The sequence below is a fragment of the Sciurus vulgaris genome, assembly GCF_902686455.1.
Source record: "Sciurus vulgaris genome assembly, chromosome: 5".
In the NCBI taxonomy this organism is placed as follows: Eukaryota; Metazoa; Chordata; class Mammalia; order Rodentia; family Sciuridae; genus Sciurus; species Sciurus vulgaris.
In genome coordinates, this window is record NC_136465.1 from 89,598,466 (window position 1) to 89,886,823 (window position 288,358).

At 36.4% G+C, this 288,358-nt stretch overlaps 6 protein-coding genes and 1 pseudogene across 11 annotated transcripts; 4 read left to right on the plus strand and 3 right to left on the minus strand.

Annotated features, from left to right (window-relative positions):
• The first annotated feature begins 18,721 nt into the window (after positions 1-18,721).
• On the plus strand, positions 18,722-44,431 carry PYROXD1 (pyridine nucleotide-disulphide oxidoreductase domain 1). Of its 3 annotated transcripts, none has more exons than XM_079141507.1 (12): positions 18,722-19,423; positions 21,402-21,482; positions 27,724-27,843; positions 30,781-30,909; positions 33,070-33,143; positions 36,163-36,323; positions 37,000-37,100; positions 38,047-38,182; positions 39,005-39,117; positions 39,711-39,833; positions 43,172-43,309; positions 44,127-44,431. In XM_079141507.1, the coding sequence occupies exons 1-12, from the start codon at positions 19,397-19,399 to the stop codon at positions 44,373-44,375; spliced, it is 1,452 nt and encodes a 483-aa protein (XP_078997633.1). In that variant the 5' UTR covers positions 18,722-19,396; the 3' UTR covers positions 44,376-44,431. The 3 variants fall into 3 exon arrangements, with proteins under 3 accessions (XP_078997633.1, XP_078997632.1, XP_078997634.1); XM_079141506.1 differs by having other exon boundaries at positions 18,723-19,480; XM_079141508.1 differs by lacking the exon at positions 18,722-19,423 and adding an exon at positions 19,601-19,645.
• Positions 44,432-45,012: 581 nt separating this feature from the next.
• Positions 45,013-81,374, minus strand: RECQL (RecQ like helicase). 2 transcript variants are annotated; one of them, XM_079141501.1, is made up of 15 exons: positions 81,280-81,374; positions 79,327-79,374; positions 67,309-67,506; positions 66,066-66,245; positions 64,162-64,268; positions 60,746-60,944; positions 52,824-52,990; positions 51,437-51,518; positions 50,242-50,390; positions 50,043-50,160; positions 49,456-49,594; positions 47,691-47,782; positions 46,501-46,720; positions 46,033-46,162; positions 45,013-45,454 (listed from the first exon to the last, which is right to left on the minus strand). In XM_079141501.1, the coding sequence occupies exons 2-15, from the start codon at positions 79,340-79,342 to the stop codon at positions 45,305-45,307; spliced, it is 1,947 nt and encodes a 648-aa protein (XP_078997627.1). In that variant the 5' UTR covers positions 79,343-79,374; positions 81,280-81,374; the 3' UTR covers positions 45,013-45,304. The 2 variants fall into 2 exon arrangements, with proteins under 2 accessions (XP_078997627.1, XP_078997628.1); XM_079141502.1 differs by lacking the exon at positions 81,280-81,374 and adding an exon at positions 80,858-80,969.
• On the plus strand, positions 53,008-56,478 carry LOC306662017 (CMP-sialic acid transporter-like; annotated as a pseudogene). Its single transcript has one exon. The product of its transcript is annotated as a CMP-sialic acid transporter-like (transcript).
• Positions 81,375-81,492: 118 nt separating the features above from the next.
• GOLT1B (golgi transport 1B) lies at positions 81,493-95,991 on the plus strand. 2 transcript variants are annotated; one of them, XM_079141516.1, is made up of 6 exons: positions 81,493-81,645; positions 82,722-82,832; positions 86,523-86,614; positions 88,011-88,189; positions 90,685-90,766; positions 93,434-95,991. In XM_079141516.1, the coding sequence occupies exons 3-6, from the start codon at positions 86,531-86,533 to the stop codon at positions 93,470-93,472; spliced, it is 384 nt and encodes a 127-aa protein (XP_078997642.1). In that variant the 5' UTR covers positions 81,493-81,645; positions 82,722-82,832; positions 86,523-86,530; the 3' UTR covers positions 93,473-95,991. The 2 variants fall into 2 exon arrangements, with proteins under 2 accessions (XP_078997642.1, XP_078997641.1); XM_079141515.1 differs by lacking the exon at positions 82,722-82,832.
• Positions 88,197-168,681, minus strand: GYS2 (glycogen synthase 2). The gene is made up of 17 exons (XM_079141481.1): positions 168,207-168,681; positions 157,783-157,964; positions 153,682-153,873; positions 151,007-151,189; positions 145,400-145,544; positions 140,163-140,280; positions 139,747-139,867; positions 138,141-138,247; positions 137,439-137,498; positions 136,882-136,960; positions 135,999-136,112; positions 126,820-126,946; positions 122,599-122,694; positions 121,396-121,559; positions 120,274-120,354; positions 117,885-118,147; positions 88,197-90,752 (listed from the first exon to the last, which is right to left on the minus strand). The coding sequence occupies exons 1-16, from the start codon at positions 168,325-168,327 to the stop codon at positions 117,926-117,928; spliced, it is 2,112 nt and encodes a 703-aa protein (XP_078997607.1). The 5' UTR covers positions 168,328-168,681; the 3' UTR covers positions 88,197-90,752; positions 117,885-117,925.
• On the plus strand, positions 101,588-114,485 carry SPX (spexin hormone). The gene is made up of 6 exons (XM_079141519.1): positions 101,588-102,184; positions 102,578-102,658; positions 102,879-102,936; positions 103,475-103,537; positions 104,904-104,987; positions 109,777-114,485. Exons 1-6 carry the CDS (start codon positions 102,179-102,181, stop codon positions 109,833-109,835), a joined length of 351 nt encoding a protein of 116 aa, XP_078997645.1. The 5' UTR covers positions 101,588-102,178; the 3' UTR covers positions 109,836-114,485.
• A 23,594-nt stretch (positions 168,682-192,275) lies between the features above and the next one.
• LDHB (lactate dehydrogenase B) lies at positions 192,276-216,616 on the minus strand. The gene is made up of 8 exons (XM_079141512.1): positions 216,463-216,616; positions 213,309-213,443; positions 205,472-205,589; positions 203,456-203,629; positions 199,595-199,768; positions 197,948-198,065; positions 193,879-194,002; positions 192,276-192,641 (listed from the first exon to the last, which is right to left on the minus strand). Exons 2-8 carry the CDS (start codon positions 213,435-213,437, stop codon positions 192,474-192,476), a joined length of 1,005 nt encoding a protein of 334 aa, XP_078997638.1. The 5' UTR covers positions 213,438-213,443; positions 216,463-216,616; the 3' UTR covers positions 192,276-192,473.
• Between the last annotated feature and the right edge of the window lie 71,742 nt (positions 216,617-288,358).

The window sequence follows — 288,358 nt, forward strand, 5'->3', positions numbered from 1 at the left end:
TTGAATAAATGTCTACCCAAGGTCATTATCCCTTACTCAGGACAGTGCAACAAATAGTCCTTTAACATGTCATTGTTGTCTCTTGCTCTGCTCCCAATATTCAATGTGATTTCTTACAATACTGTCTTACCACATACAATGGCACACCCAAAGACACATGTATACACCTTTGTCAGTATTATGCTGAAGGCACTGTTCTGTAATCTGTCAAATAAAAGTTCTAGGTAAGCATATGAATCAGGGAAGCAGGCTATGAAGATTATTAGACTGCCCTTTTAAGTACATGTGCACGTGTGTGTGTGTGTGTTTGTACAATCACTGCAAAAGTGGGCCTGCTATTCATCCTAAAAAACAGAATGAAGAAAGTAATGTCCACAGACCACCAAAGAACTCCAAAGCTCACCTAAAAGAACTTCTGAATGAGTAACTGGTAAAATAAAGGCTATTACTATTTTCAAACTGGTTCAAACTCATAAATACAGAAGCAGTGAAAGTGTACACAGACAGGGTGTACATCACCCTCAGAAAGGTATCCTGGGTTCTAAAACTACTCCTAAATCTCACTCTCCAAAGAAAACAAAGACACTTCCTTTCAAATTTTTTTTTATTGTTTATTTTCCTTCAAATTCTCGTCTCAAATTTGCTAACTAGGGAGATACTATCACTTGATGATAATTCCATTGTAGGGATCCCTACAGTGTGGATCATGGGCTCTGTTCCTTCTCATTGGAAGAGGATGGGACCACTTCTAAAACCCAGGGTATATAATGAAGACCATCTCACCATGCTGGGAAGCATGGTGTATTCTCATTCCCCCAATATAAAGTAGAGAGACCAATTTGGGATGGATAGAATAAAATAGGCATCAGGTCAATCAACAGATGGACAGTATAAAATAGGGCCAAAACTGGCCTGGCACCTCTTTTGCAATTAAAAGTTTTATTGGAACACAGTCACATTCATCCATTTAAATTTTGTCTATGGTTGTTTCACAGCAGTACACAGAGCTGAATCCTGGAAAAGGAAGGAGATTGGGGAAAGGGGATGGAAAAGGGAGGTACTGGGGAATGAAACTGATCAAATTAGGTTGTATGTATATATGAATATATCACAATGAATCTCACTATTATGCACAAGTAAAAACTTCTAAAAAAAAAAGACTAAAATATTTACTACGTAGGCCTTTACAGAAAAGGGTTTGCTGACCCCTGCTGTAGAATAATGCTTCTGGAAGCAATAGTGGCCAGTTTGTAGTAGAATCTTAGAGGTTCTATTAAAAACTGGGACTTATAGCCAAGAGATGAGCAACAATGTGAGGTACTGGGCTGAATTCATGTGTGGATCATGACACCATTACACATCTTGTCCTTACAAACAACTTCTGAGATCACTACCACATCTGTGATTTGTACAGTACAAAGGCTTCCTTCAGAATCTGCACACACTGTTTATATCACTACAAACATCAAACACATTATGTGTGTTCTCTTCATCCCACTGCACAAGATCTTTCCTCTCAGTGAACACTGATTAGTCAGGTGAGGTCTCATATTTTTTTATGTGCTATTTTTAAAGCATGGAAGATAAAAGTTTTAGGAAATCTTCATTTGGAGAACATTTTATTTTATGGATCTCAGAAACACGGAATTGGATTAATCATAATCCTTGGATCACGACTTGTATGTATCATAGTTCATGCATGGTATTTTATTTATATAATTTAGAATTTGGTCAATAAATTACATCTAACCATTTGGTTTGCCCATTCTCTGTATCCTCTTGTCAGGTAACCATCCACCTGAATCTGTTTTCTCAGATATCATTTGGTCATCATTCCCTTTCTTCCAGTTTTCTATAGCTTCGATTTGCATTTATGTACACTCAGAAAGAATGCAAATGCATACATGGGTATATTTAATTGCTTTAAACTATATTTAATTGCTTTAAACTTTATAAAGAGAGTTTTGGTCTATATAAAATTTGAGGGGACTTAATTTTTTTTTTTACTTACTACTATAATTGATCCACTTTGCCACGTATCTTAATCATTAATTTGCTTTTAGTGCTATATAAAATTCCATTGGCTGAATTCAGTCACCACAGTTTAATCATCCATTCCCTTTGATAAACATTAGGGTTGTTTAGTACAAGTGCAAAAAAAAAAGTTTCTTTTGGGAGTAGATTTATACATGAATGGTATATTGGAAAAATATATAAAAGTTCAGTTTGGGGATATAAATCCAAACCATTTTCTAGTAGTTAAAGCAATTTACACTCTCAGCAGCAATGTGCAGTGTTTTTTTTTTTTTTTTTTTTTTAAAGTATTGGTATTTTCAGACTTTCTCAAAAAGATGGGCATAAAATAAAATCTCATTGTTTTAATGTGTATTTCCATGACTACTAAAGAGAATGCAATTTTTCTTCTGTTTATTATATATACGTATTTCTTCTTCTTTAGTCTGCCTGCTCACTCCTCTTATCTATTTTTCTATTGGGTTACTTGTCCTCTTCTCACTAAAGGGGATATTTATTTTGTATATTATTGATTCTGTTAGTGAATATTATAAATATTTTCTCCTACTTTGTTATTTGTCATTTGATTCTTTAGGTTGACTTTTAATATAGCCCTAAACTCTTCCTTTCATTATGGTAAATTTTTCAAGATTTTTTAATAGCTAATGCTTATCTGTGAATTATTTAAGAAACTGTACTGCCCAAAGATTTTTAAAAATAAAATACTATATTTTATAGAAGATATGTTAAAATTTTGTTTTGATATGTAAATCTTTAATTCATCTGGAGTTGATTTTTGTACACACAAGAAATCATTATTACCTCTTTTCATGTGGAGATGCTTTTTTCCAGTTCCATTTATTGGACAATCTCTCTTTTCCCCACTGCTATCTCTTACCACCACAACTGTATACCAAAATCCCAAATTCCACCTGTCAATTTATCTATCCTGCTCTTTTACCACATTGTGTTTATTATGTGTCACAATTGAGAAGTGACATATCACAGATGTAGAATCCCAGGTGTAAGAAACATAGTAAATCATTCCCTCCCACAAAATAATGTACCAGGTCACATTTCTATTTGTTCCCCCAGAAGAAATAGTATCGGGGTAGATATTTTTTAGATTATAATTCCCCAAACCTAAGAACAGAGCAACCTATGCAGTGTATGGATGTGCAACCTATGCAGTCAGCTCTTGGGTTCAGCAAGGACCTCAGGATCTTAAAGGCCTTGGGCTTGGTTTAATAGTCTGCTGTCCGTATCCAAAATTTGAACAAGGGGGGGCCCCACATTTTCAGTTTGCACTGGAAATACTCATCACATATATGAAAGAATAAACCAAAAAAAGATGTCATGGGATTTTGGAAATAAGAGATCCAAATTGAATAAAATTCTTAAATATCAAATGCTGATTTAATCAAAATTGTGTTAGGCTCCACTGGAATATATCAAAACAAATTGTGTGCTCGCATGCACATGCATGTGTGTGTTTGTACATGAAGATATGCAGAATAGACTATTTCAAAAAGTTACATCTTCCAGAAGGAAATAAAAAACAGAAGGCCATCGAGTTTTGGGGTTTTTTGTTTTTTTAAGGTAGGTGACAATATCAGGAGAAATTGTGAAAAATGTTAAAATAGTTGATTCTAAGGAGTGGAATTTGGAAATTGGAAACAGTGTTATTTTGGTTGTAAGTTTTAAAAAACTATTTGATTATTTGTTTATGTATGATTTATAAAAAATAAATTCAAAACGATGATAAATAGAAATTATATACTCAATGACAAAAACACGTGGAAGATGGATTCAGAGGATATCAAAAAGATAAATCACACTACATTTCTTAAACTCTTTGGGAAGATGATGGAAACACTTCCAAGTTTTAGACATTATTAGAGAAATAGAATGAATATATATATTAAAATGTGAGGATAATCAATCAACTTGTAAAGAGAGAACACTGACCTTTGCTTCCAGGATTAGATCAAGGAGAACAAGGTGATCCCTTTCCACTACAGAATACAGAGCTTCTGGAAAGAAAAAAAAATGTTTTCTTTAAACACAACATGCGTCCCCACAGAAGTTTACAACTTGATGTCCCCTTTCCTATGCCCACACTGCGCCTGGGTTGTTTAAAAGATTAAACAAGAGAAATACTAGTAGGTAGACATTATACCTTAGCCAGAGAGAGCAGAGGAAACTCACCTGAAACTCACACAGAGCCAAAACTTTGGAGGAAGTTTCCAAGTCAGTGCCCCTGAGTATCAACAGTCTAAACATCCACCCAAGCCAAGAATTATGAGGTGCCTGCCCTTCCTTTCCCTAATAAGTGGTATCAATAGAAACAGTCAAGAATCAGGACTTTCACCATCTCCCAGGGGTAATGAGGCAATCTCCACTGAGGAAATCATATGGGGAACCAGAATACTCATCCTCTCCCAACAGTAAAGAGGAGCCCCTGCCTCCCTCCCAGCTACCAGTGAAGGTCATATGACAAGCTTGGACTTCCACCTTCACCTGGCAGGCAAGAGGTGGCACAATCTTTTCTTCTCCTGAAGAGTCATCAAATTAAACTGGCTAAAACAGGCTTAACTATCAATGCTCAATTGAATCTCCAGATCACTATGCCAACTGAAAAGTCCAACTCCAAAAGGTTACTTCTTATTTGATTCCATTTATATAACATTCTTTAAAGGACAGAGTTACAGAAATGGAGAACAGATTAGTAGTTACCAGGGAGATTAAGGAAGGGATAGGACTGGGAGGGAAGTGGGTGTGAATAAGAAGAGAAACATGAGGAGTTCCTTATGGCAATGAATATGTTCTGTACCTTGCAAGTAAGATGTCAATATTCTTTCTGTGATATTGCACCACAGGTTTTCAAGATGTTACCATTAAGGAAAACTGGGTAAATAGTACATGGATTTTTCTATATTATTTCTTATAACTTCAAAGGAATCCTTTTAATTTTCTCAATATAGAAAGCTAAATTTTAAAAAGCACAAAAAGTTATGTGAAATTCATATTTCATCATCCACAATAAAATTATTTCAGAATAAAGCCATACTAATTCCATCTACTTATTGTCTATGGCTATTTTTGTGCTTCAATGAGAGTTGTATAATTATGAAAGTGAACATATGACCTTCAAAGTAAAAAATATTTACTCTTAAGGTCTTAATAAGAAAAGTTTGCTTACCCTACCTAAATAAAATCAGACCAACATTCACACTTGAAGTAGTAAAAAGCACTGATCAACAGAAAAGCACACATACTTATATGTACACATACATACATATGTATTTAAACATGAGCAATTTATTGACTAAAATCCATCAGAAAACAAAGGAAATATAATTCTAGCATTCAGTGTGTGTGTGTGTGTGTGTGTGATTTTGGTCCAGAAGACACTTTCTAGGATAAACAATCACAAAACTGATTCATTTCTGTGTATTGTGATACAAAATCCTGACTATAATGAATTCAAGAAAAAAGAAGAAACATTTTTATAAAGGGGAAAGAAATGTACTTTTAAAGGTCACTAATGACTAGGGTGACCTTTTGTTGAGTTTTGCCTAGGATAGTTATGGCTTATGCTTATTGTCCTGATGTCATATTTAATACCTCTATTTCTGTTTCAGAAAGGCCAAGAGTAGAAGATAAGTTAAAGGTCAACCTGGCAATGACTTCTCCTTTACTAAATCCAATGAATGTTTCTCAGTTTTATCCTATTTGACTTATCAATGGCATTTGACAGTCTATCATTCCCTTCCACTGGAAATTTTTCATTGCTGGAATTCCAAGATGTTGTATTCTCTTGGTTTTTCTACTACCTTACTGGTTACATTTTTCAGAATCTTTTGGTAGACTCTCCTCTTTCACATGATCTGCTAAAGCTGGAAAACTGGTTGAGTTCTTAGTCCTCTTCTCTACTCCATCTATATTTACTCCCTTGGTGATCTCATTTAGTCTAATGACTTTTAAAGAGCACCTTTAGGTTGACCATTCCCAAAAAGATATATCAAGTCCACACATTACTACTGAACTTCAGATACATACCTACTCAGTATTTACAATAGATCTTTAAAGGACATATAAAACAATATAAAAAGCAGAACTGATAGCCCCCTTCTTTCATCTCCAAAGGAAGGAAAAGAGTGAGGAAGGAGAAGGGAGAAAAGAGAGAAGGAGTAAGGAAGAGAAGAAAGAACAACAGGTCCTGTTCCTTGTTACATCTGTAGGTTTCTCCATCTCAGTGAAAAGAATGGCATTCCTTCTGGTTACACAAGCCAAAAACTTTGGAGCAACATTTCTCTTTTCTCTCGGCATTTCTCTCCCATCATGCAATGCTGCTCTTGCCAAGGACATTTTTCTGACCAGGGATAAACAATTGCAAGACAAATTAATTTCACTGACTTGTGGGAGCAAATCCTGAACAAAATGAATTTAAGAATGTAGGAGGGGCTGGGGAGATAGCTCAGTCGGTAGAGTGCTTGCCTTGTAAGCACAAAGCCTGGGTTCAATCCCCAGCACCCAAAAAAAAAAAAAAAGTAGGAAAGTAGAAATTATTCTCCAAAAGGGAAAAAGACACTTTTCAAGATCACTAATGAATACAATCTTATGTGCCATTTTTTTCCAGGGCAGTTTTGGTTTATGTCTCTTATTTTGACATAAACTTACCTTTTCAGTTTTAGGATTATCTAATACGAATAAATAAAAGCTATATTGCCAACCTCTTCAAATCCTATTGATTCTTCCCCCAAAACAGATTCAGAATTTAAATATTTTTCACTGGTGCAGGCCAACACCTCTTATTTGTTGCATTTTGTCTCTTTTGACTATGCCTTCAGAACATGCCATGCCGCTAGAGCCCTCTAAAGACTCTTTGTTTCACTAAATAAATGCCAAAGTTCTTACTTGGCCTGAAAAGCTCTACACAATTTTCTCACCCTTCCTTGATCCTCTTTCACCTCTTATGGTACTTTTTACCCCCTCATGTAGTCTGTTCCAACCAGACTGACTTCCTCATGCCTGATAAATTATGGTTTTAGGGCCTTTGTGCTTCTGCTTACCAGTTTGCTCCTGACCCACAGTCTATATAAGGCTCTTCTCTTAGTCATCCACATGGCTTTCTCACCTCCTTCATGTCTTAGCTCAAATATTATCTTTTCAGTGAGACCTACCTATTACATTAATTAAAATTTCCAGTAGTACACATTCATATTCTTAATCCCACTTTCCTTGTTCTAATTGCTTTCTACAAATTTAGCACTTTAAAATGTACAACCATGTTATGGTTTAGATGTGAAGTGAAACCCAAAAGCTCACATGTGAGATAATGCAGAAATATTCAGAGATGAAATGATCAGTTATGAGAGCTATAAGCTAATCAGTGGGTTAATAATTTGAAAAAACTATTGTACTAGGTGGAAACTGTTGGCAGGTAGGATAGTTCTAGAGGAAGTAGGTCACTGGGGGCATGTCTTTGGGAATTTTTGTTTTATCCCTGATGTCTGGATCTCTCTCTTTGTCTCTCTGTTTACTGGATGCCATGAGCTGAACGGCATTTCTCCACAATACCTTTCTGTCATGATGTTCTGTCTCACCTCAGGCCCACAGCAATACAATCAGCTGTCCATAGACTGAACCTCTGAAACTGTGAGCACAAAATATGCTTCTCCTACTCTAAGTTGTAATGGTGGGATGTTTTGGTCACAGTGATGAAAAATCAACATGAACCTTATGTATGCATATATGTATGTATGTATGTATTCTTCTGGAACAGCAGAAATATCTGTTTCATTGACAGCTGTATCCCAAGTACCCATACCAATTTCCAGCATATAACAAGTGCATATATATGTTGAATGAGTAAATAATAAAAGATAACAATTTAAAGACTTTCAAACGATCTTAGAATGATTATACTGATTTGCATTTGCATAACCCAAATGCATTTTTCTTAATTCATTCTATTCAATTTTTTCTTTACAGAAATAAAAACATGCTTAGTAAGCATATTTGCTTAAGTTTGGTAAATAGAAATTCCTAAGAAACTAAAGAAGTATATCCAGACTCAGAAATTTATCATATTAAACTATTAAATAAAAATCCATGGCAATTGGTTATAAAACAATGCCATTAGGGGGTATGAAGGATGGTGGAATTATCCTATGTACATGTATGATTACATGAATGGTGTGAATCTACATCATGTACAACCACAGAAATGAAAAGTCGTACTCCATTTGTGTACAATGAATCAAAATGCAGTCTGTAAAAATAAAAATAAAAAATGCCATTGTCTTGGAAACTTACATAGCTTATACTTACATAACTACTTGATATCTTAATCAAATATGTACATCTAGATGTAGATACAGGTATAGATACACATAGGTGTTAACTATTAGTCTGAACAGTGGCAGACTTCTTGCTCACTGCTAAGAAATCTTAATATAGGAATGGTAGCAAACTGGAATCTAACAGAATATGTCATGTCCTCCCACAATGCAAACAAACCAAAAGATTAATGGTCTGGATTTGTATGAGCGATTAACATGAGTTGACAGAAGTGTGGTCAGGTAATGGCATAAGGAAATTAAATTGTCACTGAGGTTGCCAAATAATAAATCACATCATTCCTACAGAAAAATCTGCAGATAAATCATACTGAGAAATAACAAAATAAATTGTTGAACTCTTTTGAACTAAAAGCATTTTTTTGGCTTTGCAAATGATGTAGAATGTTGCCTTCAGCTTTTTTAAACTTAAAAATGGTACATTAAAGGGAAAGCGGAGGTGAGCAATAGGAATAAACATGGTTTTATCAAATGAATATGTCTTAAGGGATGCATGTCAGTCAGCTTTTTATTGCTGTGACCAAAATACCTAACAATAAAAGGGACACTGTATTAGTCAATTTTTATTGCTGTGACCAAAATACCTGAAAAGAACAACTTAGAGGAGGAAAAGTTTATTTTGGACTCATGATTTCAGAGGTGTAGCCCACAGTTGATCTGCTCCATTGCTCTGGACCTGAGGTAGGGACACAGCAAAAGAAAGCTGCTCTGCTTATGGCATCTAGGAAACAGAGAGAGAGAGAAGGGACCATGGAGAGATAAGGTTCAGGCCACATACCCGACGATCTAATTTCTCCAACCATGCCCCACCTGCCTACAGTTACCACCCAGTAGTCCATTTAAATTGATCCAGTATTGAGGTTACAGATCCCATAACCTAACCTTTTTATTGCTGAACATCCTTGTATTGCCTAACACATGAGTTTTTCAGGGGACATTGAAGAACCAAACCATAACAGACACCACCTTATAGTGATAAGCAACAGAAAAATAACAGGGACTTAAAAACATATTGGGTTCAATCCCTGGTACCAAAAAAAAAAAAAAAAAAAAAAAGTTTCAGGCAATGAGATATCTGAAGGCAGTCAATTCAATGTTTTAAAAGTGGTAAGCCTTTAGAGAAGAATCTTTTCATTCTTCCCCTCCACATCATTAGTATATGAGGCTTCCTCTACATACTTGCCATCTCAGATATACCTATAGATAAACACAGGTATTAACTGTAAGTTATTACACAGAGGCAGACTTCTTGCTTACTGCTGAACAACCTCAATATAGAAATACTGACAAATTGGAGTCTATGTCTAACAAGATGCAAGGTGTCTACTCTACCCCTAATCATACATGCACATTCCAGACAGAAAGGAGGAGGAAGAAAAAAGAAAAGGGAACTAGCAGTAACCATATCAAGAGATCAAAGACTCCCTAAATCCCTGGCTGACATCCACTTACTCATTGAATGGAACTGTTTCATATGAACACCTCAGCAAAAAGAGTCTTGGAAGACAAGTGTCCTTAGGTCACACTTTGTCAAAGAAACTTGGGGTTCCGTTGGTAAGGAAGCAGGGCAAATGCATATTTAATAGGCAAGCAGGAGCAGATATGCTGATAAAATACAGAAAGACAAGAGAAGTTGGCAGAAAATAGAGCTGTGAGGAACAATAGCCTCCTCCCAGATAAGAAAGTTGCTATTACCTGAGTGGTAGCTTCAACTCATCACAAGATGTTTATCAAATCACAACTTGTTCCTGGAATCCAAGCTGGGTGGACACAAAGAAGATGGATGCAAAATGAAGGCAGAGATGCCAAGTCTTTGATCCTGCTTTTAGCCACCCACAAGATGTACGTAGGCAAAAGTGAAGAATCTTAAGTCCTTATTACAATTCTCCCATCTTTTGTCCATTCCTCCATCTTGAGGGAACTAGTGTGTCAGCCAATCTGGCTCTGCAAATTACTTGTCTAGTAATAACTAGTGTTCAAACAATCACTGAAGATATTAACAAAAATGGTCAGATTATTAAGCTTAAAAGTAGAAGTACTACAGTGATGCAGCCACATCAATGTTCATAGCTGCTCAATTTACAATAGCTAGATTGTGGAACCAACCTAGATGCCCTTCAATTGATGAATGGATAAAGAAACTGTGGTATATACACACAATGAAATATTATTCCACCATAAAGAAGAATAAAATTATGGCATTTGCATGTAAATGGATGAAGATGGAGAATATCATGCTAAGTGAGATAAACCAAGACCAAAAAACCAAAGGCTGAATGTTTTCTCTGATAAGTGGATGATGATACATAATGGGGGAGGGGGCAAGAGAAGAATGGAGGAACTTTGGATGGTATAGAGGGAAATGTGGTGGGAGGGGGTGAGGGAAGGAAGATAATAGACTGAGACAGACATTATTACCCTATGTACATGTATGCTTACATGAATGGTGTTAATCTACATTGGGTTCACCCATAGAAATGAAATGTTGTACCCCATTTGTGTACAATGAATCAAAATTCAGTCTGTAAAAATAAAAATAAAAGTAGAAGTACCATTATAAATTATAAAAAAGAATATGAAAGAGTCAAAGTCTGAAGATATTCCAACTAAATAAACTTTCTACAGACTTCTCTCTCCTTTTATATTGTTCTGTGAGTATAGAATACTGAAAACCCATATTTAGGATAAAAAGTAGTTATTTTCTTGTTTCTATGAAAATAGACGGCCCTTGTCTAAGCTATAAATTGAAGCTTCTGTGGAGCTGTCTGGCTGAAGGGCTTTAATATTAGCCAATCATACAAAAAGAACCTCTTCTCCATAACTACTGGGCTTTACTTTTGGTAACTCTGACACAGGTGCGCATTTCAAGTGATATTTGAAAGGGCCACTGTCTTTCCCTTTAAATTGTCCATGTGTGACTGTTCTTTGACTCTTTTCTTTTACTTTCATATTAGTATGTTTGTCTTTGGTTATATTTCCCTGTTGGGTGTTAAAGACCAGGTAGGTGACTCCTATGTTGATCAAAATTAACCTCTTTATCCTACTGCTAAGATCAGTTGAGATTCCTCAGAGTTTATTTTGGGGAACTTGTAAGAAGCCCCTTGGCTCCTTCAATCTTTTTCTCTACCAGTTGTGCCAGCTACCAGGATAGGCCAGGGTCTTGTTGGTCACAGGTGGCTTCCCTTGGAACTGTTAGGGACATCTGTCTCTTCAATGACCCTCCTCTTTGCAGAATGTACACTGGTTGGACTGCCCATCTCTTGGGTCCACACAATCCCCCTTATCAGGAGGTCAGGGGATTCACTGGAGTTGCATCATTCCCTGGGACCTGGCTGACATTGGAAGGCAAGGACAAAAATGTGGGTTTTTTTTTTTTTTTTTTTTTTTTTATCTCTTTTATTTTCCTTGACTTTAGTTTCCAAATCTTGGAGACCAAATTAGGAAGCCAATTCTACCAGTCTTAAGTAAGAATAATGAGTTTTAATTTCTTACATGTAGTTTTATAGGTACTTCTTCCATTTAACTTGGGTCAGTATTAGTACTGGTAGTCAGTAACATATCCTATTTTTCCTAAAGGTGATGGTTTATTGATCTAAATTACCTTGGGTTATTTTGTTAGAAATTGTACTTCTGCAAAACATTAAGAGGCAACAACAGTTAAAAAGTTTAACAAGAAATATACAAAAATAAATTTTACATTCAATTGGAATAATAGCTCTGAACCATGAAACATAATTTTTATAACAACACTAATGTATCTTTGGTATCTGTTTAGCTTCTACAAAACTCAAACACATCATGAGTTCTACTTTTAAAGACCTGTTTACAATCTTTAAATACTTCTGATTATTTACCTAAACCCTTACTTATTTTTGTATTATATTTCTTTCTATTTTTGTAATCTTTACAACAAAAATTTATCTTTTCAAGCAGAACATTAAATGAACTTAATTTTAGCCTATTTTGGGGCTATCCTAATATGGAGTAGGGCAAGAGGCAAATCCTTATTCCATAAGTGTGGCTGGCCTTTTGACATTTGAAGCTAATCTTTGCCCTCTTTTAAAATACTCTACTTAGGAGTATAAGAAAACAAAGTTTTCTTATTGTTTCTTGAGTCTGTCTGAATATCAGTTAACACATAATAGCACCACATCTGAAACATGAATCAAACAGAAAACCTAAGAGAGCTCTTAATTTTTTTCCCTGTGGAAAAAGTTGTAAAATGTTTCCAAGTTCCACAATGCCAATCTTTAAAACAAATCAGATTCTCCTTATTAGCTTTCCAAAAATACATTTAAATTCCCACTCCAGCATAAAGAGCAATATAATTCTTCATATATAAATTATTGATAACAGGCTTCTTTCATCCAGTTATAAAACATTAAGTAACATAAATAAATCTCCATCTAAATTTGATATTTTTCTATAAGCCTAAAAAGGCTATCACTACTAACAAATTTTAGTTTGGAGGACACCAGCTTGATAAAATGCTCCCAGAAACTTTACATTTTAGAATGTTTGTACATTTGGAGAACATGAATATTTAACATAAAAAGAAGTCAATAATAATTAGCATCACAGTTACACTGATGTCCCTAGATTAACATAGTTCTAACTTTGAAAGTAAATTTCAGAATCCAAAGCTCCGTAGGATAACAATAATGACAGGTTTACATAGTTAACATCAGTGATGAAAATCAAAGGATAGGTTTAGACCTCTTATAAGTATTACTATATGTACAAGTGCATCTCATGTATATAATAACAAATGTTTATTTAATCAAAGCAAATAGATGTAAGTCAAACCTAAATGGTGGGAAATGCCAAAAGTTTCATCAACCATTTTATATGTTAAAGGTCCAGATACACACATACTTTGTAAAGAAGAGAGCATTCATTGATAGCCTTACCCATATTAAACCTACAGAGATTTAATTTTACAAATTTTATACAACATTTAGACTAAACTCAAACATATTTAGCCCACAGAAGTACACTTATCTCTAGTCATATATATTTAGTGTGCCAAATATACTAAAATAACCTAAAACTAACAATTTTTATTTAACCAGATATATGAAGCAATCTTTTGAAAGACTTTCAGACAGGTACTTAAATCAAAATCTTTGAAGATAGATAACCTAATAGACACAAGAAATTGTATTGATGAAACAAAATTTTTAGTTTTTAAAGTCAGTTCTTTGAAAATGTAAGAGCAGATGAATTTTTAAGAAAACTTTGTGATTTTAAATACAGAGAAATAGATTCTGGTTTTATGTCAGTACATTAATTTTTTAAATATATTTTCTTAGTTGTTGATGGACCTTTATTTTTTTTTCATTTATTTATATGCAGTGCTGAGAATTAAACCCCGTGCCTCACACACACTCTAGGCAAGCACTCTACCACTGAGCCACAACCCTAGCCCCAGTACATTAATTTTTGACCTTAGAAAAATCCTTAGCTAATCTTAACTGTGTTAATTTTAGCCAACCTAATCACATGTATAAATTTCCTAATATTTATCTTCCACAAACCCTCTGCAACTTACTTAGATGCTCAATAACCTATATCCATTCTAGTTTTGTTCTGTCTCTCCTTTTTCCATCTTGGACTTTAAGACAAGTATCATTTTTTTAATTCCAAAACATTTTCTTTAACTTTCCTTACCAAAGTACATCCCCATACCTATAACTTTTTATCTCTCTTTTTCCTAGTTGCTGGTTTTTCCCTATAAGCTTTTGAAACAATCTTTATAAAATTCCTTCTTTTCTCCCCAGTAAGATGAAATATAATTCTATCTATATTATTTTAATTAAAATACCATTAAACTTTTATATGTTAATTAGAGTAACCTTGCTTTTTAGTGAAGACCCCCCAAAAGTCAATCTTAACTTGTTTTATTCATATGCCAACAATTTTAAGAACATATTTAAAAGACACCAATCTATATTTTTTTCCTTATATAGAATTTAAAGAGCCAAGAATACTGGTATTTTTATTTAGCATTCAACATTTTAACTTAAAAATAATACAAATGTTTTCCTCTAACACATTTGTAAATGTTTATTCCATTTATATCAAACCTAATTACCCTTTTTTTAACAACTACTTTTAGATTACCCACAAGGACCAAGGTATCAGACAAGCATAGATAATATTTTAAGCCATTCTTTTTTCCTAAAAGCAATGGACATTTTATTTTACTCTAAACATTGTAATAGAGACAAATTCAATCCCAATTATTTAGTAACCTAGGTAAAAAAAATGTTAATAATTTTAAAGATTTCTTTTGTCTTACCAGCAAATTTAAATTAGTTTATTTATCAAAAATTTATTTAGGTCACAAGAACTAGTACATGTATTTATGTCCTTTAAATATTTGAGTGCTCATTTATTTATTAGCCAATTTGATACCATGTGGACAGAACACACAATATACACATATATACAAACATACATAAAATAGAAAAGAAAGATTTTATCAACATGGACTAACAGACAAAAGAACACATGAAACAATCACATTAAATCAGACTGTACTTTCAACTACAAAGGCCATGGTATACCATAATAAATTATCTTTCTGTTATCATCTATTTATGGCTATCAATAGACCAGACAGCCAAAAATTCTCCCTATGAGACACACAGAATTTGCACTTTCCATTTTTATGCCAATTACAACAGAGATCTCCCCAAGCTAACCATGTTTCTTTGTGTACCTTCCAATAGGTATCACAAAGTTACAGATTCCAAACTTCCCTGTCAGACAAAAGGCAGAAGCCCAAATTGGTTCAAAACCAAATTGCTCAAAATATCCAAAGGACAAGGAAAAAGAAGGGCAAGACCCAATGTGCATTGTCAGCGTGAACTTACCAAAGGTCAATTATTAACATTTTTTTGTTAATAATTATCAAATTATTAACAAATAATTGTCAAATTATTAACATTTTTTTTACCTAGGTTACTAAATAATTGGGATTGAATTTGTCTCTATTACAATGTTTAGAGTAAAATAAAATGTCCATTGCTTTTAGGGTGTTTTTTTTTTTTACGAAAAAAAACTTCAGGGCCCATAGAGTTAAAAAGTTCATTTCTCTACTTCACCAAATAATGGTTAAAAGTATCTGTCCTAAAGTGGAAAGAAATGGAGAGACTCCCAATGAATGTAATTTCAGTAGCTGCATGAATTCCTCCTTTTCTGTCCTCTTCATTCCAGGGCTGGCAGCTGCAAGTGGCTAATGAACAAACTGCATGCATTATCCTGTCTGGGCTCACCAAAGTTGCCACCAGAGTCCTAGAACAGGGACCTGACTCTGGGGATCCAGTAAATCAGGTCTGGCCACTCGCCCCAAAAAACAACAGAAAAGGTAACGGTAAAGAGTTCAAAAGAACTTTTTATCGGTGTAACTACTAAGGGAAGGTAACAGGATCTAAAGGACCACGTGGACAGAACACACAACTCTGAAGGGTGCAACAAAATCATGAAGTTCCCTTTGTGTTTTTCACCATCACCTCTTCCGTTTAGTTTTTGGGGTGAGTGACTGAATCTGATTTACTGGATCCCCAAAGTCATGTTTGTGGCCTGTGGCTCTGGTGGCCAGAAAAGCTGGGGGAAAAAGTGAAAGGAAACCAACCTTGCCTCTTGGTAGTTAGGTGAAGCTTGAATTGCCTGAGAGTCTGTGTTTTGAGAATAGGTAGCACTGGACTTTTTAATTACATGAGAATGATGGAAAAGCTCTAGGACCTAACTGAACTCAAATGGGGTAACTCACTCACTGAATGGCCATACAACACAGAACTGCTGGAGTCTAATTTGAACCCAGGTCATACATCTCAAAAGCTGTAAATCATTAACTATAAATCATTAACTACTGCATGAAATTTCATACTTCTTTTTCAATTTTCAGTCAAGTAGCTGAGTTAATTAAATACTCTCAAACATTTAGAACTTAAACCAACTTAGAAAAGAATGGAAAACTAGGTTTTGATCTGATAGTTTCAAAGTTAGGGATGACTATCAGGAGAAGACATTGGGGCTATATCTAAGCAAATTAAGGAAGACAATAGAAGAAGTAAAATAGTTTTATTTCCCTTGGTTTTTCCAGATGAATCCTGAGCTCCCTCTCTTTCTAACTTCTACCATCTCCTATATTTTCCATGCTAATTTCTGCCAGCAAGTTTTTGGTTCTTGAGATTTCTAATCTAGTTTGCCACATCATTCTTCTTAATGTATCCAATTATTACTGGGCCTTTGAGGTTCAGAGTAAGGTCCACCTTCTATGAAGCTTTCTGTTAGCAAAAAAAGACCAGGCAGGATGCAAACCTCATGAATTATCTCAGCTGTTTATTCAGGAACAGAGTTTCACATCAGAACAGGGGATGCAGGGATGAAATGGTGCTGGTGGACCCACAAAACAAAGAAAGGGAATGGTTTATATAGGTTATATAGTTTTTTGAGGGGTGGTCTAGTGAGCATATCAGTTTGGGCACTCAGCAAACAGGTTTATGAGAATTTAAAGATTTGTTCTTACTGTGCAATATTTTTACTTGGAGAAGAAATGGAGAGTCTTCTGGGGAAGGGTTCAGTGTTTATCTCTTTCTCTTCAGAGTCCCACTGTACTGTCACCAGGAAAGAATTTATTTGGGGAAGAATCAATGCTTTGGCTTCCTTCCTAGGGACTGTTCGGTCATGGGAGGGAATACACTGAGAAAGCCATCAATGCGTGGCTTTCCTTTTTACTCCCTTTCCTCAGGTCTTACTGTTGGTTTTTTTTTTCCCTATCTAATATTTTCCTCTTTCCACTGTTATTTTCTACCACTAATTATACACCATAATATCTGGCAACACACTTTGACTCCTCAGAAATAGTCACCAATTTGGTGTGCCCTTCAATCCTAAGCTTCCAGCCTGAGTTAAAAGAGAGCTGATGTTTCATCTTTTCTGCTCCTCTGCTGCCTCTTAGTACTAAGCCTCTCATATTTCCTGGAATCCAGTTTTCTCTTTATTCACCCCTTACCCTAACCCTCAAAGACCTCTGTTGCTACCTTCCCTGAGGATTCCATGTTTCAAAGCTACATAAATCTCACTTTTAAACCATTCCACATCCAACCTGCCTTTATAATAAAAGGAACACTAAGGTGAGACGCCCTGTGAGCATTTTCTTAATGCTCTTCCCTGAAGGCTTGTAAAAGAAATTTCTAAAAGTTAAGGCCAATGTGGGAGGCATATTTTGTCACTATACTTTTTGATGAAGGCCAGTCATCAAAATGGGAAGGGGAAAGGAGAGTATGGGAACACCTTCCCTTGGCCTTTGAGGGAAGAGCTTCCTACTGCTTTGCTTTCTTCCTGACTTTACCTATCTCCCTCCATTTCTTCTAGGAGCTTGGATTCCAGTCTCTGATCTCCATAAAAAGGGGGAAAGCTATAACATACAGGAGAATCTCATCTCCAGATAATGAATTTAAAAGTCTTTAGGAGGACTTCAGGGCTGTCTCATGCTCCATCCACTTCCTAATTGATTCAGCAGGTTAGTTCAACACCTACTACTAACTAAACATTGGGGGTATAAAGGGAGAAAGTAATGATTCCTAGATTAAGGATTTTATGGTGGTAATGGGTTGGTAGTAGGTAAAGTGGAAGTCTAAATGAGGAGATGACAAAGTGCTATTGGAATACAGAGGACACCTAGTTCAGTCTTGAGGATATTAAATAAAGCTACTTAGGGGAAGTGATGGCATGAAACCAAAAGTCCATAAGGAATTAACTAGGGGAAAGAAGTTGAGAAAAGTGTATGTGCAAACTCTTCCTGAAGAAAGAAAATTGCTGATCTCGGGAGATGCAAATATAGTTCAATCTAAAGGGAACACAGGGTCTCATGTGAAAATAAGCTGGAGAAGTGAAACTCAATGTAAATGAACTTAAAGTACTATTTCCTTTTTAAAATGCTTTGCTTAAACTAGAAATAGAAACTGGAATCACATCTTGAACTGCTATTTAACTTAGTAAACTGAAGCACAGTAACTATTATGGATATCAGTAAATATCTGTAATTATAGACAGTAGGTTTTCATGATATACAAAACGGCACTTCTCAGAGTTTAAAGAATTAAAAGGGCATCGGTTTGACAGTCATTTGAGAAATAATACTATATAACTTAATAATACAATATAACTTCTATGGAACTATTACACAAGACTACAAAGGTAACTGAAATAGTAGTGAATAAAGTAAATACTGTATGGTAAAAGTAGTTAAAAATAATAACCATTTCTCAAACCAAATGAACACCACAAAAGTGGTGTTAATGGTAAAATTAAGACATTGTTACCTTCGGCACTCACACATTCTACTATTTATTGGGAACCTGAAAGAAATGTTCATTTTGGACGAGATGACAAGCAACACTATATATTACTGGAATTTTCAACTGCGCTCAAAACTGAAAATGGAAATGCTAACTTCTTAGAGAACAATTCAAAAGTAATGCATTGCCTTGTCATGAAGAATGTTTGTGCTTCCACAAAAAAATCTTCAGTTGTTAGGTGATGGGTGACACCCAAGTGGTTTCCTCAAAAGCTTTAGTTTCCTCATCTACAAATGTGTGCTGTGGGCTAGCAAGCTGATTCGCGAAGACTCCTTTTATCACTAAGAGTTTAAAATGGAGCCTGTATCAGTTCTTGCAGAAAAGAATAAGAACTTCTGAGCAATTCATCTTTCGGCGACAGAAACCCATCTTCTTCTTTCTTCCTAGAATCTTCTCTTTATCGAACTTTTGTGGAAAAACTACATTCAGGAGTAGTAAAAGCAACGCAAAGCTCAGGAAACTACATGACACCTCGCAGCTTCCAAAGCGCGAGCCGCGGCAGATACGCACGAATAGTAAGTTTGAGCTCCTGGGCACCCGTAGGTCAGTCTCCGGATCAGGGGCCGGAAGTGAGTGCCCACGGCTGCTTCCTCTCCGGAAATGTGAATTTCCTCGCCACATTCAGGAAGCCCCTGGGAGTCCAAGGACATGGAGCAAGCGCGCCCTCCCTTGAAGGCTGGGAAGTTCGTGGTGGTGGGCGGCGGCATCGCGGGCGTCACTTGTGCGGAGCAGGTGCGGCGGGTGCGCGGAAGGCTCCGCCTTTTCTTCGACCCCCCTCTCTTGTGACCCCTCCCTGGTCGTTCTTCCGAGTCTTGTTTTCGTCACGCCCTTTACCCCGGGGTCTTCTGGGTTCCCAGACGTTAAGATACCGCGTAGTGACTCCCACAAAAATTTTCGGTACTTCGCAAGCGTAGTCTCAGGGGCAGGGGTGAGTGGGAAGCAAATTATTAGTAGAGAAAACAAACCTGGCTGAACCAGGTTCTGGCTCTTCATAATACCGGGACAAGAGGGCTTTGTATTTGGACAGAAAATTTCAGCCCAGATTTTAAGTTGTCTTAGTTGCATTTAATTGTCAGATAGGTGCCAACTCCTTAGTACATGGTAACTAATGGATAAAGAAACCCTTATATAAATACCCTATAGCTTGAATTTCCAAAGTAGAAAATATTTCATCTCTAGTAATGTTTGGTAAAACAACCAGCAGGGGTTGAATGCAGCTAGGGAATTCTTTTCTGATTATAATGAATACTGGACCATATATATTTATATACCTGTGTGTATTTCGAAAAGGGTTATTTTGACGAAGCAAAGAAATCACTGAAAATCACTTGATCGTGTCAACTGTTAGGAATGCTTGTGGAGTTGATAGGTAGTGAATTAAAGAAGAGGTATATTTTTTTTCAAAGATGTCTTTTTAGCTCAGTATCAAAGAATGAGTGAAAGTTCACCAGAAGATGATATTCCAAACGGAGGCAGCAGTATATTCTGCTGTGGAAAAGCTGGACACCATCTGGAAGCAGCAAAGCTTAATGCACAAGATGCTTTGGGGTATTGGCCAGATATTGAAGCAGATTGAAGAGATTGAAGTTTGGCAAAGACCAGATCATGAAGAGTCTTATAAATCATGCTGAGAATTTAGAGAGAATTTACGGGTAGTTAAGTGATGTTGAGGAGTGGAGTAAAGTGATCAAAGGAAAAATCTTGAAGGTTGATTTAGTTATAATGTATTTTGGGCAGTGGCAACTGATTAGTACTGTTTTTTGGTTTGTTTGGTTTTTTTCCCCAGTAGTATAAAGAAGCTCTAAGTACCCGATGTAGCAATGGAAAGAGAAAGAGGAGATAAATTACAGAATATACACATGAAAGAAAGTTGGAGAGAGTCTTAATATTGTCAATACTATAGAAACTTCAAATAAGGAGAGACTACAGATCGCTTAGATTTTAAGGGTGTAAGGGTGTATAGGTGATTTGAACATGCTCAGTTTAAATGGCATTCTGGGTATAGAAGCCAGATTATATAGGTTGGTGGAATTGAGGAAATAGACCTTGAAATAAATGGTTTCAAGTTCAAAGTGAGGAAGAGAGCTTATAGCTAAAGGAAAATAATTAAACAATAGCAAGTTAAGTCTAAATTTTGTTAAAGCCAATGTTAAAATGATTCTGTCTTAGAATATAAACTGATCAAAAGGGGGAAATAGAAGTTCCAAAGCACTTGAGAAAGATGCTAAGTAATATTGATAGCTTAATTTTTTCCCATTGAAGATGAATGAAATATTTTAAATGGGAGTTAATTTAACTGTTAATTACGTTTCTTGGCATCTGTATAGCTTTATACAAACTAGTTTAAAGGATACTTGTATACAAACTAGTTTAAAGGATACTTCTTTATGTTTTCTTGCTCAAGACGTCTTTGTTAATGTTTAATGTAAATGCTACTCATTTTATCAATATAAGGTTTAACATTCCTTACTTACTGCCTTATAAATATGAACAGGACCCAAAAAACAAAAACCTTTAGATGAGGAATAATTGAGTTTTTAATTTCATTGGTTAATAACATTATTAAAACTGTATTATCCCACCCCCCCACATATCATTTTTATAGCAAGACCTAAAATTATTTATAATATTTTTCTCTCTTTCTAAAAATAAGTTGGCGATTAACTTTCCATCAGAAGATATTCTCCTGGTAACAGCTTCTCCTGTTATTAAAGCAGTTACAAATTTCAAGCAGGTAAGAAATTTGTATAACTTTTTTAGTATTAATTTGAAAAAAATTGCAGTAATATGTCTAGCAGTTAGAATTAATTGGTTTTTCTTTTTCTAAATTGATGAGTAATAATTGTACTTATATTTATAGTGTACACCATGATTTAAAAAAAATTTTTTTTTTTTTTTAGTTGCCAATGAACCTTTATTTTCATTTGTATGCAGTGCTGAGAAATGAACCCAGTGCCTCAAACATGCTTGGCAATCACTCTCTCACTGAGCCACAACCCCAGCCACCACCATGATGTTTTAATATATGTATATACAGTGTGGAACGACTAAGTCAAACTATCATTTTTTTGTGATGAGAACAGTTAAAATCTATCTTTAGTAAATTCCAAATGTGCGATATATGATTATTAATTTTACTCATCAGGATATGCAATAGATCTCTTGAAATTATTCTTCCTAACTGAAGTTTTGTTTCTTTGATCAAGATCACCATACTGACTCTACTTCCCAGTCTTTAGTAAACACAGTTTTACTTTCCATGTATAAGTGAGATCATATGGTATGGCTTTCTATGCCTGACTTATTTCACTCAGCATAACATCTTCCAGGTTTATTTATGTTGTCACAAGACAGGATTTCTTCCTTTTTAAAAGCTGAATAGTATTTCATTGCATACGTATCACATTGCCTGTATCTCCTTATCCATTGATGAACACTTAGGTTACTTCCATACTTTGACTGTCATGAATAATGCTGCAGTAAACATAGGACAGTATCACTATGAGGTGCTCATTTCATTTCTTTTGAAGATAGTAGTGGATTGCTATATCATATGTCACTTCTGTTTTTTAATTTTTTGAAGAGCCTTATTGTTTTCTGTAAGGCTATACTAATTTATATTCCTACCAGAATTGTACCAGGATTTCCTTTTCTCCATATCCTCACCATTACTTGTTCTTTTGGATAGTAGCCATCCTAACAGGTGTGAGATGATAATCTCATTTTGGTTTTGATTTTCATTTCCTAAGATTATTGATATTTAGTAACTTTTTATAGATGTTAGCTGTTTTTATGTCTTTGGAGAAATATCTGTTCAGATCCTTTTACCATTTTTTAATCAGGTTATTAGTTTTCTTACCATTATTTGGTTTCTTGATATATTTTGTTAATACCTTATCACATACATGGTTTGCATATATTTTGCCACTGTGTAGATTCTCTCTTCATCCTGTTGTTTTCTTCTCTGTGCAGAAACTTTTTAGTTTGAATCAATTCCATTTGTTTATTTGTATTTTTTTTTTTTTTTTTTTTTTTGCCTATGCTTTGGGATCATACCCAAAAATTCCTTCCCCAGACTATATCATGGAGATTTCCCCCTATGATTTCTTCTGTTAGTTTTATAGTTTCTAGCTTTACTGTAAAGGCTTTGATCTATTTTGAGTTGGTTTTTGTGTATGGTGTGAAATGAGGGTACAATTTCATTTCCTGATGGGCATGTCCAGTTTGCCCAATAGCATTTATTGAAAATAGCATTTATTGTCCTTTCCCCATTTTGTGTTCTTAGCATATTTGTTGAAAATCAGTTAACCCATGTATGTGTGGATTTATTTCTGGGCTGTTGTGTTCTATTGATCTATGTATCTATTTTTATACTAGTATGATGCTATTTTGATTACTGTACTTTTATAATATACCTTCAAATCAGATAGTTTGATGACTCCAGTTTTGTTCTTTCTTTCTCAAGATTCCTCTAGCTATTTTGGGTCTTTTCTTGTCCTGTATGAATTTTAGGATTGTGTTTCTATTTCTGTAAAAACGTCAATCAAATTTTGGTAGGGATTGTTGAATTTGTAGATTGCTTTGGGTAGTATGGACATTTTAACAACACTAATTCTGCCAATCCACGAGCATAAAATATTTTTTTAATGTAAGGTTTTTTTCAGTTTCTTTCATCAATTTTATGGTTTTTAGTTTATATATTTCTTTGACTTTGTTAAGTTTATTATTAAGGTTTTAAATTTTGAAGTTATTATGGGATTGTTTTCTTGATTCCTTTTCAGATAGTTTATTGTTAGTGTATAGAAACAGTACTATTACACTATTTCTACATGTTGATTTTCATGTATTGCAATTTCAATGAATATGAAGGTGCTCTGTAAGATAATTTCATCTGTAGACAGACAATTTAGCATCTTCTTTCCAAGTTTAGATGCCTTTTATTTGTCTTGCCTAATTTTTGTGGCTAGGACTAATAGTACCACATTGAATTGAAACAGAGTGGGTATTCTTGTCTTGCTTCTCATCTTTCACCATTGAGTATGACATCAGTTGTGGGCTTGTCACATATGGTGTGCCTTGTGAAGAAGTAAATTCTTTCTGTACCTAATTTGTTGATAGTTTTCATCATCAAAGGATGTTAAATTTTTTCAAATGACTTTGTATCTCTTGATATAATCATATGGATTTTGTTCTTCATTCTGTTAATGTGTTATATCACACTTATTGATTAGTATATGTTAAAACATTCTTACTTCCCAAGAATAAATTTAATTTCATAATAGTGAAGAATATTTTTAATGTATTGTTGAATTTTATTTGCTCAGGTTTTCCTGAGGATTTTTCTATTGATGTGCATCAGGGATATTGGCCTGTGATTTTCTTTTCTTTTAACTGTCCTTGTCTGGCTTTCATATTGGATAATGCTGATCTTGCAATATGAGGTTGGAAGTTTTCTGTCCAAGTTTTTGGAAGAGTTGGAGACACATTTTTTTTTTTTTTTTTTTTTTTTTAATTCTTTAAATGTCTGGGAGAATTCAGCAAAAAAAAAAAAAAAAAAACCATCAGGTCACCTGTACTTTCTTTGATGGCAGATTTTTTTACTGATTCAATCTCCTTACTCATTGCTCTGTTCTGATTTTCTATTTCTTCCTGAGTTTTCTTGGTAGGTTGTATGTGTCTAAAAATATTTATCTACTCCTAGGTTGTCCAGTTTGTTGGTGGGTCAATTATTCCTAATAGGATCTTAACAATCCTCTATATTTGTATGGTATCAGTTATAATGCCTCCTATTTTATTTTGTTTTTTATTTGAGCCTTCTCTCCCGTTTTAGTCTATCTAAAGGTTTGTCAATTCTGCATATGTTTTAAAATTAAAAGCCAACTCTTAGTTTTGCTGATCTCTTCCATTATTTTCCTAGTCTGTTTTTTTTTTTTTTTTTTTTTTTTACTTTTTCTTCTTCCTTTTACTTTTTTTCTTTCTGCTCTGATCCTTATTATTTCCTTCCACCTCCTAACTTTGGGCTTAGTTTGTTCTTGTTTTTCTCTTTCCCTAGGGCATTATATTAAATGATCTGTTGGGGAATTTTCTCTTTAGATGTAGGTATTTATTGCTGTTAACTTGCTCTTAAGAATGCTTTTGCTGTATCCTGTAAAATTTGATGTCATGTTTCCATTTTCTTTTGTCCCAAGATATTTTGAAATTTTTCTTTAAATTGTTTCTCTGACCTTTTGTTTCTTTAAGAGAGCATGCTGTCTTATTTTTCAAAATTCCTTGTTATTGATTTTTAGTTTCATACTGTAATAGTTGGAAAAGATGTGTGATATAATTTTAGTCTCCTATTTTGTAGCTGTCTTTTGATCTATTGTGTAGAATGTTCTGCATGCATTTGAGAAGAATGTGTATTCTGTTGCTGTTGGGTATGTTCTGTATATGTCAGTTAGGTCCATTTGATGCAAAGTGTAGTTCACATCTAGTATTATTGACTTTCTATCTAAGTGATCTATTTGCCCACTGTGAAAGGTTGATGTTGAAGGCACTTGTTATTTTTATATTGCTGTCTCTCTCTTCAGGCCTACTAATACCTTCAGCCCTCAGAATCTGCAGTGGAATGGTGCTGGAATCTTCCATGGGTGCTGAAGTCCCTTGTATAATAAAATGGTGTAATAGTTTCATATAACCTGTGTATATCCCTCTATGTACTTTACATCATCTCTAGATTACTTATAATACCTAATAACAATGTAAATGGTTGTTATGTTGTATTTCTTCAGGAATAATGACAAGAAAAATATCTGTGTGTGTACATTACAGAGTTTTAAAAAATATTTTCTGTCTATACTTAGTTGAACCCACATATGTGGAACCTGTAGATATAGAGACCCAACTATATTTGCTTTCTATATTTAGGTGTTCCAGTTAGGGATATACACACACATACACACACATACACACACATGTACAATGTTGTTATAGCCTGATGAATTGACCTCTTTATCATTAAATAATTACTTTTGTCTTGTTTTATGGTTTTTGACTTAAAGTTTATTTGATCTAAGTATAGCTACCCCTATCTCTCGCTTGCCATTTGCATGAAATATCTTTTTTCATCCTTTCACTTTAAATCTGTATGTGTCCTTAAAGATGAAGTGAGTCTCTTGTAGGCAGCATATATTTGGATCTTTGTTTAAACTAAAGCCACTCAATTTTTTTTTTTTTTTTTGAGAATTTAACCTATTTTACATTCAGGGTAAATATTGAAAGGTAAGGACTTATTGCTTGTTTTCTGGATCTTCTTCCTTTCTTTCAGCCATCTTTTGTGATTACATGATTTTTTTCTAATGACATGATATAATTGAACTAATTTGTTCAAATTACCAATGCATGATGTTACAAGATCCATTCAATATGCAGGCTAGGCCAGTGGATTTCATAAAAACAGTATGAAAAATAATATGATGATTTCAAATTCTACATTTCAACTCATCATTAAAAAACCATCACTTGCTATTTTTGTGTAACATCATAAAAGAATATGTTATCTGAAAATGCAATATATAGGTAGGAAGCCTAAGTATCTTCACTATGTCAACTCTGGTTTGAACTCTGGCAATTTATTAAAACAGTCTGAGTTAGAGGAAGAATGTAGTCAGCATTTTGAATGCAGAAGCAGAATGGAAGCCAGACACTAAAGAGAATTGCAAAAAATGTTAAACAGTGCTGTTCTTCTCAATCTGTTTTGTTTTGTTTTGGAAAATGGTTATTTTTCATTTAAAAATATATCAGTTTAACATGTTTTGGATGTATTATGCTTACTTTTACACAAATTAAATACTTAGATATTTTCTCAGCTTTAATTTCTAACATGGAAAATATTGATATGTATAATTTATACAAACAAAAATTCTTTGAGGTCCTCAATAATTTGTAAGTTTATAAAGGGGTCTTGAGAACAAAAAGTATAAGAACTACATGAGCCATATAGTGGAGGATTTCCAGGCATTGTTTAAAGAGCAGCTGAGGTCAAATTCCAATCTGCAGGGTTGTGTTGTCCTTGCATAGCAAACTGGGTAAGAATCAAAAAAACTAGGGAATTTAATTTATGGTGGATTTTCAGGGTAATTAATGGTTAAGAATAAAATAGCAAAGAAGTAAAGGATTGGGACAAATGATGATCCACTCTGGAATCTTAACTGGATAGGAAAGAAAGTGAGTTCAAGAGAGTGTTGATGATCTTCAAGAACAGGAAAGAAGAGTCCAAAGAGTATGTCACAATAAGGTTAGCTGGTAATTAGAATTAAAAAACTAGAAGAATAAAGAAATAGATAAGGTGTTGACTTAAACTATGGAAAAGTAAATAGTGTTAGCTGTCTTTTTATAGGCCAAGAAACTAACACTTAGACATGTCAGAACTGATATTTGCGTTTAAGTCTTAAAATGCAGAGTCTAGTTCTCTTTTCACTGTTTATAGTGCGTGTATTAATCACTTTTCCATCACTGTGACAAATACCTGAGGTAATCAACTTAAAAGGAAGAAAGATTTATTTTGTCTCAGTTTTAAATGTCTTAATCTATGGCCAGATGGCTACATTGTTTCTAGGTCTGTGGTTAACTAGAACATCATGGTGGAAAACCATGGTGGGGCATAGCAATTCACCTTATGGAAGCTGAAAAGTAAAGACAGAAGAGGGGCTAGAGTCTCAGTATATGCCCTTCAAGTTATCTGACTTCCTTCCACTAGGCTTCTAAAGGTTCCACCACCTCCCAGTAATGCCACAGGTTGGGACCAAATTTTTAGCATGTGGGCCTTTGGGAGACATATAAGATCCAAACCATAACATTGCAGTTGGCCAACTTTCTTGTTTTAAGAACATGAAGTAATTGTGTATTTTAAAAAAAATGAAGTATTTTATTAATATTCTTGAAAACATCTTTTTAAAATATACCTTTTTTTCTTTTTATCTTTCAATCTAAAAAAGGTTTCTAAAATATTGGAAGAATTTGATGTTGAAGAACAACCAAGTACCATGTTAGAAAATCGCTTTCCCAACATTAAGGTTTTAGAATCTGGAGTAAAGCAACTGAAGAGTGAAGAACATGTAAGATACTTTCATTTAAAGTTATTTTTCTAGTGTTAAATCTTGGTGAGGTTTCTGTCACTCTTCTTTTTATCCCACTTCCATCACACCACCATTTAAGTCCCTAAAATGTAAAGTTCAGAGGCATTTATTTCCATTATTAAAAAATTTACTCTTTGGTCAGGTGTGGTGACACACACCTGTAATCCCAGCTACTCAGGAAGCTAAGGCAGGACAATTACAAGTTCAAGGCCAACCTGGGAAACTTAGTGAGACTCTGTCTCAAAATAAAAAGTAAAAAGAGCTGGCAATGTAGTCCAGTGATAAAGCACCCAGGAGTTTGATCTCATGTACTGCAAAAATTAAATTTAAAAAGAAAGAAAAGTAACACTTTCGAAGATTTTTTTGTAATTATACAATTAGTTTGGTTTGGTGTCATTTCAGTTTCCACATTCCAAATTTCATTAATGTTTATAAAATGTTTTAAAGTATTGCATTAGATACTGGAATGCAATAGGAATAATTCAAGGTACCTGAATTATTCCTCTAAGCTGTAAGTATCATCGGGAGTATAGACATACCTACTATATAATGATATGAACACGTAAAAGACAATCATAAAAATACTGTCACAGCTCTGATATTAGTTATTTAGGAAAATTTCACAGAGTAAGCTCAGTTTTAAAGGATGGGTGAATTAAGAGTTTTTCAGGTGGAAAAGGGCATTCCAGGAAGAATAAATTGCATGTTCAAAGAGCCAAAAGAAGGAAAAAGGAGATAATAGTGTGAATGTTAAGGAGCTTGGGATATGAGTAAATAAAGGAGACTGACAATCAAGACTGGAGGAATTAGTAAATAAGATTGTGAAGAGCTTTTTATGTCATGGTTATTTTATATTCAGTCAAAATTGTAAAAGAAGATTTTAAAATAATTTTTAGTAAGATATAGCTGATGATAATGTCCAAGATGAATGAAGGTGGAGCAAGTACTGGTGGTCAACAACCATAATAATGCACAGTTGCAGTCATTCAAAACAATGTAAGTCCTGAGTTAAGACAGGGACCAGGTAGTTAGAAAATATGTCCCAAATTTAAGAGGTACTTCTATATGCTCATCAGGACTCAGTAACCCCTTGCACATGAGAAAGAGTAGGACAGTCTCAAGAAAGGATGTTGTCAGATGATTTAAAATATCCTCAGATGAACTTCAGGTAAATAGTAAATGGGGTTTATAGCTATTTCTGTAAGGCAACTCTAAATTATGAGTGAAATGAAAATAATTTCATATAAAGAAAGTTAGGAAAATACTGAGTTTTATGAGAAAAAAATTTGAATTCTAAAATTAAAACTTACCTGAAGTAGGTTTCTAATACATTTAATGGTAGTACATATTCCAAATAATATCTATGTCAAGTTATTTTGCAAATTGAATGGATTCTCAGAAATGAGAATTTATGTATTAGTGCCTCCCACTACCATCTGAAAAATATGATACCTGTGATACATATCTGCATTCTCTTATTCAACAACCTGTACATTCTTTAGTGAATTAGAAATAGTGTTTTGTTTTCATGTCTACTTCCAAAACTTTAGCAGTAGCTAATGAAAAAGTTTTTGTGTTTGTGCTGCTTGTTTTTATAGTAACGAAATGTGAATTATTTTTCAAGTTTGGTCAGTGGCTATAATATAATAAAATACAATTTTTTTAATTTTTTCTTTTGTGATAGGGTCTCATCAAATTGCTTAGGACCTTGCTAAGTTTCTGAGACTGGCCTTGAATTTGGGGTCCTCCTGTCTCAGCCTGCCAGTATAATTTCTGTTTCTGTCAGATAAAACTCTAACCAAATTATCTGAAGGAAGATTTGTATAATATATCTGTGTGGCATATGCTTAGTTGGATTATGGTTTTATGTGTTTTTATGAAAATGAAGAGTTAAATTGGGTAATAAATATCTCCATGGGTAATAAATACTTGGATATGATTTGCTAAGTTTTATGAATTAAATGCATAGCACAAAGGTAAACCTCCAAAGTCAAGTATCTCTCACAACAACATGTACTTATATCTGTTTTCTAATCTACCTATAAGTAGATTTTCATTCAGTATTAAGGAACAAAAACAGTAGATCTCTGTTATGTATTTTTAGACTCATTGATATTATTTAAAATTAATATAAATAACTTCAACACCAGTGCATGCAAAATTAAAGGTTAAACATGTTTTAATACGTGTTTTTCACATGTTTTAAAATTTAACCCCTCAAAGAATTTAGTTTGCTAATAAAGTTGTTATTGGTATTTAAGAAATACTTCTTTTAGTACATCTAGTATTTTTAGATTAAAAAGACACATTATAACCTCTTCAACCACACACTACTTCCCTGAACCCATATCAGATATTAAGGTGTGATATGATTATAATCACTATCTTACAGTAACTTCCACTGAGATCAAGAATTTTCAGGACCGGGGAGATAGCTCAGTCAGTAAAGTGCTTGCCTTACAAACACAAGGCCATGGGTTTGATTCCCAGCACCACAAAAAAAAAAAGAATTTTCATCATGGTTTATTCCAGGTATATGATGCTCAGTTTTAACAATTCTTTATCAAGTTTAGTTTTTAATCTGAGGTCAACCTACCTTTCCAAACCTTGAAAGTTTCCCTGGAATTTTATTGCAGAACTTTGTGTGCATATACTTTTTTATTCCAGAGGCAAGAGAATGGTTTTCATCAGATCTTCAAAATGGTTTATGACCCTAAACTGATTAGAAATCACTTAATTAGAGAATATAGTCTCATGCTTAGTTTGGTAATTGCTGGAACTAAGTATTGAGGGCCACCTACTAAGAGGCAGTCACATTATTATTTTTTTGCTTTTGTCTTATTAAAATTTTAATTTAAAGTGAAATTGTACCCATGTATGTTTTCCTTCTTCCTTTCTTGCTGTGTGTGTTTACAGTGCATATTCACAGAAGATGGCAGTCAGCATGTGTACAAGAAACTCTGTCTGTGTGCTGGAGCTAAACCAAAGTTGATATGTGAAGGAAATCCTTATGTATTAGGAATTCGTGATACAGATAGTGCTCAGGTAATATTCTAAGGTTGGGTCATGAGAAGAGAACTTGAAGTTTCCTTAGACTTTTCAACATCTGAACTAAAGTGTTCCATTGATATTGTTAAATTTTAAACTTATGAGGACAGAAGGAAGGTTTCTATTCCATAGCTCATAAACCAGAGTTATTAAATGTTTTAATTATTACCAACTTTAGTTTGTTTTTGGTTGATAATTTATCTGGTGTTTTAGTTCAAGCTAAAGCTATTTAAAATAGTTCAAGCTATTATGTTTGGCTATAGCATAATGTAGATATAGTGCCTGTGCTGAATGTTATATTACATACCTATTACTCCAGTTTGGGAATATGTGATTTGCAACTTAATGTAACAGTCTTTTTCCAAAAAGAATTGCATATCTTAAATTTGTGATCTTATTGCTCAGAAAATAAATTAATACTCATAAAATCTTTGGTATGAAATCATGATGGAATCATGGAACTCAAACAGGTTTTATGGCTTGGTTGGTTTATTTCTATTCCCTAGAACAAGGATGAACCATCCAAGAAGGTGAAATGTTTTTATGTACAGTATTATACACTTCTGTTGGTAATTTATTTCTTATTACCAAGAAGCTCTTCCTGGTTTCATGCCAGTACTTTGTTAATCCCAAGACTATTGCTACTATTCTGTCCAAGGAGGTGATGATATTGCATTTATATAATATTTTATGTTCATTAAAATTGCTCTTTTCTTTCAGTCCATTCTTAATTAGGAATCTAGGGAAAACAGATTATCTCATAAATAATCCCCTCATAAATAGTTTAGGTTCATACCATCAGAATATGAGCTTGTAGCTGTTTTAGGTAGGCCTTCAACATGCATGAACATACATACATACATCATATACACTGAACAGCACACATCAACATACATTGAATTCTCATGATAATCTTGATACTCAGGAAAGGCCTTGCTGCAAAGGCAGATTGGGATGAAAGATAAAGTGAAACAATTTATAATATTAGGAGGGTACAACCTGGCAGAGTGGGAAAGTGAGATTTATTTTGTTGTTCCTTTCTAAATTCAGTACAATACTTAACATTTTTTTTGCATATTATTCCACTACAAATAGAACACTGAAATTATTACTTTAGAACAGGAGAAGACTTCATGTTTAACAGAGGTACAGTTTAAACTCATGCCTTTCATCTCTATGTCTAGTGCTCTTTATAGATCTTTCTTAAATTGCACTATCCTCAGTGAAGGACAAACTAAAATTTGCTTCAGTTTCTTTTTCTGGTAAATTTTTTATAAATCATTTTAGTGAACCCTATAAGTTTGGGGGCCAATTTAATAACAATGGTAAGTTACATAATAGGAAGAGAATTTTTTTTTTTTTTTTTTTTTTTTTGCTTAGATGTCATTTCGAAGCAATAAGGCAAGTTCGTACTTTTGAAAGTGCCAGAAGAATGGCCACTGACTTCTCCAAGCTTAACATAGTCTCTTTTTTTGGAAGGGGCAGGGTGGTGGCAAGTAGTTCTCTTACAATGGTAAAAACGTTTTTTCAATAAATGTTCCATATTATTACGTGTCCGCTACTCCTTACAGCTTTATCATGTCATAGCATATAATCCTTCAGAAACATTAAGGGATATAGTCACTTATTTCCATTTGGAGTTGAGAAACCTGAAACACAGTGGTTAAGCATTTTGTGCCAGGTTATCCATTTAGGAACTGCTAAAGCCAGTGACTCTAGAGCCTGTTCTCTTAACCACTACGCTGCTGTGCTTCTCATTCCTGAAAATTTTAAGTGTTGAGAGACTCTTAAGAAAACAGGTCCACTGATGGCTGAGTGAAAAGAAAAAAAAAATTGATTTGGTCAAATAGTTGGGAATGTGGTAACCTAAATAGTACCTCTTGCTGAAATTCTGAAGTACTTCACATACAATGATGTAAAAGGCAAGGAAAATCAGGATAGGCCTTGCTACAAAGGCAGCTTGGGATGAAACAAAGGGGAATGTTGTTATAATTGAGGGGGTATATTCCAGTAGTATGGGCAAGTGAGATTTATTTTATTATTCCTTTATAAATTTGGTAAAACACTTAATTTTTAGAATATTATCAGTGAAGCCTCTTGCTTCAGGTATTGTCCACTATTTCAAAACACTGTCTCATTATTTTCTTTTTACTATAGGAATTTCAGAAACAGCTTACTAAAGCTAAAAGAATAATGATCATAGGGAACGGTGGCATTGCACTCGAGTTAGTGTAAGTATGTTTTTAAATATTTAAGAATTGCTCTGGGGTTCATATGATTATTGGCAGAAGACATATCCTGAAAATCAAAGATAAACATAATTGTTTTTCAGTGTTTCCTCACAAAACATGAAAGATTTGGGAATGCTTGGTCTGAAGGGCTCACACACTGGTGGCTGGGAAGTTTTAACCCATGAATGTGCTTTATAACTATGTACTGTGTATAAAAATAATTTACATGTATATACCTGTAGAAATTTCATAGCCTCTACCACTTTTTATTGCTTATACCCATCCTGCTTCACTTATTTATGTTACCTGTCTGGCCCGTGAAACCCAATAGTAGTAGTAGCAGCTACTATTTTAAAATATGTGGTACTTCCAACTCTTATTTTTTTTTAATTTGGAAAATAGGAACACATTAATTAATATGTAACATTTAATATGATATTTCAAGTTAAGAAAACACTGAGAAATAGCCTTTTGTGACTTGCAGAATACTGGTTCACTTTCCTTGTGATTTTGTCTTTCAGTAGGTGGCTAACCTGCATAGTCTAGATCTTTTTTAGGCCAGAAAGTTGGGTCAAACCACAGGGAGGATAAACTTGAATAAAAATGAGGAATATGCCAGACCCTGTCTTTGCTTATGCATCCATTACAACTCTTAAGACTAGTTTTTTCCCGTTTTAGGATGGTCAATCCCATTGGAAGCCTGTAAGAGTTCTGAAATTGCTTAAGTATAACTAGAGGTAGCAATCATTATTATGATTAGGAAGTTTGTGTCATTGTATAGAGAAATGCAGAGAAAATTTTAGAGTCATAACCAAAATGTGAACCAAGAGGGGAGAGGCACAGATGTGTTGTAGGAGGGGCTTCAAATTGTTTGTACATGTGAGATAATTTCCATCAGCTGTCACCAAAAGTATCACATAATGTAGTAATTATTATAATTTACATTTAAAAGCTTTCTTAAGTTCCAAAATGTTTATAGTTTCCAACATTTAATCTTTTCTCATTTTCTTTATATTGAAGATTGAAGACTGTTATAAACATGGATAAAACTTATAATTTTATACAACGATAAGCTTTGACAGCTTAATGGTCACAGATATTGCTATTGCATTTGAATCCACTGAATGATTAGTTCTTTGTCTCTCATGGGGAAAAATAACATACACAAACCCTTTCTACTCTTTAATAGATTCTGTGCTCCACATCACTATCCCCTTATCTGTTTCTTCTTTCCAAATACAGATTAATTCTTTGCTTTTCAAACACTTTTTCATAATTTTACCAAACTGTGATACCACGCTATTGTCTGTTATTTGAGTGGTTTTAAAAATAAAAGTAGTTCACCTGTGTGTGATACCTTTAAGCTTGTGTTTCTTGATGAACCACAGTTCAGGTTAGGGGAAGAAAATTAAAGGCTGAGAAAGAGCAAATACAAGAGTTATTTGTGGTGGTTACTTAAAATAACTGTGGCCTGCCAGTCAATTATAAGTGTATTAAACTACACTGATGTTTTTATACTGCTGTATTACTTTAAGATATGAAAATTATAAATTTCTAATTTATAAAAAGGAAAGCATTTCATGATAACTGACTTTATGTTAATTGAAATACAAAATTATCAAATGTGAATTTTCTATTTTCTGCTGACGAGCAATGCTGTCTGACCTGAGCAGCATAAAATAGAATGCTCTCCCGGTAATTTGAAATTTAGTGACTAAATGTTGTCATTGGAGAGCAGGAAAAATAAAGGAACATTGGATGAAGCAAAGGGCTTCTTTCCTGTATGTCAAAAGACATGAATAGCATGTGATCTGGAGTATGATATACTAAATCTTGTTTTTTCTAATACATGTTTATCCATTAGTCTTGAAAAGTCACATAACCTGTGTCACATTATATCAGTCATGAAATAAAGATGGCAATTGTTATATCATTAAAAATGTTACCAAAGAAGTCACTATTCCCAATACTGTAGCTATTTACCATCCATCCATTATTGATTGCACTATAACCAGATGGACAAAGCCTTGTGTACATCTGGAACCCTGGAGGACAGTCACATAATAACTTGAGCACTCTGAAATGATATTCATTGTAATAAAATTTTTCTTGAAGAAGAGTGAAACAGGAGGTATTGCAATACCAGAACTTCAACTATACTACAAAGCAATAGTAACAAAAATGGCATGGTATTGGTACCAAAATAAGTAGATCAATGGTACAGAATAGAGGACACGGACACAAACCCAAATAAATACAACTTTCTCATACTAGACAAAGAGGCCAAAAATATGCAATGGAGAAAAGATAGCCTCTTCAACAAATGGTGCTGGGAAAACTGGAAATCATATGCAGCAGAATGAAAATAAACCCCGATCTCTCACCTTACACAAAACTCAACTCAAAATGGATCAAGGACCTTGGAATCAGACTAGAGACCCTGCATCTTATAGAAGAAAAAGTAGGTCCAAGTCTTCAACATGTCGGCTTAGGATTAGACTTCCTTAACATGACTCCCATAGCACAAGAAGTAAAAGCAAGAATCAATAACTGGGATAGATTCAAACTAAAAAGCTTTCTCTCAGCAAAGGAAACTATCAGCAATGTGAATACATGTATTTAGTATTCTTTTTGTTTTGTTTTGCTTTGAGGATTGAACTCAGGGGCACTTTACCATTGAGCTAACATCTCTTGCCCTTTTAATTTTTATTTTGAGACAAGGTCTTGCTGAGTTGCTTAGGGCATTACTAAATTGCTGAGGCTAGTCTCGAATTTGCAATTCTCCTATCTCAGTTTCCTAAGTCACTGGGATTTCAAGAGTGTACCACCATGCCCAACTATTTATTCTACTTTTATTATCCTTAAAGTGTATTATATCACTCTTTATAATCAGTCTTTCCAAATTTGTCTGAAAATATGTTCTTTACTTTGGCTTTACAAGATAATTGTTATTTGCAGGTACAGAGATTTCTCCTAAGACCTTTGAAATTATTCCAAGTAACCTTAATATTCCTTTCAGGTATGAAATTGAAAGCTGTGAAGTTATTTGGGCCATTAAAGATAAAGCTATTGGGAATACTTTCTTTGATGTAGGAGCAGCAGAATTTTTGACTTCCAAACTCATTTCTGAAAAACCAGAGACTAAAATTGCACATAAAAGAACTAGATATACAACTGAAGGTATGTATAGCATCTAATTCATTAATTCTCATACGGAACTATTTTTTTAACTATACACAAAAGGGCTATAAAATTTTAGCAAAATATATTTGGTACATAATATTATGGATATTTATTTCCATACATTTATGTGAAGTTTTCAGTTTTTCTAAAACATATACACACAACAACTGAGAAATTTAAAATGAATTAAATAAACCAACCCATTTTGCATTTTTGCAAACAGATGCTACAGGGTAATACCCAAGGTAATTGGGTAAAAAATACCATGAGTACAAACTTCGCAGTTGTTGTCATTGTTGTTTAATAGCTTTTAAGAAAATTTTTAACTTATAAAATTCAAAACAAATTTTGTAAGTTTGGGAACTCGTAAAAGTTGATGAAATTTGAAAATTTGATAACTAATTTTCTTATCTTCCAAATTATCCAGGTACATAATGTCAAAAAAAATACATCAAGTGTATTTATACACAATGCTTAATTGAAGGATTATCCATTTTATAGCTATAAACCATAAAATATTAAAATGAATAAAATGATTAATGCAAATAACTTAGTTTAATCTTATATATGTTATATACATACATATGAGACTCATACATTGCTTAAAAGTTTGAGAACACAGGAATAATTTTCTGCCTGGCAATTTGTATATCATCTGAGTTCATTTTATCAGGAATGAGAAAAGAAGCAAGAACCAAAGGTAGAGCTGATAATGTAGGCAGTGCCTTGGGACCAGATTGGCATGAAGGCTTGAGTCTTAAAGGAACAAAAGAGGTATGTGTCACACACTGGTTAAACAAGTCTAAATGCAATGTTAGATTCTTGAACCATTTGTTAAAGATAGCCAAAGAATTGCTGGGTCACTTTACTTTAAAAAAATTCACAGTGTTAGGAAAGGACTTCAAAGCCACTTGGCCTAGATGCCCACCAAAGATAGGTGAATATGAAATTTATCTAAAACTGTCTCTTAGCCTTCTTCTTAACTCTGCAGGGATAGAGATCTCCACACCCAGACTACATTGAATACATCTGTCCTCTTTTAATCTTTTCTTTAAGATCACTTCAGATACTTGTAGTACGTTTACAAAGTTTGTTAGATACACACACTTAATATCCTAATTGGATAAGCAGATTACTTGCTTTTATTCATTAGAGATTTTAAATGTTTAACAGTTGTTAAAAATCTGTCATATTTTAAAAGAAGCATGCATACAGTCCATAACTCTGATTTATTTAAATCATTGTTTTTCAGCTTTGGATAAGTTGGAGGGCTACATGGTGTATCAAATTTGGAGGATGGGGATTATACAAAATCATTTCTTTCTGCATTCTCAGATCCTTCAATTATTTTTTAAACCCAGTAGTATTGTTCAGTAAACATTTACTGAATATCTACTATTTACGTAGGACTGGTAAAGTGCTAGGTTCTGGAATATTTCTGAAGAAGTTTTTATAGTCTGTTAATCATTGTAATTTTTAAAATGTACATGTGTAATTATCAGTGAGGCTGAGATTGAAAAGCATCCCCTCCATTCTATTTTCCAGTGCAAATGCTAGATTTCTTTAAAGTACTGAATGCATTTCTGCTCTTTTCTCTTATGCCCAGAAACTGAGATTTATTTGGGGGCACCCAAAGTGATTCATGTCTAAGAATTTATAACACAAGTTATTTTCTTAAAGTATTACGGGGACTGATTTTTTTTTTTTTTTTCACTTCTAGTTTGCTCGTAAAATTCACATTGAAAGTATGTGTGAAGTAAAGAAAATCTACCTTCAGGAAGAATTTAGAATTCTGAAGAAAAAGTCCTGGACTTTTCCAAAAGACCATCATAATGAATCATTTAAAACTGATAAAGGTAAAATATATAACCACTTATTTTAAAGGAATACAATCTTGCATTTGTTATATTTTAAAATTTCAGATTTCCATATAAAATTTAAGTAAAAATAAAGCCATGTTTGAATAACATTGTCACTTCATTTCACTATTCTTTAAAATGTCCAATAATTTATATAAGAGTTTAAATTGTACATAGTGCTTAGTGTTTGAACTATCACAGCTCAATGAGTATCTTGCAGATGAAAACAAAACACAGTATAAACAAAAAACCTTAAAGTTCTTAGAAGTAGTGACTTCCCCCAATCAGATTGGAAATTTTTGTATTGAGGAATAGGATGTAGATTTTCTATGTCCTATTCCACACTCCCACGAAAACTACTTTTCTACACTTATGTGCATTATTTGAAGAAATATAGCCAATAATTATATAATTCTCCTGCTCCAAAATCTGAGTTCTTCCATAGAAAAAGGGAATGTTAGATTTGGACTATGTACTATGAAGAAAAACACTGAATAGTAAGCTAGTTGAGTATAAAATATTTATGAAGACTTTCAAGGAAATAATTTAGAAAGTGATTATCAGTTTAAATTCACTTTGTTAAAATTTATATGTCCAACTTTGAAGGAATACATGTAGAATGCCATGTTTTTGGAATTGCACCCAAAAAGAGATGATGATTGTGCTAGCAAAAGTACCTTATAATAATTATTCGTGTGTTGTTCTAAACTCATTTCCCTCCATTTTCTTCTATCTTCATTTCTAGATATTATATTCATGTAATGCTATGAATATTGCTGGTGATTATATTTAAGAATAATTCTTTTTTGTTTTTTTAAGAGCTGTGGCCTGTGTATGTGGAATTGACTAATGAAAAGATATATGGCTGTGACTTCATTGTCAGTGCTACAGGAGTTACACCAAATATAGAACCTTTTCTCAGTGGTAACAATGTAAGTTGAAATTTTTTGTTCAATTGTAATTTTTTTAAAGTATTAACTTTTTACGAAGAGTTCTTCTCAAGCATGAAAATTTGTTTTAGTATTAATGTATAACTTAAGATGACCAAAAACAGTGGTTTATATCCATACTTTGATTTACAGTGTTCTTTATTATTTAAAATACTTAAGCAGTTAACATCCCAGCATAATGTTATCAAGGGACATACTATTCAATTTATGTAAAGGTTGGTAAAAGACTGATACCTCCTATGAATCTCAAAAGTGAATTTTATTGACTTTTTAAAATTATGTATTTATTGCTTTTCAGCAAAAGCTTATAAAAACAGGAATGTTCCTATAATTATGGGTGGGGTAGTCATATGGTTATTGGATATTTTTGATGTTGAAATTCTGAGAATTTTCTAAGTCTGTTTTAGAAGGAATTTGATCTCTGGAAGTTCCGCTTAGGTATTTAAATTTTGCAGATGTTTTTCTCTTACTAAATATCAGCATATAAAGGTGTAAAATTTTGATTTGGTCTTTTACTTTAGAATGAAAAAGTTCATTTTTCTCAACACTTATTGCTTATAAGGAACATTGTTTAGTTTGAACTAGGAGAAGATGGTGGCCTGAAAGTGAATGACCATATGTGCACATCCCTTCCTGATATCTATGCTGCAGGTGACATCTGCACTGCATCTTGGCAACCTAGCCCAGTCTGGCAGCAGGTAAGCTAGCATATATGGTCATTTGTTTTTGTCAGATAATGCATTTGAAAATAAATCAGTTGCTATCAACAAATCCAGCTTTCTAGTTTTCCAACCTTTCTACTTTAAGTAGGAAGTTATCACAGATGTTAAAAAATCGAACTAGATTTTCCCCTTTTTGATAAGGTATATATAGTAGTAGACTGGGATATCTATTTTCTTTTTTTCTTTCTTTTTTCCTTTTCCATAGTTTTATTGAACACCTGTTGCTTCACCACTTTATTCTACATCAAGCCTCACACAGTTCAGTGTAGTGGATGTTCCCATCTCCATTCACTCCTGGGACCTCCACTGAGAAGGTATAAAGTTGAGAATATCAGCAGAGTGAGCCAGAGTCAGGCTTGGAATCCAGGTCTTTCTAACTTTAACGCTCAGGCTGGGATATTTTTTAATTCAAAAGACATTGTGGGCTCCTTTTTCATTTTCATTTGCTTATCAGTCTGTCCAATAGCACTTTCTGTGATGGAAATGTGCTATGATTCTGTATTGTCTAGCCAGACAGCCACTAGCAGCACGTGTCACTTGAGTACTTTAAGCATAGCTGATATGACTGAGGAACTGACTTTTTAGTTTTATTTACTTTTAATTAAATTTAACACTACATGTAGCTTGTCACAACCATATTATAGCTTAGCTTTAAATTAAAGAATGAAAACAACTCAGATCATAGATCACATAAAGCCTCCTATTCCTCCTATTCTGTCCTTGTGGTAATCATTATTGATGAATTTTCCTGTAGTGAATTGCTTTCCTCCACCCAACAACTCCCACCTGGATCTATACTTCCTCCTTCCCTCACATCCTAGCCTCCCTCTTTCTCATGGGAAAACAAAAATGGTAGAGGAAGAAAATAATCAAAAGCAATCCCCATAGTGAGGTTATATTAGAAGGGATAGAGATAAGGAAGGTGTTACAGATAAAAGAACCTTTCTTAAAAAGACCAGTTCTGGGCTGGAGCTATTATTCAGATTAATGATGGGGTATAATGTAGTGGGAGAGCTCAATGTATTTTAAGAGGCAATATCATCTTTTTGTTTCATGTAGAGCAGAGACATCAGTACTGTCAGTCTGCTTGTTTTCAGCATGCCTCAGACTAGCTTCTTTTCAGTTTTCTCTATCATCCTTTGTCACTTTTGTGATATAACTGTCACAAATTTTAATTATGAGTCTTTGGGATTTTTTTTTACAAACATTTAAGTCCACTAGGATGAATTACTTATTTAATATAGGTCATAATTTTATATAAGGAAAATATTCAAAAGTTAACAGCCATCTCGTTTTGAGTAAATCTAATAGATTCTATTTCTTAATTTGCACAAGCATAAAATATTAATTTTACATAACCCAAGATGCAAACTTAAGGTTAAGTTTGAGGCTGGAATACAGTAGGTAATAGTCCAGCAAAGTGATAGTGCAGGCCACTTCTCTTAGCCATTGTCTAGCTATTACTGTCCTCAGTTCACTCAGCTTTCTTGCAATATTCTACCCTTTTATTTCATTAGACTTACCTTGTTTACAAAGATTTTTTTTTAATTCACTTGTAGAAATGTTCAGAGTTCATGTCTCTATTATATTATTTTTGCACACAAAAAGTCAGAATTAGGTACATAGGCACATACGGAGGAGTAGAAGGAAACAAATTGCTTATTATAGGCCAACCTGTTCTGCCTAGAGGACAGCCATGTAGTAGGTAGTGGTGCTTCAGATGAAGAAATTAAAGCTCAGAAAAGTTAAATAAATGTGTAGAAGAGTGGTATTCACATCTCTTATTACTCCTAAGGCCAGTGTTCTTCTGTTATACCAAGGAATTCCAAAACTTTATAGAAATATAAAAAAATACAATAGAGGGGAAATTAGTACTACCATGGAGAAAACATTGAATGACTTTCCGGAATCAACTGTTGAAATCTGATATGATACCTTAGGGCTGGCACCAGCTGACATATATCTGTATCTGGGTGAACATAGAGATTAATTGTACAGTAGGCTTTTAGCCATCTGATGCCTTAACCTAAAGGTTACTGGAAATGGAACAAATTTTTCAGTGATTGGCATCTCTGTTAATGCTGAAGACAAACTTTGAGGAGGGGACTGGTTGGTTAAAATTTTTATTCTCAGTGTAGCCTGAAATATTTTCATAATATATAGTAGAAATTCTATTAAAATATGCATATAATTGTGTCATATTGTTACTGGTAATAGGCCAGGGGTCACGTTGTGTCTCTCAGCTCTTATATTCTTGCAGAAGAAAATGTAGCAAGACACAAATGTAGTGGAAGTATATGTAGCAAAGTTTATTAGAGGAGAAGGGAAAGACCTTCAAGGAAGAGGGTGGATCATCCCAAAGAGAGAAATGTGGCACTCCTGTTTTCCCCAGTTTTTTGGGGGGTCTTAGGGAAATTTCTAGAGTCTTGTCCAGGGCCACCTCTCAACTTTTGACAGACTGTAGGATTACATCAAATTTTTAAATCCCTACCATGCATGGTCTTACCCCACAGGTAACCAAGCAAAACCTATGGGACAGGGCAGGAAATTTACTATTATAATGATAAGCTAAAGATCGAATGGCAACCCTTGGTCATCTTGGCTTGTGGTGAATGGCTCTAATTGAAACTTGGTTTTTTACAGATTTTATTGTCACTGCGCTTGCTTTTAATTATCCTGTCTTCCTGACTCTTGGAATTTTTGGTCTATATGAGGGTCATCAAAGTACCCCCTTCAGGGTAACTTGTTTTCTTATCAGCAGTGAAGATTCTTACAATCTAGAGTCTTGAAAGAACAGCTCCACAGATAACAGGTTGTTTGCTGAGGAATGTAATATACCCTGTGGACTTAAGCCAGAGCAGGGCTAGAATATCTTCAGGTCAGTTGATTTTTAAAACAAAGCATGTGGCAAGCCAGCACATGGCCCTGATCTATAGATTTATCCCTTTAACTTCATGTTCCTACCACTCATTTCTGTCTTCTGTTTACCAGTACCTTAATTTTTGAGGCAGTAAATTAATAGAATTAACAAATACCAAGGTCAGTTTAATTAGTGTACAAAAGTAACTGCTTCAGTAAGAAAGATGAACCAACTAGAACCAACTGATCTGAAAAATTGCCCCCCCCCCCTTTCTTTTTGCGGTGCTGGGCATTGAACCCAGGGCCTTGTGCTTGCAAGGCGAGTGCTCTACCAACTGAGCTATTTCCCCAGCCCCTGTGCCCTCTTTAAAGGAATACAGAAGGTTAAAATGATAACATTTTTCAACAAATGCTAATAAAAAATTATGCTGTATGACATTTTTTCTTTGTCTCAGATGAGGTTGTGGACCCAGGCCAGACAGATGGGATGGTATGCTGCAAAATGCATGGCTGCAGCTAGTTTGGGAGAGACTATTGACATGGATTTCAGCTTTGAACTGTTTGCTCATGTAACAAAATTTTTTAACTATAAGGTAAGATGATTAAGGAAATCAGTGCCTTTTCTGTTAATCTAGTACAAAAATATGATTGATATCTCATTTTCTTAGAAATTTACATCGTTTCAACCATTGTATAAAAATGACACTTTCTCATTTCTTGCCAGTTAGTATCTGGAATTGGCTGCTTTTAATTCCTAATCTTAATTATTACCCTACTACTATACTGTTTTATAGTTAAGGAGGAAAAAAAAACTCTCCAGATTTGTTCCCTGTTGTACATTTCTAAGTTTTGAGATTCATCTTGCAGTGTATAGCGTACTCAATAATGAACCAGTTGCTTTCCTATGTCTTTTAGTTCTCTTTGCATCACTCTGAAGCAGGTTTTTTCCTTCCTAATTTATACATAAGGAAAAAATACCTTCATAAGGCTCAGAGAGATTAAATAATTTGTCCATGAAAGCTCTCAGTTCTTTTTTCAATCTTTAAACAATGACTCCAGTCAAATGTAGTTCACATATTATGTATGTATTTACTAGATGTTTTTAATGTTCATGTAAATTGTAAAGTACATCCATTTATATTCTCTAGATACTTTTAATGTTAAAAATACTAAACATTACTATATTTACTGATACTTTCAATATTAGTACAGATTGTGTGGCAGTGTTATATGTAGAATAAATGCATGGCATTAGAATGTTTTCTTTAGGACCCACCACAGTGACATTTTGCACTAAAATTTTGTTGAATAGTTTTTCTGCTGGCTATCCTAGCTTGACCCAGAATAACTGCATAATTTTATATTTCCTGCTTGGGTACTCACAAGAAAATTTTTTATCCTCATATACAGGTTGTATTGTTGGGAAAATACAATGCCCAGGGCTTAGGTTCAGATCATGAATTAATGCTGAGGTGTACCAAAGGACAAGAATACATCAAAGTCGTCATGCAAAATGGGCGAATGATGGGAGCTGTCTTAATTGGTGAAACTGATTTAGAGGAAACATTTGAAAATTTAATTCTAAATCAAATGGATCTTTCATCATATGGAGAAGATCTTCTAGATCCAAATATTGATATAGAAGATTATTTTGACTAAAATGGGAATTTCTTCAAGAACCACATAAAGGTCCAAGTGAGGAAAACTGGAAATCAGTAAAATGAATGACTGCAGTAATCTAATGATGGCCACATTGAACTTAAAAATATAGAAGTGATAATGATGTTAGTGGGAGAAGTATTAAATACAATTCTAAGGATGAAATCAGTTCAGATAATTTATTTACAGATATATTTTTTAACACAAAATTGACCACTTGTTATGTAAGAAATCTTAATGCATTTTTATGTTTTGAACTTAAACATTTTATTTGTGATTTAGCTTTGGAGCAAATTTAACTAAGTTGTTCTCTATTTAGCCAAAATGTATCCTAATAGACTAGATCCATTTTTGACTGTAAAATGTCAAAGGAGGGATGTAGTGTAAGGAATCTTATAGTTTTATATTCCTGAAATAGAGATATAGCTTTAACTTATTTGCTAATATTATTTGTATTGATGCCTCATTCTTTTTCTGTTTGAATTATACAGATACTTTTATAACCTGAAGTCATCTACATTATTCAGCTTAAAATATCACTCACTTGTAGTTAATAGCCTGAGTCAGTTTAATATTGCTATCAAAAAGATAGTTATGTCAAAAGAAGAACATACAATTAGGTACACCAAGGCATAAAGAGTATATGAGAGCCAGATGAATTTATTGTCAAGTATTTTGTATTTGTAAAATTTTACATAAAAATGAGTTATATTTCCTGTTTTATATTGTAAAATTATATAATTTTTGATTCCCAATTATTGAAAGGTCTCATATTTTCAAGTCTTCAGAGATAAGCCCTAAAAATATAGCTCTTTATATAAATTACATAGTATCACTGAATTATTGTTGAAATTAAACTATTAACTACAAAAATAATAGTGTGTACATGCATAAACAGTTCTTTTCATGGAAAATTTGTAGTAGACATTTCAAGCATCATCAATTTTTCTTTTCTTAGCCCCTGTATTCTTAGAACTAGACTGTTGACGCATGTTTGCGAACTTCTGGAAGTTACCTGAATTTTTTTCTTCCCCTTTTTTATCAGCTTGTTCAGAATGGTAAGTTTCAGATGTCTCAACCTACAAAAAATAACAAAACAAGCACCCTGGTAAAAATTAGCTTTTCAGTTTCTCATGAGATTAATAATTTCAAAATATTCAAAATATTCCTTATGTATCTATTTTCACCTCCAAAATTCTACTCAGTCTGAGCCCTATCTTAAATAAAAGTGGCCATGTTGTCAGAAAACAAACCTAAAGAACACTGGTGGTGTCCTGAGACACAGTGGTTCTTGGCATGCTTTTGCAGGCTTGATAGTATTAGGTTTGTAACTCTGGAGTAGCATAGACAGATTTCCTAACCAGTGCTGATCACAACTAGTACCAGGAAGGAAGGGGTCCTCCTAAAATTAGACTTCAAAATGGAATTCTCATATTCCAAAGGTTGGAAACCCCTAGTCTATGTTAGGTAGTCGAAATTCTGCCATTTAATATTTCCACAGAAAACAGTTAGGCTCTCTCTCTTCCAAACTCAGAATCTAAGAAGAAAATGATTTCTCTCTTCTTAGGTTCACCAAAACCCAGAAGAGAAATGCAGAAAAGCATCCCATAGGTTTTCATATATTTTTAAATACATAAAAATGGAAAGTGATAGTTACCTTGAAATGGCTGAGTGTGTGCTTCTTTACTTGCATAGTAATAACATGTGCTTCACTGTTCAGAAGAGTAGCTTTAGGTCCTATTTTCAAGTATGAAATGGTAGCATAAGCTGTAAAGCTGTAGTCTTCTCTGCAGAAGATAAAGACCAACAATCAGAAAACTTTACAGGAGCACATAAAACAAACTGAAATTTTTAAAAGAAATAACTATAATTTTAAATTGCCACGAAATAATAAAAATGCTTGTAATTGTTATAAAAATACTTACATAGCATAATAGTACTATAAGAGCACAAATATAATCTTTATAAAAAGTAGTTTTGCACTTTTTTGACTTACTGTCAACTAAGGTTTGGGTTTACTGGCTCTATAGAATTTTTAGTTCACATTCAACTACAAAACCATTTATTCTGTTGTAATTAAAAAACAAAGATAACATGAAAGGACAAGAAATGGGTTTATATATACTTAAGATACTGCTGTAGAAGAAGGTGTGCAATGATTTTCTCCAGGTCTTCACGAGGATGTACGGGAGCAACCACACCTGCTACTCTGAGTTTTGCTGCACCCTTTCCCATCCAAGAATCAATCAGTTTCAGTGGAGTGAGTTTTTCATTCAGTTCTTCTGCCTGTTTCAGGATCTTAATTAGATCTCTACAGTACTCTGTTATATTCTTCTTTTCAAATGCTAAAATGAAAGAGACATGGTTACAGGTAATTGAGATTTAGAGAGGAAAGCGAGGATAGGTTATCTTAAGTGGTCAAACTGGTTTAAAAACTAGTTATCAGTGTGAGTCACCTGAAATATTAATATTTTTTAATGTGCTCTAAATTAAGATGAGGCTGTTCCTCAAGCCTCTATCACTAGACCAACACCTTGTGGAATTTATAGTGATGTAAAGAAAATAGCTTGGTTATCAGCAGGCTGGTGGGTACTCTAGAAAGCAAAAAGTATCCACCAGGCAGTTATTAAGAGGTATATGTTATAGGAGAGTCTGTTCTCCATACTTGTCTGTTTGGTGCTCATTAAGCCAATTTCTAAAAACTAATATGGGTTCCTACGACAAAAATGTCCTGGACACATACTGCCAACTGTTAAGAGGCTAGTCCTCTAAAATATCAGATTCTTGTTAACTTGGTCAGTCTAAGATAGTCATAATAATTCATAAATAACTTTCTTTAGCTGTAAAGTTAAAAGTGTAGTGACCTCCACCCAAGGCATCAGAACTCAACAAGGTTTTGTATAAAGAACTAGTTAGTCTAGCTTTTCAGGAACAACACATATATACATAATGAAAAAAAAAAAAAAACACTAACAACTTAGTGTTTTATTGAGTAATTAGTTCACCATTTCACTAAAATTTGTTTTGTACTATATTTTCTTCCCAATGACTATAAAGTGGTAGAGATTATCATAGGGTTAGCCCTTTCTTATATAATAGTATTTCTATTTAGAAGAATCAAATTTTTCCTTATTTTTTAAAAATTTCACATGTCCTATAATTGCTATACTGTGTGTATTCACCTATTTCAAGACATTATTTTTGAATCTGAAAAATTCCAGCCATATATTGTTTTATCTTTTAAATCCCCTTGGGGGTCTAATACTTCTCTCACATAATCCTAGCTGTATACATTAGCCTTAAAAACATACTTACAAATGTCTTTACAGCAGTTATCACACATTCTATTACATGCTTCTGAATCCCATACTTCATCGAAATGCTGAGCTATCAATACACGGCGACATCTTCAAACAAATTTAGAAATACAGATTATTAAATGATCTAATAAAGTTTTAAAAAATTCTTCCTTTAGGATCCTTTTTGATTCATAAGCATGGTGATTAGGAATCTGCACTGTCCTGAGATGTGCCTCCCTCTAAACCTTATTATGACTCTGGCACATATCCATCTTACATAAAGGGAAGAAAGGAATCACTACTTCAGTTACATATTCCACAGTTTCCTATTGCTACCATAATATTAGCACAATTTAGTGGCTTATAATAACAAATTTATTCTCCCATTTATACAAATTAGAAATCTATAATGGGTCTCACTGGATCAAAATGAAAGTGTCAACAGAGCTGCATTTCTTCTAGAAGCTCTAGGAGAGAACCTGTGTCCCTGCTTGTCCAGATTCTAGAGGCTGCCTGACCCCTTCCTTCCTCTATCTTCAAAGCCAGCAATAGTGGGTTGAGTCCTTCTCATATCACATCAATCTGACTTCTGTGCCTACCTCTTCCTCTTTGAAGGTCCCTTGCAATTGCACTGAGCCTACCCATAAAATCTAATCCCTATTTTAAAGTTAACTGATTAGCAACTTAAATTTCCCTTTGTCATGTGAGGGAGGACACCAGTTGCAGTAATTAGAATTCAGCCATCAATGAGGGACCATTTTGCCCACTATGTATTTTATGATTTTTTTTCATTATGTTCTTGAACTGTATAAGAAGTTACCCGTTTGATTTTGAGAGTCAGTATTTTAAAACTACTGGGAGAATGTTCTTGATAGAGAAGTAGTTATTTGTATTTTAAATTATCAGTATTTTTTCTAAACCCCAAAATACTTCATGGAAGTCTACTGGAACTTTAAAGAAATTTTCATTTCCTTATATCTCTTAGATTATTGTAGCATATATTTGAGAGAAAATGCTATCTTTTTTCCCTGTCAGATTATTGTTCACCATTTCAACATTTTTGAGCCCTTCTGTGATGAGCAGTAAAAAAGTACAAAGAGAATGAAGATCCAGAGGCCATCAGGAAACTATATGGTTTAACCAAATCTACCCTAAATAGATTTACATTTATTTCATAATGAGAAACATGACCCTGCCCTCAATTATTTCACTGGCACATTGGGTGGTAGAATGGCCTATGTTACTGAGCTTCACTCTCAAAATTCCTGTCATACACCTTTTCTTTTTTGGTTCAAGGGATTGAACCCAGGGGTGCTTAACCACCGAGCCACATCCCAGCCCTGTTTATTTTTTATGTTGCAACAGGGTCTCACTAAATTGCTCAGAACCTTGCTAAACTACTGAGGCTAGCTTTGAACCTTCATCCCTCCTGCTTCAGCTTCCTGAGCCACTGGGATTACAGGCATGCACCACCATGCCTAGCCATATACTTTTTCAAAACTATTACAGCATGCAGCTGTACACTGCTGCCAGAGGAAAAAAGCTTCAATTCCTTGTCAGTGTGTAGCAAAATCTTCAGTTAAACAATTAGTTTAGATAAAGCATCTTTTTTTGGATTAAGGAAGATAATTAGGAGGTTCATATGCTGGTTCCTGCCTTCAAACATCTGCTTTTATAGACTTGTACATGGGTGTTAACACCAATTTACTTATAAGTACTCAAATGAATACTGTACAATTTAATATCATGCTTGTCTTTAACAAGTTATAAAAAAGACTTACTTGCTTATGTTTTGGCAGTATGACACCATCTCATAAAGCTTCTGTTGTCCCACATTTTCCATGACCACCATCGAACTTATTCTGAATATATCTCCAAAGCCATAATACAAAATGCAGTCTGCTCTCATGTCATCTCGACCTGTGGTTTGAGAAATCTGTGAGATTGCAAGATTACTTATTTAAAAAACACAACATGCAAAAATGATATGTATGTAAAATTGGCTGGCAGAGTTTTAAACTACATCTAGAAATTTTAGAGATGTGAAGTTATTTTTAATAGCTACTCCCAAGTTTTTAAAAAATCACTAAAGACACGATCACCTCTATTAAGTTAAGAAACTTAGCTAGTGACCTACTTAGGAGGCAATGATGAGTATCAGATTACCTTGGTATACAAAATAAACAATTCATAATACCCCAATAGGCTATAAGTAACATTTCTTCCTATGAAAATAAGTATAAGTCTGCTAAAAAACTATTCTAAAGACCCAATAAAGAAGATTAAAAATACAGAATTATTAAACATCTATGATGTATATTCTAAAAAAGTCTTCCAAAAATAACTTCTGGATGTGAGTTCTACATACCTGCACGTCCACTCTCTTGGTAATAGTTCTCCATGGATTTGCTCATTGAATGATGAATAACAAACCTCACATCTGGTTTATCAATTCCCATTCCAAATGCAACTGTTGCCACTACTACCTAAAATGTTTTAACATTTCTATCAGTTTAGTTTATATATTTCAAGGTAAATTAGGCTTCTATTGAAAATACATTCTTAACCTGAAGTTCATTGGCTGACCATCTTGTGTGAACCTTGGTCTTATCTTCTGGTTCCATGTTGGCATGGTAAGAACCGGCATGAATTCCCAAATTCTGCAAACTAACTGTTACTTGTTCAGAGTCTTTCTGAGAAAAACAATATGTGATTCCTGTAGTAAAATATAAAATATGATCAGGTATTAGACATATGTGAATGGTACCTTCCTAAGAGACCATTTTCAACACACTCAATCTACTAATTAATACAATGCACAGAGAGAAAAAATTCCAAGGCCCTAAGAATGTATTGACTTTTGGGTATAATGCAAGATTTGATCACCAACTTGCTTTAAAGCAGAAATGAGTCCCCTGAGCTACCAGTTCTGGTTCCCATTACCTCTTTTCTCTCTCCACCCTTATCTCCTACTACACAGTATTTCTCAAATTGATGTCCCACAGCTCTACAACATGTTAGTAAGTGTGCTCTGTGTGTGTGTGGGGGGGGGGGGAGTTTCACATGCAAATGATTTTGGGGAACACTACATTCCACAAAGTTAAAATTAGGCTTCTCCACCTTCAGAGCTGGTCAGAGCTTCCAATGTACTTACATAACCCTCTTTAACTCTCCAAGAAGGATAAATAACCACAGTCTTTCTCTAACTTACTTTACCCTGGAACTTCTTTTACTCAGGACACCCATTACCATTTCCTGAAAATCTAGACAATGGTTTTATAATGTTCCTTTTACACAGACAATATCATTTGCCTAGTCATCAATCCTGGAATGCATATATACATACTCTCAATTTCATCTCTGCTTAAACTATTAAATATGTACTATTTATTTCTTCAATGTATCCTTTGCTGAAATATTGTATTTTATAACCCTTTAGACATCAGTGCTTAACCCTTTATTTTGTATATAGTACTTAATATCTAAAGTCTACGCCACTGAATTAATAGTCATTAGGCCCATTCTAAAGCAATTAAGTGTTAATAAGCATAAGTCAGGCAGTTCTGACTGATAACCTGTGACATAAACAAAGATCATAGCATGTTTCCAGGGTCACCAAATGAATTAATTTTATCACAACATTTTCAAGTATCTTCTGCCACATACTAATATATTTAGCAATTAATCAGCATAATTACTAGTGTACTATTACTTTTTGAAAGGTATTTTGCAGTCTCCAAAGTTGGTTTGCTTTTATATTACCTGACTGCCCTTTGTATCTCCCATTAATGAGCTTTACAATATCCTCAATAAAATCTTCAGTGTTTGAGGGCTTTTGCCGAACCTAGAAAAAAATTACCTTATTAAAAAGTTAATGAGTCAGTACCATCCAAGTAGCCATATGAAGTACAGTTCTTTCATGAGCATAGTAGTATTTTTTTTCCAGTACTCTTTTACTTGTTTCATAACCTATATGACATATCTGTCACCTCCCACACTTTCTTCTTGACTCTTACTTTTTAATTTGCCAGAGGTGAGGAGACAAAGAAGCAAAACATGAAGCCCTTTTTATTTTCTCATGCTACTTTTATGAAAACAAACCTTAATATAAATAACTATTCGGTTAAAACTCAGAAGAAAGATTAACTCTGTTCTTAAAAGGGTTAGAAGGGAAAGAGCAACTGGGTTATTTTCAAGTATATAGTAAATAAAATCTAAATGGGGACATGGGCAAATCTCTAAAAAAATATTTAATGTGTTCTAATTAGTTATACATGACAGTAAAATGCATTTATGCACTTTGATATGTTATACATAAATGGTATACAATTTCTCACCTCTCTGTACATGCTGTAGAATCACATTGGTCATGTAGTCATACGTGTACATAAGGTAATAATGTCTTTCATTCTACTGTCCTTTCTAACCCCATATCCCCTCCCCTCCCTTCACTCTCCTCTACCTAAAGTAATTCTATTCTTCCTTAGTGCCCACCCCTGTTTATTGTGAATTAGCATCCACATATCAAAGAAAACATCTGGCCTTTGGTTTTTTTGGGATTGCCTTATTTTGCTTAGCATGATATTCTCCAACTCTATCCATTTACCGGCAAATGCCATAATTTCATCCATCTTTAAAGCTGAATAATATTCCATTGAATATATATACCTCATTTTCTTGGAAAGCAGTATGGAGAGCCCTCAGAAAACTTGGAATGGAACCACCATTTGACCCAGCTATCCCACTCCTTGGTTTATACCTAAAGGACTTGAATTCAGCATTCTCTAATACTTTTATTGTTTAGTAATTAATTTTCATAAAGATGTAGGTCCATGGTCTCATTCCATCCTTTCTCTCCATCCTTGTACAAGAAAGAATGTACACAAACTTAACAAATAAAACTTATTTTATTTAAAAGGTAATATCACCCAAAAAGGCAGTGTCTTCTATTTAACCTAAAGAATTATGCAGCACCAGAGATAATATGAATAAGGCACCAATTAATGAATCTGTTTCTAATTATCTCCTGATATTAAAAACTTTTATATTTTTATACTGTTGCTCATGTAAATAAACACACACAATGAAAAAGTATCATTTATCTGCTATAATTCTTCACAAAAGTAATAAATTGACAAAACTTACAAACCTCATAGTAAAGATTTGGACGATTAAAAGAAGCTGTAAAAGTAAAACACTTTTCAACACACAAAATTTTCTGAGCATCTTTCAAAACATGATTTGTTGCAGTTGCAGTCAGCCCAATTAGTGATGTGTTAGGAAACTGCCGCTTCAAGATGCCAAGTGCCTTATAATCTGAAAAAGATAAAGTGACCCTCATTCTGTCCTCAGAGAATTAAATTACAACCTCAACTTTATGCAGCTAATCAGTGATTCATATAATTTATTTTGTAGCAAGCCATACAATAAATTTGCCACTGCCTACAATTCTTGAATAGGCAGGCTGTTTTACACTTTTCTTCAGAAACACTCTGTTTTGGACATAGGCAGAACTCTGTTGAAGAGAAGGAAACTAAAAATTCCACCACCTCTGCATTGATCTATACCTGCCAAACAATGGATTCATGGGACAGTGGGACTAGCCATAGTATTTTGATTCTGTTATGATCAACACAAGATAAAAGAAGCCGTTGATCAAAACCCTTCTACTGCCTACTATCATCCAAAAATGGCAAAAAACTTGGTGAGGGCACTGCTTTCAACAACCTATTTCAGCGAAACCATTCTGGACTCATATTTATCACACATATGTAAATCACTTCCTAAGAGAGCCTTCATTTCCCTCAGTACTCAAACTACTAGGAAGTAAAAAAGAAATGTGGTAGAAATAGATAGCTGCTAGGTAGAGGGTAGCTATGAACACATGGAGGAGTAGGCAACCTCTTGGGAAGTTGCGTACATTTCAAGGAGATAACATCTGAGTTGGGTCATGAAGAACAGGCAGAAGTGGTGTGCTTAGCAGGGAAGAACAACAGCAGCAAGCAGAGGACACGCATGTACACTGCAAACACACTGGCATGAAATCACTCAGCATGTTCAGGCAACAGCATTTCAGTGGGGCCAAATCATGGGGTGTTGTGCTGGATTCTGTTGTCCAATCTGTTAAGCAGGGTTTCTATGTTCCAGAATTCCTTCCATATGGGGCCAAATCATGGGGTGTTTGTGCTGGATTCTGTTGTCCAATCTATTAAGCAGGGTTTCTATGTTCCAGAATCTCTTCCATATGGAGTTCTAAGAGCTGACCCAAAAGAGGAACTTGTGCAAGACTTGGGAGATAGAAGTGAACCAGCTACAATTATTCCTTGAAAGTCTTTCCAGGCAGATAGGACCATGGATAGATGCAGAAGTGCCCAAAGAGTTTAAATAAGACTGTGTTTCCAAATTATTCTTTAGTAGCAATGCCAAGGATAGGCTAGAGTAGGGAAGACTTAAGAAAGGGAAACCAGTTAAAAAACGGCAGTAATAGGCCAGAAAACAAATAATAGAGAATATGAAATAAGCCATGACACTAAGGATAAATCAGAAAGAAAAAAAAAATACAAGACAAATACACCAACTCAAACCTCACAAATCCTTGTGACTATTAGGACATGGAGGTGGCAGAAGCTGGGGAAGGATAGGGGATGAGTCCTATGTTAATCAATTCATCAACAGATAAATGTTGGCCAAGAATATCTCCAAGACAAATACAGCTACAATTCAAGGAAAACCCCATACAATACAGAATAAAGCACTAAATATGCTATAATCAGAGTAATATTTACTCATAGTGATAAGCCCAGTAGAGCTGAAGCTTAAACAGTAAGGAATAAAAAATAGGAAATCAGGTAGACATAGGAACTAAATCACATATTGCCTACAGGCCCAAGTAAAGAACTTTGAATTTTATTCTAAGTACACAGAGAAGTTGCTGGGCAGTTTAGATGGGACGTAACATGATTTGATATATACCTGGGAAAGATCACTTTGGTTGCCATGTGGAGAATGAACTATACAAGGGTAAGTTTGGAATCAAGAGTTTCTCATGGAGCTGTCATAGCAACACGGCTGCCCCAAGAAACTGGTAGTCTGGGTAGATTCAAGGCATCTTTAAGTGAAAATGTCTTGGGGACCCCCAAAGAAGGACAAAGTTAAGTGTGCCATTGTTAGTGTATGCTGTTCAGAACAACATGGCTTTCCTAGCTCTTTGCAAATGGATGTAGCAATATACCAGGTCAACTACCACTTGAAGATTCCCTGTATTGCACTCTACCGACTGAGCTATCTCCCCAGCCCCGACTTTATGTACTGTTTTAATGTTAAACTGGACACTCAGAAAATTATACTGTATTTCAGTTTTTATGCTGTGTGGTGAATCATGCTTGTACAGTGGAAATCAGCCCAAGCTACAAAAGTTGTGGCAGAACAGAATCCACTATTAGGGTTTGGTGCAACAGCAATTGCTATATTGTGCACAGGATTTGCAAGAGTGTATTTTGAAAAAGTCTTAAAAGACTTAAAGACACTTCCCTTTGGGTGAGAAACATTCAAATGTATGTATCTATCGTGAATTGCTGTGACATTATTGGTGCTTACTTGTCAGATGAAGCTAAAATTAAAGAAAAAGGATTTTTCTATAGTTACGCATATTATGTCTGGTTTGTTATGTTTCTTGTAAGTGTTAGAGGCCTCTACACTTCTACTGTGGCCAAGTACACAGACAACATCATGAAAGGCTTTTCTGCAGCAGCAGCCATTACCCTTTCTACCACTGTTTCAATAATATTCTTTGGATTACGGATAACACTCACCTTCTTAAATGTGTTTCCATTTATCTCTATGGACTATCTAAACAAGACACTACATCCATCCAACAAGGAGAAACAGCTTCAAAGGAGAGAATCACTGGAGTGTGGTTTGAGTCTCAGGAAAAATTTCTACTAAGACTAAAACATTTGCATTGAACTAGAGCCTTAAGTCAATCTTCAAAGGTAACTTAAACAGATAACAAAATTAATGGTGGCATGAGAATCAAGAAGAAAGCTCTATGAGTGAACTGCTAATGCAGGCCTTTTCAGGGTCAAGTTGTATTGTTTTAGAATGAAGGAATTTTATTATTATATATATAAAGAATGTATATAAAGAGAATGGAGATGATATGGTATTAAAATCATGTGAAGCTACAATATTCAAGTAACAAGGTGTGGGACAATGTTCAAGAGTTACAGTGCCAGAGCCATTTTTGTACTAATTGTTCTCTTGTTCAGGTACAGGGGAGGATACCCCTTCCTTGTTCTCCAAATCATGTGTGATATTGTGACCCAGCAGTAGTAAAGACCTAGCTCTTTTCTTACAAAGGAAGCAAAAGCCAGATGGGCTAGTGCAGAAAGAAACTGAATGTGTAACTTCTCAAATAGAATCTATTTCATAACTCAGACAGTGATTTCTGGGTGGTGACTGAGTACTCCTTTAGTGCTGTGTTTGTGCCATTCATTATCTGGTTCATATTTCTTTGCTTTTAGATGATATACTTAAAAAAAAAAACTTCTCATGTCAATTTTATACTTTTTTAAAAATAAAGTATGGTTAAATGTTGGGCTCTCAAAAAAAGAAAAGACTGGACTCAAAGCTTAGTTAGGGAATTATTAGAGTAGACCAGTGGAAAGAAACTTAGTTGGACTTAAAAGATAGTAACACAAAGAAAAATAGACAAACTTGAAATTCATTTTAGAGGTAGAGCTAACAGGACATGGTAGATTAATCTGCAGAGATAAAATAAATAAAAGATGATATGTCATCATGAAGTTATTTATCTCCGCTCCAACCCTAGCCTTCCATACCTTTGTGATGCAGGGGTAAGAGCTGCACTCTACATGCTAGCTTTGCTAGGTGGTCCTGCAGAACTGACCACCAGCTGTTGGCTTCATGTGGGCTTGCTCATGTTCCATGAATGTCACCCCAGCAAAGCTGCATCACTGCAGCAGCGCTGTCTGTCCTCAGAGGCAGCTGAATATAGCTGGCAGTTCTTCCAACCTTTGAAGAAGCATCTTTATGAGTCGACTGTACCTCTGCCACTGCCAAAACTCCAGCACTAAGAAACCATGCCTCCTCAGAGGTCCGAGGGCCAATTCCACAAGGCCCCTCCTCTAAGTTTCTAAATTTTATTACTTACATACTTTTTTCCTGTTCTCTAGCCCTATGGATGATAGTTGCTTCTTTCAGTTTTTACCTCTATGATATACTAAAGTTCTTTATTTTTTTTTAATTATTTTTATTTTTACAGACTGCATTTTGATTCACTGTACACAAATAGGGTACAACTTTTCATTTCTATGGTTGTACATGATATAGATTCACACCATTCGTGTAATCATACGTGCACACAGGGTAATGATGTTTGTCTCGTTCCACTATCTTTCCTTCCCCAGCCCCCTCCCCTCTTTACTTTTTTGGTCATCTATTTAATCACCTTTTACCTAATTAATAATGCTTTATATAACATTTTCTGTGTTCAAATAACAAATGGTTTCTGTCTCCTGACTAGACTCTGAATGATCTACAGTCAGCCCTCTGTATCAGTGAATTCCATATCCAAACTAACTATAGATCAAAAATATTCGAGAAAACAATTGCATCTATATGAACTATGTACAGACCTTTTTCTTAACATTATTTCCTGAATAATAGAGTATAGCAATTATTTATAAAGCACATATATTCTCTTAGGTATTATAAATAGAGATGATCTAACGTATACAGGATGATGTATATAGTTTATATGCAAACACCATACTACTTTATATAAAGGACTTGAGTACTTGTGGATTTGGGAATCTGTGAGGATCCTGGAACTTCTGTAACTGCTGAAATTTTGCTTGAACAAGTGTGTGTCTGAATGAGTTTTTAAAAATGAAAAGACTGAAAGAGAAATTGTGTAGGAAGAGGGGGTGGAAGGGGCAAAGGAACCCAAGAGAGGAGAAAAAAATCCAAAGTTCTTGGTGAGGACATCTATAAGAACAAATAGTGATTCCCAGTTGCAAAATAGAAGGAAAATGAGCAATTCTTTGAAGTAGAATTTAGTGTTGGTCATCTAATTTATACACACATTTCTAGCAATTAGGAATATAAATTTGAAGTTTAAAAGTAAGATAATTAGATAGGGGAATAATTGATTACAGCATGGCAGCCAGTCTGTGAGACAATGTAAGTCATGATAATACAAATGCAACAGTAATCATCATAAGTGCTCACACTACTCAGGTTGAAATTATAGGGCAAAGGTCATAAATCAGATAGCTTCAGTTGCTGCCCAGATAAGAAGTATGCAGAGTAATGTGGTTAAGACAGCAAGATTCTCACCATTTGACCCAGTTATCCTGCTCCTCAATCTATACCCAAAGGACTTAAAAACAGAATACTACAGTGACTGAGCCACATCCATGTTTATAGCAGCTCAACTCACAATAGCCAAGCTATGGAAACAACCTAGATATTCCTTCAACAGATGAATGGATAAAGAAAATGTGAGACATATATGATGGAATATTATTTAGCCATAAAGAAGAATGAAATTATAGCATTTGCTGGTAAATGGACAGAACTGGAGAATATCATGCTAAGTGAAATAAGCCAGTCCCAAAAATCCAAAGGGTGAATGTTCTCTCTGATTTGTGGATGCTAACCCACAACAAGGGAGGGTGGAGAGGGCAAGAATAGAAATCCATTGGATTAGACAAAGGGAAGGAATGGGGAAGGGGAATAGGCAAAGACAGTATGTGATTGGTCATAACTTTCCTAGCCTTGCACAACCAGGGTAACTCCACATCATGTACAACCACAAAAATGGGAACCTAAATAGAATAAGTTATACTCTATGTATATATATTCTGCCAAAATATATTCTACTATCATATATAACTAAAAATAAAAAATAAATTTAAAAAAATTGAGACTCTGAAGAAGGAGCATTTCCACAATGTCAGGAGATGATATAGGTTGTCTAACCTAATGTGTCAGTTACCTGATAAACTGTTGGTGTGACAGTCTACTTACATGATCTGCTTTTATGTATTCTTTTTAAAAATCTTGGTACCATATAATTCAACTTTGCTCAAGTATTTAAGGATTCTATGACTTGAGTATAAGATTTTTATTTTATTGTTTAAAAATCTGAGTGGAGAAAAAGATAACAGTATGAAGAAGCAAAGATAATTCTTTTAATAAAGTATTTGTTTATGCTGTGCTTAAATACTGAGATTCTATACACTTATATATTCCCCATTTATAAAACTATGTGGCCTGTTAGCAGTTCTGCTCTTCCTCACTGATGTCATCTATCGTCTGCGTGCAGAAGTGACCACAGTGTGGTAACTTGTTATTGTTTCCAATTTTACCACATATTTCTCAATTAAAAAAATAAAGATAGCAGAGTTCTCAGTAAAAAGAAGAGTATATATCCTGCCTATGATATTTAAATCGAATTTTTTGAAAAAACAAAACAATGCCCAAAATAATTCAAAAGCCAGACAAGTCTTCATGCCACAAGTTCACTATCCCTGGAGAAATGTAAAAAAAAAAGGGAAAGAATTCTAGGGAACACTAATGTTTAAGGAGGGAACAAAGAACAAAGTGGATGAAAAAAAAAAGGAAGAAATCCAAGGGTGTGACATTACAGAAAACAAGGGAAGAGAAAGCAGCAAGGTCAGGGGGGAAGAGAAGGTGAATGCTAGTGAAGATAACTGGGAAGAGGAATGAAGACCAGGCCACTGGATTAAGCCACTGGAAGCAGTCAGCTGACCCAACTTAGTACAGTGGTGATTGATGGCACTGCATTCCTTTAACAAGGAATAAAGGTGAGAAATGGAGTCAAGTTTGATGGTGAAGGGAAGTGCAGAAATAGAACACACAAGGGGATAAGAAAGGTCAGCAGGGTGTTTTAGTTTCTGTCTTCGTTTTTAGGAAGGGGTCAGTGAGACTGCAAGTGCAGGGGTGAGGAACTTGGCAGAAAACGATCTTCAGGAAAGGATCAATGGGAGTGTCCACAGTTACTTTGTAAAAGTAATGGTCTTTTGTTTTGTTTTGTTTTTGCCTAAAAGATGAAAAGGAAATGATTACTAATGTTTGGAAGGAGGAGGAGACGTTCATATTTGACGGTACTTATTTTCTGGGAAGAAGGAGGTATCTGCTGGGTATGGGAAAGTTAGTGATAGGAAAAACTTGCTAGGTGCAATGTATAAAGGAGTTGAAATGGGCACAAATAGAAGGATAGCTAAGCATGATGAAAAGCTAAACTGAGGTGGATAGCAATGCAGCTATTTAATTTTTTTTCCTAACAATTTTTAGCAAACAAATAGCAGAAATAGGGTAAGCAGAAGTCTGCATGGAGCCAGCCATCTCCATCTGGCATGGGCCTGAAGCAGGTTGGTGAAATGGCTGGGCAATCCAGGGCAAACGCAAGAGGCAAGTGGCAAGAGGAATCTGAGTGGGGGAAAGTGTGAATGGAGAAATAAACGGGGATTGAAAGAGGGAACCAGGAATCCCTGAGTGTGAAAAACCTCAGAGGGAAGAGATTGAAGTCAGGGAGTAGAACTTTGAATTTAGTATTTTTTTGCATAGAACAATTCTGAGTAACTTACTTTAGGCTATGATTTCAGATTAGGTTGGTAGAGTGAAGATAAGGGTTACAAAAATATTTCATCAGACTTTGACAGTGAAAAGTTGGGTAGGGTGTTGAAGACACCCAAAATGATAACAAAAAAAGACAACTTAGAAGCAGATTTAAATTTTTCAGCAAATGTGAGGGAGTACCAGGAGATCATAAATACCATAGATATATATCATATTGACTAGTAAAAATATGTTTCAAAGGATAAAGACAATAGTACTAAATATTACCGTGGGAAATAAGGAGATTAAAGACTCTGCCTCTTGACCTCCTGACATTAAAGCAGGAGAAAATGAGTAATAACTATCTGACAGGATAATGTTATGGAAGAAGGGATTTTCACCATGTCAAGCTAAGTAAGTACATGGTTCATAATGCCAAGGGGTTTCAAGGTAAAACCTACATACCAGGTCTGAAATCATGTCCCCACTGACTACAGCAGTGAACTTCATCCACAGCAATTCGAGTAAATCTCCTTGCTTCATAGGCTTTCTCTAATCTTGACATAAACATTTTGCTTTTTGCAATTTTCTCCGGAGTCACATAAATTAGCTTTAACTTGGAGTTTTTATTTACCATTTCAGCATGAACCCATTTCACATGCTCCTATTAAAAGGCAAAATAGGCACAATTATAGTAGAATTAAGTTAACAGACTGCAATACTAACTGGAAAATGAAGACATTCATCACTCAAAAGCAACAGCCTGGGGCTTTTCTAGAAGCAGATGTTTGGTTCATTAAAATTGAAACCACATCCCTATACTAAATCATGGCAGCTGTGCAAACAGCATTCCAGTGACTTACTTACATCCACATTGTTGAGAGTAAAAGAAGAATCTCACTTGACCAAAAAAAAAAAAGAGTGAAAACACATATAAAGGATTCCCAAATAAAGAACATTTATTCTATAATCCCAGCTACTCCAGAGGTTGAGGCAGGAGGACCACAAATTTTATGCCAGCCTGGGTGATTTAGCAAGATTCTGTTTCAAAATAAAAAGGGCTGGGGATGTACTCAGTGATACAGTGCTTACCTAGCATGAATGAGGCCCTGGGTTTAATACTCAGTATTTGAAAAATAACAAAACAAAACAAAACAAAACGGCACTTATTCTATGAAGGTATGATTCTAAATTGTTCATAATACATTCAGAAATGTGAGTCAAGTGCAACAGCTGCAATTATAAACATGGGTTTTATTAATCTTAACATCATTCATAATCACTTTACATATCTGTGAACAAAGTTTATTGATTACTTTTGTGAGACTATTAAATCACTTTGAGCTCTTTATTTAAATACACAGACCATTGGGTTTTACATACCATTAATCATTAAATTACGGTTTTCTAAAATAAAAAATATAAATAATAAAAATAAAATTTGAAAGGTAAGTTATTAGTATTAGTGTTCTGATATTATTTTATATATTATTTAGCACATTAGAGTTTTTTTTTCCTTCTAACCTAATAAAATAATTTTTAACAGATGATAAATGGGATAGGAAGAGATGGTCAAAACTGCTTTCTTTGTCCCAGCAAAGAAGTAGTTTGTTATCTCCTGCAGTTACCCTAGGATGTGTGTTCTCTTTTTCTAATCCTTCCAACTTTTCAAGCAACAGTGATATGGCATGACCTCATAATTTTCTGCAATTTTCTAGACTACTTCCTATTACTAATATTTTCTTTTTCAATTAAAAATTCCTAAGTTTATAGTGATACTTGGGGATGAAAAATGAAAAAACTTATTGACAAGCTGTGCAGCATGCTAGAAAATCAACTCTGCAAATTGGCAATGAAAGAAAACAAGCATTTTCATCCTGCAAAGAGTTAATGAGGAAAAAGTTCTCCTTTATACAAAAATTCTAGTTAATATATGAACAAGAAGTGGTAAAAATAAATACCACCATTATGTAACTCCTTGATGAAATAAGCACTCCCCGTGTGGCGACAATCATCAGTGGCTGCTAGAATCATTAGACAAAAGCTAAAAATGACAGATCAGGAAGATATACTTGAACATACTGATCAAGCTTAGCCTCCCCAAAGATAACTGGGTATTATGGTTACCTCCAGAGTGATATTATAGGAAAGCATACACTTCCCTAAAACAAGTTCAATATAATCAAGCTAATCATGTTTTTAGATCTAACTAAAAGAAACAAGTTAAAGACATCACAAACAGGTAACCAGGAAAATCCAGAATGTAGAAAGCTACAGGCAAATTAATCTGATTTTTCAACTACCTAAATAATTTGCCTAAGGAACCAAAAAGGAGATAAGGGAAATCTTATATATCAACCAAATATAATACAAGAATGTTATATGAGCCATGAATTTTTTTAATGAAATATAATGAAACAATTGATTATTTTTAGTTGATGTTTTAAGGAACTGATAGCAATTTTTTTCCCAGGGGAAAGCATAAAGACAGTCCCCCACAACCACAAATTCTGCAGTCATGTTTCTCACATTTGGGGAAATCACAGGGGTCAGCACATCCAGAGTACAATGCACAGGCCTCGCCCTTAGGAAACCACCTTAGTGACCATGCTATCTCCCCTGCCAGGTAAATATCCTCAGGCCTTTTTATTTTTTATTTGGAGACAGTCTCTCTAAATTGTGTAGGGCCTAGCTAAGTTGCTGAGGCTGGCTTGGAACTTGCGATCTTCCTGCCTCAGACTCCCAAGATACTGGGATTATAGGCATCACCAAGCCCAGCTTGAATATGAAGCTTTTAGATATGAAGGCAGCATTGCACTTATATTTTTTTAAAGTTAGAGATATATGTTGAAGAATTTACAACTAAAATATGACCAGGCATGGAACTACCATATGACTAAGCTGTATACCATACTCCTCAGTATTTTCCCAAAAGAATTAAAGTCATCATATTTTAATGTATATGATCTAACATACCCACATTTGTAGGCAGCACAATTCACGACAGCCAAACTATGGAACAAGCCTAGGTGTACAGCAACATATGAATGGATAAAGAAAATGTGGTATAATATAAATGGTAGTAATGTATATATGGCCATTTTTATACTATTCTATTTTTATATACGTTTGAAGATTTCAACAATATGCTTTTAAAAAAAGAACAACAGGGAAATAAAGTCTAACACTTCCATGACTTAGGCACATAATAAACTATGTGCTTTTTTCCCTGTTTAAAAAAAAAGTTGGGAAATGCTCTCTTCTATAGATGAGGGCAAGACAGTACATTCCCAAACCTCCCCACCAAAAAATGCCACAGGTACTCTGTTGTCTTTTTGTTAACTTTTTTTTTTTTATTTAACTAGATTGCATAATTAGAAATTTTTTCCTATTTTAAAAATAGATAATATAAAAATACATCAGCAAATGTCTCCTATAAAGTACCAGATAGTAAATATTATGGTCACTACCACTATTCCACTCTGCCATTATAGTGTGAAAGCAGCCATACACAATATGAGAATGGTTGTGCTCTAATAAAACTTTATATATGAATGCTGAAATGTGAATTTTATATAATTTTTATATAATTCACATTTCACAAAATACCATTCTTTTTGATGTTGTTTTTAACCATTTAAGGATATAAAAACATGCAAGGCCCTGGGTTCCATCCCCAGTACTTAAAAAAAATAAAATAAAACAAAATATAAAAAGCATTCTTAGCTCAAGGGACATACGAAAATAGGCTGTGGGCCAGAACTGTCATTTGTATCTCCCGATATAAATAGTTAACACTTTACAGTTTTATAGGCAATTCAACTATAGCCAAGACTCCTACTTTATTGAAGAATTAAAAAAGAAAGCCACAGAATTCATACCTTAGAACTAGAGGCATTTAACATGGTAGCTGAAATTCCTAATCCTTTTAAAACCATTAGTTGGTCTTCCATAAGAGAGATCAATGGGCAAATCACAAGTGTAAATCCTAAAAGAGAAAAAAAACTTTAAATTTTACACCACCACCAGAATGAGCTGCAACCACTCACATTCTTCAATGCAGCTTTAGCAATATCCTGCCTATTTCTTACCCTCATTAATAAACTGAAGATAGATATGAGTAATTGACCAAACAAGGTGAGGATAAGGCAAGTAAGCAAATATAAGACAGAAACTTCTATCCTCATTCGGTCCTATAAAAAGTTTTAACGTTTTGAATGTTTAATTACTTTCATTTTAAACAGTGTTAGTAATCTCAATAAAATAATATAAATTAGGTCAAATTCTAAACAGTGATATCAGGGGAAAATTATTCCACAGTTTTCCAAAAGAAAACAGTAGTCTACATAATTAAGAATGAGAGCTGCATGAGTATTCTACTTTTTGCCCCAGATTAATTTATTCTGAGTAGGAATCAGTGAATTGTGTATTGACTGAATAAAGTTCTAATAATACTCTCCTTCTCTCCTATAACTGAAATTGTTTATAAGAGCAATTCTACATTTTTTTTAATTATATGATTTAATATTTCTGCAGTTTATTTGCTACTATAATCTCTGGCAGAGGGTAGACAGACATGCTTAAAAATACATACTTAAATTATAATTTTTATCAGGGATTTTGCCCTCTCAATTATTTCCTGTACTTCTCCCCCAATACTGGCATCTACTCATTACATTTAACCATGGTTAAGTCTCTCTCATCTTCCCAAATCCGAGATACCTGCTAGGGTCTGAATGTTGGTGTCCTCCCAAAATTCTTATGTCAGAATCTAATACCCAGTATGACAGTACTAAAAGGCAAGGCCTTTAAGAAGTCCTTAAGTCATGAAGGCACAGTAGGATTAGTGTCCTTATAGAAGAGGATGAAGGACACGTCCCTGCCCCTTTCTGTTGTGTGAAAATGCTGCAAGGAGGTGCCATCTGTGAGGAACAGGCACTCACTTGACACCAAATTTGCTGTTACTTTAATCTTAGACTTCCCAGCCTCCAGAACAGTGTGCAAAAAATCCTTCTATTATTTATAAATCACCCTTTCTCTTCTTTCTTTCATAGATATTCTTTTCCAAACAGTGTTCCACATTCACCAGTCCTACCCACTCAACTCCTACCGACTTCTAAGTCATTGCTATTTGGTTTCCAATGAACCGTCTTGCTGAAATTGCTCTAGCAAAGGTAAAAAATGAGTCCCTTGTCACTAAACCAAGAGGAACTTTTAAGTCCTTATTTTATTTGACCTCTTGCCAACAGATATCACTATTGATCCTCCCTCTTTAAAACGCTCCCTTCCCAAGGCTTCTAATGATACCACACTCTCTCAGTTATCCTCTTACAATTTGCTCAACCTTCTCAGCCTTCCCTGCAAACCCTTTCTTCTCCATTTACCCCTCAACACTTACCACTCAGATGTCTGTTTCAAGGCCCTCTTTTCATGTTGCCCTGGATCACTCCCATGGCTTCAGTGGCCATCTCTACATTGACAGCCTGCAACTAATCTAACTCAGATCTCCCACACTCAAGCTTTAGACCCCAAATCCTACCGCCCAGATGTCTTAGAGGTCATAAATTCAACATGTCCCAAATTGAATTCATTATATTTTCTCTCCATTTCCAAATAAGTTCTTTCTCCAGTATAACCTATTTCAGTGAACGATCTCTATTAATACAAAGAAAAACAAAAAAAGAACTTGATTTTTATATGTTTGATCAGAAATAAATTTTTAAAAGAAGTGAAATACATAAAGAGAAACAATTTCAACTTAAAGTTCATTCTTAGTAATACACACCATCTGAACATAATGCTGGTAACTGGTAGCATAAACTTTTTCCACCTCCTGTAGGCATAACAAGAAATACCTCCTTTCCAGCCATTGTTACATTAATAGTTTCAAGCTGAAGTGGTCTGAACTTCTGCAGTTTAAAGACATTTTGCAGAACATCCTTAACTTTACCAGACCATGGAAAATCTAGAAAGAGAAAAAGAAGCTAAAATACTAGAACTATTAGGTTATACACGAGACATAAATGTAAATGACTGCTTTTATAACATACAAGAATCAGAAAAACATAACACTTTTAATACTTATGAACCATTAAATTTTTATAATAATAATTTGGGATTAGTGTAACTCAGTAATCTAAGCAAAGCAAAAACAAATTAAATAAGAAGCAGTATATCAGAAAAAAAAAAAACATAAACATGTACCAGTTGAGAATGAAACCACATAGAAGAGGAAGGTCTTCAACCAGGTATTTGAAAAACTCTCTGAATATGGATCAAGAAATATACAATATCATAAAAAACTCAAATACAATGAACAAAGTTAACAATTATCTGGCGTTTTTGGTGTAAATAACTTGTGTTTAAAAGTCAAACACTAGAAAACAGTCTCCACAAAAGTGCTGCAATTCCTTCTAGAGTTATTCAACTATAATTAACAATAAACATGATGCTTCATTCAAGATTTTAAATCAATGGTTTGTTCACCATGGCAGGAAAATAAACTTTGGCAAGAAGTATGCATGACTTTTTTAAAAATTATTTTCTCTCTTTTTTTTTTTAGTTGAAATTTAGAAAATTTGGCTGCAGGGGTGCAGGCCTATAACCCCAACTACCCGGAAGGTTGAAGCAGGAGGATACTAAGTTCGAGGCCAGCCTAGGCAACTTAACAAGACCCTGTATAAAAATAAGAAATAAAAAAGACAGGAATGTAGCTCAGTAGTAGAATATCCTTGGGTTCAATCTCCAGTACCTCTGAAAAAAATACTAGAAAATTTATTTGAAGTAAATATCTTATTTTTCAAGCACTAGTCAATGTTAAAGAACAATATGTGGGGGAAAAAAGTCATAATAAAAGTTTAATTTAAAAAGATTATAGAACATGGATAGAGAATGGTTCCATTGTACTGAATGAAGAGCCAGTCTCACCTCTCAAACTACTACTGGAAAGCACTGACCCATGCAGAATGACTTAATTTTACAGAAATGAAAAGAAATAATACTAGCATAGAAAAATGGAAAAATTAGACCTTCTTTATTCCAAGCAGCAGGTGAAGAATCACACTCATTGCTTGCCCCAGCATCAGAATCCTCTAAACACTGCTTTATTTTCTTTGTTAGGACAGATTTTTTCTGAAGGAGCTCTTGTTGCCTTTCCATGAGTTCTTGAATTTGCATGTCTACTGCATGTAGCTCATTGGTTACAGAATCCAATTCCTCGGTTAGTGCTATGGGGAAGGGAGGAGAAACAATGACTAAACAGTTAATAACAATTTCCCCTTTCCCTATTGGCTTCTGGATGTTCCTTATCGTCTATGTTACAGACAAACTTAAACTAGTATAGCAGAGCAGTCAAGATGACATGTTTCAGAGTCAGAGACCTGGGTTCAATCTCAGGTCCTCTCACCTGAGCGATCTTATGTGCACCTCAATTTCCTCTTCTATAAAAATATGGGCGTACCTAATTTTCGTATTGTTAAAAAGAATTAAGAGAAATAACAATGAACTTTCTTAGCACAGTACCTAAATATACAGTTAAATATTTAAAATTGGTAAGTTATTATCATTTTTATTACTGTACAGAGAAAGTAGTCCAAGAAATCTCCTAAATCATCTAAAGAAAGTGATCAGTTGGGCACAGTAATGCACACCTACAATCCCAGCCATTCAGGAGGCTGTGGATTCCAAGTTCAAGTCCAGGCTAAGTGACTTCATAAGCACCTGTCTCAAAATAAAAAATAAAAAGGACTGGGATGTAGCTCAATGGTAAAGTGGTAAAGCATCCCTGGGTTCAATCTCCAGTACCAAAAAAGAAAAAAGAAAAGAAAAGGAGAAGAAGGGAAAAAAAAGAACCGGACAGTGAAGCAAAATAAAGGTAATTACTTAGCTATTACTTCATAAAAACGTTCATATTGATATGATAACAAGATAACAAGATAAGAAGAGGTTACTAATTTTAAACAGGATGCAACAAAAATATTCAACAAAAATAAAAATCAAGAGTTCTATTGGAATTGGCACTACAACTCCTTTGTAACTAATTTATAATTACATATTATGTAGTCAATGTATGATTTTTACCAGTCCAAGCATTAAGGTCAAAGTGAGATTCTTTTTGACACCACCTAACAGAAGTCAGACATTTTTTTTTATTGATTTTTCCCAATTGGATTTTTTAAAATTCATTTTTATTGTAAACAAATGGGATACATCTTGTTCCTCTGTTTGTACATGAAGTAGAGGCATATCATACATTTACCTAGGGTAATAGTTTTTGCTTCATTCTGTTATTATTCCCCCCCCACCCCTCCCACCCCTCTTATCCTTCTATACAGTCCCTCCTTCCTCCATTCTTACCCCCCTCCCACCCCCCCCATTATGTGTCACCATCCGCTTATCAGCGAGATCATTTGTCCTTTGGGTTTTTGAGACTGGCTTATCTCACTTTGCATGATATTCTACAATTTCATCCATTTGCCTGCAAATGCCGTAATTTTATTATTTTTTATGGCTGAGTAATATTTCATTGTGTGTGTGTGTGTGTGTGTGTGTGTGTGTGTATATATACACACAATATATATATACAATATACAATATATATATCTCTCACAGTTTCTTTATCCATTCATCAATTGAAGGGCATCTAGGTTGGTTCCACAATCTGGCTATTGTGAATTGAGTGGCTATGAACATTGTTGTGGCTGTATCTCTGCAGTATGCTGATTTTAAGTCCTTTGGGTATAGGCCAAGGAGTGGGATAGCTGGGTCAAATGGTGGGTCCATTCCAAGTATTCTAAGGAATCTCCACACTGCTTTCCAGAGTGAGAAGCCAGACAAATTTTAAAGATTGTTTTCCAAAATATTTGCCTGAATTAATTAATGAAGAGTTTCAATGCCTCCTCATGAGAGGAAATCTGAGGGTTCTAATTGAAAATAGAATGTTAGGGTAGCTTTGTATTATAAGAACTGCCTGAATTCCCTTCCCTACATGATTTGTGCCTTAGATCTAGCCGCAAGTGAACTCTGCAGGAGATCTGAAAGGTGCAAGTCAAACAGCAACCAAGTCTATACTAGTATAACTGGCACACAGTCAGGAGCTACTGCAGCTCACTCTTGTCAGGAATCTGCTGGCTCACCTTGTTACCATGGGGCAGAAGCTGGTTCCTCCAGCTCCCGCTAAATCTCCCTATTACAGCAGGTTGGCCTGCAGCTTTGGCTTCTCTGAATCTTTGGTTAGGGGTTGTTTGCAACTTTCTATGGCAAAGGCACCATCTCTTCAGCAGGACACCTGCTCCCTGTAAGTCAGAACCCTGGGGGTGATGACACACTAACACAAGTCCCGATGAGAGAAACAAATGCTTCCCCATTGTCCTCACAAGTTCTAGTTTATCCTTAGTGTCCATACTTCACACTGATCTTCCTTCCTTACTGCTGGCACTGCTGGCCAGGGACAGTGGCTTAACCAGCTCCCATGTAAGGACTAAACCCTCTAAAAAAGTTCTTAAGTACTCCTAATGAGTCAACTTATATGATTTAACACTAACTAATAAAGAATTATGATCCAAAGGGAACAGAAATTTAATGGATTCTCTAATCTCATAGTCCATATGTGAGAGCTATTATGGGTAGGAAAGGTCAAGTGGAAGCCAATAAAACTACCTTTAGTCAAAGTAGCAAGTTGCAAAATCAACACATAAAAATCTTCCTTAGTAACAAGGAATCTGCTCAAAAAGAAATCGGGAAAATAATTCCATTCACAACAGCCTCTAAATAAATAAATAAATAGCCTAAGAAATAAATCTAACCCAGGAGGTGAATGACCTCTACAATGAAAACTATAGAACACCAAAGAAAGAAACTGAAGATCTCAGAAGATGTTCTTGGATAGGCATAATTAATATAGTTAAAATGCCACACACTATCAAAAGCAATACACAGATTCAATGCAACTTCCATCAAAATACCAATGGCATTCTTCACAGAACTAGAAAAAACAACAATTCATTTGGAAGAATAAAAGAACCAGAATAGCCAAAGCAATTCTAAGTCAAAACAGCAATGTGGGAGGCATCCCAATACCTGATTTCAAATTACACTACAGAGCTATAGTAACAAAAAAAATGCATGATACTGTCATAAAAACAGACACATAGACCAACTGTACAGAACAGAAATCACAGAGACAAACCCAAACATCTATAGTCATCTGATCCTTGATAGAGGTGCTAAAAACATACACTGGAGAAAAGACAGCCCTTTAACAAATGGTGCTGGGAAAACTAGTTATCCATATGTAGAAGAAGGGCTGGCCCTATAGCTCCTCTCGTAGAGTGCCCGACTCTCATGCTGGAGACCCAGGTTCGAGTCCCCAGCCCTCTGTGATTGTGCAAATACCAAACAAACAAATGCACCACATCTCCATATGTAGAAGAATGAAATTAGACCCTTATCTCACACCCTGCAGAATATAAACTCAAAATGGATTAAAGACATAGGAGTTAGACCAGAAACTATACAACTGTTAGAAGAAAACAGGGTGAACACTCTAGCATATAGGCACAAGCAATGACTTTTCAATAGGATACCTAAAGCTCAGGAAATAAACCCCAGAGTTAATAAATGGAATGACATTAAATTAAAACACTTCTGCACAGCAAAGGAAACAATTAGGAATGTGAAGAAAGAACCATAAAACAGGAAAAAAAATCTTTGCTAGCTACTCTTCTGAAAGAATTAATACCTAGAATATATATCAAAAAAAAATTCAAAAAACTCAACACCAAAAAATCAAACAACTCAGTTAATAAATGGAAAAATGAATTAAATAGATACTTCTCAAAAGAAGAAATACAAATGGCCAACAAATACATGAAAAAAATGTTCAACAATATTAGCAATTAGGGAAATGCAAATCAAAATCTAAAATTTCATCTCATACCACTCAAAATGGCAGTCATCAAGAACACAAATAATAAATACTGGAGAGGATGTGGAGAAAAAGGAACACTTTAAAACTGTTGATGGGATAATAAATTAGTACAACCACTATGGAAATCAGTATGAAAGTTCCTCAAAAGATCAGGCATAGAACCACCATGTGACCCAGCTATACTACTCCTCAGTATTTATCCTGAAGAATTAAAGTCACCATGCTATAGTGATACACACATACCCATGTTTATAGCAGTACAATTCACAATAGCCAAACTATGAAACCAGCCTAGGTGTCCATCAATGGGTGAAAGAATAAAGAAAATGTGATATGCATATCACACATGCACACACAGTTTCATTAAGCAATACAGAAAAATGAAATGGGCAGGAAAAATGAATGGAACTAGAGACCATTACGTTAAGCAAAACAATTCAAACTCAGAAAGGATCACATGTTTTTCTCATATGTGGAAACCAGAGAAGAAAAAGGAAAAGAAAGGTGGGGTGGGAGGCATGGATCTCATGAAAATCAAAGGGAGGTCAGTAGAGAAAATTGACCAGAGGGAAGGAAAGTGCTGGGGAGTAATACTGGCCAAATTATATTGCTATATTGTGCACATGTATGAATATGTAACAAGAATTCCTATCATTATGTACAACCATAATGCACCAGTATAAAAAAATAAGGAAAGTCAGGTGCAGTGACACATGCCTGTAATGCCAGTGGCTCCAGAGACTGAGGCAGGAGAATCATGAGTTCAAAGCCAGCCTCAGCAAAAGCAAGGTGCTAAGCAACTCAGTGAGACCCTGTTTCTAAATAAAATACAAAAGAGGAATGGGGATGTGGTTCAGTGGTCAAGTGCCTGAGTTCAATCCCCGGTACCCCCAAACGCTCATATGTGAGAAAATGCAAGAAGGTTCAGAGGAGAAATGATTGGGTTGTGTCTCGACCCATTCAGTGAATTAATTACTTGATGGGATTAACTGAGTGGTAACTTATGTGGTAGGGTGTGGCTGGAGGAGTTATTAATAAGGGCATGGCTATGAAGTATATATATATTTTTTAACTGGCAAGTAGAGGCTCTCTCTCTGCTTCCTGATGATGTGAGCAGCCTCCCTCTGCCACATTCTCCCACCATAATGTTCTGCCTCACCTCAAGCCTTAAGGAATGGAGCCGGCCTTCTATGGACTAATACCTCAAATAAACTTTTCCTCCTTTAAAATTGTTCTGATAAGATCTTTTAGTCACAGCAGCAAAAAAGCTGACTAAAACACCTAACTATACAGTAAACCAAAAGCTTTACTGCATAGCTCTAGGGTCTGCAGAAACTGTTGTCCTCATGGGCTAGGGTAATGAACCCTACCACATCCCTGATCAACTTACCTATGTGGTCTGTGCAGAAGACAGATGGACCCCAGAGACTAACAATAGTTAATGGAAAAATTACAAAGTTGTGGGTCCAAAAAAGGGAGTTTCACACATGATTTCACTGATGGAACACAACACATCTCTGGCACCTTGTATATAGCTATTTATTTGCTGAATGTTTTAGTCCCTAAATCTTTGTACCTTTAGTAAAGGCCATCAGAAGGAGTTTGAAGGACCACCAATACATCTTCACTATCCCATCTCAGAGAAGTATCAACCCAGTAGCCCTATGTCACAATCTAATCTTCAAGGACCTTGATTGGTTCTCCATTCTACTACACACCACCCTGGCTCATTACATTGATGATATCATGTTTATCCAACCTGTTGAACAAGAAGCAGCAGCAGCAGCTACTCTAGAAACTAGTCTATAAACTATTAAGACAGATACATGCCAGAGATGGAAAAAAATCCCACAAAAACTTGAGCTCATCAATTTGATGAAATTTCTAGAAGTCAAAGAGTCTGGGGGATGCTGAGATATCCCTTACAAGGTGAAGAGCAAGTATTAAGGTTTGGATATCAGGTGTCCCCCAAAAGCTCATGTGTAAGACAATGCAAAAAAAACTTAGAGATTAAATGATTGGATTATAAGAGGTTTAACCTAATCAGTACATTAATCCCCTGGTAGGGATTAACTTGATGGTAACTGCATGCAGGTAGGGTATGTCTGGAGGAGGTGGAGCCCTGGAGGTATGCTTTGGGGGTTTATATTTTGTCCTTTTGATCAGAGCACTCTCTCTCTTTCTGCTTCCTGGTGCCATGTTCCCAGCTATTCTCCTCTGCCACATACTTCTGTCATGGTTTTTTTCCTCACCTCAGGCCCAGAGCAATGGAGCATCTATGTACTGGGACCTTCGTGATTGTTCTTATCATGGGTTTTGGTCACAGCAGTGAAAAAGCTGACCAAAACAGCAAGTTTGCATGTCCAAACCCCTTATTATTAACAGGACACAAAGCCTCGTGGGACTGTTTGGATTTGGAAGACAACATATACTTCATTTACAAAGTAACCTAAGAAGCTGTCTGTTTTGAATAGGGCCCTGAACAAGAGGCAATGCTGCCATACAATCTTCTTTTGGCATTGAGCTATATGACCCAACAAACTTATCAATGTTTCAGGTCTGTGATGAAGTGATGCTACATGGCATTTCTGTTGTACCAATGAGACACAACATAGGCATCATGATTGGTGCAGCAAAGCTATGCCTTCTCTACAGATAACTATTATCCTCTTCTTGGAAATATTCTGGCTTGCTCCTGAGTCTTATAAGAGATTAAGTTATCATGGGACCTGCACGGACCATTATGCATCAGGTATCATGTGACACATCAATTCATAAGGCAGACTTCCATCATCACAACAGAAGTGGTATATGTAAAACTGAGCTCCAGGAGGTTCAAAGTAAAGTCATGAGCAGGTGGACCACACTCCTATCTTGACTCCTCCTCATCCTGTACCTACGATCTCTTCGAGAGTTCCCTATGACTAGTTCCTTATTAATAGACTGAAAAAGAAAAAAAAGAAAAAAAAAACAGAACTGATCCACAAAAGACTGCATAGTATATTGGCATTATCCAAAAATGAACAATTAAAGCACTCAGTGCCTCTCCAGAGGGGCTCTGAAGAACAATGGGAGGGAAAATTCTCCCAGTCAGCACATCTTCAAGCAGTGCACATGGTTTTTCATTCTGCCTGAGGTACAGATATATACTAATACATTGAGAGTGGCTAATGGATTGGCAGGATGGTTAGGAAATTGGAAAATTGGTAGCAAAGCCTGAGGAAAAGGTACAGAATATGAAGAGATTTGTGTCCCATATGAATGATCACTAAAAATAACTTGCACAAAGATAGATCCTAATTAATCAAGTAGACAAGATGATCTGGACATCAGTCAACCTCATTCCTAGCCATGCCTGTCTTTGTATAATGAGGTCAAGAACAAAGTGCCCATGTTGTAGCAACACAGACTTTCACCCATGAAGATCAATCTATATACGTAGCTGGCTGTATACACACCTGAGTGCCCAACTTGCAAACAGCTCATATCAACCTTGATTTTCAATTGTGGCACCATTCTCTGGGAGAGAGCCAGATGACTAATGGCAAAGTGAATATACTGGAACCTTCTATGATGAAAAAGGCAACACTCTGTTCCACTGGTATAGACACTTACTTTGCCTTCCCTGCCAGCAATGCTTCTGCTAAATCTACCATCTGTGAATTTACAAAATGCCTTATGGATTGTCTTCATAGTCCACATCAAACTGCTCTGACCAAAGAAGCAATTTCACTTCATAGCAAATGAAGTGCAATAGAAGGCTGACACTCAAGGAATTCACTGGTCTAATCATATTCCTTAACACACTGAAGCAGCTGGCCTGACAGAATAGAGTGGCATTTCAAATACTCAATTAGGTGCCAGCTGGGTGGCAACACCTTAAATGCAAGAATAGTATCCTCCAGGATGCTATACACCAGTAAATCACGTTTTTCCCCCAAGGCTTCAATTCATGGGCCCTGGAAGCAGAGGTAAAAATGGGAGTGACACTTCTCATTATTACCCCAAGTGATCCGGTAGTTAAACTTTGGAATCTGCTGGTCTTGAGGTTCTGGTTAACAGGAAGCAATATTTTCTATCAGGGGAAAAAGCAAGCATTCCACTAAACTAGAAGTTGATTGTCACTTGGTCACTTTGAGTTTCTCACGCCAATAAATCAACAAACAAGGGGATCAATGTAATGACCCTGGAGTAAGTAATCCTGATTATAAGAGGAAATGGATTGCTACTATACACAGAGATAAAGAAGAGTATTTCTGGAATGGCAGGACTCCTCTAGAGTACCTCTTACCAGTACCATGTCCTGTGTTTAATGCTATTAGAAAATTATAGTAAACAAACATAAGCAAGCTGTTTTAAAGGAAGTCTTCACCTAGCAAGAACCCATGACCAGCTGAGGTACTTGTTGAGAACAAAGGGTACAGAATGGGGAGCTGAAGAAGACAGTTATAAAACACCAGCTATGACCATAGATCAGTTGAGAAACAAGAACTACAGTAGCTGTAAGTCTTTCTTCCTTATTTTATGTGCGAATAAAGTAAGTTTGTGTTTTTCTATTTTGTTTGGTCCCTCTCCTATTCCCTGAATATTTAACATAAAACATGTTCATAGTAGTTAATCTCATAAGGATTTAAGTTTCATGATTATCAAGGAGGTTGTAACTCATAAAATGTGTTCATAGTCTGGTGCAGTGGTGCATGCCTGTAACCCCAGCAGCTTGAAAGGTTGAGGATGGAGGATCTCAAATTCAAAGCCAGCCTTAGAACTCAGCCAGGTCCTAAGCAACTTAGTAAGACTCTGACTCAAAACAAAACAAAACAAAAAGCAAACAAAGAAAAACAGGCTGGGGATGTGACTCAGTGGTTAAGCATCCCAGGGTCAATCCCAGGTATGCAAAACAAATGAACAAACAAACAAACAAAAAAAACTTGTTCATAGATAACCTCATGTATCAGGATTTAAGATTTGAGATTATCAGGGAGGATGTGACTTAGTAAAAAGAATAAGAAGCATCATTAGAAGATGAATAAAAGAGAATTTGTACCCTCTTTGGGGGAGAGGGTCAGCATGTACTTGGTTGAACAAGGGATAGTTACATCATTTTAGGCAGAAACATGATTGTGCTATTGCCTTTATCTGGAAGTTAAATATAATTAAAGAGGAAAGTACAAATGTCACATGGGCAAGAGGTGAAATCTGGTGGTTTTGTGCTGTAATAACTAAGCTAAGTTAGAACAACATTTCCCAGATTCCCTTGCCTGCAAAGTTCTGGGCTAGGTCTACAGAAGAGAATTCTGCTAGTCATACAGAGTATAGCAGTAGCCATATTTTCCATTTTTAAGAAGGTCAGGGTAAGACCAGGGCTGGTGACCTTGTTGGCATGGGGCAGCAGCAGGGCCCACAACTCAGCTGCTGCTAAATAACCTTGGGAAAACAATGGAGCCTGCAGTTCCTCCAGAGTCTCTTGGTTTGCCTTCTTCAGCTACTTTGAAACTTCAACCAGGTTGTGCACAATACCACAGTGAAGTACACCAGTTTTCTGATAGGTGTCCTGCATCACTGAAATTGGATAAGAGGCAATGAGAAACTAATATATATTCTGCTGGGAAACAGAAGAACGTCTTTATAAGTTTGTCTTTGCTTTTCTCACTTCACAGCCATCATTTCTTCCCACCTACTGGCTCTGCCAATTTTACGCTCAGTGCCAGACACACTGACAATACAGAGAGCTTAACCACTTCCATAGTCACATAAGGACAAATTCTTATAATAAATCTCTTATAACATTATAGTACTTCTGCTTCTCTAATCAAAGTCTATCTAATACAAATGTTAATGTCAATCCATGAAAGAGTCAACATCATTGTATCTTAGACAAAAATATAAGAAAGTACAACTAGCTGTAATAAATCAGACTATTTAACATTGTTCAAAATTACACCATTTCTAATTTTGGCCTAACAACAGCACAAGTTAGTACAGGGGACGAGATTAAATGTCAAGTAAATGATTTCGCAAATCCCTAATGGAGAAGGACTGCAAGTGCACAGGGCTTGTGTCACTATTTCATCTCAAGAGCATAGTGAATTGAGCAAAACACTCCAGTGTTTCTAAGTTTGTAGCTGATGCAAGGGAGCTATCATTCTTCAGAAATAGTACATTTCTAACAATATCTTAAATGGAAATTAATAATGAAAGTGATTTGCCCCTGGGGAAGTCATCAAATTCAAAGTAACAAACCAAAAGCAATTTCAAAGAGGCATTTCAAATACAGTTCAACAACTGAGCAGAATATTAGAAGAGGTATGTTTATTTTAAAAGCACATAGCTTCTTAAACTACACCTATTTCATTATTCTGCTATTTTAAAATAATATCCTATTGATAAAGCTTGAAGCCTTCTTGAATAAAATGACATATGGAATCCAAAATTACCATAACAACAGGGTCCAGATTCGGTAATATCTCTTCAAGTCTCATTTTTGTCATGAAGTAAAGACTATGTGGGTCAACATTTAACATAATTTAAATTGTTACCATTTATTACTAACTTTCAGTCTATGAAAATGAGTCATAAGACAAAGACAAAAAATTATGTCATTATGTAGTCATATTTATGTTTAAAGAAATATAATAAAGTTGTATTTGTATGTGGTGGATAAGGCTAAATTTAGGAAAAATATTTCTTTCTCATGTGCAAAGAACCCAATCTTGTTACCCAGAGATAGTATGTAGCAAAGACTATATTCACTATACCATAAAAAAGACCGAAACCTGCTCATAGTAGAAGTTCTTTGCCTCTGACAACCATCTGTTAAACAAATAGGCAGCAAGATCTTATCTGCAAGTATAACACAATCTGATGAAGTTTATGAAACTAATAATGGATGGACATACATCAAAATGCCATGAGTGCTTGAAAGGTAAAATAATGCATATTTTTCTCTTTTGCACTTAAAAAAAAAAAGCCTTCAAATAATTCCATTCCGAGGAACTTCAGGAAAGACTCAGAGGAGTACACAAAGTTTTAGATGTGAATATGTTCAATTCAGCATTGTTTACATATTAAGAAGAGAGACAGCCTAAAGTTTCAACATGAAAAGATTAAGTAAATAAATGATGTCATTTCGAAAAACAGTGAGGTATTAAAAATAAAATAAATACAACACAGAATTTGTTTAACAATATATCTATATTCTATATTTACAGGATATTTCTAAAAATCACATTACAATACAATATGTTCACCATGTTAAAAATTTTTGTCAAAAAATGTTGTTGGAAAATAATGTTAACAATATTAATTTGAGTAGTGGAGTTATAAGTGATTAATTTTCTTCTTCATTTTCTTAAGTTCCTAGAAGCCTGTCAAAAACATCATTTCTTGCAATTCTGGTACATTACTAACCGGAATATAAAATGGTATAGCCGCTTTAGAAAACAGTATACCAGTTCTTCAAAAAGTAAAACATCATAGAATTATATGATCCAGCTATTCCAATTCTAGGTACATACACTAAAGAATTCAAAGGAGAAACTTAGAAATTTCTGCATCAATATTCACAATAGTATTATTCATTATAACCAAAAGGCAAAAAAACGTTCATTAACAGAGGAGTGGATATACAAAATGCAGCATACAATGGAGTATTATTAGCTTTAGATTAAAAAAAAGAAAGAAAAAAAAAAAAGGATGAAATCTGAATCGTGTTACAAAATGGATGAACTTTGAAGACACGCTACATGAAGTAAGCCAGGCACAAAAGACAAACACATGATTTTATCAGATGAGGTACTAAAAATAGTCAAATTCATAGAAAGGAGTAATGAGGTAATGAATTTTAATGGTCACAAAGTTTCAGTTGGGATGATGAAAAGATTGTGATGGTTGCACATCCACACGACGACACTTAATGCCAAAGAACTGGTCTTCTTAATGCCAAAGAACTTCGTAAAAATTAAATGGGAAACGTTGTATATCTTACCACGACTTTAAAAAAAGCTGAAAAAAGTAATTTTTATAATCAAAAGTTTTAAAGCATTTTAAAAACAAACATTTATCAAGCAGCATACAATTCAAAATAGAACAGAGTGAATTATAGAGTAACATTTTCACTAACCTGAAATTGATGCCATTCTAAATTTGAATTGGAGATCCAAATTTCTCTCTAAAAATGAAACAAACACAGCAACACTTTAAAAAAAAAAAAAAAAAACAGTACTATCTGGGCCATGGGTGTGGCTCAGTGAAAAAGTGCCTGCTTAGCATGCATGAGGCCCTAGATTTGATCTCCCACTACCACAAAAACAAAGAAGTACTATGGATCTTCAAACAGGACTGTATGTTTCTTCCCACAATGTTTTTGTTGTAGTTGTTTTTAGAAAATCCTCTAGATTTTAGAGAGGTGTCCAAAGTCACATAAACATACAAGTGACAAGTGCAATGTCAGTATTTATCAAACTCCAACAAAGTAATGTAGAAAAAAGTACAAATATTAAACAGTTCTACCGCTAAATTGTTGTGTGACCTTAGCAAAATCAACACATCCTGTACCTCTAAGTCTTTTACCCTGCAAGCAACATTGGAAGGACAGAATCTATCATAAATAACAAATTGGATAGAACCAAATGTCCCAGATTAAGCAAAATGTGCAAAGATAAATTAATCATTTAATACTTTATTGAGCACTTGCTTCAAAGAGGTATAATTAATTCAATATTAAAAGAGAAATTGGTATTCTATTCTATTGGGTTAGATTTCAGGAGGAGAGAATACTGGTGTTGGGGAGAAAACATGGTTTGTGTTGTTTTAATGACTAAAACTTAAGCATGCATATGAGCAAGTGGAAAATGAAGTTTGAGAGAAGGACTTTAAATCCCCCATAATCCTATGAAAACTTCCCCAACTCTCATATGGACAATCAACATTTTCTAAAACTATGTTGGTGCTCTCCAAAGATAGTTTCAGCAGTACACTCTCCTTACTCAGACTACTTCCTATATAGACCTATGCTCTTCCTACACAGAATTCTGAAGCCACCAGAAGGCTGAAAAGACAGACAGGGTCTTAAATGTCTTGCTAAACAGTGTGAAATGGGCACATCATTAAAAGACAGTTAAGAAGGGGAGCCAGCCAAGAACTTCTACTTTTTTATGTAACCATCTCTTCACTTTGTCCTGGAAATGCAATATTCCTTCCAGACCATAAGGTCCTCTAGCTGGGCAGGGATTGAGTTTCTTCATCTTTGTATCCACATCACCTAGCAAACTGCATATAATGCAGACTCATGTTTGCGGTGACTGAAAGCAGAGACTACGAAAGGGTAGGATCTATATCATTTTTCCCTCTTGTTTTAAATGACTCCTTTGATTATCCCATCAAGACTGATCCTTCCCCAAAACACGTAATTTAGTAGCAAATATCTCAACATAAAATGTATTCAGAAACTAAAAAGTCATAGCAGGTCTTTCAGTCAGAAGTCTAAACTAGACATCCGTAGGAAAATTTTTATGGAGTGACAACCCGTCATCAATATTTGAAGGAAATGCCTCTGAGGTCCAACAGTCTAAACCAGACAAACATCCCTCCGCTTCACTCCAATTGCAATTCGTAGCCATCAGGTAACAGAAATTGATAATTCCCTCCCTTACATTACTGTGAAGCAGAGGGTGGAAGAAGCATCCTCAGTGTTATTTCCAATAAACGATGACTGTTAATTAAGAGGCTTTCGTGGCAAAGCCTCCCGAGTGAAAAAGTCTGGAGATTTAGAAAAACAAAAACAAAAACAGAAACGGTCCGTAAGCGAACTTGCCCCTAGAGGCCTGAGCCTAAGGAGAGCAGAACAGTGACTAACGCCCTGATTTCTCCCCCGCCAATGTGTGCACGGAAGGAAGTGATCCTGCATAGATCGTTTCGTTCTCTTAAGAAAAAGATCAAAAGGGCGCCCACCCCTTGTCACTTCAAAGCTGTAACTGGAGTTACCACACAACCTCTGTCCGGGAGAGTGAGAAGAGCCCCTCCCATACCCAGGTACCCAACCCCAAACAACCCGGGCCTGGGGACCGCTACACACCTCTCTCTCCAGCTCTGCAACAAAATCTTCCCGCCACCCAGCCGGGAGCATCCACCCTTCCGGGTTGGTATGTTCAACCAATCGCAAATAACAACCTTCTCTAATTGGGTAGGGGGCGTGGCCAGCGTGCGCATCATCGAACAAGACTACGGGTAATTGGTTGAGATTGTGAGCAGGTTTAGCCAATGGGAAGCCGTCTTGAAGTTGGGGTGTGGGTGGCTGCGTGTTTCCGGAAGACGTGGCGGCTCTCCTGGGCTGCTTCCCGGCTTCTTTTCTCCCTACTCAGCTTCTCACCCTGGGCATTCTGAGGCGCCTCCTCCGCTGCCCTCTCCACTGCAACGATGATCTCCTTAACGGACACCCAGAGTAAGCGCCTGCCCCCGGGATCCCCGCTTCCAACCCCGCACACCCCTCGCCCGGGCTGGGTTTCGCCGGCGGGTCGCTCCGCTTGGGTCAATGAATGAAGCTCTGCGCTGGGGGCGGTGGCCTGCAAGATTGAGAAAGGGCTGCGGGGACTTGAGGACTGCCTTGAGCGGACTGGGTCTGGACTTGCAGTGGCAGACCTGGTCTGAGAGAAGAGTTGGTGGGGCTGGGTGGAACGCCCAGGCTGGGGACGGGAGCTTTAGTTGAGTCTGTCTCGCGCCAGGGTCGCGCCGCTCCCCTCACCAGGGTGAGGTAGGTTCTTTGTTCCGCCGGACCGCCAGGAGAGAAAGTTTGGTGCCCGACCCGCGCGGTGGGGTCGGTTCTGCTTATGACATACTTGGGGTCCTCTGCAAGTCACTAACTGGTTGGTTGTTTGGGCGTCGGTATTTTAAATGTCACCTGCTGTGGGTTTTTGAAGTCGTGCTTAAATATTTTGAATATTTGCCTTTCCCCAAAATCTCTTACAATGATTTCACTTTTCTGCCCGCTAAAGTTTCAGCAGTATTAAAAAAACACATTGTGTTCAGTTAAAGGATATTTATTTCGTTACTAATGTATAGTACGCTTTGTGGCTTGTTTTATTATTTTGGCATCCCTTTCTGCCTGCCAGAGTTCTCCAAGCCCATCTCATCTCTCATGAGGTTCCCACTATGATGTTTCCTTTTCTTTAAAGATAACATTTCCACTTTACTATCCCTTCTTGTCAATCTTAATAATTTTCGTGTTTACACACTGCCCAAACTCTGTGCTTCCTTACCTTTGAATGATCATGATAGTCTCGTTTTACCTCATTTTCTTTTGTCTGCCATGCCTTCCATTCTTCTGAAGTACAATTACTCAAATTTTCAAAATTATAAGAACTAGACAATCCACTGAAGTTATAACTTCATTTAAAATGTCCTATTTCAAAATGGAGTCTTAAGGTTTAGATTCAAGTTATGACAGACTTGAACTTAACAGATCTTCTATAAGTCTTCTTTGCACACTGCCACCCAAATCAGGCTCTCTTCCCTCCTGAGTTTGTACTAGGTCTGGACCTTGGGGCCACCTGCTCTGGCCCAGGAAGGTTGCCCATTTTGGTACATTTTGTTCCATCAGCCTCACTCCATTCTGATGAGAAAAGAAAAAATGTAAGTGTGGCCCTTTGGATCTACTAATTATCAGCAATTATATAAAGGCATTTTCTTTCAGTTTACCATGTGTATAAATTATGTTAATTCTTATATGAGCCATGTAAAGCAAAGAGGAGCATACCCCATTTATAAATTAAATGAGGCACAAAAGAAATTCATAAGAAAAATAGTGCAAATAAGATTTGATCCTGTTTTGGCTCAAAAACTTTTTGTTCTTACAGTGTACTGCACTAGCATCCAAGAAAACTCTGAGGTCCTAGAATGATCTGAGTCTGTAATATATATGTATATATTAAAGTACAACTTATCCCATGCATAGAGATTCTCTTCTGTTGAAGATTTATTATAGGAATGAGTGCTGATCTACCTTTCCAAACACCAAAACAAGGGAGATTGGTTTAGACTGTTAGCAGAAGAGGAAACCTTTTAATAACTTCATTAAATTTGTGAGAAAGATGAAATTTTATTCTTTGCTGTTCATGTGTAGATGTTTTTAGATGAGAGAGCAGATTGAAACATAAAATGATTAGTTTCAAATTGTGTTTGTGTGTCTGTGTTTAACTGCAAAAGATTGGCCAACATTCAAGTGATTTGCCAGAATTACTGTAGGATTTCAGTTCTGGGAGAGGGTGACCAAACACTAATCAGAGTAGAATAAAAGTGGCAATTCATGATTGTCTTAGGGAATTCTTAATAGCATTCTTTCTACTCCATAAAAACAAAAAGATTTATTAAGGAGGATGGGATGGGACCAGTTCATGTTGCATCTAATTTGTCACTTCATTTTGTCACATTGCATAAAATTCTATCATGATATTCAATTTAGTTATTCAGTACAGTTGATATCCAGTTGAATTCTTTTTGTTTGTGTGTGACATTTTTTAAGAGCATAGTAAGACAGTACTGCTTTTAATCAATTATGAATAGGATACTAAAATGCCAACAGTGATTGCCTTTGGATTATACATGTTGTTCCTTGTAAAATTTCCATAATTTTTTATGTTAGATAAATTCATTTTTTAGTTTGCTTTCATTAGTTTGTACCTTTTTTAAATTTGAGGATAGTAGTATGAAGGTACAATACAAAAGGAAAATAATTTATTTTACTCTTATTCTAGTAGAAAGCAGCTCTACGTAGGGCTTTTGATAGCCTTACAGGGTTTCTGAATGGGTAAGGATAGGGAGCAAGTGAATTCTGGATGTGAGAAAAGGGTCCAATAAGACCATTTTGAGTCTTTTGGCCCATTTAAATCTGGCAGTACTTGGCAACACCAAGCCAGAGCCAGTTTTGGCTAAGTGTTACAGACAGCTGTTCCCTTTTGATTAATACTGGATAAAGCAGTAGGAATGTTTTGATTCCTATGTTGTACTATAGGACCATTGGCTGGAAAGTGAAAAGACCAGACCTGCATTCTAGGTTAACGCCACACCAGCATTACCCACCCAGATATTTCTGATTCTGTGTACAAGGACAAGTTACTTAATCTCTGAGTTCTTGGTTGCCCATATGAAACAAAGGGCCATTGCACTGTTTACCTCACAATTTTATTAAGGGAATTATCAAATACTTGTATAAATTCTTTTAAACAATAAGCCATTTATCAGATGTTTTCCTCTTTCACTGCAGTCAGTTTTTAATAGGTCTCGCATTACTTAGTTATTTAAGTATAGACTAGTTAATAGTTCATAATAGTTAATCATATGGGCTTTGAGATCAAATAGACCTGGCTCAAACATTTAACAAAAAGTATGACTTAGGGCAACTTAAGTCACCTCTCTGAATTTCATTTTCCTTCCTCTCTAAAATGATTTCATTATTTCTACATCCTAGAACTATTGGGATGATTAAATTACATAAGCTGTGTGAAAGACCTCATAATGCCTAATTCATGATAAATTCTCGGTACATAGTGGGTATATTTCTATATCATTTCCTTTCTGATGAACCAGCATCTTAAAATGTTTATGTAATCATTAAGATAATTTGTGAAAAGACAAATTAGTTTATTAATAACAGCTGCAATAATTAAATGCCAGCTACTAGTTATGCAATAGAATTTTACTTGCTCTTTTACCCATATTTTCCTCTAGGAAATTATATCTAATATCTAAATAGGTTTTTTGGTAAATTCATGTAAGATATTTAAGCATGAAAGATTAGACTCAATTTTTCATTGAAATTTGTATCAGTGGAATGCATTTAAACTTTCATGTATTTGTAGACAGGTACCTGAATTCTTTTAGATTGACATTGGGAGCAAAAAATGGCTGGAAGGGAAGATAGTAGCTATCAGGAAATTTAGAAGATCAGAGATATAGAAAACAGTAGAGTTGATATAAATTTCCCAATCATCAGAACATTTTATGTGGCCTAAGAATTTTTTAAGTAGCTGTGACCTAGATTTTAGCTTTCTGGAGCTAAGGCAAAAAGGTTAAGTGACAGATTAGAAATCACTAAGAGTGTATTTAATATTTGTTTCCAAAAATATAGTGGCTTCTCCTCTGACTCATTGTCTATATGCAGATAGTGCTTTTAGATAAAATAATGGCTGTTTTTTCTAAAAACCAAACTAAATTGATCAAGGAGGTAGCTTAGTGGATTGTGTTCTGTAGCATAAACAGAAGAGTATGTCTCTCACCTTAGAAAGTTCAGACTTTTCAAACTAAAAAGATAAGATCTAGAGAATGTAAAGTAAATAAAAGTATTAATTTGATATGCAGGGTGAACCTAGATTTCAAACCTTATACTTTGTTCACCACTGTATATTCAGTACCTAGAACAGTTCCTGCCCTCTAATAGTTGATCAACAATTCTTTGTTGTTTAATGATAAAGTAAAAATCTACAATACTAATATTAGGTAAAACAGTATTCTTTGAAACTTTGGAGAGTTGATGTTAGGACTTTAAACTTAAATAAGTGAATGGATTCATAGTACAGATAAATTTATAGATGATAAATTCGTAGTAAGTCATCAAGAGGTTGAAAGTAAGCTAAGCATGACACACACCTGTAATCCTAGCTACATGGAATGCAAAGCAGGAAGATTACTGGAGCTCAAGAAGTTCAGGCCAATGTGGGTGACATAGTGAGACTGTGTCTCAACCAAAAGTGAGAAGTAATGCCAGACCTGAAAAATTAATTTTTGAAATAACAGGTACCATGATCTCAAAATATTTCTTGTTGCCACTGTGAGAAGCAATGTATAATTGAATGAAATAGATTGCGTTGACCTACTATAACATTTATAATGAGTTGAAGAGGGAATTGCTTTTAAGAAGTATAGATATTGTACATATATGTAATAATCATAGAATATGAAAGGCAATAAATAAACCTTTATGTTTATGTCTCATGCCAGAGAGGTTTTTAGGAGGGGAAAAAATACGAAGATTTAGCTTCCTGAGTTACCTTTTATATCATGGGTATGTCTATAAGAAATTCTGTCTCCTTACATGAGGATTAAGCATTCTAATTCATACTTTTAAATTCTGGGGTAATTTGCTGATGTCAGTTTAATTTGTTAGAGATCTGAATGAATGTCATTATGAAGTTAACCTGTTATTGGACAGCTATTTCTTTATATCAGCCAAAAGAAAACATTGAAAATTTTTTTTTATTTAGTTTATAGGGATATTAATGTGACTTTAATTTTTCTCTGCCCTTAACCATATAACTTATATTGCAGAAATTGGAATGGGATTAACAGGATTTGGAGTGTTTTTCCTGTTCTTTGGAATGATTCTCTTTTTTGACAAAGCACTACTGGCTATTGGAAATGTGAGTTTTTGAATATATATTTTTAACTAAATTCATAAAGAATCTCTAACTACAAATGAATTATTACCTGCTATCAGATTTGGGAGAAATAATTTACTCCGGTGTAATTTCTATTATATTCTGTATTTCCATCAGGAATGCAGCCTGTCAGCTTTCTGTTTAAATAAAAGATAAATACTTAATGAGGTTTTCTAATTCCAAAACTATTCTGTTAAGTGTTTGTTATAATATTTACGCTAGATTAAGTGAAGGTTGTCTTTCAATAGGCATGCGAAATAGATGACTTGATAGTCCCATGACTTGGCATGGCTTGGTAAATGTATTAAAATGTTTGACTATAAACATTTGATACTTCACATTTGATTGAGCTACATAAAATAAACAGATTTTTAATGACCTTTTAAGCCTTTTAAAATATACTACTGGGTTATTAATTGACTTGCTTAGAAAGGGTATGTGTTACTTAGAATGTGTAGTGCACTATCCACATGTGGGGGTTGTATGAGAGCACTAAAAGTAATAACCCTCCTAAGAAGGCAATAAAGTTACTGAAAAATGATTAAATATCTTTTGCAGTATATTTAAAGGACAGCAAAATTGTTCAAAATTGGTCATTTAATAAATGATAACATAAACAGCATTGATATATGAAGTTGAACTGTTAGACTTAATACATGTCTGTGTGAGGTAGTTTTCCCTAATGAAGATTAATGGGAAAGGGAAGTATTTGGAAATAAAACAAAGGAAAAGCATGCTTTGAATAAATCACCATTACTTGTCCATGAACAGAACATACAAAATACATATATATTTTTTTAAAAAACTGGTTATATTTTTATTTCTGCTGCCAAGCAGATATTTTAGAATTAATAAAACTGGACTCGCCTTCCTGGCTTTGCATTGTGTATTCTGCTATCAACCTAGTCATGTTAGTATTTCTCCATCCATAGACACTCCCTTGGCCCATGGTGAATATTTCAGAACCAGGAGGAATATCTCTGGATGACATGTCTATAGACTATAAGCTGTCTATAAGGCAGCTTTCCTGTCTTATGCCCTGCCAGCTTATCACTCCATTAAGCTATCCCCATGCAGCCATATTAGGGAAAGTACTACAAATGCACATTCCCCTTTGTAACATCTTTCTTTGTTTCTCTTTTTTTCCTTTTAATCAAATAAGGAATGAGATGAGTGGAATACAACTATGATTTTAACATGCTTAAACCCAGTCCTTGGTTATGTTTCTTGGTCATATATTGCAGTTTTCTCTGGCCAGTTGCCCATGTTAAAAAGTCAAATATGATTCTTTTTTTTATATTTAGCTTTGACCTTACTTTTCAAATTTATGCTGTGTGTTTAACTACTTTTCCTATGTTGCGTTTTCTTTCTCTCCTAGGTTTTATTTGTGGCTGGCTTGGCTTTCGTAATTGGTTTAGAAAGAACATTCAGATTCTTCTTCCAAAAACATAAAATGAAAGCTACAGGATTTTTCCTAGGTGGTGTATTTGTAGTCCTTATTGGTTGGCCTTTGATAGGCATGATCTTCGAAATTTATGGATTCTTTCTCTTGTTCAGGTGAGGCAGTCATTTTATTTTCTCTTTCAGTCAACTGGGGTATCAGATAATTATTGCAAAAACTCAGATACATATATATCAGTGTTAGTAAGATGATCATTTCCTTTAATGAATTTTTGTTTAGGTTGAATCTTTTATTATGATTTTAGATCAACCAACTATAAAAATGCTTACCAAATGTACATGATTGCCTAAATAAGAGTATAAATTGTCTTATAAATTACTTTCAATGCAGTAAAATTCATTTTAGTGTCATTTTAAAGCAATATCTTTTTGTTTGATACTTCATCAACTAAACAGTGATAGCTAGATAGATGCAACTAGAATTTTAGTATGTAAAAACCGATACTTGATAGTTCAAGTGATAGTCCACTTGGTGGTAATTTGTTTATTAGTGCATATACATATTAGCAAATCCTGTACCAAAGGCACTATGGGCAATTTGGATCAATGAATATTTTGCAAATGCCAGTTAGCAAGTTAAATAAACAATAACGTGCATATGAGAAAATACTTTTATTATGGTTGGTCTTAATTATTTGTTTAAAAAATGCATATCCTTTGTCTTCTCTCTACCGGGCACTGTATTACAAGAGTCATAAAAACAAAGTAAGGGGCAAATCTGCTTTAGGAAATCTCTCATTCCTAACATGGAAAGAAAACCATAAAAATACCAGGAGGATGTAGTCATAATATTGTTATAGATTATAAAAGCATAATTAAGGAATTAATAAATCCATGCAGAGGTAAGAAATATTAACAAATAAAGTATACCTTAAAGAATAGGTTAGAATTCATCCCATAAATGAAAAATTGAAGGACAGTTGAGTGACAGAAGTAGCAGACAGGGTCTTGAAAGTACACAGCTTGTTGTAAAAATAATAATGTGACAGAACAAGGGCATATAATAAATGGAAGGAAATGGTTGGCAATGAGACTGAAAAGGAAGTTTAGGGTCAGGGTGCAAACTTTCTTTGAATGCCTTGTTACTTTATTCTCTTATGAAATTTGTGCCAGGGACAAGTGTTCGGGGAAGAAAGGAGTACAAAGATTTTTAAGTCTAAATGGATACAGCCAGGTAGGTATTCTAGAAGAATTGCTCTAACATTAGGATAAAGTATGTATTGAAAAGAAAAGGCAGAGAAGCCAGTCAAGAGGCTCTTGACACAGTGCAGAGTATAGAATGCTAGAATTGGAATCTTGGGACACCTTGATATTTTAGGGAGGATAAAGAAACACTGGAAGAGAAAGGAAGAGATCAGAGAAGAATTAGGAGTAAGGACCATAGTGGCCAAGAAAGGAGACAGTGAGGAAGAGCACTGTTCATCATGGCAGATTGTGTTCCAGCAGAAGATCATCACCTTAGTAAGGACCATGAGGGGACATCCTTGACTTTCTTCATTCCATAGGAATTTTAGTAGCGAAGCTTAAAAGTCAAAGTGATCTTTGAGATGAATAAAGAATGAGAAGTCAGCATCATTAGTTACTTGGAATGATACATTGTCTTCATGGTTTAAAGAAGTTTCTGGTACAAATCTTTGTTGTTGGGTTTTATATTCTGCGATGGTCTTAGTTTGAGGTATAGTGCGAAGGATCTTTGCCATTCTTTTTCCAGACGTTTATAATTCTAAATAGTAGCATTTGAAATCACACATTTTTATATTTAAAAATTACTTAAAACCTAAATAAAATGATCCTTTTGAATTTAATACTGCTAGAAAACAATTGTAATTGTCTTTGAAACATGTACATACACCATCAGCAAAAGAAGTAGTTCTCTAATATAAAAGATACTACTTTCTATTTAACTCTTTTAGTCTATATATGTTGATTTCTTGCAGATTCATAGTTGAATCTTATTGCTCATTCCTGAATTCTGTCCACTCTAGTATTTTCACGCCTATATACCTGAAAGTTTATTCCCTGTGCATTTTTTTAAATAAACTATTTCCCTCTTCCTATACAGTGGTAGTTTAACTGATCTCGAGTTAAACTAGTTAGAAACTATGTAACTTCTGTGGGCTTGTATTTTTACCCAAAAATGTGACATAATATGAGGATTACCATCTGGCAGGTAGTCTGTCAGTGTTAATTGAATGTTGGCAGTTAGTATTTATTCAATAAATGATAGCTTTTATTATTTTCATGATTCTACACGTATGGCCTCCACAGCTCCTTTTTCTTGGTCAGTTTTACCCCACCCAACTCACCAAAGCTGAGAAAATCTTTAGCAGTTGAATGAAGATAACGCAGAATCTGAGCATTACAACACAGCTAAGCTTCATTATGCTCTTTCTCAGGTTTTTAACCAATAGTCAAAAGTTTGTAATAGTTACATTTGTAATAATTCATGATTCTAAGTTAGAAGTCTCTAAAACATTCACATTTTTAATGGTATCCTTTCTTTTTAGTTAGTTATTAGTGTTTGATCTTGGTAACAGAAAATATGTAAGTTTTAAGAACCTTTTTTTTTTTTTTTTTTTTCTGTCTTCCAGGGGCTTCTTTCCTGTGGTTGTTGGCTTTATTAGAAGAGTGCCAGTCCTTGGATCCCTCTTAAATTTACCTGGAATTAGATCAGTAAGTAATCATGAATTTAGCAATGTGTTTTTTAGATCAACGAAATGAATACATTTTGATGCTTCTTCTAGAAATTTGAGTAATTGGTACCTGATTGATGAGTTTTTCATTATGCTATAAATGATTATATCACATAGATCATGGTTATCATGAGTACCAGAAAATAAACATTGCTAAGCCTCTAAAACCTAGTTTTGTTTCACCGTGTCCATTTTTACTATTCTCTCTTTTTTAGTGTTGTTCAGATTGGTAATGCTATGCTCCCTTTCTCTTTGAGAGTTCAAGGCTTTTTTCCATCAACTTTTATATAATCTCTAATTTTAGAAGCAGTTATATAAAAAAGAAACCATTATGTCTAGCACTTATTTTCTTTCTCAGACACTAACACCAGTTTGAATGGATTAAGAAAGTTAGAGAAAGGACTGTTAAACTGGATGGAATTCAGATGATAAGATTCTGTTCCCAGCCCTATCCACAGTTTGAAGAGTCTTGTCAAGTCTTTTTCCCCTAGTAGGCCTTTTCATCTTGGTAAAATAAAGGAGTCAAATCAGATAAGAAGTAGAGGTTAAAGAGAACATTTCAAAACTTGACAAGAGAATTTTATTCCCTTCATTTAAGGTTCATTCAGTAAATGTTTGGTACTAAGTTGTCCCACCTCTTAGTGGAGGCTCAGAAGGCCTTGTAGGATTCAGCTTCCTTATTTCTTCCTTAGAAAAATCTTTCCTGAGAGGCTGTGGCTGACTTGGGGTGTGATTCTGTAGCATCCCTGTGCATGCCTCTATCATAGCATTATTTCTGTTTTAAATGTGAAGAGAATGGTTTCCATATGAAACCACTGTCCTCAAAGACAGAGATGAGTTTTATTTTAATCATTTTTCTATCACCAGTGCCCAGGTAACAGCTGGCACATAATGGAAACTCAAAACGTTTTTGCTAAGTGAACACGTTGGGAGTATAATTGAGTAGTAAAGCTCTTGCCTAGTGTACACAGGCCCTGCATACCCAGCACCACAAAAAGTAAAATAAAAAATAAATGAAGGGTGGTCTTTTGTGCCAGAATTTAGACTATCTCAAGACAGTTCTAGGTAACTTTTTTAGTCAGCCTCCTTAAATTTTAAAACTAAATGAGATCCTTAAATTCTAAAAGAATCTGGAATTCAGCTGAGTTGGAAACAATCGTTTTGACTCTAAATGTGACCCATGTCAGAAATAACCCTAGTGCCTAACCTTCATCAAAACTTCCTTTGGATCAACTTCATAGTTCGAAGTCTATCCTCAATAACCAGTAAAAATGGGCTTTACAGGAGATTTTTTAAATCTCAAGTTCTGGTTAGGTCTGGGGAGTCCATCAGCTTCCTAAAGTCATGTACAGATTTATAAATGTTTCTAAAGACAAAGTCCATAGCACTGATTGAATTCTCAAAGAGCTAAAGGATGTCTTGCCCACAGGAAAATAAATACCACTATAAGCCTAATCACATTTCTATCCATGGGTTAATTTTAGAGTTGGAACCTTTGGAGAGGGAATTTTGTGCCTTTCCACCACCAAAATTTACTTTAAAATTCTAGCAAACTCATGAATACTTTCCAAGCAAGTTTTAGTTTTGGTGTGTTAATTACCTTCATGTGATAATACAAAATGTTGAAACCTAGGCTTATAGGAGTATATCCTGATTTCATTTGCATTTATCTTCAAACTCATAGTAGTAATATTTATATTTAGAATGACTTTTGAATTTACTGAAACTTACGAGTTGTAATCAATATTTGTGTCCTTAATTGAAGAATTCTGCAATATTTGCATAAATGGACACCTGACAGAATAATGCTTTCTGTCATTAATACTTTGATATAATAAATGCTTAAATACAACTGTGAAGTGTGAAGTGAAATAAATGGTTAGATGATTGCTAGAATTTGACATTATTATAACCACTTGGGTTATAGAACTTTTAATATCTCCACTAATTATACACTTTGTTTTAATCTTTTCATCATCATCTGGAATGCTGAAGAAAGCCAAACTACTTTTTATTTGGGGTGGAGTAACCAAAGTAAATAACCATTTACATTAATGTGTGTTAAAGTTTATATTTAATAATTATAAATTTATGTTTGCATCATTAAATCTGTTTTTAATGCCATTGCCACTTTCAGTCTGAAGTCCAGAATACACATTTAAAGTATTTTTAGTCAATAGCTGTTGTTAATTATTGAACTTAATGGAGTTAAATCTGTTTGTTCAAAGACTACATAGGCCCAGAAGAGATCCACAATAATGGTTAGTTGAAATATCTTATTGGGTTCATTAATGCATGAGCAACTGACATTTCAGTTTTTTGTTGTTTTTTGATTTTTTTGTTAAGCTACCAGTGTTAATTCATTTTATACAATTCTTTTATTCATTGTGTTGCATTTTTCGTATTGCACCCTTAAATTCATATGTATAACATGTCATGCAAAAACAACTTTGAAAAAAATTTATATGCATTTATGTGTCAGAAGATGGTGGTGAGTAATACTGGATTAATCATTGTCGGTCACACCTTAAATTTCCACAAATTTTCTTGTAAAGCTGGATTTTTTAAATAAACATTTAAAATGTTGATATAGTGTTATATAATGTTGTAGATTCTCTTTAATTTTCTGCTTTTCTTTTCCTTACAGTTTGTAGATAAAGTTGGAGAAAGCAACAATATGGTATAACAACAAGAGAATTTGAAGACTCATTTAAAATGTTGTATTATTTATAAAATTCGTTGAAGAATATTCAGCACAAAATTAAATTACATGAAATAGCTTGTAATGTTCTTTACAGAAGTTTAAAACGTGTAGCCTACAAAGTACCAACAGCAATTAATAACGAAGCAACGAAAACAGGCTTCTAATCAAGTGATCTAAGAAGTCAGCAAGCAAACTGAGGGAGATGAAATCGATGTTACAATACATATTGAAACTCTAGAAGGCTATTTTTATTATCTTTCCACAATGTTGCAGAACACAGCCATTCTTAGAGAAATGTGGTGTCTGTTACTTTTCTTTTTACTATTATTATTATTCTTATTATTATTATTATTTTTATTTTGAAGGCTCAGGAGCACCATAGGCATTTGCTTTTCAGAAATGTCCACTGTGATGGCAAAAATATTTCCAATTGCACTGTGTCTCTGAAAGTGATGCATGAGTAGGATTGGATTATGTCATTTTAATGTATTAAACCCAGTGAAAACCCAGTTTTAATGTATGAATCACTTTTTTTTTTTTGTAAACATGGGGTTAAAAATAAAACTTTTGTGGTTCTTCTGAAGCTTAGTATTTTAAAGCCAGATGAAAATCTGAACTAATTATTCTTTGTTGGAATATGCAGATGCCATTCTTCTCTAGTTTTTAGTTCCTAAATTATAGTTCACAAAGCAATGTTTTGGTTAGCAACACACTCTGAAAAATACTCATATTTCTTGGGAGTCCGACGGCCTAATTATCTGTTTCTATCATTCATCACAGATGCACATTTAACAAAATGCATTCTTGACCATGAAGTAGTCTGTTGTGAAGCTTGTTTCATTGAATAGTCTTTAAGATACTAAATGATGTGAACCAAATAGATTTTCCCATGTCATGATGCAGTTTTTCTTTTATTTTTAAAAATTTAGCTGTGGTTTAGTACTTTCTTTTTCATAAATTAAAATAACTAACTTTTGGTAATGTTTACTTTAAGACATGTAACATGTAAAAAATTTAAAGCTGTAACTGTGTTCTAAGGGCTGTTCATGTAATATGAGTTTTCCCTAATTTTTAGCTTTTTCATAGAACATACAAATATTGGTATACATGAGGTATGCTTCCTGTGGTCACTCTTCACCCTGAGTAAGTGGAGAAAACACCCAGGTTCACATGCTGAAGATATTTTACTATAGTTAAACTGGCTATGATTTCTTGAAAACATGACACTAAAATAAAATAGTGGTTTTTTTTGTTTGTTCTTTTTTTTTTTTTTTCCTTTCCCCCTTCCATTGCTATGGTCAGACAGTAAAAAACAGCAAATGTTTCGCTAATTTTCCAAGGTGGCAGCTTTTGTGGTAGATGCAGGAACACAATTCAAAGCCACAATCCTATTTGTATTACCACTAATGATTGCACTATTTATTTTTTAACAGTTGCAAAAATACATAAAATTACAATTGAAATTCATGGTATTTATTTATATATGTGTCTACAAAATATACATTTGTTATTTTTAAAATTTCTTGATATACAAAGAACTCCCAACCTTGCTCTTCTACTGAAGGAAAGACTTGATATATAGTATAATGGTTCAGTCTTGTGGATTACTGTCATTTTTGGTACTTACATTTGACTTTATTATGTAATCTGTGAAAAATGCGATAAATGGAGACTCCTACCTCAATAGTTCATGGAATAAGAGACCTAGTGTTGTGTCTAATGTTCTTCAAAAAAGTAATAGCCTCACTTGAAGAGTGTCAAATATATATATACTTTGAGAACTGATTTACATAAGGTGCCCTGTAGGACTCTTATACATATTTTTGACTGACCCATATTATTTGCAATGGCTAGATATTTCTCCCTTTTTAGAGCAAGAATAGTAAATGTTAATGTAAGGAGCATCTGTATCATTTAACTACTTTGTAGACATGAATTTCTATCAAAATGTTCTTCGCACTGGAATAGAGATCCTTTTTTCAGCAATCTCATTTTGAAAGCATTATTGAACTTCAAAGGATTTGATAATCTAGACCTTGGTATGGTTGTGGGGGCTAGAGCAATTTTCAGTTTCTGCAGTCAGTATCGAATGTGAGTTTGAACTGCTTGGCAGCATTGTATAGTTCTTATACAGAATCTTGATGAAGCTCTATTTTTAAACATAACTAGCCTTCTGACAGAAACCCTATCCTATTGTTCCCCCCACCCCCCCCACACACACAAAATCAGCCTTGTCTTTGTGACGAAAGTGTACTTTGATTATTCCCATAGAGATGGAGGAAAAGGTCTAATACTTAGCCTTAAGTGTTTCTGTCATTGTTCAAATGTATTTTCTGTAACAGAAACATATTTGGAATGTTTTTCTTTTCCCCTTATAAATTGTAATCCCTAGAATACTGCTGCTTTAAAAAGTCTCACAGTCAGATTATTATATAATCTAACAATTGAATATTGTAAATACACTTGTCTTACCTCTCAATAAAAGGGTACTTTTCTATTAATTGGTGGTCAAGTGTATCTTTATTTTGAAATTCTAAAGTTTAATTTAGCACTACAAAATAACCCACCTGATTTTTTTAAATTAGCCATATATGTAGTTTTCTTGTCTATGAAATGGTTTTGACATCTTTCATTTCCAAATTGTTTTAATGTAGTCATAAATACAAATACATTTGCAGTAAGCAACAACATTCTTAATTTTGAAAACTAGTTTAAAATTTAAAATAATGTCACTTGCCTCAGGCAATTTGCTGTTTTTAAAAATCAGACCCCACGATCTGCTAAGCATTTAGTGGACATTTTCTGAGTATCTGCTAAGAACTGAAAAGTACTGTGCTGAATGCAGGAGACCCAGGAGGTAAGATGTGGCATCTGTCCAAGTAGATTTTGTAACTTAAGCATTACTTGTAAATTCTTAGCCTCATTTCCAATAAATCATCCTGCAGACAAATGGTGGTAGAAAAATTTGTGGTCTAGACATCCTAACCTCTTATTTTCTCGCAGTCAAGAGTTATTAGGACAGCCTTCAGCAGTGTGATTGATTGCTGTTTTCAGAAGATATTTTTAACTCTGGGAGTTTTTTCTCAAAATGTTATTTCTTTTGAAAATTTGTATGCAACCTATAGGTTTTTATTTTCACTTTTGAGGAGAACTTTTTAGAAAATATAAATCTAGGGATTTCAAACTGTTATTGCTATTTGTGTATCTAGAAGCCTGCTATAGAATTTCTTTGCTACAAACAAAACAATTTACTGAAAGCTGCTATGATTGCCACCATTAGTTAAAAGGTTAAAAATTGAACAGATAACTTACAAAATAGTGGAAAATGCTTAATCATTTTTGCTGAAAATGGAAGGACTACATCATATTGGTACCTAAATAAAACATCTTCCCACCTGCAGTGTTTTAATCATAAATTTTGTTAAAGGCCAAATCCACCACTGAAAGTACCCAATAAATATTTGAATCCAGTAATTAAACTCAGTCTTGACAATTGTCAGTTGAACTGGAAGTCTTGAATCTGTTACTAAATACCTAGCTTGTTTCTCATCTTGTCGGGCTGAAAGGTTCCAACTTCAAGCCTTCTAGTGACACCCACATGGGAGATGGGGTAAAAAAGTAGTATGCCCCAAACTTACTGACTGACATGCTTTTCCATGGTTGTACCTTTCCTTACCTCTCAAGCCCTACTTAAAATGCTACTTCTATCTTTTCTAACCCACTAGGCCAAGACAGTTCACCTTTCCTTGTCCTCGAATGGAAATTTATTTGTATTTATTAGGATATGGAAAGTATTCTTGAAGTTTAAGATCTCTTATATTTGTATCTCCAGTTCCTGGCATTTAGTAAGTGCCCAGTAAATGTTGGTGGAATGAATGAGAGTTAATTCTTCCAGCTCTTCTGTCATTGTCCTCACTAATCTTGTGTTTGAAATCAGTCTCATAGAAGCAGGTTTTTACAAGCCATAAAGTTGAATCAAATGATCTGACCTTGCAGAAGTCTGTGGTTCAACCTCACGTTTCTTATGATGTGAAAAACACATTACTACACCTAGCAGCTTGTGAGTAGAGGAGGAATCATAAAGACTATGCCTACATACTGGCACCTTTCTTCACTGGAAAAGGGGGCCTGCTGGAGATACCCAGAAACCTACTATTTGGAGACTGGTGTGAATTGCTGATTCTCAGTTTGCCTTTGTTTCTGTTATGAAGAGGGGTTCTTGTTCTCTTTCAAGATGGTGGGAGTTTCTATTATGAAGTAAAACAATCCCAAGGAGAAAATTATGAAGTGAATTTATTCTCTAAGGAAAGAAGGAGAAATAATACCATGCATCAAGAAGGGCCACGTGTATGGCAGTCTCTCACATGTATGAAACAATGTTAATAATGATTGGTAAGTGAATCCATGAAAAAGAGTCTTCTGGTATGATGTTTGTGAGCCTGTGAGGCAGCTGGGAGTTCTGAAGTAGCATAAGCTCTGGACTTGACACTAACTCCACCACTTAACATCCTGAGATTCAAATTTTAAGTCTGCTCATAAGTGAGCTTCAGTATCTAGTACACAATATTAATGTAGTTAAAAATGGATGTAATCAAGCTTTGTCGAATTTAAAGTGTTATGAAAATGTTAGATGTTAATGTCCTAAGAGTATCTGTGGCCCAAGGACCTAGAGGAGATAGATGTAGGAACGCTGCCTGCCCCACTTTCCTATTTGACGGTCATACCTGGCAACGACTAATCTTTAATTTATGTTACATAATTATTGGCTCCTTTATATTTCTGAAGTTCAGTGTTCACAAAGAACTATCAGTAGTATTTTGATGCTTGCATCTTGATCCACACTCTTTTTGCTATATCTTTGTGCTGCTTTTACATGACATACACTAGACTATCATTAGCAGTCTTGTGCTATTAGTTACCCTATGGTAATGGTGACTGTACATTAATTCATACACTATGCTCAGTCATTTTAAAAGAGTCTTAAAATAATCTAATAGGGCAAAATAGGTAAATTTTAGCATTCCCTTCTTCACTTTTCTTTATATACCCCCAACTCCCTAGGTAATGTTTCTCTGAACTCTCCTGAAAAAACCAATGTCTTCAAATTCTCTCCTCTCTTCCCCTATGTGTAGTGCTAGAGAAAGGATCTGGAAGGATTTGTAACCAGAAAAGAATTGAATTTTCTATCTCAGGGTTTTGGTTCATTTGAGAATCAAAACCTTAAGTAAAGGAAGGGTAATTAAAGACATTGGTCAATAAATGGAAAGTTTTATTTTGGATAGCAAACTTTATGCTACTAAAACCCCTCCTAAAATTGGTAGCCCCTTGGGGAAATGATTTCTTCCACCTGTCAATAATGACAACTGACCTAAGGAATAGACAGGATGTGGCAGAGAATGAAGCCAAAATAGAAGATGGAACCCATACCTTGATTCATATAATGTAAACCAAAATTTATTCTGTCATCAAAAAAGTAATTTGGAGAGTTGGGGATGTACCTCAGAGGCCCTGGGTTCCATCCCCCGCCCACACACACACAATTCATTTTGGTACTACAATAGCCATATTATCCATGAGCCTTTTCCAAGATAGCAGCTGTTTCCCACATGAACATAATAATCATTGACCTGAAAGAATGCCTTCAGAACAGTGACAGGTGATTATTGTTTAAATGGGAACTGTGCACCTATCAGAATCCAGTGAGGAAGGCAAAATGGTCTCCATTGAATATGCCTTTAAAAAAAGTTTAAGAGTCCACTTTATGCATGATCTATCAAAATGTATAAATGCATTCTACTGTCATGTACAACTAATTAGAACAAATAAAATAAATTTTAAAAATTCACACCTTTTTGGGAAAAGTTAAATCCTTTACAGTCATGAAATCAGCTATGTAATTTCAGTAGTGTATTTTATATTTCAAGAAATGTGTTTGATTATTCTGAAAAATGGTTAAAGCCTTTGAAACTATTTTGCATATTTTAAAGCAAAAAACTATTACTTGTTTCTTGCCTCAGTGATAACAAATGAAAACAAGCCAATTGTAAGTTATGCTTAAGAAAGAAAATGAATAAGGACAAAAGGATGAAAGGGAAGCAGATTGTTTATGTGTCCTGATAGTTACCTTGCATTTTAACATCATCACTACCAATGAATTTTATTTTCTTTTTTAAAATGTTTAAGTGATGCAGATTGGAAGACATTAAGGAGACACCACAACCAAATGAAATGTGGGATCCTGGATTGAATCTTGGAATAGAAAATGAGAAATGGAAAACTGGTGAAATTCAAATAAAGTCAGTAGTTTACTAAAGAGCAAGAGAGAGAGAGAGAGAGACCAGTTGTTCAACATCCACTGCCTGATCATACTGTTGGCAGAATAAAATTCAATAGTCTGTTTTCTACCAAGTAACTTAGCTCATCTCTAGGCTCAAAGTTGTAAAAGTTTTTATAAATGTTGTGCTTTAACAAAAACATTTCTCTGGGGGCCAATGCCCTTTGGAAATCCTTTTAGAAGAAACATTCTGGCATGTTACTTGTGGTAAGACAACAATATTGATAACATGTCAAAACCATTCTCCTCATTTGTGCATATGAAACTGAAAATGGCAGCTTTGACGTAGAACATCTACTTGTGAATTCATTTGCTAAACTATTATGAACAAAGTACATTATTTTTCCTTAAATTGGAAATTCAAAACACATTTTATTGTTGACTCACTTTCCTATCTCTTCTTCCTAAAACCCTTGTATTTTGGGTATGGAAAGGGAAGAAAGGCATTTTACTTGTTAGGTAACATTATTGAATTTAAAACATAAAAGCAGCATATTTTATATCTTTTGTGGCTCTTTTGAAACTAAAATTCTAAAATCTAATAAATATTACAGTTTTGTCCAGTTTCAGTACTAAACTTACTGTCCTTGGTTTTTATCTTTCTCTTCTAAGACAGCAGAAATAAAACATTGCATTAATGGCTTTGCTCCTGTTTGCTTTACCTATTCCTTGCTGGGAATAAATAGTTCTCAAATTTCTACCTATGAACTACCTTCTATATTCCATTTTCATTTACTTCTATATTCAGTTTCATTTACTAGTCAAACCTGTTCTTTATGTGACTGTCAAGTCAAAATATCAAGCACCCAAATTCCAATCCATCTTTTCCAAGTATTTGCAAGTAGACAGCATTAGCTCTTCAAATTTCAATCCCAAATGAAACTTGTCTGTTCCTATTCTCGAATTCCCTAAATTTGTACTTCTAGCCATTCTCCTAGTCACACAGACTCTGCTGTTAAGTCTTCCTCATTTTCTATATCCCCTTAAGCTCTGCTACTCAAAATGTCCAAGGTTCAGTAGCATCTATCAGTATCATCTGCAATTTATTAGAATTGCAGTCCCCACTGAACTGTTGTGAATCAGAATCTGCATTTCAAAAGATTCTAGTTAAGTCTGGTGCACTACGCCCTTACTTAGCAGGGACTACTTTGGTCTGAATGTTTGTATCCCCCTAAAATTATGTGTTGAAATCCTAATCCCCAAAGTGAATAGTGGGTAGTAGCGCCACTGGGAGGTGATAGGTCATGAGGGTAGAGACCACAAGAATGGGACTATTGCCCTTGTAAAACAGCCTCAGGGAACTCGTTTGCCTCTTCCTCCATGGAAAGACAGCAGAGAAGTCATGGAAAGAATGCTCTTACCAGAATTCAACCATGCCCATATCTTGATCTTATATTCTCAGCCTTGAGAATCAGGTAAGGAATTTCTGCTATTTAAAAGCTCCCCAGTGGTGTTTACTAACTTCCTGTTACTATTAAAAATAAATAAAAAGAAAAGCAACCTATGAAAAGTTTATTTTGGCTCACAGTTTTGGAGGTTCCAGTCCATGATCCAGGAAGTAAATGAAAATGGAATATATTTAGGCCTATGGTAGCACATCATGGTAGGAGGTCTTGGTGAAACAAACCTGTTCACCATGTGATAAGAAAGCAAATGAGAGGAAGAAGAGGTTGGGGTCTACTATTCACTTCAAAGGCATGCCCTAATGACCTGAAGACTTCTCACTAGAAGGTAAGCTTGATCAAAGCATGTCTTTTTAGTCCATGTCTATGTCACTCAAATTAAAAGGAGTATAGTCCGACATATAGTAGGCACTCAATAATTATTTGTTAAATAATTGAATGGATAGATAACTAAGTAAATGACTGATGTCAAATTCCATTAAGATTCCCTAGTCTTTTTATTTCCACCCAAGTGATTCATCTTCAGTCAACAATGATAACTTGATAGCTGGTTACTTTATTCATTTACTTTTTATTCCACGTTGAACTATTGATCATTTTCATTAATAATACTGATGACGATGATAGAACTGCTTTGGGTAGCTAGCAGGAAAAGCAAAGGCAATGATGCTGATACATTCAGAATGTCTCCTGGCTGATGTGATCAATATCTAAACAAATGATTTCCATCCATCAATCATTCCTCTACTTCCTGCAATTGAATCTCCCTAGAGAAGTCATCAGATCCTTTCAATCTTGGTGAATGACAAGTTATCCCTGTGGACTCCCCAACTCTATGCAGATGGGGAGGTGTCTTTGACAGTAAGACTTTAAAAGCCCTAAATTCAAAACAAGATTAGAAAACTCACAAGTAAAGTTATAGTTATTTCAGGGTTCTGAAAGAAGCTAAACATGAAGGTAAGTAAAAGTTTTATTCACTTGAGACTTTCAGCTATTTTAAAAAAAGCTTTATAACCTTTTTAGCAATTTTTAGTGAGCATTTTAGAGGCCAAATGATATTTATAAACTTTTATAAAATGATCGAGTTGTTTGATTTTACTGAGAAAAAATTTCACTTATTCATCCAATTCCTCATTTGGGTAAGGTAATGAAAATAATATATTTCTAAATAATTTTTCTAACTGGACTGTGGATTAACAAAAAGGGAGACTGGGAGAATACCTCCACATACAGAGTACTAAAACTGAACATAGACAGAAGAAAGGGATTTGTAACCGTCCAGACATAGAGGAAGAAAGCAGAAAATCCTATGGGCACGGGAATGACCCTCTGGTTGATCACGTCTTGCAGGGAGCCAAAAGTTTGGCAGCAGCAACCTTGGCTCTTCTCCTGGTCTTTTCTGTCCTGGAAAACTCCAGCAGCGCTCCGCAGGTAACCAGATACAAAGAAGAAGGCCGCTACGTGCTTGCTGAGCCCACTCTCTCTACCTTTCCTTTTCCTTTCTCTCCTTTCCTTCTTCCCTACTTCCCTTCCTCCCTTCCTCCCTTCCTTCCTTCCTTTCTCTCTCTCTCCCTTCATCTCCTCCACCCACCACTTTGGAGGACTGCGTTGTGATATTTTATTAACTTTTCTTCTCTTCTCCCGGTTGTAGAGACTGTTTGAGAGAAGAAACTGGACACCTCAAGCTATGCTCTACCTGAAAGGGGCACGTAAGTTCCAAATACTTTGCTTGTCCTACTATGATAATGGAAAACTCTCCAGGATGCGTGAATCCCTGAACAGATAGATGAGCTGTGAAGAGAGAATATATCAAGGTTTTCCTTGCTCTTTTAAATAAGTGAGGCCATCCTGACCTCAGATAATTCAGGAAAAGGTAGGAGAAAGAGGGCAAAGAGGGCAAGACTCCCTGATTATTAGAAATCTTCCATCCTAAACCAAAAGGTTCCGGTTTTCTTGGAGCAAACACGACTCTGGGGCTTCTTGGGGAAGAGCTCACCGGCTGGTGAACTTGATCTCCGCTCCAAAAAGCCCCTGTGGCGTGCGGCGGGGGAAGGAGTAGGGGTTGATTTCCTGCAGGTTTCTGAGGTGCTGGGCTCGGGCCAGGCTGCTTTCTGAGCGCCCGAAAACCTTCAGCCCGACGCGACTGGGACCTGGAGAGAGCCGCTGCCGCCCTGCTCCACCTCGCGGAGGTGCTTTAACCCGCGATTGCCCCAGGACCCCGGGCTAAGCCCGTGTCTTGCATTGCAGAGGGGCGCCGCTTCATCTCGGACCAGAGCCGTAGGAAGGACGTCTCCGACCGGCTGCCTCCAGGTGAGTGACCTGGACAGAAGGGCCTTGGAGCTGAAGAGGGCGGGCAGGGCTCGCTCTGCCCTGGAGCGGAAAGAAAGCTTCTCCCCTAGCCGGAAAGACGTAGCTCTCCAAGTGCCCTGAGATACAGTCGGTCTGAATCCAGCCCAAGAGCAGCAGCGTCAGGACTCCCAGCGCTAGAGCTGTGGGCTCCGCCCTGCGGGACTTTGGCTTCCGTGGCGGAGGCGGGAGCTGCAGCAACCGAGGCTTGACTGGGTCGCAGTGCTCTAACTGCCGGGGTGTGCAGAGGTCCCCGGGAAGCGAGGCAAGAACGGACAGACAGGGCTTGGGGTGAGGGCAGAGAGGGCTAGGAAGAACTGTGCAACTGTTTCTAGAAATGTACCTGTGTTTTGATGGCAGAATTTTTGCTCATTTTCCTCTTAAACATTATTGTTGCTATTGTTATTAAAATAACCATCTACTAGGAGCTTCAAAAGTATGCCTTTATTATATTAGTAGAAAGAGCTATTATAAAAAGGTTCACAATCAAAATTATTTAAAATGGGGGCCATTAGAATGGAGCCAGGCACTGTTATTTTTCATGATAAACCTTTCCATGCCATTGAATTAGCATCAATGCAATTAATTTTGATAAAATTTTTTAAAGATTGAAATGCTAAAAAATAAAATAAAAATACTTATTTTGAAAAATATCTAAACCTTTCTGCTCAACTGGGAATAGTGGCACAAGCCCCTATTCCCAGCAACCTGTGAGACTGAGAATCCCAAGTTCAAGTCCAGCCTCATCAGTTTAGTGGACTCAGTCCCTAACGATAATAATAATAATAATAATTTTTAAATTGGGCTGGGGATGTAACACAGTGGTCAAATGCCTGAGGGTACAATTACCACTACCACAACAAAACAAACATCTTTTTGCCCAGACATCCCATTTAAGCAGTGAAGATGGAAATTTCTCTTTCTCTTGGTTCTCTGTGCTTTCATGCAATTCCCTTTAGGATATAGTTCAGAATTCTCTTTCCTACCTTGTGAGTAAATGATATAATCAATGGGAAATGATTTCTAAGGGAAGTATGAAATATTTCCATTTATAAAAATCAGTGTTCTGGGACTGGGAATGTAGCTCAGTATTAGAACATTGTGTAGCATGTATGAGGCCCTGGGTTTCATCCCCAGAAAAGCAGACGAACACACACACACACACACACACACACACACACACACACACACAGTGTTCTATGTACTCTTTGCTTAGGGATCAAAAAACTATTTCATAGAGGTTTTCTTGTATTTTAGCATACTAGAATAGTATTTATTTATATGACTATTTAAATTCTAAGAAAATCTTTATACATTTTTGTTTCTCTAGAAAGACGAAGCCCAAATCCGCAACTACTAACTCTTCCAGAAGCAGCAGCCCTGTTACTGTCTTTGTTGCAGAAACCACAAGAAGGTACAAGTATAGTAACCTTTTCTACTATAGTAAAGATCAGTTTTGCTTACTTTTGGGATTCTGCCTTGAGTACACTCTCCTCATTCCAAAAGCTCACAAAGATGTTTATTCTATGAAGACCAACATATTTGTCATTAAAGTGAGTCCCAAGAATATAATAAACATTTCCTGGTGAGACTGGGGAACTTTATATGAATTTCACAATCCATGGCCTATTATAACTTTTATTTCTCTTAGAACTCAAAACAGAAAGAGCTCCAAGTCCAACTTCATTATTTTGTACGTGAAAACATTGAGACCAGAAAAGATTAAATAATCACAAATCCCGTTGCTCCCTATTAAAAATTAAACCAAATGAAATTACTGAAAGTCAACCTTTGTTTTTTCACTTGTAGTTGCTTCATATGGTTACCCAGTTAGATAGGAGTCAGTTCTCATTCTAAGCCTGTCTGGTTTTCACTACACTATATAGACTCTTTCATACCAAGACTGGGCATAATCTTCAAAGTGAGGCATTCTGTCCATGTGGCAATAAAAGTACTAATTGAATTAAGGCATCTTGGTAATAGATCAGCTGGGTCTTTGGAAGCTAACCGACCTTGTTTAAATCCTGGCTCTAATGCTTTTCTAGCTGGGTGACCCTAAGCCTTACTATCATGGTACCTGTGTTCAGGGTCTCAACAAGAGCCTAAATAAACAAGGTATGTAATTCTTATTACTATTAAGAATAGAAGTCATCAAAGAATGCATAGACCTAGAATTTTCTCTCTCAAAAATTATAATGTTGTCATATTTATGACATAATTTAACTTTTAAAAGGTATAAAAAAGTATACTGTGAGTGATCTGGTGGTCAAAGCACATGCTACAGTCATAGTTCCCTGATGTCTATGTTACTAGAACAAACATGTTTTGTGCTTACAATTGAACTAGGCCATGCGGGAGGGGGGAGGAGAGCAGAGGTACTTTTTAGCCTCAAGCTTTGTCTTTGTTGTGAAACAATACCTGTGAGCAGCATGTAGAAGAGAGTGGGACAAAGAAGTCTTCTGGACTGAGAGCAAGGCCAGGGTGAACTGGAACGTAGAAAGAATTATAATTCTTAATTCAGAAAATGCACATTTATGCCTTTTAGGTGCCACACACTGTATCAGGCAGAGAAGAAAACAGACTAAGCAAAAGCAGGCACAAGAGTAGCCTTTTCAGGGAAAAGATGGGGTCAGCAGGAAGTGGCAGAGCAAAACATAGTAACAGTGGTTATAATGGAGTTACTATAATATCACTACTGCTGCTAGCTAATAATGATCAAGTCCCTGCTATAGTACAGTGGGCCAGGCACTGTGCTAAACACTTGATATGAACATATACACTTAATCCTCAAGAGGTAGGTACTTTTGACCACAGTTTATAGGTGATGAAATAGAGGCACAGAAATATTAAGTCACTAGCCCACCATCATAGAACGTAATTCACTTTCTATTTTGGAATGAATAATGCAACATATCGATTTTCATCAGAGAGATGGCATAGTGAAGGAAGTAAATCTGATTATGATACACAGAGTAACAATAAAAGCAATAAAATTGCTACCATCCAGGAGAACCTACTATGTGTCTGACAGCATTGTTAATCTTTATAGCTCAGAAAACTGGGCCTTTAAGAGTTGTATTTGCTTTCCTAAGATCATGCAGATAGTAAGAGATGATCCTGAGATTTTATCTCATGATTGGTCACTCTGTAGTTCTTTCATTGATGCCGTAACACCTCACGGATTACATTGGAAAGGAAAGGCTAGCATGAGGACCCAGTGAGAAGCTAAGGAAATAACAAGGAGTGAAGGATGACATTGGTGGTCAGTGGGAGTGGATGGAGGGGCTTGACTCTGAAGTTTATTGCCAATAAGAATAGATGGAATACAGCCACATCAATGTTCATAGCTGCTCAATTCACAATAGCCAGACTGTGGAACCAACCTAGATGCCCTTCAATTGATGAGTGGATAAAGAAACTGTGGTATATATATACTATGGAATATTACTCAGCCATAAAAAATGATAAAATTATGACATTTGCAGGCAAATGGATGAAATTGGAGAATATCATGCTAAGTGAGATAAGCCAATCTCAAAAAGCCAAAGGACGAATGATATCACTAATAAGTGGAGGTTGACACATAATGGGGGGGAGGGAAGGGTTAGAGTTAGGGTTAGGGAGGGGGGCAAGTATGGAGGAAGGAACTACTGTATAGAGGGTAAAGAGGGGTGGGAGGGGTGGGGGGAAGGGAAAAAATAACAGAATGAATCAAACAACATTGCTCTATGTAAATTTATGATTACACAAATGGTATGCCTTTATGCCATGTACAAACAGAGAAACAACATGTATCCCATTTGTTTAAAATAAAAAAAAAAGTAATAAAAAAAAAAAAAAGAATAGATGGGATAACTGTTTGTTGAAGACATGAAGGAGAATCTAAAGTCTAGCACATGTATCAAGTTGTGTGTGAGAATTAAAATGGCAATGCTGATAATAAAGAATGAAAATTTCTGTGGATATGGAGAAGAGTTCAGCTCAAGATGATGGAGACATTCCAGTAACAAAGGTGTAGGCCAGTGGTCCTTCACTGTCCAGGGGCGGACTGGTTTCATCAGAGATAACTGGGGAGATTCTTGAAACACAGATTTCTTGACCTTATGCCCAGAAGTTCTGATCTGATACTCCTTGAGTGAGACCCCAGCATCTGTATCCTTAACAAGTCCCCTCTGACATTAGTCTGAAGATGTGTCAGATTCTGGAACAAATGGAAATTCAGAAGCAGTTAATAAGGTTGGAACCCAAATGGAGATCACTCCGAGGGGCTTAGATGTCGTGAGAAGAGAGCAGATATTAAAAGACTGAGTTGCAATAACACCCAGAAATCAAGGGACAAGGGAGAAAATTGTACTGATGAAGACAGTAGAAGGAGCAGGCTGAAATATAAAAGGTGAATCGGAATCACCCCGTATCCCAGGAGTCAAGTGTGGCAAGTTTCAAGAAGAGAGTCATCAAAACCATCACTGCAGCAGGATGGTTAGCAAGAATACAGAACTTGAAACATTAAACAAGAGTTCACAAGACTTCCCTTCAGCTCCTAGCTGACACAATCCATTGCTACCACATCCTATCTGAAACTGTTTAGGGGGAATTTTGTCCAAGAAACCAAACTGCAGAATGGAAAATACCAGGTATTGGAGGACTGGCCTATATCACAGAACTGCAAAGAAAAAGTGAGAAATAATTGAATGGATGGAGGATGCTGTATCTAAGATGATCTTTTTTAAATTCAAATTTTGGGACAGTGATTGATTTTTGAAGCCAGTAGGAAAAGGGCTCTGATAAAGATTGGTTGACAGGGAAGTTTTAGACTGCCTGTGCAGAGCTAGAAAAGTAAGTGAGCTCGAATAGAAAGAGCTAATTTTACAAAGGAGGAAAGATTTCTCCTTAGGTCCCCATTTCAAATCTTTTGGAAAAATAAATATAATTTTTGAATTACTGAAGTTTTCTAAGTGCCTTGTCACTGAGGATGAAATAAAGAAGCAAAATATTATTAGTCTAAATTGATGGACAAGTTTTGGCTTCGCATATGATTTGTTGATCACTAGTATCCTGTAGTACTTTTATTCTGAAATTCTAGGAATTATTTGTGAGACTCTTATATAATTAATGTAATAGAATTTTTATTATAAGTAGAAAGCATTGTTAATTCTTGTTGTCATTTTTCGTTTCAGTGGAGTGTATACTGGAATACCTTTCTATTTTTTTCTCCGTCTCTAAATAGCAGCCCGTTGTTTGCAATGTTTTAGAATGTGCTTGCAATTCAATTTAAGATATAGCTAGGATATTCAAATTATTTTGTAATTTACTGAAGGAATATGGTTTAATCCAAAGATGCCCCTAGAGAAAATTAGGAGATGCATTTTGCCTTGGGCCACTCCTGGGAGCTACCTGATTGCAGGTTTTATCCCTTTTACTGGAATTTTAGAGTCCCCAGAACCTGCTGCTATCTGAGTCCTTAGGTATCCCTGTCCCAGATGTGATATTTCATGCTCTGAAGTTTTGCAGTTTCATTCAGCTAACAAATGTCCCTGCTTTTTTGTCTCATTAACCCCCATAAGGAATCACCTAATAAGGAATTTTCACAAATACATACTTGAGAACATTAAGACAAATAAGCCAGATTCAGAAAGTCAAGGGTCTTTTGTTTTTTCTCATATGTGGAAGTTAGAGAGGAAAAAGGAAATGAAAGGTGTGGTGGGGGGCGGAGCTCATGAAAATCCAAGGGAGATTAGTAGAGGAGAGGAGAGGGACCAGGGGGAAGGGAAGAGGGAAGGGAAAGGAGGAAAAAAATGTGCTCCTATATAATCCTTCCAAAGTAAAATAGGAAGAGAAAAAAATAAAGACAATAGTTTGATGTAAGTGAATGGTCATAATAGTGGGTATTTTAGACATGAAATATATTTATCAGTGTATTATATTTGTATGTCTTGACATCATATGTCCCTTTCAGATTTCTACAAGACCTCTCATGTTATAGATTCATTCATTATAGAGATTCAGATATAAAATGTGTCCCAAGCTGAGGGGAAATTTTTTAAACCAAACAAATCAAAATTCATTTTTAAAATTTTCATAGCAGAGATTAGTTAATATAAATTGGTAAGCTAAATGTTTATTTATTGAGGTTCTCTTCATTTACTTTTTCCCCTTTTAAAACATAAAATATGTGTTTATTTTACATAATTCTTTTCTTGCAGATGGAGAAGAAAACTTTGATCAAAGCAGATTCCTGGGAGATGGTCTGCTAAATTGGTGAAAATATACCAGAGTACTTCAAGCACAGTTCTGTTCTTGTTGAAGCACGAACCATGTGAATAAAGCCCCTGAACCCTTTCACTGTGATCTTAGAAACATGCAACACTAGTTTTATTTTTCAGAAGCAAAAGAAATTAGAGTTCTAAGCTGAGCCCATCACTGCCTTCTCCTGCTGCTTCAGGTCCTGTTCAGATTACTTGGTGTCTTACTCTTCAATTCTTTTTAGAGCATTTCTAATAAGACTGAAAACTCTTTCGTTACAGCCAGAACCTGGCTTGATCTTGGTTGTTGGTTTTTTCATCCCATTACCCACTTGGATTCTGATGTCACTCAGAATCCCATTTCCCTTTTTTCTTATTCCTAAGAGAAGGGTCAGGCCTGGCAGAATGGGAAACAGGAGAGTCCGACTCTAGTTTCTCCAGGAGATTTAAGTTGTTAAGAAAGGAAGTGGGAATGGGCTGACTGGGAAGAAGCCCTGTAAGAATACTTGGGTATGGTTGCTGAGATGGGGAACAGGCAGTTCGGCTGGAGCCAGTGAAAGGTTTGCTGAAGCCCCATACCTAGGAGTCCCCTGTGTGCCCTGAGGGGATTTCCCTGAAATCATTTTAGAAACTTGGATCTAAAAAATTACTGGGATATAAGCAGATGGAGACTCTGCTTGTGTATATATATCATACAAAGGGAGCCAGCCAGTTTACTAGAGGTAACCCATTTTCCATACCTAAAGAGTCTCAGCAAAGTCTAATCCTCTGCTTACTCTTGCTGCCTAGAACTCTAGGCTTTATTTGACTTTAAAGCATTACATTAAGTACCCTGATAACATAGTGCATGTAATATTCCTAGTTTACTCCTCTTCAAAGTCAACTTAGGTTCAGTATCACCTAAACACAAATACAGTCACACTCCTACAGCACGCATAATAATTTATTTGGAATTACCACACGACCATCATGTTTTTTACCTAATCAATTCAAATCAAACGTATAAATGTTTTAAGTGGAAAGTATTGTTAATTCTTATTATTGCCAGTATTTAGCCATTATTTAGTGGCCAAAGAATATCTTTCTGTGAATGTCTCTAACTTGAAATTGTAATTTCACTCTGTTAAGTAATCAAAATCATGCTTATAAGATTTGTCTGGATCTTGTTTCATAATTAAATAATGAAACTATTCAATAAATGTAACACTGATCTCTGCCAAAAATTAATATATATGCATTAAAAACTTCTATGTGGCATTATAATAGGCACCTGTTGCTAATTATGATTTGAATGTAAAGTTGATTTAGTAGATAATGCATATATCCAACTTATTGAAAATCATTTATTCACTGGACATAAACTTATACATATTGTCTATTTAAATAATATGTTTATTCCAAGAACACTCTTTTTTATTTCATTTGGAACCAGGAATTGAACCCAGGGGTGCTTAACCACTGATCCACAGCCCAGCCCTTTTAATTTTTTATTTTGAGACAGGATCTCGATAAATTGCTGAGGGCCTCACTAAGTTGCTGAGGCTGGTTCTGAACTTGTCTCAGCCTCCTGAGTTGCTGGGATTGCAGGCATGCAATACTGTGCCCAGCTCAAGAACACTTTTTTCTAAAAAAATTTTTTAGTTGTAATGGAAAGAACACTTTTGACATTGATCTTAAGAAATAATTTTTCCCAGATCTGACCTTAATAATTTCTAGTATTTCATACCAAAAAGCAGTGTCAAGAAACTGTCTAAATGACCATTAGCTGCTAAAATACAGCGCCAAGTATTATAAGTACTTGAGTTCTTTGAATGTTCTGCCATATAAATGGGCTGATTAATTACAAAGGTCCCTCTCCTTAGTTTGCTAAAATTTTCCAGCTATCTTAGGGCGTGTCTTAGTCTATTTCTTATTACTGTAGCAGAATATGCAAGGCTGCAAAACTTGTAAAGAAAAGAGGTTTATTTTGGCTTAGGATTCTGCTGGTTGGAAAGTCCAAGAACATGACTCTGGCATCTTCTGTGCTTCTGATGAGGGTCTCATGCTGCTTCATGGCCTGATGGAAAGCAGGCATGTGTGGAAAAGGCAAAACAGTAGGGATGGCCTTGTTTTATAACAACACATGCTCATGGTAACTATTCCAGTTTCCAGAAAACTGTATTAATGACTTTTTAGCTTTTTACAAATCGATCACCTGTTGTGACATTATTGTTTGTTTATTGTTGTTGTTTTTGGTACCAGGGATTGACCCCAGAGGCACTCAACCACTGAGCCGCATCCTCAGCCCTTTTTTATATTTTATTTAGAGACAGGGTCTCACTGAGTTGCTTAGGGTCTCTCTAAGTTGCTGAGGCTGGCTTTGAACTCTCATTCCTCCTGCCTTCAGCCTTCTGAGCCACTGGAACTACAGGTATGCACCACCACACCTGGTTTTTTGGGGTTTGTTTTTGTTTTTGTTTTTGTTTTTGGTGCTGGGATTGAACCCAGGATTTTATGCATGCTAAGCACACTAACACTGAGCTACACCTCTGCCTCCTAATCACCTTGTAAAGGCCCTATCTCCCAATATTACCGCAGTGGCAAATTTCAACATGAGTTTTAGATGGGACAAACCATATTCAAGCCATAGCAAGGTGTCTGCAATTCTCTTTATTTCCATCCTTTTACAAACGGAAATGATGAAGTAATTATAGATAAAAAAAACTTTTACATTATATGGAATATATTTTAAATTGGGAAATGATTACCTTCAACATATATACTAAATTAGAACATTCTGACCTCCAGATAGGACTGTCAACCACTTTCTGTACAGTTCAAGTTGTCTTCCCTCTTTGCCTCTATATCCTACCTCCAGCCTGGGCTCTTAATTATTCTTTGTTCCCTGAGTTTCCCAGTAGATGCCTCCTTCTCCCCCTTCGCCACCATTGTGGTCCAGAGAAAGAAGAGAAAAAAGGAGAGAAAGAGCAAAGAGGCCCTGGCTTGTTCAAATCAGCCTCTAGCCCACATTTCTTCTTCACCTGACCATGATAAATAAAAATGTATATTTCATTAACCTTGAGTTACATTATTTTATCTTGGTCTCAGGAGAAAGGGAAATTGAGACAGAAACCTCATACAGTTCATTCCCTTCTTACTGTCTGTAAATTCCTTTAGAAAGAGGTCATTTCTATTTTGATCTGATCCTCACAACCACCAAGGGAAGCACACCCACATTGCTTCAAAGAAATCGGGAAAGGTTGCTAATCTCATTTACAAGCGGTCTACCCTCATGACCTAGTCACCTCCCAAAGGCCCCAGCCCCTAATATCATCACACTGGGGATTAGGATTTCAAATATGAGAGGGAGGTGGGGAACAGAAACATTCAGACCTTAGTAGGTGATTCAAACCATTTTAAAAAGTCAGTCTTGCTGCTGGGTACACTCCTGTAATTCTAGCTACTTAGAGGTGAAAGCAGGAGGATCTCAAGTTCAACACCAACCTGAGCAACTCAGTAAGACTCTCAGCAACCTTGTAAGATCCTGTCTCAAGATAAAAAGTAAAAAGGACTGGAGATGTAGCTCAGTGCTAACGTGCCCTTGGATTCAATTCCCAGCACACACACAAAAATTTTTAATTAAAATATAAAGTTTTGCTGTCAACAATCAGGTACCATATAATGTTTTCTATAGTTCCTATCCTCCAACTTATGAATATATACATTCTTTAAAAGCATCAATTCACTATAACCTCAAAAAAAAAAATAAAATAGTTGGGGATTAATCTAACCAAGGAGGTGATAGATCTCTACAATAAAAACTATAGAACGCTGAAGAAAGAAATTGAAGAACTTAGAAGATGGAAAGACCTCCCATATTTTTGGATAGGTAGAATTAATATTGCCAAAATGGCTACACTACCAAAAGCAACATACAGATTCAGTGCAATCCCCATCAAAATATTAATGACATTTTTCACAACTAGAAAATAACAGTCTTAAAATTCATTTGAAAGAATAAGAGACCCAGACTAACCAAAACAATTTTGAGCAAGAAGAGCAATGCAGGAGACATCACAATATCTGATCTCAAATTATACTACAAAACTATAGTAACAAAAACAGTATAGTATTGGCATTAAAATAGACCAATGAAACAGAGTAGAAGACAAAGAGACAAGCCACATCCTTACAGTCATCTGATACTTGACAAAGTTGCCAAAAAAAAGTTAGAAAAAAAATAATACTTTTTAAGAAATGGTACTGGGATACCTATGTAGAAGAATGAAATTAGATCCCCATCTCTCACACTGCACAAAAGTCAAAATAGACCGAGGACTTAGGAGTAAGACTAGAAACCTTGGAATTGCTGGAAGAAAACACAGGATCAACACTCCACCATATAGATGCAGGTACCAACTTCCTCAACAAGATTTCTAAAACTCAAGAAATAAAACAAGGAATCAACAAGTGGGAGACCAAGAAATTGAAAATCTTCTGCACAGCAAGAAAATGGTTAAAAGCATAAAGAGAGAGACTACAGGATGGAAAATCTTTGCCAGCTGCTCCAGTGACAGGGGTTTAATATCCAGAATATACAAAGAACTCAAAAAAACTTAATACCAAAAAAGATCCGGAATATACAAAGAATATAAAGGATATATAAAGAATAAATAATAATAATAATAATAATAACAATACCTCAATCAATAAATGGGAAAAAAGAATTAAACACATTTTTCAAAAGAGGAAGCACAAATGACCAACAAATACATGAAAAAATGTTCAACATCTCTAGCAATCAGGGAAATGCAAATCAAAACTACACTAAAATTTTGTCTGAATGGCAATTATCAAGAATACAAATGATAGCAAGAATGTGAGAAAGTTACTGTTTTAATCAGCTTTTTCACTGCTATGATTAAAGGACCCAACCAGAACAATTATAGAGGATAAAAAATTTATTTAGGGGCTCATAGTTTCAAAGGTTTTAATCCATAGACAGCAGATTCCATTCGTCAGGGCTCAAGGTGAGGCTGAACATCATGGAGGAAGACTGTGGCAGAGGGAAGTAGCTCACATGATAATCATAAAGCAAGAGAGACTCCACTCTCCAGAAACAAAATATATACCCCATAGCCATGCCCCCCAATTGACCTTCTTCCAGCCACACCCCATCTTCCTCCAATTACCACTCAGTTAATCCCATCAGGGAGTATTTAACTGATTAGGTTAAGGTTATAACCCAATCATTTCTCCTTCAAACCTTCTTGCATCATCTTACATGTGAGCTTTTGGAGGACTCCACATCTAAACCATAACAGTTACACTGATACATCCTTGGTGGAACTGCAAATTAGTACAACCACTTTGGAAAAGCAGTATAGAGATCCTCATAAAACTAGGAATGGAACCACCCATCTCTCCCACTCCTTAGTATCTATCCCAAAGAACTAAAATCAGCCTACTAGAGTAATACAGCCACATCAATGTTTATAGCAGCACAATTCACAATAGTAAAATTGTGGAATTAGCCCAGATACCCATTAATAGATGAATAGATCAAGAAAATGTGGTATATATACACAATGGAGTCTTACTCAGTCATAAAGAAGAATAAAATTATGGCATTTGCTGGTAAATGGATGGAAATAGAGAACATCATGCTAAGTGAAATAAGCCAGATTCAAAATGTCAAAATGTTGAATGCTGATTCTCATACGTGGAAACTAGAGTAAAATAAAGGAAAGAGGCATTGGGAATGGCATCCAGATATCATAAATATATAGGGAAGATCAGTGTGGAGTAGAAGGAAATGGAGAGGGAGGAAGGAAGGACAGGAAAGAAGAGGAAATATGGAATGAATTTAACAAAATCACATTATATGCATACAGAAATGTACCACTGAGAATTTCACCTTTATATATATGTAGAAAGTACTGATCAAAAATAAATAAGTGAAAGGAAAATAAGTAGAGGAAGGAAAAGATGAGAAGGGAGAAAGAGGAAAAGGACAGAGAACAGGGACTGAAATCAAACTCTATGCATGGATGATTATGTCAAAAAACTATTACGTATAACTACAATGCTCTAATTTTTAAAAGTAACAATTTTTGTATATCTATTCTCTCAGTTAAACCATTTATTGATACAATTCCTGTGCACAAGGCACTATAGTAGACATAGTAGACATAGATCTACTAATAATCAATCCTATTTGTCTCTCCTCACAGACTGTCTCAATCTTGGGAAAAGTATAAATAAATGAGTGCAGAAGGATAGGGTTGATTCTAAGTAAGGGGCTCAGTGCAGGTAGAAATTCTAATTCCTACTTGTGCCGCTCCAAATCAGGTGTTGGCATTTCAGTTAATTGCTGTGTGTATTATATTGTATGCTTTTCTAATCATAGAACAAAAGCACTTAAATTTTAAAGTTTTCTATTGATGTGTTTTACTGTACAGTTCATGCTTTCAATAATAGTAGATCAACCAATTACCAATCAAGAGTCTCATCTGAATACACACTGTGTGACTTCACTGGGGATACATTTTTATGATTGTCATTAACAGTGAACCCTTCCCTCCTTTTAGCATAAGATCTTTCTGGCAATTCAGCAAATAAGTCTATGATAGAAATTTGTTACATAATTTTTTTTCCTGCTGTTCAGTGCAGAATTTTTCAAACCACTCTGCAGGCCTAGGTTAACTGGCATTTGCAGGGCATTTTTCAAGGATTAAGTTTTAGATAATTTATTTTCTTTCTTCTTGAACCTTTGGAAAAAAGGAGGGGTGAGTTTGCAACCATTCTTCATTTTGGCTTGCTTGTTACATATGTCCATTCTTCTACTTTTTCCCAGACAGTAGGGAAGCAGATTACAGTTTTCCACAGGTCTTGAACCATCAGACACATTGTCTTTATGACTCTTCCACTGTTATCATCAACAATCCGGCACTGAGAAGACCAACACTTTTTTTAGAACTTGTATAGACCAAGGCCAATGGATATGTCAATCAAGGTATTCACTGTGTACTAGATGGAACACACCACACAGTGAATGGCTACTCAGTTATGAGAAAGGAATACAAGAGTGAATGTGCTTTGCTTTTGGTTTTTGCCAATTTAGATTTACCTACATTTAAAACATAAATCTGCTTAATTATTATTATTCAACAATATTTCAGAATATGTTAGAAACACTGTCCTTGGTTAAGTAGATAAGCTATTTTTGTTAATTCTTTTTTAAAAAGATAGTCTCAAATGATATTATTAGACATTATTCATGACAGGTGTTTCCCACATGATAATTTAATGATATTTTAATGTCCAAAAGATTTTAAAGACAGATATTGTCAATTAATGTTAAATATTTGAATACTTATGCATTTATTCACTTGAATTTAACAATTTATCATCTGAGGAAAATTGATAAAATTTTCAAAAGGGTTTCCTATTTAACAAGAGGGAAGAAAATGTTAAAGATGATACGATACAGGTGGTAACATCTTTCTGTCATTAATGTGAACATGAATTCTATATTTCAGAAGAGTTGTTAAAATATGAATTAATATGTAGCAAGATCTTAATCTAGGATAGCTATTTTCTTATGGATTTTGGTGATTTTCTGCAAAGCTAAATATAAATTCATGGTTCTGATACATGTAAAAAATGAAAAATAATCCATAAAAGACTTAGTTACTTAAAGTGTGGAAGTAGTGCACATTCATAGCTAAGACCAGGATCCTTTGTGAGGGAAATAGGAGACTTTTTGGTAAGGCGTAGAAACTGTATAGACACTATACAGCAAAGGATTATGATAATGATAATTGAAAAACAAACACTGATAAAAGAAAATCTTATTGCTTAAATCATCTATTTTAAAAACACCTCCAGTCTTGCCCCTTTAATACACCTCCTCATGCCTACATTTACTGGGGAAACAAGAGTTGGAAATAACAACTTGGATTTCATTCTAACTTACAATAATTGCTGTTCACTTAATCTAAGCTTTTAAGGCACAGAATAAATTCTATTGTAATTCTTAGAAGAATTAGATGTGCAGCCTTTTAACTCTTTTAAATAATCATTCTTACTACGCTGTCACTACATGAGCTCTGCTCAGCTAGTGTGGAATTCAGTTCTTGTATTCTCCATGCAGCTTTTTCTTCCCACGAGTAGCGTGGTTCAGAGAGAATGGAGATTTGATATTTAGGCGATCCCTCTCCGCCTCCTCTTCCTCATCGTACCTCTCATCCTCATTTTCATCTTCTACATCACTGCTCTGAGGACTGGAGGCCTGAGACGCTGCTGGCGAAGGTGGTACTGAGAGAGGCCTGGGATATTTAAACCCTTCTGTCTGCCAAAGACAAAAGTAAGACAGAAACAGTGTAATGACCTCTCAGTTTGCAATGATATAAACACTATATGCACATTTCATGAAAACAACAAGTTAGATATCTTTTCTGATCTGTTCTGCTACTATTAAACTTTAATTTGTTTTGATTTTGGTACCACCAAGTTCAAGAAAAATTTATTAGATATATAGCTATCCTTCTTTAAGCACTGACATGTACCAGGTGCTGTATACTTTTTATCTCACTTAACCTTTTGGTAACACTCTGATAGATTTGTTCTCCTTTACAGAAGAAAATGCCTTGTCCTAGGTCCTAAAGCACATAAGAGGTAGAGCGAATATCTGTACCAGGTTTGTGATGAATCCAGAGTAGTTAATCTCAACTGCCATGCACATTGTTTATACTGGCAGTCTTTATGTCATCTATAGATTTGCATAGCAAAGTTGCAGGACATAGGCAGCTGGGCATGCCATGTACAGCCACCTCTAGAAAGAATCCTGGAGGTCAGGCCACTTAATTAACCCTGAAACTCTGTCATTTTAGTTAATAAGTAAATGTCACTTTTATCAAATTGTCCTGCTCCCTAAGATTCACTAAGAAAACTCACACAATAAGCATATACCGAGTACCAACTGTGCATCAGGTACCACAATACTGCCAAAGGAACAAGTTGAAAAGCATGATGCCCACCCTTTAAGAGCGCATATGCTTGAACTAGAAGACAAAAAATAAATGTGTTGCAGTGTGCTTCAATCATTTTTGTACATTATCATGTCATACACAGTTATGGTCATTGCAACATTTGGATACTTTACCTGAAATCAATATAAAAGAGAGCTGAATCTTGCATGAAGGACCATCATAGAGTAAGTGCTAAATACTTAATTAGTTGAATAAGTAGACAAGTGAATGAATATATCTAAGTTATCAAGTGGAGTGACTGCCTCTAAATAAGGTAAGCAATCAACTCTCTGCCTGCTAGAATCATAAACACAGGTGTGGGAATTTATAGATACAAAAATTAAGAAATCTCTTTCACCTTCTCTATAGGGTAATCTTGCTAGATCTGTCCCTCTGGAAACCTATATAGGTAGAATATAAATTGTGATATTTACCAAAGCTGTTTATGGTAAAATTGACTCCAGACTGAGATTCCTGATCAGATCAACTCTAAGGAATTTATAAGAACTTGATGGGAATCCATAGATTTGAGGAGTCCCTGAATGTGATGACTCTTGTTATTGAGCATATTCCTTATGGGATGATAGAACTATGTGGTAATTGACATTCCTGCTGGACATACAGCTACTAAGTTAAAGTGAATCTTTGTTTGGTTTCTAAGATGGGATCTGCCTATGTTGCCTCGACTTGTTCAAACTTGTGGGCTCAAGAAATCCTCCCACCTCAGCCTCCTGAGTAGCTGGGACTAAGGGACCATGTCCCACTGAGGTGCATCTTATACCCAAAGGTTTGGGTCTTAATCACAGGGGTTCAAAGAAATTTAGTCCTCTTATCACATTTAGACTTCTGCAAGAACTAATCTCATTAGAAAAAATGCCTGCTGCCACACTGCTTCAAGCTGTTTCCTGTCTTCTAGCCTTTTCGGTGAATCTGATGGCAAATGTGGCCCATGGTAGTTTCATGAATATAAACATCTAATTGAACTTTTAGAAGAAGACTCCCTGATGGGCACTACTGAATGGAACATAAGTGCTCATTTGATCCAATTCCTCCTGTGATGCTTGCCAAGTGTTCATCCTATATTTAAACATTCCCTTGAATAACAAACCCTGTTAAAGCAGCCCAGTTTATTTTTTAACAACTTCCAAAAGAATGGACGCCTAACAGATCCACCTCGAGCATTAAGTTGGAGTGCGCTTCAAAATGGAGGCGCTTCTCCAATGACAGGAATTAGCTATCTACTCATCCTATACAGTGCTGACTCTGAATCAAGGGCATGGAGGTAACATGATTTGTGAATTTCTCTATTTATTGCTTTGATTCAACACCATGAAAAAGTACAAAGCTTCTTACTTAGCTAATTCCAAGTTAAAAAAGTATTGTTAGAACTTACCGTAAATAAGAAATTTATCTTTCAAAACAGATAAACAATACATTACATATTTACCGTTGGTGGTGATATAGGCTCCATATGGAATTTATCTGGAAAAGCTCTGCTTAAAGTCAGGTGCCTGGCATGCTGGTAATACTATTGATAGAAAACCAATTCACAGGTTAAACAATAGGTATAGATATCCCAATAATCATGTTACTGCATAAGATCTTTTTTATATTATACATATACATAATACATATACATATTATAGATTACATATATATGCATACACACACATTCATTTTAAAGTGACAGAACTTATCCACTCAATTTGAGAATTAGGAAAGAAATGACTAGTTACAGTCTTATTATTTTTCAATGCATATGCAAAGAAATACTACAAAAAGTTGGGTAAAAACAGCCATAATGACCATACTGAGATCTGAATTGAGCACTAAGATGACTGAAAACACTGGGTTCATTCTAGAGAAGCAGCACAACACAGAAAGGAGATGAGGAGATGTAAGAGAAATTGGATGCAAATCCTACTTTGGATTTTAGGTAAGAACATAACTTTTAAGAGCCTTGTCTTCCTGTTTTCATTTTAAAATAAAAGTAGTAAAATTAGCCCTCCAAGTTGTAATGAAGCACTGGCATTACTGCATGTAGGATGTTTAGCAATTGGCTGCTTCTGTCATTTGGCTTGGAAAGTTTGGCTTACACAGCAAAGTCCATATATTCATTATTAAATCATTCAGTTCTAAAATATGTTAATTTTTGAGCTTATAAACCTATTGCAGGTTTGAATGGGGGCATTTCCTGTACTCATCATTTTGGAAAACAAAATGATCCCCCACTGCAGGCAAGGAAATTCTCAATGTTTTCCTCTTCTTCACAAAATGTCTCTGCATACCTACAGTAAGGCATTACATTAAGCATCAACAATAGAATAGCTAGTTAGATTACTGCTAGATCCTTGATGGATTTGTTGTTAAGATGGACTCAAACAAGTGTGAAGAATTGGGATTAGGAATTTGAAAACTCACATTTAGTTTAAAAGTACATGAAAATATCACTGAGATTTTAACAATTATGATACTGAACTGACTTCACAGATTATAACTAGAATTAATATTGTAATAGTCCAGTGGGATTTTTAAAGTCGTTCTCTATGTTTATGAAAAACTTGCTTACTCTCCCTAGGTATCTCCAATCCAGAAGATCTGAGAGCCTCTCAGTTCGGTTCCTTTGGATGATTCTTTGGCGGCGTGACTGCTTGCAAAATCCATAAAGAAACTGAGTCAGCTGATTGCAAGAATCATCTGGAGAGCAGAATCGCCTGTCAACAATGTAGATACCTGGAGAGCACAAAAGCCAAAGAACAGGTAAAAATGGGGCTAATCTTCAAACATTTCATCTCTTATTCTCTATTATCTCTTGAGTTCTACCAAAAACTGTTCCACATGCTCCCTGACTCAGTTATTGTCTCCACCTGGTCTTTTCTCTTCTAAGGCTTAATTTTCTTTGGTGATCTCCTTCTAATAGTTTAAAACCATCACCAGCACACAGCCGATAAAGTGGATTTTACTAAGAAAAGTCTGGTTCTCCAGGTACATGCTGGATCTGAGATTTTCCAGGGGACGCTCACTAACCAGAATCCCTGGAGTGGAACTTGGGAATCAGTGCCTTTCAGACTCCCCGGTGTTCCCATCACACAGCCACAGATGAGAACCACACTCTAGTCTGAGAAAAGAAAGCAGTGCCATTGTGAGGACCCAGGGAATTGAAGATGTGTAAGCAGAGAATCCATTCCAACTTTTCTTTCTGCTATGTAACATGAACAGATAGATGGTGATATACAAATTCTCATGATATCTTAAACAATTTAAGTGAATTTTTCCAATTTGGCAAGGACCTTTAAAATAACAATATATTGTTTTATATATAATGACCACTATAGGTACTCTTAAGATCATGGTTGGGAGTGGGCAAATAGCTCAGCTCACAGAGCACATGCCTTGCGTGCGCACAGGCCTGGGTTTGAATCCCCAGCACCTCGAAAACAACGTGGTGGCTTCAAGATCATGGTTATTTTAAGGTCACTTCTAAGAAGTAGAGGACCAAACCAGACTTAAGTCAAAGCAACAACCATCACCAAAAAAATAGGTGAAGGGCAAGGTTTGTTCAGGTTTTGCAGTCCTTTTGCAGTTTCTCTTTGGAGAAATATATTTAGTATTAATAGCATTCTTATTTATGGACCATATAATTGAATCTGTTTTTAATTATGCAAGAAGTATAAACATCAGTTTGATTATCAGAACAGCATCAGACTTAGGTTCTGTGCATGTGGTTAGAGGTCAGTCCTCCCAGGGTTAAATTAAGGATGAAAAACCTCACCATAAGCAGTAGGATCAGCCACATGCTCCTGAATGAAACAACCAAAGCCGGAGAGGTTTGTGGTCACACTGGGGATACCCATCACGGTGCATTCAGCTGCCAGGAGAAAATAAAGGAATTCATTGGCTTGGGACTGGCTCCTACCTCCCTTATGCATGCAGAGGAGGAAAAAAGCCCTAGCGGGCCCAGTAATGACAATGTTTACTTTGTGGCCGGCATGGTCCTAAGCTCTTCACATGCATTATCAACCATTCAATCTTCTCATTAATCCACAAAGTGGCATTTTCATTATCCATATCTCCCAGGTGAGAGAGAAATGTTAAGTACATTGCCCACCTTCACAAAGCCAGGGTACACGGTCTAGCTGAGACTTGAAGCCAGGCATCCAGCTCCAGAGCTCTTGCTCTAAATGGCTATGCTGGTTTTGCTTGTTTGCTCCATTGTAGGCTCCTGACTCTACTTGGCAAGTTTATGGGATAGGATAAAAATGCTTCCACCATGATCTGCTTCTCTCATTTAATCTTCTTGGCACGAACCCCTTCCATTTTCTTAAGTGTTTAGTGAACCCATGATCTCTTTTGGTCCTCCCTCATTTTTTGATCAAAATTTGTTTCCCAGAAAATATCTTATATGTCTTTTAAAATCTGATCTCCTGAATGTCTGCGTTTCTAACAAGAAATTTAGATTTCATTATGGAGTTACTCTTGGTTAAAAAGGGATCTCCCCATTACGCATGAAGTTGAGACAGCAGTTTCATCTCCTGCTGTGCAAGTATTTACTCCTGGCTAGAAAGAGCACAGTGGTTCCCTAATTTGAGGGGATGATGAAGGAGAAAAAGTTGCTTGGAGATTACCGACCCCTTTGAAAACCTGATGAAAATTCTGGAAATTCTCACCAGAAAAAAAAAATCTTATATACCTATGTATATAAATTTTTTACTACAATTCCATGGAAGCTCACAAATTCTTATTTTTAAAATTGAATACCCAATAATATATTTTATAGTAAATTGCCAGGTAACTTTGCAAACTCAGTATATGTTCACTGAATGAATTAAATGAAATAAATGCTTCTTTTACACTGTTGGGACTGTAAATTAGGACAGGCACTATGGAAATCAGTATGAAGGCTCCACAAAAGACTAGGCATGGAACCACCATCTGACCCAGCTATACCACTCTTTGGTATTTACCCTGAAGAATTAAAGACATCTTCCTACAGTGATACATGCATGCTTGTGTTTATAGCAGTGCAATTCACAATAGCCAAACCATGGAACCAGCTTAGGTGTTCATCAACAGATGAATGGATAAAGATAATGTGGCCTATATACACAATGGAGTTTTATTCAGCCATAAAGAATGAAATTAGGGCATTTGCAGGAAAATATATGGAACTAGAGACCATCATGTTAAATGAAGAAAGAAACTCAGAAGGTTAAGGGTGATATGTTTTCTCTCACATGCAGAAGCTAGAAAAGAAAAAGGAAAATTAAGGTGGTGATGGATCTCATAAAAATCCAAGTGAGATCAGTAGAGGAAAGGGACCAAGGGGTGGGAAGCAGGGAGGGAGAAGAAAAATGCCGGGGAGTGATATTGGCCAAATTATGTTGTTATATTGTGTGTTTGTATGACTATGTAACAACAAATCTCATCAATATGTACAACTATAATGCACCAATAAAAATGTGGAAAAGGGCTGGGGATGGAGCTCAGTAGTAGAGTGCTTGCCTCACATATGTGAGGCACTGGCTTCTATTCTCAGCACCACATATAAATAAAGAAAATAAAGGTCCATGAACAACTAAAAAAATTTAAAATAAAAAACTTTCACTGGGCACTTTTTTCTTTACTATTTTTTCTTTAACAATGTGACTGTTACTTAATTTAAAAATAAATAAATAAATAATGTGGAAAAAAATAAATTAAAAAATAAGTATTCATATTCATTAGAGCAGACTTTAATGAATGCATTTTAGAATAAGTTAGACCCAGTGTCACATAATATTATTCTAAAAAGAAATTAGATTTATCTAATATGTGATTGCTAAATTTATACCACCAAAAGTCTAATTTCTTTATAGATTAGGTGAGAAGTAAACAACTCCTTTTGGTTAATTTAAAAGACGGAATGACTCATTTATTCTGGAGTATTCCACAAATTCCTTTCCCCATCTACATACTTTTATAATATCATCTCTGGCCTTTATTTGACAACATTAGATACAGTTTCCTAGGCATTGTTTATCCTGGTTTCACAAAATGACATTCTGGTGGAAAGGCAACTGTTAGTAGTATAACATTCTCCTCACCCAACAGAAATGGTTGCCACATATTCCCTTGGTCATTCATGCATTTGGCTTTCACTCTTCTATCTGTGATACTTCCAATAGTAAATTGCATTTCTGGTTGTTTTTTTTTTTTAATTATTTTTTGGGTAGCAGGAATAGAACTCTGGGGCACTCGACCACTGAGCCACATCCCAGCCCTGTTTTGTATTTTATTTAGAGACAGAGCTGGTTAAAGCTTCACTTTTGCTGAGGCTGGCTTTGAACTTGCAATTTTCTTTGAACTTGCGATCCTCCTGCCTTAGTCTCCGGAGCTGCTGGGATTACAGACGTGAGTCACCACACCTGGTATAAATTGCATTTATTATTAGAAATAACAGAAGCAGGGCTCAATAACAAAGTGTTAACTTCATTAGTGAAATATTTCATTAAATATTCTATTAAAGAAATAAACTAAGATATTATTCAAACATTTCATAGAAAGTTACCACTTTCACAAAAGTGGAACTTGATGCCAATAATAATTTTTAGAACTATGAGATAGCCAGAGGACTTAGAAAAATAAAATTTTTGTGTCATGTTTCAAGAAGTAGTAATCTTTTGTCTAATTTTTCAAAACATTTTAATATCTTTGTAATGACTGATAAATTTTCCATAGTAGAATCAAAGCAATAAAATAGGACCTTATTGACAGATGCAGAAATGTCGTGTCATTCTTGTTATTAGGATCAAGAGATACTATTGTAGGATTTAAAATTCTATGTTTAAATTCTGGGATAAGAATGCAAATATTAGAAAAGTTCTTCCCTTTCATAATTCAGCCTGTTCTTCGTTTACTTGGCCTCTGCTGCCCTGGGGCACTGGAGTTTTACATCAGTGATGGCATTGAGATGCAAAAAGCAACAATTTATTTTCTTAATTATAAATACTTTTCCTCTACTTCATCTTTTTAAATCATCAATAGAATTGTACCTAAATCAGGAAGAATGTCTGTGATCACCAATAGGATACAAGAAAGTCATTATTTTAATCTTTACCTTGGTATCATTCAAAATATTTCTTTTATTATTTACTTATTCAAATATTTTTGTGGTGTGGTGCTGGGGATTGAACCCAGAGTCTTGCACATGATGATCACAGTCTCTACTACTGACCTACATACCCAACCCATGTTCCCGTTTTAATTAGACATTTCAATACCAATGAAAATCAATCACTCTTGATGCTAATGGTAACCATCATTAAGGATCAGAAAGGAAAAACAAATAGCAGATCTGAGAATTCACCATCTGTTAAAAAACAAACAAACAACAACAAAACAGGAGTAGGAGGAGCTTCTCAATGGGATAATGTCATTAGTGACAATACCTATTGAATTTATATTTATTCTTTTGGTACTTTTTATTTTTTTTGAGAGGCAGGAGTGTGAAGATTTTTCACTGTGTACCTTTTTTCTTTACTACTTTCTTCTTAACCATGTGATTATTACCTAATACAGATTGAATGCATCCATTAATTTTAAAAAATGTATTCTTCTAAGTTTAGAAAACTGTATTACTAGAATATTATTTATCATATTAACTCTACTTGAAATTTCTCCTACATATTAGTGGAGAGGATGGGTAGAAATAACTAAACATATAATCTTTATAAAACCTTTTTCTTTAGAATGGAATGAAGCAATAATTCAGATAACCACAAAAATATGACCAGCCACACTATGCTATACATACATAATCTGTCCTTTTTCTTAGATCAGGATCTACAAAGTGTAAAATGGACCCCTGAGATAGAGCCAATCAAATCATTTTTAAAACGAACTGGAAAATCAAGACCTTAGTAGAAATTATACACATCAAATTTAAAATTATGTACATGCACATAAAATAGTAAATAAAATCCAAAACATTCTACAATCTATACATGTCACATACCTGGAGTATAACCCCAGGGTTCATAGTATGATGGAAAAACTCCAAGATGACAACCTCGGACAAACTCTTCATAATCCATGGGTAACAAGGGGCTGGTGGAGGACAGAAACTCTGGGTGTAAAATCACCTAAAAAAGGGACAACTCAAATGAGAAAAAGAGGACAATTAAGCAACAACAAAAAAAATCCTCCCAAATTTGATTATTTCAATACTATCAAACCCTTGTGTTCTGTGTCCAGAGGGAGAGAAAAGAGAGAGATAAGAAAAAAGGAAAAGAAAAAACCCTAGGTGTTTTTCCCTCCTCTCTCCACTCTGTATAATGCCTCCCCTGGAGACAGCTTTTCTCGGTTCCAAGGCTTGGATCACAAGCTAGGGAGTTGGCATGCTGACTTTTTACTCTCACCCTAAACTATATCCTGCAATCTAGCCCTGATCAGCAATAACGGTCATATTTGTTTCTGCAATCACTGAGTCTGTCTTATTTATCAATTTGTTCCCAACTCAAGTAGGAAAGAGAGAAGCACTCTCACATATTCCATGCCCGAATTAGCCAAGTGAAATGGCACTAAGGGTCAGGGAGCATGTTCTAGGAATCCCATCCAGATCAGATCATACGAGAGGACCTCACCCAAGCCACTGTTCTCTCTCACCTGGAGGCAAGTGCTTCCTACTGTGTCCCCTTGCTTCTTTTCCATAGGATCTCCACTCAACAGAACAGTGCAAGTGACCCTTTAAAAATGTCAGTCACTCCCCTACTCAAAATCCCTTGTCACTCAGAGGAAAAGGCAACAAGCTTGCCATAACCTGTTTGCAGTGGTGTGCTGGTGTCTACAAACTGAGAAACCAAAGTACAAATGTCTATTCAATATGTTTACTATAAATTTTAATCATATAGATGATGTATAGTACACAATTTTCAAATAATAAAAAATGTACATATGAAAACCTGCACACAGGTGTTAATATCAACTTTATTCATAGTTGCCAAAACTCAGAAGCAATCAAGATGTCCCTCAGTAGATGAATGGATGAGTAAGTTATAATACACGCAGACAGTGGGCTACTATTCAGAACTAAAAAGAAGTAAGCTTGTCAGTCATGAAGACTTAGAGGAGACTTTAAATGCACGTTACTGAATAAAAGAAGTCAATCTGAAAAGGAATCAATGCATATGGCTCCAAATATATGACATTTTGGAACACACAAAACTATGAGGATAGTAAAAAGATCAGTGGTTGACAGGGGTTAGGTGGAAGGGGGAAATGGATAGGCAGAGCAGACAGGATTTTTAGGGCAGTGAAATATTCTATACCAGACTGTAATAATGAATACATGTCATTATTAATTTGTCAGAATCCACAATAGGGGTGGGAGGGGTTAGTGTTAGGGTTAGGGTTAGGGTTAGGGAGGGGGGCAAGAATGGAGGAAGGAAGGACTGTATAGAGGGAAAAGAGGGGTGGGAGGGGTGGGGGGAAGGAAAAAATAACAGAATGAATCAAACAACATTACCCTATGTAAATTTATGATTACACAAATGGTTTGCCTTTACTCCATGTACAGAGAAACAACATGTATCCCATTTATTTACAGTAATAAAAAAGAAAGAAAGAAAGAAAAAAAAAGAGCTACAATTGCACTAATGACAAAAAAAAAAAAAAAAAAAAAAAAAGAAAGGATCCACAATTGATTGTAACAAAGGTTCCATTAGGGTGAAGGACATTGATAATGGGCAGGCTGTTCATACCAGGGGGCAGGGGGTAAATGGAAACCCTCTTAATTTTGCTGTGACCTAAAACAGCTCCAAAAAAATAAAGTTTATTATAATGTATATGCATAATACTCCTTATTGTAAATACTTATTGTAAGTTCTCACAAAATGCCAAAATATTTTATAACCAGCTTATAGCTTCAACTGACGACTGAATGTAGTTCTGGCATAAATGTTGATTCCTTTTGTTAATGAGTAAAAGTGAAATGACAGAGATATTCATCAGAACTCCACAGATTCATCAGTGTTGCTATTGACTTCTTTGTTAATATTAGATTTTGAATATGGGGAAAACATTTTGTGTCACAACATAATGGTTACAGAAAAAAAAAACATGCTTCTAAGGTTATTTTGCACTATTAATATTTTCCCATCACTTTCTTAAGTCCAGAAATTAAAACACAATTTTTTTTTTCTGTAGTGCTTGGGATCAAATTCAGGTTCTCATACATGCCAGGTAGGCACTCTACCACTGAGCCACATCCCCAGCTCTCAGTGCACAAATAAATCAATCCATGATTTGCAGTGTTTGCCTATTTTCCTTCTTCATACACTCCCATGTGGTGGGGACAATGATGCACACCTGTAATTCCAGTGACTCAGTAGGCTGAGGCAGGAGCATCACAAGTTTGAGGCCAATCTGAGCAACTTAACAAGACTGTCTCAAAATAAAACAAATTAAAACAAAACAAATAATCCCATGATGGTCAACTTCATGCTACCAATGTGATGTCCCTGAACTTGGAGGTAGAGAGAACAGTAGCACATCCTTATAAGAGTACCTGGGTCAAATGGATATGATAAGCATAAATAACCTCAAAGCAGAGGTAATAATAACATGTAGAAATCAATAAAGATTTGCTGAATCTTGAGCATTATTTTTCTTTTTAATATAATTTATTTATACATTTATATAAGATTTAATGACAGCTATATTTAAAATGGGCTCTCAACAATTCTGAAAACTTAACAGTTGACATTTGTGCACTGGTATGAACAACTTCTGGGACCATACTGCCTGTAAAGTTCTGAAAGGCACAGGCAAGAAAGCACAGCTATAATTGGAAATTTCTAACTGGAACAGCTATTTAACTTGTCACCTGAATGAATGAATGCTCCTATTCCTCCTATTTAATATAGTCTTCACTGAACCATTATTAGATTGTCTCTCAGCTTTCCCCATACCTAAAGTCAGCCATTTCTCCATGGGGTCCTAATTCCTTTCAGTGGAGAATGGTATTTAGAACCCAAAACCTGAGAGCTAGGTGTGCTCATTGTTATTTTCCTGTTACTATCTCTGCCCACACCCTCAGTGGACTGAGATAAGGAATGAGATAAGGCGCACACACACACACACACACACACACACACACACACGCACACACAATCCCTGGCTTCCATTATCATTAATTTATCACTTCTTGGATCAATCCCCTTCTACGTAACTCATGTCTCCCCACTGCCACTTCCTCCCAGGCACTGATGTCTTTCCCATTCTGATCTGACTGTGCCACTGCTTCAGGCTGCTCTTTGCTGTGTGAACTTTCCTCAACCTGATTAGGGTCTTACACCTTTCTCTGAACTAACACAGCATTCTTCCCTCTCAAGTACTGACACCTACCTTGTGTTGCCCTATCCAATAGCTTTAGAACTCAATTGTCTTGGAAGGAAAGCGAAAAAGAGCAAAAGGCAAAGCACAAAGAACAAGATTTCATTTTTTATTCATGGAATAAATATCTATTCTTCCAAAGAGATCACTTTAAAGAAAAGCCCTAAATTGAATATGTAACAATAATCATAACAACATTTGCATGTTACTTTACATATTATGACTGATTTCCACATATATTATCTCATTTAATCTTAGCAACATTATGAGATTGGTAGAATGGACATTTTCATTATCCTAATTTTAGAAGTAAAGAAACTAGGACATAACAAGGGACACTGTATTATTAAATTCAAATTGGTATTTTTGTCTCATAATCTCATCATATGCCAAGAATTAAAGTAAAAAATAGTCTTAAGTGTTCATTTTAATGGAGAGTTTTAACTCATTAATCCACAAGTTTTCACTCATTACAACCATTAGTTATTGTGGGAAGATGTCCTTATTTAGCAGAATCAGACTAGGTTGAACCATGAGACACAGAGGCCTGGCTTCCAGGAACTGCCGGGAAGCATGTGGTGCTGCATGGGAATGGTTCCTTGTCTCCTTCTGGAATTTTCCACTAAGAGGATGACTTCCCTAATTCCACCTATCCTGTCCATTACACAGGAAGTTCCTCCTGGTCCTTGCTCCCTTACCTGTATGTTATAAATAAAGGAGAGTTGGGCAAGTTGTTGTAAGAGGCCAGAGCTGGTATGGCCAGACCCGTCACACCTGCTCTTATAAAAAGAGTATTGGCTCTTGTGTGTTCATTGAGTAGATCAGTTTTTTGGGTAATAGAAAAACCACCAACATCCTCCTCTGGCAGTTAACCCTTTTCTCCTCCATGCGAGATGTGGCAGAGAGGACCACCACAAGTTATATCTGAGTAGATCATAGGAATAAGTTAAACTTAAGAAGAAATAAAATTGTAAAATAGTCAAGCCAATAAAACTGGTGGTCTATTCAATCACAAGAATTACAAAATGGCCAAGTAAGATAAAACATTTTCCTCCATAAAACATGATTTGAGTTCCAAAGTACTGCACTAGGAAAAAAAAAAGACCATGACAGATACTATATCTGTGCAGTCACCAAATCAATAACCCCTTATCCTCCTTTTGCAAAGAACAAGAAAAAACGTTGTACTTATGTTAGCATTTCAAGCTCAGGGAAATTACACTCTCCCAGCTCATCTTAGAACTTGAAAACACTACCTCTCATTCATTTTGTTCCTGGTCAGACAGAATGATGGCACAACTAAAATAAGGAGCAGCTGCTCTGGACCATGAAACAGTCAACTGCAGAAGCCCAGGACTGAGGAAGGGATGCCAGAGGCCAGTCCCGGATAATAGAGAGGATTAAATGAATCTTGTATACCAATGACTCCAGTAACATACCTGGTTCACAGCAGGCCCTAGATTAGTAGGAAAAAAACAAAAGAAAACTTATCTAATTTTTTATTAATTCATGAAGAAAGTAAGGTATCAGGAAATTCCTTTAGTTTCATAGGGTAGCAGCATAGCTCTGGGACTTGAAGTCTAGACTTTTCTCACCATAGCCTACTGCCAAGGCAGGATAGAAGCTGAACATATTTAAATTCAAAATAATCTGTAATGTTTTCTGTTTTTAATATCAAAAACTTAATTCACTCTGAATACTAAGATCTACTCTGTAGAGTTCTATGTGCGTGACCAAATAGGTCTGTATTAACACAAGACTAAGTTATTGTCAAGTTTATAGAGAATTCTCTTAATAAAATAACATACCTAATGCTGAATGGAGAGAAGTTTCTCTCAGTGCTTTAAATTTATATTAAATGTCAAGAACATCCCGTAATTTTAATTTGGATATGTGGTTGCTTTATGATAATAAGTGTATATCTCAAGATACTCATGAAAAAATATATTCATGAGTTTAACTGCATAAAAATAATTTGTATGAGACAAATGTCCATTTCCATTCACCCTACATAAGCTATGTGCTTTTATATCTCTGTGTCTTTCCTTCTACTTTTGCCTCTTTCTGGACTGCCCTTCTTCCCCTTTGCACAAGTAACTGCTCATTGATCAAGACCAGTAATGTGTCATGACTTTCATAAAATAGCTTAACAACTCCTGCAATCAAGACAAATCCAATATCTTCTACTCACCTCTCTTACAAAAATTATTGAGTCCCTATCATCTACTAGGTACTGAGCTAAGTCCTTATTTATTTTTATTTTTTAAAATGTATTTATTTTTATTGGTACATTATAATTATATATAATAGTGGGATTCATTATGCCATATTTGTACATGCATTAACATAATTTGATTAATTTCATTCCCTAGTACCTTCCCTTTCCTACCCTTCCCCTAATCCACTTGCTCTACTCTATTGATCTCATTTCTATTATTATTATTATTATTATTATTATTATTGTAGTGCATTATAATCATGCATTAAAGTGGGACTCATTGTGGTATATTCATATGTGGACATAGTACAATTTGGTAGATTTCATTCCCCAGTACTTCCTCCCTTTGATCCCCTTCTTTCATTCTATTGGTCTCCCTTCTACTTTTGTGACATCCTTTTTTATTTTTTTATTCCTTTCTAGCTTTCATATGTGAGAGAAAACATTCAACCCTTGATTTTCTGAGTCTGGCTTATTTCCTTTAACATGTTCTCCAGTTCCATCCATTTACCAGCAAATATTTGTATGCATTCACGATGTGCCAGGCACTGTGCTAAATGTAGAATTTACTTTTTATTTAACCTTCACAATTCTAGGCATAAGTGACTATTTTACCACCATTTTACAGATGAGAAGACTGAGATACATGCAGATTAAGTAAACTTGCAAATTAAAAAAGTGGCAGGGATTTCAAGTCAGAGAGGACTTGGCAGTCTTTGTAAATGTGGCAGTTCTGGAAATACAGCTCCAATTTCTTTCAAGAGATCCTGGCCCAGGGATCTTGACTGACAGCCCCAACTGCCTGCTGCTTCTGGGTCTATTACAGCAGCTGCTCCTCGTTTATAGACTGGTGGAGACAGGTACTGCTGCCAACCCATTTATTCCCAACAAGTGACTCCTTTAATGGGCAACTTCTGCTTGGGAAATCCCTATTGCTATTAATAGGAATCCCTATTAAAACTGTTGAATTGCTCATAGAAGAAGGCACCCATATGTCTGCCATCCTGGAACTGTTTTGGTAACTGGAAGTTGTACATGAAGATGAAACAGAAAGGAAAGGTTGCTAAAGTCAGGAAAAAGTCGTACATACTAACACTAACATATTTTAAATAACTCAACAGTAAACCATTTGACACATACCCCCCCCCACACACACACACAATAATGGTCATCTTTTGTATTAAGAGAAAAAGCATTGCAAAATATTTCTGAATTTTTGTTAGTTGTAGATTGTGTCCTTGAAAATCATTTTTGTTTTTATTTTTGTGTGCATACATGTACATGTGCGTGTTCGTGTGCAGTTTTAGTTTCATAAACTGACAAGCCATGTCAAGTGGTCTTAGACTATTGCTTTTAGCCTTTTGTGAGTCATTATAAGTGCTGCTGCTGCTGTGTGTAGTTTTTGGCATATTTAATACCTAATGTATTAATTCTAGTTTTCCACTAAATGCATTTAACTTCCCTTTATGAAAAGAAGGAAGAAAGAAAGGGAGAGAGAGGGGAAGGAAAGAAAGAGAAGGAAACAAAGGCTGAGCTATTTTTAGAACTGCGCTGTGCACTGGCTCTTCCTGTTTCCTTCTTCCTGGTCTCCATTCATGGGTGTCTGACCTGCATCTCCTGGCCTACTCTTGCTTTCAGTCCTTTTATCCTTCACAGGCATTTCCTCCAGAAATACTTTTGCGTATCTAATCCTGCCTTGGTATAAGTTTCTGAGAGGACCCAAATGGAGACAATACAAATGGGAGTTCCCAATCACTGCCTCAAAGAACTCAGTCTTTGTGGAGCAGAGGACACATATATTTTAATATATATATTAATATATTTTAAATGTATATTATATATATAACTTAATGAGATAATTTCTATAGTTACTGTAGATATTAACAGCTGTGAGAATGCAGACAAGGGAGCAATTATTCCTTGTGGTGTAGAGGAATGTGTGCTAGACAAAGGTGTAAGGAAGAGAAGACTTTCAGGTTTGCTCCCAAATAAACTGTTAGAATGATTGCAATAAGGGTATTTCAGAAAGAGATAATAACATCTGCAAAGACACAAAAGTACAATAGTGCTTAATATTTTTAGGAAATAAGTGCTTATCCATTCCTGGGAAATTTTTTCACTGATCTCAAAAAATTTTTTAGATCTGGAGGTGTGACTCAGTGGCAGAGAGCTTGCCTTGTGTGTATGAGGCCCTGGATTTAATCCCAGCACTGAAAATATAATCAAAACATAGATTGGCATGGTATTCTTTGTTCATCACTCCCAACTCCAAGAGACCTTCCAGCTTGAGGTTTTCTAAGAGCAGGGGAAGCATCAACCATGGCCTGCCTCATAACCTATCATCTTTCCTCCCACTTTCCAGTCTGCCTCCCTGCTATCTGTATTGTTCATAACAAATGCCAGGCACCTGGCACATACTCATAGAAAGATCCAGAGTCAAAAATGGGTGTGACAAAAAAGTTTGTAAGAAAAACAGAAATGTGCAGGAAAATGAAAATACTATTTCATTTTTTTTTCAGAGCTGGGGATTGAACCCAGGGCCTTATGCTTACGAGGCCAGCACTCTACCAACTGAGCTATCTCCCCAGCCCACCATTACATTTCTAAGAAACAAAAAATTGACAACTATAGGTCTACGATGAACTATGTAAGAATGAGGCCAAGTGGATGTTGACATGCTGTGCAGAGAGACGTTGAGAGAGACAGAAAGGGAAAAAGAGAGAGAAAAACTGATAAGGCACGTTTCTTAAAAATACAGGAGACAATGAGATTTCAGAACAGTTCATAGAACTTGAATTTTAAAAAAGTTCAAATGTATATATGAGGCTGGCATGAGGGGCACTAAAGATCATAACAGAATTCTCAAGGAAGTCATATGTTAAAAGTGCCAGAAAAAAAGGGAAAGTGGGGTGCTTATAAAAAAATTCGTGACGGCCAATTCCATCTTGAATATTGATGAAGGGAACTGAGTTAAGCAATCATCTGTTTACAAGTTCACCTTTGCTGCCCACACCCAACACCATGCTGGAACAGAGCAGGCTCAATAAACATCAGGTTAAGCGCACAGTGGCAGAAACTGGATCTTACTCATGTAAACTCCCTCAGCAAGCAACATTGTGCCTAGTCATTACAGAATCTCCAGCATCAAAAGAATGAATTTCTATAGAAAATTACAACTAAACACATTCTCTAAAACTGCAAGTCTCTCATATTATCCCTTTAAATTGAACTTTATCAGGAAAAAAAATAAACATTATTCATGTTAGTATCAGATTCCTTCATTAAAGAAATTCTTAGAATACATTTGTATTGTTGAAAACTAGGTAATTTTCTCATAATTATTGATAGTATTGTACAACGAGTGCTGGAATTGTGACTCAAACCCACGAGTACACTTTAGTTTTCAAGAATGACACCAAAATATTCATTATATTGTAATTGCCTAAAAGAGGAAGCAATTAATTTCACTTAGAAACACTTAAGATAGCTCCGGTAGGTGTTAAAACAACTAAGATTTCTGATCAATTCTCCAAAAATCTATTCCATATAATTGTGAAGTGGCCTACAAAACCAATTAGATCTACCTTGACTCTGTCTGAACGGCTGTTGAAAAGCCCGATGCGTCTTATGGTGCTGAGGATGGGATCCGTGGAGTCATCAATCATGTTGTGAGTGGTCACAGGAGGTAAAGACTGTCGCTGAAGCAATGGAGGGATGAAAATGTCAATTGTGCAAAGAATTAATAAGGGTGACTAATTTAACAATAGGTCATTGACATTTCAAGCTACCTTTATGCTGCCAGTCTTTGGAGATGACACTGATGAGCATGACTAAGTTTTGTGTGTTTCAGAGAACGATAATGGGCGTGAGAACTTTCTTGACAGAGGGTAAACACGTGCAACTTTTATTTCCACCTGCAGCCATACTATGTGAAAGATCTAGACTTTGCGACTGCTTTGGGGACTTATTTGGAAGATAAGGGTGTCCTGGAATCTTAATTCAGATGAACTGTACTGGAATTTTCCAGCAGAACTGCCCTCCTGCCCCTGGTACCTCCCTCTTAGGATGAAAGTTCCAGTGCATGCCTAACACGTTTTACCCTTTCTGCAATAATTCTATTCTACTGAGACACATGCATGTTTTTTTCTGCTGTTACACAATTCTATATTTTTGGAAAAATTTAGAAGGCTTGTTTTTTGTTAGTACAGTGTACACAGTTTTTAAACTGGATGAATTATTTATAAATCAATTCTGCAAGTGGACACAAAAACATGTTGCTTGAGATTTTTAAAAGAAATCCTTACAACTACTCACAAAAGGACACAATTCAAGTAACTATGTGAGAATGTCTTTTCTAACCATCAACTTTAAAAATTTCCCGAATTAGTACATTCCAACAAATTAAAATTTTGACTTAAATTGATTTTAATAGTTATGAGAAGTGGTGGGCATTTTTTTCCTTTTTACCTGAGTTGAAAAGATGGCTCTTTTCATAATTGTTAAGTCATCTCGATCCAAAATATCATTCATGTCAGGAATTTCTCCTCTGTGAAGAAAAAAAATGTTAATAGTAAAAGTAAAAACAGTTGACAATAATTGCTTTCTGAATGTCAGACATATGCACATATATTTTATTTATGTTATCCATATTATTATGTTAATTTAACATGTAAATAAGTACAAATTAGATATATAAATATTCATCATTACCAATATATATGTATGTATATCAATCTCCATCTTGACTTGAGTTCACCCTCTGTTTCAGATTGACATATTAACCTGTAAAGAGTTCCCATGGACTTAGAACCTGCCAGCATAAGCAAATATGTGCTCATACATTCAAGCTATTTACTGATGTTTGTCAAATGAAGCATAAAACACCATTCACATGACAACATATCTTCAAAGACTATTACTTCCTTTGTATTTAGAACAAAGTAAATACGTGATAGTGTCTGAATGGTTACGTTTGAATAGTGAAGTCCTAAATGTTCAAAGTGTTAGTTTTTTTGAATACCTACCTCAATAAGGCATCATAGAGTTTCTTTCCAAATTTTTCCTTCATAGAATGCACAGTGTCCCTGTTTGAAGTGGAAAGATTTTTAATTTAGACAGCATTATAACTTTTGATCTTCATTTGTCATAATGATATCATTGTTTCATCAGCATTTTTGCAATTGTACAAGTATCCTCTGTACAGATTCTTCTATTATTTTTCTATTTGCCAATTTAACTTGAATGAAAAACCTCAAAGCTGAGACAACAGAACACTTTGATCAACCCAGAGAGCTTAAACTATTTTGCTTGATGGTGATCAGGGGTTGGTAGAGAGCAGGGAGTGAAGGTACAGAGACAACAAGTGGAAACTTGTCGATGGTGCTGGATCTGGGCAGAGCCTGGAGGGAGTCACTACACGAAATCTCTTTACTTTGGCATATATTTTAAAATTTTCACAATTATAACCTGAAAACATATTCAACCCATCTTTAAGGATTTCTACAGAACATTGTTCCTTCCATGTTTGCTCATTCCAAATATTTTCCAATAATACCTATGATATTATAGGGGTTACATAATCCAACAAAGTAGCCCAATAGAAGAGAATCAATTTGTGCTATAATAATCTTAGGGGAAAAAAAATCAGGGAGATCGCTCATAGATCACGCACTTCAAAACAAATCCCTCCACATTCATAGCTTGAGGTTCATGAGACGTGAGATTACCATAGCTGTTTTCGCACTGCCTGTCCTTTCAGGGTTTCCACATTGAAATTATTTGTCTTGGCAGGCATAATGAAAAACACCACTGCTGTGACGTTACTTTTATGCATCTGATGAGGGATTAGAAAACAGAGTCAACTGTCAAAGATTGCAAAAGCATGTGACAGATGGACATTAAACTTTGAAAAATAGTGTTTTTACATGTCTTCAGACAAATAGATTTATTTATGATTCACAGAGAAATGATTTCTATCTTCCCAAGACATTTTTGGCAATTTTAATCTAAATCTGGCTTTCAGGCAAGACTGAAATGAACAGTTCAATGAACAGTTCGAACAAAATATTTTCATGGCATCCAGTAGCTAAAATAGATAACAAATGCTATTCATATCACTGTGCATTTCTGTGGTTAAAAAATAAATAAATAAATATGAGCTGATATATCAAGGCTAAAATTGACCCTTTAAAATTTAAGATGAGAAATTCAATGAGGATTGACTTCTAGTTTGTTCTTTTAAGTTTTTTTAGCTTATTCACATTGATTGGCACCAATAGATTATTTGCGTTTTTCTGTTAAATGTCTTGATTTTCCTTATGTTGCATTTTGATAAAGTAAGGGAATATGTATGGGCTCACCATCTCTGTGTAGCAGACAACTTGCTAGGGCACTTAAAACACATAATTTGACCCAGTCCTCATAAAAATCATATACAATAGATATCACTCTCCTCATTTTATCAATATCAAAAGGGAGCCATGAAAGGTTTAATATTTCTTCTGAGCTCCTTAGAACAAAGTTGAGATTTAAACTGATGATTTTGAGTCTAAAATCCATGATTCTTTTCCATTTCCCACAAATGCTATTAGCCTAACAGCTTTGGGAGTAAATGTATAAACTCCAACTGCAAACGTAGGCATGTTTGTATATTCCAAAAATGATTGACTAGCTCCTGAGTGTGGAGAATTTGACCATTAAGTATGTGACCTCTGTAGTTGGGCCTGATATGGCTAGTGAGTTGGAGAGGAACAGTTGGCATATGCCTGTCCTATTCTACAGAGAGCTAGTGCTGTAGAGCTTGGCGGGCAGCCACGAGGCACATGCTACTCTGAAGGCCTACTTGAGTTGGAGGAGGGTGTCAATGGTCAGAGACACCTGTGATTGGATGGCTAAGTGCTATAATACCCAGGTCAGTATTAGGACATCTTTTGTCTTGTACTCCAGCCACATCTTCTACTGCAATTGAGATATACCCAAGCCACATCTTCATTTGTTTTTAAAAAAGAGTGATAATTTGTTCTCTATTCACTCACTGCTCCATATTTATCTTTCAAATGATCATAAACTCCTGTGAGGGAAAAGGGATGTTATATCAACTTCTTATAACAGCACATATGATATGAGGTTCTCTTTTGAAAATGTACTTGACAACATAGATTAATACACAGATGAACAATACAATAAACTTTCAGGATAAGGTTATCATTATAAGTGTTCAAAATCATACCTCTTCCTGCAAGCTATTTAAGAAGCCAGAAAGTTTTTCACTCTCACAGAAGAAAGTTGTCCCTATAAGAGCATTGATTGTGTCCTTCCCTAGAGCTTTCTTACCCTCAGCAGGAAGTTCAGCCTGGATAAGGATTCTAGGAAGATGTCGGCTCCTTTGTTTGAAAACTCATACCTCCCAGCAATGAAAAGAAATAAAGTCTTTTCAAGATCGAAGTCCAGATGACTAAAATGAAGCAAAACAGTTTCAGATTAAATAAGGCAACAGCAACAAAATGTACACATGAATTCTGTTGGAGTACAGAGGAATTGGGAAAGAGAAACATTTACTAAAACAATCCTGCTTTCTCTCTACTAAAGATCTGGAAAATCACATGCTAATTTTTTTTTTTTTTTTTTTTTTTTTAGAAAGAAAAGCATGGACTAGGAATGGTAAAGAATTTGTGTGGTGTGAGCAAATCACTAGGGTCAATCCCCAGTGCCTAAAGAAACAAATAAATAAATAGCCAAGAAAAGCATACCCATAAAAATGACCTCGAACAAAATCTTGGATTCTGGCCTTGTACATGGCATGGAGATTCTGAAACTCATGCACTGCTGAAAATTTCTTAACATTCAAGCCATTTGGAGTAATTACATCTGGAAAAGCAGAACAAAAGTGAAAATTCTCCTTTGACAGGTAGTAGTAAGTAACATTATAGGGAAGAAAAGGTGTTCTTAAATCTGTAAAATTAGATTAACATTTTCAGTTTGGGACCATAGAATTTAAAATGCATAAAACTTCAGAATTCAGTCTTTTGATGGAAATAAGAAACCAGGAGTACCTGATCTAAAAAATAATGAATGATTCATATAATGAAATGAAGTTTCTTATTTCTGATTTGTCAGTTCTAATTTCTTCTTTCTAATACAACTGATTCATTATGCCTCAAAATTTTTGTTCTGGCAAGAAGACATTCTTGGTTTTCAATATATTGATCTTCAATAAGACAGTGATTACTCAGAGTACACAGTGGAAACCACCTATTCAACTGATTACATGGGTTATCACATTTAGAAGCACTAAAAACAAAAGCAAAGGGGAAAAAAGAAGCTGTATCAAAAAGTTTAACACCCAGAAATGGTAATTTTTGCAATGGAGATTTGAGTTAGAATTAGAAATATGTCATTTTGTTTTGATAATCTTTTACAATTGCAAGATTGTTCTCTAGAAGTGATCCCAAGTTTCTCAAACATTTCTTATGTTAAAAAAATTATTTTTACAAGTTTTTACTAAGTAATCTGGCATTTGCTACATAGTTGTCCCTCAGTTTTCATGGAAGATTGGGTCTAGGATCCTCTTGGATAAGAAAATCTGTGGATGCTGAAGTTCCATATAAAATGGTGTAGGAAAAGGAGGTCTTGCCCATAAGGGGATGAACGGAGATAGGGCCTTCCCATTTCTGGGTCTTTAACCACAGAGTTTCAGACAGAACTAAAGAGAGTAGGGAGAGATGGAATGAGACCTGGGAAAACCTCACAGGTCATGAGATTATACTGAAGATAGAAGACAGGGGTTACTACCCTCACCTCCTGATGTCCCCATCTCAGAATTGGAACCCAGCAGACATCCTCCTATGGCCAAGCTATCCCAGGCTGTGGGTACCACTTGGCATGGTCCCTCCTGAGCTCGCCTGGTGGTCTCTATACTCATGTACATCAGAGACTAAGGAATGGTGGTACACCTGCTCATTGAAGTAGCTCAGGAGATCACTGCCCAGCAATTCATGTCTTCTCTCCATTTTCTGTGTACATGTCTAGTCCTGATCTCTCTGTTTCAGAAGATTTTATAGCAATACTTGCATGGATAATGTCACAAATTAAATTTGTTACATGAAATTATTATTTAAAACAAGTAATTGTATTCTTATTTTCAATGGGATTGGATTATAATTTGTTATGAAAAATAACTTTTCATTATTTTTTATTTTTAAATTGACACATACTAATTAAACATATTTACAGGGTCCAAAAATAAAATAAAATACAATAGTAGAATTGAATAAAACTTATCACATCCTCTCATAAACTTTAAATCATCTTTAGATTACCATACTTCTTTAGATTGTAATACAATGCAAATTCTATGTATATAATTGTTATACCACGTTGTTTAGAAAATAATGACAAAAAATATATAATTAGTAAAGACACAATTTTTTTCAAGTATTTCTGATCCAGGATTACTTAGATGCATGGATGCAAATCCTTAGATACCTAGGGTCAACTACTCCTGTATACAATACTAATAAATACTTGAAGAAAATTGTGTCTGTACCGAACATGTATTTTACTAACATCATGATAGTGTTTCCACTATATGAGTGAAAAATATAAAGTTATTTATATTATATAAATTGTATTATATATAGAATACACACACACACACACACACACACACACACACACACACACCCCACTAAGAGTATATACTAAAATGTGAAATAATTAGGACATGATGTCTTTTGAGTGTTGACATAGTTATTAATGGCTGTGTTTGACAGCTCGCTCACAAATATCCTGAAGTTTAACAAACAAACTTTGCAAGTCAGAGTGAATTGGTTCTAGCACACCACTGTCTACGTAGCTTAACAAATAAGGTTTAAGACATGTTTTTATGCCTCATTGATAAATATGGAATTGTATAAGTGCTCTTACATAATGACATAATTAAAATTGTACATTTTTCTCTAGAATAAAGATCTAATATAGACTTTAATTATATAAAAGGATCCTTTCAAAAAAAATAAAAAAGTAAAAGGATCTTCTCAATGTTTACTATACAAGCAAGAGTATCTCCAATTTGTGAGCACCTCCCCTCTACATTTGGTATTTCTTTCAATTTCAATTTCATTTTATTAATTAATTTAGTTTATGTAAATTTAATTTTTTATATTATTAATTCTTTACAATCACTGAAATATCAAAACTCCTAAGATATGCCTTGAAAACATATCCTTTCCACTTCTCCCTGATTTTTCCCTCTCCCTGAAAGCAACTTTGGGAATGAACATCTTGCTATTGTTTCCAGATAGAAGACAATGTTGGTGTCATTCACTTCTCTGAAGATGTTGGAAAAGTTGACTAAAAGATGGCAGCTAAAGTTCAAAGTATTACCATGGGCTCAAAAATCAATAATAGCAAAACTAATAACTTATTCAAGTGTAAACACTATGTCAAAAACACCATCATATGCCATTTAAGGCACATATTATATTCAATTGTATTTACTAATTAGTAATTGTAATTTGTAAATTTGTAACATTGCCTTCTCTCCAATATTTTAAACAAAATATCATCTTTTCAACATTAGACATTGAGTCAAACTTATGACAAAACAATACAAGTGGGCATGATACTGCCCACCTAAAATCCCAACTTGTGAGGTTGAAAAAAGGAAGATCACAAGTTTGAGGCCAGCCTCAGCAACTTAGCAAGACCCTGTCTCAAATTTTTAAAAAAAGGTTTGGGGATGTGACTAAGTAATAAAGTGCCTCTGGCTTCAATTCCCACTACCAAACACATAAATACAAAACAACAACAACAATAATTCAGTAATGAATAGGTCTTCTGCCAATTAATAACAGTGATTTTTAAAAAAAAAATCTGGTTCTGTCTCAGCTGTTGACCCAGTCAACACTTATCTCTTGCCTAGAGAGCTTGCCATTAGCATTGTACTTATAGTTATACTCTTGTTGTTGTTGTTGTTGTTAAACATAGAGTATATTTTATTACTTTAGAATTCACTATAAAATGCATTACATTTAGTTACTTGATTGAATGTTCCTCCTAAAGTTCAACAAATGTGGAGTTTACTGTGTGCACAACTTCTCTGTTGGAATCACGTGCTAGAAGTACATTTAAACCTAACTACAGATCTTACCTGGAATTTTTTTTTCTTTTTTTTTAGTTATACTCTTAACTTGAGAGAACTTCAAGAAAAATTAGAAAATACAAAAACATGGTGCTTCCACATAATACTTTTTTTCTTTTTAGAATGCTTTTGAGTAAGTTTATATATTTCATGATCTACTAAAAGTGCATTGACCTCCGTTAGCCATAAACATTCAAAGATTTCACAATTCCAATCAGAGCCCCTATGTATTTCCATCACTAATCATTAAGTGGACTAAACCAAAATGTTTATAGTTCTATTGGAACTTCCATTTGCAGCTAGCTTGTGGGCAGTCAGTGACACAGAAAACCTGAGAAAATCTAGACAGTAATTCATACCAAATAACAGTTGTTAACTTTTTATGAATATTTATGTGAACCAGGTATTGAGTTCTTTCCATATATTAACTCTAAACCACTGCAACCTTTCTACATTAGAGGTAGGATTATTATCTATATTATGCTAATAAGGCACAGGGAGCTTAAATAACTTTTACAGTGTCACACAGCTAGTAACGTACTCAGCCCCCAATCATTTTTGATACTGAATTCAGGCAGTTTAACATTAAGTCCACGTTTTTTACCATTACTCTGAAGTTGTATTCCTGGTTTTACTCTTCCAACGTAGTTGGCATCAGGAGAAAAGAGGAGATTGCCTAGACATTTGACAGGGTAGCTACCTCAAGAGAGGCATGTTTGTCAAGTTCAGAAACGGACACTGTAGCCTGTAATCCCAGCAAGTTGGAGGACTGAGGCAGGAGAATTGCGAATTCAAAGCCAGCCTCAGCGGATTAGTGAGGCACTTAGCAACTCAGGGAGACCTTGTCTCTAAATAAAATATAAAAAAGGGCTGGGGATGTGGCTCAGTGATTAAGCACCCTTGGGGTTCAATCCCTGGTATCACAAAAAGAAAAACAGAAAAGGATACTATACATGGAGAAAACAGGAGGATCCAGGAGAGATATGAGCACATCAATGGTGCAAACTCCTGTAAGTAGCCGGAGTGTGAGAATCCAAGAGAATTCAAAAATCCAAGAGGATCTTTGGAAAGAAGACATACCATAAATGGTCATGCTATCACTATTCATTACTTGAATTCTTGCTTTTTTGTTTGTGTGATTTAACACCTTGAAATACCTCCTCTAGACACTCAAGTGTTTGTAGTCTAACCTTCTTTGTATCCAGTGGATCAGAATAGAAAAAGGGACACTGCCAAGACAAGAGTGCACTCAAATAGACTCATCTGTTCAGACTGGCACGTGTGGGAGCATTCTGATTGGCCCAACTTATATCAGATGTTTACTTCTGCACCAATCAGCTGTGGCCACGTGATGCTTTATGAACACACTTCTTTTCACTGCAAAATCTGGTAGACTTTAGAAATGGTTTCTAGAAAAATTTACAAGGAGTTCTGGGGAGAGGTAAAACAGGCTACTAAAAAACAGCACCAATTAGATAATATCACGAGATGTAGGACTGGGATAATTCACACAAATTTATAATATCTCCTTCATTTTCATTTTCTTAAAAGAGAAATGCCAAGTTAGTCATCTTATATTTTACAAGTCATGACAACTCTGTTCAGACTTAGGGCTTTAAAAGTATAACTCACTTATTCAATAAGCACAAGTTTAACTCTTCCTATATTCCAGCAATAGCAAACCTACCAAAATTAAGAGTTCAAATGCATGTAAAGATTTAAATGGTAACAATAAGTACAATTTTTCATCTAACTAATACTTATTCTGGAAAAACAATCTTCATACTCTAATATCATTTGCAGTTGGAAGATAGGTGAGGTGACAAATGCAGTGGTAATAATTACCAGGCTTTCTCTTCAACATATGTTCTGCTTCGATTGCTGTTATTTCAGAAACTGTGGTGAACACGTGAGCACAGTGAACAGAAGCTCGCTCCATGCAGTAGCGGTGGTAAATCTGCCTTTCCCCAGCCTCTTTGTCTATGTTAAACTGTTAAAAAAAAAAAATAAGCATACATTTGCTTACACTGATTCTTCTTCAGGAGCAAACCAAAGTCACACATTTTATGAACTGTCTTTCTTCAAGGCTGTGGAAAACTGCATGACCACAATAAAAGTACTGATAAATTTGTATTAAGCTCATTGCTAAAATACATAACTATTGATGTTTTCAATAGCGTTTTTTTCTTGATTTCTTCTTTTAAGATGTTATTAAGTACCCTAAGTAAGTGATGTAAACTACTATTAAGTCCTCTAAGTAAGTGATGTTTCCATTTTGCTATAATCACATGGAATTTTTGAATTTGGGGCATTTTTATTATAATTTTACTTATCCCACATTTTCTAAAAACAGGAAAAATTCCTTTTCCTAAAGTACTTTATCATATTTTCCCATAAACTACAAAACAAAACTGACATTAAAACTGACACTGAAAATAAGGATAATTATTATCATCCTTAATGCACTGAAGGGAATCTGAAAAGAGAACACACTTCATAAATTCAAAGAGTGATCCTTACTTTAATTAGATAGTGTGTTAGATTGTGGAATCATCCCTCATTCTGGGCATTTTAACTTAAAAAAAAAATAGTCAAACTCCTAACAATCACTCAAAATTGGCACTTGTTGTGGGCTTCTGACATTTCACTGAATTTTATGCCTCACATATCATTGTAGGGTACTAGTAGTGTCTTAAGAGAAAAGAGGATGTAAAATTTCTGGCATTTTATCAGCACTGAGCTTTTTAACACCATTTGCTAGCCACTCTCCTGAGCACAATATCATATTTAATCCCCTTAAAATGCTGAAATGTGTTGTGTTAGTCAGCTCTTCTTCTCTGTGACCAAAATACCTAACAAAAACAACTGAAAGGAGGAAGGCTCTATTCCTGTTCTCAATTTCAGAGGTTCAGTCTATGGTCAGCTGGCTCCATTGCTCTGGGCCTGAGGTAAGGCAGAGCATCATGGCAGAAGCGAGTGGCAGAGGAAAGTTTTTCAGCTCATGGCATCCAGGAAGCGGAGGGACAGAAGCAGGAAAAAGATAGAGTTCCTAAGTGCACACCTCCAGTGCTCTGCTTCCCCAGAGCTCCACCTCTGAACACTGCTACATTGGGGAACCAATCTTCAAAACATGAGTCTTTAGGGGACCCTTCATATCCAAACCACAACACATGAATTTTATCTTCATTGTATAGAGGGGGAAATCAAACCATTTAGTGGTGAGGAAACTTGTCCAAGTCACATTCTTATTAACTATTTTACAAGAACCCTAAATTGATCCCCAATCTGATTCCAAAACTTGTTCCTCACTTGGGTTTTTATCACTGTGATTCCAGGTCTACCAACATGTCAGCTCACTAGAGAAGAAAATGCTAAAAAAGAAAAGACTCATTAAATGATTCTAATGACTGAGACAAGGATATTTTTTGTTCCTTCTTTTATGACTGTGGAATTTGCAGCCATATTTGTGAAGATGTTTGAATCAGGGCTCTTCATGGCCTGCTCAGATCTGTGGACATTTTCTTAAATACTGAAAATGGGTTCTCTCCTTCATTCCACCAAATCTCTCATTCAACCAGCATTTCTTCAGTAATTTTTGTGTACATGTTACCTTAGGGAGCTTATAAACTAGTGGAAAAACAGGTGAAAATCATGTAGAAATGAATATGTTTCTGAATAAGGCATAAGATCAGAGCAAGACCTGATCTTTGACTAGGGATAAGGCAACATACTTCTTACTCATTAATATGTGTTCATGTTGTCAGTATCACCTCTGGAATGTAAGATTTTCAAGTACAGGGAACATGACTTATTCATCTTTATATCTCCAAATTGGCTGGATGATTTAAATGACATTTGAACTGGGACAAGAAAGTTTATTAATTTGGGGAAAGTTAATTTGGGTAGAAACCTAAGCTTCCCTAAAGAACAAGGATAAAAGTGCTATGGCATGTGCAGGAAATAGCTGGCTGCCTGATGTGACTGCAGCATTATGTGTGGAATGTGAGTCAGAACCTGGTGGAATACAATAGGGCCCGATCCACCAAATCCCTGAAGATGTGATTAGGAATTTAGCCTTTGTCCTGTATTCATTGGAAAGCCACTGACAGGGTTTATGAAGAGGAATGGTAAAGACATTACCATACTATTTTTAAGAAGAGTAACTTGGAAAGCAATACAAAAATTTTCCTGCCTCCCTGAGTTTTTTTGTCAATTTCAAATGAAGTGACATCACACCTATTTAGAAAAGTGCCTGGCACCTGGAAGATGCTGGTAACTTGAACTACTATTATTACAATCATTGCTTATGTTTCACAGAATGGTTTACAGATGAGACAATGCTTACCACTTCCAGAGATGGGAAGATAGTTTTTCTAAGTGAATGGAGTCTACAAAAATGAGAAGCCGGAGACCCCATGACATAACTGTGAAGTCAGGTGAACTAACAGCAGCTGCCTTTCTGCCTGCTGGGGCTCCCTTAGCAGGAGGCACAAAGTATGTATGGCCATTCCTCTTGGCTTTACACCCTGTTTACACATGATGTCCACCCTCCCATATATTTATCATTGTACAGACAAATCTTTTGTCTGATCATTCCAACTTCCAATGCCTGTCTACACCTGGTTCTTTTGACAAGGCACCTTGCTTTCTTGTGCCTACATGTGTGTCAATAACTTTTTATTGAATTCTACATATTATGTACAAAAGCACAGAGTGAGGTAAAGTATGTAAATAAAACAGTGCGGTGAAATAGGAGGGTAACCCTATCCCTGAAGTTGACTAGTTCAAGACTTGGTTTTAAGAAAGAGTTAAAATACATCAAGCAATTGTCTAAGTCTTCCTTCCTTGTTCACTAATCGCACGGTACCGTCTGCAGATTTGCAACCAGTAAATTCTGTTGCTCTTAAGAAAAAAGAGGCTAGGAGCAGTGGCACACACCTGTAATCCCAGATGCTGCCAAGACTGAGGCAGGGGGATCACAAGTTCCAGATCAGCCTCAGCAATTTAGCAATACCTTATCTCAAAATTAGAAAATAAAAGGGCTGAGAATGCAGCTTAGTGGTAGAGTTCCCATAGGCTCAATCAGCAGTCCCGCAAAAGAAAAAGGAAAAAGGAAAAAAAAAAGCCCAAAACAAAAATTAAAGGTCCTAAAACAAAAACAAAAACAAACAAACAAAAAAAAACCAGCATTAGGCATTAGGTATCTGTACATTTCAGTAGAGGTGGGGTGGATCTCTGACAGCAGAACTTAAGATAGTGTGTTTGAAAATATATTCTTGGAAATTCTCAGAAAAGTATAAGCTGACTGAAAATGATTGCAATGCTCTTATAGCTAATTAATTTTACTCAAAATGTAAGCCAACATCAAAGTTTTGTGGCTTGACTATTACAAAAAGTATTTTTAGTTAGCAATTATAATTTGAGCAAAATAGTTCTAATCTTTCTGCTTTTACAAACATTGAATCCTTTTTTTCTTATCCTCAGATCATCCTCAAGAGTTACTTGTTTGACTTAAAACTTACTGAAATTGATCCTGAGTTGATATGTAATTTGCACTGAAGACTGAATTATGACTCATTTCTTATTCTGAGCTTTCAAAAAATTTCATATAGGGCTGGGGTTGTAGCTCAGTGGTTGAGCGCTTGCCTAGCATGTGTGAGGCACTAGGTTGGATCTTCAGCGGCACATAAAAATAAATAAATAAAATAAAGGCATTGTGTCCATATATAACTAAAAACAATATTTAAAAAATCATATATATAACTTCTTGTTTTATTTATATCACCCACTCAAATTCTAAACCTACTATGAATATGGTGGCGGGTGGGGGTCTATTGTGGAAAATGATTAGGAATTTAACTCAAAACCTAGTTATTGACTACTTGTTATCTTCTTGGCTTGGCAGAAGAATTTCCTAGAACTATGGAGTGGGATGTGACTAAGCTTACACACCTAATAGAGAGGGGCTTAAAATTTTATATGTATATGTACATATGAATAGTGAGATACATAATCATATTTGAAGATAATATGATATAAATACTAAGGATAGTGTTATCAGAAAGATAACGTTAACTATGTACTACAATACGTTTACTCCTTAAAAATAGACCACCCAATGTATATTACTAGCTTTTTATTAATTACTTGTTACTATATAATATTCTTAAGCCCTCTGGAGTGAAATATTCAATATGCCATTCTATTATTTTCTCTTTCAGAAAGATCAAAGGCTGCTCTTCTCCAGGAAGCATGGCTGACAAGCTCATCACAGATCACTGGTTTGCCCTTATCAGTCCACCATTCTCACACACCATTAGGACATTTCCCTGAGCTCCTGGTTTTCTGAATTACTCTGTAACTATCTTAAATGTACATCTGATGCTTGTAATCTGACCTTTAGGTTAGGCTGATCTTTTTATAGGGTAACTTTCATTAGGGCTTCTCACTGCTTTGCAAATGTTAAAATTTTTCACAAAGAACTTCCTTGTTCTCAAAGTGTATGTGAGCTAGTGGTATAACTTTCCAATACTATTATCTGAGTGTTATTCATGGAATACACACCCGGGTGCATGCACACTCCCCACCCCCACACATTCTGTTTCATAGAGTTCTAGAACTTTTCAAATTGAAAAAAGTCTTTAGACATTAACTTTCCAAATACCTAATTTTCCTGATTATGAGACTTAGCCTTTAAGGTAAGATTGGTAATATAGACAGCAAATCTGCAAAATCTCTTAATTTATGGTATGCTTTATCATAGTGTTGACCCAATAATATAAGAGATGTGCTTTTATTATTCCAACTTAACTGATGGAAAATAAAATAAAGAAATAAAAACTGAATGATTTTGGATCATGGAATTGGGTCATCTCTTAAAATGAGCAAACATAATTATTTGATCATATAACACCTCACATTCCTATTTTCTATAACTTCTGTCTTACTTGAACCCCAAGAATCCCACCTATGCATTTCAAATTACAGAAGACAAATCTCACCTATCATCTTTAATGTCTCCAAAAATTGTTCTATTAGAAGATAGAGGAAATAACTCAGTGCACATTTGTACACCTAGAATCCCCTTCTCTACCTACACTCAAAGCTGGATGTGAATCCAGCATCTTCACAGCAGTTTGCAAGCTACAGGAAGGAACAAGAGCCCAGCCTTGGGTTCACACAGTGTGTCATTCCTATCGTGCTCCTCCAGATCTGTTGCTCCCAAGTGGGGCAGAAATCAGGCCTCACACCTCCACACTCCATTGCACTCTGAGCAAAGTTAAGCTACACCGGCTGTCACCCCAGGGGAGGCCTTTTCATGAATATTGATTAGCTAAAAGGGCATTTCTGCCATCTGGTTGGCAGATGAAATTCAAAGGTCAATGCTTTTCATCCTTCACCTTCAGTGATCTGACAGAAATGTGGATGGGGGGAAGTGGAAGGACTATTTACCTTATCAAGATGGTTGTAGAAATCAATATTTGCAGCACAGAGATACCTCCCGAGTAGCGTGGCATGTGTTGTAAATATTGTGGCAATAGGGAGTTTCCTGGCTCGAGAAAGAATCAGTCCAGTTCCAGCCTGCCATTCATGAAATTGGGCAATGACATGTTTACCATCTGCATGATCTGTCACCTACACCAGAAAAAGGCATTGAGAGAAGTTATTGGTGAAGAATGATCTTGAGCATCACCTGCTGCACTGGAGAATCATGGTGTCTAAATTTTATTGCAATTTAAAGGGGTCTAAATATGAGCCATACAAATTCAGTAAGGGTAAATGTTTTATAGGATTCAGTGGCATATTTACATATTTATGAAGTCCAATATTTTTATGTCTTACTCTCCCTTTCAATGATAAATCAGACTTATTTTTGTATCCACAGAGAAATGATTATTAACAGTGATACTGAATAATGAATATTAGTAATATTAAGAAATTTATAAATGCACAGTACATAAGAAATATTCATTGAGTGGATGAATCAATAATAACAATAACATTCCTGAATATGTCACTGAGCACCTGGCTAAGTTTCAACTACCCAGTTATCAAGTTTTGTATTTTAAATCTCATTTATTTATTTATTTATCTACTCTTTATTCTGTGGTGCTGAGGATCAAACTCAGGGCATCATGCATGCTAAGTCAGTACTCTACCACTGAACCACATCCCCAGTCCAACAAGTTTCTTTCTTCTTATTTATCCATTTTTTGTGTTTAGTTATAGACACCCCCAGGATAGACCCTGACATAATGAGGAAGGCATGGAACACAACCTGCTCCAGTTCAATCCCCAGTACTTCTCCCCAGCACAATCTCCACCCCCCACTTCACTGCATCAATCTCTCTTCATTTCATTTACAGTTTACTATGGTTTTTTTTAGATTAAAATAAGTAATAAATGATTCCATGTTTTAAGTCTGTCTTATCTAGGTTTTCTCTTCCTTAAAGCCAAAAGAATTTTAATTGATATGTTACTATTTTAAGAAAATAGAATTAGGGAGAAAGAGAAATGCTAATAACTTGTTTAGAATTAAATAGCAGTTTAGTAAGGACCCAGGATCCAGGTCTAATTCCACTACACCAAACCAGGTTGGGCATTAGTCTCTTTGCCTTAAAGTTAGCGTGTTCCAACCTTATAAAAACTAACATTCACTGCTCTCCTGCTGGTGGTCCAAGGAAATATTCTTTGAGAACCACTGACAAGGTTAAACCCTCCGAACTTTGCTTGCACTTTAGGAAGTTCCTCTCAGTTATTAAGAGTTGCACAGACAGGTTAGCACAGTAGTGCAACTGGTAGCCTTGCCTATGCCCCAGAGTCTCTACCTATTGACCCTTTGATCCCAAGAAAATTTCTATTTCTGGAATTCTTTTTTTTTTTTTTTTTGAGAAAATGGAGACTCTGGTTTTTCTCTCCTTTCTATTTCCCTAATCAGAAAGAATGGTTGGCAAACACACACACACACACACACACACACACACACACACACACACACACTTATTTGGTGGCTGGCCCCAGCCTTGACTCAGTGTCTCAGCTAGGCAGACTATAGAGGAAGAGTTGTGTCCACTAACTGATCAAAAGTAGGACCACGTTCAGCATTAGGACAGATTCTACCAACGCGTTTACCCTTCTTCTCTGACGTTGCCAACAGCATAAAGAAAAAGGACTGCCTGTCCACTGCCCCTTCCATTCAAGGCAGCCTTCAATAGACATTGGGATTTTTTTTTTTTTTTTTTTCAGAAGGAATGATTGATTAAGGGGAACACTTTCTCAACACTCAGTTCTGCTATGTTTTTGACCGTGGACTTCACCCATCTGCTAAGTATGCTCTTCCTTCACCATCTGATTTTTAGGCTGGTATAATGAAAGGGATGCAAAGAAATCCTACTGCCATGCTCTGAGGAGTCAAGAGAGTTCAGGCTTGAATTGTTTAACAAAATCTGGCTTCTAATGCTCTTGCTTTTTTTATGTCTATGGAATATTCTTCTGCAAAGGACTCCTAAGTGACTTCTTTTTTAAAATATTTTATTTATTTATTTTTATGTGGTGCTGAGGATTCAACCTGGTGCCTCACATGTGCTGAGCAAGTGCTCTACCACTGAGCCACAACGCCAGCCCTCCTAAGTGACTTCTGAGACCACTTTGGACCTTAGAAAATAATAAAAAAAAGTATCTATAAGTCAGTCTTATTGCACAAAGCACTCATATTTGAGTGCCAAACAGAATTTTTCAAATTTTCTTCTTCTCTCAAGATTTCACAATGCATATATATAATGGGTGATGAAAACTACATTTTTTTCTTGCTTATTTATTGTGTATCATCTACATAGCAGGAAACATAATTGCATGTTTTAATCATACCATTCCATTTAAATCTTATGTGAGCTGCATATTAATAAGCATGATTATTGCTTTATTATAACTCTGCTCCAAAGATTGGAAGTCAGTTGAGGAATGCTGGACATTTTCTAGGAATGTTTTATAATTCCTTTAAAATGTGTTGGGACAATCAATGATGGCATTATCTCAAAATCTGCTTAATCAAAATTCCTGGGATTATTTCTGGGCATTGACTGCAGTTTTGCCACTCCTCTGTCTTATCACTGTACAGCAAACTGTACCTCTTTTAAGAACCAGGCAGTTAAAGATCCAAATATGAGCATATCATTGGCTTCTCGGTCGTGATAAGGGATTCCAACACTGCATGCTTCCCAGAAGTCACCCTTCCACCTGTCCAGATTCCAAGCCGAATAGCCTATGTCAAAGAGCACCACATAAGGACTCCCTTCTATCAGCCATCTTCCAAAATGCACCTGTCATGTAAAGAATACACAGCCACATGGTAACATTAAATAACACAAGAGAAGAAAATGTATATGAGCATAGAGACTGTGAACTTTATTTAGAGCTCAACAGCAGATTAGGCATGCTACATAGAGAAGAGTAGTGATGGCATCTGAGGTTTGCACCTAACTGGAGTGGACTCACATTCTGTTCTCTACAATCTCCACTTTCTGCTCTTTGTTAAATTTGGTCATTTAAGAACATGTATCTAGATAACATAACCTTTGTTCTTCTGTCCCTCCTTATCTTCCTGGTTCCTTGAACTCATGCATAGAGAGTTTAACATTATAGTCTATATTTTAATGATATAGTCATAAGTTGAAAGGCTCTGTATCTTTAATAACCTGGAACTGAATATAACAGTCACTGTATGGTGTATTTCCCTTTATGAAAAGTGACTTACAATATTTCCTGCTATAAAAGAAGCTGCTTCTGTAGACAAATGTGTATGATGTATCTTAGTACTCCCATTTAAAAGGATGTGACCCAAACATTTACTAATAGGTTGCTACCAGAGGTCTTAACCAAATATGTTGCCAAAGATATATTATTGATTTATTCTAACAGCTCAAAATCTAATCCTGTTAATCTTCAAACTGATTTTTTTATTTCTATTTTATCTCAAGCAAATTTTAATGCATTAGTTATCTCAGTTTTTTCTATTTGTATTTACATAGTCACTTGTGTATTCAAGTTTTAATGTTTTTTGATCTCTAAATTTCTATAATTTTCTTATTCTTTTGCCTTGATTTTTATTTTGTGTTTGTTATCCTATAAGAGGATTTGCAACCTCATAAACCACTTCAACTCCTTTCTAGAATCCAGAGGGGCTAAGAGTCTCTCTCATTGCATATTCAGGCCTCTCTGGAAATTTGAATGTGTCCACATTGCTTATACTTCGTCCCTTAGGACTACACCAAGGTTGAAATTTGCAGAGCTTGGAAGCCCAATTTGATCGTCACTTCCTCTTATGGAACTCAGGCATGTATGGTGATGCCTCTCTCCCATCCAAACCTTGGCCAACCTTGAAAGACCCTCATTTAAGTTGCTTCCATTGTAATTTAGTATTTATCATGCCACTCTTTCCTTTTGAGATTAAATTTTCAATACCTTTATCAAAAGAAGGAACTGAAATGCACATCTAATATTCCAACCCCTTTAGCTGCATTCTAAGGAACTGGCTTCTATTCCACCTCTCTTCAGTCAATAAAGCAGGACTTGATGTTTAATTTCCTAGGGGCCATTAAGAACAAAGAAGCAGGTTAGATAAGGACCAAAAATTTGGGGGCCCATGGAATCTCTGACCCAGCTGCTTGAGGAGAATATGTCCTGGATTTCAAATCATGAGACCAGGCAGCCCCTGGTACTTCTCATCTTTCTCTGCCTTGAAAAACCCCTTCTAATGTTTCCCTTACTTTTATCCCAATAGTACAACATGCACCCTTCTCCTCACATTCTCTGTGCTACTTTCTCTTCTGGTGCTTCTGGAACTTCCAGTTCTCCCGTCACTTACACATTATGCTCCTTAAACTGTGCATTCCTCTTGGATACCACTACACACAGACCCCCCTCAAGTGAGAACTTCTCCTTTTTTCACCTCCAGAAACTATATTCCTTGGGTGAGTAAGAAGAAAACTTATTTTTTAAACTTCACTGAAACATTTAAAACCTTCTTTATTTGCTTATGCTATCCAAATATATTATGTTTATTTTTTCTTGTTTCTTTTTGACCTTATCCTAACAATGTCTCAAGTTTTTTAACCTACATACTTACCCCAGGCTTGCTTGACTTTGTAGAATCAAAGAACTTCATGTGCATCTGGTTCCAGCCACCCAAGTTCATGGCTACAGTCTTACCCTTGTCAACCTGAACTGTTGCTTCTCTGAAAGCTTCAACTCCAGCACCTTGTTACCATACAACTCCTAAAATTCCACTTTTCTCAGTGTGACTCCTGGTGTATATATTCTTTCTTTTTTCTCTTTCAAACTTTCAGTTCCTGGAACTGTCCATTTTCTTTACATTATCACCTCCTTTTCTGTCCATTTAGATACCAAGGCATATCAATCCAGTCCCTGTCACAATTTCCTCCAACATTAGTGCCACTTTAACCCTGATATGAATGTCGAAATTAAACAACATTGGATCTCCATTTATTCAATTTCCTACTCTTTCACTCAAGCTGCTGATTGCTGCTACAAAATGTCACAGTCAAATATATTTGTGTTAGCAAAAAGTTCTGATTATACTTCAAAGATGTCAAGAAATTCTTATATATTCCTTACATACTTTTTCAGTACTTCTACCTTCAAGTTCTTATTTCAATACTTGCCTCCTAATTCTCAAAAGATAACCTTTAACTCCTACTTTAGTAAGATGGTTGAAAACACTGAGATCAGCCTGAGTCAACTATTTGCATTCATTCATTATTTCCTGTTTAAGAGAAAAGGGTAAAGAACAATACTTTCAGAATTACTTTGGATTGTGTTCCTTTCCACCATTCTCTTTCACCTTACCCTCTTTAATCATCCATTTATTCTGACCTTGCAACTTCTCCCTGTTAGTACATTTCCTTTTGGCATATAAATAAGCTCAGGTTTATATTTAATAATACATCAAATCTCAAAAACATGTCATCTGAAACACTTTATTATTATCTGTCCCCTTTCATAGAAAAATCTCATAGTTACAATTTCTATATCCTTTTTCTCACCACTCATTCATTACTTAATCCACTGCTGATTTAACTTCTCCTTCTAAAAACCTATACTTAGCAATGCTGCCAATAACCTGAATATTTCCCAACCCAGTTGACCCTGTTTCAATCATTTGTTGCCTTTATCCTTCTTTCATACTTGAAGCTTTCTCCTCCCTTGTTTTAACATCATTATTCCTATTGCTGCTATAATGAATTACCACAAACCCAGTGACTTAAAACAGCAAGAATTTATTTTCTTACAGATATAGAGGTCAGTAATCCAAAATAGGTCTTACAAGACAAAGTCGACAGGTTGGCAGAAGCTGCATTCAATCTGCAGTCGCTAGGACAGACTCTGCTGCCTTGCCTTTTCCAGATTCTAAAGGCCCCTTGCGGCCCCTTCATCCATCTTCAAAGTACAAGACTCCAACCTCTTCTTCACTGTCATCACCTCTGCGACTCTAATTCTATTGCTGCCTTCTTCCAAGGACTCTTGTGCCTATACTGAACTCACCCAGATAATTCAGGATTATCACCCATCTCAACATCCTCAATTCAGTCATATCTACAAAGTCCTTTTTGTTATGTAAGGTAATATATTTAGAGGTTCTGAGGATTAGGACATCCTCATTTCCACCTTTGCTTCTATGCTTGCACTCTGGCTCGTTTTATATATATTATTTGGTTGTAGGTGGACACAATACCTTTATTTTATTTTTATGTGGTGCTGAGGATCAAACCCAGGGTCTCACAAGTGCTAGGTGAGCGCTCTACCACTGAGCCACAACCCAAGCCTCTCTGGCTCATTTTAAAGTATGTCTAACATGTTGACATTTCCCAAGTTTTCGCCCAAAACTTTTGCTCTTCGTCTATAAACTTCTACTGAATACTTTGTCCAACACCACTGACTTCACAATTTAAATACAAATGACTTCCTCAAAAACATATCTACCCTTTACGTTCTGCAGATCTCCAAATCCATTACTCTATTAGACAGTTCCCCTTGGTCTTTTTGAGGTGTCTCTAGTGCAATTTATTTAAGACCAAGTTCATCATCTTTCTCACAAACCTGCTCCTCTTCCCTAAGGAGTGGAGGGTCTTCTTTTGGGAGTTGCTGTAGATTGCTGCCTGTTTCCCATAACAGTTTACTGAGAGTTGCCGAGTAAAGCCTCGGTCCTTTACCTGGCAGCCGTGCTTGTTCATTGCATCCACAGCTTTTCTGACAGCGTCATTCACGGGTTCACACTGTTCCACCTGAGTCTTCACATTATGCTCAAAGTATGGACCTATCAGAAAATAATTTTCTCCCCACTCGTCTGCAGTTGTTTTGGCCTTTGTCTGAATCACGGTATAGATGCCTCCCACTGTTAGAAAGATAAAAGGCTCTATTATCATTGGGGTTAGAAATTCATTTCAAGTGACGAAGGGATGGAAATATGCTCTCATTTTTAATTTAGCTTTTGGGTCCACCCAGCACAAGGGTTTATTTAACTTTCTCAAAGAACAGGGTTTGACATGTTGTCAAGGGATACTAACAAAAGGCTACTATTTGGTTCAATTCTGGGTCAATTTTAAAGTCCCTTCTAGGGGCACGAGAGAACATCAGGCTGGCAGAAGCAGACAGGCACATTTCAGGGCATCTGAAGAGAGGCTTGGAGTACATCAGTGCTTGGCTTAAAGTTCTATTCACAGTGAAGCATCAAAGTTAAGGGCAAACAGCCATTGTCACATGTTCTCTGCAGTAGTTCACCTCTTCTCCCTTGATAGTCAAGAAGGGGCTCAGCTGTGTCCAAGTTGTGGCCACTGTTGCAATTAGAAGAAAATCTCCCAGGCTAAGGTGCATTCTCTTTCTAAGGAACTGAGCAAGGTACCTTTTGACAAGGGGAAAGAGGTGACAGATTTTGATGGGAAATGCTTGGGCTAACTCTGACGGCAATCCAGTGACACAAATACTAATTTTCATACTCATGTGATATTTCTCCCTTCCTGGAGTCATTATTTCATTTTCTCCCTCTGGCATTACTGCTACCAGTATTAAAACATAAAGCAAGAAAATATGTATACTCTTGGATCTAGCACATCCACATCTAGAAAATTATCCTGGGAGAAATAAGAAGAGTGACCAAAGATATGTGTATAGGGTATCTGTTGAAGCAATATAATGGCAAAAGATTAGAATCAACTTAGATTAAATTAGTAAACTCACTTAACTAGCCTAAGGCTCAATTACCTCATTTGTTAAATGAGGGTTAAGTAATAGTTAGCTTAGAGAGAAAGAGCAAGTACAGCAATAGTGTTAAAAATCAGGTCTTGGGACTAGGGTTGTGGCTCAGTGGAAGAGCACTTGCCTAGCATGTGTGAGGCACTGGGTTTGATTCTCAGCCTCACATAAAAATAAATGAATAAGGGGCTGGGGAGATAGCTCAGTCGGTAGAATACTTGCCTTGTAAGCATAAGGCCCTGGGTTTGATCCCCAGCACCCAAAAATAAATAAATAAATAAATAAATAAAAATTTTTTAAAAAATGAATAAAATAAAGGTCTAGCAACATCTACAAAATAAATTAAAATATAAAAAATCAGGTCTCACTGGCTGGGGATGTAGCTTAATGGTAGAGTACTTACCTAGCATGGGCAAGACCCTGGGTTTGATCACTAGCACTGCAAAAACAACAAAAACAAACAACAACAACAACAACAACAACAAAATCCCAATGACAACTAGGTCTTGTGGTAAAGGTGATGTTTGAGCAAGTAAAATATCACTTGAAAGGATGAAAAATTAGGACTGAACTATAAGCAAGATATTGACTCAAGAAATTCTGTGTAACATTCTGGAGCTAAGAATTGGGCACCAATTTTCAACTCAATTATAAAAAGCAATTTTATTACATTGAAAAGAAAGTTTCTTCTTATTTTCACTGCGGTTTTTCAAAAGATTTTCTAATTGGAAGAAATATGAATTTTGATACTGTATTTGTTAAATTTCTTATTTCAGTAGTCTTTAAATCATTATTAATCTTCTCAATAGTTCTAACCAATGGTCATCATTGCCATCTGTGAAATTTTCTTTAAGCCTGAGCCACTCAAGCTATACTTTTGGGAAAATTCCCTTTTGAGAGATGTGGGAAATAAAAGGCAAATGTTGATACTATTACATGATGCTAACCAGACCATTAATATATCAAAGAGAAGAGCTAATGTAACTCCAAAATGTAATGCAAGCAATTTTCAAGCATTTACACAATGTTCTCCTCATCTGTAAAGAAAGACATTTTGTCTGTACCAAAAAGAAATTTGAACTGTCATTTGAACAGTCTAATGAGAACACAATCAGTCACAGATGGTAGGTAAGGAGTGAGCAGGGAATACCTGAAGAGGCTGTGCAAAACACACTCACACTCGTAGGAGCTTCTCCCTTCGATCAGAGCTGATGTGATTCACTTACCCATTCAACAATGGATCTAAGTCTATGTAAATTTATGTCAAGGGGCTAGGGTTGTGGCTCAGTGGTAGAGCACTCGCCTAGCATATGTGAGGCACTGGGTTTGATTCTCAGCATTGCATATAAATAAATAAAAATAAAGACCCATCAACAACTAAAAAAATATTTAAAGAAAATTTATGTCAAGATCAACTATATGTACACAGAGTTCCCAAAATTATGGAAAGTTTTGTGAAACATCGACATTATTTGCTAAGGACAATTACTTTAGAGAAGCTGTTTCCAAGACCACGTAAAAGGAATTCTAGAGTGAGAGTCACATCTTAACAACATATTTAAATATATGTGTTTTATTCAAAACTATTACCTATGAAGATGCAAATTTTTCAATTAATTTTTCCTCTTCTACATTCTCATTCTATCAGAAGAATATGCTACAGTTTTGGTGGTACCTATTTATTAAATGCCATACCTACATTTTTATTCTTGAAACTCCTTATTTGTAACTTTGTATCTCACCCATAGGTTTTAAAGTATCCTTGTTCATTGGGTTATGTGTTTCAAATGCAAATAGACTTGAGTGAATGCAAATACATTTTCATTTGCTTAAGAAGTTAAGGAGAAAGAAAAAAAAATTTTTTTTAATGATGCTAGGAGTGCACCCAGGGCCTTGTGTATGTTAGACAATTGCTCTACTGCTGAGCTATGCCCCTAGTTTCTGAAATACTTTATTTGAAGAAATAAATGATAAGATTTGGGAACTGAAATACAAAGAAAATCAGTAAATTCAGTTGCTACTTCATTTTCCATTCAGCCTTGATATAGAGATTTCCAAAATAGCCAGAATGTTTTTAAATACTATGACTATGCTCTTCCAGTGTTTCTAGAATGAAAACATGAAACTTAAATAAAACTACAACTCATGTTGGTTGAGACCTTATTACAAATACAGGCCTCACTCCACTATCCTGTGGGGACATCCTCGTGTTGCTATTTCATATACTCAGCACCTGTTTAGCCTCTCCTTGTCCCCTGCATAATTATTTGCCAACTGTTTCCCTTGGCTTTTTCTCTTTATTTACCACACTTTGCCCCAGTCTTCTATCTTAGCATGCTGGAATATTACTAAGTACAGGGCATAGAGATAGAATTGCTCATTTTCGAATTTGGGGTATAAATCAGAGGTTCACGAACACATACTTCGTTTTTAAAATCAGCAAATAAATGCCATTTTATGTTTTAAAAGGCAAATTCAATATTATTAGTGAATTATCGTTTTTCCACAGTGTAGACCATTGAATCTGGACTTCACCTTCACCTTCAAACAAGTACTTTGTATTTTATTGATTTATGTTTTCCTGAAACAACATGGGAGTTATCTTTACTGTGAGGACAAAGTATCAAGCTTTTCATAAGCAAGAAAAGATGAGCTACCATGGCACGTATATAGGAACACTTCTGATTTTACTAAAAATCACTATTCCAAAGCAGGATAGAATGGGCTCTAGCCACAATAAGGATCTTGTTCTCTCTCTCGCTCTCTCCCTCTCTCTCTCCATAAATATATATGTATATGTGTGCGTGTGTACTCTAGTATTTATTATATGTGTACTTCCATGATAAAACTGATTAAATCTTTACTATTTTTAAAATGCTCAAGTTACAGAATTTGGAAGTCATTTGACTATTTCAGGATATGTGACTGCTAATCTGACCCCCCTGTGCCGAGACACAGTTGCAGGAGCAGAGGTAGTAATTATGCAGGTAGTACATCATTCTCAGAGGCAGCCCTTCCCTGGTCTGTTAGGAAAGTGATTACGTGCTCCCTATGACAATGGATGACAAACATTTATGTTCCCAGTACTTTTCTGGGTCTGTGGTTTAAATCAAAGCAGCTGCAGTCTCTGCAGTGAGAGGTGATAGCTTTGAGTAAGGCCACGTGCACACCCACCCTGATTACAGCTACAACTATGGTTCCAAATATTCTGTACAGGTGAAGCTTATACAGGGCATTCTGGACGAAAAGGAAGTGGGGGAGACTGGTGTTTGCCTTGAAGCTGTGCGTATCATGCAGTATTTACTTGAATTGTGCAGCTCATGTGGTATGACTTAGGATGTCATTGATTTATCTCTGCCAGGCAAAGAAACTGAAACCCTGAATTACTGTGTCATCCACGATTTAAGTAACCTTGATCTGCCTCTTTTATTCTTTCTGATCTTGTATTTAAAATAAAATCATGGAATCACTCAAAGTGAAAGCCAGTATAATAATTGATGATCTAATTTTCTCATCTTATAAATATTTTTTTTGAAAACTTAATGGCTATAAGCCAATACCTACAGAGCATTTATTAAATGCAGGCACTGTTGCAAGTAACTTATGATTGATGTTTTTAAAAACTTTCATAACAGCACTACAGGTAGATGCAATTATTATCTTTATTTTTTTAAATGGGGACACTGAGACACAGAGAGGTTTGTAATGTATCCACCATCACACAGGTAATTGAGGAGTTGGGATTCCAGTTTAGATAGTCTGACACCAGAACCCTCAGGTTATAGTCAACAAGATCATAAGTAAATATATGGAGCAACAAATTGATGGGTTCTTAAAAGTGGTGTGGGGAGGAAAGGAAAAAGGGTTCTTTTGTTTTGCTTTGTTTTTGCTGTGGATAGTTCTGGATTAACAAAAAAGGAATTTAGTGGCTTAGAGTATTTTGGAGTCATGAATCTTTATTTTTCTTTCTTTTTGGGTTTGTAACTGACACATATAAATTATATTTGTGGGTTACTATGTGATGTTTCAATACATTTATAGATTATGTAGTAATGTTCAAATCAGGGTAAGCATGCCCACAGCTAAGATCATATCAAATGGATAAAAGCTGAAAGCTTCCTATTTAAGATATAGACTCTGAACACTTTTATTCAATAAAGTACCAGAAACCTAAGCCAGAGCAAACAGACAAGAGAAAGCAATAAGGGGCATCCAAATTGGAAAAAAGAAGTCAAATTGTCCCTACTTGCAGATGCAGAAACTTCCAAAGACTCCGTCAAAGAAATCACTAGAACTTATAAATGAATTCAGCAAAGTTACAAATAGTTTCCTATTTGCAAAAATCAACATACATTTCTATATGCCAGCAACAACTTATGTGCAAAAAGAAATCAAGAAACCAATCCTATTTATAATAACTACACACAAAATTAAATATCTAACAACAAATCTACCCAAAGAGGTTAAAAATGTCTTCAGTGGAAACTATAAAACATTGATGAAGAAATTGAAGAAGACACCAAAAAGAGAAAGCTATACAATGTTTCTGGATTGTAATAATTAACATTGTTAAAATATCCTTACTACCCAATGAAATTCCTATTGAAACACCAAGGGCATTCATCACAAAAATTGAAAAAAAACTGTCCTAAAATTCATACCAGAGTACAAAAGAATCAAAATGACCAAAGAAATCTTGGGGTTGAGGGGCAAAAAAGCAGGAAGCATCACTCTAACGGACTTCAAAATATACAACAAAGCTAAAGTGATCAAAACAGCAAGTTACTGTCACAAAAATAGACAGACTAGTGGAACAGAACAAAAATTCTGGAAACTAAGCAACGCATCTATAGCCAAGAGATTTTTGACAAATGTGTATGAACATAAATTGGGGAAATTTAAATGATACTGTGAAAATTGGATATCCACAAGCAGAAGAATGAAACTAAACCCCACTTTTCACCAGTTACAAATATCAACTCAAAATGTATTAGACAATTAGTTGCGAGATCTGAAACTATGAAACCACTAGTAGAAAACAGGAGAAACTTTTTGGGACATTAGGATAGGCAAGGATTTTTTGGATTGGGCACAATGAAATTGTAAAGCAAAGAAAAAGATCAACAGAATAACAAGACAACCCACAGAATGAAAGAAAATATTTGCAAACTATATACCTAGTAAGGGATTAATATAAAAATGTATAAGGAACACAAATAACAATAGCAAACAAGAAAAATCTTATTTAAAAATGAGCAATATAGATCCTATACAGACATGTTTAGTATGAATCAAGGTTCCTAAATCAATCATACAGGTCTCTGGAAATCTGACAAAAGTGTGTAGTCCACTTCTCAGAAAAAAACTCTTAAATACATGTGTGTACATCTTTTCAGAAACAATTTCTAAAGGTTCTTAAACTCCGTGAGGTCCACTTATATCAAGGTTTTTTCCTATAGAATACCTGCCTCAGAAGAGTAGACTTGCAGTTTTATTGGGTTTCTGCCAGCCCATTTGACTCCAGTTTTTGAGTTTGTCCATGTGCCCTTTGTGCCACATGACCTAGAGCTGGGATATCCAGTTTGAGGAGACACCAGGTGAAGGGATTATGTCCAGTAACATGCTGACCTGGGACTAAAACAATTTTTGTGTCTGGTCTGTTTTAAGATGAAACCTTTTATTTTAGGACTAAATATCAAAAGTCTTTACACCTCTTAATTTAATTCTATTTGTGACAGATTCCATTAAATTCTTTATAATCCAAAATCTTCAACATGATAATCTGGCTCTAGTAGAGGTTTTGGGAAAGTCTGTGCAGAAGAAATGATTGTAGTAGGGCCTGAGCAAGGAAGGAGAAAGTGAACATCTTTTCCCCAACCTATGGAGAAAACTTCCCATCCGAGGCCATGCCACAATCCAACTTTCCTGCTATTCTCTTCTCCCAACTTTTAACCATACTTTTTCAAAAATGCATCCAATTTAGCACTTCCTACTGTTTAGAACTTAATGGCTCTGTTTATTTTTCATAGTTTGGAGATAAAATTATCATCCTTAAAGCTAATAATTCATCCAGGAGCTTCACGATTTGGCCCCCGCTGGTCTCTCCTATCTTCCCTCGGACTTCCTCCTTCTCCCTCTCTGAACAGAGATCTGCACTGAGATCTCTGAACAGGGCACGCTTCTGCATCTTGCATGCACACCAATGTGTCTCAGCTTGTGTAGGTCTCTCACACAGGACTGTCTACACTTTATTGACTTCCCTGTCATCTTTGCCCCACAGCAGTTCAACCTTAAAAGTCAACTCAAATTTCTTTTCATTAGAAAGGTTTTCCCCAAACACCAAACTAAATTAGGAGTCCCACCACCACCACCGCCGCAGACACCACCACACAGTCTGCAAGCACCTTCCTCTCTAATCCTCATTATTGCATGTGCCTATAGCTACATGTTTAATGTCCATCTTCCTCCAAGTCTATAAATTTTGGAAGACTGGAAATCAATTCTGTATTGTTAGACTCCGTCTCTCTAGTCTTCTAGTACCTGACATCTAATAAATACTTGATGAATCTTTTTTGAAAATTAGATGGATGAATGAATAAAAGCAATACATTTAAGGTTAATATGAAGGACCGGAAAATGTTATTTGGAAGTTTTTATTAACAACCAGTAATTTAACTGTGACTCCTTCATTTGTTATACGTTATACATTTCCATTATTCATTGGCAAAGTCTTGGTAGTGAGAAATTTTGTTTCTCTCTGAAAAAATCTTTTGTTTTCTTGGCTATGAATGAACTTCCTTCTTTGCCATAGAACACGGTAAGGTGACTGCAACATATTATTTTCATTTTATTTCTGAAATAAACTGATACTCAGATTGTGTAAAAGTTTTTTTTTTTATTATTCAGAGATCTCTGACATTTGACTGCAAGTAAGCTTTTTTCATCTATAGGACATTCCCTTAGACAGTAAAGGTCTCAATATTTAATTCTTCAGTGGCAGTAAAGAGAGGACTCAGACTGGGAAGAGACCTGCGTCTTAGTCCTCTCTCTTCCATTTGCTTGATCATTTAGTGCCTCAATGGATCTACTTTTTGTATGAAATGGAGGAGCTGGATTTATGATCCCTAAGATGCCTCAAGCCATGGCTATGAACTGCAGGAAAGTCAAGTTCAAAGCAAATTTAAAAGAGAAACTACAATATATTGTCAGAGATGAATATAGTCATTGTATGTCTCTTAAAATTCTGACAAAATCAGTCTTTAGAGATATTAAAATTATCAAGATGAAGTCAATGAATAATATTATGGATCCTTCTGCACACACACCTTCCTTGGCAGGAAAATCACAGAAAATGAGTTTCAAAGACAGAACGAAGAACAAAAAATAAACGTATTATTCCTTCATTTAAAAAAATTCATTGAATTGGGCGTGGTGGCGCATCCCTGTAATCCCAGCGGCTCAGGAGGATCCTAAATTCAAAGCCAGCCTCAGCAAAGGCGAGGCGCTAAACAGCTCAGTGAGACCCTGTTTCTAAATAAAATACAAAACAGGGCTGAGGATGTGGCTCAGTGTTCAGTGCTCCTCAGTTCAATCCGTGATATCCACCCCCAAAAATTCATTGAACGTTTTCTATGTGCCAGGCTCTGTTCTAGCAGAAATTAGCATGCACATCATTGGGATTTAAAATCCACAGGATAAGTTTTCATTTGTTCCATTAATGTTTGTTAAATGGAGAGAAACGAAGGAAAAAAGGGGGCTCTGCTAAAGTACAGGAGGGCACTGGGCCGAGTCTTCTGGGCTGACTACATTTGCTAAAGACCACTCACCCCATGGAGCTCTTTGAGCTGTCGCCTACTCCATAGAGGAAAGCTTCACTTCAAGGTACACTCTTACATGTCAACTGGATTCAGTTGTTGTAGTGGTGGCTCTGGTGCCAGGAATTTGGTCATATTTAAAAACTGGGCAGAACCGAATAGTTTTTCATGTGGTTTCTGTTTTCTGCTAGCTGATACATTGGGTGATATATTTTTTTCTCTTTTAGCCCCTACAGAGAGATCCCTTAGATCCAGGACCTCCATTCATCCTGTTCCTCTTCCTCTGGATTATATTATTAAAAATAATTTATTCACTTCTTTTATAGTGGAGTCCATATCACTTAATATTTTGCAAAACAAATTTGTTTACTCTCAATAAAAAGTAAAATAAAATAAAAACCAGGCAGAAAAATTTTTGTGACAAGGAAACGGACATCGGAGAGATCCACTTGTAAGACATTTCTCTACTCTATAGTAAAGCCCCTTTTCTTTGTGCTCCTTCTCCATGCAGCCAGGAAGACTGGGCTTTGTTCTCTCACCTGCATTCTGTGCCCTCCTGCATAGGCAGAATTAACTGATAATTTTAATTTTAGAAATTTTACAAATACAATTTTGAAAAATTGGCATAAGATAAAAATCAGAACAAAAGGAAAATATAATTGCAATTTTGAGATTATCCTGGCTCTAACTAGCCAAAAGGAAGAAGTCATGCATCATATTCATGTTTTCCTTTCAGCTCCTTCAAATTACATAGCTTGTTATTGCTCTTTACCCATTAATCTCTAGACCTGGTCCTTCACGATGTTAAAGGACTAAGTCTTCAAAACGATTATCTTTGTTAGATAATGTTTTCTTCCTTCAGTCTTGACACTTTTAAACTAGAGTCTATCAATCTAAAAATTGTTCTTTGATAATTGTGCAGGTACCTGTATTACTAAAACCATTTAGGTTACCTTCTCCAACCCAGAATAATCAGGTTATATCTTTTTTAGGAAATTATTTAATTTTGATCAGTTTGATTTCTTATTTCATAATTTCAATGTATGCCTAGCATTAAAGAAAAAATACTTTCAGTCTCTTGAGTAGCAACACAACATTATGTCTTCTGATCAGCTTTTACATTAAAATTTTAATTCCAAGCTAATCTTGAATTATTAGAAGCATTATGAAATGTTTCATACAATTGCTAATAGTATGTGGAGTTTAAGTTTCTAATTGATCCTAATAACATAGGGCTCTTCCTAAAATCAAGGACTTAATCATGAAGTTTTTGTTTAAAAAAAATCATAAAACAAAAATTAAAAACCCTCATTCCTACTTTGTCATAACATGGATTTAAAATTCTTATTTGAATTCTCATTCCATGGCAATAACTAATATTTTTCACTTACTCCCTCTTCAACACACACACACATCTTAAGGTTTCACTGCTTGTTGAAATAGATTAGATCACTGTCACCCTTGATCACCCTTGATAATGCAGTACATTATCACTGAAGCATCACCTATGAAATCCTAATCCATGTCCTTCGGCATCCTGGGGAATAGTTACCTTCAGGAGCAACACCAACCTTTATTGGTCACCTCCCAAGAAACTTCAAAGAGCAGTAAATCCTCCACAGGAAGTTTTTCAGCTTCCCACTGAGGAAGCCCACTCAGGGATGTCACAGATAATGATCGACCTCGGAGCATTCTTCTTCCAGTCTTCTGAAACCTCTCTTTGATTCCTTGTTTCAATTAATTGCAGTTCGTGGATAGGTGCACTTAGAGACACAGAAGTTTAGAGCCAGTAGGTATCAAGCTCGGATAGATACTCAAAAAAGGAAACCAACAGAATAAAATCTCCTGGGCCTCCCAGAGAACTCCCAATTGAAGTGGGAATTTTCAGCCCCTTTTACAGTCTTTCTGTCCAATGAGGACACTATCCTTTATTACTATCAACCCCAATGACCCAGAGCAATCACGAGTAAAATCCTGCTGTTCAGGACTTGAGCAGGCACCTCCTGGGACAGGTTGAGCATGATACAAATCCAGCCCTTTAGCCCTTGTCCTTTTGACCAAGCTGGACTCATGCTGCCTCCAGGACTTGTTTCATCATTTCCAGAGCAATCCAATATTAGCAACGCAATTTCCCTCATAAAGTTCACAGACTACATGTAGAATGGATTAAAATATGTTTGCAGTTTTTAAATTCTTGTAGGTTTCTTTTCTTTCTTTCTTTCTTTCTTTTTTTGGGGGGGCACTTGACCACTGAGCCACATCCTCAGCCCCATTTTGTATTTTATTTAGAGACAAGGTCTCAACCGAGTTGCTTAGCACCTTGCCTTTGCCAAGGCTGGCTTGAACTCCCGATCCTCCTATCTCAGCCTCCCAAGCTGCTGGTATTAAAGGAGTTCAATACCACACCTGGCTCTGTTTTTTCTTTTTTAATGCCTCTTTCTAGAACCTTAAATTTTTTTGTTCTTAATTAGTTCCTTCTACACTTACAAACTGAATTTTGATGATAAGCATAGATCTTGATTCTCCTTTTCTTAATAACTTAAATATTTTCACCATATCAAAAGCATAAATCTCAGTGTGTCATTGGGTAGAGCATATAAGGAATGTAATTTTGCCTGGTCAATGGTCATCAGTCCATATTTCAAAGGAGTAGTAGAACTTGATTTTAGTCATACTGTAAATTTAAATATGATTAAATTGATAAAGAATAACATAATGATCCCAGTGTGGTTGCACATAACTGTGGTCTTAGTACCTTGGAAGGTTGGGGCAGGAAGATCACAAGTTTGAGGTCAGTCTCTGAACTGAGCAAGATCCTGTCTCTAAATAAAAAATAAAAAGGGCTAAGGATGTAGCTCAGTGACTGAGCACCCCTGAATTCCATCACCAGTAAAAAATAATAATAACTATAATAAAATAATAATAATAATTCAATGGATGTGGATGTGAATATGTTCAAATATGGGAAGAAAGTTACAAAATAAATATCACCAGGATAACATTGCCAATAAATGCCATATATTTGTTTTTCCATGTGTTTGTATGTGTATTTGTCTTAATGTATTCACACACACATACAATTTTGTTCCTAAAGTAAATAAGTATATTCACAGCATGCTTTAATTTAAACCTTCTTGCTTTACAGATTCACCCTACAGTTGTTATTTTTGCATTATACCATGTAGTAGCAGAATTTAAGCTCAAACAAAACAATGTTCAGGTTCAAATTATAAGTACAATTGTCAGAGGATAATTTGTTCCTTATTATAATACTATTTCAGAAATTTTATTAAGTCTTTAGTCCCATTCCATACAGTTGGTCTAATTGACTGAAACCTGTTTTTACTCAAGATAGGTAAAACCGCATTTTATTATGTGGTAGTAATAAAAATCAAGAACTATAAATGTCTTCCTTGATTCAACAACATGTTTGATTATCTTTGTCTACAAACGTAAATTTACATTCGCAGTTTATTTTCCATTTGTTTAAGTTGTGAAAAAAAGGTTACAAGGCTGATCCAAAGAAAATCAAGTACTAAAATAATAGATAGGAGGCTATGTTGTTGAAAAAACTCTCTTTTACCAAATGAATAATTTGTGTTGACTTAACTTCTGAGTGCTCTGCAAACACATATTCCAATGAAACCAAACAGAAGGACATGTTGATGAAGAGTGAAAACAGGATGACAGGGAGATGACAGAGCTTTGAGTTTGCAGTGCTTCATCTCAATGACCTTGAGATTGTTTTTTCCAGGACTGAACAAACCACAGCAGAGCTAATTCACATTATTCAACTTACACCAAAACAGTGATTTATTCATTTATAGTATATGCCGGGTGTCAAATGCTTGGTCTGGAATTGAGTCCATTTTAGCAACTTAACAGATATGTAACCTTCAGCAGATGTTTATTTAAGCTTTAGTTTACTTATTAAAATGAGAATGAAGTAATTTACATAAGAGATTTAATGTAGTACCTGGCACTATGCCAAACACTTTAGTAATGCTCAGCCTTATTTATAAAACATATGGTGGCCTATTAAAATTCCCCTAATGGCATTGATTACCATTGGAGAGGAAAGGGAGGCTAATTTTCTTAATTCTTGCATATTGTACTATACATGTTTGTTACCTGTTCAGTACTTAATTATATTAAACACTTTGGAAAAAAATGATCTTAGATTAATGAACATATTTTATAATGTGCTAAATGAAAATGAGTAAGATATAAAATAGCATAATTAGAATGTCTGAATCAATGTTGTAATAATGTGTGTGTATATATATGTATATGTGTGTGTGTGTGTGTATATATATATATATATATATATATATACTTATATTTGTGAAGTATATGTAAATAGAAGACTGGAATAGATGTGAACAAAACATTGGGAGGATACATGCCAAAACTCTTACAATGATTGTCTGTAAGTGATGGTGCTTATGACCAATATTTATATGGTCTTTTTGGTTTTATTTTGTGTTCTACAAATTTTCTGCAGTATATACAGATACACACACCTTACACAGGATAATAAAAGTTTTAAAATTTAATCATTCATAAGGGTTTGCACAATTCTATGTTCATTATTGTGACTTTTTTGAAATTCCTTGTCCTTGGTTCCCATTTGACTTCTTTTTGTATCAAATATCAGTATTTTCAGTAGCATGTCATCTCCTAATGACACCTTCCAGCAGGCTTATATACTTTTTTTTGATATGGTTATTTTCAACATGAGGACACTCTTTGCCAATTCTTCGCTTTTTAGTGGTGAATACTATTTTCAAAATTGCTCCTTCACTCAACAGAGGTGAAATAAATAGAACTGAAACAAATACGTCCACGCCTTCACCTATCCATACTCTTTGGATGAAGTTCCTTCTTCCATATATATGTGCATAAAAAGGCAGTCATTTCTGCAGATTTGGAGGGGGATCAGGCAAAGTTCTCAACTTCCCAAACCCCTGAATACTGTCCTATGTTTATGCTAAAAACACAAATGGATGAGTTGGAAGCAGAAAGACAACAGTTGTTGAGGCAGAAAGGAAGATGGGGCTTCTTTAAGGTAGGAGAAAGATGCTTGAAAGACCCAGTCCCTAATTTCACACCCACACTAATATCTTATCTTTCAATGGCAAGAGGCAAGAGGGCAAATTAGAGGGGAAAAAGAAAAGAAGACAACATGTATTTGGTTTCCTTAGTAAATATTCCAGCAGAGGTCACTAGATACATTTAGAAGAACACACTTTTGCTTTGACATTTTGGAATCCTCTTGAAAGTCTTTGAAGGACTTCCAAGGCTTGATTAGCCTGGATCTGCATATTCAGAATGAGTCAATTAACATACTAATGATGCACCTACTATGTGCTACTATCTAGATGGTGAGAATATTTTCAATAAACAGCAGACAAGTCTCTGCCTTCATGTGGACATGTAAACATTAATCTTTTAAAAACTAGACAAGATATGTTATGAGTTGCTACTAAGTTTCAGAGGAAGACTGAAAAATGGTAGAGAGTGACATTGAATAGAAATGGGTGTTTTAGCTGGGGCAGGAGATCAAGAAACATTCCTTTGAGGAACTGATACTTGAATTAAGACATAAATGATGAGAAGTGGCAATGCCTGAAGATCTGAGAGAAACAATAGCAAAGGATAGATAGATGACCAGGGCACCTGGGACTGAAGTTATAATGAAAGGGTGGAAATTTGGAGGGGATGAGGTTAGACGAAAGGGGTAGCAGATCATGGAGAAGCTACTTCAGAGACTGGATGTTATCAGGCTTGTAAGAGAAAGTTACTGGAAAGTTTTAAGCATGAAAATTTGCTCTGTTAAAAATGAAATACTGAGGGGCTGGGGTGTGGCTCAGTGGTGGAATGCTCGCCTAGCCCACGTGAGGCCCTGGGTTCAATCCTTAGCATCACATAAAAATAAATACAGGTATTGTATCCACCTACTGCTAAAATATATATAGATGAAATACTGAGGCGAACAAGGAAGCAGGCTTCAGAACTGAGGATATGAAACCTGCATATTAGTTACAAAATCTAGAATGTAAAACTTTATTCTATAGAAATCTCTATTTTCTTCTCAATGCTATAAAAGCAGCAATGAAAGCAAGAAATTTAACATTCAATCTTTTCTTCTTAAGGTCAAAAAGTACCTTTGTTTTCCAATGTGGCATCCCTGTTTATTTCATTTCTATGTTCTCACCTGTCCACTATATGTACTTTAGTGTGCATGTGTTGATGATGTAATTACAGAAACTGGATTAGAATGAAGAATTGAATGTAATATGCCAGGTAAGTGACCATGATTCTTGTCCTCCTGAAGTTTATATTCTAGCAGGAAAGGTAGGTATTATCAGATAATTAAAGGGGCGGAGGATGTAGAGCAAGTGCCTGACATGAATGAGCCTGCAGGCTTGATCACCAGCACCGTAAAAATAAATAAATAACTTCTTGGGTGATGAATGAAGTGGAGGGCTTGTGAGAACATGTAGCAATAGAAATAATCCAAGCTAGAATATTGAGTGATCTCCTGGAGAAAATGATATTTAAATTGAGATTGAAAATAAATATAGGGGAAAATCTAAGGACCTGGGGGAGGTATTGGTTCCAAGCAGAGGAATTAGAACATGTAAAGAGTAATATACATAAAGAAAGTAGTAAATTCAAGGAATTAAAAGATTGATATGCTTATTTATTCAGAGATTTTGAGAGGAAAGTAATATAGTAATGAATCTAGAGAAGTGAGAAGGAGCTGTTAGGAATTTTTAAATTTTTCTTAATAAGGAAAAAGCTATGATAATATTTGCAATATTTTCATTATGCATATTTTAAATTTTGGCTTGAAAAGGAAACAAATATCAAAGTGTAGAAATTATAAGCCTAGTAACCTTGGGTAACTACCCATTAAACATTAGAACAAAACATTCAACGGTGAATTTCTCAGACAAGTTTTCCATAGATACGATTTCATGGTGTGTCATATTTCAGTGAACCATTCCATTCTCTCCTTTTTTTTTTTTTGGTACCAGGGATTGAACCCAGGGGTGCTCAAAAATTGAGCCTCATTCCCAGCACCCCCCTTTTTTAATTTTGAGACAGGGTCTCACTAAGTTGCTCAGGGCCTCACTCAGTTGCTCAGGTTGACCTTGAACTTGCAAACCTTCTGCCTCAGTCTCCTGAGTTGCTGGGATTACAGGCATGCGCCATTGCACCTGGCTTTAGTGAGCCATTCTAAAGATTTTCATTTTTTAAAGATCACTTTTACTGCACATTGAAAATGGCTTAAGTAGGGATGAAATGTTTGAGATGATGTGTTTGTAGCATTTTGAAGATGTACCATATGAACATTTAACTTCTGGATACTCAATTCTATCTATTTGAGAAAGAGAAGGTATAAAGAACAAGAGGGAACAACTGACATGGTCTTGGAGACTATTCAATGAAGAAAGAGGATGCCCCAGAAAGAGGAGGATCTGGGAGAGCGCAGACCTGAGTGTGTTATGGGGCGCAACTTAAGAACAGACCGACCACTACTGAGAAGTCCAAATTTGAGAGTCTTTATTAAGCTGGCCGGCTGACTGTCTCACACAATGCCCCCAAAAATGGCTATTGGGAGAACAGCCCCGACCACAGGGTTGTAAGGGTTTTTATATCAAAAATTACATTAATCATAAGTATCTGTTGCTATGATTCAAAATTACACATTAACATTTTATTCACCAGCTGAATGTGCTTACAGATTGGCAGACTTTCTGCCTTATATGCTGACTATAAGACCCAACTTCAGGAAAAATGATTCCAATATGCCTAAGCCAGAGATATTGGCAATTTGCACTAGAGTGGTGGTAGAGGATTAAATAGAAGCAAGAGGTGGAAAGTGTTTACGAGTTTCCAGGGTGTACCGCTGAGTGGTTGCAGACAACTAAGGGTTCAGCAGCTTTCTTTCAGTTTCTTGAATAGGTCTGGGTTCTTTCCACTCCCCCATAGCTTTTATACATGTTGTGCTTTCTGCCTTAGATGGTCTTCCTCTCTTTCATCTTCAGATCAAATGTAATCCTCCCAGAGGAAAGCCTGTCATGGATCCCCAAATAGGGCAGTTCGCCTGTTGCTCTTCCCTCAAAAGCTTATTAGTTTATAATTAGTGCTGTTTATAATTACCTATGCGTGTGATTGACTAGTGCTTCTTTCCACTGGTCTTCTTCTTGTCTTCTGCTTTTTCTCTAATGCCTATCGAATTGTCAGGCACATAGTAGGAACTCAATTAAAGTTAATGATAGCTTTATGAATGAATAAATCTGTTTCTTGTGGCACAGTCAGAATCTTTCATATTTAGGTATTTAAAACAAGATTAGGCAAATTTAAGTCATCACACGTGCATAAAATGTGAAAAAAGCAATAGGGACTTATTACAGGAAAAAATATTTGGAAAAGATTAAAGGAAGGGGAAAAAAGAGAAAAAGCACAAAGTGGAGACAAGCCCTGGGCTTCCTAGCCTGTCCCACAGCCTGGAAAGGGATCTGAAGCACCTGGCCAGGAGCAGGAACGTCACCTCTCCAGAGATACCACTTCCTTCTGGACCTGATGCATTTCTTTCTCTAGTAGAGTATCTCCATACACAATAGGATCAAAGCAGTTGATTCCCAGATTAAGGAACTAAGGAAGAGATTATGTTTTATAATGAAATATGTATGCCAATGAATATTTTTCTTTGAGCTTCCTATGAGTACATTTTCAAAAATTAAATAAGCCTGAAAACTCATAATGCTGAAGTAGTCTATGTTGTCAGTGTAATGTAATATAAAGCTGCTCTCCCCGCCCTTTCTGCTGCAGCCATTTCCCCGCCTCCCAACTGCTGTCAGTCTGTGAACATCCTAGCTAGCTATTGGTTCATCAGTCAGCTTGCAAGTGTCCTTCTCCGTTATTGGTCCCCCTTTAGCCTGTGGGAATTCAACTGCTTAAGGATAGCTCCCCGCCATCTTTTCTCATGCTTTCTCTTCCCCTGACTCACTTTCTTTCACCTCCTTGCTTTTCCACTCTCTCTAGTGCGTGCCCTTTCTTTTCCTCTCATTTTCTCTCTTACCCTGCAGGGAGACACTCTGTTTGCTTAATAAACCCTCTTATGTCAATTCCCGTGTCCTGCGTGGTTTTCTGGGTTCTTACAGTCAGCATTCCCTGTAGATGTTGAGAGGTCCGTTCAACGTTTAGCCATCACACTGAGGTCAAGTGACTGATCTCTGTGGAAGTGGGACGCTGCCACTTGCTCCAGCCTTATCATCTAACACTCACAGCCACAAAGTCAGTGCCCCCAGTGACATCAAAGCCCCTGAACCATGCTGTGGCTTGCCTCTCTTCCAGGGCTGATATTGGTCTGGCTGCCAGGAATAGCCGGTCTGCCATCTCATACCTGGCCAACCTTTTCATCCTCTGACTCTTTTGCTTAGACCAAGGCCTTCCAGAGTTTCATCCCCATGGGTTCCATTATGTAATCCTCCTACTGCAGCTTCATTGTCATTTGCATATCTATAGGTACACTTGTCACAGCACATTTCGTAATAAGGTTCAGTGTTTGTGTTTGTTTCTCCTCTATGCCAAGTCTGATGAAGGTGAAAGCCTATTGTTTCCATCATTAAACCCCAGCCCCCAGCACAGGGTGGAGCACAACACTCCATAAAATCCGCAGGTCTTGGCTGTTGCTGTTCTGCAGGTAATTTTATCTGACACTGTCTACATTTGTGAGACAATATTTCAAGCTGCTTACAATGATGGCGGGGTGGGGCAAAAGGAGAGTCAGTATAGGTAATGCATGATTGGGTCAGGAAGACGGGGCTGATTCAAAAGGAAATAAAACACTAAAACCTCAAGAGCACTTTCTCCTCCTCCAACCTGTTGCCCAAGTTACCTGCCTCCAGGGAATTGTTCCTCCCTGCAAGGAGTTGTAAAAGGGTAGCTTCAGGGTGGTTCCCTTCTTGCCTGTATCCCTAGGTGGCTTCACTGCTGCCTTTGGATCACTCCACCTTTTGGGACAGGTAGGAAGGATGGGAGGAGAGGATTTGAGAACGAACAAAATATATAATCTATAAAAGGGGCAGGACACCCCACTCCCTTGTACACCACCGTGGATCCCCTCCTCTGTGGGGTCTCTCTTCTCTCTCTCTCTCTCTCTCTCTCTCTCTCTCTCTCTCCTCTATCCTTAAGATAAAACGTTTTGTGTTTGCCTTGTCATTTATAGGGTGTTCAGTCTTCAACGAGGCTAATACGGGACTTGAACCTGATTCTCAACACTGGCATCAATGATTTATAGGATAGTGAGAAGGTGGGGTTAAAAAAAGAAAAGCAGGGGGTTTTCAAGATGGCGGCCTAGAGGGTGGCTGCATTTCGTGTTGCTCCAGGACTCAGGATTCAAGAGAGGAGATATTGGGACGCTTGGGACCAACTCAAAGTAGCCGGGTGACTCTCACCCCCTGGGGGGGCATCCCGGATGGGACGGGGTCCCGGAACGCAGGAAACTTTGTGAAGTAGAACTGCCGGCGAGACGCCCCTCCCCCCGCTGGAGCGCCATAGAGGAGGCCGCTCGGCACAGCGCTGGGACTCGGAGCAGCCACTGGGGCTCCAGCGGCTGCCCGGGGGAGGAGTGGCGGGGAGAACTGTGTGGACTCAGGACACCGGGGCCTGCCCTGAGGAGGAGGAGAGGAGCGTGGCCACTTGGATTCGGAGAGACTGCACCAGAGCTGCAGGCGGTTGCCAGAGGAGAAGCCGCGCGGCGAGCTGTTTGGAATCAGAACGACGCTTCTGAACCCCGGGGCCTGCCCTGAGGACGAGGAGGAAGAGGAGCGGCCGCTTGGATTCGGGTGACTATACGGGAGCTACAGGCGGTTGCCAGAGAAGGGGCTGCGTGGCGAGCTGTTTGGACTCTGACCACTTCTGAACCCCGGGGCCTGCCCGGAGGAGGAGGAGGAGAAGGAGGAGAAGGAGTGCGGCGGGTCCTTTGGACTCGCAGTGATTGCATTAGCGCTCCAGGCGGCTGCTCAGAGGAGAAGGCGAGTGGTGAGTTGTTTGGTCTTAAAGTGACAGCTCCTGAACACAGGGGGGCTGCCTGGAGGAGAAGCGTGGTGGGACGCTTGGTCTTGAGTGGCCGCACCAGAGCTCCGGGCGGTGCCCAGAGGACCCGTGCAGCGGGTCACGTGGATTCAGAGCCACTCAGAGGGACTGCTCCTGAACACCCGGGGGGTTATCTGGAGAAGGAGGAGGAACGGGGAGGGTCACTTCGACTCGGAGTGATTGATTGCCCCAGGCTATGGGTGATTGGTGGGAGGAGGAGGCACGAAGTGAGTTTCTTGGACTCCTAGTGACCGCACCGGCATACTGGGCGGCTGTCTGGAGGAAGAGGCCTGTGGCGGGTCTCTGGGACTCAGAGCGATTGTTCGGGGCCACAGGTGGCTGCTCAGAGGAGGGGCCACGCAGCCAGGCGATTAGGTGCAGAACAGGGTCCCAGGATCTAGGAGGCTTCTGGGTGGAAGAGCCGCACAGAGACAGGCTTAGGGTGGAGCGAAGGTTCCAGGCCTATGGGCAAATTCTCTGAGGAGGGGCAGCCTAAGGAGATTCATCTGCGAAGGGTGAGGCTCCCAGGCCCAGGAGGCAGGGCCGGGCCCCTGGAAACTTTGCAGAGGAAGGCAGCCCAGCCCAGGCAGTAGCTGTAAATTGAGGGGAACCTCTAGGAGGAAACTGACCAGCGAGACCTCCCCACTGGGTGAGTCTTCCCTGCCTGGTGAGGTTTCCCCACAAGGACGGTGAAACCAGAGACACAGGCCCAAACAGGCCTTGCCTCAGCCCACAGCCTAGGTCCCCTTTGGATGACCATTGGTCAACAAGTGGAGGCACCTCTGCCCACTAGCAGGGAATATACCCCACCTGAAGGCCACCACTCCTAGAGAGGCAGCTTCTTTGTGGAGCACCACATTATCAACTTCCTCCAAGACTTCAGCCTACTGAAGGCTAAGAGGGGATATATATAGAAATCTTCAGGGACATTGTAAATCAACAGAGGAAATCTGCAATATCTCAGCGGTCCACTGATATCTGAACAATATGAGAAAACAAGGAAAGAAAATGCTGCAAACAAATCTAGATGTTACATCAATAAAACCCAATGACAGCATGGCAGAAGAAATGACAGAAAAGGAGTTCAGAATGTACATAATTAAAATGATCAGAGAAGCAAACGATGAGATGAAAGAGCAAATGCAAGCATTGAATGATCGCACCAATCGACAGTTAAAAGAGCAAATACAGGAAGCAAAAGATCATTTCAATAAAGAGTTAGAGATATTGAAAAAAAACCAAACAGAAATCCTTGACATGAAGGAAACAATAAACCAAATTAAGAACTCCATAGAAAGCATATCCAAATAGGATAGAACACCTGGAAGACAGAACCTCAGACATTGAAGACAAAATATTTAACCTTGAAAACAAAGTTGAACAAACAGAGAAGATGGTAAGAAATCATGAACAGAATCTACAAGAATTATGGGATATCATGAAAAGGCCAAATTTAAGAATTATTGGGATTGAGGAAGGCCTAGAGAAACAAGCCAAAGGAATGAACAACCTATTCAATGAAATAATATCAGAAAATTTCCCAAATCTGAAGAATGAAATGGAAAATCAAGTTCAAGAGGCTTACAGGACTCCAAATACACAAAATTACAACAGACCCACACCAAGGCACATTATAATGAAAATACCTAACATACAAAATAAAGACAGAATTTTAAAGGCTGTGAGAGAAAAGAACCAAATTACATTCAGGGGGAAACCAATACGCATATCAGCAGATTTTTCAATACAGACCCTAAAAGCTAGAAGGGCCTGGAACAACATTTTTCAAGCCCTGAAAGAAAATGGATGCCAACCAAGAATCTTATACCCAGCAAAACTTACCTTCAAATTTGACGATGAAATAAAATCCTTCCATGATAAACAAAAGCTAAAAGAATTTACAAAAAGAAAGCCAGCATTACAGAACATTCTCAACAAAATATTCCATGAGGAAGAGATGAAAAACAAAGAAGCAAATCAGCAAAGGGAGGAATTATCCTAAAGGAATTGTCAAATAAAGGAGGAAACAAGTTGTGTCAAACAAATAAATAAACAAAATTTTAAAAATGAACCAAATGACCGGGAAACCAAATCATTTCTCTATAATAACCCTGAATGTTAATGGCCTGAATTCATCAATCAAAAGACATAGACTGGCAGACTGGATTAAAAAGAAAGATCCAACAATATGTTGACTGCAAGAGACTCACCTGATAGAAAAAGATACCCATAGATTAAAGGTGAAAGGATGGGGAAAAACATACCATGCACATGGACTCAGCAAAAAAGCTGGAGTATCCATCCTCATTTCCGATAATGTGGACTTCAAGCCAAAGTTAGTCAGAAGGGATAAAGAAGGTCATTTCATACTGCTTAAGGGAAGCATAAATTAGCAAGATATAACAATCATAAACATCTATGCCCCAAACAGTGGCTCATCCATGTATGTCAAACAAATCCTTCTCAATTTCAGAAACCAAATAGACCACAACACAATAATACTAGGTGATTTTAACACGCCTCTCTCACCACTGGACAGATCTTCCAGACAAAAATTGAACAAAGAAACCATAGATCTCAACAACACAATCAATAATTTAGACTTAACGGACATTTATAGAATATTCCATCCAACCAAGAGTGAATACACTTTCTTCTCAGCAGCACATGGATCCTTCTCTAAAATAGACCATATATTATGCCACAAAGCTAATGTTAGCAAATACAAGAAGATAGAGACACTAGCATGTATTCTATCAGATCATAATGGATTGAAGTTAGAAATAAATGAAAGAGTAAAACACAGAAACTATTCCAACATCTGGAGATTAAACAATATGCTATTATATGATGAATGGATAACAGAAGATATTAGGAAGGAAATTAAAAAATTCTTAGAGGTAAATGAGAACAAAGAAACATCATATCAAAATCTCTGGGACACTATGAAAGCAGTACTTAGAGGGAAATTTATTTCATGGAGCACATTTAATAAAAGAAGTAAAACTCAACAAATAAACAACCTAACACTACAGCTCAAAGCCTTAGAAAAAGAAGAACAGAACAGCACCAAAAGTAGTAGAAGACAGGAAATAGTTAAACTCAGAGCTGAAATCAATGAAATTGAAACAAAAGAAACAATACAAAAAATTGACAAAATAAATAGTTGGTTCTTCGAAAAAATAAACAAAATTGATAAACCTTTAGCCACACTAACAAAGAGAAGACGAGAGAAAACCCAAATCACTAAAATACGGAATGAACAAGGAAATATCACAACAGACAGGATGGAAATACAAAACATAATTAGAAGCTATTTTGAAAATCTATACTCCAACAAAATAGAAAATTTCGAAGACATCAACAGGTTTCTAGAGACATATGAATTGCCTAAACTGAATGAGGAGGACATAAACAATTTAAATAGACCAATTTCAAGTACTGAAATAGAAGAAGTCATCAAAAGCCTACCAACAAAGAAAAGTCCGGGACCAGATGGGTTCTCAGCCGAGTTCTACAAAACCTTTAAGGAAGAGCTCATTCCAATACTTCTCAAAGTATTCCATAAAATAGAAGAGGAGGGAACCCTCCCAAACTCATTCTATGAAGCCAATATCACACTGATACCTAAACCAGACAGAGACTCATCAAGGAAAGAAAATTTCAGACCAATATCCTTAATGAACATCGACGCAAAAATTCTCAACAAAATTTTAGCAAATCGCATACAAAAACATATTAAAAAGATAGTGCACCATGATCAAGTGGGTTTCATCCCAGGGATGCAAGGTTGGTTCAACATCAGGAAATCAATAAACGTAATTCACCATATTAATAGACTTAAAGTCAAGAATCACATGATTATTTCAATAGATGCAGAAAAAGCATTTGATAAAATACAGCACCCCTTCATGCTCAAAACACTAGAAAAAATAGGGATAGTGGGAACATTCCTTAACATTGTAAAGGCCATTTATGCTAAGCCCATGGCTAATATCATTCTAAATGGTGAAAAACTGAAAGCATTCCCCCTAAAAACTGGAACAAGGCAGGGATGCCCTCTTTCACCACTTCTATTCAACATCGTTCTTGAGACTCTGGCCAGAGCAATTAGACAAACCAAAGAAATTAAAGGGATACGAATTGGAAAAGAAGAACTCAAACTATCCCTGTTTGCTGATGACATGATTATATATTTAGAGGAACCTGGAAATTCCACCAGAAAACTCTTAGAACTCATAAGTGATTTCAGTAAAGTAGCAGGTTACAAGATCAATGCCCATAAATCCAACGCATTTTTATACATAAGTGATGAATCTTCAGAAAGAGAAATTAGGAAAACTACCCCATTCACAATAGCCTCGAAAAAAATAAAATACTTGGGAATCAATCTCACAAAAGAGGTGAAAGACCTCTACAATGAGAACTATACAACACTAAAGAAAGAAATTAAAGAACACCTTAGAAGATGGAAAGATCTTCCATGTTCTTGGATAGGAAGAATTAATATTGTCAAAATGGCCATACTACCTAAAGTGCTATACAAATTCAATGCAATTCCAATTAAAATCCCAATTGTGTACCTTACAGAAATAGAGCAAGCAATTATGAAATTCATCTGGAAGAATAAGAAACCCAGAATAGCTAAAGCAATCCTTAGCAGGAAGAGTGAAACAGGGGGTATTGCAATACCAGATCTTCAACTCTACTACAAAGCAATAGTAACAAAAACGGCATGGTATTGGTACCAAAATAGAAAGGTAGATCAATGGTACAGAATAGAGGACACGGACACAAACCCAAATAAATACAATTTTCTCATACTAGACAAAGGGGCCAAAAATATGCAGTGGAGAAAAGATAGCCTCTTCAACAAATGGTGCTGGGAGAATTGGAAATCCATATGCAACAGAATGAAACTAAACCCATATCTCTCACCATGCACGAAACTAAACTCAAAATGGATTAAGGACCTCGGAATCAGACCAGAGACCCTGCAGATTATAGAAGAAAAAGTAGGTCCAAATCTTCACCTTGTTGGTCTAGGACCAGACTTCCTTAACAGGACTCCCATAGCACAAGAAATAAAAGCTAGAATCAACCACTGGGATAGATTCAAACTAAAAAGCTTTCTCTCAGCAAAGGAAACTATCAGCAATGCGAAGAAAGAGCCTACAGAGTGGGAGAATATCTTTGCCAATCATACTTCAGATAGAGCACTAATCTCCAGAATCTATAAAGAACTCAAAAAACTCTACTCCAAGAATTCAAATAGTCCAGTCAACAAATGGGCTAAGGAAATGAATAGACACTTCACAGAAGAAGATCTACAAGCAATCAACAAACATATGGAAAAATGTTCAACATCTCTAGTAATAAGAGAAATGCAAATCAAAACCACCCTAAGATTCCATCTCACCCCAATTAGAATGGCGATTATCAAGAATACGAGCAACAACAGGTGTTGGCGAGGATGTGGGGAGAAAGGTACACTCATACACTGCTGGTGGGGCTGCAAATTAGTGCAGCCACTCTGGAAAGCAGTGTGGAGATTCCTTAGAAAACTTGGAATGGAACCACCATTTGACCCAGCTATCCCACTCCTTGGCCTATACCCAAAGGACTTAAAATCTGCATACTACAGAAATACAGCCACATCAATGTTCATAGCTGCTCAATTCACAATAGCCAGACTGTGGAACCAACCTAGATGCCCTTCAGTTGATGAGTGGATAAAGAAACTGTGGTATATATATACTATGGAATATTACTCAGCCATAAAGAATGATAAAATTATGACATTTGCAGGCAAATGGATGAAATTGGAGAATATCATGCTAAGTGAGATAAGCCAATCTCAAAAAGCCAAAGGACGAATGATATCGCTAATAAGTGGAGGATGACACATAATGGGGGGGAGGGAAGGGTTAGTGTTAGGGTTAGGGAGGGGGGCAAGTATGGAGGAAGGAACTACTGCATAGAGGGTAAAGAGGGGTGGGAGGGGTGGGGGGAAGGGAAAAAATAACAGAATGAATCAAACAACATTGCTCTATGTAAATTTATGATTACACAAATGGTATGCCTTACGCCATGTACAAACAGAGAAACAACATGTATCCCATTTGTTTACAAAAAAAAAAAAAAAAAAAAGAAAAGCAATAACAGGAATAAAGTAGATCCAAAAATAAGGTTAAAACTGAATACTGTCACTTGAAACTCTACACTGTGAATTGACCTCAAAATATGCTGTAAGTTTCCTATTAGTCCACACGAGACAGGAAATAGCGTCTCTTATTCTATTTTCAAGGATCAAAAATGTTTTAAAAAATCCGTTTCTCTGGATGGAATTGGCACCAAAACAGACACATACACCAATGGTACAGAATAGATGACACAGAGATAAACCCACATAAAAACAGTTACCTTATACTAGACAAAGGAGCCAAAAACATTCATTGGAGAAAAGATAGCCTGTTCAACAAATGGTGCTGGGAAGCTGAAAATCCATATGTAGCAAAATGAAATTAAACCCATGTCTCTTACCCTGCACAAAAATCAACTCAAAGTGGATCAAAGACTTGGGCGCTGGAACAGAGAACCTGTGCCTAGTAGAAGAAAAAGTTGACCTGAATCTTAACCATGTCGACTTAGGACCTGACTTCCTTAACAAGACTCCTAAAGCACAAGAAGTGAAATCAAGAATCAATAAATGGGATGAATTCAAACTAAAAAGTTTTTTTCTCAGTAAAGGAAACAATCAATAATGTGAAGAGAGAGCCTACAGAATGGGAAAAAAATCTTTACCACATGCACCTCAGATAGAGCATTAACTAGGATGTATAAAGAACTCAAAAAACTTAACACCGAAAATAAACAAATAGCCCAATCAATAAATGGACTAAGAAACTGAACAGACACTTCATAGAAAAAGAAATACCATCAGTCAACATCTACTATTATTTGTGTTCTTGATAATAACCATTCTAATTAGAGGAAGATGAAATCGTAGAGTTGTTTTAATTTGCATTTCTCTAACTACTAGAGATGTTGAACACTTTTTCATTTATTTATTAATCGCCTATGTATCTTCTTCTGTAAAGTGTTCGTCCAGTTTCTTGGCCTATTTATTGACTGGGTTCTTTGTATTTTTGGTGTAAAGTTTTGTAAGTTCTTTATATATTTTGGAGATTAGTGCTCTATCTGAAGTGTGTGTGGAGTTGCACATTGGTGCAGTCACTCTGGAAAGCAGTGTGGAGAATCCTCAGAAAACTTGGAATGGACCCACCTTTAGATCCAGTTATCCCACTCCTCGGTTTATACACAAAGGACTTAAAATCAGCATACTACAGTAATGCAGTCACATTAATGTTTATAGCAGCTCAGTTCACAATAGCTAGACTGTAGAACCAACCTAGATGCCCTTCAACAGATGAATGGATAAACTGTGGTATATATACACAATGGAATATTATTCAGCCATAAAGAAGAATAATATTATGGCATTTGCAGATAAATGGATGGAGTTGGAGAATATCATACTAAGTGAAATAAGCCAATTCCAAAAAACCAGAGGCTGAATGTTTCCCCTGATAAGTGGACGATGATATATAATGGGGGTGGGGGCGGTGTGGGTGAGAGAAGAATGGGGGAACTTTAGATTATGTAGAGGGAAATGAGAGGGGGAAGGGAGTGGGGAATATGAAATATAGTGGAATGAGACAGACATCATTACCCTATGTACATGTATGATTACACGAATGGTATGAATATATATATATATATATCATGCACAACCATAGAAACAAAAATTTGTACCCCATTTGTGCACAATGAATCAAAATGCAGTCGACAAAAATTAAAAAAAAATAAAAAAGAAATACCATTAGTCAACAATATATGACAAAATGTTCAACATCTCTAGCAATTAGGGAAATGCAAATTAAAACTACACTGAGATTTCATCTCAGTCCAGTCAGAATGGCAACGATCAAGAATATAAGCAACAATAAATGTTGGTGAGGATGCGGTGGAAAAGGTAGACTCATACATTGCTGGTGGGACTGCAAATTGGTGCAATCACTCTGGAAAATATTATGGAGATTCCTCAGAAAACTTGGAATGGAACCACCATTCCCACTATCCCCTCCTTGTTTTATACCCAAAGGACTTAAAATCATCATACTATAGTGACACGGCCACATCAATATTTATAGTGGCTCAATTCACAAAAGCCAAATTCTGACCTGACCTAGATGCCTTTCAACAGATGAGTGGATAAAGAAAAAGAAAATGTGGTTTATATATATATACAATGGAATATTACTTGGCCTTAAAGAAGAATGAAATTATGGCATTTGCCTGTAAATGGATGGAGTGGGACAATATCATGCTAAGTGAAATAAGCCAAATTCAAAAAAACAAAGGCAGAATGTTTTCTCTGATATGCAGCTGCTGATTCACAGTAAGACGTGTTGAGGATGGTTCTGAAAGAATAGAGGTACTTTGGATTAGGCAGAGGGGAGTGAAGGGAGGGGAAGGAGTGTAGGTGTAGAAAGGAAAGTAAAATGAATGGCACAGTATTACCGTATGTATATATATGATTATGTGACTGATGTAATCTATATATGATATACAACCAGAAGAATGAGAAGTTATACTCCATTTATGTATGATGTACCAAATGCATTCTATTGTCATGTACAACTAATTAGAACAAATTTTTAAAAATCAGTTTCTCAGGAGATCCTCTTTTATCTTTAAATGATTTTTGGTGCCCACATACATTTTTATTATTAAAATTTAAATGGTCTTACTATTTATGAGTCAAGGCAGTTGAGAAAGTGTTTAAAAATCATTTACTTTTAAGGTGATATGTAGATGCATTATTGAGCTTACAAAGTATTCAAAATTAACCTACAGACAAAAATATATTTTCTTGCTCATCTATATGGATATTAACCAAATATAATATTTAGGTTTGACATCAGCTTTTAATATCAGTCTATGCTCTGAATATGCAACAAACTAATATTCATTACAAAAACTCCCTCCTGCCTGCATACTAGTATTAGGGGTAGACAAATTACATTTTTGAATGTTAAATAAGCAGCTCAGGTTATCTCCTTGCAAAGACCTTGACTAGTATATATTGTGTTATTTTTGTCTACAGTTAAAAATATCCTATGCATTGTTCTTTGAATTGTGTCCCTGATTAGAAATGTCTGGGCCCTCAGCATGAATTGAAAGCACCAGCTGTCTGGTGTCATGTGGGAGGCCCAATGTCTAGGCCAGCCACCTAGTCCCTCAAAGCTTGGAGGACGTGCCTGGCAACCATCATTGTTTTGTAACGCGCGGTGCCTAGTACCATGTCAATAGAGCAAACAAGAGGGAACTTGGGAAACAAGGTGTCATCACCTTCCAATTGATTTTTCCCCTCTGGGAGAAAAATGTCCTGTATTATTTAACCTTTTGGGACCTCTGCGCTTTCTACATTTCCTGGAAAGTTGTTTTTACCTGAATCCAGATTCATGTCAGAATAATTTCACCAACTATATGTCTGTTCTTCTATCCCTACTAATAAATTTTGTTGGTTGTATAAAATAAATTTAATTAAATCTGTCTCTTAGGGGCTGGGGATATAGCTCAGTTGGTAGACTGCTTGCCTGGCAAGCACAAGGCCCTGGGTTCAACCCCTAGTACCGAAAAATCAATCAATCAGTTAATAAATCTGTCTCTTAGGGATGCAAGTTAAATATATTGGTTTTGACATTGTAAACATATGGGCACCGATAAATTAATATAGCTTCTATGTGTTTCAAACTAGTAATCTAGAAATAAGGAAATGTCTGTCTCAACGCTACACTCAGTGGCTATTCAGGTAGAGCCTGCTCTGTGGGCTTAAAAAGGGGAACAGAATTGTTTGCTAATAACTAATTATTATTATGGTGTTGTACGGTGAAAACATTTTATAAAGTGTAACAATTAGTGAAATCTCAAACTTTTCCAAAGAGAAAATTACTCAATCTTGAAAATCTTTGTGAACTCTGATTGCTACAAACAATAACAAATAGCTCTTAAAATCTAATGAGCGGATTGATATAGGGAGCTTTAATATGTCATCTAGATAAGATTGAGGGACTCAATCATCACAAGAGCATTAGGAATGTTTGTAAAGGACACATTATAGGAGAAAAAAGTTGTTTTTCTAAGGTAGGAGGCTGGAAAAAAATGAAACAAGAAGATAATATTAATCTCTCAGAATTCCTTGAAAGGAATTTCTAACATTTCTTGTTTCATAAAAAAAAATAAACAATATGTTCACCTAGTTCAAAAACCATAAAGTATAAAAATTACACCTTTAAATGTTCCCTTTCATCTGTCCATGGCTTAGTGTTTTCCCTTTTCCCAAACACCACCTGCTGAATTTGCAAAGTTCATAGACATTTTTGTAGCCCTATACTCAATCTTGCTTGCCTGTTTCCTTCCTCTTTCCTTTTTTTTCTTTCTTTGTGGCACATAGGTTGGCCTTGAATGTGTGATTGGCCTACCTCAGTCTCCCCAAGTAGCTGGGATTGTAGGAGTGTGCCACCATGCCCAGCTGTAACCTTATAATTTCTCAATATATACACAATCAGATAAAAATATACTCATTCTCTCCCTCAATTTTTTCTGCATGCAGCTCTTTATTTCTACATCTTTCTGTATTGATAGGTAGAGCATGCTCATTCTTTTATGTAATGGTACAGTATTCTGTTGAATGTATAGAAAAACCACATGTAGACATTTTAATTGTTATCCTCTGCTATTATAAACAGTGCAGACTGACCGAATCATGTTGTTCTTCTGCTCGAAGGCAGAATGATTCCTCAAAATGTAACTGAGTAAAAAGGTATGCACTTTTCATTTTGCTACATTGCCCTCCATAAGGATTATGAGAATTCATGCGCCTTCCAGCAATCTATGCATTCCATCTCCCCATGGGTAATAGAGTGTGTTACCAACATTTGGGTTTTTCCTCTTCTCTTAGGTGAAAAATGGCCTGTCAGTATACTTTTAATTTGCACTTGAATTTTTCACATATTTAATAGCAATTTGATTTGTTTTTAATGACCTGACCCTCACATCCCTTTTTCTTCATAATTCCAAAATCAATTTCAAAGAAGTCTTTACATAGTAAGGCAGCTCACCCTATGCCTCAGGTATCAGTCGAAACTCCCCCCTAGATGGTGGTTGTCTTTGGACTTTGCTTATGTTGTTTCTCGAGGAAGTCCTTTGTGTCTATGATGTAACTGAACCTGTCTTATCTTTAATGATCCTAGATTTTCAATCTTAGAAAAGTCCTAAACTTCAAGGCAATGAAAATATGTACCATATTTTCTTTCAGAAACTACATGTTTTTCCCCCGCCAAAATTGAAATCTTGATCCTTGTAGATTTGTCCTGGCTTAGGGTGAGGTCTGTATCCTACTCTTTTTTGCCACTCATATTTTTGGGTTATTCATAATAACTTGTCTAAATCTTATTTTCTAAATTATTTGTATGACATCTCTCATTCCACCAAGATTTACTTTTCACAACTGTCATGGCACCTGGGATGTTACTACTCCACTTTTGTATAATAATTATCTGGGAAGGTTTTTACAATTTACAAAGTCCTTTCCTATGTGTAACCTCACTTACACCCTTTTTGTTATTTTTTAAAGTAACAAATTTATTTTTTGTTATTTGTTAAAGTAACAAATCTGACATTTTGGAACTGAAGATGTAGCTCAGAGGTAGAGCCTGTGCTTAGTGAGGTCCTGGATTCAAACTCTAACAAAAATCTGACAGTTTGATCACATGGATTTGGAGAAGAGCTGACTCTGGAAGTCTAACATCTGGACACCAGTGGAGCGTCATTTACTATATTAAACATAAATACCTTGTTACCACACACTTATATTTTGTTTCCCTGAAGATATGGACTCTCTATCATAGCAGCTAGAAGAATTACTTACACTGGGTATTCAATAAACATTTGCATTTGGCAAATTTAATGTGTTATGGCTTCCTGTGATAATCCTTTGTTTAATTTTGTTCCCACACAACCCAGTGTAAGGCATTCTTGCTTTCCACTGGGGCTGTTTGATAATGCAAAGACTAGTATTTCTATGTGGGAACTCCAAAAGTAACGAGTCAGTTTGAGCCAACACAGAATAAAAGTCTTTTCCCCAAAAAAGATCATTCTACCTGAAAAAACTTCACCAAGACAGAATCCAAATGTAACAGAAAGTATTTAGTATGTAGCTGTTGGGGAACAGTAATACCAGGTAGTAAAATGTCCTAATACGAAGTCCTTGTGTGGTGATGCATGCCTATAATCCTCGTGATTTGGGAGACTAAGGCAAGAGGATTGCAAGTTCAAGGTCAGCCTCAGCAACTGAGTAAGTATCTCTTAGAAAAAAAAAATTAAAAGGCTGGGTTGTAGGTCAATGGTAGAATTCCTTGGTCCAGTCCCCAGAACCATTCAAAAAGAAAAAGAAAAAAAAGAGAGAGAGAGAGAGATGAGAGATGCAAATTGGGTGTCAGGATTTGAGAATTCTGGTTTCAGTTCAGCCAAGGCAGAAAACATTTGCTGGTTTTATTGTTTTGTCACTGAATATATTTTTTTCTTTATGTCTGGAGATAATAACTTAAAATTCTTCTGGGACCCATCTTTTCTACCACTGACTTCATTTTGCCTTGAGAAAAACAAAGTTACTCCTCAGTGAGATCACTGCATCTCCCGAGACAGGCAAGGCTCATAGACATGTCTTTCATTCCATGAGTCAGTAAGATGCACTGAGAAATTTTCTGGAATTCCAAGGAAAGCAGGGAATAGAAATTAGTCCTAAACCAGTGAGGATATGACACTGGAGCTGCTATAGTCCACTTACCACCAGCTGAAACCAAGAGTTAAATAAATATGCAAATAGAGAAGAGTTAGAGTTTGGGAAAAACTTCATAATTCTGATGACATTAATCTTCAAAAAAAGACTTACTTAATGTCAGTACTAATCCTTGATTTTTCAGGTAGTTGCACCAGTAAATTCCACTGTTCTTGTTTTTTTCAGCCAATTTGAAAGAATACTAAACAATTGATTCACTAAAGTACTTGGGTACGTTTCCCTTCTGTGAAATAGCTTGGGCAAAGATCACTTTCAATTCTAAAATGAGTTAAAAGTACCTATATGTCAGTCTCAGTAAGTTTTTACATTTTGAGTAACTCATAAAATACCAGAATCCATGAATTAACTAGTCAGGGTTTACTGGACCAACACTTTATTCCTAAGGAATGTGAGCAGTTTGATTTTCCCAAGAAAATAATGGGCTCTAACTCAGTATGTGGGTACTTAGGTTTTTCTTGATTTTATAGCCCTTGTTTTGCTATTTGTCATTTATGCTTATCTCTTCAGAGTTACCTGCTTTCAGGTAATTTGTTATGATTGGTTATTATCAATAAATTCTTGGAGTGTGTCATTTATAATTAGGTCTGCTTAGCTGAGGGAGGTATTTCCAATAACAGTGATAGGAGTTTCCTCCTAACGTAAAGGCAATTTGGAAGCAGGCTCTAGCTAGAAGAGCAGCTCCTTGAATACAAGGACCCAGCCTTCTTCCAGTTGTTGGCTCTGCATGCCAAGGGTTTTGAGTTCTGCTCACAGTCTAGGGACAGCTGATCAATGTGAGATATGATCTCCTCATTCTTTTGACATTAGAATGCCTGTTCTTCTGTATGATGGTTAGATAACACGCTATTTTTTTCTCCATGTCCTTTATTGTTAGTATCTATAAAATGTTTGGGATGGTAAAAACAACTTAAATATTAGCTACCATTATGCCCAAACTTTGTGCTAAGAATTTTATGCAATTTTCTCTTTCACTAACGCAACTCACATTGAAGGGGAATATTATTGTTACTGTTTAAAGAATTTGGGGATTAAGAGTGGTTAAGTACAGCAGCTGAACTGCCCAAGATCAAGTTAATCAATGATAATGCCAGTACTCAAACTTAAGTTTACATGATGCCAAAGCCTGTGCTTTTTTAAAACACTCCCTAAACACTAGATATTACATGTAAATTGCAAGTTCTGTTAAAGAAAATCTGTTTTAAGTTCCCTCGAAATCTGCATATTATGTTGTCTTCCAAAAGCCTGGATCTGGATGATTTAATCCAAACTTCCATTTTTCCTTCATTATCAAAGAAAAGTAACTCTCACATAGTGTTAACTTCAAGTTTACAAAGCCCTATTTTAAGAGGTTCTTCCTCTTAGAGAATTAAAATACAGCTCATACATGTTGAAATCCATTATAACTTTGGTTGTAGCCTTAAAACATTAACCAGACTCTCAGGACAACAAAATCATGGAAAATACTGTGAAAGAGAATTTTTGTGCTGTCTGGAAGGAGGAGTACAGAAGATGTAGTGTAAGCAATCCAGGGATGTAGGGACATTTATGATGTGTGGGAAAAATAATTTGAAAAATCTTTCAGAAATCATTCCAGAAACAGATGCACACTAGAATAGTTAATTTTATTTGTTCAAGAGCTCATTACTGCAAGCATTAAAGTGAGCCTGGGCTTTGATCCTGTAGCCCGTATCACATATTAAGGAAGAAGCAAACTGATCCTTGTACATGAATGAAGACTAAAGGCTCAGGGTTAATCAATCACATTGTAGTTTTCCAATTTCTATAACCTACAACTCAATAGTCACAGGTCTTTTAGGTCCTTCTGGATGTCCCACAGGGTATCTGCACTTTTCTTGAGCTGAGCTACCTCATCATCCTTCAGCTTCTGGTTGATAACGCTGGTTAATCCCCGAGCATTAAGGACACAGGGAAGGCTCAGAAAGACTTCATTCTCAATGCCGTACATCCCCTGTAAGAACAAACTCATTTGATTAAGAATGATGACAGGACCATGTTTGAACAGAGTTGTGGAAAACTAGGTAAGCATAAATTCATTCTAGACCCATGTTTTGAAGGTTCTGGATGTGAAGGATGCAAGCGTATAACTGATAAAACCAGATAGATACAAGAAAGTAATAAGCCCTTGACTGAGCTTTACTCAATGTGTTTTATTGAACATTGCTCTCTATTTAGATGCACTTGAATAAAATTTGACATATGAATCTTCAAATTAGATATTTTCCAATTATAGTTCTTAATGGACTACTTTCATGAAACCCTAGGTTTCCTAAAGATTTTTAGTTAAGGAAAGAATTAAATAGGTGATAATATTACATAGGTGGAGGGAATAATGAGGGTGGCCAATCTGAAACCTAAGGAATAGCTGGAGGCCACTAAAAGACAAGATTCCGGTCACACCCAAGAGGGGCTGACAAAAAGCACTTTACCAGTTTATATTAGGTAATTTTCAGAGTCAATTTAACACAACAACTAGTCAGATTAATTATATTAAAGTTACTTTAATATGATCTTTTTAACTTTGCAATTTCAAAAATTTTGTACATACACAAAAGTAGAGTACATATCCCAAGACGCTGCCATTACCCAATTTTGGCCATACTTGCTTTCTAAAGTTACTATTTTAAAACAAACATCCAACACCATGTTTTATGCCGTAAGACTTGTGTGCATGTTTCTTTTTGTTTACTGCACTCCCCACTCACTTTTTCACCCCTGGCACTGACTTGTGGAAAATGAGTCGGCTACCTTACACAATACTTCAATACGATTTTATTTTTGCTTTATTAACTTCTACTTAACTATTTTGTGGTTTTGCTCCACAGCTTTTGAATTATAGGAAATTTACTAAGGTATCAGGTACTGCATGAAAGGCAGTCTACAAGTTCATCACACCAACTTAAAATGAAACTATTATATGCATGCAAATAATCATATATTGTAAGGGTGTGCTGAATAAGATTCATTCATAATATTTAATTTGCCACATCATATAAAAAAGAATTATAAAAATTTATCAGATGTTGCTCTTGTTCTAAACTTCTATTGGAAAAAGGAAAAAGTAGTTTACATAGAACTTTGAGATACAGAAATAATTGTGAACTGTAACTTTACCTTAGCCTTTAATAAACAAACCTATTTATAGGATATAATGCTCACATTTATATATCTTGCACTGTATGCCTTACCTTCACCATGGTTGACACTGGATGAATCCTGGATAGATTTTTAAACATGGATTCAATGAGGTCAGCCACACTTAACCCAATAGCCCAGTTGGTGTATCCTTTTAGCTTGATGACTTCATAGGCACTAAGGAAAATAAATCATAAAGGAGGTTATTGAAACCAGAGCCCTGGATTTGACTTCTGTTTTATTTCTTACTAATTGTAATATTAGGTTAATTACTTTATCTTTCTTGACTCTTCCCTCTTCTTTAAAATGGATGTTCATATTATCTATTCCATAAGCTAAATACTGTTAAATGAATTCATATATAAACAAAATACATAAAACCGTTAAGTACTGTATGGTAGACAATCTATTAACATATTGATAAATTATAAAGACTTTTTCAACTTTGAGACTTTTTTATTTTTTAGTTGTAGATGGACACAATACTTTTATTTTATTTATTTATTTTTATGTAGTGCTGAGAACTGAACCCAGTGCCTCACACATGCCAGGCAAGCACTCTACCACTGAGCCGTAACCTCATCCTGAGATTATTTTTTTCTATGTATATCAAATTCCTCAAAAAATCATTAAAATTGAATTAGAATTTTCTATGTTCGAGATATCAGTTAGTCTTTCTGCAAAAAAGACTAACTAACTGATAAGACGCAACTAACTGATAAAAGTTCCCGCCCCCAGCAACAATCCTGCGGGAATTTATCGGAGGTGGACTGGGAATGAACTACTTGTATTACTTTATCTGGGCTACTTCCTTGCTTGCTTGCTTATTTGCTAGTTTATAGAGGAAGAGAGGCTTTGCTTACTTTTAGTTTTAGAGGAAGAGAGACTTTGCTTAATTTTAGAGGTGCTACTCTTTCAAAGATATACTGTTATCAGAGGTCTACTGCTTCTTTTTTGGGGGGGGGGGGGTGCTGGGGATCGAACCCAGGGCCTTGTGCTTACAAGGCAAGCACTCTACCGACTGAGCTATCTCCCCAGCCCCGGTCTACTGCTTCTTAAAGGTGGGTTGCCTCTTGGAGGTGCCGGGTGCGGCGTGCAGCATGCAGCCTGCGTCCTGCAACCTGCGATGCCCCCTTCTGCTATCTGCGACCTGCGACCCCCCTTCTGCAATCTGCGACCTAGAGGTGTGTGCTTTAGTCCTCCGGAGCATGCGCCCAGTACCAACCAAGAAAGAATGAGGAACATCTGTTGACCACTAGCACAGAGGAGACATTAACTAATCAGGCCCTCTTTCACCACTTCTATTCAACATCGTTCTTGAGACTCTGGCCAGAGCAATTAGACAAACCAAAGAAATTAAAGGGATACGAATTGGAAAAGAAGAACTCAAACTATCCCTGTTCGCTGATGACATGATTATATATTTAGAGGAACCTGGAAATTCCACCAGAAAACTCTTAGAACTCATAAGTGATTTCAGTAAAGTAGCAGGTTACAAGATCAATGCCCATAAATCCAATGCATTTTTATACATAAGTGATGAATCTTCAGAAAGAGAAATTAGGAAAACTACCCCATTCACAATAGCCTCGAAAAAAATAAAATACTTGGGAATCAATCTCACAAAAGAGGTGAAAGACCTCTACAATGAGAACTATACAACACTAAAGAAAGAAATTAAAGAACACCTTAGAAGATGGAAAGATCTTCCATGTTCTTGGATAGGCAGAATTAATATTGTCAAAATGGCCATACTACCTAAAGTGCTATACAAATTCAATGCAATTCCAATTAAAATCCCAATTGTGTACCTTACAGAAATAGAGCAAGCAATTATGAAATTCATTTGGAAGAATAAGAAACCCAGAATAGCTAAAGCAATCCTTAGCAGGAAGAGTGAAACAGGGGGTATTGCAATACCAGATCTTCAACTCTACTACAAAGCAATAGTAACAAAAACGGCATGGTATTGGTACCAAAATAGAAAGGTAGATCAATGGTACAGAATAGAGGACACGGACACAAACCCAAATAAATACAATTTTCTCATACTAGACAAAGGGGCCAAAAATATGCAATGGAGAAAAGATAGCCTCTTCAACAAATGGTGCTGGGAGAATTGGAAATCCATATGCAACAGAATGAAACTAAACCCATATCTCTCACCATGCACGAAACTAAACTCAAAATGGATTAAGGACCTCGGAATCAGACCAGAGACCCTGCAGATTATAGAAGAAAAAGTAGGTCCAAATCTTCACCTTGTTGGTCTAGGACCAGACTTCCTTAACAGGACTCCCATAGCACAAGAAATAAAAGCTAGAATCAACCACTGGGATAAATTCAAACTAAAAAGCTTTCTCTCAGCAAAGGAAACTATCAGCAATGCGAAGAAAGAGCCTACAGAGTGGGAGAATATCTTTGCCAATCATACTTCAGATAGAGCACTAATCTCCAGAATCTATAAAGAACTTAAAAAACTCTACTCCAAGAATTCAAATAGTCCAGTCAACAAATGGGCTAAGGAAATGAATAGACACTTCACAGAAGAAGATCTACAAGCAATCAACAAACATATGGAAAAATGTTCAACATCTCTAGTAATAAGAGAAATGCAAATCAAAACCACCCTAAGATTCCATCTCACCCCAATTAGAATGGCGATTATCAAGAATACGAGCAACAACAGGTGTTGGCGAGGATGTGGGGAGAAAGGTACACTCATACACTGCTGGTGGGGCTGCAAATTAGTGCAGCCACTATGGAAAGCAGTGTGGAGATTCCTTAGAAAACTTGGAATGGAACCACCATTTGACCCAGCTATCCCACTCCTTGGCCTATACCCAAAGGACTTAAAATCTGCATACTACAGAAATACAACCACATCAGTGTTCATAGCTGCTCAATTCACAATAGCCAGACTGTGGAACCAACCTAGATGCCCTTCAATTGATGAGTGGATAAAGAAACTGTGGTATATATATACTATGGAATATTACTCAGCCATAAAGAATGATAAAATTATGACATTTGCAGGCAAATGGATGAAATTGGAGAATATCATGCTAAGTGAGATAGGCCGATCTCAAAAAGCCAAAGGACAAATGATATCGCTGATAAGTGGAGGATGACACATAATGGGGGGGAGGGAAGGGTTAGAGTTAGGGTTAGGGAGGGGGGCAAGTATGGAGGAAGGAACTACTGTATAGAGGGTAAAGAGGGGTGGGAGGGGTGGGGGGAAGGGAAAAAATAACAGAATGAATCAAACAACATTGCTCTATGTAAATTTATGATTACACAAATGGTATGCCTTTACGCCATGTACAAACAGAGAAACAACATGTATCCCATTTGTTTACAATAAAAAAAAAAAAAAAAAAGTAGATCACGCCTTGTTAACACTAATTATGTGCCACCTCTTGGCTCAATGCCAGCCGCCATCCTAGAGCTACCTGAACATGTCTCTGCAAGTGTGTGCACGTGCATGTGTGCTTTTACTTAATTTTAACAGTAAGTCTATGACTATACAACTCTACAGAGGAGATTCACCTTAAAGGCTGAATGGCCCCCCGAGACTACACAGTGTCAGTGCCAGGATATAAACCTAGGCCCAAATTATTGACTCTATTTTGAAACAATGCCTTATTTTATGATGGGCAAAGGCCACAGAAAAAGGATGGTTGAAAAAAGAAGAAATGGCTTCAAAAGCCAAGAAAAAGTGGAGGAAATCTTTAGTTGAATGTGAAAGAAGCAGAGGACAGTTTAAATACTTTCAGCAATCTGCCTTTGGTACTTTTCATAGGTGATTATGAGATAACACGTGTCTAGGTTTACCTTTGTAGGTAAACCAAACTTCTTTGTTGACAGGTGGCAACACGAAGGCTCTCCTCACTTTGAATTCCATGTTGGGTTTGGGTTACCTCTGTAATAGCTCTTTCTCGAGAGAGAAAATATTTGCTTCCCTAGGGGGACTGGCAGAGCAAGCCTGACCAGTCTAAGGTGATAATTGCATACTGACTACAGTAAGAGTTTACCTGATTAGGCAGCCATGAACACTGTTTGCAATTTTATCCACGTAAAGAGGAAAATAAATCCTCTTAAGCCAAGCTCCCTTCCACTTGCCTTTCAACCACCATCTTATGCACTTCCTTCCAGTTTTCACTATCGTTGTCCGTTCCCATTTCTGGATTTAGATCCTGGAGAGAAACACCAGCTACGTTCACTCCACTCCACACAGCCACTATAAAAAAAAATAATAATTAAAAAAGATAGGCATTCTAGATATTTATTTCTTTAAAATCTCTTAATCCATATTCTGCCTTCTAATGCAAGTCACTGAATTAGCTGGTACCACTCCAATGACAAGTGACTAGTACAGTCCCCCCTTAGGGGAGACGATTGGTCTGATGTTTGCCTTCAAATAGCAACATTTCTGAACTTTTAATTTCCAACAAGTTTGGTGCAAAAAATCATTGTCCTAATTACAAAGAATATGAAAATTTTTTGCCTCTCTCTAGGTTTGTCAAATCATAATGGATTCTAGTTTGGGACCCATCCTAAACTTTTGATTTGAGTTTTCAAACTTGCCTCCTGCTTACTTTTTTCTAATATAACTCATAACTTCTAAGTAAAAAATTAATCAATCAATCCACCAATCTAGGGTAAGACCCCCAAACCAAATTATACAAATACTTTGAAATAAACAAGGGTCTGTTTAATTTAGGGGAGAAAAATGTCAGAAAGGGTTACAAAAACTAGCATGCTAACTGGACCTGGAAACACAAGACATGTGCTCCTCAGGGACCTCTGGAGAACACAGAGACTCAGGAAGTATGAGTGAGGCACAGGTGAAGTCTTGTGTGGCTGACAGCTATGAAGGCAAAGCTGCTCACAGCCAAGAAAGACCCCATTAGTCCACCAGTTCTACCATCCAGCCAACTGGGCATTTCCAGGGTCTTAGGTGAAATCTGCATAATCATGTCCATGTGAAAACAGCTTCTCTCTTATTTCATGTAGACAATACAGATCAATATCAGTATAGAAATAGGAAAAAAAAACATGTTTGGGGAAAAAGTGAGTAATGAGAAAACAGAGCGTTGGACAGCAGTCATATGCTTTCCATTATGATGCTATGGGGTGGCCACAGCGTTACGGAAGTACAAAAGTTAAACCTAACCACGAGGAAACCATCAGACAAAACTAACTGATGGACAGTCTACAAAACAACTAACCTGATTTTTTAAAAATGTCAAGATCATAAAAAATAAAGGTTGAGGAACTATTCCAGACTACAGAGGGTAAGGACATAGAGATGTAATGAGAAATGTTAGGATGGATCCTGAATTGGGAAAAAAGTTTTGGTGGGATTATTGAGACAGACAGTGACCAAACTGACTATGAATTGCAAATTAGATAATATGGCATCAATGACACATTTCTTGATTTTGATAAGAGTACTGTGGTCAGAAAAAAGAAAATCCCTGTTTTTAGTAAATACACGCTAAGGGACTTATGGAGAAAGAGCCAGATGATTATGATTCATACTTAACAAATCAGAGTAAATATCGAAAGATAAAGGTAATAGAGAAAAAGATTAAGATAAAGGTAAGAGAGAAAAAAAGAGTAAATAATCAAGCAAACTGGGATGAAAATTTCAAACTTCTCTGAAGTACAGAGTCTACAAAGATAAAACTAAATCAAACAAAAAATTCAGAACGGCAAGATCAATACTATAAAAATACAGTAAATATTTTCTGTTTTTTTTTTTACCACTTGAATCTCCATGTTCTCCCAGAATCCATCCATGGCAGCTGCTGGGATGAATACCAAGTTTCTCAGCCATGAGATAGCGAAATCTAGCAGAATCCAGATTACACCCACTTCCAATCACACGGTGCTTGGGTAATCCACTTAGTTTCCAGGTAACATATGTAAGAATGTCCACTGAGTATTTTAGAAAAAAATACAGGTAAGTAAATCGGAACCAATTGCAACTGCTATCCCAGTTAGTGGGGGCCCTGGCTTCTCCTCCCCAACTTCCTCATTTCCCAAAGGAGATGTGGCAGGAAAGATATAATACTTTTTCCTTTTCATAACCAGAGATAATGGGTGAGAGAGACACAAGGACAAACCTTTCAGTATTATTAAAGAGATCTTCTAAAACATGAAGTATACAATGAATTGTGCTTTTTATATTTACATTGTTACCTGACGTAAGAATACAAAGGAACCCTGCAGATGGATTAAGTTGAAAGAGAAAAAGGGTTGAATCAGATTCTCACATGGATTTCCACCAGTTCTTATATTCTATGATAATGATTGTCATCAGAAAAAAAAAAAAAAAAAACATTTATTATTAAATTACTGAGGCATAACATCATATATAATTCAGTAAACTTTTTTAAAGATTTTGTTTTGAGACAGTGTCTTACTAAGTTGCCTTGAACTTGAATTCCCTTGAACTTGTGATCCTGCTGCCTCAGTTTCTCAAGTAGCTGGGATTATGGGCATGTGCCATAACGCTTGGCTGTTCAGCATACTATTGTTGACAGTAGATGGTATTAAACTTTTCTACTATTTAATGAAAGGACAACCATGACACAACCTTTGTTTCAGTGTGGCAAAGCCTCACAACTGCACAGGTAAAACTTGTGTTGGTCCAAATAGGGTCATAGCACTTGGAGGTAAGCTGGACAAAGCAGAAAAATGTGCACACAAGAAGCGGCAAATAAACTCTGCATCTTCCACCTCCACATTCGTCTACACGCACTGGCTAAACTATTTTAAGGATATTTTGGACTGGATAATTCCTCTTCCTTGACAACTTTGAGTCACTGGAAGAGACTCCCTAGAGAACTAGACTTGGAAGCAAGGACTACCTAAAAAGTCATATAATCAGTTAGTGACACCTGTCTGAGGTACAGCCACTTAATATGGCTAGCTATTTGTCATTCCACGTACATATATTAAATGTGTTGACACATTTAGTATATTAATATTATGCCTAACATGCACATATTAATGTTACACCTACCACGTACATATTTATAAACAAGACGGAACTATTTATTAAGGCTCAATCTACTTTCACAGTGAATAATACTGAAGCCATCTTTGTCCGTGCTGGCTGCCAACTCATGATATTCAATAAACTGTAAAGATTCCCCTGGCTCTTAGTCACAATCTTCCTCTAGGTGAAATACCAGAGAAAATTGTTTCACCATTTATCAATATGTCTTCTGTGTTCACTAACATGGCAAATTATAGACATTATAGAGTGACTAGGAACCATTTAAGCTGTTGAAGGACAAAATTACAATTTAGTTTGAGGATCTTAATTGACTTTATTTTTGACTCGAGGATCAGGCAGCACTTCATCCCACAAACTAGAGGAAGTGTCTATTTGGCTGAGCAGAAAAGTTTGCTTTTTATAACCAGAGAGAGGCTGAAAAGAAGCAGAAATAAAAGAACAAGAAGTGGATGGGTCATTTCAAAGTTACCTTCCTTGTAAGGTGAGGACAGAATAGTGAAAAATAACTGGTTAATCTCAGGCTATTTCAGATGACTTCTTTTGTGTAAAGATTAAAACAGAGCCAGGCACGGTGGTGTACACCTGTAATCCCAGCAGCTCTGGAGACTGAGTAAGAAGAACTGCAAGTTCAAAGTCAGCCTCACTAACGTAACAAGGCCCTGAGCAACTTAGGGAGGTCCTGTCTCTAAATAAAATATAAAAAAGGACTGGGAAAACATTTGGCCTTTGTTTTTTTGGGATTGGCTTATTTCACTTAGCATGATATTCTCCCATTCAATCCATTGATCTGCAAATGTCATAATATTATTCTTTTTGGCTGAATAATATTCATTGTATATATATATGTGTATATATATATATATATATATGTGTATATACATATGTGTATATATATATATACCACAGTTTCTTTATCCACTCATCTGCTAAAGGGCATCTAGGTTGGTTCCACAATCTAGTTATTGTGAATTGACCTGCTATAAACATTGATGTGACTACATTACTATAGTATGCTAATTTTAAGTCCTTTGGGTATAAACCAAGGAGTGGGATAGCTGGGTCAAAAGGTAGGTCTATTCCAAGTTTTCTGAGGATTCTCCATACTGCTTTCCAGAGTGGCTGAACCAATTTGCAACTCCACCAGCAATGTAAAAGTGTGCCTTTTTCTCCACATCCACGCCAACACCTATTATTGTTTGTTCCTGATAATAGCCATTCTAATTGGAGTGGATGATGATATATAATGGTGAAGGAGGGTGGGGGGTGAGAGAAGAATGGAGGAACTTTAGATTACATAGAGGGAAATGAGAGAGAGGGGGGTATAAAAATGGTGGAATGAGACAGATAGCATTACCCTATTTACATGTATGGATTACATGAATGGTATGAATCTGCATCGTGTACAACCACGGAAATGAAATGATGTACCCATTTGTCTACAATGTATCAAAATGCAGTCTAAAAAAAATAAAATAAAAAAAGGGCTGGGACATGGCTCAGTGGTTAAACATCCCTAAGTTAAAGTCTCGGTACCGAAAAAAAAAAAAAAAAAAAAAAAAATTAAAACAGCATATCAATTGAAACTGGCCTGCTTGTGAAATCTGTTATTTCTCCAGTCCAGATTTATCTGGTCAGATAATGGTTTAGTTTCAGTGTGGTGATGTGGAACTGTGGCCTGAGTGACTCCATTTTGACTTTTAGCCTGATCTGTTGAGGCCTTGTGCAGGAGCCTGGTCCCTCACAATGGCCTCCTTTATTCTGTAAGGCAAAAAAGTAGCATTGTTTCCAGTCAGAAGTTTTAATGTTTACTTTCCATGTATTTAGCAAGGAAAGTAGTTTTTAAGTTATAACATTTGATGTTAGCAAACATTTGTCCATCAATATAGTCAATTTCTATTTTTAAAGTGGAACTGGTTTATAACTTTTAAAGATTCTTTTTCAAATTCAATCTGATTCAATTCTAAAAGTTTTATTGTTGTTTTCTTGGTACTGGGGATTGAAACCAGGGATGCTTAACCACGAGCCACATCCCCAGTCCTTTTATTTTTATATTTTGAGATAGGGTCTTGCTATGGTGGAGGCTGGCCTTGAACTTGTGATCCTCTTATCTCACCTCCTGATCCACTGGGATTACAGGCTTGGGCTACTTCACCTGGCAATTCTAAGATTTTTTTAGAGATGAGGATACCAGATTGGGTTTTCCAGCAGAGGAGGTCAAATAGGTTAAAATGGTTTTTATTTTTGTTGTTGTTGTTGTTTTTTTTACAAATTGAAGCCATGTTCAAATGTTTCAGTCCTTTCTTATTCTTCACTCACAGGATAATCTTTCAAAAATTTCTTGAAAGACTTCAGATTACAACAAACCCAGATGAAACAAAAAGAGGACAGTTCGTGATATAACTTCTCTCACATTTTCTTGGAACATTTGGCCAAGGGACAGTGTCATGTATTTTGCAAAGGTCATCCTTTTGTAGGCAATAACCAAAGACATGTGAGCCACTTCTCCTAGTCAACACAGGGACTGACCTTCAGTCCAAAACAACAACACAAAACCCCAAACATTACACTGAACAAAACTGGGATTTCAAATATTATAATACCTGGGTTGGAAACCACAATTATGATGCAATCGGGACTGTACTTGACGATCTGAGGAATAATGAATTTGAAGACATTGACATTTCTCTGCACCAGATTGAGACGACTCTCCCCCTCCTGCTGACGGACTCCTGCAGTTACCACCACAATCTTAGAATTGGCAGTCACAGAGTAATCTTGAAGAAAGGAAGAAAAAGCATTTCTTAAATACAACTTTTCATCAAGCTCACTATACACGATATGCTCTAGCACTCTAAATAGACATAAGGTTCTAGAATTCAATGAGACTTAAGTTTTCAGTAATGAAAGTTTCTGAAGTTTGGGTTGGGGATGCAGCTCAGTGGCAGAGTGCTTGTTTAGCATCCACAGGGCCCTGAGTTTAATCCTGACTGCCACAAAAACAAGACAACAAAGCAGGCTTTGAAGTTCAGTGCCCCCGCGGCCATTTTCCTCCTTTAGCCACACTGAAGCAATCCAACTGTAAAACTGGCTTGAAAAATCAATCGAGGAAGTAAAGATGACCCTAAATTGTTTCTAGATAAGAAATTCATTGGATTTTCAGGAATAAACCAAAGCATACACAGTGAGGCTAAAGTATAATAGGCACACTTCCACCAACAACAAAAATCTATTTTTGTGTTCTTAGTAAAGCAAGAATAATTCAGTAAAACAAAGAAAATCAATTTTAAGTTGCTTTTAGGCATATAATGCTAATAATAACGGGAAGGAAGACACTGTTTGGGGCTATAAACTGAAACTTAGATTTCTAAACACTCAGCATTTTAAGGGAGCATATTCACTTTCTAGCAGTGAAAAGTATTTCTTTTTTTGGGGGGGGGGCAAAGTATGTCCTTTTCAAAATCATTGGACTTGAAGATTTAATGTTATCCTTGCATGTAATAGCCATAGAGGGGTCACAGAACTAAACAAGCTATAATGTGACTTTTCCCTCCCATAAAAATGGAATAATAGTATCAACCCCTCATAGGACTCTTGTGAAGTTAAGATGAGATAATACATGCAAAAAAAAAAAAATTACACTCAACATTATTAATTCAATTAGCAATAGCTATTATGGTTTCTTCAAGGCACTCAAATTGCTGGAGCCAGAGGAAAAGAAGAAACTGCCTGCACTAGATTCACCAGGATGGGAAGAAGACCAATTTCCCACTAGGGAATGAGGGAGGAGAGGAGGAAGTGGAGACAAGTGCAAACACAGGTCATTTTAAATTGTGAAGATGTATGTAGGCCCTGCTAGAGGTTTTAGATTACAGAGAAGAACCTATGCAAAGGCAGGAGATCTTTTAAAGAAAGAAGTGTATTCAAACTTTCATTTCAGGAAAATCTGCTAATTGGGGAGTAAAGATAATTAGTACAGTTGTGTGGAACATGGAGTCCACAATCATTTTCTACATGTTCTTCCAGTGTGAAAATGTCAATTTGTCTTATATGCTTTTTAGCAGAATGGATGGAAAATGGGTTTCTGGAAACCGATGAAAGAAAACTGGACTAAATGGGAAAGATGGTACACAACTACCCAAACAATGTTATATATCATAATCAGTTATTTTCTCTTAGTGATATATATGCACGATCATTTTTGGCTAACAAATTTGTTTCTACTGACTGCCAATGACAAGGGAATGTAAAATGAATGCCTTAGGAATGAAAGTTTAAGTACAATAAAGAAATAAGAACAAGTTTTTTAAAGGAGAAAAAATTGGATGAAAATTTTGTAGTATTTGAAGAATATACTAAAACAAATCATGAACATTTTATTGTCAACAGTCACTGAAGTAACAGTTCTAAAAATTCAACTTTTGCTAATTAAAAAGTTTAAGATTGGGGTATACCTCCATACTACAGCACTTGTCTAGTATGTATAAGGATTCCTAGCACTGCAAAATTACAATAATGATAAATTCAAAATAAAAGCTTATTATGCTGTAAAGTACATTACAAGTGCATTTTTTTTGTCACTAAATTATTAGATCACTTTGGGTGTGAAATGAAACTACCTTTATCTGCCACAATTTTAGGTGTTTGAAGAAATAAGCTTCCATGTTGCAGATCCATCATTTCTCCTTTGAGCTTATCTTCCAAAACATCCACCAGAGCAAGTTCATCAGCCAGAGACTAAAAACAAAACAGCAAGTGTTAGTACCTAAAGCCATGCTAGGATGCCTCAGCTCATGGTCTGACTCAAAGAGACCATTTAAATGCTAACCACCAAGTAGCTAAAATCCTATCTTGGATTCAACCATGATTTCATTAATATAATACAACTGTGTTTTAAAAATATGTGGACTTAAAAATTCTTTATGAAACCAATTGGTTCCACAGTGGGCATAGACATTAAGGGATAGGGGTGGTAAATAAGAAAGATATTCACTTGGACCCACAGACATTCTTGGGCAGTAGTGTGTCCAGCTCGGAGGTTACCCAAGTTCAGAAGTTTCTGGGAGATCAGATTTGGTTTAAATCACCAAGGGTGTGCATTCCCTTTGTCCTTGTTGAAGTTTGGAATGCTCAGGTCGACTCTGATCAATTCAGATGCTTCAGTGGGGACAGCAAGCAAATCCTTACATGTGGAGGCGTTCAACAATGGCAGAATTTTCCATACATGATTAATTCAAACCTGTGTCTCTGAATCTTGCCTGATGTCAGAGTTCCCTTTTTTTCTATTCTAATTGTCATTCTCTGCTCCCCACATCCAAAATAAAATTCTACATCAATAAATGTACTACAATTTAATCTCAATCTGGAATTATAATCTTTGTGTTCTCTGAATCTTTACATGAATAGTGAAAAGAAAGAAAAACAAAACAAAGTATTCTCCTTTTTAGAAATCAAGAATGAGCCGAGCATGGTGGTGCACACCTGTAATCCCAGGGGCTCTGGAGGCAGGAAGAGCTCAAGTTCAAAGTCAGCCTCAGCAACTTAGTGAAGCACTGTTCCAAAATGAAAAAAATATATATAAAAATAAAAAAGGGCTGGATGTGGCTCGGTGGATAAGAGCCTCTGGGCTCAATCCCTGGTACCAGACAACAACAACAACAACAAAGAAATCAAGTATGTTCTTCAGCAAGTCCTTGATCTTTTCTTCTTTCGCAAAAATGAGAGGGAGAGATGGTCGATCTAGATGCATCTAAACCAAGCTTTAAAATTCCCTTCTCTTACGGATGCCCATAATTTACAAACCATTTAAAATGTGGCTATCCCTCTCATTGAAATACCACTAAAGTTCTTGCCCCTACTGTTTTTAGGACTGTTAGTAAAATAATGAATAGGATATTGTCAATATTAAGAGTTTTTTTAAAAATGTAAATACCCACTTCAGGAAGAGCTGTGTGATCATTTACATAGCAAAAGGTATTGATGGGGTCCAAGGAGCAGTCTGAAGGAAAGGTACAGTAGGCCAGATGAAGTGCAGGAGTCAGGAGGGCATAGCCAGCAGAGGAGAAGCAGAAGAGAAGTGAGGAGGCCATGAGAAGCCTGACCTACTTTGTCTGGAAGCAGGCCCTGGTTCCTGTAGGACCTACAAATGGGCAGGGTCCCAAGCTGCTAGAATGAAAGTGGGGCAAACCTCAGTATTTCAACGGGCTTGCTGGTGAGGAGCCTGCGGGACGGAAGACTTCCTGTAACTAGATGTGATTTTAATGTTAAACAACTGAATTGCAGTATTTGAAAACTTTTGAAATGGCCAATTTGTGAATTGGAGGTGACTTAGAAATATTTTCTCATTTCTAGGCAGTCAGTCCTGTCTCTCAGGGTTTCACATTCATGAATTCAACTACACTTGGATCAAAAATATTTTTTTATTTGTTTTTATTTTTTATTTATTTATTTTTTGGGGGGTGGGGACTGGATTGAACCCAGTGTGCTTTACTACTGAGCTACAGCCGCAGTCCCTTTTTTCATTTAAAAAAAAAAAAAAAAAAAATTAACAAATTTTTTTAGTTTATTTTTATTTTTGAAGTTGTAGATGGACAACACATCTTTATGTGCCTATTTTTATGCCATGCTAAGGATCAAACCCAGTGCCTCACACATGCTAGGCAAGCACTCTACCACTCAGCCTCAGCACCTTTTTTTCATTTTTTGAGATGGGGTCTCACTAAGTGGTTTAGGGTCTTGCTAAATTGCTGAGACTGGCCCCAAACTTGGAGATCATCCTGCTTCACCCTCCCAAGTCATGGGAATTACAGGTACGAGCTACAGTGCCCAGCAGTCAAAGAAATATATATCTTTTTTAATAAAAAAGACTACATCTATAGTGAACACATACAGACTTCTTTTTCTTGTCATTATTCCTTAAAAAAGGTTACAGCTGCTTACATAGTATTTACATTGCATTAGGTGTTATAAGGAATCCAAAGATGGTTTAAAGTATATGGTATAAAGAAAGTGTGTAGGTTATGTGCAAACACTATATACCTTTGTATATAAGATCCTTAGATTTTGGTGTCACAGGGTCCTGGGATAACTATATATCAAATACCAGCATTGATTTTTTTTTTTTTTAACCATTTTTACTTAAACACAATTTGGCATTTTTAAAACCATTTTGTTCCTTTGCAACCTCTGACAAGATCACACAAAATTCCCATTTGTGTTTTCTAAGTCCTAAAGGAATACAATAAACTTCATAATAGCTATAATGGAACACTAGGAATATCAATCTTATTTTAGAAAGATCACATGTGTGTAGCTCAAGTCAACAGAACAACACAATTTAGTGCTTAAGTACAAAAGGATATCACAGGATCTCAGATCCTGTCTCTTTTTGAGTGGGTGCAGAGAAATGGCTGAGAAGTGCATTTTTAGCTGACAAGGAAGGAAAAGATCCAGCACTAAAAAAAAAAAAAAACCAAAAAAAAAAAAAAAACTGCAGTGCCAAATTTAGCTAGATCTGTATGACTCAATGTCCTCCAAAGGTAGAGGCACACAAATAGAATAAGTGTGACCAAGTACTGATGCTTTTGTTTGACTTAAATAAATCTGCCTCTTTATTCACATATTCTATGTCCTATGAATTTATCATACACATATTTTGCTTAAACTGTTAAGTATATTTAAAACTGTTTGAAACAGAAAGGTTTAATCTTACCATTAAAATGGAAAGGTTTAGATTAACTGCAAAAGCAATAATCTTATTAAGGAATAAGACCAGTTGGAAGACAAGAATATCATTGTTGACATCTTTAACTCTTATCACGAAATGGTTTTTCAATCTCAAGTCCTACATGGATAGGGCAGGGTCTTGTATTCTGCCTCTTGGTCCTTTTAGCTAATAAATTACTAGCACCAATGCCTTAATATTTGATGGTCACATTTTTATAGTCAAGTGTTTAGTGTACATAAAATAATGTTTCCAAATAATTAACTAAATGGACAAGCACCATTTATTCAATAACTTATTTTCTTCCCCTCTGAAATGTCACTTCTACCATATTATTAAATATAATTTGGGCCCATTTCAGGTTTTTAGTTTGTCCAGTAATCTATCCTTGTACAAATACCAAAATTCAACTATGTACTACTTGCAAAAACTACTTGGTTCCTGGGCATGGTGGTGCACACCTGCAATCCCACCTACCTACCTACTCAGGCAGCTGAGGCAGGAGGATCGTGAGTTCAAGGTCAGCCTAAGAAACTTAGCCAAATCCTGTCTCAAAATAAAAATTTAAAAAGGACCGGGGATGTAGCTCAGTGGTAAGTCCTTGCCTAGTATGTGTGAGGCCCTGAGTTCAATCCCCAGTACTAATAAAAAATAAAATAATAAAATAAAAATTACTTTGCAACATACTTGCAATGTTGCTTCTCCTAAGAGTTGCGTTACACTATACTTATACCTCAAAAAAGAATATATGCAGTTACAGTTGATTGAAGCAAGGACAGACACTCAAATCAAGACAGAGGGACTCAGGCTGAGGGACAGTGGTAATCTTGCCTGGAAGTTCTGCACAACCCTGACAACACAATGGGTTGACATTCAGATCCTCCTCTTGACAGCTAAAATGCAGAGCCCAAGATTGGTGGTAGAGCAAGGTATATTTGGCAACAGTAGCTGAAAAAGCAAAACTGGGCCAAAATTTGACAAAATTTAAGTGAAATTAATCAGTAATAACCAGAGAATTCATTAATTTAATACATATTTCCTATGGAATATGCCAGACATTATTCTACTAATCAAGAATAGTGTCAGGAACAGGGGTGGGTGCAATTCAGTAGTAGAGTACTTACCTAGCATGCATAGGCCCTGGGTATGATACCCAAAACCCCAAAATAAATATAAGAATAAAAAGGAACAGAATGAAGAACAAACCTAGTAATCTTTAACAAATCCAGTAATTTTTGCTTTCTCGGGATATATAGGAAGGGAATAAGAATTAAACTAACAAAATAAGATAATTCTAATGATAGAAATGCTATTAAGACCCAGAGGGCAAAGTGACATCAGTGAAGGCCTGCCTGCAAAAGTCATGCACTTGAATGAGAACCCTGAGTTTCTCATTCAAGTGCATGCAACCCTGAGGTCTAGGGAAGAACATCCTAGGAAAAACCACATAAAAGGGTTTAAAGTCAGAAATGAACTTGGTGTTTGGGAGTAAGAGATAAAGTCAGAGATGGTATCATGGCCATGCACTGGGAGGAGCTGCTGCACCGTGCTTCTCGTGCCCCTGGATCTGTGCGTACCTCTGTCTTGCTCTGGGACTGGCAGAGGTGAACTGTAGGGTGCTGCAGAATTTCAGTAAACCACTAGTTTTGGTTGCTATGGAGGCAAGGGTTGGGGGATGAGTAGGTAAAAGGAGAAGCAGAAAATAATGGCAGGGCACTGTGCAAGGGAGCCTCAGTTGCCTTCCTAGTCTAGAGAAGACTCGTGCCTTCACAACCTCTTGCTCTGATACCATAACTTCAACCACCTTCTGGGGCACAGCAACATGTGTCCTCTGTAAAGCACAGCAGCTATTCACTCAAAAAGGCCAGGCCTGGCACTTACAGTCTGGCTGCTCTTAGCCCTTGTGAGGTTTTGCTCCCCAACAGTAATAGAGATGTCAATACCTGCTGGAAGGTTTCACAGAGGAATGAATGAAATGATAAACAAACACCTGATGGACTGTTATTTGTCTTTCTCTATTAATATATTGAGGTTTCTAATCTTTCCCAAATATTTAAACAATTCTGAACTACTTTAATCTTGCCATTAAGAGATATTTTGACATTAGTTAACAAATGGTCTTTCAACAAGGTGACTCTTACGTTGTGTTTGTTTTCAAAACTATCCTTCATCAGATGGTCTCCACATAATATTTAAGGCATTTTGTGAAAAATAAAGGGAAGAGCAGTATAGTATTGAAAAATAGGAATCATAGCATCTACATTTGAAAACTTCAGCTGTGCTAGCAGCAGAGGCTGTTCTCTCAAGTACTTGGGTCAGGCCAAATTATTACATAACTCCAGCAGTCTCAACTTATTTACTGAAGACTTTTTAAAATTTGACTAAAAGATCATAGCTATACTTCTTATGAAATCATGAGTTCAGATATAGTTTCCTGAAAAGCACAAATGTTGATATCAGCAGTGGGAAAGAAAAACTTTTACTAGTATTTTATTAATACATTTTTGTTTTTAACTGCCTGATACTGGCATAGGGGAAAAAAAAAAAAAAAGAAACTGGAGTCACTATTGATAAGAGTTGAGAGTCTTGGCTTTAAAATAGACATGGTCTCCAACATATCAAGTTTTGACTCTAGGTTTTATAACTTCCAGTTGTGGGAAAGCAATGCACACCCCATAGGAAGTGTACTTTTATTTTCACTTATTGATCTTTTCTTGGCCTAGCTGCAGATCCCAGTCAACCTCATAATCACAATATTCTCCAGTATACTATGGTGCTAAGCTACAATATTCAGTAGCCTAAGTGTATTAAGTGCATTTTTTATAAACTTATGGGTTTATCAAGAAGTGCATCAAGTTTGCTGTGTAACGGTGAACAGCCTATGTAATTTCTTCAGGTTCAGCCACCTTATCTAAAAACAAATATATGAATAGGCCCTATCTTGAGATTGTTTAAAAAGCATTCTACTTAAAATACTTTGAACACAGTACATGCTCCATATGTGTTGTTAAATGTAAGCTGCCAAAGAACAGAGACTACTGAATTTGTGTTACTGTACTCAAATCATAGGTTATCTAGTCAATCAATCGAGAAATAAATGCCAAATAATAAAACTTTCGTCTGCGTACACTTCATATTTCAAGTGATTTTTCAGGTATCTCTTCTCAACAAATATTCAAAATTTATTCCTTTAGAATTTAAACTTGGAGGAGCTGGGGGTATACCCAATAGTAGAATGCTTGCCTAGCACGTGCAAGGCCCCAGTTTCAATCTCTAGCCTAAAAAACTTTGCAAACAGAAACAGATTTGGCTAGGAGTTTCTCAGGCACCTGAGGTACGATACAAAATGGCCCACGTGCTCTACCAAGGGAAAGGGAAGCTTGCATGCTTTCTTTCCTTTCTCTCCTCCTACTTTTAGGGCAGCATCTATACAAACAAGGAATCAATTCAGCAAGGTAAATAAGAAAAAGGCTTCTTTCCTCAAAAGCTTTGAGGAACTAAAGAAAACAAACCGGTTTGGACTGTAAGGGGTAGGTATGAGGTCAGCCAAGTCTATGAAGTTATACAGAGAACAAAGGCTTGAGAAGTAGGTGATTTGGTACAGCAGCTGTGTTGAAACTGACATTGAGAAATGCACTGATTGTGTAAAAATATGTCCTATTTGAGGAAATGTACCAAGGGACTCAGAAGTAAGAGCATAATGTCTGCAACTTATTCTCAAATATATGCTTGACAGAACAAAATGTTGGGAATTAGTAAATCTGGGTGAAGGGCATATTAAAGTTTTGATTTTCTTATTATTCTTGCAAGATTTTCTGTAAATTTGAAATTATTTCGAAATAAAACTACTAGTTGAAAGTTTAAGAGGAATCATAGAATATTCTCAAAAAGTCACTGCATAAATTACTCCTTAATTATAAAGGATAAAGGGACCCCTTACAGTAGAAGTGTTGCATACACCCCTTTAACCAGTGAATAAATTCAGCATCCCTGGAAACGAGATAAGTTGAACATCAAGTGTCCCCTGATGTGATGCATCGAGAAAAGCATGATATCAGTCATAATCTCATTCTCAAAATATAAGTTGGACTCAATCACAAGGAAGTACTAGACAAACAAATTGAGGGACATTCTACAAAACCGAATGGTCCCTATAAAATGTCAATAATACAAGAGACAGAGAAAGCTGAGTTGGGGCCAGAGGTGTAGCTCAGTGGTAGAACACTTGGTTTAGTATGTGTGAGGCCCTGATGCGTGAGGCCCTAGGTTCAATTCCCAGCAATGATAAAATGGGGGGCTGATTACATGTTCTACATTTAAAAAGCATAAATAGACATCACAAGTATATAAAGTAGGTGATCTTGGACTAATGTGAAAATAGCTATAAAGGGCATGATTTGACATGGAGAATTTTAAATACATATGCTCTATATTACATAATAGTACTGTAAGAATGTTAAATTTCCTGAGTGTAGTAACTATTGTGGTTACACAGGGAGAATAAAATTCTTTTAGGAGATGTGTGCTCAAGTACTTAAAGGTGAAGTGTCATGATGTCTACAACTACTTCAAATTATTCAGGAAAAAAAAAAGTTTTTAAAAGATTTAAAAAAATGAATGAATAAATAAATTGAGGAAGAGAAAATTTTAAATATTAAAAAAAACCCTAAAGTACATAAAGAGCTGTGTACACAAGCTGAAATTGTATCACGTATAGTGTTCTTAAAATGTACCTTTCCCAGAATGCTGATAGCACACGCCATACCAACTTGTCCAACACCCACTACAGTGATCTTATTGTTGGGGACTGCTGTGTCTTCTTCTGCAACTGGTGCAATGAGTTTTTCCTTAAGGGTTGCCATTTTTAACTGCAAGAAAAGAATCAAAACATTACACATGTGTCCACATAAGAAATCTGAATGGGAGTTGTCCTTAGGATATTACTGTTGCAATTTTAAACTAAAGTACAACTTAAAATGAGCCTAATGACAGTGGTAGAGCATTTGCCTACCATGCACAAGGCCCTGGATGCAATCATTAGTACCACACAAAAAACAAACAAATAAATAAATAAATAATTAACATCCCAATAATATTCTATGACACAAGAATATATTTTAAGGAACCAAGTGACTTATTTAGTGGAAAATTTAATCAAGGACAAAATCTCCATGAAGCCACTTAGAATTGAGATTTTTCTCTTAAGCCTAGGACTCCATATATTTAATAAGTTGCAATCATTGGTCTTACATCCATTTTTGCTGTAACCATTTATTTACTGGCTAAAAGACAGGAACATTTATATTTAAATAAGCTAATTTGTTTCATTTGCCCCTATCTATGTGTAACTATGTTAACTACTTAACCTATGCTTAAGCTAGGTCAAAAAGAATGGCCAATCATGAATATATTCTATTAATAGCTACTATAAGGACTGGTTCTTACAGTGAAATTGTATCATATATGGTATTCTTAAATTTCATATAAAATGTGTCACAATGTATCAAATGTACAGTAAGTGCTTAGTTAAGTACATGATGACAAAATGGTGATGAATAATGTTGGTGAAAACATATGACTGTACATTTCTTTTGGTAAACCCTGGAAACTTTTTAGATGGTGGGCAGATAATACATTTTCCTTTCAAAGGGTCACATTAAGAGGATCAGCCTTTGAATCAATTTCTTTCCAACCACTTGAAATAAAGAAAAAAAATTTTTTTAAATAAATTCAAACTGTTGGAAAGCATTTTATACAATACCACCCAATGTGTCTATGTCAGATAAATTTTCTGGGTAACCGAAATAAATGGGAAAATCTATGGAAACAAACATCAATTATGTGGCAATTTTGTACACAAAAGGTACTGCCCTACCTTCTTAAACAGGTTACAGACAATAAATAAGCCTTTTTTGCATAATTATGTATTGTAAGTATAGTTACCCATCATATGTCTAATAATTAAGTGTATTTTTTAGTTTTCATGATGGACTGTTGCATCTGAGGCTACTGTACCTGCTTCGAACTGAGTCAACTCATTCTGGTCTTATTTTTGCTTCTAATCTGCAATGGACTAAGTAACAAAACCAGGTTTAGTAAGTGAACATGTTAAAGGGTTAGTAAGACTCTTAGTAAGAATAAAGTACCTGAATTTGGAGATAATCATGTAATAACTATTTTGGTTCCATGTCTATTTTTTTTCTTTCTAAAAACTATTTTCCACAATCTGAAACAACTAAATTAAGAGATTATTTTGCTTCTTCAGATCACATTTACAGTTTTCTAGTGAATGCTAAAAAGATCCAATGTAGTACAAGGGCCCCCACAAATGGAAGACCTTAAAATGCAATTCAAACCTGTCCTGCACTTGAGCAGAATCAGAACTAATTTCTTCTTGTTGAACTCAGTTAAAACTGCAGTTTCCTCCCATTTAAGCTTATTTTTGTTAGTCGGTTTAAAACCCTTTAGGTATACAGGGGTTCTAGTAAGCCATAAAAAACAAAAATCTAGAATTGGTTGCCAGATAAAAAGTTATTCTGATAGACTATTTATTTATTTATTAACCGTTTTTAGATTCTTCTTTTCCCCACATTTTTTTTTTATTGGTGCACTATAGTTACACAAAATGATGGGATTTATTGTTACACATTCATGCATGCACACAATACAATTGACCGACATCATTCCCCAGTACTCTGATAGACCTTTTAGTTTTAGTTTTGGGGATTTCAGAACTACAATTTAGAGGCTCCAACTAGTACTGATTCTTTCAGATCTTTCTGGAGAAAATATTTTTAATTGTTCCTTAATAGGAATTATTTTTAAAAAAATAAGAAAATGGTTTGCATTATATGCAGTCCTCTGCCAAATCAGAGCGATGGCTATAGGGAAAAAGAATGCCAAACAGCTTAAAAGCAACCAGGGATTCCTGGTCCTTTACATCTCCCACCCCTGTGGCTATAAATACTGGAAATGTGCCAGTGCCTTAAGTTCAGGAACAAAGATCCTCTGCAGCATCTCTCATTCTAACCCTTTAAAACCCGGGTTTGCCATCTAATTCCTCCACGCAGTGAGTGCCGGCTCTCCCCTTCCCCCACAGCCCAGGCCCCACCTGCAGTTTGCTCTGTTCACCGCCCACAAGCCACCTCTTCCTCCAGGCGACTGGCAGCGGACAAGGGCAGGTCACGAGGAGGACGGGCAGCAAACACAGATCTCCTCGGATAAAGTCTCTGGGGAGAAGTCTAGGCCCTCCTTACTCTCAGCACCCAATGCTGGCAAAATAAACAACTCTCCTGAGCATCAAGAGGCCAGGAAAGCGCCGGCATAGGGCTCAGAGGGCAGGGAAAGAATGTAGTGCGGGGCCAAACTTGCAGATCATTAGATGCTTTTATCCCCATCCCAGCAAACGCAGAGAGAGTTTTCCACTTCCCTGGGATCCAGGTTCAAAACCGCCAGCCTTCATCTGCCACCTGGTTTCTTCCCCCACCCCCAGCTCCTCCAGCACGTGTCCCGGATCCCGCCAGCAGGCACTGGGGGTGATGTGCCCGCCATCAGTCGATCTAGGGCACAGTAGGGCCTGGTTTTGCTAAAAATGCAACAAGTCTCTCCCCAGATAGAACGCAGGCCGAAGATGGGCCTTGCAGAGGCGAGGACAAAGCCTGGGACTCCGCCGCAGCCGCTTCTCTCCACCTTGTGCTACCCGGGCCCTCCCACGGCCCGCGGCCCCAAACCGAGTCAGGGCCCAAGTGGGGATGCTCAGGACTACAAGCCCAAGAGGGCAGATGTGCTTCTTGGTCCCTCCTCCCGTTTTGCCACTCAATTACTCCCTTGCACGTCCCATCCGGTGTGTCTGTGAGCCAGGATTCAGGGTCCTGGGCTGAAACCTACCAGGCGAGAGAAGGCTCTCGAGACCGCTGGAAGAGTCTGGCGAAGACAATGTCAGCTGCGCGCGTCTCCTCGGGCGCCGGATCTGCTGCCAAGGAGGAGGCGGGGCCCACACCCTCCGCAGCCTCTTAGGTTTCTCTATTGTGATTGGAAACCCGAGCACCGCCTACCCTTCCCCTCGGCTAGCTCAATCCCCTTCAAGGACAAGGGCTCAAGTATGCGCACGCCCTCCCCCGCTCTCCAGTTGAGGAGGTCACCTTCTGGCGGCTGAGGCAGCCTCCGCTCTCAGCTACTCACAGCTTACTGGCTCTTCAGTGCGGTCGCTGAGTTATCTCTAAAACCTGCCTGCCCATCGCTGACTCTTCTGGACTTTCACCGTCTTGTTTGGATAGATTTAATACAAATAGATACACATTTCTAGGTTGCTTGCGGTTCAACTTTAGAGGACCAATCTTCTCAGCTAGGATGTAGGTGATGTGTTTCCCTAGAATGATGCTAGTGCTTCTGAACCTTTAAACAAAATACTACTGAATTTTGTTCATCAGCATTTTAAAGTTCATTTGATGAAACAATGACTTTTTTTTTTCACCTTAATTCAACTATAAGCATCATTTGCCTGCTAGTTGCCTGACAAACTCAATGAGGCCTGGTCTCTGCACTCTGCAGTTCCTCTACAAATCTGCATGGTCACAAGGGCAGACCTTGTAGTGAAGGGAGATTATGGGGCCACTAAGTGAGATAAAGTTTCTATTAACTCCTGAATAAAGCTAAATAAAGCTGGATGTTATTATCTCTGTGTCTTCAACACCCAACCTAGTCCCGGCTACCTTAATTCAGTATTGACAAATGAGTGATTAAGCAATTGGAGGTATTCTGAAGATTCAGCTTCAGTTGTGTTTTCTTCTAATTAAATTGCTTCCAAATATAACGATCCCATAAACTCACTATATGTGAAAAGGAGTTTTGTTTCTTCTGTTTTGTTGGTGAATGTATGGTTTTTGTAAATAACCATAAATTCTATAAATAACTGCTTTAGTTTCTTCTAAGTGCCAAACATTGAAGGTACAGAAGATACAGATACAACAGATGCTTCTAGTCTGAGTAGGCAAACTATTTTGATTGCAATACAATGTGATAAGTGGTAACAGAGATTTAGTTAAAACACAATAAATTTCAGAGGGAGGAATCACTAAGGAAGGGGTGTTTGAGAGGAATTGATAAGCCTTAACTCTCCCAGCATCTCTAGGATTACACATCCAGTTAGTAGCGAATTTGAATGAATCTGAAGATATGGGCTAGTTACAGGGACATCTGTGTACTTTTCCCCATATGCTGCACTATAAGTCCTAATAAATCCTCCTTTTGGATGTTAAGGGGAAAAAAAAGATTTAGCTCATTTATAAATGAAAAGATAATGAAAAGGGAGAGGAAAAACTGTAGGGGATAATCTCAAAAGTATTACATTCACCTTGAATCCAAGTTTGAAGCAAGACTAGCAAGACACAACCACAAGAAACTTAGAAGCTACCTTCACCTTTTTCTCATTTACTTTCCCAAACAGTATCCAAATTCCCTAGACTTTATTTCTAATTATTTCCACAATTATTACCCTTCTTCTCATCTCTTTTACAAAGGGATGTGTGTCTTTGGGGGTGGGACAGGAAAAATGAGAAGAGGTTTCTATTTCCTTTCTTCTACCCTGTCCCCATTCCTCCCCACAAACTAATCTGATTAAACCAAATTCCCCAATATGTGCCCATACATGAGAAAAGAGAACACACAGTTCCATCCTCAAACGTTTTTGAGAATTGTATGTCAGGTTAGTTATCTTTTCAAGTGTTAGGAGTGAAGGACAGCTTTATATATTTATATATACAATGATCAAAAATATACTTTTTTTTTTTTTTGGTATTAGGGACTGAACCCAGGGACCCTCAATCACTGAACCACACCCCCAGCCCTTTTTATTTTTGATTTTGAGATAGGGTCTTACTAAGTTGTTCTGGGCCTTGTTAAGGTCCTGAAGCTGGCTTTGAACTTGCAATCCTCCTGCCTCAGCCTCCTGAGTCGCTGGGATTACAGACATGCACCATCACGTCCAGCAATAATACACTCCTCATACCATTCTATTCTCTAAGAAATCATTTGGAAGCTGTATCTCAATTCATTGAAAAATAAGAAAAATTAGGAATTTAAGACAAGTTATGGTATAAAAGTATAGGCTGGCTGGAGAGTTCCTCAGATTTGAACTCAAGCGCAAAACAAAAACAAACAATAAAAACACACAGGCAGTGATGGCCAAACCTTTTAGAGATAAGGCTAAATATTTCCAAGAAAAATGGGTTATAAAACTGAATATAAATGTCAAAAATTGTGAAGATTTTTTTTTTTCCCTGAAAATGTGTAGTGAGAAATTTCCTATGGGACAAACATTATTTTAGGGATAAAGGGAGGCAAGATAACTACAAATGGGAAGCATGCATTCTAGTAGAGAATTATAGATGATAAACAAGTTCATGAATGAAAATAGTAGGATAAAGAATGTAGCCAATTATGGTGGCCTACGCCTGTAATTCCAGCGACTCAGGAGGCTGAGGCAGGAGAATTTCAGATTCAAAGTCAGACTCAGCAATATAGCAAAGACCTAAGCAATATTGTGAAAAACCTGTCTCAAAATTTAAAAAAAAATAAAGGGCTGGGAATGTAGCTCAGTGGTTAAGTGCCCCTGGGTTCAATCACCAGTACAAAAACAAAAATAAAAACATGACAGCATACTCTGTCTACCCTGTGGGTCCTTGGGACAATTTATTTATGATGTGCCATGGTCCAGTCTATGGCAGAGGGCAGAATAGTTCGCTTCTGTAGTGAATGACCCCAAACTGCTATTTTTGTTTTAACCTTCTGTGTCTTAAAATAGTTGTCTAGGGCTGGGGATATAGTTCAGTTGGTAGAGTGCTTGCCTCATAAGCACGAGGGCCTGGGTTCAAACCCTAGCACCACACCAAAAAAAAAAAAAAAAGTTGTCTACTCTTATCAGATGGTCAGCTATTTAAAACCACGGTCATTGAATTATAGAAAGGAATAGTATCTCTGGAAATAATCTAATCAAAATGAATATTCAGTATTTGGGTGACTGGTCTTAAGTTATTCTATGATTTAAAAATGAAACCAGAAGCCAGGCACAATGGCATACATCTGTAATCTCAGCAATTCAGGAGGTAGGAGGATCACAAGTTTGAGGCCAGCCTCAGCATTTAGTGAGGTCCTAAGAAATTTACTGAGACATTATCAGAAAATAAAGATGAAAAGGACCAGGTATGTGGCTCAGGGGTAAAGCACTCCTGGGCTGAATCCTTAATACCAAAAAAAAAAAAAAAAAAAAAAAAAAAATGAAACCAGACATATTTTATTATGTTAAAATGAAATGAATCAGGCAGCAGGCTACAAAGAGAAATGCCTCATGGTTTTACCTATATATAGAAGCTTTAAAAGTTGATCTTATGTTGGGATTTTGAATGTTCCTAACACAAAGAAATGGTAAAATGTTTGAGGTGAGGGATACAGCAATTACCTGCACAGAAATTACAGTGAGACCATTGCTCATTGTATCATGTATTGCAATGTCACGCTATACCCCACAAATCTGTACAATAATTATTTGCCAATAAAAAGAATAAAACCAATAAACCAAACTATTCTGCCCTCTGCCATAGGCTGTAGGATGGCACATAATAAATAAATTATCGCAAGGATCCAGAGGCTGGACAGAATATGCTACGTTCCTATTTGTAGAAATTTTTTTCTAAATTCTATTTTCTGTTTTTATTCTTCTGTGGCCACAAACCAGATTCACTTATATCATCAGAATTATAAATTTCTTGAGGGCATTTTATTCATCTCTATATTTCCAAAAAATCTTGGACAAGATACTTTCATGTTTCCCATCAGACACCTACAAACTTGGACTGAATGTGAGCAAATGAATCCCACATTAAGATTTAGGGTTAGGACATCCTTTGGTTCAGTCTTCCTCCCTCCCGCCCTCCCTTCTTTCCTTATTTTCCTTTTTCGCTGGGAATGAAACCTAGGGCCTCATACATGCTAAGCCTGGGCTCCACCACAGAACCACACCTCTAACCATAGTCTCTTACATCATTTTTCTGTGCAATTTTTTTGTATTTCCTAATTACCAGGTATATTTCAAAGAGTTGAAGTTCCTTGAAGTTGAGTGCAGGTAGGTGAGGTATTATTCTAATGGAAATATAAACTTGTAAATGGAGAGCAACTGGAGCTGGTGGGTATCTCTAACCACAAGGAGAAAAAAGGAGCCAAGGGGAGAAACCAACATTATTAGGGAAAGAAGAGAATTGAGAGTTCAATATCTCAAAAGAAAAATAATTGATTGTAATTAGCCATTTTTTGTCTGGTAATTATCCATTACCTTGTCTGTGAACCTACTGGTCATTTGAATAACTATGATTATTAGTAAAGATACATACCTTCACATCATCTACCTATTTATTTATTGGTACCAGGGATTGAACCCAGGGCACCCAACCACTGAGCCACATCCCCAGTCCTTTTAAAATTTTTAAAAATTTTGAGACAGGGTCTCCTAAATTGCTTAGAGCCTTGCTAAGTTGCTGAGGCTTGAACTTGTAATCTTCCTAAGTCAGCCTCCCAAATCACTGAGATTCTAGCATGTGACACTGAACCTGGCTATTTGTATGTATTTTTTTAAACTTTCTATTATCTGCTCACTTATTTGAGTGAATGTTTGTCTCATTTTGTTTTCTCTACTTATCAATTATTCACTTCACCCCTGAAAATAACCATGGAGCTTCCTATCCTTTTTTCACCCATCCCTTCCTCCCCTCAGACATATTGGAGCTTCTCAAGGGAAAAACCTGTCTGAAACTGGAGCTAATCAAGGGAATAAAAACCGAGAACAGGCAAGAGAGGTCAGGTTATGGCATTTGAGACTGGCACCAAGACTAACCTGAGCTAACCTCTGCCTTGGGCTTTTTCTGATAAGCAAAAAACACTGGCCACAGAAAAGACCCTCACTGATGTATTCTTTTGTCTATTTTTTAATCCCAGTATCATTGTTACTATTTCAACACCAAAATTCTCAAATATGGGGTTTTTTGGTTGTGGTTTCGTTTTTCTTAATAGTACTAGGGTTTGAAACCAGGGATGATTACTACTGAGTCATATCCCCAGCCCTCTTAAGTTTTTACTTTGAGACAGGGTTTCACTAATTGCTGAGGTTGGCCTTAAGTTTGAGGTCCTCCTGCCTCAGTCTGCCAAGTAGCTGGGATCACAGATGTGCTACACTATATCTGGCCCTTTTTATTTTGAGACGGAGTCTCACTAAGTCGTCCAGGGTAGTCTGAAACTTGTGATTTCCCTGCCTCAGCCTCCCAAATTGAAGTATGAGTGATATTTAAAAAAAATTTTTTAAATAATTTCAGACTTGCAAAAAATTATTTTCAGAGTTCCTATGTACCCATTACCCAGCTCCCAACTGCAGTGACAACTTGAACATTATGCTTCTTATAACCAGAAAATTGACCTTCATACCCTACTGAGCAAACTATGAACCTTGTCCAGATTTCAGTTTTTATATACATATGAGTATTTATAATGTCCCTACATTGAACAATCTGTGCAATATGCACAAATTATTTTTCTAACTATAAAGTAAGGATTAAAAATATTTCAAACATATGAAGCACAATCTAGGTTTTCTTTCTTTCTATCCTTCTTTTTCTTTCATTTTTCCCTGGGGGTTGATCCCAGGACCTCGCACATACTAAGCACATGCTCTGCCCCTGAGCTACATGCACCCCACCTAGGTTTTTAAGCCATGTCAATGGATTGAAGGAATTTATATTACTTTTAGAATAGAAAATGCTGCAGACAACATTTGCCTCAGGCATTTTGGTGATGAAGTGTGTCTGCGTTTAAGTTAGTTATTATGGCTTGCTCATTATTTAAGACAGGTTAAAACATAACTTTTGCACAGTGTGCTTGTGCACCACAAGAGAATTAATTTTTTACTATTCATCCATCACTAGTGGTTGAAACCAGTCAGTTTAATGGATTTCTGAAAGCCTTTTCCCTGTAGCTATGTTTACCCTTCTCTCCATTGGTACTTCTAAGCAAAAATACAATAAGGAATATTTTATTCATCTGCATTCAAATATTTTTAAAAATAATTTGCTTTATTTTATTTTTTGGGGGGCGTGCTAGGTATTGAACACAGGGTCTTGTATATGGCAAGTATTCTACCACTGATCTATATCCTCCACCTTAAATAGCTTGTTATATTAGTGTCTTATCTTGTTTTCTCTGATCTTAGCCTGTAGAAAAAAAAAGAAAAAGAAAAAGAAATTAATAACAAACAACAGTAAATAAAAAAAAATACCAGAGAAGCTGGAAACTCTGGTCTCTGGGTGGAGTGACTCAGTGCCTCAGAACTCAGGAAGTGGATAGGATGACTTTCAATTTAAGAACAAAGCGGAAGGGGTGGTGGGCTACTGGTAGAGATCCCATAGTACAAAAGCCAGGAAGCCTCCTGGAGAACTGTTGTCCATGGACAGGAGAGGAAGAGTGTATTCCAACTTCAAGGAATAGATAGACACGTTGTGCTTTTATCTTTTCTTGCCTTTCTTAGACTCATTCAGATTACAGTTCTTCATGGTTATTCTTTGTTGACCTCATATCTTATGTGCACCCTGCATGTTCCAGCTGCCTAAACTTTTCCGAATGCTAATCTGTCTTTTCAACTTAGTGAGGTTTCAGTTCTTTCTTGATGTTTTAGTCGGCTTTTTCCCTGCTGTGGCTAAAAGAACCTGTCCAGAGCAACTGTAGAGGAGGAAAAGTTTATTTAAGGGATCATGGTTTCAGAGTCTCAGTCCATAGACAGCTGGCTTCATTCCTTAGAGCTCAAGGTGAGGCAGAAAATCATGGCAGAAGAGTGTGGTAGAGGGAAACAGAGAGAGAGAGAGAGAGAGAGAGACTCCACTCACCAGATACAAAATATATACCCCATAGCCACACCCCCAATGAACCACTTCCTGTAGTCATACCCCACTTGCCTCCAGTTATCACTCAGTTAATCCCATCAGGTATTAATTTACTGACTAGGTTAAGGAAGTAACCAATCATTTTTCCTCTAAACCTTCTTGCATTGTCTCCTATGTGAACTTTTGGGGGACACCACATGTAAACCATAACACTAGGACTCCCACCTGAGAAGTGGTCCCAAAAATGCCTCCAGGAAGAAAGTCAAGGCAATTCTAAGGCTCATCTTCTTTTCCATTTTTCAGGAATTGAAGTCATGCTTATCTTCCAGTGTCTAAACACTGTTGATTCTCCTGTCTTATTTAGTTTTCGAGTTGTTTATATTGGCAAGCCCAGTATTGTTTACCCTAGTGAGGCCTCCGATACTCTTCATGATCAAGCATTAAGGATAATTCTCAATTTTACTCAATCTATTGGAACACTTATTCTATTTTATCATAAGAAGTCTTGTCTGATTTCAAACCAAAAATGAAGCCAACAAAGATATTTAAATTTTTGTAATTTTGGCTTTTGACAACAAATATCCAAGTGACTCTGATACAGGTTTTCTAAGTACACACTTTGTTGAAAACCGTTTTAAACTTTTGGAGAGTCTCAAAGCTTACCTTTGGCTCCCTAGTCTCATTTCCTTTATGCCAACCCTTTAAGAAGACATATACAATTCCATGGCAAATGTTTTGGTCAAGGTGATAGGCAAATACAGTAGCAGTATCATGATGGTGATCACAAGGGTACCACCTTGGACAGATCGTCTAGGTTGGAGACTGTCCCACTGTTGGTGATATCAGAGCGAATAGGCAATATTGTCTTTCTGAACCTTTTTCATCTATACAATGAACATGAGAATAGCACTGGATGGTGGTGAAGATCAAATTAGATAAAGTGTGTGCAATGTATGCCCTAAAACTTCAACCAAGAAAGGACAATTATCTCTCATCTAAAATTCCTGAAGAAGAAGTATGAATGGCAAAGGAAAAGAAAAGAAAAACATTCAGTATCATTAGCCATCAGGGAAACGCAAATCTAAACTGCAATGAAATTCCACCTCATCTTGAATGGCCCTCATCAAACAAACAAACAAACAAAAAATGCTGGTGAGGATATGAAGAAAAGGAATACTTATACACTGTTGGTAGGAATAAAAATTAGTATAGCCATTATGAAAAACTGTATGGAGTTTCTTCAAAAAACTAAAAATAGAACTACCACAACCCACTATCCCACTTCTGGATATATATCCAAAGAAAATGAATTCAACATACAAAAAAGATACCTGGATGCCCATTTACCATGGTAATATTCCCAATGGTTAAAATATAGACTCAGACTCGGTGCCCACTAACAGAAAATAGTGTATATATACACAAGGGAGGATTCAGCCATGAAGAAGGATGAAATCTGCCCATTTGCAGCAAAATGGATGAAACTGGAGGACATGATCTTAAGTGAAATAAACCAAACCCTAAAGAACAAGTATTGCACATTCTCTCTCTTATGGGGAAACCAAGGGAAAAAAAAAGTCCAGCTGAAAATAGAATAGTGATTTTAGGAGCTTGGGGCAGGATTATGGGGAGAAGAAGGGCGGATGAATAGGAACCATGCACGTTGTGCACAAGTATGGCACTATCACAGTGACTCACTTCACTATGTGCAATTAATTTGTGTTAATTTTAAAAATAGATATTAAACAAATAAGGCCCTGAAGTATGTTCTTTACCCAAGCACAGGGTCCCTCTTATTGCTTCCAAAGCTCTTCATATATATATTTACCTAGTCCACAACCTGTGCACCTGCGCATGTGAAAGAGTGCCTTGGAGTGCTATCACATGACATCTGCTCACACTGACAGTCTGTTAATTTACATGTAGACTGAAAACTTATAGAGGCTTGTCTTTTATTTCTGTATTTTCAGTACCTAAAATATTTGAAGGTACCTCATAGAAAATAAATTTAAAGGAGTCAGGAGCAGTGGCACATGCCTGTAATCCCAGTCGCTCGGGAGGTTGAGGCAGGAGGATGAAGAGTTCAAAGCCAGCCTCAGCAAAAGTGAGGAGCTAAGCAACTCAGTGAAGCCCTGTTTCTAAATAAAATACAAAATAGGACTGAGGATGTGGCTCAGTGACTAAGTGCCCCTGAGTTCAACCTCTGGTAACCTCCCCATTAAAAAAAAAGAATTTAAGGGTTGCAATATAGAAAAATAGATATTTGTTCTTTGTCTTCATTTCCAATTCCTGAAATCCTTGGACCTCCCCTAACTGATAAGTGTCTTTGGTATGCTAAAGAATGACTGTTAACTTGCCAGTTAACTTGCCCCTAGCTAGCTTCAGGATACCAGGTTATCACAAGAAAGAACAAGGGAGTATTAGAGAGTGGAGACTTCAGCCTCCAACCCAACCTCCAAGGAGAGAGGTGTTGAGGTTAAGTTTATCACCAGTGGGCAATGATTATTCACTTAAGCATATGTAATGAAGTTTCCGTAAACACCCAAGAGGACTGAGTTTAAAGAGCTTCTGGAGAGCTGCTTTCTGGAGGGTGGTTTGCCTCTTAGAAGGCCAAGTTCTGTGTCCCTTGTCTCCGACCTAACCCCACAAATCTCTTCATCTGTATCCTTTGTAATATCCTTTATAATAAACTAGTAAATGTAGTTAAAGTGTTTCCCTGAGTTCTTTGAGCCACTTAAGCAAATTAATCCAACCTAAGAAGGAGGTTGTGGGAACCCTGATCTATAGCTGATCAGTCAGAAGCAGATCAAATAACCTGGGGTGAGTTTGGGGTGAGTTTGGGTTCAGTCTGGGGGAACTGAACCTTCAACCTGTGGGATCTGATGCTGTAAAATACTGTAGTGTTGAGTTAGAGAACACCCATCAGTGACCACTGCAGAATTGCTTGCTTGCTTGTGTGAGGGAGAAATCACTTCCCACATCTGGCAGTCAGAATTGCTTGATTGCTTGTGGGGAGAAATATCTACATGTTGGTAACCAGTGGCCACAGCAGTAGTATGTATTGCACTGTGGGAAGGAGAGAGGAGGAAAAAGTTGGTTATTTCTATATCCTTAAGTGGTTTATTTCCTCTTTTCAGTAGGTGAATAAATTAAGGCCATATGATGGTGCTTGCCTGTAATCCCAGAGACTCAGGAGGCTGAGGCAGGAGGATTCTGAGTTCAAAGCCAGCCTCAGAAACTTAGTGAGACTCTGTATCAAAATAAGACATGCCAAGAAAACATGGAAGCCTCAGACCCTTTACTTTTCCTCCTTTCCCCTTTTTCTTCCTCCTCCTCTTTTAAAAATTTTTCTTTGATGTGGTTTAATACTCCTCCAATTGCACTCTTGATCTCTTTCTAGGCACAATTTTGAGCAGACTTGGCCACAGTTGTTCACAGGGTTTCCAAAATCCTCCTAAGCTCACGTGGGTGATTTCCCTCTCAGGGCAACCTGAGACTGGTGTCTCCTTTTTCAATGTTCCACCAGCCTTGAAGGAGAAAAGTCATCCAAGGGCACTCCTTCAGACTTATGATTGCACCAAGATAGGACCCTGTAAAAAGACAGCTCATATCTGTATTGTTCCTGGTACCACAATGTCACCATTAATAGATACTTTTTCTTTTTAAATCCCTCACCTTGCTGTAATACTTTCCTGAATCCTCTCTCTTCAGTATCTGTAGAGCTGCCTTTTTTGGTGCAGTCAGCATAGAGTTCAGAGTATGAAATTAGCTCTTTGATGTTAAAAATCTACCATCATTAATTCCTTCCTAACTTATCCTTCCTGGGTTTGGTTATTAGCTCTTCTTGCATCTGTCCTTAATATCGGTGCCAGGCTCCACTGCGATGCCAGCATCTCACCCCCTCTACCAGACCTGCGTGGGCTATTGCATCAACAACTATTGCCTTTGATCTCTACCTCCTGCCCAGACCTTTCAACTGAGCCTCAGATTTCTGTTTTCAGTTATTTCCTGAATGGATTCACCTGGTGACCTTATGGGCACCTCATATTCAGCCTGTCTATGAAGCAGCCTTCCCATAGCATGTAGCTTCTTCCTTTTGGCAGCTGTCAAAAACTGAGAATGTTTAAGTCATGAGAAACTTGTTTCTCTTGAATGCATGTCTTAAAATGTAATGAAAAAAAATTTTTATATGCCTAGCCTATCCTTTGAAAGCTCATAAATAATCCTAATGGCAGTTGTTTCTGGTCGGGTGGCAACCTGAGATGGAATGGGAGGAAAATTTACTTTTCATTGTACATCTTTTGGTGACTTTTAAATTTTATACTATATACATGTGTACATAAATAATGAAGAGAGATGAGAAATTTTTATTTATTTATTTTTTTTTGTGGTATTGGGGATTGAATAGGGCCTTGTGCTTATGAGGCTAGCACTCTACCAACTGAGCTATATTCCCAGTCCAAGGAATCTTTATTGTAAAATTCACTTACCAAGAAACAAACCACTTGAGAATTCACCCACAAAGCATCTGCCCCATACCCTTTCAAAGTATAGCTTGCTGAAAGTGAGAGAAGATAATTTATTCATGGGCACTTGCTCCTTTTAAACAGACTTGTTAAAGGACTGTGATACTGTTTCAAGTTCTCTTGAACACAAGTTCAAGGTTCCTGAACTTCAAGCATCCTGAATTTCAATACTAAGTGTGTATTATATGCTCATGGGAACTTGTGCATTCATGTGAAAACATTTCTGAGTGCAGGCACTGTTAAGACCTGAGGACACAGAGTTAAATAACACACTTCCTGTGCTCAAATTGCTTGGAGTCCAGAGATGGTTATGAAGTGATGTGCTAAGGAACAGTGGATATTTGTGGCCCCTGACCTTGCTTGTGACACAAAGGGGTTTAGGCATTTTGAAAAAAGGAAGTCTGTGCTTCAAAATGTTGAGCTGAATTAGGAGGGAGAGAGGGGGCAAACAGGAGTGAAGACACAGATACCATACGAGAGATAAGAAATTTTGAGTTTCGGAGCACATGCAAGGTAGCTAATGATGACTTTAGATGCATAATTTTCCTTAACTTAATTCAAATTCAGGATCTGTGTGTGTGTGTGTGTGTGTATGTGTGTGTGTGTGTGCTCACATGTGTGTGTTTAACCAGGGAATGCCCTACATTCCATATTTTCTAAAAAGTTTAGTTACCTTTTGCACTATCTAAAATCATACTCATTGATGTCAGGCTAAAACTTTCTTAATCTTTCTAATCTTCAGACCCATAAAACTTCTGAATTTTTATGTAAAATTGTGTATATGTGCACATATATATTTTCCAAGAAAGATAATCCAGACATCTCATTGAGTTTCACAAAGATAACCCCTCTCACACACAAACTCAGGACATGGATACCTTTGCAGTTATAAACTCTGATAGGGTTAAAGAAACCCTTAGACATTTATTCAACCATTTCTAAACACTGGGCAACCTGCTGTCAATGCATGAATGTCACCTTACCCAGGCACTCTTGTTTAGGAATTCCAGAGTATATAGATAATACTCTTTTTATACCTAATAACTGCTACACAAAACCACGTAAAACTTTGAATTTGGGAGTGTTTAGGGCATAGAGCTACATGATTCTAAAGAAGCCCTCTGTCATTTTTGCTGGTCCATAAGCCCTCTCCGAAGCTGAGGCGTTTCCTGTGTAATCTTTTCATGTATAGTTTTGTGTGACCCATATAAACTCAATCTGTTTACATGTCTTTAAAAGTGAATAGGTTGGGCTAGGGTTGTAGCTCAGCGGTAGAGCACTTGCCTAGCATGTGTGAGGCCCTGGGTTCAATTCTCAGCACCACATCTGAATACATGAATAAAAGAAATGTCAATCAACATCTAAAAAATATTTTTTTAAAAAAGTGAATAGGTCATCTTGGGGAAAAACTTATTATATGAATTAATTCATAAATTTATTTTCCTTATGCCTAGACCACACTTAATTTCTTTCAATTTTTTAAGGTCTTTTTAAAAAATTGTTTATTTGAAAAAAATGTTACAGCACCATTTCTAACAGGGAGTTGGATTTTTCTACCTGACATGGTTCACTTACAAAGAAAGAGAAATGCAAACGCATGTGAGATACAAATGCATTATTGGAGACAAATAATAATATGGTGATTTAATTAATTGAACCTTATGTTCTTCCTTTACTCTGCTTGTTGACTATGTCAGAACACAAGTTTACTATGTGTTAAACATCTTTTCATAGCTGTGACCAAACCACCTAATAAGAACAATTTAGAGGAGAAAAAGTTTAATCTGGTCTCAGGTCTTAGTCAGTGGTTGGCTGACTCCTTTGCTCTGGGCATGAGGTGAGGCAAAACATCATGGTGGAAGGACTTGGTGGAGGAAAGCAGCTCAGTTCATAGCAACCAGGAAGCAGAGAATGAGGGAGAAGCCAGGGACAAAATATAGTCTCTATGGCACAGCTCCAGTGACTTACTTCTGTCAGTAACACCTCATGTGCCTATAGTTACCACCCAGTAATCCAAATTATTAATCCATCAAATGGATTAACCCACTAATAAGGTTCTAGCTCTCGTAGTCTAATCATCTCACCTTTGAACATTCTTACATTAACGGAAGAGCTTTTGGGGGAACGCTTTATTTCCAAACCATATCAATGACTCAATTTGTCTGTCAATGAAGTTAACAGAAAAAAATAATACAATGGACTTAATTTGAAAAGGTATCATACAAAAAGGAGACTATAGTGGACTTTATTTTTATCCAGATTTTTTTATTGGTGCCTTCTAGTTATACAAAATAGTATGATTTATTGTTACATATTTGTCCATACACATGATGTAACAATCTAATTTGATCAATTTCATCCTCCAGGACTTCCCGTTTCCCTTCCCTCCTTTCTCCCCTCTACTTTATCTTAATCTCTCTTCTTTGTTAAAATCTCTCTTCCTTGCTTGCCTTGCCTTATTATTCATTTAATTTTCTTTCCTCTTCTAAAACACCCCAAGAATAAATTATCATGTCATTGATAATATTTATTTTTCTGACTGTATTTTTCTTCTGTAGAGCACAGTGATTAAGAACTTGGTCTCTGGGATACAAGAAATTGCATCTTGAATTTCAGTACTGCCACTAACTGACTGTGTGGTCTTAAGAAAATGCCTTCATCTCTCTAAAATTCAGTTTGCTACCAGCTACTGTTATGTTTATTCTATCTTTATGCTTCTGTGTATCACAAGTATACCAGATGATTTGTGCATTTTAAATCAGATGTGAATCTATGGTGTTAGAAGTCAGGGTAGTGGTTATGAGAGACTCTGACAGCAAGAGATCATGAGCGGCTCCTGATACTGTTCATTTTCCAGAGATAAGTTTGGCTGTATATGTTGACTTTGTGAAAATGTATCATTGTGTGCTGCTCTGGGCACTTTCCTTTGACACAGCAGTTATTAGCTTGCCCAAATATTAGCATTAAAAATAAGATGTAAATGTTATGCACATTTAATTTGAAGTATCCTGCAAACACAAGCTACCCTTGCTGGGCACAGTGGTGCATGTGTGTAATCCCAGGGGTGTCTTGGGAAGCTGAGGCAGAAGAATTGTGAGTTCAAAGCCAGCTTCAGCAATTTAGTGAGGCCCTAAGCAACTGAGTGAGAACCTGTCTCTAAATAAACTACAACAAAAGGTTGGGAATGTGGCTCAGTGGTTAAGCAGCATACCAGGAATTGAACCCAGGGGTGCTTAACCACTGGGCTACATCTCCAGCCCTTTTCGTTTTTTAAAATTTTGAGACATGGTCTAATTAAGTTACTTAGGGCCTCACTAAGTTGCTGAGGCTGGCCTCAAGTTTATAACCCTCCTGCCTCAGAATTCTGAGCTACCAGGATTACAGGCATGTGCCACCACATCTGGCTAATGAGTGTGAATTCTAAAGAGACTTAATATGAGAAATGGAAGTAACTATAGATAACTCTTTGGATAGTCAGATATCTAAAAGCAGGCCAAGGGTGGAACTCAGTGGTAGAGCCCATGCCCTGGGTTCAATTCTTAATACTCAAAAAGAATAAATAAAAATAAAAAGAGTTTTCAATGTATATTGAATAATTTTTGAACTAAAAACCTTCAGGATACACATATACCAACTATAAATTATGAAACAATTGGTTTCAAAAGTCCTGAGAAAAAGCACAGTGAAATGGCAAAGAGGAATGTAGAACTGGTCGAGGAACGATGTCTGGAGGATGCTTTGTAAGGAGCATTTTGAACCAAGGTACATACAAGCTTAAGACGGAATGAAGCAAGGGACTTTCTGATAGAACGAGTGTGAAGTACAACAGAGGTAGGAATAACAATGATGATCACAGAAGGCATTTATGGTCTGAATTGAGGAATGAGTGCTGCAGAGCAAAGAGAAAGGATGAAGTTCCAACAGTTTGTAAAAAAACCCTGTTAGGGAAATGGGTCATGCAGTTAGGTTTGTTTTAGGCAAAGTACCTACTGTAAGCATTTTGAACAATTCCTGTGCATGTCAACAAAGCCAGATCCTATATTCCACACATAGCCTAGATATTTAAGATATTATATAAAATAATACCCATTTAAGCTAAGCTATGGAACCAACCTAGGTGTCCCTCAACAGATAAATGGATAAAGAAAATGTGGTACATATACAAATGGAGTATTACTCAGTCACATGAAATTATGGCATTTGCCAGTAAATATATGGAACTGGAGACTATCATGTTAAGTGAAATAAGCCAATCCCCAAAAGGCAAAGGCTGAATGTTCTCTCTGATATGTGGATACTGACTAATGACAGGTGGGAGATGGGGGAACAACAGGGGGGAATGAAGGAGGGGAGGTCCACCGGCTTGGACAGAGGGTGTAGGGGGAAGAGAGGGGGCATGGGAATGGGAAAGAGAATGAATTGAACTTAACTTTCCTGTGTTCGTATATGAATACACGACCAGTGTAACTCCACATCATGTACAACCACAAAAAAAGGACAGTTATACTCCACGTATGTCTGATATGTTAAAATACATTCTACTGTCATATATAACTAAAAAGAACAAATAAAAAATAAAATAAAATAATAGCTATTTACAAATCACTTGGGCCTGTAATCCTAGCAACTGGGGAGACTGAGGCAAGGAGGATCACAAGTTCTAGGCCAGCCTCAACAAATTATTGAGACCCTTTCTCAAAATATAAAACAAAAAGGACTGAGAATGTAGCTCAGTGGTAAAGCATCTCTGGGTGTTTCATACCCAATACCCCCCCAAAAAGTAAAATAAGATTAAAAACAACTTTGTCACTTAGCCCACAAAATTCCAGGGAATAAATTGGTATTTGGAACAACTTCAAGGTACTTATACAGTATTAGCAAAATAAGATTAACAAAGATTATATCCGTAAATTGAAGGGTGAACCTCAAATTAAATAATTATCAGGAAATGCTAACACTTTAGCTTCTGAATCTTTCTAAGGACAAATACAACAGGAAATGCAAGTTTGGGTCAAAGTTTAAAGACTCTTGTTTGGGGTTCGGGGAGGTAGCTGAATAATAGAGCCCTTGTTCAACACGTACAAGTTCCTGGGTGTCATTCTCACACCAAAAAAACCCTCTGACATCCAGTTTCTTGGTGGCAATAGCTGCCCTGAAGTTGTGACTATTGGTAATGTTCTTAAACACTGCCACCTACTGGAAATTAGAAGAAATGTGCACAATTTAAATTACAGCTTCCAGTACGTGAATGGGGTGCTAGGGATATTACCTAGGATGAAATTAAGGTAGGAATTAAAGTATTGGATGTGTCAGCACTGCTCTTGGCAATGATAATATAAAATAAGATGTGAAGGTAGTGGTCATAAATAGCACTGGGCTGTAAGTCAGTGAACAAGACCTGAGGTTCCAGCCCTTGCCTGACTCAGAGAGCTAGGCTAGGCCCTTCCCCCTGGCTATACCTTGTTTACTTTGTCTGATAAACAAGGAAACTTCATTAAATTATCTTTCAGCCATAGGCGCAGTCTAAAATTTAACAATTTTCGGATGGACATAGTTTCAAGGAGATAGACAATGACAAGTTGTGATTCTTAACTGCTGTTAGTAATCCTTTAAAAATGTTAGATAAAGTTCACACTTTGAAATGTAAACTATGAAGATCTAGTGCCCAGAGCTCTTCAGTCTAAACTCCTCTGACCTAATTCTAGCTGGGAAGATAATTTTGTTGGTCATCGCTTTTCTGGGAATGCTCTGCCCTGGCCCTGACGGGCACAGGACTCTTCCCTGTCAGATATCACGTGTGGAGCTATTCCTGAGTTTGGGAACTATCTGCTCTTGCCAGGTGTGTGGAACTACTGCAAAATTATATAATTACCCATGTTAAATGTACCCAAGTGTTGCAATGTGCCCTTTGTCTTACACTGTTTATTTTGAGGCTATTTTTACAGCTGGCCCTCAGTGCTGAAGTGGAGTTTATTTTGTGTCCCTATGAAGGAATACGTGGGGAGAAATGACCTCCCTGGTTTACTGCTGTTCTATTCTCTTGTCACTTTTTTGTGTGGTCCTTTTCTACTCAAGTAGACTTACTTCTTCACTGCTAAGTTTCTGAGATATTTCCACTTTTTTCCCTCTGTCTTTGGCACCAAATTCCCCTTTTAGTCTACCTCAGACCATCTGCCTTGCAATAAAAACCATTGGAGAAGACAGTGCCTTTAGAGGACCTCTAAAATTTTATTGACCACTTCATTCCATTCTTATTTCTGCATCAAATTAAATTAGATAGAGCTATTATTTGCCTACTATCTGGGTGCACCCTGGCACTGAAAGACATCACAATGAACCTACATTTTCTATAGAGCTCAAAACTGGAGCTTGCTAATGCTGCCATTTGGGCGTCACTAAGTAGGTCATTCCAAGTAGGCCTGGGGAGATTCTCTCAAGTGAAGCCCACCTCAGTGGCCAACCATAGATTTAGGTTTCCTTTGGGATATAGGATCTCCATGGAATGGAAGGCCTATAATGGGCTGAGAATATTAGTCCTAACAGAAAGAGAACAAGTAGTTATAAAATGACTCCTTCACATTTATTGTATCTATATTTGAGACCTTTCATAATTTTTGAAAAATTCTTGGCCATTCTCTATCCAAATATTTCTTCCATTCCTTTCTCTCTGGCAAAAGAACTTGATGTGATCAGAAAAGAAAGACAGTTGGAGTCACTGGCACAAAATGAGGGGCAAGTGACAGATGAGACTGGAGAGGTGGGTGTGGGTCAGGTTATGACTCCTTATAGGTTTATATGAAGATTCTAATTTTGTTGCCTTTTCATTTAGAGAAGTTTGAAGATATACAAAAATAAAATTATATTTCTGCTTCTCATATATTCTCTCTCTTTTTTTTTTTTTTCAGTGCTGGGGATCAAACCCAGGGCTTTGTGCTTGCAAGGCAGGCACTCTACCAACTGAGCTATCTCCCCAGCCCTCATGCATTCTTTACCAGTTACTAATTCATTTACTAATTCATGCTTAAACCTTTTCTTTTATGCCTCTATTTTCCTTTAATACACCACTAGATCATTGTATAGAGAAATACAACACAATTATTTTTGTTTTGTTTTATTTTTAATTTTTGAGACAAAATATTAATTGTGAATGCTTCAGGATCACTAAAGAAAGACTTCTTAACATAGTCACAGTACCATTATTATATGCTATATTATATCTATTAATAGTATACTTGCTATATTTTATAACATTAGTGTTAATATAGCATTAATGATATTAAACTAAAACTAATTCTTTAATATCATTAAACATTCTGTCAGTGATCAAATTTTTACCCTTGTCTCAATCTATTTTTAGTTTCTTTTAGTTTTGAAGCACTTTTTTTTTTTTTACCCAGGGCCTAGCATAGGCTAGGCAAGTGCTCTACCACTGAGCCACATTCCCAACTCTTTTTCATTTTTAAGACAAGATCTTGCTAACTTTTCAGACCGGCCTTGAATTTGCAATCCTCTAGCCTGCTGAGTAGCTGGGATTTCAGGTGTGTATCACCTTGCCAGGCCTGAATCACATTCAAAATAATTTTTTTTTTTTTTTTTTTGGTGGTGGTACCGGGGATTGAACTAGGGTTGCTCTCTCACTGAACTACATCCCCAGCCCTTCTTATCTGTTTTTGAGACAGAGTTTCATTATATTTCCCAGGCTGGCCTCAAACTAGTTATCCTCCTGCCAGCTTCCTGAGTAGCTGGGATTACAGGTGTGCACCATCACGCCTGGATTTAAAAGCAGCTTGATTTCAGCAATTGCTGAAATGTCTCTCAAATACTCCTTTAATCTATGGGGACCTCTCTTCATTACAACCTCCTCCCCAGAATTTATTTGTTAAAGAAATTTGAATTTGCAGATTTTATTTCTGTGACATCATTTTGTATATTTCTGAAAATCTGTCATATTGGTAGTTAGATTAAGAGTTCTGGTGTGATTTGGAATTAATTTTTTGATAGATCTTGTGCAGTTCCATAAAGAGACACATACTGCCAGGTAGATTCTTTTTTTGGTGATTTTAAAATCCCTTAATGATCATTGTCTAAATCCATTAATTCCTGAGAGTTTATAAGAGAATGATATAGAATATTCTATTTTAAAATTTTATTAGCCCAAATATTTCTATAAATTCAAGACTATCCTCACTAACCATTTAGTTATTCTAAAGTATAACTTACATGTAAAGAGCAGAATAAAATTTGATTCTTTTCCTTTATTTAGTAGTTTTCCAAATAATGACAGATTACCTATGGTCTGTCAAAGTTTTTTTTTTTTTTGGTCCTTAGACTATATGCAATTAAGTAAGTGCAAAAAAGATTACTGTTTAAAAACTACTTGTACTTATTACTATAACTAATATAGAAATTTTTAGGTATATAAAAAATATTTAAATTAAAATGTTCACATGATTCCTAGTTCAAATTTTTGAAATAAGCTCTATAAAGAAGATTAGCAGCTAGGTGCAGTAGCACAGATATGTAATCTCAGTGATTTGGGGACTGAGCTAGAAGGATCTCAAGTTTGTGGCCAGCTAGCTGCAGCAACTTAGCAAGACCATATCTCAAAATAATTTTAAAAAAGAAAGAACTAAGTGTGTAGCTCTGGTAAAACACCTCTAGGTTTGACCCCCAGTAAGAGGGTAGGCAGGGGGTGGGGGAGAATATATTAAAAGAAGACCAGCTTTTGTTTCTGTTCCTTCTACTTCATCTTTTCCCTTAAACTCTTGGCATTTAAATTATTTGTGTGTGTGATTTATCCTTCCATTGATTTGTGTGTGTGTGTGTATGTGTGTGTGTGTGTTTGGTGATTGGACTCAGGGGTACTCTACCAGTAAGCCACACCCCAGCCCTTTTTATTTCCCTTAATTTTGAGATAGGGTCTTGCTAAATTGCAGAGACTGGCCTGGAATGTGCAATCCTCCTGCCTGGGCCTATTGAGTTGCTGGGAATATGGCATGTGACAATTTTTTAATACAACTAAACACACACATTCATATCCTTTTTTGAATTTTATTTGATACCAGGGATTGATCCAGGGTCACTTGCCCCACCCCCAACCTTATTTTTAATGTTTAATTTTGAGACAAGGCCTCACTAAATTGCTCAGGCTAGCTTTGATCTTACCTCAGCCTCCTGAGTCACTGGGATCACAGGTATGCCCCAAGAAATCGGTTCTCATATCCTGTTTTCAGATAGATGGCAGCATACTACATAAGTTTTTCTCTGCTTTGATTCTTCTTACTCAATAATATATTTTGCATGATCCATAGCAATGCATGGAGATTTTTCTCTTTTTTTTAATCTAAGTATAAATCATTGTATGACGATACGTTTTTAAAGTCAAGTAGTCCTTTCTTGGTAGAAATTTTTTAGTAATAATAATTAATTGGTTGCATATTTATTAAGAATAAGAGACTATTATAACCCCTTCCGACTTGAAAAATGATCATTTTTAAGTCACATTTTTTTATTGGTGCATTATAGTTGTACATAATACTGGAATTTGTTGTTACATATTTTTACATGAACACAATATAACGACAAGATTTGACCAATATCACTCCTTTGGTGGACATTTGAGTTGTTTCTAGTCTTCTGATTTTATATACAATAGTGCAAGGAATAGTTTTGAGTAGAAGTAGTTTTCATTTCTGCCTAATGTATTTTTGGGGTTGAGTCCTAGAATGAGTATTTCTGAATTAAAATTTAAAGAATCTGTGTATTTTTCTAATCTCAGTGACAAATTCTGAGGTGTGTAACTCTTGCCAGAGCATAGCAGGCATTCTGAAGTCAATGTGATTGCAGTGGGGCAGTGGTTTAAGAAATTATATCACCTTTGGAGACACACAAGAACAACCTTCTGACTTTTATAAAATTATCACCCTTCTTAACAGTGACTTGTGTGTGTGTGTGTGGTTTTTTTTTTTTTGTTTTTTTTTTGTACCAGGGATTGAACCCAGGGGCACTGAGCCACATCCCCACCCTTATTTATTTATTTAGAGACAGGGTTCCACAAAGTTGCTCAGAGTTTCACTAAGTTGCTCAGTGCTAAGTTACTGAGCCTGGCGTTGAACTCATGATCCTTCAGCCTCAATCCCAAATCACTGGGATTACAGGCATGCACCATTGTACCCACCTTAACAGTAGTTTTAAGCAGTAGTTTAGGAAAGTTCTTGTTGTTCCTCAGGATGAAGGATAAATGTTCTTTTCCTTAAAATTAACTTCAAAATTATTTTTCCAAAAATGCAAGAGTCCTCTCTCAGTGGTTGCTTTTTTACTTTTTGATGGCTGGCCAGAATGAAAAAGCAGACAGTGTGAAGTTAATCTGGATACAATCTGGGGGGCTTATGTGATTTTGTACTGCTTATTTCTTTGTGTTTTTGTAAGTTAGGAAAATGTCATAAAGAAGACAAAATTGAGAGGCACTGAATTAGTTGCTGAGATTTACTGGAGATAGACAGGTAATAAGATGGTCTTTGGCCTCAAGGAGCAAACTGACAAAGCTGCCTTTTTCACATTTATGGCTTTCCATGTGGTCCCTGCCTGGCTAGAAAACTCAGAGCATGGTGCATTCTGCTTTTTCTGATATCTAAAGATGCTCTATCTAGGTTTCACATGATTGATGGCATAGCCCAGGACATTGATGTGTCCTGTTATATTAGAGTTGTCATTAAGAGTCAACCAATAGGATATTCTGAGGCTACGTAGGAGCACTTTTCCTTTCATGAAAGCATAGATGTATCACTGAACATAGATATTAAACATAATACTTTGAAGATCCAGTGTGTAGAAGAGACAGAAATTATAAAAACTAATCTTTATTGGGTGATTACATGTAACAGAATGATGCTAATTAGGCTCTTTTTATGGATTACTTCACAAAAATTTTAAAAGAGCACAGCATCTCACTGAGGCCAAGTACCTCTCTCAATACCATATAGTTGGTATGTGATAGAAGGTGGTCTGTTTTCAGAATCTAACAAAAAGACCACCCTGGTGGCTAACGGACTATGCAGTTGCTAAAAGGAAGAATCAGGTATTATTTCTAATCTCAAATATTTCATATTATCTTAAAGAAAAGGAATTTAATTGCACAGGAAATTGATATGAGAATATTTTATGTGCCACTATTGTTATTAAATGCAAATGTATCATTTGTCATATCAGTCATACAAAGCGGCATGTGCACACACCTGTGTGAGCATGTTTGGGTACATGTGTGTATACTAGACAGTTGATAGAATAATTAGAAAGGAAGGAAAGAATTTGATCTTTAAGTTAGGCTGAGTTTCTTCAAACCCTGGTTTCTTCACTCAGCTCCCCGTGGACTTGAATAAGTTATTTACTTCTCTAAGCAAGTTTTTTTCAACTCTTAAATAGGACAGCAGTTCCCCCAAGTTTTTCTGAGGAGTGGAAATAATAAATACATAAATGTTTTCTGAGGATTTGGAAATAATATTTGCATAAATGTTTAAAACAGTGCCTGACACATGAGAAGCAATCCCTAAAATGATGATGTGTAGATAATCTTTGAAGAATTTTCAAGGTGGTGAATTTTGAAGTTTGGTAAGAACCCAAGTAATGAAGAAGAGAGTACAGTAGATAATACAAATGGGAAGAAAAGAGGTCAGGGGTGTAGACTATGGTAAAGCATTAGCCTCGTATGTTCAAGGGCTAGAATTTGATCCCCAGCACTGCAACATACAAGAGGAAAAGGGAGGAGGAGGAAGAGGAGGAGGAGGAGGAGGAGGAGGAAGGAGGCATGAAGACTAGAAGGTAGTCAAGTCTGCTGAACAAACTGTGCATGTGTGCAACATTAAGAGAGTTTAAATATCTAAGCAGAGAGTTCAGATTGCTGTGGAATGGGAGATGATGTTGCTTAGTGTGTGATCAAAGCATAGTATGATGGCGGAAGCTTAGATGAGATAAATAGGACTTGGAATTCCCTTGCCCAGTCATAATCAATCACTTTGCAAGTCCACACTGTCAAAGCAAGATGTCCTGAAGTTTAATTAAGAAGATAATTTCCTAGGAAGCACACCTTAAGAATCTTCTAGAGGCAAACAGATGGAGAGGTGTCCCTTGAAATGCCATGCCCATTCACAGCATATTCTTTTAACTTTTAGTTCTGGAATAAGAGTCTGGGGCAGAGTGGGGAGGTGAAATGGGTGCAATGATTATTAAACCCTTTCTGTGATTCTTCTGTAAACTGGGAACACCTCTATGTTCCTGGATATTGAGAACAATGTTGTTGAATTAGAACAGCTCAAACTAGAACTGTTCTGGGTCAAATAAGTAACACAAAACATTTGTTAATAATTTTCAAATTAATGGTGCGAACAGTTTTTGATATATTCTAAAACAATGCATTTCTTAATTTGATCTCTCAGAGTATATGGGGTGTATTTTTGCATCCTGGTCACCAGATGGCAGTAATAACCCATTCATTTTTTTCTCTTCATTGTTTATTATCATTTTCCTGCTTAAGGTTATTCTAAAAGTGAACCAATGGCTCTCAGTTAGAAGTGATGGTTAAAACTTCTCCATTTCCTATGATAGGTCAGAATGCTAGAGTCGTACTTTCCTATGGAAATTATAAGCAAAGGAAATATGATCTCATGTGGGAGTTGGAATGCCATTAGGTAATGCCTTGTGTGTGTGTGTGTGGGGGGGGGGGGTTCTTTGAATTTGTGCTGCAGGGTTATTATGTATATGTGACTTCAAAAAATCACCTGCCTTGGGGCTGGGGCTGTAACTCTGGCAGAGCACTTGCCTAGCATGTGTGAGGCTTAGTACCATATGTTTCAACTCGGGAAGCAAAATTTATTGTTGAACTTTTATTTCTTAACAGCTTTTATTTTCACTTCTTAAAAATAGTTATGGAAATCTTCTAATGGTTGAAAAAACCATAATTAGGCTGAACAAAAAGACTACTTGTACATATTTCTTTAAATTTGGCTTGATAATGGATGTGTTTTTGTTTTTGTTGCTGCTGATTTTTTAGATAGTGAGGTTGTGTTGACAATTTTCCAATAGCTTGGAATGATTCGTTGATTTGATTTTCACTGTAGCTGACCAACTGATTTTAGGGCTCCTCTGGACCCAGAATATGACCAGGAAACACAGTTTTTATCAATGAGAGACCACGAAAAGGTGTAGAGGCCTTGTTAATTTAATCCATAGGTCTGGGCTTAACTGTACACTTTTACAGGTCAGATCCATGGATGTGGGCATGATTTTTATTCTCATTATCAAATGGGGACTATAATGCTTGCATTGAGGTAAAGCTTATGATATGCTGGCATGCATACTCAATATGGGAGAGTTTTCAGTGAGTGTTTCTTGCTGTAGCCCCAGAACAAAAGTAGGTTAATTCTGGCTTAAATTACAAAGAGCAAGGCTCTATCTTCCACATTTGTTGCTCCCAGAAGTTCATCGACTTCCATGCCTCCCTTTGGTCTGGAAGTTTCTTAATAACAACTTAATAGGGAAAGTAGTTTTAGTTCTTATGCCTTTTGCAGCATTTTAAAACACCTTCATGAAACATCTCCCTACTCAGTGCGTGTTCCGAGCTGGAACTAATTTGTGAAATGGGAGGAGGGAGAAGTAGAAGCTGACAGGGCTAAAGATGTTAAGCTTCTTTCCTTAATTGAAGAAGAGAAAAACACCACTAATTAGCATAACTAAGTGAAAATTAAATGAGGTAATTAAGAGGTCAGTGCTTTGAAAGATTATGTTCTAACTGCTATAGGACTGACCAGATGGATGCTTTGATTCAGATGGTTTCTGAACGTCTACGTCATGAAGGAGCCTCTGAGATCTGTCTCTGCTAAACAGCTTCAAATCGGCCTCATCTTCTTGTGCACATCTGTGATTTGGCTCCATAACCCTTACGGTCTGGAATGGCACAGATTTCTAAAGGCAGGCAACATTCACAGTCTTTCCTATAGTTTCAGCATTTACCAATCGACACTATTTTCAAATAGCTTTAAACTTCATTTTGAAACAGAAGATAATGTTCCTGTGGAATCTTGGCATTCTGAAGGAATAATTTCTGTTTTAAAAATTTGCTTGGGGACATTTGAGGTATTAAAAATTCAAAAACCACATGGCAATTTGGCAGATCTGTGTGATCAAATTGTATCTGTTCAATAAAAGCAGTGAGTTGTCTTTAGTCTACAATGTTGAATGCTCAAGAGTTTCCTGACCTTGTAAAACTTTCCATTTGGGGAGTAGTGATTATTTTCAACCTTTCAGAAATAATACAGGAATTCGCCTTCATAGCAAGTCTTGCTTTTCACCCCAGAGTTTCCTGATGCTAAAAACGTAGCCTAGATAGTCTATGTAGGCCAATCAATCAACTACCCATTATTCTTCAAGAAACTCTGAATTCCAGCAAAAGAACCAAAACGTGCTACCTTCAGATTAGGCATGAAGTATGTTATTTAGTAATAGAACTTGTATGTATTGGTTGAATTTTGCAGAGTTAGAAATCACACCTCTTTCCATTAGATTTAGACTGCCAAAAACCTGGAAAATACTTTTTATTTTAGAGAGGCATGTGAATGTTTTTCCTCCAAAGAATTTCTTCAAGAGAGTGGAGAGCTAAGAATGTTACCACTGCAGGATATGAAGCCAGATTGCCACTTCATGAGGGAAGCTCGAGAGAGAGGAGATGAACTGGACTTGGAGGAAAGGACCATGAGCATCCCTTCTGTCACAAGAAATCCTGATTGACTAACTTGTGATTGTCTTGTCAGAACCATGTACCCAGTATCCATGGAAGGGGCAGAAAAGGGGAGAAATACATGAGAGTATTCATACATATATGCATTTATATAAAAATAGTTTATTAGATTATATTGATGTATGTTCAGTTAAAATTCAGAGATACAGGTGTGGGTGTGTGTGTGTGTGTGTCTGTACATGTGTTTTTTGTTGGTTTGTTTTTGCTTAAACTCTATTTTCTTCCACACCAAGAATCATGGCTCTTATGAATGCATAAAACAATAAAATTAGAAATTCATGTAGTTATTCTATCATTTTATCCCATGTTACAAACATAAAGGATCAAATCCAAGACCTATTGCACACATGCTAGGCAGTTGCTTTTCTACTGGGCTATATCCCCAGCTCACACAAAGCTCTTAAAATAATCATATATAAATCACCACCATTAAAAATGCCTGAGAACTGTTAAAATATTTTTGTGTATGATCTATGCACTGTTCTCATTTTCTGTAACTTCACTACCTTTCTAATAAGCATGGATATGAAGTCATTGTATACTGTAGACTTTTCCTTTGATTCTCACTGGTTTCATTTCTACAGGTAACAGTATATTTACTGCTCACCTTCAGTCCTTGTGTTGATAATTCTCTACTTGTTTTGGTTGTCTAAAATACATTCTGTGGTAGGCTTCGAAGGAAGAAATAGAGACAATATTCTCTAAGTTATTGCATGTTGATGAAAATTCCTCTGTGCCTTTGCCCTTTATACTTGATGGCCTACTTTGTTGGATATAAGATGTACGTATGGCTCACATATTCTAAATATCTTGAATGCTACTTCTCTTTTTTCTGTCATAAAACATTTTCCTGAAATCTTGCGATAATATAATTTTCTTTCTCCTATGTCACTTACTCTTCTTTTACATTGAAATTTTGTGTAGACATAAAATAAACTGTGCACATCCCCAACGTGATGGAATTTGGAGGTGGGACATTTGAGAAATAATTAGGACTAGAAAAGTTCATGAAGATGGGACCCTCATGATGAGATTAGTAAGAAGAGAAAAAGAGAAACCCATGCACATGCACACATGGAGGAAATGCCATGAGAAGCATGGTGAGAGGGCAGCCATCTGTAAGCCAGGAAGAGAGAGACCCTTCACCGGAAATCAACACTGCTGGAATAGAGACCAGGACTTTCTAGCCTCCAGAACTGTGAGAAAATACATTCTGTTGGCTAAGCCATCTATCTGTGGTGTTTTGTTATGGAAGCCCCAGAGACAAACTCTCTTTTGACCAGAGGTAGGACCTTTGAAAATAATGAGATCATTGCTCCCATGATTAGGTTATGTTATAAAAGATTCACTTCTCCTGCTGGCTTTGGTGAAGCAAACTTCCATGGCCACATGGCTAGACCCTATGGACAGTCTCTCAGAGAATCCCTAGCTAGGAATCATCAAGAAAATGGGAATTTTAGTCCTGCAACTACAAGACTCTGAGTTCTGAAAGATAAATCTGAGTTCTTGGAGAAGGCCGCATCCCTGACTGACACCTTGATTTCATTCTGGAGACATCCTGAGCTTAGGACTCAATCCATGCTTGAATTCCTGACCCACAGAAATGGTGAGACAATAAATTAGTGATGTTTTAAACCACTAGGTTTATAATAATTTGCTACAGTGATAGAAAACTAATTAGGTATAATTTAATAAAATCTGATGTGCACATACATGGAGAAATCCATATGTTTATGATTTATCATCTCCTTATATTTCCTTGTACCCTTTCATAATATGACCCTCCATTTCTACCTCAAACTCCCCTATTCCCAGGCAAGTACTGAACTGCAATTTTTATTCACTGTAAATTAGTACTTTTTTTCCCCTAGTTTTGGTTTTGTTTGTTTTTGAAACAAGGTCTTGCTACATTGCCCAGCTTGGCCTGTAACTTCTCCTACCTTAACCTTCTGAGTGGCTTGGACTACAGGCATAAGCCACTGTTCCCAGCCCTATGCTTTTTCAATGAATAGAATCATGCAGTATGCTCACCTTTTTATTTGGCTTGTTTCTCTCATTTATAATTATTTTGAGATTTGTCTTTTTTGTTGTGTATTGCAATATACCTAGTTCATTCTTTTTTATATCTGAGTAGTCATCAGTTGTATTTGCCAATATTTATTTATTCAACTGTTGATGCACATTTTGGTTGTTTCCAATTCTTAGTTATTATAAATAAATATGCTATGCACATTTATGTATATGTTTTTGTTCAAACATATGTTTGCCTTTCCCATGAGGAAGTACCTAGGAGTGGAATGTCTCAGTCAAATCGCAGCTATAGGTTTCACTTTCATTTATTTATTTTCTGGTTCTGGGGATTGAACCCAGGAGTACTTTACCACTGAGCCATATCCCCAACCCTTTTTTATTTTTTTATTTTGAAACAGGGTCCTGCTAACTTGATGAGGGTAGACTTGAACTTGTGATCCTCCTGCCTTCGCCCTGCCAATTTGCAGGGATTATAGGCATGTGCCACTGTGCTTGGCCTGTGTGTTTACCTTTTAAAAAATTAAAAAATATATATATATATATTTTTATCCAGAATAGTTATACAACTTACATTCTCAGTAGAAACTTATGAGAATTCTAGTCACTCCACATTCTGATCAACACTTGATATTGTCAGTATCTAAAATTTTAGACATTTTATTAGATATGTAATGATACCCCAATGTGATATTGATCTCTGTCTCACTCTAATGGATATTAAGGTAGACCCTCTTTTCATTTGCTTATTTGCCATCTGTATATCTTATTTGGTAAAGTGTTCATTCAAATAATTTCCCCATAAATTTAATTGAGTTATTTATATTCTTATTACAGGCTTTCTGAGATTTGTAAAATATATTCTGAATTGAAGCCCTTTATGTGATTTGCAAATATTTTCTTTTGGTCTGTTGGTTATTATTTTATTCTATTAGTAGGATATCTGAAAGAACAGAAATTTTAAATTTTGATGAAGTTTGACATCAATCATTCTATGCATGGTGCACCTGGTGTCATATGTAATAAATTATTGCCTAACCCAAAACCACAAAGATTTTTTTTTTCTTATACTTTTCTCTATAAAAGTTAAAGTTCCAGGCTGGCCTTGAATTCACAATCCTCCTGTCTCAGCCTCCAGAGTAGCTGAATTATAGGCATTTACTACCTTGGTTCACCCTACATCCTTTTTGAAAAGACTGTCCTTTCTCCACTGGGTTGCCTTCCCAACTTTGTCAAAAATTGACCATTTATGTATGTGTGGGTTTTTTTTTTTTTTTTTTTGACTCTTCATTCTGTTCTATTGTCTTACCTTGATGCCAATACTACACTTTCTTTATCATTGTAGATTTGTATAAGTTTGATGTCAGGTAGTTCAAGTCCTGCAACTTTGTCTTTTACAAAGTAATTTTATATTGTCTAGCCTTTGAAACTGGTTTATTTTGTTTAACATTATGCATCTGGGATTTATCTACGTTGGGCATATCAACAGTTTGTTTATCATTTTTTTAACAAAAATTTTATTATTTTATCGTTTTACTCTTATCCAAATGATTTCCTCCTTTTAAAAATTTGTTCAAATTAGTTATACATGACAGCAGAATGCATTTCGATTCATTGTACACAAATGGAGCACAACTTCACTTCTCTGGTTGTGCATGATGTAGTCAACTTTTTATTTTTAAGAATATGGACATGCCACAGTTTTTTTATGCATTCGCTTACTTATTTATTTGGTACCGGGGATTGAGCCCAGAGGTGCTTTACCACTGAACCACATCCCCAGCACTTTTTGTTTTCATTTTGAGACAGGGTCTCACTAAGTTGCCTAAGGTCTTACTAAGTTGCTGAGACTGGCTTTGAACATGTGACCCTCTTGCCTCAGGTTCCCCAGTTGCTGGGATGACAGACGTGTGCTACTATGCCAGGTTTATGCATTCACTCCTTCAGGGACATTTTGGTTGCTTCCAGTTTGGAGCGATTATGCATATTGCTGCTGTAAACATTTTTCACACAGATTTTTGTCTCAACAGAAGTTTTTATTTCTCTAGTGTAGATAGCTAGGAGTAAGACTGCTGGATCACATAGTATGGGCATGACAGTATAAGAAGCTGTCAAACTCTATCATTTTGTATTTCCAGAAGCCATACGTATGTTCCAGAAGTTGTATTATCCTCATCAGCACTTGGAAAGGTCAATATTTATGAAATAATAGGTGTGAAGAGTATCTTTTAAAAATTATGTTTTCTTTCTGATAGTTGTGAATGCATAGAAGTATATTTTTTAAAAACCTTTAAAATTAAAGTGACTTTGTCATTAAAAATTTATATACTGAATATGTACTTATCATTATGGCTTTATTAGTTAAACCACACTCAGGTAACCAGCAAACAGATCAAGAAAGAGAACAACACAAGAATCTTACGTGTTCCCTTCCATTTACTACCTACTCTTCCAAGTCCTATTCTGAATTACAATTGTGAAGATTAGTTTTGTCTTTTTTAAAAAAAACATTTTTAGTTGTAGATGGACACAATCCCTTTATTTTATTTATTTATATGTCGTGCTGAGGATCAAACCCAGTACCTCCCATGTGCTAGGCAAATGCTCTTCCACTGAGCCACAACCCCAGCCCTAATTTTTTGTCTTTTATACACAATATACATGGCATCACAGTATGTGGTCTTGAGCCATCTGATATTTTCTCTTACTCCTTTTGAAATGTTGGGCAGAATGACTACAACTCAGAGTAGTAAAATCATTCTGAGTTTATCACCCCTGGTTGGTAATATAATATTTTAAACATTCATTTAGAGTTATGATATACACACAGTACATATTATATTTATTCATCAAGATAATCATAGATGTTTGTTACTAAAATATCAAGGGAGGAAACATATTATTTGAATTTAATTTTGTTAAGGTTTTCTATTTTATCTTAATTTCTTTAAGCATTATTTATGCAATCACTGAGCTACATGACCATGGTTTGTGTTTTCAAAATTGCTTTTAGGAAGTATGGGACAGAGGCACATAATCCCTGCTGTCAGTAGCAGCAGCCCCCCTTACTCCTGCCATTCATGGCCTCTGCATCAATAGCAGAATTGTTTCCAAAGACGGAGTTTCTAAGAGAGATCCAGTAGCGCTTTAGTTTCCTCGTGGGGTTTCTCCAGAGAAGTACCGCCATTTCTCTTCTCTCTTATCTCTCCAGTCCTGTGTCAAGATGGCAGAAGCCTGCACTTGCTGTTAGAAAATAAGTACCAGTTCACCACGTGCTTTTTTTTTTTTTTTTTTTAATAAGTCTGAATTAGGCTTGGATTTGTCTTAGTAAGGATGTACAAGTTTACTAACACATATACATACCTAAAACTTTACTGATGTGTTTTTTTTTCTTCAGAAATTTCTGATAATAGGCCACATCTTGACCAGACTTCTAGTTTTACTAATTCATATTTATACAAACACATACACATGTTCACACAACACAGGCATACTTAAGTTACCATTCATACAATTTTTCTCCTTTTCCATATTTTACTGTATCAGTGACTAGAATGAATAGCAATTGCATTTTAAGAAACCATTTCTCATATTTAACAAATGAATCTACTAATGATGTCTGTTTTGGAATGAGTTATTTATGCAGCATTCATTCATACATGTCTTGAGACAAACAAAATATTGACAAATAAGCATTATTTTATATCCCAACAAACTAAGTAATTTAAAAACCAAGGGGAATATTTAAAAGTAGGAGGAGCTGGGGATATATACATAGTTCTCTTAGAGAGAGAGAAAAAAAAAAAAAAAACTTTGACTTTCAAAATTCCTTTTTGTACCAGAAAAAAAAAAAAGCATTTCTAGAATGATACAACATTCTGCACTAATGAAATTATTATCAACTACTATGATGGTCAGGAGTGGGGTGCCCCTCTTCCCTGGCCCTGGATCTGAATAAATATTTTGAAATTTGTACTAACGGAATTGAGAAATTCTTAAACACATGTATTCTGAGCTAGGTTGCCTGGGTTTGAATCCCAGCTACATTGCTTGGCCACTAGTGTTTTTATCACTGTGTTCTAACTTTTTTTTAATTTTAATTTTGGTCTTCTCAATTATAAAATTAAGATAAAACTAGTGCTTATTTCATTAAAATGTTGGGAGAATTAAAAGTTTTTACAGCTGGGCACAGTGGAGCATACCTATAATCCCAATGATTTGGGAGGTTGAGGCAGGAGGATTGCAAGTTTGAGGTTAACCTCAGCAACTTAGTGAAGTCCTAAGCAACTTAGCGAGAACTTGTCTCAAAAAAGAAAAAAAAAAAAAAGAAAGAAAGAAAGAAAAAACTGTGGGGATATCACTCAGTGGTGGAAGTGTTAAAGAGTATCAAAATTTAAAAAAATGGTTTATACATATAAAGGATTAGAAAAGTGCCTAGCTCAATAAATGTTGATCATTATTATCAAATAAATGAATGAAAAACACAAAATGGGTATTTATAGCACATTCATCTTCAGGATCTCTCTCTCTCTTTTGGTGTGGTATTGGGGGTTGAACCTAGGAGAGTTATACCTCTGAACTACATTCTCAACCTTTTAATTTAATTTTATTTTTGAGACAGGATCTTGCTAAGTTGTCCCAGGGATCACTTTTTTTGTAATTTTTATCATTAATGTGATAATTCTTAGTGTTTTAAATCTAAAAAAGGACTTTAAAAATTATCCCAAATGTCACAGTTACATATGAGAAAATTAAAGTTGAGGCAGGAAAAATTACTAAGTGATTTAGACTGCTAGAAATAAAGCTTGGTTGTTGACCAAAGCCTCTTTGTCTTTATGTTTGAGTGAAGTTGGATGCTTTAGTTTTAATTTAGTTTACAATCAAGAGCGAATACAAATTTAAAACAGGCAGTTTGAAATATTTTAGGCAATTCATGGTTCACTTACCAGAACTTCCTACCATGTTCCCCATTTCCTATCTTCCATATTACTCAGGACATTGTAGTAGTTACTCATTTTGGTGGTTACGGATTCCTAGAAATGGCCAGTGTGCATCATTTTAAATTTTCCCCCTGAATGCTATCAATGTGTTGTGTTCGCCCACAGGCTCAGGGGAGCAGACATCAAAGCCTAGCCAGGAACTTTCTGTTTCTCAGGTACTCCAAGGGACCATCTGAAGAAGTTCCTCAATTTCTCTTGGTTCTTGATTCTTTCAGAGAAATAAATGCTAACCAGAGACACTGATTACATAGGTCCTTGGGGAGTGAAATCTTTCATTTTATGTAATCAAAGTAGATTGCCTGTTTCAGACTTTAAAATGTAAAAATTTTATTTGTGCTCATTGGTTCTATTTTCATCCATGGTAAAGATATTCATAATGCAGTTTTCATGCTGAAATCCTGTAAATGTTGCTGTACTAGGAAAAACAATTATTCACAAATGATCAAGAAAGAGAAAGAAAAAGAATATGCTGCATCAACCTCTAAAGGTATTTTGACTGTGTGTGCGCACGCACATGTGACAGAGCGAGAAAGAGAGAGAGAGAGAGAGAGAGAGAGAGAGAGAGAGAGAGAGAGAGAGAGAGAGAGAGAGAGAGAGGTGATGATGATGGGAAAAGTGATTAAGTGCTAAATATCCAATAAACTTTTATGACCAGTTTATTAAGTGTCAGACCCTTTGCTAGGCATTCAGGATACAGCAAAGACTAAGACAGCATACTGCATAGTCTGCGAAGTCTTGGGACAAGGATTCAACACAGGCCAGCCATCTCGAGTCTTCTCTCTTAATCACTGCCTCTTAAAATCGCCCTGTACATGAAACCATTATTCATTGTTTTTTTGACTAATGGTAAAGGAAAAAATTATGTCATTGCTTTCACACCAACATTCAGCATAAAAGGAATAAACACCAATATCTTGAGGCTGCATCTTTAATTATTCAAAACATCTTAGTGAAATAAAAAACAGCATTAAAGTATGGATGTTTGCTAAGTTGTTTTTTTGGGGGCATGTCTCATTCTGATGGGCAACTTAATGTGCTTGTTTTTTAAATTTTTATGATATTAGATAGATCTTTTCCAAGTGTTTATATGAAAGTGTTTAACCGTTCCTGGTCTCATCCAGATATCAGCCTCTTCCTATTGCAGGAAGGAGACCAAACTGCTTAAGAATTTTATGCTGGAATGAGTGGCCTTAAGTTTGATTCCAACTCTACTGCTTACTTAACTGTTCTGTTTCTAATAAGTCAATTAGTTTCTCTCTTGAGTTTTTTTTTTTTTTTAAATCTGGAAAAATTATATTTCATGGAGATATCATTAACCGGAACTTATTTATCTTAAAGACATTTTTAACTTTAATTTTAGCTTGCATTCAAATAATGTCAGGTGTTATTACTATAAAACAAAAGGGACAAGCCAGGTTTCCAGGTCTCATATTGCAGAATCCATCACCCTGGAAACCACAAGGTTTTCTCCCAGTGGTTTATAGGATATCAATGCTATTTAGAATTTCTAAGGAATCAGCAGGCATCTTTTATTTTTGAGTGTTTTGAATTGTGCTCTTCCCAGCTTGCTTAGGACTGATTGTGTTATTCTGCTTTCATTGTCTTCACATTGCATTTAGGAGAGGTGAAAACCCCTGTGAGGTTGAGTGTGATATGCCATTGCCCTGAGACAGTCATCAGAACTGGGGGAGCTCTGGTCACCAACACGCACTCAGTGTTCTTCCTGGCCCACGGCCTTGCTTCGCATTATACAAAGTTTCAGCGAGAACAAGTCATTTCTTGAGTACACGCAAACGTTTGTGGGAGAGGCTCCATAAATCTCTCTAGTGTGTAACAATGGGACAATAAAACTCCAGGATTTGGAACTCACTTTGGTTTTCATCTTCTCTCCAGACCTTTGTGATTTAGAAAGCCCATATGTTAAAATCTCAGAGAGGCTGATTCAAAGAGACACCCCCCGCCCCATTTTTAATTTGGAGCTTGCTGGTGACCTCTTATTTATTTGCTTCCTCTTACTTTTTCTGAACTAAGATTTTTCACAGAACTTCATATAATTTTTCCAGCTTTTCTGGTATAAACCATCTGTGGTCATTTTGCAGAGTCTCTATGGGTCATGGGAAAGTTCTGTCTTTCCTGCATAGCACATATACGAGCCCTGCTCATACAGCCACTGCTTAGTGGAGGGCAGTTCCATCTGTCTCTAAGGAGTGCAAATGCAGTGACAACATAAACTTGTTGGCGATCTATAATCATGAAAAAAAATATGTAGAATGTTCATACATTTAAAGAACTCTCTGGTCCTTTGAGTTTTATCTCTTTTCTCAAAGAGACAGGTTATTATAAAATCCCTGTAAGAAAATGCAAGTTTTCAAACGCTCTGTATGATAGTATATTTAAGATAGTTTTTCAAACTTCAAACTTCCAATTAACCATCGAAAGGATAGAGAACATAAAATATGTTGCCAGACATGTGCTGTCATTGTCTGTTGGCTATGTCATGCCCAGTGAAAATCACCTACATTTTTCATTGGACAAATTTTTATCTTCTTCCAGGACCCAGACTTGGAAACTTTCCTTGATTGCTTTAATCCCATGATGCCTTTGAGTTCAAAAATATGTATTATTTATATTTTGGTATTTGAACATATCCTGTCATATGTATTTGAATTCTTATATGTAGGCACTTGTGTGGCATAAAACTATATACTCTCTGAAAACAGGGTCTATCTCATATAATTCTACTAAAAAGTTCAGATAGAACTGGTGATTGTGGATACCTGTTACTTTAAATTGCTAAAAACAGTAACACATATCCCATGTAGACCTTCTGAGAAATTCCAATATAATATAGCAAGACAGAACTGATAAAAAAATAGCAAGAAAGAAAATTGCAGTGTGTGTGTGTGTGTGTGTGTGTGTGTGAGAGAGAGAGAGAGAGAGAGAGAGAGAGGGAGAGAGAGAGATCAAACTGGAATCATGTTATATATGGTTTTGATATTTGTTCTTTTAATAAGTCATTATGATTTTTACCCAAATGCATAATCTTACTAATCATCATTTATTTTATTATTTACCTATAGTTGGACTTTTAACTTGTTTCTCTTTTGATCATATTATTAACAGTGTTTTGATACTCAACTACTTGAGAAGTTAAGGCAGGAGGATAACTTAAGCCCAGAAGTTCTTTTTGGTGGTACTGGACATTGAATCCAGGAGTTCCCCACCACTGAGTTACATCCCCAACCCTTTTTTATTTTTTGTTTTGAGCCAGGGTCTTGCTAAATTGCCCTGCCTCCAATTTGTGTTCCTCCTACCTTAGCCTCCCTAGTAGTAAGGATCACAGCACCTGGCTATGATTATTATAGCTTTATAGTAAATTTTAACATCAGGTAAGACAAATTCTTCATGTTACTATTTTGTTCTTTACAAAAATGCATTGGATTTTCTTGAGCATTTTCACCTTAGAAAAATCTAGAAATGCCAAGTTAAGAATATCTGTTTGGGATTTTGCAGGAAATTGCACTAAACCTAAAGATTCTTTAAGATGCAACAGCAATAAACAGACAATGTTCAGAATACTCTGTCCAATTGGACAAACACTCCTTCTGTCCTGGAAGATGACTAACTGCCAGTCTGTGCCCTCATACAATTGTGCAAGAAGTAGGGTGTTTTATATCTACAACGAACATTTTAAGAGACTTTTCAAAATAGCTTTGACAACTCTGATTTTACTTATCAGACACTTCCCTTCCAAATGCTAATGTGGGTTTTCTGTCATCAGTAAATCTTGGGCAAATGTTTTAATCCTGATTTTTTAAGCACATTGGTAGTCCTTTTAAAGCCACATTTACTAAAATATTAAAATCTTAAACAACTTTCATGTTTGAATGAGGTTTAAAAATTTATCACTAAAGAATGGTCCTAAAACTATTTGTAAGACCTTTATGTAAACAATGAAAAAATAGTTTGCACTCAACTAAACCACCTTATCTGTCTATTGTTTTTGGGTTCCATTCAAATTTTCTTTCTTTCTTTCTTTTTATTTTTCCCCTCTCTTAAATACATGTGTCCTTGTTTCTGGTGGGAATTCTTGCTAAGTGATATGTGTCTCTCTCTTCCTTTGGGATTTGAATTATCCCAGAACCATCTTTTCTCTCCTTTTTTTCCCATAAATTCTGCTTCTCAGATGACAGTGTCCCTGTTTGCTTTCACAAACATCTGAATGAAATCTGTTTATTTTCCTTTGGAAATACACATTATAAATTGAGTGCATTTCATTTTTAGAAAAGTACAAGGTGATAATTCAAAGCCTATATAGACAGAAGATTTTTTATGTTCAGAACAAGTGCAAGAAGTGCAGCCTTATTTCCTAAAACTCTCCATGGAGAACAGCATCTTTAGATGGGAAAAAAATTCAATTTGTTTGGATAATTCTATTTACTTGTTTGGCTTTTGATCCACAATTTTGAAGAGACAATTTTTGTATTAAAGAGAGAAGTTGCTTTCTTAATTTTATTTTGTGTTCTTAGACTAATGATCTAGTAATAAATCAAAACTACCCAAATGATGGTGTCTGCAAATGCTAGGGAGGTATTAAGTGCAGAAGCATTTTGTATTTTGGAAGCTCAGTAGTCCATGGGAATGTCCTGCATGTTCTGTGGCATTTAGGCAAAGAAAGAAACCTTAACATCTACCCTGAACAACTTCTTTCAAGAAGACCAAGTTGATAGGTTTACGATATAATTTAGGGACACTTGAAAGATGAGAGGAAAATATTTTGCTTTAATTTTAGTATAATCTGTAAAATGGAAGAATTTTATGTGAAATGAGTCCATTACAGACACCGACATGAACATATCCTAGGATAGCTTGAACATATCCTAGAAGCAAAGGGTGAAAATAGACAAATGTTCTAAGTTGGGTTGCTGGAATCACCTATTTCTCATTGGTTTTTGAGTTGTCAACTTAAGAAAATCCTGGTAGTGGGATTCTGATGTTATTTGGAGTACTCTTGCATCCGAAGCACCTAGATAAGAATTTAAGTGGGTTCTGAGGCACCATGTGCATTTGCAAACCTAAGCACATGTACAATTTTCAATGATTTGTGAAATGATCATTTTTCTTGTTTACAGAGAAAACAACTTCCTTCAGAAAAATGGATTGGTATCATAAGTATTTAATTTTAATTTTACTTGAATGTTATTTATTTTTATTTATTTGCAGTACTGGGGACTGAACCAAGTGATCCTCCCACTGAGCTACATTTCCAGTTCTTTTTTATTTTTTATTTTGAAACAGGGCTGTTGTCCAGGCTGGTCTCGAACTGTGATCCTACCTCAGCAGGCTGAGTAGCTGATATTACAGGCATGTGCCACCACATTCAGATAATTTTCCTGTATTTTAAATTATTAAACATAGATTAGGTTAATAGTGTAAGGGATCCATGGAAACCACGCCGGACACAGGAAATCACATAAGGGAGTTTATTAAGCAAACAGAGTGTCTCCCTGCAGGGTAAGAGAGAAAATGAGAGGAAAAGAAAGGGAACAAGAAAGGGTGTGGGCAAGAACGACTGTGAAAGCGAAGAGGATAGAGAAAGTGAGTAGGGAGAGAGAAGGATGAGGAAAAAAGATGCCGGGTAGCTATTGTGAAGCAGTTGAATTCTGCTGGGCTAATGGGACCAATAATGGAGAATGATACTTGCAAGCTGACTGAAGAACCAATAGCTAGCTAGGATGTTCACAGATTGACAGTAGTTGGGAGGTGGGGAAAATGGCTGTACCCGAAAGGTTGGGGGGAGCAGCTATGTACATTACAAATAGTCAATGTGATTCAAATTCAGTTCAATTTTGTTTTTTAAGATAATTCAATTCAAAGATGCCAAATAACAATAATGATGTGCCTTGCCACAAAACATTCAGATGATAGTGTTAGGGTCTCATCCACCCCAGTGCTGGGGATGGGGAATCCAGGGCTTCACACATGTTGGGCAAATGCTCTACCACTGAGCCACACACCCTCCCAAGCCCTCTTTTAGTTTTTGACAAAGAAAACTTACCAGTGTCTACTAGCTGGATTTTTCTTTCTTCCATCAATACATTTCCATGGTAGAAACTGCTGAAATTTTCCACCCAAACAAGCTTAAATGCCTCTTGAGCAATGAAAAATATCATTTGGTACTGATTAAACCACGGTGGAACATCATGGAAACAGATGGAACAATAACAAAAATGGGGCTAAAAAATAGATTAATGTAGCATTTCAACTTATTTAAAAATGTTCACTGATTATCTACTTAGTCTGTTACTAAACAGAAAAATTTTGCCATCAAGAACTTTCATTCTATAGAGAACTTGAGAAAAAAAAATCTGTACTATATGATGCAGGTGGCAACAAACTACTGCTGACAGACCCAGCTAGCCCATTGCTTATTGGCATAAATACGGTTTCACTAGAACACGGTCAGGCTCATTCCTTTATACATCATCTCTGGCTGATTTTGCACTATAGCGACAGTTGAATAGTCAGGGCAGAGATCTTTGACCCCCATAGCCTAGAATATTTACTATCTGTGCCTTTACAGAAAGATTGGTTGACTTCTGGTGTAATGTGTGGGTGGCAGTAGTGATTTTAAAGGGGCGTGGTGAATGTTCATATGAAGTGATCAGGAGAAAGCTTTCTGAGACGGTAGCATCTGAATAGACCAGAAGAAAGTAAGGATGAAAACCCTGCCTATTTGGGAGAAAAGAATCCAGACGAAGGGAACAGGATGTGCAAATGAGATGCGGACAAGCTTGTCCTATTTGAGGAGCAGCAGGAGGCCAGGAAGCCAACAGTGTATTTATTGAGGGGGGTGGACAATGATGAGGAGTGCTGTCAGAGACAGTAGAGGGCAGACAAGGAGGCCACTGTAGAAATGTTTCTTTTGCTCTGAGTCAGGAAATCGCTGAGGGTACAGAGTTGAGGAGTGACATAATAGGTCTTACATTTTATAGAGAAACCTCCAGTGGTGAATTTCTTAACCCTGAGGCAGTGTGGACAGAGAATGTATGTTGAGAGGGTAACCAGTAGTATTTGCTGAGGGACCAGATATGATTTGTGAGAGGAAAATACCCAATGATGGTCCCAAAGATTTTGTTTCAAGCAACTGAAAGAAACAAGGTATAATTTACTGTAGGGGCACACTGAAGGAATGAAAGGTTTGGACTTTTTTGTTTGCTGCTTGTTTATATCTTTTCATAGCTTTTATTTTCTATTTAACAAGTCAGGAAGAGAGATTTACCAAAACCACCACTTCTTTCAGTAGGTGAAGTTATCAGAAGCAATTCATTCACTTCTTCCATGGCTTCTCATCAGCTTCAAGATGTTTCACCTGGATCTTTGCCTTTTTTTTTTTTTTTTTTTTTTGCCCTGTGGGGGATCGAACCCAGGGCCTTGGCTTGCAAGGCAAGCACTCTATCGACTGAGATAGCTCCCCAACACTTGCCTCATCTTTTCTTCTCTGTTGTTTTAAGCTAACATTGCTTTTTCTGTTCCTTGCCCTCTGAGTCCAGGGCAGCAAGGTTGACCTCCAGGCTGCATACACATAGCTGCCAAGAATTTGTTTTTGAACATACAAAATTTGAGGTGGCTATTAGCATTCTAGTGATCACATTGTATAGGTAGCCAGATATTGGAGATGAGTTCTGGGAAGTAGCCTGGGCTGAAAACAAAAATTGGGGAATAATTTAGCATAGATATTATAAGCCATGGACCAAGATGATGTGGCAACAAGTATAGAAAGGTGGTGAGGGAGGAGAAGCCCATACTTTCATGTTTATGATCATGAGGAAGAAACAAAAAGACAGAAGATACAACTGGAAAAACAGGAAGGGAGTTGAGAGATCATGGTGTCCTGGTGTCCTGGAAGCCAAATGAAGTCGACTGAAGACAGAAGGAGTGAGAAATTGTGGCAAATGTTGCTGCAGTCCAGTAAGATGAGGACTCAGACTTGATTTGGTCATTTGGGACTTTAGATTTGGTCATTTGGAACTCTGAAAAAGAGTTGTGTGAAGATAGGGACAATAGATCAATTAGAGTGAGTTCAAGAGGGGGAAAAAGATGTCGAGGTAAGTAATGTAACTGTGAAGCAAATGAAGAGAATGTGGGTACAAAACTATTATGAGAAGTATTTTTCAGTTAAAGACAACCAGGGAAATGAGAAATGAGGCAGTAGCTAGAGAGATAGGGGTCTAGGTATGGTAATGCAAATGTCTTCAGAGAGAGAGAGACAGAGAGAGAGAGAGAGAAATTATCTTAAGTGAGGGGGATAGAATACAATGTGCAAGTGAAAGTGAAAGTGTGGTCTTGGGTAAGTGCATGAGGATTCAGGATTCATCCATAGAACAGGAGTTAAGATCAAGTACACAGACACGTATAGCAGATGGTGTGATAGGTTTTGTGGTAGATGTATACAAATTGATTCACATTTTCAGCAGAGTAAGGGTTTAGATCCTCACAGCGAAGGAAGGCACTAGGAAAGTGGGTAAGTGAATGGATTAGGGAAATGACTAGAACTGCCTGAGTACTGAGGCCCCACCTGAGGTTCATGGTCCTAATAGTGGTGCAGTCGGCATGGTTGAGTGCCCGTTTTCCTGGCTGTTCTCCCCCTTTGATGCATGTGAGATCTACTTAAAGAACAGTATTTAACTAGGTTTGGAGTTTTCCAGAGGGTTACTCTGGACAGGGAAATGGGCAAGGGAGTTGACAGTGTGTGATTAAACTGATGAAAAGAATCTAAGCTGGCTAAGGAAGTGAGGATATGAGGTAGGGAAGGAACAGTGAAGAGACAACAGAATAACTGGAGATCCAAAGTTGAAGCTATTGACAAAAACCTATGGGGTATGATCATTCAACTTAGGTAGAGTGAAGGACAACCACAGTGTCAGAGGAGGCATGGTCTGAATCGACAAGTTATTGGAAGGATTGTATGTGTGGATGTAGAAATTTTCAAGAACTCTGGCAGTGACTATTCTGGCACGACCATTGCTAACATCTTCAAGGAATGGGGGAAGGTCCCGAAGGTCCTCAGATGACTAGAAGAAAAAGGAATAGTAATATAATCTAACAGTAGGAGCTGGGAGCTTTGAAGATTCAGCCTAAGAGAAGAGTAAACAACTCACAGAATAGCGACTCCCAAATTTCATTGCATATTAGAATCACCTAGGGAGACTTAAACCCCCTGGACTGACAGGTCACAGCCCATAGCAATTAAATCAGAATGTCTGAGGAAGGGAACACTGAGTGGTGTTCTTAAGGTCACTAGATGACTTCAGTGTCAGCAGTTTGAGAACCACTGCTATGGGGTCAACCCTATACTATACCATTTGGTGGGAATTGAAGTAAGACAAACTGGTCTTGGCTAGGAGGCAGATTTCTGGAACTATCTCTGTGTAAATGGGGAGCAGGAAATGAAAACAACATTGAGAACAATAACAAAAACAACTGTTGAAAATCAGCCGGAAATGGTGAAGTTATTATGACAAGAGAGTTGACAATTTGTGAGGGGTCCTGTAGTTCAGATGATAGCTTTAATAGTCGAGGGGGTTTGTGTCAGGTCATCAACTCTGTCCTTGGCTTCCTCATTTGTAAAATGGGATCAAAATATTCACCCTTCATTTATTGGCAGAATATGAATGCCTTTGGCAGAGTACCCTCAATAAATGTAAATTCCTCCTTTGAAAACATTTTTTGTATTTTCCCCATAAATTTACATGTTGTTCTTTTGTTACAGATTTTTTGTATACTTGCTCACATATGCATATAGAACATACATATATACATATGTATATATGCCTGAATGGAGGCCCCTTGACTTACATACAGAAAAACACATTGTAAGTTGAAAATATCATAAGTCGGGGCTGGAGTTGGGGTTCAGTGGTAGAGCGTTTGCCTGGCATGTGTGAGGACTGGGTTCGATACTCAGCACCACATACAAATAAATAAAATGAAAGATCCATGAAAAATAATCTTAATATTAATGGATGGAATCAGAGGATATCATGCTAAGTGAAATAAGCCAAGCCCAAAAAACCAAAGGCCGAATGTTTTCCCTGATAAGTGGAAAATGATATATAATGGGGATGGGGATGTGGGGAGTGAGAGAAGAATGGAGGAACTTTGGATTATGTAGAAGGAAATGAGAGAGTGGGGGGGTATGGAAAATGGTGAAATGAGACATACATCATTACCCTATGTACATATATGATTACACGAATGGTATGAACCTATATCGTGTGCAACCATAGAAATGAAATGATGTACCCCATTTGTGTACAATGACTCAAAATGTAGTCTGTAAAAAATTTTAAAAAAATATCTTAAATTAAGTTAAAAATTCACTTACTAAACGTAACCAATTGCATCATACTTGGCAACACCATCCACTGTAGAGTGTCTTTGTTGTCCCTCATGATCATGTACCTGACCTGGAGCTGCTGCCCAGCGTCCCCAGAGTAAATCATAGTGCATAGTGATAGCTGGGGAAAAGACCAAAATTCAAAATCTGAAGTACAATTTCTATGGAATGTGTATGGCTTTCATAGCTTCATAAAGTTGAAAAATCATAAGTCAAACTTCCTAAGTTGGGGACCATCTGTATGATCATTCAAATTAGATCACAAGACAAGAAGCAATATGTCTGGTGTGTGTGATACTTTTGCCACACCAAAGCTGGGTTCATTGTTCTTCTCTTCATTATGTGATACAATATGACCGTATCAATTCTTCATCTACTCTTGCCTTGTGGGAAGATAGTAAATGATATTTTTTAAAATTTTAAATTATTTAATTATTTATTTTTTACAGATATTTTTAGAGAAGGAAGAGAGAGAAATTTTTGTTGTATTGCCTTTGAGTTTACCTCTCTGAATCTCTTGTTAGGGTTGTTGAGATAATACATGTGCCACCTGCATAAATTAGTAACTGGCTCATAGTGAGGGTTAGTATATATTCAATAAATGGTTGCTATCATTATTTATTATTTTATAGACATGTTAATCAGGAAAAATACACACATTTCTAATATTAGAAAAATTGTTCTGCATGATTTTTGACAGTTTTCCTGACACTTTGTTTTCAGAACATAAAGTTTGTAAGGACACATATTTAATTTCCTCTGATAAAGAACTTGACAGGAAATTGAAAAAAAAATAGAGAAGATGAATTGCTCCATAAGTGTTCCAAGTAAGTTATTTGACGTGAACATAACTAAGACAGAGTTCCATCTATGGAATTTTTCTTTCATGAGACAATGACCTTTGTCCCTTCTTACAATTTGCTGAATGTGAATTGCTGAAGACTAGTCAGAGAGAGCCAGTTTTGCTGGATTCCAAGGGCAGCCTTGCTGTGGTGGTGAGTCATTAACAACAGACTGAACACTCTGAGAGTCCAGGACTGCATGGGGAACAGACCCTGCAAAAGTACCTTTCATCACATAGTACTGTCTCACAGGAAACCATCTACATGAGGAGGAGGCCTTCACTCTGAAAGTGTTACTTATTTATGTTTATCCTTTCCACTTTGATTTTTCTGACCATTATGTAATAAGCATGTATAAATCCAATTTGAAAATTTCAAGTCTCATAAAAGGCTCAGAGAATTTCAGGTCAGTTGACAGTAACACAGTTAAGCAGTCTCTTGGCACCGTTCTGTAATACTTAACATGTTTCTCTGGGCTGTAAATTAAGTAGGAGTTTGCTAGAGTTTAAATAGCTTGTTGTGAAGGTGTTTTTTGACACAATGAGCCTGAGAAGTGACATGTTGACCTAGGAAAAAGATGATTTAGTGTCTTCTTTCATTTTCTTCTTATTACAAAGACATTTTATTTCTCAGAATCACTTAATATATACCAATATTATCGTGTTCTTGCTAAATTGATACATTTCCATCATCAGAACAAGAAAAGTCTTGTTCTTCTGAGTGTATAAAAGACAAAGAACATGAAGGGCTTGTTGCCCTCCACATCTAACCAAGAATTGGTGAGAGCCTCTGGCACAGCAGGGAATGCAAACTCAACAACACAGATTCCATCTTAGAGTATAAACCTTTCCAAAATCGTACATTAAAAGGTTGTGTGAAAAACAGAATTTTAAGTTAAATTTTCACTTGTTTATCCTCTGCAATATTCTAAGTCCTATGGTTTGTTACTTATTTGATGGTCTGAACCATCAAATGCTATGTTCACTAGTGAGTACCTGCACCAATGCAAAGAGGATTTTATGTTAATTTTATGGGCTTTTTTGGTTGCAATGCTAAGAAACAAATCCAGGGCCTTGTGCATGCTAGACAAACACTCTCTCTGTTCCTGAGTCATGTCCCCAGCCCCCAAGAAGGTTTTAGAAATCTAAGATGCCTTCAAGGAGCCAGCAGAGAGACCTGACAACTGGTGTCTTAGCTGCACCACAATGAGTAGATGTGGCGTTTTATTCATTGGAGGGTTTATTCTGATGCAGGTTTTATTCTAAGGCATAAGCACACATGTATCCTTCTGAGTAATAATAATGATGAAATAGACAAGATTTATAATGCTCATATTTACAAGGACATGCAGCATTTTGAGTGGGGTACAGAGTGCTTGGACTGTATAGATGCTCAGCAAATGCTAGTTGAATGAATAAAGACCAGTGAGAGAGAAGCTGGTGAAGTCATGCTGTCATTGAAGGTGAAGTGCAAAAGTTGATTGGTCTTTTAGCCCAGGGAGGCTGTATAGAATAAGCAGTAGCAACAGCAAAAACGAATAACAGTAAAAATTGGTTTTGGACATATACTTAGCATTAAGTTCAAAATAAGAAGTGTAAAGCTGAAGAGAACTGGAATTGAACAGATCCAGGAGAGTCTTCTGCAGATTTAAGTAACAAAAGAGGTGAGGTAGTTTGGTAAGGCATGGTGAAACACTTTGGTCTAAATTTGTAAGAATATACCTTGGTATCATGAACAAGGCACATAGTAGGTGGTCTGGGGAGTTGTCATTCTATAGAATGAGAGGACGAGGAGGGAATGCTGGAGACTGAAAACTGGAGAGGAGGTTGTTTTAGTATTTATAGAAAAGACTAAATTAGCTGTGGTAATGGCAGAGATTGAAGCAGAAGTTATGGGCAGGAAGAATTTAGAGAATTTGCTGAGAATTGTAGTTGAATATGCATATAGGACTTCAAATCTCTTGGGGTTATATTCACTAAGTATGTAGCCATGAAGACTGAGTTTTGAAAAGAAATGTATTCTCTTCTCTCTTTCCTTTCTTCCCCTCCCCTCCTTCTTTTATTTTTTGGTAACGATGCCAGGATTTGAAACTCCAGATTGGAAAAAAAGACTGTAGAGGTGACTTACTTGAATGCTTCCATTTCACAAGAGAGAACAGTGAGGGACAGAGAATAATGACCTGCTCAAAGGAACAGAGTACTGGCACCTCCACTTTCCAGGCCTTGGACTCACAGGGCTATTTTCATCACATTTCTCTTGGGTGCAAAGACAAGAATGTGCATCATCTACAATCTCAGACTGTAATACTACATCTGCAGAGGGATATTAAAAAGTTAAACAGGTAAAAATGTTTCATGCTGACCCCCTACCACTACAACATAAATTAGGGCTCCACCAGGCATCTAGCCAGAACCACTGGATGAGCTTTTTCAGAAATAAAGATTTCAAAGTATATTTTTAAAGTTCCAAAAGTGGTTTTATTGCTAACAAGAACAGTTTAACATATAAACATCCTAAAGCAGAAGCAATAAATTGAGGATATTATACCCACAGGAAAATTGTATGATGTTTGTGAAAACCAAACAGAACATGTTTTTATATGTATACTTGCAATTCTCTGGAATTTTTGCTTGTGTGAAGTTATTTGCAGGAATCCTGGCTCTACTAGTGCATTTTACAAACAGACACAGATTGGCTCAGAGCCTCCTGCACTATCTCCACAGGAGATGAAAGAGAGAGAAAGTCTTAGAACTCCCCAAATGTAAAATATTATACTTATCAAATATTAAAAATAGCACATTTATGTAAAAATAGTGTGTATTGTGAAAATCCTGTTGGTGAATATTTAAAGCTGTGTAGTATTTTCCAATATTTCTATATCTGGCAGCTATAAGAGTCATTGTTCCAATGGTAAAATGATGCACTTGCAGAGTAGGATAACTCCAGGGTGATTTAGTAATGAGTTCATCTACATGCACGTGGACAAGGTGTGGTGGATCCATACAGGACAGTGCAATCAATTTGACAAGTGTCAGCAAAGCTATTGGTATCACTTATCCCAAGAAGTAAGGGCAAGAAAGTTTACTAGAATGGGGGAGAGGAGGTGGGTAGAGAAGGCCACATTGACAGGAGTCTGGACCTTAGATCAAGGAATGCAGCCAACTCAAGCTGACCACATGGGGAGTGTATGGTTTGGATAAGATGTGTTCCCCAAAAGGTCATGTGCGAGACCATGCAAGAACGTTTAGACATGAAATGATTGGGTTATAAGAGTCTTAACCTAATCACTGCATTAATCCACTTCAATAGTTCAACTGGGTAGTAACTATAGGCCAATAAGGTATGGTTGGAGGAGGTGGGTCATTGAAGGCATTCCTTTGGGGTACATATGTTATACCTAGTGAGCAGAACTCTCCACTTTTTTGTTGCCATATTCTGAGCTGCTTTCCACTGCTAGGCCCTTCTGCCTTGATGTTCTGCCTCATCACGGGCCCAGAGCCATGGAGTAGGCCACCTATGGACTGAGACTTCTGAAAGTGTGAGACCCAAATAAACTTTTCCTCTCCTAAAATTGTTCTTGTCAGGTCTTTTGGCCGTGGTGGCAAAAAAGTTGACTAAAACAAGGAGGGAGACAGCAGAAGAATATATATACTCTGACCTCACTCTCCTCTCTTCGTCTAGTCTCCCATCATAGTTCCCCACTGGCCAAACGTAAGAAGAAATCAACGTGCAGGGGAGTGGAGCAGGACAGAGAGGATCCTGGGAGCAAAGAGAAGATTTAGTACAGGAGCAGAGGAGGTGAAGATGAGGCCTTGAAAAGGTTAATGTCTATTGATTATGCTGTTAATTTGCCCCTCAAACACTTCCTGAATATTTACTACGTGTCAGGCTCTGTTATTAGTCATTGAGAGCAAACAGGTGAATAAAATCAAGTTCCCAAAATAAAGGAGCTCACAGGTTAGATGGAGAGAATCACAAACACATATGAGAGTGAAATTTTTATGTAAGTGGAAGGTAACCAATCCAAATAAATTACACAACTTTTGAAGGAAGATTTCAGCAGCTGCTTTGAAACGGATGTTTTCCTGCAAAGATTCCTTAAAGATAACAGGAAATCCATTGCCCGGAAGTACGTTGAACCTAATCAGTGAGCAGGGAGAGAAAACAATATCAGGATGTCACACTAAGGCCTTCGAGCAAGTAGTGAAATTGATAAAAGTGTCCAATTAAGGAAGTCCTGAGCCCTGTGGAGATTTCCCTGAGTCTAGAAAGGGCTGTGTGTTTATTTGTGTAAGGTCAATGGTGTACTTCTGCAGGGGTGTCAGGATGGAAGACAGGACAAGATGTGTGCTTACCATAGACTATGTCACATGTCCTTATGAGAACTTCTTTAGAGACAGTCCATGTGATCCTGATGCACTATGTTAATTTATATAATTCTTTTCTTCCCCATGTCAACTTGTACCCAGAACTCAGCCCCTTACCAGTTTCTGTACAGAAGAAAATTCAATCACACACATTTTTAAACACCACTCACAGCAAATTTGTCATATCTTTTATAGATTTCATGAAAAATTTGTTAAGGTCAGTGGGGGAACATAATCAATCAAGAAAAAGTGACCCTCATTCCTTGATGACCATGTTCCTTCTTTCCCTCCTTCCTCCTCATTTAGTCTTTCTGCTTCCTGATATTCCTCCCAGAAACTTTAGGTACTTCCTTCTGTTACCATTAATCTACATAAAAACACTTTAGAAAAAGTATTTTTACTTTACCATAGCAAGTTTAATGGTTCACAAACATTGGATTAATCAATCACCTAAAGGGCTTATTAAAACAAATTTCTGGGATGTGACAATTTTCATTCCTAAAATGTTCTCAGATGCTGCTGTTGCCATTGATCTGGGGGACCACACTTTAAGAAGTCCAACTTTCAGTTGTAACATAACATATCTCAATGAATGACTTCTTTAACTTGCAGGTGATTTCATCTCTCTATTAATATCACAAGGACAAATACAGATGGATGGTTTCAGTAAGACAGTTCCAGTAACTTTGTTAAAGAATGTTTCTTTTCACTAAGACTGAATGTAATCCTCTACCCTGATTATAATTTACATAAAACCAAATTATAACATATTCCCTGATTTAATTAGGTCTATGAGAACAAAGTAAAGACAGTGATAAAGTAGGAATCATAACATGATTTTTAATATTAGTTTACCACATGATAATACTAATCAGTACTGATTAGTATTATCAGTACTGATTAGTATTATCATGTGAACTTTTATTCATTTGAAAAATACACCCTCAGCTTGAAAGCAAGTGTTTAAAATTAAATACATGGTAAAAGCCAGCAAAATGTCTCTTAGTGTTTAGGTTATCTGTTTTCCATTCCAATGACAAAACACCTGGGATAATCAACTTAAAAGAGAAAAGGACTATTTTGCTCATAAATTTAGAGGTTTCAGTCATGGTCAGTTAGCCCCACGGCTTTTGGTCATGTGATGAGGCAGAAAATCATGGTGAGAACATGTGGTGGAGCAAAGCTGCTCACTTATGGCAGCTGGGAAAAGAGAAAAAGAGGGGGCAGAGAGAGAGAGAGAGAGAGAGAGAGAGAGAGAGAGAGAGAGAGAGAGAGAGAGGGAGGAAGAGCCAGGCTCCCAACATCTCCTTCAAGGGCCAGTCCCCAGTGGTTTAACTCCCTTCAACAAGGGATTCAAAAGGAATCTTTTTAAAGATTCCATCACCTCCCAGTAGTGCCACATGCTGGGACCACGCCTTTAACACAAGGGCCTTGGGGGCACATTTAAGATCCAAGCTATAGAATTAACCTTTGATTTCTTACATTTTATTTCACAAGTATTTATTTCCTAGAATATGCAAAGTATTTTCCTATCTTGGACAGAACCTAAAATTTAGTGAAGGAAATATATGTATGATTTTTTTTTTTTTCTTTTTTAAAGAGAGAGTGAAGAAATGGTAGAAAGGGAAAACATTACATTTTTGGTGGAGTATCCAAGCAGCTGGCCTCAGAATACCAAGATGAACATTGGTTCCACAATTTATGCAGTATTTAAATCTTTGGTTAATTGTGAGTGTTTGGAATACAGGGGACCAGATAGAAAACCTTGCAGCCCTGGAACAGGTGAGCTCCAAAGGCCTGTGCTAACAGCCAGCGTGTCTGCCTGCAAGTGACAGAACACCCAGCCATTGACAGCAAGGACAAGTGAAGACTTAGTTTCCTTTCGTAAGAATATGACTCGGGGTAGGTGGTCTGGTATGGATTCAGTTGCTCAAATTCATTCCCAAGATTTATTGATTTCTTTTCTTAGACTTTTTCTGATGGTCTCAAGATGGTAGCTGCAGTTCTACCAGGTCTCTCGCCCACAGTTGAGAAAGGACTAAAGGAGGGAAAATTCTGATTAAACATATCCCCATTTATCAGGACAACACGATCTTTCCCAGAACCTCCTTGCAGAATTTCATTTACACATTATTGGCCATATCTAGTATAAGGGGTGATAAAAAAGTATTTAGCCAGGCTGCCCAGAAAGCAGTTAACGGCTCTACTGTTTAAAATTAGTTAGGAACCATGAAAAGAAACTTGTGCTTCACTGAAGAAAAGTATCTCAACATCAAAAAGCTTAAATATTATGTAAAACTTCTATAAAATACAAAATACATTTAAAAAGAAAAGAAAATTTTGAACCTTATGTACAAAGCAAATGCCAGGTTTAGCAAACAAGGCTGGTCCTAGATTACTTGATTAAAAATAAATAAATAAATAAATAAACAAACAAAAGCTCTACAAAAATAGTACAATATAACAGCAAAAAAATTAGTGTTTTATAAAACCTATGGAAAACAGTTTTCAGTGAAGTAGAAAAATTTAAAGCATTCCTTTCTTTAATTTTGCAGTTTTTTACTGAGGAATATCTCAGGATGTCAGCTGAATTGGTGTAACTGTCAAGAAAACATAATATGGATTATAAAATTCTTGGTTTAATAAAAACGGTGGGAGGGCTGGGGTTGTGAATCAGTGGTAGAGCGCTTACCTAGCATGTGTGAAGCAGTGGGTTTGATTCTCAGCATCACATACAAATAAATAAATAAATAAAGTTTCATCAACAACTAATAAAAATAAAAAAAATTAAACATTAAAATAAATAAATAAATAAAAACAGCAGGGGGGATAAAGGTGCTTAACCAGGTTCATTCCCCCCAACCTCCCACCCCCCCCACCCCCCCCACCCCCCACCTCGGTCTGTCAATCCTGTTCTGGAGAGGGAGGGGAGACCAGTGACTGCTTCAGATGGGACTTGGGAAGCTGTTCAGTTCTCAATCTGTTGTTATCATTCTCCTGCCTGATCCTGTTTGACTATTTGAGGATATGGAGGGCATAGTGAAAACCTCAAATTCAAGGATACTAATGCCCTGCAGTTTTGTATTAGTTTTGGCAGTTACAAGCTATGTGACCTTGAAGAACTTACTTGACTAATCTGGATTTTACTTTTCATAAGTGTAAACAAAGACAATAGTCTGACCTTCTTTCCCAAGTTACTGGTGATTTTAAATGAGGCACTATAAATGACACTCTTCCTTCAGGAACTTCTTTCAGCAGGTACTCTGTAAATGAAAGACTTGGAGTTTAGTCATTGAGATCCGTCCCAGAGAAGGGAAGAATGAGTAAGTGTCTTCAGGATGGCTGTAGGAAAGGACCTGGTGAGATGCAGTACTAAAAGGTAAGCTGATCCACAATTTGTTGCAGTCCCTCGAATTATTACAGTTGCATATGCTGGCAAATTCTTTCCAGTCTAGTTTTAGCCTGGCACTGTTATAAATTCTACAGACTTGAACATTTATGTGAGCCAATGAAAATGAACTGAAACTCAGGAAGAGATTTATGTGTACTATGGTAATGTGCCTGCAGTAAATGGTTGGGATATTCCAGGAATTGCATTCTTTACTAGTGTGAAATATAAGGTGCTTTTTTGGTAATTATAAACCACTTTGTCTGTCTCCTGGTGGATCCTCTTAATTGACTGTAGAGTCTGCTTTATAACTTTTACTTGATATTATGAGATGATAAGTGCTATATTTGCCTTGGTCACATTGACTGATTTGTTCCAGTTATGAAATGGTAGCACCATTACCGTGGACCATGGGGAAGAGATGTGAGTTGAGGAACCTGAAACTGAGGTTGAAATCAAGTGACTGGCATATTATAGTTTGGATCTTAAATGTCCCCTAAAAGGTCATGGGTTGAGGGCATGATACCCAGATGATGGCCCTATTGGGAGGCTGTGGAGCCTTTAGGAGGTAAGATCTAGTTGAAGGAAGTTAGGTAATTGGGTGCATACCCTTGAAAAAATATGAGAACCCTGTCCCTTCCTTCCCTTCTCTCTCTCTGCTTCTTGGCCACACCAGGGTGAGCAGCTTTCCTCTGCCCTTCCACCATGATGTGCTGCCTTGCCAAAAACCCAAAGGCAACAGGGCTAAGTGACACAAAATAATAATAATCCTTCCTCCTTCTAAGTTGATTTTCCCAGATTTTTTTTAAATTGTAAACAAATGGGGTACAACTTGTTTCTCTGGTTGTACATGAAGTAGAGGCATACCATTTGTGTAATCATACATTTACATAGGGTAATGATGTTTGATTCATTCTGTTATTGCTTTCCCCCACCTCCCCACCCCTCTTTTCCCTCTATAAAGTCCCTCCTTCCTCCATTCTTGCCTCCCTCCCACCCCTCATTATGTATCATCATCTGCTTATCAGCAAGATCATTTGTCCTTTGGTTTTTTGGGATTGGCTTATCTCATTTAGCATGATATTCTGCAACTTCATCCATTTGCCTGCAAATGCCATCATTTTGTTCTTCTTTACGGCTGAGTAATATTCCATTGTATATATGTACCACAGTTTCTTTATCCATTCATCAATGGAAGGGCATCTAGGTTGGTTCCACAATCTGGCTATTGTGAATTGAGCAGCTATGAACATTGATGTGGCTGCATCATTGTAGTATGCTAATTTTAAGTCCTTTGGGTATAGGCCAAGGAGTGGGATAGCTGAGTCAAATGGTGATTCCATTCCAAGTTTTCTGAGGAATCTCCACACTGCTTTCCAGAGTGGCTGCACCAATTTGCAACCCCACCAGCAATGTATGAGTGCATCTTTTTCCCCACATCCTTGCCAACACCTATTGTTGCTTGTATTCTTGATAATAGATATTCTAATTGGGGTGAGATGAAATCTTAGGGAAGTTTTAATTTGCATTTCTCTTATTACTAGAGATGTTGAACATTTTTTCATATATCTGTTGATTGCTTGTAGATATTCTGTGAAGTGTCTGTTCATTTCCTTAGCCCATTTGTTGATTGGGTTATTTGTATTCTTGGTGTAAAGTTTTTTGAGTTCTTTATGTATTCTGGAGATTAGTGCTCTATCTGAAGTATGAGTGGAAAAGATTTTCTCCCACTCTATAGGCTCTCTCTACATTGCTGATAGTTTCCTTTGCTGAGGGAAAGCTCTTTAGTTTGAATCTATCCCAATTATTGATTCTTGCTTTTATTTCTTGTGCTTTGGGAATCATGTTAAGGAAGTCTGGTCCTAAGTCAGCATGATGAAGATTCGGGCCTACTTTGTATTCTACTAGGTGGAGGGTCTCTGGTCTAATTCCTCGGTCCTTGATTCATTTTGAATTGAGATTTCTGCAGGGTGAGAGATAGGGGTTTAGTTTCATTCTGCTGCATATGGATTTCCAGTTTTCCCAGCACCATTTGTTGAAGAGGTTATCTTTTCTCCAATGTATGTTTTTGACTCCTTTGTGTATTATGTGATAACTGTATTTATGTGGGTTTGTCTCTTTATCTTCTTTTCTGTACCATTGGTCTACCTGCCTATTTTGATGCCAATACTGTGCTGTTTTTGTTACTATTGCTCTGTAGTATAGCTGAAGTTCTGGTATTGTGATACCACCTGCTTTGCTCTTCCTGCTAAGAATTACTTTGGCTATTTGAGGTCTCTTACTCTTCCAGATGAAGTTCATGATTGCTTTCTCTATTTCTGTGAGGACTGTCACTGGGATTTTAATTGGAATTACATTGAATCTGTATAGCACTTTTAGTAGTATGGCCATTTTGACAGTATTAATTCTGCCTATCCAAAAACATGGGAGATCTTTCCATCTTCTAAGGTTTTCTTTAATTTCTTTCTTCAGTGTTCTGCAGTTCTCATTGTAGAGGTCTTTCACCTCTTTTGTTAGATTGATTCCCAAGTATTTTATTTTTTTTGAAGCTATGGTGAATGGAGTAGTTTTCCTAAATTCTCTTTCTGAGGATTCATCACTTACGAATAAAAATGCATTAGATTTATGAGCATTGATCTTATATCCTGCTACTTTACTGAATTCATTTATGAGTTCTAGAAGTTTTCTGGTGGAATTTTCTGGTTCCTCTAAATAAAGAATCATGTCATCAGCAAATAAGGATAGTTTGAGTTCTTTTTTTCCTATTTGTATCCCTTTAATTTCTTTGGTCTATCTACTTGTTCTGGCTAGAGTTTCAAGGACAATGTTGAATATAAGTGGTGAAAGAGGGCATCCCTGCCTTGTTCCAATTTTTAGGGGGACTGCTTTCAGTTTTTCACCATTTAGAATGATATTGGCCTTGGGCTTAGCATAGATAGCCTTTAAAATGTTAAGGAATGTTCCTACTATCCCAATTTTTTCTAGTGTTTTAAGCATAAAGGGGTGCTATATTTTATCAAATGCTTTTCCTGCATCTATCGAAATAATCATGTGATTCTTGACTTTAAGTCTGTTGATATGGTGAATTACATTTATTGATTTCCAGATGTTAAACCAACCTTGCATTCCTGGGATAAAACCCACTTGATCATGGTGCACTATCTTTTTAATATATTTTTGTCTGCATTTTGCTAAAATTTTGTTGAGAATTTTTTTGCATCAATGTTCATTAAGGATATTGGTCTGAAATTTTCTTTCCTCAATGTGTCTCTGTCTGGTTTAGGTATTAGGGTGATATTGGCTTCATAGAATGAATTTGGAAGGGTTCCCTCCTCTTCTATTTCATGGAATACTTTGAGAAGTATTGGAATGAGCTCTTCTTTAAAGGTTTTGTAGAACTCTGCTGAGAATCCATCTGGTCTTGGACTTTTCTTTGTTGGTAGGCTTTTGATGACTTCTTCTATTTCATTACTTGAAATTGATCTTTTTAAATTGTGTATGTCCTACTGATTCAGTTTGGGTGAATCATATATCTCTAGAAACTGTGATGGGCTGACAGATCTGGCTCCATGAGAATGTTATAGGCCAGACTCTAAGGGAAATGATTAAATAGACTCCATTTTGCTCTGAGACTCCATGTTATATAGAAAATAAGCTTCTCCCATGGGAACACCCCACCTCTGTAGCCATTATCAGTTACTTAATGTGACATGTTTAACAATACAGAATGATAATTAATATGTAAAGAAAAATTGCTCTCTTTTGATTCCATTTGCTCCTAAACAATGTACCATGTGAATAGTGATTGTGTGGATCTTAGTAACTATCCTTTAGTTTGTACCTAGGTAAGGGTCATTTTGACCCACGTCCTCTTCTGTCGATGATCTCATGATGTTAATGTGTAATTTTGAATCATAGCAACAGACACTTATGATTAAAGTAATTTTTGGTATAAGAACCCTTACAACCCTGTGGTTGGGGCTATTCTCCCAAAGCCATTTTTGGGATCATTGTGTGACACAGTCAGCCGGCTGGCTTAATAAAGACTCTCAAAATGGACTTTTCAGTGGTGATCGGTCTCTTCTTAAGTTGCGCCCCATAACAATTCATCATTCAATAGTGTATTATTTAATCTCCATGTGTTGGAGTAGTTTCTGTTTTTTATTCTGTCATTTATTTCTAATTTCAACCCATTACGATCTGATAGAATACAAGGTAGTACCTCTATCTTCTTGTATTTGCTAATAGTAGCTTTGCGGATAATGTATGGTCTATTTTAGAGAAGGATCCATGTGCTGCTGAGAAGAAAGTGTATTCATTCTTTGTTGGATGGAATATTCTATATATGTCCCTTAAGTCTAAATTATTGATTGTATTATTGAGATCTATGGTTTTTTTGTTCAGTTTTTGTTTGGAAGATCTGTCCAGTGGTGAGAGAGGTGTGTTAAAGTCACCCAGTATTATTGTGTTGTGGCCTATTTGATTCCTGGAATTGAGGATTTGTTTGACGTACATGGATGAGCCACTGTTTGGGGCATAGATATTTATGATTGTTATGTCTTGCTGATTTATGCTTCCCTTAAGCATTATGAAATGTCCTTCTTTATCCCTTCTGACTAACTTTGGCTTGAAGTCCACATTATCTGATATGAGGATGGATACTCCAGTTGTGTCCATGTGCATGGTATATTTTTTCCCATCCTTTCACCTTTAGTCTGTGGGTATCTCTTTCTATGAGATGAGTCTCTTGCAGCAGCATATTGTTGGATCTTTCTTTTTAATCTAATCTGCCAGTCTATGTCTTTTGATTGATGAGTTCAGGCCATTAATATTCAGGATTATTTTTGAGATATGTTTTGTATTCCTGGTTATTTGGCTCATTTTTATTTTTAAACATGACTTGGTTTCTCCTTTATTTGGCTATTCCTTTAGGGTAATTCCTCCCTTTGCTGATTTACATCATTGTTTTTCATCTCTTCCTCATGGAATATTTTGCTGAGAATGTTCTGTAGTGCTGGCTTTCTTTTTGTAAATTCTTTTAGCTTTTGTTTATCGTGGAAGTATTTTATTTCGTCATCAAATCTGAAGGTAAGTTTTGCTGGGTATAAGATTCTTGGTTGGCATCCATTTTCTTTCAGAGCTTGAAAAATGTTTTTCCAGGTCCTTCTAGCTTTTAGGGTCTGGGTTTAAAAATCTGCTGATATCTGTATTGATTTCCCCCTGAATGTAATTTGATTTTTTTCTCTGGCAGCCTTTAAAATTCTATCTTTATTTTGTATGTTAGGTATTTTCATTATGATGTGGCTTGGTGTGGGTCTGTTGTAATTTTGTGTATTTGGAGTCCTATAAACCTGTTGTACTTGATTTTCCATTTCAGTATACAGATTTGGGAAATTTTCTAATATTATGTCACTGAATAGATTGTCCATTCCTTTGGTTTGTTTCTCTGTGCCTTCATCAATCCCAATAATTCTTAAATTTTGCCTTTTCATGATATCCCATAATTCTTGGAGATTCTGTTCATGATTTCTTACAATCTTCTCTTTTGGTCAACTTCGTTTTCAAGGGTAAATATTTTGTCTTCAATGTCTGAGGTTCTGTCTTCCAGGTGTTCTATCCTCCAGGTATTCTATCCTATTGGATATGCTTTCTATGGATTTTTAAATTTGGTTTATTGTTTCCTTCACTTCAAGGATTTCCTTTTTTTCCCCCCAGAATCTCTATCTCTTTATTGAAATGATCTTTTGCTTCCTGCATTTGCTCTTTTAACTGTTGATTGGTGCAATCATTCAAAGCCTGCATTTGCTCTCTCATCTCATCATTTGCTTCTCTGATTATTTTAATTATGTACATTCTGAACTTGCTTTTTGACATTTCTTCCACCATGCTGTCATTGGATTTTATTGATGTAGCATCTAGGTTTGTTTGGGACATTTTCTTCCCTTGTTTTCTCATATTGCTCATGTATCTTCCCCTCCAGTAATGAAACTCTGAGATATTGACTTACGGTGTTCCTGTAGATTTCCAATTACTCACCTCCTAGTCTTCAGTAGCCTGAAGTCTTGGAGGAACTTGATAATGCAGTGATCCACAAAAGAAGCTGCCCCTCTAGGGGTGGTGGTCTCCAGGTGGAGTATATTCCATGCTAATGGGCAGAGGCACCTCCACATGTTGGCCTACGGTCAGCCAAAGGGGCACTAGACTGTGGGCTGGGGCACGGCTGGTTTGGGACTGGGTCTCTGGTTCTACCACCCGGATGGGAAAGCCTTGCCCAGCAGGGAAGACTCACCCAGAGGCTCTGAGTTGGTCCCAAGACTCTCAATACCTCCTTTTCTTGAATCCTGAATCCCGGAGCAACATGGAATGCAGTCATCCTCTAAACTGTCATCTTGAAACCTTCAGTAGTGAAGATTCTGCATGTGACTTAGCATTCAGTTGAACTTGTGTTTATCTCCAACTGTGAATTGAGTTATCCTTTTACTCAATACTGGAAAGTTCTGGCAATGTGTTTCATACAAATTCAGGGTCAGGCAGCAGAATTCTATCCTGCTTGGTGAGTCTGTTCTCTGGGAGCTCCTGTCATGCCCTGCCTCACCTCCCTCTCTAGCTTCCCAGATATTTTGTCACAGTAATGGAAAGCTGACTCATACACAGAGGAATGCACTGATTCTGAGGCTTTGGCCTTGGGGGGAACCCCTGGAGCTCCTTCCTAGGACTTGGGGGCCATGTGAGGCAGTAAAGGAGTTTATTGCAGAGCCAATGGTTTGATAATAAAGAGAACAATGCCAAAGCTATGTTGAATGGGCAAGACAGGACCACAGACTACAAGCTCCAACACAAGTAAATATGACATGAGTGGCCATGATGGCACCTGGTGCTGAAGAACCACATCATTTTCTAAAATGGCCCTCCTCATCAAACCACCCCCCAGAGCTCATCTTGCTTAGCCTCTCAATTTTCTTTTCATTGAATAAACATTATTAGGTATGTGCTGTGTTTTGGGCACTGTTCTTGACAATTTGAACTTTCTCTTTTCTCTGCTTAGAATGTGTGTTCATAGATGTATGCATGACTTTTAAGTCTTTACTCCTTCAAGTATTTTATTCAAATATCACATTCACAGTGAGGCATTTTCTGACCTGAGCCTTTAGAATTATACCTGTCACTTTCCCAGCTCATTCTCTTCTCTTTCCCTACTCTAAATTCCATAACTAACATCACTTTTGTTGTGAATGCTAGGTGATTTACTTATTTGTGCTGTTTGATTTCTATGTTCTCAGACAAGAAAGTAAGCATTGTAAGAGCATCTGTCTTATTTGTTTTTATTCTTTTTCCTGTTCTGTTTCAGTTCTATCCCCAGTACCTAGAAGAGTCCCTGGCACATGTTAAGTTGTCAATAAATATTTGTGGAATGAAATTAAGTAGACTCCAAGCAAATGCCTTGGAATTCTAAATTCTAGCATCAAACAGCCTGCTCAGGGATTCTTCTGTGTATCTGGGCTATTTGCATCTTACTTTTGACTCTTGTCTTGATTCTAGGGCCTTTGGTGTATAAAGCCAGCTCAGCAGCAGTGTGTGTGTGTGTGTGTGTGTGTGTGTGTGTGTGTGTGTGTGTGTGTATTACTGTGGATGAAACCCAGGGTCTTGTGCATGTTAGGTAAATGCTATGACACTGAACTACATTTCTAACCATTAAAAATTTCTTTTCCTACACAAATGGCATGCCTTTATGCCATGTACAAACAGAGAAACAACATGTATCCCATTTGTTTACAATAAAAAAAAGTTATTTTCTTTTCTTTTTTCTTTTTTGAGATAGGGTCTCACTAAATTGCTCAGGATGGCCTTGAGCTTGCAGCCTCCCAAGAATCTGGGATTAAAGGGGTACACCAGTGCACCTAACAAGCAGCACCTCAATAGGCTATGATTTTCCCAGGACCTTATTTTAAATTTGTGCATATGTCCATGTTACATTGTCAGGACATGCACTCATTGGCTGCATATTTGCAGTTACCTGGGAAAAAGGACATCACCTTCATGGGTTTCCACAACTCACTGCAAAGTACTCACCCAAATCTGCCTTCACCCCTGCTGAACAGGGACACCTTTGGTTGAGTGGCTACTAAATGAAGATGTGCTCTTCTTGGAGATTTCGGCCCTACTTCTTATATTTCATGTCTTCAAAAACATAAATAAAACAAATACTTTCCTTGAGATTTCATAGTAGGTAACTCTAAAATACGTCACGTGCTATCTCTCCTTCCCATTATATTTCTCTAGTATGATAAATGCTTACATGTAGAAATGTGTTTTCTTAAAATTGAAATACATATAGAATTAAATAATAATAATACTGTTCTCTTTCTTTTGCATTTCCAGTACCTGGAAGGTTCCCTGGCACATAGCAAGTTCTTAGCAGTAATTGAGGAATTAAGTAGACTCTAAACAAATTCCTGTCTTGAATGTTTATTAAGGTCACCTGTTCTATAAAGTTTACACATATTAACTCATTTAATTCTCATGAAAACCTTGTACATCACTTTCATTGTACAGGTGAGAGAACAAAGGTTCAGAGATGTTATGTTGGCCAAAGCCTAAATACCATCTAACTTCTATAGCAAGGCAAAAACTGAGTATGTGGAAATTGTTGCCTATGGTAGGTTTCTGATCTCAAAGCTGATTAATGACCAAGCACTCTTTGGAAAGGTAACAAGAAAAATACATGAACCACCCCTGAATACAGGGGGCTGCCCAGAGGAGAAGGAGAAATACGGGCTCAGCACGTCGCTTGGAATTGGAGCAGCTGCGCCAGGGCTCTGGGAGGCTATCCGGTGGAACAGCGTGGTGAGTGGTTTGGTCCCACAGCATCCGCTCCTGAACACAGGGGGGTTGTCTGGAGAAGGAGGAGGAGCGCGGCGGGGTGCTTGGGCTCGAAGTGACTGCACCAGGGCTACGGGAGGCAGTCAGGACAAGAAGGTGCACAGTGAGTTCTTGGGACTCGTGATGCACCAGATATCTGGGTGACTGCCTGGTGGAGAAAGAGGTGCGTGGTGGGTCATTTGGTCTTAGAGCGACCGCACAGAACAACAGGTGGCTGCTGGAGGAAAAGGCATGTGGCGGGTCACTGGGACTCGGAGCGATTGTAAGGGGCTCCAGGTGGCTGCTCAGAGGAGGGGCCGCATAGCCAGGCGAAAAGTGCAGAGCAGGGTCCTAGATGGCTTCTTGGTGGAAGGGCCCCACAGACAAACTGAGGGGTGGAGCGAAGGCTCCAGGACTGCAGGCAGCTTCTCTGAGGAGAGGCAGCCTAAGGAGATTCGTTTGCGAAGGGTGAGGCTTCCAGGCCCAGGAGGTAGGTCCGGGTCCCTGGGAACATTGCAGAAGAAGGCTGCCCAGCCCAGGCGGTAGTTGTGAATTGAACGGAACCTCTGGGAGGAAAACCGACCAGCGAGACCTCCCCACCAGGTGACTCCTCCCTGTTGGGTGAGGTTCTCCCAAAAGGACTGTAAAATCAGAGACACAGGCCCAAACTGGTCTTGCATCAGCCCACATCCTACTTCCCTTCTGGATGACCATTCATCAGCAAGTGAAGGTACCTCTGCCCACTAGCAGGGAATATACCCCACCGGAAGGCCACCACCCCTAGGGAGTCAGCTCCCTTGTGGAGCACTGCATTATCAACTTCCTCCAAGATTTCAGGCTACTGAAGACTAAGAGGGGATATAATAGAAATCTTCAGGGATATTATAAGACAATAGAGGAAATCTGCAATATCACAGCGGTCAACTGATACCTGAACAATATGAGAAAACAAGGAAAGAAAATGCTGCAAACAAATCTAGATGTTACATCAACGAAACCCAACGACAGCATGGCAGAAGAAATGACAGAAAGGAAGTTCAGGATGTACATAATTAAAATGCTCAGGGAAGCAAATGACGAGATGCAAGAGCAAATGCAGGCACTGAATGATCGCACCAATCGACAGTTAAAAGAGCAAATACAGGAAGCAAAAGATCACTTCAATAAAGAGTTAGAGATATTGAAAAAAAACCAAACAGAAATCCTTGAAATGAAGGAAACAATAAACCAAATTAAGAACTCCATAGAAAGCATAACCAATAGAATAGAACACCTGGAAGACAGAACATCAGACATTGAAGATAAAATGTTTAACCTTGAAAACAAAGTTGAACAAACAGAGAAGATGGTAAGAAATCATGAACAGAATCTACAAGAACTATGGGATATCATGAAGAGGCCAAATTTAAGAATTATTGGAATTGAGGAAGGCTTAGAGAAACAGACCAAAGGAATGAACAATCTATTCAATGAAATACTATCAGAAAATTTCCCAAATCTGAAGAATGAAATGGAAGATCAAGTACAAGAGGCTTATAGGACTCCAAATACACAAAATTACAACAGACCCACACCAAGGCACATTATAATGAAAATGCCCAACATACAAAATAAAGACAGAATTTTAAAGGCCGCAAGAGAGAGGAATCAAATTACATTCAGGGGGAAACCAATACAGATATCAGCAGATTTTTCAATCCAGACCCTAAAAGCTAGAAGGGCCTGGAACAACATTTTTCAAGCCCTGAAAGAAAATGGATGCCAACCAAGAATCTTATACCCAGCAAAACTTACCTTCAAATTTGATGATGAAATAAAATCCTTCCATGATAAACAAAAGCTAAAAGAATTTACAAAAAGAAAGCCAGCATTACAGAACATTCTCAGCAAAATATTCCACGAAGAAGAGATGAAAAACAAAGAAACAAATCAGCAATGGGAGGAACCATCCTAAAGGAATTGTCAAATAAAGGAAGAACCAAGTCGTCTCAAAATAAATAAATAAATAAATAAATAAATAAATAAATAAATAAATAAAATGAACCAAATGACCGGGAATACTAATCCTATCTCAATAATAACCCTGAATATTAATGGCCTGAACTCATCAATCAAAAGACATAGACTGGCAGATTGGATCAAAAAGAAAGATCCAACAATATGTTGCCTGCAAGAGACTCACCTCGTAGAAAGAGATACACATAGACTAAAGGTGAAAGGATGGGGGAAAACATATCATGCACATGGACTCAGCAAAAAAGCTGGGGTATCCATCCTCATTTCAGATAAGGTGGACTTCAAGTCAAAACTAGTCAGAAGGGATAAAGAAGGACATTACATACTGCTTAAGGGAAGCATAAATCAGCAAGACATAACAATCATAAATATCTATGCCCCAAACAGTGGCTTATCCATGTATGTCAAACAAATCCTTCTCAATTTCAGAAACCAAATAGACCATAACACAATAATACTAGGTGATTTTAACACGCCTCTCTCACCACTGGACAGATCTTCCAAACAAAAATTGAACAAAGAAACCATAGATCTCAATAACACAATCAATAATTTAGACTTAACGGACATTTATAGAATATACCATCCAACCAAGAGCGAATACACTTTCTTCTCAGCAGCACATGGATCCTTCTCTAAAATAGACCATATATTATGCCACAAAGCTAATGTAAGCAAATACAAGAAGATAGAGACACTACCTTGTATTCTATCAGATCATAATGGATTGAAGTTAGAAATAAATGAAAGAGTAAAAAACAGAAGCTACTCCAACACCTGGAGATTAAACAATATGCTATTACATGATGAATGGATAACAGAAGATATTAGGAAGGAAATTAAAAAATTCTTAGAGGTAAATGAGAACAAAGAAACATCATATCAAAATCTTTGGGACACTATGAAAGCAGTACTTAGAGGAAAATTTATTTCATGGAGCACATTCAATAAAAGAAGTAAAAATCAACATATAAACAACCTAACACTACAGCTCAAAGCCCTAGAAAAAGAAGAACAGACCAACACCAAAAGTAGCAGGCAAATGGATGAAATTGGAGAATATCATGCTAAGTGAGATAAGCCAATCTCAAAAAGCGAAAGGACGAATGATATCACTAATAAGTGGAGGATGACACATAATGGGGGGGAGGGAAGGGTTAGTGTTAGGGTTAGAGTTAGGGTTAGGGAGGGGGGCAAGTATGGAGGAAGGAACTACTGTATAGAGGGTAAAGAGGGGTGGGAGGGGTGGGGGGAAGGGAAAAAATAACAGAATGAATCAAACAACATTACTCTATGTAAATTTATGATTACACAAATGGTATGCCTTTACGCCATGTACAAACAGAGAAACAACATGTATCCCATTTGTTTACAATAAAAAAAAAATAAAAATAAAAATTAAAAAAAAAGTAGTAGAAGACAGGAAATAGTTAAACTCAGAGCTGAAATCAACGAAATTGAAACAAAAGAATCTATACAAAAAATTGACAAAATAAATAGTTGGTTCTTTGAAAAAATAAACAAAATTGATAAACCCTTAGCCACTCTAACAAAGAGAAGACAAGAGAAAACCCAAATCACCAAAATTCGGAACGAACAAGGAAATATCACAACAGACACGATTGAAATACAAAACATAATTAGAAGCTATTTTGAAAATCTATGTTCTAACCAAATAGAAAATTTCGAAGACATCAACAGGTTTCTAGAGACATATGAATTGCCTAAATTGAACGAGGAGGACATACACAATTTAAATAGACCAATTTCAAGTAATGAAGTAGAAGAGGTCATCAAAAGCCTACCAACAAAGAAAAGTCCAGGACCAGATGGGTTCTCAGCCGAGTTCTACAAAATCTTTAAAGAAGAGCTCATTCCAATACTTCTCAAAGTATTCCATGAAATAGAAGAGGAGGGTACCCTCCCAAACTCATTCTATGAAACCAATATTACCCTGATACCCAAGCCAGACAGAGATAAATCGAAAGAAAATTTCAGACCGATATCATTAATGAACATTGACGCAAAAATTCTCAATAAAATTTTAGCAAATCGCATACAAAAATATATTAAAAAGATAGTGCACCACGATCAAGTGGGTTTCATCCCAGGGATGCAAGGTTGGTTCAACATCCGGAAATCAATAAATGTAATTCACCATATCAATAGCCTTAAAGTCAAGAATCACATGATTATTTCAATAGATGCAGAAAAAGCATTTGATAAAATACAACACCCCTTCATGCTCAAAACATTAGAAAAAATAGGGATAATGGGAACATTCCTTAACATTGTAAAGGCCATCTATGCTAAGCCCATGGCTAATATCATTCTAAATGGTGAAAAACTGAAAGCATTCCCCCTAAAAACTGGAACAAGACAGGGATGCCCTCTTTCACCACTCCTATTCAATATCGTTCTTGAGACTCTAGCCAGAGCAATTAGACAGACCAAGGAAATTAAAGGAATACGAATAGGAAAAGAAGAACTCAAACTATCCCTATTTGCGGATGATATGATTATTTACTTAGAGGAACCAGGAAATTCCACCAGAAAACTGTTAGAACTCATAAGTGAATTCAGTAAAGTGGCAGGTTACAAGATCAATGCTCATAAATCCAATGCATTTTTATACATAAGTGAGGAATCCTCAGAAAGAGAAATTATGAAAACTACCCCATTCACCATAGCATGGAAAAAAATAAAATATTTGGGAATCAATCTCCCAAAAGAGGTAAAAGACCTCTACAATGAGAACTACAGAACACTAAAGAAAGAAATCGAAGAAAACCTTAGAAGATGGAAAGATCTCCCATGTTCTTGGATAGGCCGAATTAATATTGTCAAAATGGCCATACTACCAAAAGTGCTATACAGATTCAATGCAATCCCAATTAAAATCCCAATGACGTACCTTACAGAAATAGAGCAAGCAATCATGAAATTCATCTGGAAGAATAAGAAACCCAGAATAGCTAAAGCAATCCTTCGCAGGAAAAATGAAGCAGGGGGTATCGCAATACCCGAACTTCAACTTTATTACAAAGCAATAGTAACAAAGACGGCATGGTACTGGTACCAAAATAGACAGGTAGATCAATGGTACAGAATAGAGGACATGGACACAAACCCAAATAAATACAACTTTCTAATACTAGACAAAGGCGCCAAAAATATGCAATGGAGAAAAGATAGCCTCTTCAACAAATGGTGCTGGGAGAATTGGAAATTCATATGCAACAGAATGAAACTAAACCCATATCTCTCACCCTGCACAAAACTCAACTCAAAATGGATTATGGACCTTGGAATCAGACCAGAGACTCTGCAGATTATAGAAGAAAAAGTAGGTCCTGATCTTCAACATCTCGGCCTAGGACCAGACTTCCTCAACAGGACTCCCATAGCACAAGAAAGAAAAGCAAGAATCAATAACTGGGATAGATTCAAACTAAAAAGCTTTCTCTCAGCAAAGGAAACTATCAGTAATGTGAAGAAAGAGCCTACAGAGTGGGAGAATATCTTTGCCAATCATACTTCAGATAGAGCACTAATCTCCAGAATCTATAAAGAACTCAAAAACTCTACACCAAGAATACAAATAATCCAATCAACAAATGGGCTAAGGAAATGAACAGACACTTCACAGAAGAAGATGTACAAGCAATCAATAAACATATGAAAAAATGTTCAACATCTCTAGTAATAAGAGAAATGCAAATCAAAACCACCCTAAGATTCCATCTCACCCCAATTAGAATGGCGATTATCAAAAATACAAGCAACAGGTGTTGGCGAGGATGTGGGGAGAAAGGTACACTCATACATTGCTGGTGGGGCTGCAAATTAGTGCAGCCACTCTGGAAAGCAGTGTGGAGATTCCTTAGAAAACTTGGAATGGACCCTCCATTTGACCCAGCTATCCCACTCCTTGGCCTATACCCAAAGGATCTAAAATCAGCATACTACAGAGATACAGCCACATCAATGTTCATAGCTGCTCAATTCACAATAGGGAGACTATGGAACCAACCTAGATGCCCTTCAACTGATGAGTGGATAAAGAAACTGTGGTATATATACACAATGGAATATTACTCAGCCATAAAGAATGACAAAATTATGCAATTGGAGAATATCATGCTAAGTGAGATAAGCCAATCTCAAAAAGCCAAGGGACGAATGATATCGCTAATAAGTGGAGGATGACACATAAAGGGGGGGAGGGAAGGGTTAATGTTAGGGTTAGAGTTAGGGTTAGGGAGGGGGGCAAGTATGGAGGAAGAAAGTATTGTACAGAGGGTAAAGAGGGGTGGGAGGGGTGGGGGAAAGGGAAAAAATAACAGAATGAATCAAACAACATTACTGTATGTGGATTTATGATTACACAAATGGTATGCCTTTGCGCCATGTACAAACAGAGGCAACATGTATCCCATTTGTTTACAATAAAAAAAAAAAAAAAAAGAAAAATACATGAGGTTACTAGCTTTCTGTTTTATTGAATTAGGGTGACATTTAGATTCATGTAATTGCACATAAAATTTATCCTAAGAGAAATAAGATGGAAATTAATCTTACTGGCTTACTATTCCTCTTCATTAAATAACAGCAATGATCACGAAGGCAGGAAAGGGTGGAAGATGGAAGAGAGTGAATATGAATATGTGCATGTGAAGAAGGCAGGGACAAAAAATAGAATTTGCTTTTTATAATGTCATGCAATAAAACGTTTTTTAAATACCGCTGCTAAATATTATGATTGCAAAATGGCAAAAATCTGTATTTTAAAATTCGTTCAGGTAGTTGATTCTGGGACTGGGTTAATGACATATATTGATAATTTTTATGATGATTATTTCTGGCATCTCTTCTTTTTTTATTGCTAAGAAAGTAAATCAACACCAAAGTTCATGCCTGTGAAAATTCACACCATTTTCTTAGCTATTGTGATTTATGGTTTCATTGTTCGTGTGTCTGGCTTAGATTGTGAGTCCAATGGCTGGGATTCGCTTTTCTGGCTGTCTTGACTAATGTTAAGCACACTGTTGACTCTTAGCAAATAATAAATTATTTCAGTCATAACCCCGAACATTCTTGTCTAGACAGTCTTCCATGTGGTACAGTTGTTCTTGTTTTCATTTTTCATCAATAATAGCAGAGTGAATTTTGAAGTTTTTATGTATATTCTTTTTTAAAAAAATCAAAACTTCTTAAAATAATCATGTGTGAACCATTCTAGGATCATATTTTATAATAGAACATTTTTTAATATGTTCTGATTAGTTCAGAGAGCTTCAAGTGTCATTTTTATACCAACTAGATTTTAACAAATGCAGTCTATCTTTAATTGATACCTGGCAATTAGCAATTGCTATCACTCCCTGTTGGGTTTGGGTAATGATTAGTGCCTGGGCTACTCTCACATAATGGATTCTCTGCTGGGTAAACAAGAATTCAGTTTTTATTTAAAGGGCTCACAAATCAGTTTTGCATAATGTTTGGATTTTAAGATTATTGATTCCCATTTCCAAAGGCAGAAAATTCTGCTACTATTTTTTATTCTTCTTGTATTTAAGAAAGGATATGAGATGTAAAGATCTTATTCATTCAAGCATGGATGTGAATTATACCTAGGACTGTCAAATAAGATGTGACAAGTATAAGAGAAACAGGGATTACACATGCCACAAAAGGATGTTATCAACTGCTTTACATGTAATCTGACACACAAAAGAATATTGTTCATTGGAATTCAGTTGCTGACCTCAGTAATCTTTCAAATTCACTCTTTTGATTTCCTTTCATATTTCTTTGTCTTTTAATAATTGATAAAGTGGCTTTTGAAATAGGACTATATTGAAAGAATTTGAGACTAATACTCTGAAATACTTTGAGTGTTTAGTACTTGAGAAAATCTACCTAGAATTTTTTATTTTGTAGTTTTCATTGCTTACAACAGTGATTTTTAAAAAATGTTGCCCAAATCCCCAATATATGAATGTATAAAATGATGTTGGCTTACTGGAAGAGGTGGAGGAGGACTGGCCTAGACGCTCATCTGATTAGTCTCTCCTTGCATCCCCTAAGGGTATTGAAAGAGCCATAGGGTTTTTTTGTTTGTTTTAACAATAACTAGCCTATTAGATGAAATCTCAACTCTCATTATCTGGGCCCTACCTACCTAAATGATCTCACTTCCTACTTGCTTTTTGGTTTTTATGCTTCAGCAATACTGAATGTTGTGATTTCTAGGGCCCATTGTGTTTCTATCATGTTAAAGTCACTTGCACAAGCTATTCTCATGAATTAGAATGATTGTCCTTTTCTTTGAGCCTTTCTTCTCCCCAACTCTGATGTATCTCTGAAGCATTTCCTCATTTCTTCAAGAACACTTAAAAGCACGTGCATCTAAAGTTTCAAAATATCTCACACAAACTTTTTGAGTCTTAGCAGTTACAGAACAATTCTGTAATCATGGATTGCACTTCTACGGCATAAACTCCCAGGAACTGTTTACCACTGAGCCACATCCCCAGCCTTTTTGTTTTTTGTTTTGAGACAGGGTCTTGCTGAGTTGCTTAGGGCCTTGCTAAATTGCTGAGGCTGGTTTTGAAATTGTGGTCCTCCTGCCTTAGCCTCCCGAGCTGCTGGCATTATAGGCATACCCCACCATGCCCAGATGACCCAAATTAAAATCTATTGTTAATTTTCTATAGTTATAATTGTGTGCTTTCTAGGTTGTGGTACTTTATTCTTAAAAAAACTTGTCTTCGCTGAAAAGATTGCCATGCCATTTGATGTGAGATGGTAATAATCAAATCTGTTGTGAGGAGAAAACAATTTCCTACCTTACTGAGATGAATGTGCTTTGATGGTGAAGCTATGGTAGACTAGTTTTTACTGGTTGAAGAATCCCAAATTACAACTGCATATATTTAGAATTTTGGAAGTAAACTTCCCAGAAAAAAAAAAAATTATAGTTTTGGTGCTTCCTTTCTTATTTAGCTCTGGAAACCTATTTCTTTAATTCACTTAGTAAAACATCCTTCTACTTTAACATGAGACACTTGATTTGAACTTCAGCAGAGGGCAAAAAAGATAAACAGCTAAGACAGGTCATGTGAGGATAGCAAATTCAGCTGAAGACTGTCCTATTATGGAGTTTAATTAGTATCTATAGGTGGAAATAATGCTTATTAAGTTATTGAAATATTTATGCACTACTTTCAAGCTTTCTGCTTCCTAACTTTCTGACACTATAAACCTTCTACAATTATCTAATAATGGTTTTCGAAAATCAGATAGAGATTTAAAAAAAATACTTTTTCAGGCATGACATAGCCTAGGAACTTTCATGATCTTTATCTTTGCATGCCTATAAGTAACTATTGAACCCATACCACAGTAAGGGAATTTTGGTGGCAAGTTTGCTCTGCTGATTTCTTCCATGTTTCTTCCTTGTTGCCTGAAAAACCCTGTTTGGCTTTGGTAATTAAAAATTATTCCAGCAGCTTCTTAAGATTGATAAATATTTTGCTTAATGACTATGAAGGTTAAGAGGAAGAATAATAAATCATAACTCACGTATTGTAACAACTGTTATATGAGTTAATCCATTAATTGTTTGTTTTACCTAACATTTTCTATACTGATTGTTATATAAACACTTTGACAGAATATTGAGTTGTTAGTACATAAAAGAATTTAGAATTAAAATTAAGAGGTGCTGAGGATATAGCTCAGTTGGTAGATTGCTTGCTTTGCATGCACAAAGCCCTGTGTTCAATTCCCGGCACCACCAAAAAAAAAAAAAAAAAAAAAAAAAAAGAAAAAAAGAAATTAAGTATAACACATGTGAGATCACAATTAATTTTTGCACAGTAACTAAATGTGTTATTACAGATGATCTTAGAGCAATCCTGCCGTTTCTATTATTTCTATTCTCTCCTTACTATTCTGTTCTTTTGTGTGTGTGTGAATGTGTTGTGTGTGCACATGTATGTGTGCATGGGGGGGGATTGAATCCAGGGGTGCTTTCTTATTGAGTACATCCCAACTCTGTTTATTTTTTATTTTGAAACAGGGTCTTGCTAAGTTACTGAGTCTGGCATCATACTTGTGTCCTTCTGCCTCAGCCTTCCGAGTAGCTGGAAGTACAGGTGTGATTACAGGGATTATGATTGGCTCCAGATGCTATTTCTAAAAGTATGTTTAAATTTCACAAATTTATTCTCAGAAAGTTGAAGCTGATTTATTATTTTTCTGGTTTGGGTTTTGTAAGAGATGCTATAATCTGTGGTTTTGTCAGTTTTGACATATGCTCAGTTATTACCTCTTCAAATATCGTGTGGACCATTTTCTCTTTTTCCTGTCTCACTGGGACCCCAAGTAAAAGTATTGTTTTACTTGTGAGACTGTGACCCTGTCCTTGATGTTATGGTACCTTCTCTTCTAGGTTTACCACCCATTTGTCTCTATGTTCTTCAGTACATGTTTTTTGTCCTGTATTGTCCTTATAATTCAGTAATTTTCTCTTAGTTTTCATCTATTGTTATACTCTTTCACTGTGTTACCCATTGAGTCCTAATCTGCCATTGTATCTATTCATTTCTAATTCAATGCTGAAATATTTGATTTTGTCATCTTCTTGAA

Excerpts from the sequence above, each read along its gene's own strand:
- PYROXD1 (XM_079141506.1), top strand. The coding sequence starts at position 19,397 with ATGGAGCAAGCGCGCCCTCCCTTGAAGGCTGGGAAGTTCGTGGTGGTG. Across the intron at positions 27,844-30,780 it reads AACTGAAGAGTGAAGAACAT|TGCATATTCACAGAAGATGG; the intron begins GTAAGATACTTT and ends GTGTGTTTACAG. Across the intron at positions 33,144-36,162 it reads GGCATTGCACTCGAGTTAGT|GTATGAAATTGAAAGCTGTG; the intron begins GTAAGTATGTTT and ends TATTCCTTTCAG.
- RECQL (XM_079141501.1), bottom strand. Across the intron at positions 47,783-49,455 it reads TACTGCCAAAACATAAGCAA|ATGTCGCCGTGTATTGATAG; the intron begins GTAAGTCTTTTT and ends ATTTGTTTGAAG. Across the intron at positions 45,455-46,032 it reads ACACACTCAGCCATTTCAAG|GTTGAGACATCTGAAACTTA; the intron begins GTAACTATCACT and ends TATTTTTTGTAG.
- GOLT1B (XM_079141515.1), top strand. The coding sequence starts at position 81,621 with ATGATCTCCTTAACGGACACCCAGA. Across the intron at positions 81,646-86,522 it reads CTCCTTAACGGACACCCAGA|AAATTGGAATGGGATTAACA; the intron begins GTAAGCGCCTGC and ends CTTATATTGCAG. Across the intron at positions 86,615-88,010 it reads CACTACTGGCTATTGGAAAT|GTTTTATTTGTGGCTGGCTT; the intron begins GTGAGTTTTTGA and ends TTTCTCTCCTAG.
- SPX (XM_079141519.1), top strand. Across the intron at positions 102,659-102,878 it reads ACTCCAGCAGCGCTCCGCAG|AGACTGTTTGAGAGAAGAAA; the intron begins GTAACCAGATAC and ends TCCCGGTTGTAG. Across the intron at positions 103,538-104,903 it reads CTCCGACCGGCTGCCTCCAG|AAAGACGAAGCCCAAATCCG; the intron begins GTGAGTGACCTG and ends TTGTTTCTCTAG.
- GYS2 (XM_079141481.1), bottom strand. The coding sequence starts at position 168,327 with ATGCTCCGAGGTCGATCATTATCTGTGACATCCCTGAGTGGGCTTCCT. Across the intron at positions 121,560-122,598 it reads GGCTGATCCTACTGCTTATG|GTATCTACATTGTTGACAGG; the intron begins GTGAGGTTTTTC and ends TGTGCTCTCCAG. Across the intron at positions 118,148-120,273 it reads AGCCTATATCACCACCAACG|ACAGAAGGGTTTAAATATCC; the intron begins GTAAATATGTAA and ends TGTCTTTGGCAG.
- LDHB (XM_079141512.1), bottom strand. The coding sequence starts at position 213,437 with ATGGCAACCCTTAAGGAAAAACTCATTGCACCAGTTGCAGAAGAAGAC. Across the intron at positions 198,066-199,594 it reads AGAACATGGAGATTCAAGTG|TGGCTGTGTGGAGTGGAGTG; the intron begins GTAAAAAAAAAA and ends TTTTTTTTATAG. Across the intron at positions 192,642-193,878 it reads CAGTGTCAACCATGGTGAAG|GGGATGTACGGCATTGAGAA; the intron begins GTAAGGCATACA and ends TTGTTCTTACAG.